The sequence below is a fragment of the Balearica regulorum genome, chromosome 1 (genome assembly GCF_011004875.1).
Source record: "Balearica regulorum gibbericeps isolate bBalReg1 chromosome 1, bBalReg1.pri, whole genome shotgun sequence".
In the NCBI taxonomy this organism is placed as follows: Eukaryota; Metazoa; Chordata; class Aves; order Gruiformes; family Gruidae; genus Balearica; species Balearica regulorum.
In genome coordinates this window covers 142,103,534-142,374,647 of record NC_046184.1, presented here as the reverse complement: position 1 = coordinate 142,374,647, position 271,114 = coordinate 142,103,534, and the positions used below count along the sequence as shown (strand labels likewise).

General features: G+C 41.6%; 6 protein-coding genes and 3 long non-coding RNA genes across 36 annotated transcripts; 5 read left to right on the top strand and 4 right to left on the bottom strand.

Annotated features, from left to right (window-relative positions):
• The first annotated feature begins 7,645 nt into the window (after positions 1 to 7,645).
• On the top strand, positions 7,646 to 14,361 carry LOC142598350 (uncharacterized). The gene is made up of 4 exons (XR_012832613.1): positions 7,646 to 7,941; positions 8,033 to 8,308; positions 12,582 to 12,876; positions 13,792 to 14,361. It is a non-coding gene; the product is annotated as an uncharacterized LOC142598350 (long non-coding RNA).
• Positions 14,362 to 49,107: 34,746 nt separating this feature from the next.
• Positions 49,108 to 66,561, top strand: LOC142598343 (uncharacterized). Of its 6 annotated transcripts, none has more exons than XR_012832603.1 (5): positions 49,108 to 49,232; positions 56,934 to 57,040; positions 58,875 to 58,965; positions 59,235 to 59,301; positions 65,024 to 66,561. It is a non-coding gene; the product is annotated as an uncharacterized LOC142598343 (long non-coding RNA). The 6 variants fall into 6 exon arrangements; XR_012832609.1 differs by lacking the exon at positions 65,024 to 66,561 and adding an exon at positions 59,828 to 60,269 and having other exon boundaries at positions 58,878 to 58,965; XR_012832602.1 differs by lacking the exon at positions 58,875 to 58,965.
• Positions 65,234 to 92,982, bottom strand: LOC142598349 (uncharacterized). The gene is made up of 4 exons (XR_012832611.1): positions 92,903 to 92,982; positions 84,133 to 84,175; positions 68,169 to 68,237; positions 65,234 to 65,323 (listed from the first exon to the last, which is right to left on the bottom strand). It is a non-coding gene; the product is annotated as an uncharacterized LOC142598349 (long non-coding RNA).
• CD99 (CD99 molecule (Xg blood group)) lies at positions 90,906 to 126,296 on the top strand. Of its 2 annotated transcripts, none has more exons than XM_075736666.1 (11): positions 90,906 to 91,123; positions 112,497 to 112,532; positions 112,859 to 112,915; positions 113,404 to 113,436; positions 114,968 to 115,009; positions 115,163 to 115,204; positions 116,710 to 116,784; positions 118,100 to 118,141; positions 118,672 to 118,782; positions 119,538 to 119,627; positions 121,610 to 126,296. In XM_075736666.1, the coding sequence occupies exons 1-10, from the start codon at positions 91,063 to 91,065 to the stop codon at positions 119,606 to 119,608; spliced, it is 570 nt and encodes a 189-aa protein (XP_075592781.1). In that variant the 5' UTR covers positions 90,906 to 91,062; the 3' UTR covers positions 119,609 to 119,627; positions 121,610 to 126,296. The 2 variants fall into 2 exon arrangements, with proteins under 2 accessions (XP_075592781.1, XP_075592789.1); XM_075736674.1 differs by having other exon boundaries at positions 90,937 to 91,123; positions 119,538 to 119,591.
• A 1,281-nt stretch (positions 126,297 to 127,577) lies between these two features.
• XG (Xg glycoprotein (Xg blood group)) lies at positions 127,578 to 152,621 on the top strand. The gene is made up of 9 exons (XM_075736617.1): positions 127,578 to 127,957; positions 139,974 to 140,015; positions 140,338 to 140,394; positions 144,951 to 144,986; positions 147,572 to 147,637; positions 148,537 to 148,593; positions 149,234 to 149,272; positions 149,560 to 149,679; positions 150,838 to 152,621. The coding sequence occupies exons 1-9, from the start codon at positions 127,897 to 127,899 to the stop codon at positions 150,852 to 150,854; spliced, it is 495 nt and encodes a 164-aa protein (XP_075592732.1). The 5' UTR covers positions 127,578 to 127,896; the 3' UTR covers positions 150,855 to 152,621.
• A 2,744-nt stretch (positions 152,622 to 155,365) lies between these two features.
• Positions 155,366 to 175,483, top strand: GYG2 (glycogenin 2). 8 transcript variants are annotated; one of them, XM_075736590.1, is made up of 10 exons: positions 155,366 to 155,487; positions 156,260 to 156,379; positions 162,175 to 162,316; positions 164,876 to 165,050; positions 166,201 to 166,363; positions 166,928 to 167,054; positions 167,976 to 168,198; positions 169,349 to 169,489; positions 171,191 to 171,301; positions 173,236 to 175,483. In XM_075736590.1, the coding sequence occupies exons 2-10, from the start codon at positions 156,373 to 156,375 to the stop codon at positions 173,395 to 173,397; spliced, it is 1,251 nt and encodes a 416-aa protein (XP_075592705.1). In that variant the 5' UTR covers positions 155,366 to 155,487; positions 156,260 to 156,372; the 3' UTR covers positions 173,398 to 175,483. The 8 variants fall into 8 exon arrangements, with proteins under 8 accessions (XP_075592705.1, XP_075592696.1, XP_075592689.1 ...); XM_075736581.1 differs by lacking the exon at positions 155,366 to 155,487 and adding an exon at positions 155,926 to 156,017 and having other exon boundaries at positions 156,263 to 156,379; XM_075736574.1 differs by lacking the exon at positions 155,366 to 155,487 and adding an exon at positions 155,927 to 156,017.
• Positions 175,484 to 178,365: 2,882 nt separating this feature from the next.
• On the bottom strand, positions 178,366 to 206,354 carry LOC104631281 (arylsulfatase D). Of its 10 annotated transcripts, none has more exons than XM_075736525.1 (12): positions 205,626 to 205,751; positions 205,337 to 205,443; positions 202,564 to 202,633; positions 201,529 to 201,669; positions 200,566 to 200,687; positions 199,541 to 199,663; positions 197,592 to 198,015; positions 196,380 to 196,516; positions 194,378 to 194,512; positions 191,267 to 191,429; positions 190,116 to 190,237; positions 178,366 to 179,442 (listed from the first exon to the last, which is right to left on the bottom strand). In XM_075736525.1, exons 3-12 carry the CDS (start codon positions 202,614 to 202,616, stop codon positions 179,333 to 179,335), a joined length of 1,530 nt encoding a protein of 509 aa, XP_075592640.1. In that variant the 5' UTR covers positions 202,617 to 202,633; positions 205,337 to 205,443; positions 205,626 to 205,751; the 3' UTR covers positions 178,366 to 179,332. The 10 variants fall into 10 exon arrangements, with proteins under 10 accessions (XP_075592640.1, XP_075592652.1, XP_075592587.1 ...); XM_075736537.1 differs by lacking the exon at positions 178,366 to 179,442 and adding an exon at positions 179,621 to 181,127 and having other exon boundaries at positions 190,112 to 190,237; XM_075736472.1 differs by lacking the exons at positions 178,366 to 179,442; positions 205,626 to 205,751 and adding exons at positions 181,190 to 182,867; positions 206,257 to 206,354.
• A 4,413-nt stretch (positions 206,355 to 210,767) lies between these two features.
• LOC104630238 (arylsulfatase D) lies at positions 210,768 to 226,970 on the bottom strand. 4 transcript variants are annotated; one of them, XM_075736437.1, is made up of 12 exons: positions 226,849 to 226,970; positions 225,521 to 226,325; positions 222,620 to 222,685; positions 219,813 to 219,962; positions 218,674 to 218,795; positions 217,585 to 217,707; positions 215,923 to 216,346; positions 214,870 to 215,006; positions 214,527 to 214,661; positions 212,491 to 212,653; positions 211,710 to 211,831; positions 210,768 to 211,249 (listed from the first exon to the last, which is right to left on the bottom strand). In XM_075736437.1, exons 4-12 carry the CDS (start codon positions 219,959 to 219,961, stop codon positions 210,882 to 210,884), a joined length of 1,743 nt encoding a protein of 580 aa, XP_075592552.1. In that variant the 5' UTR covers position 219,962; positions 222,620 to 222,685; positions 225,521 to 226,325; positions 226,849 to 226,970; the 3' UTR covers positions 210,768 to 210,881. The 4 variants fall into 4 exon arrangements, with proteins under 4 accessions (XP_075592552.1, XP_075592537.1, XP_075592544.1 ...); XM_075736422.1 differs by lacking the exon at positions 225,521 to 226,325 and having other exon boundaries at positions 226,849 to 226,890; XM_075736429.1 differs by lacking the exons at positions 225,521 to 226,325; positions 226,849 to 226,970 and adding an exon at positions 226,356 to 226,425.
• Positions 226,971 to 240,659: 13,689 nt separating this feature from the next.
• LOC104632850 (arylsulfatase D) lies at positions 240,660 to 256,482 on the bottom strand. Of its 3 annotated transcripts, none has more exons than XM_075736397.1 (11): positions 256,368 to 256,482; positions 253,659 to 253,746; positions 252,965 to 253,114; positions 251,839 to 251,960; positions 250,262 to 250,384; positions 246,778 to 247,201; positions 245,895 to 246,031; positions 244,509 to 244,643; positions 243,698 to 243,860; positions 243,281 to 243,402; positions 240,660 to 242,676 (listed from the first exon to the last, which is right to left on the bottom strand). In XM_075736397.1, exons 2-11 carry the CDS (start codon positions 253,736 to 253,738, stop codon positions 242,321 to 242,323), a joined length of 1,812 nt encoding a protein of 603 aa, XP_075592512.1. In that variant the 5' UTR covers positions 253,739 to 253,746; positions 256,368 to 256,482; the 3' UTR covers positions 240,660 to 242,320. The 3 variants fall into 3 exon arrangements, with proteins under 3 accessions (XP_075592512.1, XP_075592517.1, XP_075592525.1); XM_075736402.1 differs by lacking the exon at positions 256,368 to 256,482 and adding an exon at positions 255,892 to 256,305; XM_075736410.1 differs by lacking the exon at positions 256,368 to 256,482 and adding an exon at positions 255,892 to 256,305 and having other exon boundaries at positions 253,659 to 253,708.
• Between the last annotated feature and the right edge of the window lie 14,632 nt (positions 256,483 to 271,114).

The window sequence follows — 271,114 nt, the reverse complement described above, 5'->3', positions numbered from 1 at the left end:
TCTTCTACTTGTGCTGGGTTTCACGGTCTGTTCATGCTGTGTGACAAAATAGTTTAACGTTTTATAATTTACCACCTTCTAATTTCATTTCATAGCCTTTTATTTCTGTACTATGGGGCAGGAAAGCAAAATTCCCAGTCTATCTTTAAACTATGTGTTATTTTATATACTTCTTTCTTGTCTTACTCATTTCCTGTTTACTGTAAAAGATCTTTTATGTCTCTTCAGAGGGAGTTCACGATACAACACAATCTGTTAACTTCTGTTTAGACGTCTCCTGTTCAAAGTGTACTACGGAGTGTCTATTAATGTAACTGAGACCGATGTACAGAAAGATGTGTCGGTATAAAGAGTATTTCATATATTTACAGTGCGAAACTGCAAATGTACACTAGGCAGAGATTAAAGTATGACTATTAAGTGAACCACGGACAAGAGATGTTCTTGTTAAGGCCTGCACAAAATTGGCCAGTCATACCCTGCTGCTCTCTTCCCTGTTTTTAACTGCGAGATCATATGAAAATACAGATGACAACTGCGCTAGATGTTTTCCTAAAATTCTGCTCCCGGGCTCTCTTGGCTGTCTCCAGCACTGGCACACCTCATTACAGCCACCCAGCTCTGGCTTTAGAGGGTGAAACTTCTTCACGTGCTGAGAGTACGGAGATCGGTACTGCCGATGGAGATGAGCCAGAACCTCATCTAATGCCGCAAAATGCCTTCGACAGCATCTGCTCTCTCATCAGCACACGGCAGTTCTCCATCTGTGCCAGTCTCCATCCATACTGCCGGACCGCATCACCCCTTCACCCATGCGTTCACTACGCTGCTAAGGACGATTTGTAAGTAATGTTTTTTTCTGCACTTTCTTTTTCCGATTTTTATTGTTTGCCACTTGAGAGAGGGAGTGAGAGAGGTGAAAAAAAAAGAAAGAAAATAAAGGTATTTGCAATGAGTTCTTGAAATGTTTTAAATATAAGGCTTGGTCTCAACTTTTCCTCTTTAATTATCTACTACTGCTACTTCGAATTTTCAGGGCTGTTTGAGCCCTGTAATAACTTGTTTGATTTATAGTTATAATGATTTATTCCTGCTGGGGGGGAAACCATGCCGATTACTTGTCTCTTGTTTTTGCTGTGTCACTCTCTATGCTCATAGTATGTATTGCAATGATTTTTCTAAAAAGATAAAAAATCAATCAATATAATTTTCTAAAAGCAAACACTTGATGTACACATTGATACACAAGCTGCAAACTATATCATATGTGAAAATGAACACACCTGTTGAGAGTACAGATTCATTTTTTTCCCAGAAAAATAAGTTTTTCTATATACCAGGAATCAGACGTGCTCTCTGTTGGGTTTTTTTCTTGCTCACATAAAACTACCACTTTAATGTATATTCTCTCCATGGGCTATTGCAATCTATTATCTTGTTTGCTTTTTTTGCTATGCACTAGGCGGATAGTTTCAATGATTTTCCCTTAATAACCTCAAACCGTTTTTCTGATCGTTGCACTGGATGATGGTCCTACTTAGTACATATCCTTTAGCTTGGGGTTTTTTGCTCCCAGACCAACCAGTTTCCATTTATACATACTACAGTGAATCCAGTAGACAAGCCATTGAACTGGATGTTTTTATATGTGGTTGTTTTGTGTCCTTTGAATGAAATTCATTCACCATCTTTGAAGAGGGCCAAGAAGTAGATCATTTTGAGTGCTCAGGAGGTAATTTTTTGCTGCATTCAGGCCTCCTGCACAAAGAGGAACTTTGCTCTTCTTTCAGTATTAGCATTGTGCCTGCAAATAGAAATCATTTTACCTTCAATTAAGCTTGCTACGCATCAGTGGCACACTACTGACTTCAAGTTTATTCCATATTTACAAGAGAGAGGAGAATACACTTCACTGCCCTGAAGATACATTTCCTGGTAACTTGTAGCCACTAATCAAAAACTAATCTAGATTACTAGTGACTAAAACCCACATGCATCTGAAGTGTGGAATGATTTAATCACAGAATCATAGAATGGTTTGGGTTGGAAGGGACCTCAAAGATCATCTAGTTCCAACCCCCCTGCCATGGGCAGGGACACCCTCCACTAGACCAGGTTGCTCATATCACCTCTGTCCAATTTCTCCAGAAATTATCATTAATGTTTGATAGGAAATTTTTGTTCCAGGGGAAAACGAGTGAGCAGGTAGTGATGGCATACACAGCCTCCTTCCATCAGCTCCACTCTCTGCTGTGCAGTAACTCATTTTCTTGTCTAGGAATTGCTCCACGGATTGACTGGTTTTATTTACCAGTCTTCCTAGGCAGAGCTTGGAAATAAAATAAATAATAAAAAACAAGCGCGGCACCCTGTCTACCTAGTCATTTATTTATTATATTGTTTCCTTGCTTCAATCCACTCTCTGCAAAGCTTTTGTTTATTTTTTTTCTTTGCCTTGTACCTGCACTTCAAGCGTAAGGCTGCTGCCTCTGACATCTCTACAGAGAAAGCTGAACTCGTGCTCTCACGTCTCCGTGGAGGCACTCTTCCGAGGAGCTGGCTGGGGAGGGAGCAGGGTCACTACCAGAACACCAGGCAGTCTCGATTGCCAGCCAGCACCGGCAGTGTCACTGGCAGACTGGCAAGCAGAAGAAATCCTCCCGTAGTAATTTTGTGATACTTACTTGATTTGCAAAATTTTTGGGTTTGCCTATTTGTTGGTGTCCTTTTTTATTTGCTTATAGGAGAAACTCATTGCAAATATGAAAATCTAAGAAATAAACCCTAGTACGCATCTAGAAAACAATATATCTATTAAGATCAGTGACAATTACATGACAGAACTCCTATGGACTGATTACTTAACAAACAAACATTGGTTTCCTAACAGAGGGCTTTTTTTTTTTTTTTTTGCTTCCCCCGCCTTATAATCTAGCAGTTCCTCAAGCATGTTTCTTCACCTCCTAGTATTCCAAAAGGCACCGTTACTGTCTCCTGCATCTTTAGCACCCACCAATTCCAATCAGAAGAGTAGCAATGTAGATGGATACCCTGTCAGGCAATTCTTCATTCCCTAGCAGAGCAAGGAGGGCAAAGCCAGTATCATAAATCACTTTCCTTAGAGGGTATAGTGAAGTGACATGAGAAGTTAAAGGCTTAAAATGAAGTTTTGACTTCAGCTGTCATTTTCTGTGTCACAGAGTGGCAACGCCCCAGCAGCGGGTATGGTGCAGCTTAAGGAAGGAGAGAGGGGCTGCACCGTCTCATGGCAGATGCTGCCAACTATCTCCATCAAAGTCCTGGTGCTATGGCCAGGCTGCAAACCTTCTGACAAAAGCTAATTTGCAGCTGTTAATATCTTTACAAAAGAAGTACATAAAATGTTCAGGCTCAGAATTTTCTCTGGTAACTCATTAAGGGCAAAGACTCGAACCCCTGCAAGTCCGTGATACGCATCTTGGTAGGCTTTGGTTCTCTTTGGACACGACAACCAACTGCAGAACGAAAAGACAAGACAAAGCTGGGCAGAATATTGGAGAATACTGAAGCAGGGAGGAAGGGCTGGCTGAAAATACCCAGCACCCTTTTGGGCCTGTAACAGATGACAAACAGAAAACAAAAGAGCAGCTGAAATCACCTTCCAACACAAAAACGTTTATCTACATTTATAGTAGCGAAAAGGTCTTGTTTCTCTCCAGCAGTCTCTTCGAGTGACTTGGGAGCTGATCCTCCATTTTCTAATTCCTTGGGGGCCTTTCCAGCCCTCAGAGTGGCCAGCCTGCTTTTGAGGCAGGTTTCCCAAGAACAAAAAACCCAAAAAACCAGCGCTAACTAAACTGTAAATGCTGTATAGGATCTCTCCTCCAAACTGGTACTGTTCTGCTTTATCACTAATTTCTGCAACGCTGCCTTCGAGTCTCAGATCTATTTACTGACCACAGCCCCCCGTAATTAAGCTGTGGGTTTGCTCTGAAAAGTGACCCGAGGAAAAAAACCTGAAATAAAAGCATCACGTGATGTCACATAACTGCAGGCCAAATTATGTCCTCAGTTACCCTCGTGCAATGCCATTAACAGTCAGTGAGGTTGCAGAGGTGTGACTGGAAGCCGGATTTGGCCTGAAGAACTGTAAATCCCCTGGGACAGCAGCTAGAAAAACGCCAGTCGACTTTGGTAGCCCAAGCCGTGCTGTGGAGCTGGCGGGTATGGCTAAATCACACTGTAAATGTATAAACAGAAAAAAAATGTTCCAGATGGCATGTTCTTCCCCTTAAATCCTCTCAGCTCTCACCTGGGGATGTGAATATCTCTAGATATACTCATACAAAGAGAGGCAATACTGAAGAAAACAAAGGTCTCCTGTACAAAAAAAAAAGATTTGCGCTCATACTTGAACGGTTTACTGGAAAAATCTTAACTTTCCATACGTATTTTTCTTGGAATACCAATGGGCTATTTTTCTCTACTCTCATAACCTAAGCAAGAAGGGAACAGGTCAAACAAATGTTAGCTTATGAAATTAGAGACATTTTATGCTTTGCTGATATCCCAACGCTGAGATGTCTGATGTTAGCAACAATTGAGCAAAAAATTTAAATGACTGAAAGCTATTTTAGAATACATGTGTCTTGCACAAGTCGCATACACAAGAAGAAAATAAAAATTAAGGAAAATTGCTCAAATGAAAAGCATAAGCTGTGAATATCAGTAGACTACAATATGTAGGCTTGCATATTCTAGCTGCCATTGCTCTATTTGGCTTCAGAAACAAAATTATTTAGGATAATTATAATTACAGCTGGTAAGAATTTCCACGCTCAGGGGAAACGCTAACATTTCAACATTTGTTTTCATGCTGAATCAGAATTTAAAAATTCAAATTCAGAGAAAAATTCTGAAAAAATATGATTCTTAGGTATTAAATATAGATGCTGTCAAAACACTGTCCTACATATATCAATATCTGCAGCATCTAGAAGGAACATATTGCAATATTTGATTTGGTATTCCAGTATGATTACAAAGTCAACATGAAAGGAACAGAAAAATTAAATGCTTCAATTCACAAAGCAGAATATTTTGATGTTGAACAAGGAAGTTGGGGTGAGATTTTCAGCACTGGAAAAGTTTGCATTTTTGAAAAAAAAATTATTTGCTGATAGTAAATTTTTTCATCCACTATTGTTTTACTAGCTAGATTTTGACACCTCTCAGCACTTCTTCTCTTTGACAATATCCTGATCAAGCGGTTTGTCTTTCCTTCTCACTTCCTTCCTTCCTTTCTTTCTTCCTTTACATTAGGATGATGACAAAGCAGCTTTAATACTGTGTTTGGATATATTTTTACAGTGCCTAGTTATATCGAGACCTTCACATCTCTGGACTAATGTGCAAAATTGAATCCTCATAAAATCCAAGCAAGGCGAGCAAGCAGATCAAATGATGGACAATGAGAGGTGTGCGTTTAAGGGGAGAGCTGGGATTAGAGACAGCGTAGGCCTGGCTCCTACACTGTGCTTCAGACTGTCCTGCCTCTTCATCAATGGCTCAGTGCACCCGCTCGCAGAAGGAGATCGGCCAGCTGAAGCGCCACGCATAAAAACGGATTTTCAGTGTGTTTCTGACAACACAGTCCATGCACGTGGGAGCGCGGGTGGTGGCTCCTTCACTGGCCTTTTGGCTCCGATGGAGGAGCGCTCTCCGTAAGGCAGAGCTCCTGCCTGTCCCAGCAGCCTGCCTGGCTTGCACCGCGGAGCTGTCTGGGCTACGGCAGAGGAGACCCTCCACGGGGCACTCCTGGGACGTGCAGGTATTCGGGCTATGCCATCCAACTGGACCTGCTCCAAAGCAAAACCCTGCAACTGTGGCGGTCCCCCGGTACCAGCCGGCTTTCCCCTGGTCTGCTTCTGCTGAGCTGCGCTGCTGCTAGTGCAGACGTAGCCGTAACAATCCACGTGCCATCCACAGTATTTGGAATATTCCTGCAACTATTAGTTAAGACTGGACCTTTTTGAAAGTATTTGTGAAGTATAATCCTTAAGAAATGTGGTTAAGACGCTATAGAAACATACAGGCCCTGTGGCAGAGCAAAGCATAGGGTAACATAGGTGCGGCCGTGTTAGCTACCTGTAAAGGCGATGCTTAACGGGGAGGGGGAGAAGTGCTCCTGCACTCCCTGACCCGTCCTGCAACCCCTTCATGTGTTTCCCTGCGGCTGGAAGCTGGGTCCTGGGGCACGATGCCTCCTGTGACACCCTCAGGAGTGTCCTCGGGAGATGGCTCAGCTGGACAAGGAGGCAGCCAGCTCTCCTGAACACGCTCACCAACGCTTAGGTCATGGACGACTCGAGCTGCAGCGCAGGATGTCCTGCTGTTCTCGTCGCGACAGGGAACTGCATCAACAGCTTCGCCGGAAGGAGGGAGAAATAATGTTTGGCAACGATGTGTCTCTTACCCAACGACAAGAGCTGCTGTTCCACAGCCGGGTGCTGGCCCCATCCCTGGCATGAGCGGGCTGGGGTCCCCCGCACGGACCCAGACAGTCCCTTGAGGGAAAGCTGCCCCTTGTGCAACACCGGGCACCTCTGCCACGGCCTGGAGTAGCCTGCCTGCATGTCGGCCAAGCAGAGGGCTTCAGCAGAGCAGCCTCCACATCCAGGCACCTGCGCTGGGTGCCCAAACACAGGCACTGCAGGAATTTGCTCTTCCCTTTTCTTTTCAATAAACCATCTCAAATAATTGCCTTGGCTTTAGAGCTGAAGGCCTCTGGAGTAATGAACAACTGTTATTTCTAGTACAATGGGATCGCTGTCTATAATGGTATCCCTTAATTGCTACTGCAGTGCAAATTATGAAAAGCAAGAATATCCGAATATAGAGACACTTGGCCCTTGTGACAGGAAATTAAGGTCTGTTCTCTAACACTGCTGCACGCCCTGAACTGCAGCTCAAGTCAGAATGTATTACATACATTCAGTACTTCGAAAAGCAAGCTCTTAACCTTTGCAAACAAGAGTTTATAGAGCTCACATCGTGTGTGTTCTGGCTGTCCCTAAGAATGTCCAATGCTTTTTCAGATCCTATTAATCTCCTGGGCATCCCGGTCCCATCAGAGTTAACGGCAAAACGTGGCTAAAAAGGTTGAAGTGCATTTTTTAAAAGTAATGAATAAATGTGTGGGTGTATTATCTTTTGAAGTTTTAGTGAGATTGATTGCTTAATCGATTGTTATTTTTTACTGTAAGAAAAAGCAAGCGAATGTTGCTGTATCATCCGCAATATAACATCTTTCCTCTTCCTTCCCATTTTTCATGCCTTGAGAGTCTATCGTTTTCAGCCCCTTGGACAAAATCTTTTTTGTACCTGTTCATGCTTTGCTTTGGAGTTGTACTTCCTGGAAGCAATAACCTCCAGAACAAACTGGGGCTTCTGAGAAAGAGCGTGTTATCTCTACAGTGCCATTTTAATAGTCCAAGAATAGAGTCTAAATAATTAATCTCCACTGTAAACTGTCTGAAAAGCGTGGTATTGTCAAACAATAGCAGCAAACGGCTGAGGAAAGGTCCAATCCTTCTCTTACTGATGTCAGTGGGAATTTTGCCAGGAAGCTCAGCATGAACAGGGTATAGCCCAAAGTAATCAGTTCTACAGATGATTACATGAAAAGCCCTTAATTATAGCATGATGATTGAGTATTATTACAGTCATGAGACAGAGGCATCTTCTGGAACCAAAACCAAGAGAAAGAACGTATTGAAGTTATTCCTCCTCCGAGTTGTGCCTCTTTGGCAGCAGCCTTTTATCAGATGACTTTTCACATGTTAGCACAGCTACTTTGGTTTTGGCCGCAGCCTGACATGCACAGTGAAACGAGCCCAGACTTCCTGTTCCACAGTTCCTCTCTGCTAAAGGTCTCTCAGCCCACGAAGCCTGCGCCGTTTGGTAAGTAAAATTTTTTCAGCAAACCCAGGAATGCCCTGCACTTGGTTGTCCGTCTCCTCACTTCGGTTCAAAGGCAAGTCTTGCTCCATAGGTGCCTTTTCCAGGCAGGGGAAGGGCAAGTAGCTAACGACCGTGCGTGATGGCTGCTGTCTTGATGAAGGAAGACTGTGGTGCAGACCCCCAGAGCCAGACGCCTGCTTCTGCCGCCTCGACCGACCCGCCCGGCGCTCGAGCCGAGAGCGCGAGGAAGCGGGTTACAGCCATGAACTGGGCACTGAGGGCACGGACGACACGTGCAAGCTAACGGGATGCCCGTGCAAACACGGTCAGGATCTTCACGGTTCTTCAGCAAGCATTTGTTAGGCAGGTACACGGATGCACAGTTTTGCACAGTTCATCTGAGAAAGTGAAGCTTGCAAAGAACCCTGTAAAAGCAAAGTCTGTATGAAGATGGGAATATGATTAGACTTTGTACGAACTTTGGATTAAAATGTTTTATTATTACTTATATGTAAGAAGTTCATTTTCTCCCTTTTACTTGGGGGTCAAAGGGAAGCCTGCCCTCCCTATTGAAATCAATAATTTGGCAGCTTAGCAAAATCTGTCTTAATGAAGACAAAAGGCAAATATTTATAAAACATGCATAGTCACTTCACTCAGCATTACTAAATCATTAATAGTCTTTGGTTCTGGTTTTTATTGTCAAAGTCACAGGAAGCTGCAGTGATGACGGCAGGAAAACACACGTCCACAGCAAGTTTTAGGTACATTTTGGGGGGGGATTTTCTTCGCTGCCCTACTTATGAGAGAAGTTTTTATGTTGCATTTTAATTTATTTTCCACATTTGTACGTTGCTTACGTTTCTTATCTGAAAGGAACTGTGAAACTCTCCCACTGCTTCCTGCCTGAAATTGCTCTCTCTGGATGCAGCTCTGATTTCCCTGTCATGATACGTGTTGTCAGGCTTTGTCTCCTCTCGAAATTATCATTAAAATGGTACACTGGCAAGCAGCCCCATTTGTAACGGTGGGGGATTCTGAAATATTTTCAGTTATTTTCATAATAGCAGTTGGTAATTTCCTGAAGCCATGCATTCTGATTATATATCTTTTCTTTCTGCAGTCCTGTGAAGGAGTGGTAAAAAAATCACTGCTGTTTCATTTTAACCTCTCAAGGGAAGAGCAAAAATCAGTTGCCTAGCAAGCAGAAGCACTATTGCCTGTGTTAAAAGGTCAAGGAAAAAAACGTACTGAAAACTTTTTGGATACTTCTATAAAGAGATGATGTATGACTTGGGAGTTGTTTATTGCACAAAGGGGTCTGTATTTGACCCTGCGTGTCCTGCTCTCACATACTTAATGCCACTTAAAGGAGAGGAGTATCTGTATTCCTCAGACAAGCATTCTGACATTTCAGAAAGATAACAGCTACCTCTCAGTTTAAATAAACTCAGAAATGTGCCTGCAAAATCATCTGTCATTCTTTATAGAAATGTCAGAGTTCCAGATTAAGCGATAGAGGTATTCAATTCTTTTTGCTCTTTGACCATGTGCTAAAATAAGCAGCAAATGAAAAGCTATTGTGCTTATTTTCTAAGGGCTGCTACTACATTTGGTAATACCTTCCATGGAAGTCCATCACACAACACACATATTACAGTCCTGAGTATTCCACCTACTCTAATCTATGCTGTCCTTCAGTTCTCGAGATCTTTGTACAGAGCAGCTCATGTGTCACACATAGCAAACGTGCTGCACCTCCCAATAGGGTGGTTGCATTTCTGGGGTGCTACAAGTTCAACTTATTAGGGTGCAACATCAACTCCATACAGAAACCTTTGGAAGTGAGAGCTCGGTCTGGGTTTGGGCTTTGTGCAGACCTAAGTGGGAGGGAGCACAGGGAATTTATGTGTTTTACACAAAGAAAGAGGCTTGGCACACCTATAGCCCCTACGCTCTGGAAGCGCAGTAACTGCCAGGCTACCAGTGTTTTTAAGGGATGGAACCACAGCTGCCCTTCTTGTGATTTGTAAGAGCCAGGAAAAATCCCCAGGAAAAGGAAGAGAGAGCCCCTCTATCATGTACAGCGGAAAGATGCCCTGTCAGCCACACAGTACACCAGAAGGCATCACTGCATCCTGCATCTTTTACAGCATAACCAGAAAGTCTGATAGACAAAGCTTTCACATCACTGCTCGCATTCAGTAAGACATCTGTCTGGACTAGGCAACCAAGGTGAAGCAAAATGCCTCCCCCTTCCTTATCTGCTGCTGTAGAGGCATGTAAAGTGGATCGTACATCAAAACAGGAGGAGGGAGAAAGAAGCTTCTTATCTCCATCAAACCCTCAACCTCTGCCACCAAGCTTCCAAATTGAAAATACTCCTCTTCCATCGCAATGTGTTGGTACAAGAGTTCCTCAATGACCTGAGCCAGCAAGCGTGTCAGCTTGTTCTGTCTCATCTGTCTCGACCCAGAGCGCTAGTTAATTCCGGCCTGGGTCCTGCGGTGAGCTCAGGGGGGCTGGCACAGCCTCTGGCAGCAGCTGGACTCCAGGCAGGTTCAGCATCCCACCCGCAGGGACTCTGTGGCAGGGTCAGGACTCTGGCAACTGATCCAGAAATCAAAGTGGCCATGAAAACTCTCAGGGAAGCATTAAAGTAACATTCCCTTTGTGTCATTTATTATTCTTTCCTTCCAAACTTATCAGTTCTATCAACCGCTTGTTAAATTAGTGTTCTGGAAGCAAATGCATTCTCGCAGACTTTTCTTTGATGATCTGTTTCAAAATGCTTTTCAACTAGTTAAAAAAGAAAAAGAAAAAAAGAAGAAGAAGGGATTGTGAGCTAATATCCTTCCTAATAACCACAGAAACCAGAATCTTCTGGAGAAAATTACCATTTATCTCTTCCCTGGTGTAAATCACTCTAACCCACTTTTCCAATTTGCCTGATGGTGAGGGATTGCTAGGCAACACCACACTTGCAGGTCAGCTGCCACTTTATGACTATGCCAATGTCAATTTTCTTGAGGCACACACTGAATTTTTTTTCAAAGATTAGGTTGCCATTTAAGATTAAGAGCATTTAAAGATGCTTGGCTAATCTTCCTACTGTAATACTAACTCTTGCATAGTCTAAAGTTGCATTGTGAGATCTGAATATTGCTTGGAGTGTCTAAATATTTGGAAGTAAAACCTGCCATTTTCTTCAGTAGTACAAGGAAGTAAGGTATAGAATAAAGCCTGCCTTTAATTATAAGGTGTCCTTTCTCTTACTGTGCCTGCCTTCCCTGTTTTTCATGTCAACAGCAACTGTTTGATTTGACTTGAAGGACAACTGAACAGCTAGCCTGAAGTAGCAGATGAATCGTTCTATATCTGGTAACTTTCCCAAATAAAGGCAGCTCTCTCCAGGAGCAAACGTCCGTCTCCATCACTTAACAAGCTTATCTGAGCCAACGTAGTTAGCAGGGACGCGCTCACATGGAAAAGCCGAATGCCGATGGTGGGATTTTCAGCATGTTGCCAAACTGCCAAGTAGGAAGCGATATTCCCAATTTCCAGCCGAACAGCCTGTGCCTGAGCAAGTGCTGAAGAGTAACAGATATATGGTCTATTGCAAAAGTTCCCAACCACACAGTCCTGAAAAATATAAGGTGCTCCTCAGCAGGCCACCACTGGTGCTGGGGCATCTCCGGCTCTCGTTCAGCTCGGGTGCTGCAGAGGTCCTCTTCCTGCGGGCAGCCTGGGAGCCTCGTCCAGACACTCAGCTACTTCAAGGAAGTGCCAGCTAAGGTTGTTTTTTCATAAAAGTAAGCACTTGAATACAGCACAGAAACCTTTTTAATAACAAGTACCTCATTAAAATGGCAACTTCCTTGCAAATGGTGCTTGGAGCAGCGAGAACGTGAGGCGTGAGGGATAAAATTCACCAGCGACGTACACCGCTAAACCAGGACTGCCCAAGCCAAGCGCTCAGGGACGTGAGTTAAAGCTTGGCTTGCACCTGAGCCCCAGGAGCCCGGTGAAGCCAGGAGAGAGCTGGGGCTGAGGGACTTCCAGGGAGCTGGGCTTCCCTCCGCTGAGACGGCGAGTTCGCTGGGCAGCATCTCCCTCTGAAGGCTCCCCCCGGTTCCGGCCCCTCGCCACCAGCCCTGGCCAGGCAGCAGAGTCCACCCCAAACCATCCTCTGACTGTCAGGCTTGGGCAAGCTCCATTTATTATAGCACATTTTAGCAGGCACCTGGCTCAAAATAGCATGTTTAGCCTAAAAAAACCCAATAGCATTCTTAAAAATTAGTATTTTGGGGATTATTCTTTAAAATCTGTTCCCTAGTCTGTGAACCTTTCAGTTCAGTAAGATGCCACTTTTTTTCCTAGAATCCTGATCATTAGACACACACTTTTCCTAAAAGCATGGGGAGGCTAATGTAATCAGATGTAATTAGAAAGTCAAAGTTGAGGATTTTAAAAACAACAGAATCTAATCAAACAGCTGTCATCACCATCACAGTACTTACAGCAATCTCCCTTTTCAATTTTCCATGTGTTTTCACCAACATAGGGGTTAGTCATTTAAGCTGTTTTAATTATATTGTTACATCACATTTTTATTTGTTTGTGTTTCTTCTTTTTACTAGATCTAGTTCTTTGATGAGATCCACACACACAGAGGTTGCTCACGCTGCTCTGAAGCTACAATTGGGTTACCACAGCTTTCAGAACCTTGCAGATGATCCAAAGAAAATTGAAAAGATGGAACCAAAGTTTGCACAGAGGTCCAGCGACTTCACACAGAGCCCCAGGGTCTCCCTCGTCACAGGGGCAGCAACACACCACCTCATTTTTTTGATGAAAACCATGGAGCGCTCACATGCATTCAGCATGACAGAAGATCGAAAGTGAAAAATTTCTAGCCGGCTTCTAAAATGTCAGGTAAAATGTCAGCTAGCACTGTAATAGATAAAGGAAAACCTAATGTAAAACAAGAATATTCTGATTAGCATGTTGCTTTCTAATGAATATTACACATTCAGCGAAACCTCTGGGCTTCAGAAATAACAAAAAGTACTGAATGGGTGAAAAAAACCACTGCAGTTCACTGGTAACTCTTTTGAAAGCTCCTTTATGAAGTGAATCTTTCTTTGGACACTTCTTTAATTGGACACATCTTAGGACCGAATTCTGTCATCAAAGGGTAGATATTGAGCTCTCACTGAAGTCAATGAGACCTTTATGCATCTCAGAAGAAAACTTCGCATTCATTGCTGTTCCTTGAGGGAGAAGGGAAAGTAAGGGGGAAAAAAAGTATTTTTAATTAAAGTTGTTAAAAAATATTGCTATTACAATTTGTGAAATAAATAGATAAAGCCATATGATTATAAAAATTGATTGCTATTTATAAGATTCTTTGAAAACATACATGTCTTAGTCTTTTACCAGAGGGTACATTTATTTTGTTCTGGTTTATGCTCCATTATATTCATATTGCAATCTTTTATAGAATTTTCTCTCTAATTTATTTAATAAAATACCTTTTTTTCCCCTTTTCAGAAAATTATCAATTTGAAAATTCTTTTTCCTAAAGATTATTAAGTAAAATAGAAATAGTACTTCTAGCATTACTGAATCCTTAGTTACCAGAATCAGAAATCACAAGTCTTACCAGTCATGTAAAATCAATAGCAAGCAAGTCTTTATTTCAGTGGAAAAAATGGTCAGAAAGGCCAGCTACCCTGTGTGTTAAAGAACCATGTAAATCACAGAAAGGAAGAACTTACTCAGCTGTTGACTTGCTTCATCTATCCCATGTTAAAGCACAAATATCCTTTCTCTGTATTTTTATCTCAGAAATAAAGAGGCACAAAGGAAGACTCTGTCACAGACTTACAGCCAGCTCCCGACAGCCTTCTGCTCGCTCTGCTCAGACTACGTACGGCACAACTCAACGCTTGTTCCACAGCCCTTCACGGACACTCTCCGTGGTTTTTCAGTTGCTAAACTCAGTCCTTTGAAGAGGAAACAGTCTGAAAAACCTCATCTCCCTCACTGTTCTTTGTACCTTTCGAGGCAGATGACTTTTCAGCGTGTTTTTACTTTCTTGCCAATTAGCTTGACTACACATTTAATATTTAATTTTATGTTGTTAAGTTTTCTGTAGTTTTTATATTATTCCACATATAAATCTGATGGAATATACTCTGAGGACAGCCGGATCCTTTGGTGTGCAGACATCGTCACGGTACTGTCAGTGTCCTCCAGAAGCAGCCTTTTGCAGACTCCAGACACTGAGTTAGGATGCCCAGGTCATGGAGGCCTTGCTCTTTGGGGTTTTTTCTGTGCCAGATGATTATCTTATCAGCAAGCAGTGTTTATGGTTGTGACTTTTGTGGGTTTGATATTAAAGCCTTTCAAACTAAAGAGCTCTCTGGGGATCTTTTCGGTTTGTCAAGTCACAGAGTGATGTTAGGGCATTGCCATTTTCTGTCCCCAAGTCAGTTTTGTGCTCTTACCACTTACGATCCATAGGCAGATGATCTTGTTGACACATCCTGGGTGGAAGGGACCAACACTTGGTTAAGGTGGCCTTCGGGGTTCATTTAGTCACTGAGGAACCGCTGGCAATGCCCAATTGCCAAGCAATACAGTCAGAGCTCAGGCGTGGCATCTTTCATCCTTGGATTTTTTCCTTGGTGCCAAAGGATGGAAACTGAACTAGACGGTGGGAACGGCCTCCCTTTCTGACTGCTCTACTGACTGCTTTCACGGGAGAGTTTTCTCTTCTGCCAGAGTCCAATCTACTATACCAGCTTGAGATGTCGATTGCCTAGAAACATTTATTTCCACTCTGCTTGAATTTCAGGAGTTGAGAAAGTTTGCATTTTAAGGTAACTTAGCTTTTCCTATCAGCGTTGCTAATGCAGGTAGCTGGTGTACTTACAGAGCTGGCAAACTCCCTCCTCCGATGTTAAATTCAAACCATTTCTTACGACTCAGCGCCTGTTACCTCAGCGGTGCAGTCCTCTGACACATCTGCCCAAACTTCATCCAGATATAATTTGAGAAGGTTTGAGCTGACTTCATCAGGACTAGGACCTGCTTATGTGCCTTTGATTAGCCGAAAGAGTAAGATCTCCAAGCTTCCTGTTTACCTGATGGAGAGTGACAGACCTTTCTAGATGGTGCCCCAAAGTAACTAAATTAGATACTGAATGGAGACCTCTTTTGTCTCCACTCAAAATAGAAGATCGAAGGAAGAGTGACCTTCCTAAAAATCAGCTTTTATGAATCCAACAAAATAGATCCAGGGGAAGAGTACCCTGAACATTATTAAAGATGAACCTAAACTAAATCTTGTGCAGCAAAATTTGTCTTGCAAATGGGGAAAGTGAAATTTGTAAAATGCATCCTCAGTTTTTTAATCAATTATTATTATCACCCTGTACCCAAGGGAAGTCTACTACAGACCAAGGAAACACAAGACCAAGGATGTTCCTGACCACGAGATGTTAAATATATTATGTCCTGTCATTTCTCTTCAGATATCTCACTGAAAATGTCCCTAATTCCTAACACTTGCTACCTTTTATACAGTCCTCCAGTAAGCTGTTTGACAATGTTGGTACAAGTGTTCACTGTACCGAAACCAATCATCTTCTCTTTTTCAACACAGTGCTTTGTGACACACAGTACTAAATGCTGTGTTACACTTGAGACACACTACATCTCTAGTAACTCTTAATTTTTTTTATTTCCTCAGAAAAATGTGACATTATCCGATATGATTTTCTCTTTGGAAATTCATATGTGTGCTGATCATCATTCTTTCAAACTTCAGATATTCAAATATATCCTTTTCTACTGTTTGTATCAGTAATTAACCACAGTTAAACATGCAATTTAGTGAATGGCAATGGTGCGATTCCTTGCTTCAATTATTTAAAGAATTGCATCCTTTCTGCCTTATAGCTCTCGTCTATTTACAGTTTTATTGTCTCTTTAGCTAGCTATACAGATGTTTGTCTTCAGCTGTTTCCCAACTGGTTACAACTTTTCAAAAACTCGTTGTAGAAGATCAGGCCATGATTCTGACGTGTAGGCTATTTGAGCCTAAAGGTATTGTGCAGGTCTTTTCCCTTTTTTTTAAAACAATTACATAATCTGATATAATTCTTAAGCAGTTCTGTTATTCCAAGATTACTCCACTTCTTTATTACTTTTGCTAGACCCTATAAACATCTCATTTGAATTCTCAATAATTTGGTGTTTATAACTGTTCTTTTACTGTCCACTATACTGGAATGCCTAAAGTATCCTGACTTTTTTTTGGAACTGGTTTTCTTTGAAGTTCAATGGGACATGCCCAACTACTGCCCTTTGCGTCATTTCACAGCTGCACCCACAAAATATTGTGCATTTGCAATATAAAAATAATCATTTGGTGGAATAACAGCAATCCAGAAGATACTTCTCTCTAATATTTGGCTAAACTGGGTGAAAATTTTGATCCCTGAAATATAATATTTGATCATTGAAATAGAATATAATGGAAAAATTCAAAGTGAAATCTTGGACTAATATCTGAGGTGGTGGCAAGTATCCAGCAGCTTTGTAGATTACAGCTACAGCCTCATAAGAAGAAAATTGCAGAATTATCTGTATCTATAATGATACAAATTCCCAACATATAAGAACACAAAATATTAACATTTTAGTATTTTCCTGATACTAACCTTAATTATATTAGATTTTTACAGCTAGTGCTATAACTTAGAGAGCTAAAAATATTATTAAGTACAGAATGTTGCTAGTGTCCTGGTTTCGGCAGCAACATTTTCTTCCTGGCACCCGGTGCAGTGCTGTGGTTTGGATTTAGGATGAGAATAATGTTGATAACACACTGATGTTATAGTTGTTGCCAAGCAGTCAAGGACTCTTCAGCTTCTCATACTGCCCTGCCAGCGAGAAGGTGGGGGGCACCCAAGAAGCTGGGAGGGGACACAGCCAGGACAGCTGACCCAAACTGGCCAAAGGGATATTCCATACCATACGATGTCATGTCTCGTTTGCAGCAGGGGGGCCTGGCGTGGCAGTCAGGGGTCTTGCACATCATCAGCTTCGGAGTGATGGCATTTGTCTTCCCAAGTCACTGTTAGGCATGATGGCACCCTGCTTTCCTGGAGATGGCTGAACACCTGCCTGCCCATGGGAAGTGGTGAATGAATTCCTCGTTTGGCTTGCGCGTGTGGGCTGAGAAGCTGGGCAGCTGGGGGTCTTGCACAACAGCTGGAGGTCGTGCATAGCATCAACTTTGGTGGGAAATTGTGCTGTTCATCACTTGTTTTGTATATTATAATATTATTATTATTATTATTATTTTATTATTACAATTTTCCTTTTTGTGTTTGTCCTATTAAACTGCCTTTATCTCAACCCATGAGTTCTCTCACTTTCACTCTTCCAATTGTCTCTCCCATCCTGACAGGGGAAGAGTGAGCGAGCGGTTGAGTGGTGCTTAGTTGCCAGCCAGGACTAAACCATGACAGCTAAAGAACAGTCATCAGATATCTCATAAAATACCCATGGTGAGGGGCTTCAGTTGCTGGTACACAAGCTGCCCAAATGTCATGAGACAAGACTTTACATGCGAAGTTTCTGCAGACCATCAATGATTGCTTCATACAGATGAAAATCCTACAAAACATGGGAAAAAATAATTTCTGTGGATTCAGTCCTAAGCAACATTTTGGAGTCAGTTCAGAGCTAGTTAGAGCATGAAGCACGTACAGTTGAAGCGTTTGGAAAATTCTATAACTTCCAAAAGATAGCCATGTTTTTCTGGCAGCTGTGTGTGACCACAATCCCTGGTAAACGATAGCTGGAGCACATCAGGAGGGCTCCTGGACTGCGTCCTGCGCTGCCCAAAGACAAGCCCTCTCACACACCCTGGGAGAACTCTATGATATGAACCAAAGTCTGGGAAGTGGCAACAACCAGCAGTCTCTTTTCAAAAGCATGAGCTTGATCCAAACCAAAACACTAATGCAGATGATTTCCATTAATCCCATGGGGTGATAGTTAAGTCCTACTATTACAAGTTTTTGATGCTCGTGCTGTGTCGTGGTGCTCCAGTTCTTCAGGCATTCTATCTTCAGCAAATAAAATAAAATTAAGACTTAAAAAAAATATTGCTTGAAAGTAGGAAACAGATTTTCAAGTACCCTGAAAGTGTACTTTAGCTTTCTGGGCTCTTGGCTTGAAAGAAGCAAAAGTTTGTTGTTTTTTTTTTCTAAAATAAGAAAAAAGAAAAAGAAAAAAAGAAAAAGAAAAAGAGAAAAAGAAAAAGAAAAAGAAAAAGAAAAAGAAAAAGAAAAAGAAAAAGAAAAAGAAAAAGAAAAAGAAAAAGAAAAAGAAAAAGAAAAAGAAGAAAAAGAAATTTGCAACTGAACTCAAGCATTTCACAGACCTTGAGAAGGACTGCACCAGTTAGGATTTGTTGTTTGTAGATAAGTTGAGCTGGGGAGGGGAGGGGAAGGGAAGGGAAGGGAAGGGAAGGGAAGGGAAGGGAAGGGAAGGGAAGGGATATCATAGATTATTTACTGTGAATTCCGTGATGTTTGTTACCTCAACACGTTTGGTATCATAAAGCTGCCAAGTGTGAGATAACTTTCACGCATCTGTCAGGCAGCTGTGTCTGAAATGCTGCCTGTTCATATCCAGTGCCACAGCTTCAGCTGGGCTGGAGCCAGAGCTCCTTCTTCAGTCTCCTTAGACTCTGCTGGAGGAAGGTAGGTATGTTAAGATATATATCTATATCTATATCTATATATGAAAATTCACTGGAGCTGGGCCCAATGTAGATCTGAGCAGGGAGAGAAAGGGGCTGAGTAGTATTCATTTGTGTCCTAGCATTCCTGTATGCTCGTACGGTCCACCCTGAATCTTTCTGGATTTGCCACCTCCTGAAACAGCTCTCTCAAGCTGTGCAATGCTCTTCTGCCTCCCCAACTGTCTTCTCAATTTCTTCCACCCAACTCCCTTGCTCCCAGACTTTAATATAATAATGGGTACACTACTGCAGAACATCTCAATGTCTGTTATTAGCTAGCTTGTGAAAATACCCATTGAAAATAATTCAGTGGATATTTTCAATGGCAACACATGAGTTGTCATTGAGAAGAACAGACATAAAAGTTAAACATCCTCAGATTATTACTTCTTCACATTAAAAGTGAATCTTGGCTAGCTGTTGTAAACCTAGATCTTGTAACTGGCAGTGTAATAATTTCCAACAAAATGGTATGATAAGATACATGTAACATATAAGCCTAAACATTTTCTATATGTCGTATGTTTCTGTATGTTTCCACCTATATTTTTATACAAATAATTACTGCATAACAGGCTCATTTCCCCATAAAATACAAAAATGAAACCCGAAAGCGCTAGCTGTAAAAATGCAGACAGTCAGTTTACCCAGGAGGTAACTCTGCTTTAGGATGAATTAATTTGTTCATGATCCATTATTATTCTTTACTGACTTTGCAGGAACTCGAACAGATAAAAACTGTTCCAAGAGCTGTGTTTTCACTGTCAGTGATGCTTGGGCAAAACCTATAAAACATCTTGGCAAAACAGTAAGACACTAACATAAGCCCAAGGCTATTATTTTTCTACATAAATTTCAGTGTCAAAATGTTAGAAAAAACAAAATAATTTTCAAGCTGTGTCATGGTTTAACCCCAGCCGGTAAGTAAGCACCACACAGCCTCTCGCTCACTCTCCCCTGGTGGGATGAGGGAGAGAATCAGAAAAGTGAGAAAATTCATGGGTTGAGATAAAGACAGTTTATTAGGTAAAGCAAAAGCTGCACACACAAGCAAAGCAAGACAAGGAATTCATTCACCACTTCCCATGGGCAGGCAGGTGTTCAGCCATCTCCAGGAAAGCAGGGCTCTGTCACGGGTAATGGGTACTTGGGAAGACAAACGCCATCACTCCGAATGTACCCCCCTTCCTCCTTCTTCCCCCAGCTTTATATTCTGGGCATGACATCATATGGTATGGGATATCCCTTTGGTCAGTTGGGGTCAGCTGTCCCAGCTGTGTCCCCTCCCAACTCCTTGTGCACCCCCAGCCCACTCACTGGTGGGGTGGTGTGAGAAGCAGCAAAGGCCTTGGCTCTGTGTGAGCACTGCTCAGCAGTAACGAAAACATCCCTCTGTTAGCAACGCTGAGTCCAGCACAAACCCAAAACACAGCCCTGTACTAGCTACTATGAAGAAAATTAACTCTATTCCAACCAAAGTCAGCACAAGCTGCTAGAGGGTATTGCCAACTGTGAAAAATAAAAAGATAACTATAAACATAATTATTCAGGTGTGCCCTGTTAAATAACAGGAAGATTTTAAAGGGCTAGCACAGCATTTTCTAAACACATTTTTTCCTGATAAGCAAGATAGACAGATAATAAACAATTAAGGTGATTTTCTCCTTTGCAAAATAGCATACAGAGGCAATATTAACAAGATTGTACTGGTTCCCAGCAGAATGCATGTGGAGGGCAAGCCCTGATGTAGTTTTTAATTCCATTTCTTCAGGATGCCTATCAGATATTTTGTGCAGCAATACCTTCTGAACAAATCCACCTGGGATCAAATTCTAATTATCATTTGACAATTCAGTGGAAAATCTGCAGGAGTGAAGGATGAATATTTGGTCCTTAGGCATGTAAAAGAAGTAGTCATATCTGCAGTATTTTTCCTTTTGTAGCAAGAAAGAGAAGATTTCCAAAATATCACTCGTGGTCTATCACTGCTCTGCAAGCCATTTCAAAAGGTACATGCCTTGGAAGAGAAAGGTGCCCATTGCTGTGATGGCACATTGCTGTGACTGCTGCTCTTCCAGGTACAAGGCAAAAGAGGGCAGTGGAGCACTGTACATTTTAATAGATTAAACTAATGATCCCTGCAGATCTTTTATCTGCAGTTCTTTGCTGCAAAAATTATTACAATACCTAAAAAAGCAATCAGGTGGTATTAATAATATCCAGACAGTTTAAATAGGACATCTCTTAAACCTTCATTGAAAATGGCATTTCTCTCCTAGCGAGCCTTGTAATCGATTGATTGAAACCTCGTTAAATTGCATATGTTACCTTCCCAATCTCCTGTCACAGGAGGCGTTGCATTTTCACTCACTTAATAGGATTCTCCATGTTGGTTTCATTTGCATCACCTCCTTCACGTGCAGTCTAGGGAAGCTGGCGTTCCTGCCTATAACTCTCCATGTTTAAAAAAGGCCAACAGTAGTTTAGGTGTCCTCACACAGAATAAGTTTTGTTTCCTTTCCTGCGTCACTAATAACAAACTGTGTTGTTTTTTGCCAACATGCCATGGCCAGTCATTGCTTATGTTGGGTGCTTTCTTACTTTATTGAGCTTTTCTGCCTTCTGAATCCTTCCCAAGTGTTTCTAGACTTCATCTACACCAGGTCCATCTCTATATATGTTCCTTCATGCAACTTTAAACATTCAGCAATACCATCTGTTGTTCGCATATTTAAGAAAAGAGCCTGAAGGTCAAAGATATCTTCAAACACCTCTAGTTTTACATTTTAATAGAATAAAATTTGAAGTTTGAGTTTGCTTTGGTTTTTAGTTGAAGTCTGGGATGCTGTTTCCTTTTGCTGAAAGCTGTGGTTCCCACTTCTGCGTAAGTTGACATGGATAATACATCATTAAAAATAATAACATGTTATTTAAGAGGAATGGTCACAGTGAAGAACCCTAGCCTCCTTACCCAACAACCTTCTTTCATCTTGTCAACAACAACCTTTAGTCTTTCTTTAAAACGACAAAGGTTTCCAGTGTCAATATACTCCTCTGACTGTCCTCGGGATGGCAGTGCTTTAACCAGATTTATTAGCAAAGCTCTTACTTTCCCATTATAAGCCAAAGGCTGGAACTCAAATGTCACTCACTTCAAAATGCTGCATTTTATTTAATGGCTATAACATAACATGTCAGCACTGTCTCCAATGCTCCTTTGATGTAAAAAGACAAGGGGATGTGACAAGATACCTTTGATGTGCCACATCCAACTTGAAGTTTGAATTATTTATAAATGTTTGGAAAATTACATAAAATGATAGTGTAGTGATATGTAACCCGTTACCACTACATTCTCAGATCAAAACACAGTAATCATCAACATCATTATCTCATTCCAGAGCAGTTTCAAGGGCAGCTCGCTGGACTGGGATGCGTGGAGTTGGTTTATACGCCCGGTTCTTCCATGGTCCTGCTGGTGAATTCAGGGCAGTCCCCCCAGCCTCCTCGGCTTCGGTTTCCCCTCCTTTAAAGCGGGGGAGTAACACCCAGCTTTTTTGTAAGGTGTCTGGGCATCACGGTGCTATGTGGTTTTTATATTTACAGTACAGAGGCTAGATATTATTCCTGTTATTACAGGTTTTGTTCCATTTTTACAGTGGTATCATTCCTACTACTACAGTATTGTGTCTCCAGGGTGCCGGGTCCTGAGCAAACACAAATGCAGGCTGGTCAAAGCCCACCGCCGTTTAGAAAAATGCTTTAGAAGTGTAAGACCATCCTTTCCACACCAGTGCACTTAAACTTATGGGAAAATCAATAATTTTCTCTACAAATTGACTAGGCCTTTTCCAGTAGGTCTTGCTCTGTGTAAAAAGGCACAAGCCATCCTCAAATATAAATAGAAAAAACCTTGCAATAGTGCTAAACCCATGGATGCTGCTGTTTTTCATGAGATGTTTATAGAAATACTTCCATGTTTTGGTTAACTCTCTGAGACAGAGAACAACAGCTTTCTTGATGGATGAAATATTCTTGGCTTTTATTTACTCATTTTGTCCTTAACTAAATAATAAATCAATGTAGTAATTCAGTGATGTACCTAATAAGCAATCTAAAATTAACTAACTCTTCTCCTTTCCTTAAATAGTTCATTTCCTGATTTATGTTTCTGTATGATGTGTATTTAGACTGATTTTTTTTTATATAAAATGACATATACGGATTTTATCATTTATATTTTATATTAAATTGTAACATTTATATAAAGATATGTATATGGATCACTATCCAAAAAAAATAAGAGCTGTGTGTGTCCAGGTCAGGTAAAAATCAAAAGACTTTCCAAATCTGAGCGTTGTCAGTTATAAGGCCACGGGGTCCCCACGGCGCTTCAGCACTGATAGAAGGGCATTTCCCTGCCACGCACCAAACCTGAGGATGCTCTTGAAACAGAGAATCCCCTACCCAGAGGTGTTGAGCAGGAAAGGAGACAGGCGTGGACAGGCCCCCATTCTCACCAGAGATAAAGCCCATCCAGAAAGTTAACTCAGAAGTGCCTTTGATTTGTGATGGAGCTTGTTTCCACTCTCACTCCTGTCCTCGCTAGAAGTTGGCATAAATGTGATGGAAAGCCATATAAACTTCAGATTGTCAGGAATTCCGGGAGCTGCTTTCGCAAGCCAAGCGGTCTCCCTCTTCATTTCTGGGGCACTGACCCAGCCCATGTAATAAACTGTGACCCACAACTAAGCAAAACAAGGAAATCAAGGTCTGTTTGGTGAAAATGGACAAATGAGAAGTGAGCACTTTTATTTCAAGCACCATCGGTAATAAATGTGTGTACCTATGTGCATAGGCGTAACATGTCTTTAAACTCACGATAACAAATCCTCTTGGTGCAAACGTTAATGTAATAGATATCCCAGAGAATGTTCTAAAGAAACAGAACCATCATGACTGGTAAAACCCCCAACAAAACACGGGTAAAGAATAAGATTTGCTTGTACTTTTATATTAAAAAAAACCAAACAAACAACTTTTTACACATGGAAAAACAAAATCAAGCTTTCCTCAGCAAGGACCATTATTCAAAGGACAAAGTATTCTGGGCCACAAGTGTCATCTGCTATGGAAAAATGTAGTCACTTTCTGCATTGAAAGCTCTTATTCTCCTATCTCATGATGCTCTAAGGTGATGATAATTTTGCATTTTTCAGCCTGTCCCCTCTCAGGGCCTACGTGTTGAAAGGGAAATCCAGCACAGGTATCCAGCAGAACAGCTCTGGTGGGAGGAGGATGAGGCTGGTAGATGGCTGCAGGGGTGTATATTAGGATAAAGAAGCGCAAAGATACTGTGTCAGAACTGAAATCAAGCAGTAGACCATCCAGTTGATATTACAAGAGCAACATCTATGCTCTTACAACATTTATATAACTGAAATATTAAGAGTAAAATAAATGGATTTCCAGTTCAAGCATCTGTTCTACTCATAAAACTGTAGCTCAAAGAGAAATGAAATTACAGTACCAGCGCAGACATTGCAGGAATGTAAGAGACAGGTTGTTCACAGGCTTAATCTAACCAACAGCTTTCTTAAAAACGGCAAATTCAGAAATGCCTCTTACTGCACAGATTAAAATGCTATTTGATAAAACATTCATTAAACACATTGATACATGCCCACAGTGGGTGACATCACGTTGTTAAGGTGCATCACTATCAACTTAGCATTGTGCATTCAAGCTTGTTATCAAGCCTGCACCAAAGGGTGACTGCCCCAGTACAGCACGGCCTGAAGTCACGGTCTAGCTCTACACGTCCTCTCCTCACCAGACACTGGACAGCCCTTGTCGCGGTGGACTCTCCTCTCTGCCTCTGAAGTGTCTGCATGTGCAAAATGCATCGCAAGGGCTGGCAATCCCAGACTTACCTGGGGTGTGCGAATTCCCAAAGGATTTGCCTGCCATCCATCCATGCTATACTACACACCAATTTCTTGTTCAAGCTATTAGTGAGGTGCCCCGCAAAACTTTTCTCGCCCCCGCAAAGCGCAGCTACCACCAGAACACCCCATCTGGGATGCTGTCTTTCAGCTAGCCTTCTCCTTGCTGAATCTCAAGAGGCTTTTAGTTATTTTTACAGTTATCACAAGAACCACTTGATATGTCTCATCATCTAGAGGACCAAACTGTGTATAGTAAGTTTAGTTTGCTGACATTCATAAAAATAGCAGTAGCATACCCACAAGCTTATCCAGGAACGACTCCTTTTTGGTATATACAGAGGTTCTTTGGAGTGTCAATTCTTTCACTTTCTTTCATGAAATCTGCTCAACCAAAGGCACACATTACATAGCTATATTTTTCAGCCACATACCAGAAACATTTTTATCTCATGAGGTAATAGTTTGCCTTTTAATTTAGCAACATTTTATATAGAACACACATTACACGTTATTAATAAACATTATTAGTTTTAAGGTCTGTGTGTCACATCAATCATTGCCAAATCAGCTAAAAAAAAAAAAGGGTACTTGGCTACATGGGCTGAAGAGTGACAAAGGTGGCTGGATGTCATCCGAGCTACATCACTTACTTGGCTGCTACTGTCTGGAGCCTGAAGAAGGACTTCAACCATTTATTAATGCATATGTGTATCCTCAGAACCAAAGCCTTTGCTAACAGGAATTGGCACCGCTCCACTGAAGTCAGCTGAATGTTTGTAACAAATGAACAGCTCCTCCACAGCAAGCAAAATTTTGCCTTCCTTTATGTATCATCCCACATGCCCATAGGATTTTGCCTACGTGATTAAAAGAGAATGACTCACAACAGCGTCTGCAGCGTCTTCCAAGCCTGTTCCTGCCTCCTCTGTTGTGCTCTACCTTCCAGCTGACCTTATCAGTAAAGCCAAAAGAGAGGAAACCCTTGGCTGATAGAAAAGGTAATGCCATGTCACAATACTGTCACACGTTTACCCTTGGAATCCACAGCACCTCCAGCACACGGACTCAAGTTAAATGAATTTGGTGTCAATGTCGTGTTCCTGGGACAGGAACAGTCGAACATTTAATTCCTACAGGCAGCAGGTTCACAGAAGTTCTGGAATAAATACATTAGATATACTATCTGTTTCCAGTTCATTCACTTGAGTACTTCTGTGAAATTTTAAAAAGGGAATCGCCATGTGAATTTAATACACAATACAGGATCTTGCTGCTTCATACATAATTTAGTTTTAGAACTAAGACAGCTTTCATAAACTTACCTAAAAAGCAAGCTTTCTCTTCTCTTCCACCTTTAATTTAAAACCTCTTCAGGCTTGTAAGCCCACATGAGGGAACAAATTAAAGTCACTTTAGAAATCTCCAAAATAGCAGTTTATGCATTCAAATATGTAACAGTCTGGGGGTTTTTTCTAGGCTCAAAATGTTTTCCATCATGATTTGACACATCTTCAAGTAAAAAAATCAACTGAGGTATACAAGTGTGCCTTTCAGTGAGTTTAGTAAAGGAGGTGGCAGTGAGTCCGTTCACTAACATGAGAGAAAAGTTTGAACCCCTGACAACAGATACACTGCAGCCCTCATTTGTTTGGGATTTGCACTGAAAACAGTTACTCTTGATTGCTTAGGCTTGTCATTTTTCAAATAAACTTGAGCGTACACCAAAATGTGAGAATAAAGCAGATCCACTGTCACCTTGTGGAACTTCCCTGCTCTGCCCAGTGCCTGCCCACGACTCCGAGCGCTGAGAACAAGGGTTTTTCTACCTGGGAAAAAAAAGTACAACGGCCTTTTGCATTAAGTGCTTTTTTCTCCAGTTAGTATTCCGCTCTCCATCTAAATATAAACCGTGAGTAGCCTAGGCATGAGATAACAGGTTTGATGATGAAGCATGCAGTTCCCATGGGATTGTTTTTCTCTTCAAAGCAGTTCGCATTCAAGCCAGGTGGTACCTGAAAATCCTACTGTACCAACTACCTGTATGGACGCTGTAGTTAACGTAACAGGCTTTACACAGCTGAAGATGAACATGAAGTAAGATAAAAATTGGACAAGATTATGGAAAATATTATACTGCACACAAGTATGCCCAGCATGATTATATTATAGTCAGAGCGATGTTACTGAATTAATTTCCAGTTCCTAGAAATGTGCTAGAGTCCCCACAGAGGCGTAAGAATTAAACAGTCTATAAGTACATTGCCATTTTTTGTTTTCAACCTTCAGGCTACTATTATCTGTGATGGCTTCATTCTCCCCGCACGTATCAGCACAGTGGTCATTCTGCTCCGGTGACGGACTGCCGGGTACCACGTCAGCTCCAGACCACACCAGACCCAAAAGTGTTGTGTAGGAGCTGTAGGTGTAAAATCTAAGGATGGTCGGGGCTACTGAGGATGGATCCCCACTCTGACCCAGTCTCAGTTCTGTGCCTCCGTCTTTTTGGTTTACCTGGCTAGCACACAGAGTTAAGGAAGAGAGTGTACTACAACAAGCAAGCCACTGCTCATTCTAGCAGAAGACTCTCAAGAGTACATAGTTCATAGGATCATACAATCTTAGGAAAATTCAAATTGGAAGGGACCTCAGGAGGTCTGTAGTCCACTCCACTGCTTAAAGCAGGACCAGCTTTGAGGTCACACCACGTTGCTCAGGGGTTTTGAAAACATCCATGGATGGAGACTATACAACTTCTCTGGGCAACCTGCCTGACCGTACTTATAGGGAAAAAGGTTTTCCTTACATCCAGTCCAATCCTCCTTTGCTTCAGTTTATGACCATTGTCTCTTATCCTCTCCCAAAGCGCCACTGTTAAGAGCCCAGCTCCAGCTGTTTGGTGACCCCTTCTAGGCACTGCAGGCAGTGGTACTACCAGGTGCCCCAAAGCCATCCCTTCTTCAGGCGGACCCAGCCCAGCCCCCGGCAGCTGCTCCTCACAGGGCAAATGCTCCAGCCACCACTGCTGAGCCCTCTCCAGTTTGTCCATGTCTGTCCTGTGCTGGGAGGACCAAAACTGAATGCAGTATCTAGATGTGGTCTAACAAGTGCTGCACAGAGGGGGCTAACCCCTTCCCTCAGTTTGTGGGCTATGTTTCTGTTCATACAGCCCTGGAGGCTGTTGGACGCCTTTGCTTCCAAGGCACACCGCGGGCTCACATCCAGCTAACTGCCCACCACCATCCCAGGGCTTCTTCCACAGAGCCGCTCCCCAGCCCACCCACCCCCAGCCAGTGGTGTTGCAGAGGCTGTTCCCGCCATGGTGCAGGCCCTGACGTTTCACTTTGCCGAGTTTCGTGAGGTGCCTGTTGGCCCATTCTTCCAGCCTACCTAGGTCTCCCTGAATGGCAGCTCTGCCCTTGGGTCTATTGGCTGATGCCCCCAATTTGGCATCACCTGCAAACACGAGAAGAGTGCACTCTGTCACCTTCTCCAGGTTGAGAGACAGAGGAAAAGAAAGTGCTGGAGACTATCCTATATGTTGTCACTGAACTGCTAGGTGGCTTTAAAAAGTCACTGGATCCCCCCATAGCCTTCTTTCTCTGTACCTAAAATGTGGATGACAGATCTAGAACGCTCCAGGCAGTATCCTAACAGGCTTGGAAGAAAATTTCTGTCCAGATCTTGGTATCATTAATTGTTATCATCATTATTGCTACTTGTTTCCTGAGGTCACGTGTTTGTTCCCTAGCAGGGGTTAAAAGGACTCATAAGAATTTACAAGCAATAAATACTCTGATACGTCCTTGTAAAGACGCCTTACGCGGGTTTTACTTCTTCACAGATTGGCAGTGCTCAGACTCCTGCAACTCCCACAGGTTCTTGTGCCAGCACCCTAAACTGAGGTGAATATTCAGGCTGCAGTGGCCTGAGGGCAGAGATTGATAGGTGCAGCAACATGCCATCTCTCTGCTTCATTGTGCCAATGAATAAATGCATATTCCTTAGCTCTTAACTCACATTACTGTTCAGTTATGCTCTGTCAGTCACTAGAAACATATACGGATGAGTGTCTTTCTGTGTGCTCACGTGTCTTCCTTTTATCTTCGCCGATGCCAAGACTTCATTAAACTCCCACTTACAGTCCCTATTAAGCGTGTCAGAATGGTATTACGGTAGAAAATAAAAACCAGACATTAGAATGGAGATTGATTGTAAACTTAGTTTTAAGCCCAGTTATATATACATATCTCACAAGGGTGGTGATGATAGTATGTTCAGAAGTGCATGAATTGAAACAGCTATGTAAGAAACATGTCCTGCAAGTTAGCTAACTGTGTCATATATATTTTGCATTAAGACCACACTTAATGAAGACCTTGTTTAATAATTGCTGTAGGTATCATGATCAGTTTGTTGGGTATTCATTTAACAGGGCTCATATGCTACGGCATGCAACCCGCCACTGAAATGGATACTGAATAGCAAATAAAATTTTCTTCATGTGTCCAGGTTTACCCCAATATGCAATAAATATGGAAGAGGCTGCTCATACAAAAGGCGCTTTTTTTTTTCCCCAGCCATTGCTACGTACATTCCCCTGTTCCACGCAAACCCAACCATTCTCTCAGGCAGGCTTTATTTATATAAAACACCATAATACCCAAAAAGCATCATAATCAAGTAGCAGGTTTCACTGTGCACAAGTTTTAGCACTCATAACTTCAGGGGTTTTCTTTCCTCCTTTGCACTTAAAGACATAAGTACAAAAGATGTATTACATGTAAGATTTGTACTTTTGTAAGAAGGTGTTGGCTATTGCTGGGTTTAGCCAAAATATTATAATTCTACTGTCTTCTCTCTGAGATGTTATTTTCTCATATATATTTCTTGGTCATAATAGGTTAATTCCCTGATCGGCTTTTTCCCTAGTACATGAGGGCTTTTTTCCCTTTGAGGTCAGTGGAAAAAATAAGACATAAAATCTATTTGTTATTAATGTATTTCTTCTAGCCCATAACACCTGAACTCATTTTTTTCAAAATGAATAGAGTGTTTGCATTTTCTTCATAAGCATGATTCATTTATAATTTCAGTGTACAATATCACTCGTGTTTGATCACAAACTCCTCAAGAAAGCATCAGCAACACTGTCTGGTTTTAAAGTAAATGCATATTGGGGAATAATAGAGCCAGGTTTCAAGGATAAAGGAATAAAATCATCCATGTAAAGACTTTCAGCTCATTCTGGAGATGCAGATTTCTAATTTGATCACATAGATTGTACATATGTATGTGCATATATACACACACACGCATGTGTGTGTATATATGCACATACAATTCCTGTAAAGCAAAGTGACAATTTTTTGTCCTGTGATTTTAGCATTTTACTACACATTAGCTGCACTTTTAAAAATTTGAATACTCTGGAGTCTCTCTTCTTCCATCTTGATGTAACATTCTTCCTTCTCTCTTCTCCCATTCCTGTCTCTTTCTTAATCAGTCAGTCACAATCAATTTTTTGCACATCTTTCTCTCAACCATAATCCAGATTCACAATGTGTTCTACAAAGAAATTCTGAATGTCACCTTATTGGTATCCTTTAGATATGATTTAATTTAATGGTGACTCGTCAAAACGCCAGTAAGAATCTTTAGCATTCCAAAGTAGTACATCAAAACACTCAAAATAAGGATGTAATTCTAAACAGCAGCCAGTGACTGAGCCTCTCCAAGCTGAAGCTCAAATTTTCTCATTTGGGTAAAATTTTAAAAGCTATCCGAGTGCCTCTAATGAAAGCAGATGCTGCTGTGCAACTATATGAACCATATTAGCGATGCATATTAAAAGCAGCATGCTAAAATAAAAATAAAAAAAAATATTTTAAAGGATATTTACTTGAAAAACCTAACTTAATGTAGAACAACAACTAAGCAAGTGTGTGCTGCTTTCCAATACACTCATCATTTTGTCAGCCCACTTCAGGAAAATCAATTCGTGCAGTTTGTCTACAAACCGCGTTACGCGCTAAATAGTCACAGTTCAGAGAACTACCGCTTAGGAGGAAAAGGAGAAAAGTCATGTATTGAAGAAAAACTGGGGGAAAAGTCATTTATTGAGAAACAGCAGTGGAACTTTTCCATACGTTTTAATGTCCCCTTCGAGCCCTGAAGCGGTGCCGTGCAGGAGGGAGGGAGGGAGGGAGCACGCCAGGCGAGCGTCTGACGGTCCGTACGTACGCGATGTGTGCGCAGAGCCTGCCCTTTAGGTGAAGGGCAAACACTCCTGTTCTTTATAACTCCATTACCAGCACCACCAGACTCTGTATTTGCATTACCAATGCAAGATCTTTATTCTAGCAAAGATACGGCCTGCTCACGCTGCAGGTTTAATACGCTTGTTACGGTGACACTGTATTCCCTAACACTGGCCCCAAATTTGTCATTTGAAGGGCCCGGACAGTTTCAAATGTTATAATCGTGGCATAAATCATACAATTAATCCCCACAATCCCACCTCCAAGCTGTTTACAAACATACAAATCATACTGAGTGCTTGTCACGTTACCAGTAATCGAAGGGAGACTGATCTTAAGGCCACAAGAAACGGCCACGAAATCATCACGTCTGACCTCTTGTGTCAAACAGACAGTAGGAAATCGCTCCTACATCGAGCCCTCCACTAAATGGGGCTGGAGCTGTGTAGGGCAGATCTGCGTGTCCCTCCTGAGAGCAGCCTGAAGGTTACTCTGCACACACCTGGAGGGGAAAAAGTACAGCTGAGCACTCGGAGGACACAAGGACATCTTGAGGATGCAGCACTGTCCATTCTTGGACCTCGGCTAACCTTTCATCTCTGCAGAGACCCTCCTACGCTGGAATGATCTTCAATGCTCATTTTAAGCCTGTTTTAGCAAAATGGTATAAGATGCACCATGAAGACGCTGACTCTTATTAATCCATTTTATGAGGAAGGAACTAGAAAATAGGCAACCCTGTGATGTTCATTGTCCGGTTACGATTACGTGCCGCTTCCAGAAAATATTTAATAAACCTTCAGGGAATTTGCCTGAATAGGGATTGAGTAAAAAATTACTTATCCAGTAACACTACATGTGCAAGTCCGATGTGACAGGGTTCCTGGGACCATGCAATAGCATGCTGCCTTGCAGTAGGAATTAATCCATAAAATTCATTACACTTCTGCTGATGAAGCACTGGTAACTTCTTCACAGTCTTTTTCACACAAAAAGGCAAAGCTTTGAAATATCCTTTTACACAATGTTTCAATAGCCTATTAAATTGCTTTTGGAGTAATTGCACGCTTTCAGCCTATGACATTACCAATTTTTGCAATATGGTAAAGATTTCTCTTGGCTCAAGTCGGAACATGGTAACAAGTTGTCTTTGCCTTGAACAAAGCTACTAGTCATGATGTTACAACCCATCTTATGACAAAAAATACTTACAGGTAATATCTACCTGATGCTATTGTACTCTGTATCCCAGTCGCAGATGATATTTCAGATATCACCTTTGAAACACTGTACATTAAGAGAGAGCAAGCTGGTGAAAATTGTTGAATTGGGGCAGGAGCACCTAATAGCAGTAAATAGAAATAAAATTGTCACTAAACTAGTGAGCAAGCAAGTAAATAAATATAAAAGTAAGGTTTGTAGGCACTCCACTGTAACCGAGTTGCCCTTGTTTACTGTTTTAATAGTTCTCTCAACTTCAGTAACATCCTGCTGTTTCAAATTCACATGCAAATCTGTCAATATTTTTCTGACTCCATCGAAACCAACTGCAAAATTCCTCGCTGACCTCAGCGAGGCCAGGATTTCATCCTCTTATAGCCGGCGTCACAGCAATAGGAAAGATGGGGTTTATATCGTCAGGATTTTGCGTTTGTTAATACACAATAATAAGCACACATAGCATCGATCCAAAGCCAATGAATCTGTGACTTAAACTATTAATCAAATACGGTATTGCTAATCATTGCTCCACTTATTTTTCAGTTGTGCTAGGCTGGGAAATACCCATTAGTGTTTATACAAATGCATATATACATATTTATATATAAACACATACATATTTACGTTATTTAGAATAAAAGCTTTTAGAAAAAAAATATTTTCTACATCTTGTCTCCTAGAAATTATATGCTTAAAATAATAATGAGCCAGCTGGAAACACTAATGGTCAGACAATAACTGAATGGACAATTTCACAGTTTCTGCAAATACTAAGCTGATTAACATTAGTTATGATGGGTATTATAAAATACATCCGGTCATATCAACACTTCAGGCATTTAATCACATGCACACATATCCGTCAATATTTAAAGTTTCGTGAAAACCATTTTAATTTGCCATGTTCCGTCCAGTTCTATAACTAGCAGTCTGAAATACTGTGAAATAATTAACACTAAATGACAAAGCCTCTATAATCGTATCGCCCGCTAGCTCTTGCCAGCTGGGAGAGGGGCGGAAGGTGCGCATCGCTGTTAATTCGAAAAGGAACATGTGACACAACCTGACACGTCAAAGCGTGAAGAGGTTTTTGCCACTTAGGTAAAAACAAGTGTACTGGCTGGTGAAACTGCAAAAAATTTTAAAGAGAAGGACTCGGAGGTTATTTATTTCTACATAATTAAATGCATAAGGAAAACAGAGCTATGGCCATTTTTAAATGCCTTTAAGAGCTTTCCCCTCCTCCTCCCTTCTTCCCTTGCTGTTCAGAGCTGTTGAGTAACAGACATTTCGGAGTGTGCACGGGGGAAGTAAACAAATGCATTGCTACTGTAGTTGCAGGGCAAGGAAACATTGATGTCACTGCTGCTATAATCACATTAGTAGGCTGCGTTAACGGTAATGTCATGTTTGATCAACTAGTCAGGTCAAAAGCCCTTCGAAATACAATCTGAACAGAAGCACAACCCAAAATGGCAAGAGGATGGACTTCCGAACAGTTTCCTTCCAAATACAGACCCCTGTTGCAAAGGTGAGCTTTCGGTCACCAACACTCAACGTCAAATCATCCTGAATCGCATGGGGTTAAACCACGATAACTTTACACTTGACTAGCTCCCCGCTCCCTTCCCTTTAAACCCGAATTTGATTTTTCTCCTGCTCCCTGCTGCATACACGCACCCGCACCCTGCGGAGTCGGAATACATCCCCGCCAGGGATAACGCACGCAGCCAGAGTTTCCTCAGAGCTTGTCTGTCAAGGACAGAAACGTCGACAGCCTGAGTGTTTAGGACCATTTTTCTTCCAGTAGGTCTTTTTCACTTTAAACACAATGTGTTGCTGTCTCTCCGCTTTAGCACACGGTATTCAACACAACCAAACGATAGGAGCAGAAATAGCCAACGACAAATTCTTTCAGGTGGGAAAACGGCTGGGCAGGATACGTCCCCTGTAGTGTCCCAGCACGCTCGGCACGTACATGTTCATCAATTGCGTACTTTTTTTATCAACATTTTCTGACATTGCCGGGCTTGGGCATGTGTTTAACCCCGGAGCGTTAACCCTTTTGCGGAAAGTAGCACGTAGGAAACGCAGTGGCGGTGAGACCAGACAAGGACCGCTGCCATCCAGAACTTCCCATGCACATTTTTCTGTCATCTCCCCCACCTCCTTCCACCAACCTGCCCCTGGGAAGGAAAAACTCATCTCGCTTCGCATCCCCTCCCCGAAGTCTGCGTGCTGGTACCCGCCGGATACCCGTCATCTTCCCCTTTATTTTCCGTTACTTCCCCGATTTGGCCCCGGACTGATAGAGCCTCGGCTTTCCCCATCCCCTGGGCTCACCTTTTCGGTCTGCTTGGCGGCGCAGCCACCGCCTGCATACCAATGTGGGGCCGCAAAGGCAGCGCGGCGGCCGCCCGCCGCCCCTCCCGCACCCGCGCCCGGCCCCGGCCCCGGCCCCGGCCCCGGCCCCGGCCCCGGCCCCGGCCCCGGCCCCGGCCCGGGCCCCGGCCCCGGCGGCTCCCGCGGGCGCCGCTGCCTTTTGCGCGTTGTCACCTCGATGCATTTAAAGCGGGGTGGGGGGGGTGGGGGGGCACACGGGGACGGGGACAGGCACAATTTATCCCGGCCAGCAGGACGGGTCCTGCTTGTCCCCTGGGGACACGCATGCAGGCGCGCAGCAGGCACTTGGGCACGCACATCTGCCGGTGCGTGTGTGTGTGTGTGTGTGTGTGCGCGCGCGTGTGTGCGCGGCGTGGTGCGCGTGTGCCACATCCGTGTGCGAGTGTGTGTGAGTGTGTACGCGCGTGCGAGGGGAGCGGAGCGGAGCGGGGCGGGGAGGGAGAGAGGCAGCCCCGCCGCACCCGCGCAGCCCCCGCGCCGCGGAGAGCGGAGACTCACCGGGTCACCCTGGTCTCTGAAGGTCAAGCTCAGGTTGGTTTCTTGATTGCAGTTGTCCTCCGGGCTCTTTCGGCTCGGCTCTTCTCTCTGTTGTTTGGGGTTTTTTTTCTTCTTCTTTTTTTCCTCTTTTTTTTCCTTCCCCTTCCCCTGCTCCGGCCGCGGTGGCGGCGGCTGCCGCCCGGCGGGGCTCCCGCTGCCGCTCCCGGCCCCGCGGGGTGAATCCCGGCTCCTAAGCCCTGGCCCCGCGGCGCCGCTCAGATCCCATGGTCGCAATCCACATCGCGGCAGATGTACCACAGAATCACGTAGAGGATCAGCAGGATGGCGAAGATGAACAAAGCCACCAGGATAGCCTTGGTCACCGGAGAGATGAGGGACTGCATGTCACCCGCGGGCCGCCGCCGAGGACAGACGACTCGGGAACTACACGGGGGCAGCGAGCGCGGACGGATCCCGCGGCCCCGCCGCCGCCCCCGCCGCCGCCGCCGCCAGCGACCCGGCGGGCAACGGCGGCTGGCGCCGAGCCGGTGGCGGTGTGCCGGGGGCTGCCTCCCTCAGCGCCCCCGCTGCGGCGCTCCGGCGGGCGCGGCGGCTCCCCGGCGGGCGGGACGGGGCGACGCGCACGGACACCCCGGCGCCGCTGGGCGCCCGGCCATGGGCACCGCGGACCCCGCCGCGGCTTCAAGCCCGCCCTGCGGCGGCGGCGGCGGCGGCGGGGGGGGGGCGGGCGCCGGCAAACTTAAACGCGGGGGCGGCCCATGGGGGACAGGTGTCAAGCGCCCGGCTGCCCTGCAGGTCTCCGACGAAAGCCATCCACGGGGGAGGGAAAGTTGCGGGTGGGACGCGGCGGGCGCCGCCACCCCCGGCCCCGGGGGGAAGCGTGCGGGGGGCAGGGGGAGCAGCCAGCAGCGCGGGCAGCCCGGCCGCGGCAGACTGGGACCGCGCCGGCCGGCGTGTTCCGCCCAGCCGAGGTTTTCCCTCCCTTCGCCGCCGCTCGCCCCCACCTCCGTCCTCCTCCGCCACCGCCTCCTGCGCTCCCGCCCGCCCTCCGCCGCCGCCGCGCCGCAGGGGAGCCCCGCCGCCCGGGTGCGTGCTGTGGCTGTAACTGCAGGGTGGTGCGAAGGACCGGGATTTCCTTTCCCCCGTACACCCCCTCCGCCCGCCCTTGGCATCTCCGCCATCCTCACTGCCCACTGGAGACCGACGGGGCGCTGGGACTGGCGGTGGGGAGGACAGCTGAGGCTTGTCCCAGTTTCCTAAGCGGAAAGGTCAACCCCCCCACACCTCTGGTAAAATTAAAAGGCTTTTTTTATTCTGGCAGGTCAGCATGGGTCACAACCTGCTAAGAACCCCCCCCGTGGCTCTGTGGCCTTTGGTATATGCACCAAAGGCGCCACAGGACAATGCAAAAATAGGACGGGAAGATGGAAATCGGATGAAAGACCATTGCTTGCATACTCATCCCCTAACAGCAGCTCCAGTGCAGCCTTCAACTCACCCCAGGGTTCCGTAGCACCAGAGATGCCCTTACAGCGTCACATCATGCACGCGCCAGCCTTGGCACTCACCACCTAAAGTGTGTCCTAAAGCCTGCCGGCCCGGCACAGCGGGGCAGGACCAGGCTCCCTGCAAGGATCAAAGTGCACCAAGACCAGCCCTGTGCTGGGAGGCAACCAGAGGTGCAGGTGCCCTCGCCTCAGGTCGCCTGTGCAGATGGGCATCAAGAGCGCACTCGGTGGGACCCAGGCCGCTCGTACGGTGTAAGCTGCTTCTGGTGCAACGCGAGGAGTTGTCACCTTGGATCTCTAGTGGGGACAGAGCCAGGTGTGTCTTCACAGAAGGGGCTCACTGGATTTCATTTCTGGGTGCAACCATATCATAAATACCGAAACACTGAAGAAAGTCGTGGAACCATGCAAGATACGGCTGAAAGAAACCTTGAGACGTCATCCCCCCAAGAAGGACAAGAGCAACTTTATCAAGAGCAAGAAGGAAAGATTAGAACTTCAATACCTATAAACTAGATAAACGAAGGATAATCAAGTTTGAGAGGAAGAAGGTAAGATAATGCTATATAGGTATTCCAGGCATAAACACTCTAGAGGAAAAATTCTTATTAATGCTGAGCATGGGATTTAAGAAAGGGCAATGGAAAGAAAGTATGAACAAGAAATGCTAGGCTGTTAAATAAGGAGACTTCTGACACAGTGAAATGCCTAAAGGGTGTGAGATAATATCCCAAGTGAACATGTTGCAGGACACATTACTCGACTTTTTGAAAAAAGCTCAGCTTTTTCATGCGGGAAGAACGGTCGGCTCTTTAGGGATACCCCCTGTGCTGCCTCTGTCTCCAGTGTTTCAGTTCCTCATCTGCAGTATGCAGATGACCGTATTTCCTTTCTTTTCCTTTTGGTGTGACCGCCTTACACTGCAAGATTTTCACTGAATGTTTTTTGTCTTTTGAAATAATTACATCTTGCCTGGAGCTGTAATGCTACCGGGATACAAGTACCAAGTTCATAAAATGCAGCTTGGACTCCAAACAGCAACTTTGCTCATTAGTTTATCCTCTCCATTTCAAAGGAATGCTGGATTCTGGAGGCAGGCAGTTAAGCGCTTACGTCAGATTCTTTGAGATGTCAAAAACATCATGTTTTTTCTAACCCTCTTCCTGGCCATTAGTATTTCTTTTGAAAGAAGCTGTAATTCCACGTAGACTAGTTGTTCATCTGTTTCTCACACTCGAGCATTTGTGTGTTACCATCCGCCTTCCTTGGCTTGTCAGCTCTCGAGAAAGTGGTACCAAACCTAGCAGTGTCAGACACAGCAGTAGCAATGGCATGACGCTGTACCGAGTGATGGCTGATACCTCCGTATTTGTCAGCATCAGAAGCGAAATTGTGCACCATCATTTCTGAGCCCAAAATGTGACTGATTGTGTAACGTGTGCAATCTGTTCTGAACAGGTTTTGAATTCTGCTTGTTTAATTTGCATGTACTTATGCACAAGGGCATCCCTGAGTAATTAAAAATATATAGCCTCTCCGTGTTTGATGTTCTGTCACTGGCGGAGTCTGAGCCAACACAGAAATCACAAGTTAAAAAGCAAATATATTGCCAAAGCTGTCCTTAGTTGAGAAAGCTGATTTAAACAAGGAAGTAAACATAAAAACCATCTTAGTTTTCAGATGTCTTATTAGTAAGCAGTAGGGAAGAAGGAAATCGATCTTTGCCAAGTGAAGAGAGATAACAGTGACAGAAAAATCATTTTAATTTCCACCTTGTAAGCTGATATTAAATTAAACAGGAATACTAATACATGTAGCTTTTAGTTGTCTCTTTCTCAATTCCCTTTGAAAATGTGTTGCAGCAAATACACATTTGCAAGTAACAACAGGCACAAAAGATGGGTGAAAAGCCCCACAGTCACAAGCTGATGCAGGCGGCTTTAAATGCCCAAATTAAATCCCATGCTCATGTACCAAATGCTTCTGTGACCTAGATGGCACAAGGAGACCAAGCTGCTTCTTGAGTTCAGAGGCACCTTAGCCACTATGAAATCATCGCTGCTCCCTCTGGGCTGCCCAGTCCTCCTGCCAGGGTGTTTATTCAGACCAGCTAGAACCTATCAGAAAAACAGGGTCCGTTTTATATTCCCAGGCTTGGCCAGTTTACGTGACCACAGATTCCACCGATGGGGACAAATCCTGCCAACTCACGGCACGTCCCTGATCTGGGAGGGGATCCGAAGCCATTGAGTCCCCGGGGAGTGGGCTGCGGTGTTTGAGAAGGGAACGACCAGTGGTGGTGGGTAAGGCTTGTGGCGACAGAGCTGGCTGCTTGGAGGAGTCGTAACTATTGATCCTCTCTCACCGTAAACCTGAGACCGGCAGCAATGCAAATCCAGTGTATCTCCCTCTTGCAGTGAAGACAGGAGCAGACCAGGGAGAAGTCTGATGAGTTCTGGTTGAAATAAATAACATTTTTTAATTCCTTTACCAATTAAAACATCCAGCCACCCTAATCCCTTTCCTTTTTAGGCAGTTGCTTTTACGTAAAACTTCAGGGATGTCAGTGAAAGGCTTGTGATTTACACTGGTGTTAGCTGGAGGCAATTCCGGTCCGGAAAGTCAAACACAGACTGATCATTTCTAAACATGATCTTTCACTGCATGTCCGGTTTTCAATGGTTTCACGGGAATTTTAGATGAAAAAAAAAAAAAAAAAAAAAAAGAAAGGAGATGTATTCTGGTTTATTAGAATGATTTTGAGATTCACAGAACAATTCCTTGGAGAACAAGTGTCAGAACCATGTCCAAGATGCCCAGTGATTGCACATGGCCAACTGTTCCTGGAATGTGTCTGCACTAAAGAGGGCCACACATGTTAGAAATACTAAAGGCAACTGTCAACAAGCTAGCTTGAGTATGGCAATTTGTCTGGCATTGTTGCGTGATGCTCAATGCATATTAATTTCTCCCAACTCTCAGTCTATTGTATTAAAAATAGATATATTCAGTATTTTTTGCTGTAAAAGTTTTATCTCTGACTTCAACAAAACCAGAATTTTACCTGATTACAAGAAAATACAATGAAATTAGTAGTCTAATCTAAGAGTACTTGACTATGAACAGAGTCATCGGAAAATACATTGTTTAGGGACTGATGATGTGTTTCAGAGGCTTCCACCTCTAGAGCATCTTTCAAGTAATTTTCAAGCCAGAAGTGACCTCGTGTTGATGGAACGACTGCCTGGCTGTGGACTTTGTAGCTTTAGTGATTTTTCTGAGTGGATGTATATATCATAAAAACACTGATGCAAGTGGGTCTGATTAGATTGGACAAATCCATAGATTACATGTCAGGCTACGAATACTGCTTTTTAGGCCAAAATGTGCTGCTGCTGAGACACAAGCTATTCAGTGAATTGGAAGAGTTATCAGTCATCTCACGTTTCATGATGATGGGCACAGCATAAAAGCCTGGGCAGACATGAACATGTGTTATGAAGAGCAATGAAACAAAACAAATTTCCCTCTCAAAAGAGAGAGCCAGAAAACAAGGTCTGAGTTATCAGTGATGTTAATTAACGGACTTCCTGCTGGTCAGCTATTTGGATGACTGAAAGTCATGAGAAAACTCAAAATATAAGAGTTCATAACCCATCTGCATTATTCAGAAGATGCAGCTTAATGGAAGGGGGTGTAAAACTTTACAGTTTGGAAAGATTCACAGCAAGGAGAGGTATTGAGTAATGGTGATTTACAAGGGGGAAAAAAAGCTTATTGGCCACAGTAAGGAACAGATGAAACAAGTCCTCGGCACAACACAGCTTTGAAAGAAGAGATGTTCTTTGCAGAATACACAAGAGCAGGAATGCAAGAAGGAGACAGGAGTTACATATTGTCATGCTGCATCATGTCAGTAATACCCTCCTGGGGTACTGCAGTTCCACTTTCCAGGTTAGAGTGTTTGTGAGAAAAAAAGGCAAGAAAAAGCAACCAAAACAACCCAAGGCTGTAAGAATGGATCTTTATCAAATTGAAGGCTCAAATCGGGACAGAAAATCAGGTCGCTCTACTTTCCCAGTGTCTCTTGAAACTGCGGACACAAGCCCTCCTACCTCTCCATGGGAGGTGACAAAAGAGGTGGCTGACTCTGCCTTTGGGTTACTGAGAGCCCCCCCAGGCATCTTGCTGGGCATCTGGCTTATGGCACAGGCAATTACTTTTGGGGCAGTGTTTGTGCTATTCCTTCACACATTTACTGCCAGGGCTGCGCTTGTGCTGCTCCTGGTCCAAACCTGACACCCTGTTCCAGGAAAGAGGGAAGATGGTTTGTGTGGTGGTGCAGGAACTAGCATGGCCTGGCCGTAGGAACCGTGTTTGTTCTTTACCCCAGGCTGAATCTCATCCTGTACCTAGCGAAGACTGGCAGATGCCAGCTGGTTTTATTCTTGATGTCATTGTCCACCAGAGCAGACAATGTCTCTCCAGACCACACGAGCAAGTTGCATGGCCCTGTGGTTACGCAGTGGGGTTGAGACTCGGGGAAAGTTCAGTCCCGCTCCTGCCTGTAGCACTGATTCGCTATCCAAGTTTGGGTGATTTACTTAATTCTGCTGTCCAGGAGAAGTGGAAAGTGGATACGATTGCACTGCTGTATTGTTGTGAATGTAACTTTGCTAAATACTGCACATTCTTGAATATCAGCCCTTTTCAGATTTCAGCCACCTGTTATTTGAGCTCAGGGAGGAGGAACATGTGGTTTGACAGATATGCTTCCCCGATGAAAAAAGTCAAGCTGTTTAGAGAATGAAGGTACTCTTCAAATTGCTACTTGCGCAAACCCCAGCTGCACTTCTGTTCTTCAATTTTTGTCTACAGGAATTTGAAAACATGGCATGAACTCAGCAAGTGAGTTAAGGAAAAGGAGGTATCTCTGACCTAATTGTCCATCAGCACTTTTGATACTTGTCTTTCAGATCAGAGGACAGAGGAAAGCTTATGTTAGGTACATGTCCATTCAAAGAGGTAGTTAATATAGCTCAACTATGTTTCCATCAGATTTCGAAAGAGAATTATTTTCATGCCTTCTCCTTCCTAACTGGCACAATGGTGGAGAAGTCTGTAAATAAAGATGTTTCTGTTTGACTCTCTTCAGATATGTTAACCAGTGCAGGAAGAGAGAACTAAGTCAATTAATTAGACCTCACCTTTCCCTTCCCTTCCCTTCCCTTCCCTTCCCTTCCCTTCCCTTCCCTTCCCTTCCCTTCCCTTCCCTTCCCTTCCCTTCCCTTCCCTTCCCTTCCCTTCCCTTCCCTTCCCTTCCCTTCCCTTCCCTTCCCCTTTGAACTTAACTCATCCTACAGCATGTACCATTTCTGAGGTAAAGATTTGTATACTGGATATCAAAACAGACTCCATTCCACTTAAAATAATTTTCTCTGCCCAGCAGCCACACAATAGGACTTCAGGACTAAAAGCCCTGCTCACCTGTACCACTAGATAAACAGTTTTGCTGTGGTGGAGATTGGCTCCAACACTTAAGCTGTCATTTGAAGAGCAAAAAGATGTTCTGAAAAAAAAATGATAGCATATGTGCAATGTGAAAGATCGATATGACCAACGGAAGTCTCTATTGTGGGCCTATTTAAAAGATGGAGAGAGATGTATTCTGCAGGGAGTGAAGTAGTTCTGTTTTCCATCTGTCTCTTGCTAATAGTAAAGAGAGGTTAGAAATGGTCACTGTTAACGCTGTTATGCTTTAATTGCACTCACATTTTCTTCTGCAGAATTCCTCATTTTGCAGGAGTTGCATGTTTATGTTTGACTTGCTCCTCTGTTTCTGTGCAATAAAAAGTCAAACTGGCCAGTTGAGGGAAATGAATGCCAAGCTCACTCCAGGAGCTAAGTACCTCTGGTTTTCTGGGTGCTGGTGATACATTGTACTTGCTGCTCAACTTAGCGGAGTGGTTGGTGTTGGTGTTCCCTCATCGGGGCCCCCGTTGTTTTGAGCATTTTGCTAACAGCAAAAGGCAATCTGTGTTTGAAGTATAGTCAGAGGAAAGCTGAAATGTGTGTGCAATAAATAACGCACTGGGGAAAGTAGGTCAGGGCTGGTCATGACAGAACAACTTATTTAAACAAATGTGCAGGATTACCAGGTTTTGCACAGATCAGTCCTGGGTGAAGCATGTAGCTCAGCTGAGAAGCTTTGTTTTTCATGGCATCTCACGGTCCTCGCAAAGGACCTGTGTTTAATAGTGGGCACACAGCCACTGTCAGGATGAGGTCTTAATGATGCTTAATAGGAGGAGACTATTACTAAGTAGAAGACTGCATTTATTCAGAGCAAATAAAAGTTTGGGTTTAAGAAGTATAATTAATTCACCTAATTTAATTTATTCCCACATAATTGCTAGCAGAAATTTCGAACATCCTATAACCTATTGTGAGACCAGGAGAAAATATTTTTTGATTATATCTAGAAGCCCTTCAGACTCAAGTTTGACCCAAGTATAGCACTTAGAATGCCTGATCTGTCTTTAAGAATTTTGTTATTATTCCTCTTCATTGCTATAGGCTGCACTGTGCTGCAGTAGGGGTGTGTTTTCTGAAATAGATATTCAAAAAGAAACCATATTGGGATACACAGTACAAGCACTGAGCACTTTTCCAAAAGGATAGGCAAAGAGGTCAACAGAAGCGTATTTATATTCTCTTCAAAGCACCGAATGTCCGAATCAGGTGAATGAAAGAAAAAGAGTGGTGCAGCAGGATCAGTAACAAATCGGGATTTTGGCTGTGCGAATGCTATTATTTGTCTTATCAAGATCCCACTGTTTTCCTTCTGAGCCGCGGGCACCTGCACTGGCTGTCTTCTCAGGCTCTCCCTTTCCAAGAGGCGGCTCAGGCGCAAGCTGAGGACCTACAGCCAGAAGGTCCCTGTGGCTGCAGCCGCCTGAGGAGCAGCATCCTGATGTTCCTCGCCAGCGTTTTGTGAAGGAAGCACGTTTTGCTGCACAGCAGAGCTTGTCACCCACGTTTTGACAAAGCTAGTCACAATAGCTTGACACTTTTAATTGAACTTTATGGAAATTTCTGTAGTTAAGATTGATTTTCTGTCTTTTAACCACACTGTACTTTGGCAAAATACTGAATCATGGGTAAGAGAACATTCTCTCCTGTTCAGGGCGCGGACAGTGGGAAGCTGGAGGGAAATTAGGGGGGCACATAGTGGATAGCTGAGAATTTTCTGCTGGAAAAAATTTCCAATGGAAAACACTCATCTCCTAAAAACAAGTTCTCGATGGAGAAATTTCAGATTTGGAGAGAGCTTTTTGTTTTACACTGGGAAAATTGGCATAATGCTTCAGTGATGCCTAGCTAGATGAGTCTTACCGGCCGTGTTCTCTGCCTACAGGACCTCATCAGAGGCTCACCATGTGGTACCAAGTGCTTCAGCTCTCTACCACCTTGATCCTTCTCCTGCTTGCTTCTCTCAGGTATCTAGGCAAATGGGTAAGACTGCCGTAACCTTCATTCTCTCTCTTGCATCTTAGATCAGACCTATGCTCATCTATCTGTGTAACATCACCGTTGAAGTTCAATGGACCGAGCTAGGGCGCACCAGAATCAGGTTCCATTTCCTACTTTGCCACAAGTTCCCTGGATAGCACTAAAAATGTCACGTAGCCTGAAGGCGTAAAATAGGGATAATAATAACTCCCTCCATTGGAGTTGGGGGGTCTCAGATGAGTACAGCAGAGGCAATGAGTAGCCATATATGACAGAGAATGGAGCATATCCATACCATAGATATATATTATCGCCTGAAAGAGGAACAGATTCACAGACAACTTGAAAACTGCGTACGCATGCTGTAGTCATTAAGGCCATCCTGAAGGCAGGTGAGGAGAAGTGAAAAATGAGATGTCGTCCTGAAGCTCTGGCTTTTTATGGCTCTGCATCTGAAACAAGTGGTGGAATCTCTGGCTGCAGCCACCAGAACCAGTGTGTGTTGCCCAGTATCACCAGAACAATCTTGGTCCATGGTGTCAGTGTCAAGAAGGAAGGGTCAGATTCTGACCTGTGACACCTTTCTTATGTCAGTGGCAGGTGTGGGATGGTTCCCTTGGGAAAAATTAAAAGCTCATTCTGGTCACAAAACATTTCCCTGTGCAGAGCAGAAGAATATGGAAGTGAGGGAGAGGCCTTCAGTGTTGGGGAGAGACACTCTTCTTACATTGCAGCAGTCCGTACTAGTAGGAGAAATTTTCTTTTTATGTTGGTGAAGCAAATCTAGAGTAGTGTATAAAATTAAAGCCCATCAAATAATGAAGCCAACTGATTTCAACACAGAAACGAAGTTGCTAGTTCTCATGTCTCACAGCCACTGCATATTATTTATGAGGTGCTAAATGGTCTTTACTTTAGGCACAAATGAGTAAAGATTTTAAAAAGTCTGAAAATGGACAGACCTTCAGACTGTTCAAGTGTCTGCAAAAGGTTTTGTTGCAAAACCTGGAACTAGATGGATTATATTCAAACACAAAATAAAAAACACTTTCCAGCATCATACCTCAATGGCCATAAAATTATCATATCTTTGTATCAAGGATAAACCTAGGATATAGGCTAAACTACTGAAATGGTTGATTACAAATGTTTCATGTTTGCCTTAATACAAGATAAAACTACCAGGGTTTCATCACAGATGAAGTGATTAAATTAAGTCAATCATTTCTCTTAAATAATATGTAGAGTCTAACAGGAACCAGTTCAGACTCTTTCCTTCCAGATATATCTGGAGAATCTCTGCTCATTTCTGTTAATTCTGGTAATTGTCTATATAAAATTGTATTCCTCTTTCTCGTTGTGCCAAGCAAAGCCATTTATTTGGCAAAAATATTGACATAACTGAGTTACTGCACATGATGAACAACTGGTGCTGAGAGCCAATAGCCTTGAAAATACACACACATCCTTTGGTCCTTTGCTTGTACGGTACTTTACACAGGGTTATCTTCATCCTTCCCCTTGTGTAGGAATTGGGAGAGCTATCCCAAAACTTTGTAAGAAATCAAAACAAGAGTAAAAACTAGAACAGGAAAGCAGCAGAAAATCAGATTACAAACATTTTGCCATTTCCATTTGTATTACACCTTTATGTCTGCACGGCTAATTTTTCAGCTGAATCCTGTGCCGTTAATATCAGTGGACTTCTATCTTTAATGGAAGTGAGGTCAAGCACTTGCTGGAATTTTCTGATTTTTATGTATTGCTTTTGAGTTCTTTATCTGCTCTACTTTTCTATTTCCGTAACTATTTCTCTGTTGGTCTGGTTATTTATGTTGACCCCAGTGAAGTAGCAGTCAGCTACCTCCAAAGTTTGCTGCTTGATCTCGGTAATGTGTTCAGCTAATGAAAACCTGATTGTACAGGCAGATTGCGGAGTAATAGTAGTTTTGAAAGCATGTAATAAGCTTTCTAGTTGGATACAAATGAATTCTGTGAAGAGCAGAGAGCTCTCGGCAGGGAAAAATACCTGCATAGTACAGTACTAATAACTCCTAAGGGTGCCTGCTGCATTGTTTTTTTCATTCATTTCTTCTTGTCTAAGAGCTCCACCTAATGGGACCGAAAGGAAGGTATCAACCTTTCGGATTTTCCACTAAAAATTTTCCACTAAAATCCCTCTTTTTATTTCTATGCTGCTGTTTGTATGTCTACAGGAGGGAAAAGGTGCATCCTTTGACTTCTGGATTAAAGGAAAATACAGGAATGCTCTATTACATCATCTGCTATTTTAATAACACAGAGTTTCAATGCACTACGATTTCTATAAAGGCAAATTTAATACAGATAAACTAAATGTCTCCCAATTTTTGCACTCAGTTTGTTTAGCTGCAAGATGTATTATCTTGCACAGACCTGTGCATACTGCTACTGCATATCACTGCAGCACTTTTCAGGGGTACAAATACAGCTTGCAAGATCAGGGTCCAAAGCTGCAGAGAGAATAAATTAGACTGTAGGACTTCTCTTATTCACACGAACTAATGGGAGAATGGTATTATTAACGCTCTGAGGACATCGGTGACAAAGCATTCCTGAAGATGAAACTTCCACAGTCAGTATTGCCACCTGCAAACATTCACAAGTAATGAATGAGTGTCCCTGCCCCCCCCCGCCCCTGCCAAAATGATGCATAATCATAAAAATCATGAGCCTGTCTTTTATATGAAATTGATTCCAGATTTTCAATTTTTTATTTTTGCCAAAATAATGTTTTCGAGCTTTTCTTTGCAAGAAGGAGGGGTAGAAACCCCCCCTTTTTTTTTTGCAGTGAAAGCTGAGATCCTCACAGTAACCAAGTTTCTTCAGTATCCAAGACCTGAGGAACATGATGTAGAACAACATTAGACCTGCAGCCTATAAAAAAGAAGGCAATTTTGTGTAATATTTTTAATATCATACTCACATTACTGATGAGGTATTATTTTGCCTCAACACAGAGAGTTAAATCAAATGAAAGATGTAACAGGGCCAGGCAAGAAAAGCAAAGCAACATAAATCCTTGAAAATGCAGTGAGGATGCTGTTTGTTGGGGAATATACCCTTTCTGATACCTGGCACACTAAGAACAATTTACTCTTCAAAGTCTAAATATAAGCCAAAGGAGGATGCTAGGCTAGAAAGAGGGCTGTGGGTGCTGACAGATATCTCAGGAAATAGAAAGAAAATGCTATCAGCAGACAGGCAGTTTCTCCCGGTGTAGAGAGTAAGCAGCTGAGTCAGATGCTCTGTATTCAAGGTTGTAATGAATGACTGGAGGTCAGGTAAAGAAAAATATATATAGGCACTTCTGTTGTTTTAAATACCATATAGTTATTCCAGGACTTATACAGTAGTAATATTATTGTCTCGCTATTGTTACAAATATTGTATTAGAAGCCCTGGTAACACTGCCTCAATTCAACAAGAAGACAAGCACTCCAATAAAATCCCTGCACAGCTTGGTAGAAAAGGTGAGGAGGCCACACTAGGGAAAATTCCAACTTCCAAATGTAATGACTCGATTCCAGGGATGTGTGAGAGGGAATGGACTGCAGAAAATGGTAGGCTCACATACTTGCCCTAAATAATATATCCTACTGCCACTGCTGGAGTCCGAATACTGGTTGGCGGGAGCATTGTGGTGGTCTGGTAGGGTGTTTCTTACATCCCTCTTAAATCTTGTGGTTCGTACCCGTGGATAGGTGGCTAAATAAGGCTTTCATCTGAAGGTCTTCTTCATGTGTCTGTCTAAATTTGTACTGTTCTGGGAAACTTAAAAATGGCAGATACAGCCATGCTTGCACTTTTAATGTGGTGAAGAACAAAGCTGAGGGTGGGAGTGTCGCAGAACACCGCTGCTTGGATTGCTTCTTCCCTCGGGCTGGGAGCAGCTCTTTGGCTCAGCCTTCCCAGACCAAAAAGCTGTGAGGAAGCAAAGGACTACAAGGACCCTGAGCTTTCTGCTTGGCAAGGAGGCGTAGCTGATCCCTAGAAATCATTAACCTACTTCCAGCAACAGACAAATTTGTGCAGCAGAACCAAACAAGCTAGAAGGGGATTTGCCTACAGCTCACCTGGTAGGAGTCTTGGTGACTGACCCCACAAATACTGTTCTTGTAACAGTATTTCTAACTACAGGTCTGTAACTTCCATCACCCAGGTATCTTATTCATCCCGTGTTACTGAGTAAGATAGTGGCCTGAGTGATATATACCACAGACATAAATATAAAGCTGATTATAAATGTTAGAATTTAAATGAGATCTGTATTTTAAAAGTTTAAACATGTCAACATTTTTGAATAAAGATAAATCTCTAATCTTGTAATTTAAGTATAGCACATTGCATCTGAAAGGGATGCTTATTGGCTTAAACAGATTGACAGTGTTTCCTGAGGAAACTGATGGTTAAGCTACAAAGTAATTACATAAAGTCTATGTAACATCTCCTGCTCTGGTTGTGGTACATCCTGATTTGTCAAGTGGACACTTGGGAAGTACTACAAATGCAAGTATTTCATTCAACAGTGTGTACTAGATTAAATGAAAACTGAAACATACTATGGGAAATACAGTGCTTTTAAAAATAAAACTTCTATTGTATTAATTCAGCTACAACACAGCTTGGACTGTGATATTCGCATTTCTGGATTACTTTATTCCTTATATAGAGCAACAATGACAATTCACCTCGTTAACTTTAGGTGTCTGTAGTACTGTGACCATGTGCGGAGCACATCTGAACTCCCTTTGCAATTAATGGAGGGAAGTAGGCACTTTCTGGCGTACCATTCATTTCAGAGAGCAACTTTAGCGTGAGGTGAGTCACTTGGTAGAAGCGTCTGTTCCAGCAAATGAAGAATGGAGTCTAGACAGCTAGTTCAGCTGTGTATGTCCACCCTTGGTCTGATGAATCACGCTCCTGATGCCTGCACTGGACTGCCACATACACTTGGAAGAACAACGTCACAGTTTTGGGCGGCTGACTCCCAGCTGGGTATAACCGAGAAGCCAAGTGGTAGGGCGGTCTCTGCTTGGGAGGGAAAAAGCCATGAGGAGTCTGGAGAGAAGGGACGGTGAGTAAAATTTGCTGAGATTTACTTCTCAGTTGTTCCACCTCCCAACCTCATGAATTCTACTGTCAGTAGCAGCTGGTCCGTGAGGGATCGTGGTCAGGCTGATCCCTTTCCCCTGGCCCACAGGTACCCCAAGACCCAGCGGAGCTCTCAGCCTGACTGCCTTTGGGGTTTCCCCTCCAGTGGAAGGTGGAGAGAAGCTTTTGTGGGAAAGGCAGTGTGGTTGATTGTGGTAAGATCCTGATTCAGTGCTCCAGCTGGAGTGCCATAGGGCAGACGTTAGAAGGGGCAGATGATGCTGAACTTGTTTCACGTGATTCCTGTCATAGCTCATACTTCAGCGCAGCTGATTTGCGTTGTGTTGTACGCCTTGTTTTTCATGCATTTTCCTGCTTCCCTCCTCTTCGCTGCCCCAACTCCTCCTTCCCTCAGTGTTTGTTTTTCTCCACTGTACTGTATCGCTGCCTGCCCTATGCATCATTTATATGGTAGCGGGGTCTTTTGGGGGTTGTGCTGCAAGAGGGAGACAGCAACTGAAAAGTGGGAATCAGCAGCAATTCAAAGGTACAGCTTTTCACGGATCTCAAAGAAAAGATGGTTTAAGATGCACTGATCTTTTTACCTGCTTTTGTTTTACCGAGGATCTAAGATCCTAAAAAAGTGCCGTAATCAGTACCTAAGAAAGAGGAAATTAATACAAATCTGAAGTCAACTGTGTTGTAAAGATTAAGCTCATTCTTGCATCTTTGCATAAATTGTTCACCCACTGTTGATTGACGTGAAAGTTAGTCTAGCTGTACTGCTGCTCCTAAAGCTTCGTCTGTGCTGGTAAGTGAAATCTGCAGAGGATTATTCCCCGGCAGAGGCCCACTGGCACTGAACGCTTGCGCCCACGGGGCTTGCAGACACCGAGAGCAGGGTGGTTACGTGCACCCTGCGTATTTGGACCGATCCGCGGCCAGTGCTGACCCCTGAACCACACCTGCAAATTCTTTGGGCACGTAGTCGGGCTAAAACCATGGCCTGAAACATATTAAAAATTAAACAAACCTATGTGACGCCTTGCAGCATACCCGAGGTGTGTTTAATGGGAACAGCCCAGATGTGGCCTCCGTGTCCAGCCCAGGTAACTGTCACCGGAGTGCCCTACTGCAGGGTCAGGCAGCGAAGGGGTGCTTGGCAGCAAGCAATCGTGGGAAAAATAAAACTCTGCAGAAACCGCGCGGAACCGCGAAAGCAATTGTTATTGTTACGTTCTTAATCTTGGTATTTGGCTCATGAATTATCGTGAGTTCAAAATTTATGAAGGTTGAACCTTTGTAAACAAGTGACACTTTAAACTGAAGAATAAATTGCGAACATTTCTTTGGTATTGGTCAATTTTATAAAATCACTGAATCTTTTAATAAAATTTACAAGCATTTGGGAATATCTGCAACAAACTATGAACAACCAGTAGATTGTTCTGCCAATTATTTATGGAAAAGGCAGACATTTGGAATTGTGTATCTTCTCAGATGAATATTATATTTTGCATAAATTTAGAATTGGAAGAATTTTGTGATTAAACTGATTAAAAGTAACATCACTGCAACACACTTCTGCTAATTAATTTCATCTTTCTTCTAAGCCAATAGCTTTGTAGGCTGATCTTTTAAATTATTTGCGGAGTATCAACTATGCCGAAGACAAAAACTGTCTGCTGTGACAAGTTAAATTATTTCCCTGGCTTAAGTCCAGAGACAATATTGTAAGTTTGAAAAATGCAGAAGAGTTGGTGAGATCTATGCACCACCCTTCTTTAATTGCACATTGTGAACATCTCTAGGGAGAGCTCCGAGGGGTTTTGTACGTGATAGAAGGGGAAAGATAGTTTCACATACTATCCCATGATGACTGAAGAGGTGTTTTCGGAGCTATATGCTGTCTCTAACTGCTAAAACGGACAATATATTTCAGAAGGTCACCTATGAGCTTTGTTTAACACGTATGAAAGAGTTCAAAGTAAGAAAAAGCAAACAAATCAAAGTAAAAATTGAAATAATTTTGGATAAAACTGAGGATTTTCTTGCTCCCTGCCAAATTAAAAGTTGAGAATATTGCTGCCTGGTCAAACAAAATATCTTTCATTTAGAACAAAAGGTTTCATTAGTTTCTGGGACATTTCTGGGGAAGACAAAGGGAGTTTTATTAAACATATAAGTAAAATTCAAAATCAGCAATTTGAGGTGCTGTATCGAATGCATGTTGACACTAACTGGAACACTGAAGTCGTCGAATCAATCAGGTGATTTGTCTTTGTGGGGATTATTAAAATGCATAAGGTCCAACATTCTTCATGTCTTGCAGTGCAGGTTACTTTGAAGTTTCTTAGATTTCAGGCCCACCCCCATCTATTTCTTTACGAAAAGCAAATCTGGTGTTTCATGCGAACCTCTATGATTCCCAAAATCGATGGTTCTTTTCCTGCTGCTGTAGCGCATTATGAAATACCACAAAAGATCTCATTTTACTACCATTACCTTCAGAAGCATGTCTCCCACTGACTTCACTGATAGCAAATGAAGTGTTGCTACAGAATACAAAATTCTCTTATGAAAGCAAGATCTGCACTGACATCAATGGAAAATTTTCCTGCTAATGGAGCATAGGATTGAACCCAATAAGGTGATTGCAAGAGTGTTTTTCACCTTGATGAAAACAGAAATGACGGGATAGCTCTTCTTTTGTAAACAGTATCCTATACTGCAATGATATTTACTTTGGGAGCATAATTTAGTAAGCCAGAAATTGTGAAATGTAAATATTAGAGCCTAACAGTCTGATTTACTTTGAATGCATGACAGCAATTGCCTAAGCTCTTCCAACCTCCTAGACATACCAGGAGTGCTCTTAATTAGACTTGGTTTTAAAATACAAGAAACAAGTCTGTCTAGTTTTGTAGGGACATAATTTTAGTAGCTAGATGATTAGGTATTATTCATACTGGCATTCCTATCATTCTTAGCTTGGGATAAGATCATGGGTTCATATTCTGTAGTTGTGCTTGATAGTAATATTAATGTTACTGTTATGATTGTTAATAGTAATAGATGCTTCACCGTGCAGTAGTTGCACGGTGTTCTTTCTTAGAAGAGGCTTCCAAATAGAGACATAGAATCATAGAATGGTTTGGGTTGGAAGGGACCTTAAAGATCATCTAGTTCCAACCCCCCTGCCATTGGCAGGGACACCCTCCACTAGATCAGGTTGCCCAAAGCCCCATCCAACCTGGTCTTGAACACTTCCAGAGAGTGGGCATCCACAGCTTCCCTGGGCAACCTGTTCCAGTGCCTCACCACTCTAACAGTGAAGAATTTTTTCCTTATATTTAATCTAAAACATGATGCAAATATTCCTCATTCCTGCCTGAACATTAAAAATAACAGCAGAATTTTTGGGGAAAAAAAGACTGAGAATGGTTAGACCCTGAATGGTATACGTTCTTCTACTACAGAAGCCTGCAAGGTGAGAATTTCATTGGGAAACTAATGGAATTTCACTGGTGGCTTTAATAAATTTAGAGAAAAGTCAACAGCAAACACTGCTGGAAGATCTGGACAGGGGAGCCCAGGCAGCTTTGGTCAAGTCTGGTCTCACGTCTCTCCCTCCGCAGGGCATTCACGCAGCTGACTCCTGAGTTGCGTTCCCCAAATCCATCAGGCACAGCCCTCAGTACTGGATTCTTTCCCACTCCATGGCTTGAAGCACCTGCTGGCAATAGATCTTTTGACCTGCCGATCAGCTGTACGCAGCGTCTCAAGTCACAGAGTGAAGGGAGCTCTCCAGAGCCCAGCTCCCCCTTTGGGACCCCCCCGGGGGGCACATTTCCCAGCAGCAGCAGAGCTTAGTTCCCTCGCAGGGGGGCATGACAGGAGCAGGTCCTGCAGCAGTGCCTTCCTTCTTGGGGACAAGAGTCCCTCAGGTTGCAGCAGCTTCACTGCATGGAGCAGCTACTGCATATGTTGGTGGTAATTCAGATCTGCAAAAGACTTTGGTCTTAACCAAACTATTTTTGCAATCTAGGTGCTAGGTCACAACAGAAGCTGGCTGTGGCTTTGGTGCAGTAGATGGCAACTGTCAACACAAGGAGGGCTCATGTTTCTGGGGCTGTATTTCAGGGACACAGATTTTTCAGCTCCAGCCCAGCTAGGCACTCTAGTTTTAATCCAAAATCGCTTAGATCCAATTAGGCCAAACTATAGGAAATCATTAGGAGCTCAAAGATTTCTAAATTAGATCTAGCCGAAGGGTGAAATGTACATTTTCACATAGCATGCACAGCAGCTGCCAGGGGAGGTCTGGTGGGGCCGTTCCAGCTCCCTGCTAGTAACTCCCTTCTAACAGGAGGGAAAAAAATTTAGTCAGCTTGAGGCATTACATAAGATCAAAAATAGGGTTAGAATGAAATTACAATTACAAAGTGCTAATTGAAGCACAGGCGCAGTGACTGCCAGAGCTAATTAGAAAGGGATATGATGCCTGTGTGTCAGTCTCTCACTCAGGGTGGGATTTGCCCCAGTTCAGGTTCTTCGCATCACTTGATTTCCACTCAAAGCACCTATTAGCAGGTGGAGAGGTGTTTGGCTAATACAATTTCCCATCTTGGTATTTTAACTTAAAATATCAGGGAGAGGAGGGCTTACCAACATGTAGTATTTTTTCACCAAAGATTATTCAGATTAAAATACTACTTTATTGCAAGTTAGTGCCAGGTGAGTGAGAAATGTTCTGCAATTGTACATAGGTGCATCAGAGCTTGAATGCTTCCAAGACAAAAAAAAACCCAAAAAGCAAAAAGATTGTGGTCAGGCAACAATTAAAGGATATTAACAACAATATTAGAGAATTATTTCAGCTGTATCCAGTATGGAAAATTAAGCTTCCCTTCATTTTTGTATACTTTTAGTAGACATTAGTTCTTTTCTATACAGTATAATATACTTTGAACAACAAAATAAAAAGCACTGCAAAACTCATTGTTACCTTTCTAAAGCTCTTTATGCTTTTATTTCTTGTATAATGTAGATACTGTAAAAGATAATCATATGCTATTATGGATGATTTATTCATATTTGTACAGTTCTTTAAAAAGGTAGGAAATGGCTGTGTTATCATTGCAATTTTTGGCTATTTTTACTATTCTACATTTGTCAGTTTAGCACGGAGTAGAGCAAAGTGACTTGCTAAATAACAACACCTCTCTACTAAAAGCAGGAAATGGGCGGAGGGAAAGCTTGAATTAGAGTGCTAGCTACTGAGGAAAAAAATAAAGCACGGCACAACTTTAGCCACTATTATTTAGTTTGAAATACAACTAAAATCCTTTACCATTTCTGAGCTTGAGCAATATGTATACTTATGTAGGTATTAGGTATACTTAGGCATGCACAAAACTGAAGCTCTGACTTGGAAGGAGGTGAAAGTGGGAGGAATTTCGACCACTGGCATCATTAACTCTTTGAGTTTTCCAATTCAGCAATGTGAAAAGTGTTATAACAGGCACATGTTAAATACTTGTTAACCAATGTGACCAGCAGGTCGCGGGAGGTGATCCTGCCCCTCTACTCGGCTCTGGTGAGACCCCACCTGGAGTACTGCGTCCAGCTCTGGGGGCCCAGTACAGGAGAGACATGGAGCTGTTGGAGCGAGTCCACAGGAGGGCCATGAAGCTGATCAGAGGGCTGGAGCACCTCTCCTGTGAGGACAGGCTGAGAGAGTTGGGGTTGTTCAGCCTGGAGGAGAGAAGGCTCTGGGGAGATCTGATTGCGGCTTACCGGTACCTGAAGGGGCCTACAGGAAAGATGGTGAGGGACTGTTTATCAGGGAGTGTAGTGACAGGACCAGGGGTAAGGGGTTTAAGCTAAAGGAGGGTCGATTTAGATCAGATATTAGGAAGAAATTCTTTACTATGAGGGTGGTGAGGCACTGGAACAGGTTGCCCAGAGAGGTTGTGGAGACCCCCTCCCTGGAAGTGTTCAAGGCCAGGTTGGATGGGGCTTTGGGCAACGTGGTCTAGTGGAGGGTGTCCCAGCCCATGGCAGGGGTGGTTGGAACTAGATGATCTTTAAGGTCCCTTCCAACCCAAACCATTCTATGATTCTACATTTTACACAATTTCTACCAACTCATTTTCTTCCAGATATCACAGGTCTATGTTGGGTTTTTTTTAGCATGTTACCCATAATTATAATTTATTTCCATCCTCTCTTTTATAAATCATGCTTACAAAAATAAGGAACTGACTGTTACACTCTTGTTGAAATTATATGATTTAGAGAGTAGTGATTGCTTGTAAAGGGGATGCTAGGAATTCATGAGAGGGACGACTGAATGACAGAATGACATTGATACATTTGCCAATGCAGTTTTTGTTTCCATCAGTAAATGCAAATATCAAAGATTTATAAATTATTAAATCAGTATTGTAAAGATAAAAGGCTGCGCAGCTCAAGGAAAAATGACAATAACTTCTTCTATGATAGGCTGATTTAACATAGCACCAGTCTATTGCAGCTCTGCTCAGGAAAAGAACTGAATATAACGGTGTAACGATGATATCAGAGACACGAGCAGAATGAAGTTTTATAGACATGTATCTTCAACAGCGCATAGGAGCCCAAGCCATAGACCAAACTGTGACTAGATTAGGAGCATTATAGAGTTTGAAGACTGCTCCTTACCAAAAAATTAGGTAATGTATATGCTAAAGGAGATACAGCAAGGCTGTTAGACTCGAATAGACCTTTTAATGGAATGCCTTGTAAGACAAGCATTTGTGAGATACAGGTTTTCAACTATGTGAGGCCAAAAAGAGATGAGAAAGGAACAGGCAAGAGAGGGATGGTGGAAGGAACAAATGATGCTTCTTGCAGGGGAAATGGACCTTGCCTGCCTGTGGTGTCATGGCTGAAGACTGGGGAGAGTTGGTCCTAAGGGCACAGGCCCTTCTGAGTCTTTCTTCAAACTTAAAAGAATTTTAGGAGTCTGTCTAAAAGAATGAAAAGAAAGGAATTTTTTCCTCAGCAAGTTTCTTTTAGGAAATTAAATAACAGTAGAAATTCAAGCATCATCAGAGCATCTCAGCATAATTAGCTGCCTCAAGACCTTTAGAATTTATTTGGTTGCCTATCATAATTTCCAGAAAGCCACGAGAAAAACCAGACTTCCTTAAGCCAGCTCAAGCGATGACAAGTAAAGGAAATTAGGCAGATGTGTAAATACGAACTCGATTGTATTACTCTAAACATATGTTGATTAAAAATATAGAATCATATAATAATAGAATGGTTTGGGTTGGAAGAGACCTCAGAGATCATCTAGTTCCAATCCCCCTGCCATGGGCAGGCACACCCTCCACTAGACCACGTTGCCCAAAGCCTCATCCAGCCTGGTCTTAAACACTTCCAGGGAGGGGGCATCCACACCGTCTCTGGGCAACCTGTTCCAGTGCCTCACCAGAAAAGGGGATCAAAACAGGCCAACGAAATAAAACAAAAATATAGGTAAATATGGTTGCTAATGTCCTCACGTGTTTGTAAGAATTATCATTTTCCTTTTTGTCCTGTCAGAAAATCAAAGATAAACTAATTGTCTTAATTAATTTAATCACCACATTTGCAACTTAGGAATTTAAAGGTTGTATTTTTTTGTCATGCTCAGGCCAATAAACAAAAGGAATGCAAGCAGGACAATAAGTTGAGTTATGAATGCCAGACACTTGGATGACACGGGAGGATTTGGTTGTAAACACCAGGTAGTTTGTGGAGGTGAGTGAACAATGATTTTCTGAACCTAGTTCCTTTGTATCCGGTAGTAATCTCTTGCCAATCTCTTTTCCTGTAGTTTTATGCCACCGTATGTGCTCCAAGCAGTGTGCTCAGTATCTGTAGCAAGATCTTGGAGCATCATAGAGGTTAAGCATTTTCTGGTTTGATTTTTGACGAGAGATGAAGCTTTCAACCTCTGATGAGGTTTTAATGAGTTACCCCTAGATGGCACTCTGTAAAGTTACAACTAAAAACACGGCAGTAAATCTTCCTCAAGCTCGGCTTTATGCATTTTGCTAAATTATGCAACTTTGCTAATTTATGCAACTTAGCTAAAGTTGTAAAATGCAGACAAAATTATAATTTCCTTCTTCAGCAGCAGTAAGAGATAAAGACAAGTGGGGAAAAAACAGTGTTCCCAGTGCTTTGCACACCAAATGGGGTTGGAAAGTTCTGCTTCCAAGGTCAGTCAGGAATAATCTTTGCTCATCATCACATGATCACTGATCACTCCTTTCTTTTTTTAATCTTTATTTATTTACAGATGATCCCTTCTGAATAGTATCTTGCCACTGGCATAACCACAATGTGTATTGCTGAGCTATGCTTTTGTTGCGGCAATCCCACAAGCTGGAGGGAACGCAACTCACTAACAGAAGTTTTCTGCCACTATTGTATGTCTTCTTTTCTTTGGAAAGATAATATTAACAGAGAGGGATGCTTAATTTTTTGTTTCTGCCACTTCACCAGCCTCAGGAGGGTTTGTTGGGTTTTTTCCCCAGTGGCGAAGGTGTTACATTTCTATGAATCCCCTCTCCTTCATTTTTCTATCATCCTCTGAATGCCTAGCTCTCTAATGACATGCCAGACCAGCATAATTCCAGCCTAAAGGATTAAAAGAGGGTGTGTATTTTTCTGCTAAGCCTGAATTTTGAGCATAACGTCAAGGACTGTGTGTGGGACCACAGGCGGATCCTCATGCATGCTTGGCTGCACCTCCTGGTACCCCGAGTATGCCGGCCGGCCATTGGGGAACAGGCGGGCTGCAGCGGTGCGGTGCTGGCACAGGGTGCTCAATGCTGCCCTCGAAACCCTCGCTTGGAAAAGTGTAGTCTGCAAAATCCCTTCATAGCTCATAAAATGCAGCTTGCTTGTGATTAAGGGCGTGTAGCCAGATGTGATGTGAAAACAGCAAGATCTCCGGAAATTTAGACTTTCTGGGTGTATTTTCATTAGCAGGTTCTGTAACCACAAAACTGAAGTTATGTCCAATGGCTGCTCTGTCTTTTATGCAACATAAGACACAGCAATTGAGAAGAAAAGGAAGGAAACAAAGCCTGCCATTTCTAGGAAAGATCTAACCAAATCGTTATTAGCGAATAACTTTGCCCAATAGTATCGTGGGGGCTGGAAAGGAACACAATAGAACAGAAAACAACAACTGTGACAATTGTTTTGTAATAATCTTGCAAAAAACGTGTTAGAAGGAGAACGTGAAAGGTGGACGTAAGATTGATTTTTTTGGAGTTCAATTCACTGTCAACACAGCACGGGAGTTTCACCAAAAATAGAAAAAAAATTCTGTCTCAAGACCTGGGCAGGTTCTCTAGGACTCCAGAGAGCTGACCCACATGCCTGCGACCGGGTTCATGATGGCAAGGTGCTTCACTCCTGGCCCTCTGACCAGAAGTCCACATTGCCCAGAGGAATGCAGGCTATTGTGGGCTATTCTGAGATGGATTTTTCATAGTTGTTTGCATCCAGCAAGGACAAGTCTTTCTAGTTTCTCAAGATATATGTATTTTTTCCACACTTTTCCACACTTTTACACTAGCAGCTCCTGACACTGGGAACCACTAGGAATCATCAAAGGCTTTTGTCAAAATGGAGAAGAAGGAGGACAATAAAAGACACTAGGGTTAAAGGTACACATAGTTATAGAAGCAAGGCCCTTGAAATCAAAGAAACGGAAAAAAACCCCACACGAACAATACTGTAATTCTATAATCCCTCCCAGATGTAAAGGTTGGCCCTCAGCTGTTCAAGTCAGTAAACAGGCTCTCAAGATCAAGCCACTGAAATCAAAGACTAGTGCAGTGGTGTGTTTAAAAGAATTGAAATAAGCTTAAATAATGGATGTTCCAGCTTGTGTATTGCACTTGATCAGCATGTTTTTCCTCTTTATCACTTGCAGAAAGCCTGACTGCTGTCTCTTGAGAGGCAAATGATTTAGACTGTGTCTAAGAGAGCCGAGATCTAAGGTAAATAGTGATCATCAGTGTGATAGAGCCTGAGACAGCATGGCACATAAAAGTCGGGGAGCTTCATGGTCACAGTCTGGTTATTAGTTTGGAGGCTCATTCTATCTGTGCTAGCATAAGAACAAATTTCTATAAATATGTGGTAGAAAAGTAGAAAGGGTGTAATTTGTTCTTCATATAATACCTGTTTTATGCTCTAGTGGAGCCAACTGAGTCACTGAAGTATCAATGCACCATTACAGTGCTGTTTTTAAAAAGTGTTTCCACAGAATCTGAAACTGTGTATGCCTGTAATTATTTTATCATCAAAATTTGTAAGTGACTATTAATACCCTGCTTCTTGCAAACTGCAGCTGAAAACTAAGAGCTATTCTTTGAATTGCTAATGTAAGGTGCTCTCAAAAAATCAGGCTGCAGAGGTTTCAGGCTGGGCTTTCCAAAACAGTGGAAAGATTTTCCCTTAGTTCCTCTGCATCTCAATTGCTTCTTGGTTAAATGGGAAGGATGCCATCTCCCTCTCCCACAGGAACGATGTGACAGTGAATTCATTCAGACTCCTGAAGCACCTGTATCAAGCAACACAGAAGGAGTCACGGAGAACACGTACATCGTGCGAGCTGGGCTGGGATAATCACCGGTAAACAAGGCAAGAGGCCTCCCACAGAAAAGCAGGATGGCAAAGAAGGAAATAGCTGTTCAGGAACTAACTCCATTGCCCCTGGGCAGAGATTGATACATCAGGACCAGTGGGGAAAGAAAGGGGAAAAAACAATCTTTTTAAGACTTACATCATGCTGCAGATTCACAAAGGGCACAAGCCAGTGTTTATGAGCTGCAAAAATGTGCACCCCTAGCGTATCTTTACTTTTGAGACAGTAATTTTGTAACTTTACAAAAGTACCATTAACAATTTGGTTAACATTACTGAAAACCTTTGTCTTATTCACCCAGACAAGATGAAACAAAAACTGCAGTCATCTTAAACTACAAAGAAGATTCGTCAAATTAAAACAAAATTTAACTTTTCAGCTGTGTTTATCCTGCTAGTCCAAAAATGAGCATTTTCCCCTGTTAGAAAGATGCTCACAGCTTTGCACTGAAAAAGCTGTGCACTATCTTGTGCTGCTCTGTCAGTATTAATATAAGTGTATGAAGACTTTGGATACGTCTAAAGGAAAATGTGATAAAACACACTGAAAATTTAGCCAGTTCCCAGCCCTTATCTACATGCTTTCCCATGGAGAGTGACTAAGAGTCCCTTTTCTGTCTTGCATGAAGGACAAAGAAGAGGAAGAGAACAACAACTGTGAGCGGCACTACAACAGGAGAGGTCTATTACGTATGGCTCTGTCCCATTATTTGTGACATTAGAGATCCTGACCCAACCACCTCCATCTCCTTTTCACTGGCAAAGGACTCAGTACTAAAGGCACACAAGACACACCATTTCTTCTATTGCTTTTGCTGATTAATGGCGTGCAAAGGAATGCCCTTATTAGATATTCTTACAAATGGCTGTATTGAACTGTAGGGAGGGAAATATTCATGCAGAGAACTTAGCATAACGCTCAGTGCTGCCTGTGCTCTCCCAACGAGCTTCAGAGAGAATAAAGCACTTTGTGGTGCCATAGATGCCAATGTTCAAAGTAAAAACATGAAATAAGCTTTGTCTATGGGGAGATGCAGGCGAGTTCCTAACTCTACATGGAATCTGCAGATTATTTTTTTTTTCTTTAGCTAGAAAGGCTTTTGGTGCCTTTCAAAGGAGAAGAGTAAGTGTAAGGTAGCACCCTTTCTTCCCGGAGTTAGTTACTTAATCTACAGAGAGCTCAAGTTCAAATGCCCTCCTCCCAGCACTCATATCCCATATCATATGCTCATGTGAGCTTCTCTCAACCTCTTTTGCTAAAGTTTACTTAAAATTTCACTGGATAAGATGAAGAATCAGAGCTAGAGCTATGCAGAAACCTGTACACTGCATCTGCAGGAGACATGTGGGGTCTCTTTTCTGAAGACAAGGAACTTTAACCTTTCTGTATGAAGTAAAAAACCCATCAAACTTAAAAAGATGGCAATGAGAGTGTTAGTATGAAAGGATATCCTCCTGCACACTGGTGAGAGTTTTGCAGTGCAGGTTAGAAATGTCGGGTCAGCTTCCTTTGACCAATCTTTTTCAGACTGCCTCATAAGGACAGTCAGGGAAAGCAGCGATCATCAGTGCTTTTTCTTCTCCAGTTTCCAGCATATTAAAAAGCCAGTATGACAAATGCTCCGTTTCTGGTAGAAAGCATTTTCATTTTCCTTTTGTTGGCCCACTCTTCCTTGCATATGCTGAAAGGCCAGGAACTGCCCTCCTATTTCAGTTCCTGGATCTCTCCCTGATTTCATCTAACATCTGCAACATTTCTATGCCTCAGTTTCTCCGTGTAAAACACTGTCTTGAGATATCAGTAGCTGCAAAATAAGAAGAAAAGAGTGAGGATATAGGAAGTTGGGAGAGTTGGCAGGGCTGTATTTTGGGAAATTTTATTTCAAAGCATTATTAAAAAACTTGCCGGTCTGTCCAACTCATTGGTAGCCCAAAGGAATACTCTGAAAAAGGGAGGTATTTTACATCTGGAATATAAACTGTGAGGCCAGTTGGGAGGAGGTATCATTGTATATTCTTAGCTAAAGGTGAAGGGAGGGAGAAAGAAAACACTGCCGATTGATAGACTTAGCAAAGAATTAGCTATGACAACACTTAGAGTAGTAAGTTATATTGTTTGCAGTGGCCTGGATACATTTTCTTCTGCTGGAATTAGAACCATCTTTTTTTAAATTCACCACTACTCCAGTTGGAAGCAGGTGGGGTTTATAAGACTGGGAAAGCTAATTTTGGAAGAATGAACTGTGAGTCTTTGGCATGAAGCCAGTTACAGTTTGGAAAGCAGAGGCTGAATTATGAAGGAAGTGGCGTTTTCTGCTGTTATTTTTTTCATTTAATCTCCAGTGCACAGCTACCACTCAAAAATGTCCCTGAGAAGATGAACAGGACTGTATCCACCCTTTTGCGTGCTGATGTCAGCTTCCCCTGCTAAGTTTCTACTTTGCAGCTTCGTCATAAAATTTCACACTGGGTTAAATTTTGGCATGATTCAGAGGAAGATGAGCCAGGAATTAATGAAAAGGAAGATTCAGCAATACAATAATGGGAAGCTAATGCTGCTACATTTTCAAAAACTGGGGTGGGGGAAAGTAGAGGAAGGGAAATGCTATCAGCAAAAGACATTTGCTGTTCTTCATTTCTTCATTACTTCCTTGGAGCTGCAGTTCCTCAAAGACATCAGTTGATCACTCTTGATCATTGTCAACAAGGGTAGTTGCTTCAGTGATTTCCTTACAATCTAGATATCAAAAACTTGTGAGGTTGTTGAATACCAACTGCTACCTGGAACCAAGTTTTGCTTATCAAGCGGGTTAAATTATAATGCTGGATTCAAAGGCTGAATACAGAAGAATTTGTATATCTGTGAGCTGGGTGCATCCCTGACAAATGTTAGTAAAGCAGATCCCTTCTTTCCCCAACAAACAAAGGTATGGACCTCTGTTAAGCTCAATCTAGCTGCCTCTCTGTTACAGCTGGATAGTATAAAAAAAGCTCTTATTAAAAAAAAAAACCACAACAACAATGCTTCCCTTGGCAATATACATTCATTACAGTGCTTGCACAGAACTCTGTGTGTCCTTTTGCTCTTTACTTGTTCTCCAAGGAGTTAGGATTAGCGTTAACATGACATCTGAGCTAGCTCTGCTGCTAGTCCCTTATTATAGGTTCTATGCTGCAGCTGAGACAAGACTGCATGTCTTATTATGCGCTGGCCTTGTGATGCACGCTAGGAAAGCCATAACTTTTGTATTTATGAAACAAAGAACAATATCATTATCTTGTCCTGGAGTTCTCTCATAACAAGATTTTTCTGTACAAAGTCATAACTGTTATTTCCTCCCTCCATCACTCTTCCAAAGCCTTACCTAACAGGCCACTAAAGTGATTTGTATAAAGACTTGTTAACAGCTATTACCTTGCTATGATTTTCCCTTCAGGGCTGTGGAGTGTAATAACTTTCTGTAAAAGAAAAGCAAATTAATCATGATTATTTTTCAATGCATCCTAACTCCTCATACAAGCCATCATTAACTATCATGTAGGCCCTGCAATCACCAATGGTGACAAATGCAAAGACAATGAAGTCATCACCTAATTTTGAGGCATGTTTGCCTCTTCAGTTCAAGGGAAAATTATCTAGCTGTAAATAGTTTTTTTCATTTTATACATAGGACAGGCAGTTGTGGCTGAATTACAACAAAGCCTCAGGGAGGATACTAGGTGAGACACAAGCATGGGCTGTTTGTTCCCCCTAATGATGTTATAACATTATGTATATAGTAATGCAAGGTACAAGTGAATGTTTCTGCATAGCCAGTGCTGAAGCAAGAGTGTGTATATAACTAGTGGTTTTCATCACAGTCTTAAATACTCAGGCTCTGCCTATTCAGGTTGTTATAAACACAGTCAAGTTATGTGACCTCTGTACAATGGCTGCTTGCTTTTTCTCCCAAGCAGAATGTCTCTGTTATCTTCAACATTCTTAAGGATGTTTCCTGATTAGAAATCTAACATTGCCAGCTGTGGCTTCCTGATAACCTCAGCATGCTCCAGGTTCACTGAACAGGTCACATCATATATATTTTAAATAGCCACAGCTTACTAGCAAAATTCATGTCTATAATGCTTTTTTGGATCTCCTTTTATTAATATACATTTAATTATGGCAATGCTAATGGTGATCTCTTTAAGTAGTTTAGATGTTAGGAAGAAGTTATATACTGTGAGGGTGGTGAGGCACTGGAACAGGTTGCCCAGAGAGGTTTTGGCAGCCACATCCCTGGAAGTGTCCAAGGCCAGGTTGGATGGGGCTTTGGGCAACCTGGTCTAGTGGAGGGCGTCCCTGTCCATGGCAGGGGGGTTGGAACTAGGTGATCTTTGAGGTCCCTTCCAAACCAAACCATTCTATGAATCTATTCTATGATTCTAAGTTACAGAGTCCAGAGGCAGCTGTGAGTACATAGTGTGACCACAAATGTAGGAACCTTTCAAGATCTCCCTTGAAGAGAGGTGGGGGGAGAGAGGGAGAGTTAGTCTCCTAGATCTGTCTCTCCACTGTCCACTCTCTGAAAAGAGGTGCACTGGAGAGGAAACTGAAGCCATCTCTCATGTCATGGACTTACCATGTCCAACCACTACATCATAGGTCACTATCCGCAGCTCCACCTCCAGCTCAGCCGCATTCACATGGTTCCACAAATGCCAGCCTCCATCGTGTGAGCAGAGGCCCCTTTCTTCTTCACCAGAGACCCAGCACAGTCTCACGTTCATCTGACAGCAACTGGCTTGTACACAGATGGCTCTCATGTGGGGTGGCTTACCTTGGGGCAGGGTGTTGTGCCATAGCCAACTGTCTTCTCTCTGCTACAGTGGAGATCTGAGATTCTCATGAGTCAGCTCCCGAACAGCTGCAGTTTGCAGCCCAGATTTTTATGGTTTATAACCAAAATGTGTTGCAGGTTTTAGGTCTGTAAAGGGCAAGACAGGTTCAATGCACCCGCTACATCCAGCCGCAAAATATCTGATGAGAGACAAAGAAAGACACAAACAGCTCACTAATCTTCTTTTTCTCAGGCTCCTCATTCCAATTTGATTGTTTCTTCCAGTCAGATGGAAACAAGATGAAACTTTGGAAGACTCAAGTGGTGTTGAATAGCGAAGCAGGGCAGGAGCACTGCCCAGAGGAGACACCATGGAAGTGCCCTGGAGGTGCCCTGGAATGGGAAGATGAGGAGGAGGACCTTTGCTCAGCTTCCTTTCTCCTTTCCATGAGGTTTCAGGAACCTTCCTCAAGATTTACATCTATTGGACTAGTGTCCTTTACCGGAAAAGTGAAGGACCTGCCCCAGGATTTGGGTCACACACTCCAGCTTCCTGCAATAAATAATGGAAAAGGATCTGAGTGAAGGTATCAGTCAACACATAGGTGTGTTTTTTCCTTAAAACCAGGAAGTCGTAAGTCTAATTTTTTCTACTACCCAGCTCTTGTGATTTTAAGTATCTTGGCACCTTCAGGAACACTAGGAGGTTATCTTTTAATTCCACTTGGCAGATTACAACTTTTATTGTAAAATTTTGCTGTTAAAATTGAAGATTTCTTTTTGTTAGTTAGTGTTTATTGATAATAACTTCTGATTTTCCCCTGTTCATTCAACTCTAACACAGCTGCGTCTTTTGGCCAACATACACTTTCTAGTAGCTAATCAACTTTTACTTCTTAAGTTCAGATTTTATTCAGACTGGTTTTAGTATGGTTATTTTCGGGGGGGGGGGGGGAAGTTTAAAAATTTATACATCAAAACCAAACCCTCCAAAATCAAATCCTAATTCATCTCAGTCATCCTGGGCACTATGAAATACTAATTACTTGATGGCTATTAGTCTCATTTTCATCTGGACTATGCGTCTCTGCCCCATGTGTCCTGGTGCTTTTACTCAGCCTAGAAGGCCTCTAGGGGTTATGTAGCTCTACAGTACAGTCACAGATGGGAGGGCTGCCAGTACCAGTGCAAACAGAACACTCAGTGGTGTGCTGGTTCTGTAACAGAGCTACAGAGAAAGCAAGAATATTTGCAGATCTTTCACTTACACCTCTCCGCAGTATTGTGGAGTTATGAATTAGAGCAGCATGAATCTGGAGGGGTTCTGTTTGAAAAAAGCTTCACTGAAATCAGAACAAAACACAGAAATTCAGGTCTTGAAAGAGGAAATTTCTAGAAGAAGAGATACTCCCCTGAACAAAGCCCCAGATAAGATGTCCTGTATCTGCAGATAAATAGGAGTAGGAAAAAACCTACCAGAAGTAAACCAGTTCTTAGCGAAAAACCTCTTCTGGGTAATCTTGCAAAGTCAGATCAGGTTTACTTTAATAAGGCATAGAAAACCTTTTTCAAAGTCAATTGCATCTGGTTGAATAGAACCTACTAGGAGCCTTCATTGATGCCTGCTGGCTGTTGGCAATACGATGTGAGATGAAGGAATTCATAGTAACAATGGGAACTTTTAAAACCATGTCACCCTTCTCAGAAATGACAAAGTATTCTTGTAGAAAAGTTAGAGTAGTAAACCTCTAAATGAATTATCCCTACTGAACCCTGCAGTCAAAACCAAGCCCATCAGGGGACCTTTGGGGGGAAAAAAATTGAAAAAAAAAAATAATTCTGGGGTTTTACCTGTTCATTTAATTCTAAGAGATCAACCACTTTGCATCCTTTGGAAAATCTAGATGCATCATGCCTGCCACATTACTCACATGAGGAGGAAAAAGTCTCCTATCTCAAGGATCTTTATGGAGTACTTCTTAAATGAGTAAGGACAGATGTTATTTTAGAAAGCAAGCAAACAACTTCAGGGTGTGGTATATGTGCACCCGGGGGAAAAAAAAATCACAACAATGACAAACAGGAGATGGGTATGAATCACTGAAAGTTATGTGCTGGAAATGCAGATGGCATAAGCAAGAATTTGAAGCTTCCAGAAGAGGGAAGCAAAGAATAATTATCCACATTTTAAGATTTCAAAGTAATTCATCAACATTTTTCTCTCCTGTACTGTTTTTGAAGCAATCAAACCATATGAAGAACAAATGGAGTGACCCTCTCCTTTAGAAGTCATGATGGTAGCTGAGATTGGCTATGGCTTCTTCCTAAAACAGTTGCTAGTTTTCATCCCCAGCTGAGCAAAGCCTGAGGAAATTCTTGGTTATGAGATCCATTCTCTTCACAGTCTGGGTAGTTCATTTATAACCACTGCGCTGCTCAAGGGCTGGCTGTTAATTCTACTCCATGCAATTTTGTGTGGAGTCTAGTGGATGTGACATATTGTTTGCATAATTCAAAAATCTCCATATTTTTTTTTTTGTCTTAAACTTCAGCTCTTGGAATCATGTGATGAAGGGAGACTCTCTAGCTTTTTTCTTAATTGTAACTGTTCATTGTCATGATTTCAGAGAAACAGTTGAAAACAGGAACCATGAATGTTAAGTACAGAATACAATAAGACAAAACACATTTAGATCTTATGATTTTAAGCCACTACCTTAGTTTTTTTGGTAATCTAGTAATTATTTGATGATCAGAATGAGTCTTGTCCTGAGCAGCCTGTTGTGGCTGACCTTGCTTCAGCAGGGGGGTTGTACTAGATGATTTCATGAGTTTCCTTCCAACCTCAACGATTCTGTGATTCTGTTTGCAATGTCAGATACTTGATTATAATTTTAAAGGGGTTCATTGTATAAACAGTGGAGAGACCTATTGTTTTCTGTTGCTATGTGCCGATCATTTCCCAAACACTTCCTCCCGTGCGTGAGTGCACGCACGCACACTGTCCCTCATACACAAACACACACACAGATGGTCCCTGCTCCTATCTAGTCTATATGAATAATGACCTGGGTATAATAAAAAGCACAACCGGAATGTCTTTTAAATGCCTGTGTCAGAATGATAATGTGAGCCAATATGAAGATGGCATTTCATTAATTGTGTTAAGCCAGTGACAAACTTGAAAAGTATGAATGTGCCAGTCTCAGAATTCTCTCAAAAGCAGTTCGTTACGAACTGTCACATTTCCACCAAGGAAGTAGTGGGATCTGAGAAATAAGCCTTCACATGCAAGCCCACTACCTCCCACTTCCACAGTGATCATGCCTCTCTGTGGATCTGTGAGAGGCACGGTATTTCAGAAGACTCTTACAACACTGGCATCCACTTTAACTCACCACTTTGCCAAGCAGCCATGTATCGACATGTCTTGAGCAGATCACCTATAGACCCTGAGCATTGTGAACCTGAAACACGGTATGAGATCAGTTGATTCAAGTGCACTATGTGCTCTATGGAAAAGATAAATCATACAGTGCAACCTGCATTTAAAGTAAGTAATCATAACTTGCCATTTTTCAAAATATCTCCTTCATGGTGTCTATCGAGTTGGTGAAGCCATTGGCTTCAGAGCTCTAATGAAAATGTAAGCAGTGGTCTGACATGTACCACTAGTTTTAGGGCAACTCTTTCCAGCATTTTCTTTCTGCTGTGAGCACTGTAGGACTAAGAAGAGTAGCCCATTTGCCTTTTATTGGTCAGATTGCATGTATCTTACCAGGAAGACTCAGATTATTTTTTTTTAAAGATGATAGCGTGGATAATTGTTTTGAATGCAAATACCTCTATGAAGCACACTTGAGATTGTAATGTATTTATGGAGGACAGTAGAAAGGAAATCTTATTCATATACAATTAAAAAAGAAAGTTTTCTTTCATTAAAAGATGTTACAATATGTTCAATATACTGAATGCCCAACAAAGAAATCCTGCAGGAGAGAGAACACTAGGTCCAGTTACCAAAACCTTAGAATTCAGAATCCATAGGTATCATACTAAATGCCAAGTGCCAAGACAATATTTTAAGAGAATATAATACATTTATTGAAGTTGTTTCCACCTTCTTTTATAGAAATCCTAGTCTCTCACAAAAATTGTCCGGTAGGTAGGTGCTTTCTACTTATAGAACAGCTGAGTGTCAAGGACATGCTCATGAAGAATTGCTCTGCCAGAACCACAAGCCTCACGAATGAATGGCTTGCAGGGAGGGGTGAGCAGCAGTCAAGAAGCTTTGAGGAACATTTTGCACTCACTGAGCCTCTTTAATGAATGTATTTTACCCATTTCTCCCATTTAAAACCAAGGACACTATTTCAAATTCTCAAGTTCCACTAAATAACACACAGAAGGAAAGGTCACAACCTGAGTCGAAATGTCAGCGCCTTTCAGCATTTTCACTAGCAGTTCTCTTTATCTGAAATGCTACTCAAACTGTTTTAACACAGCTGCTTTCATGAATATTACTTATTTCCTTGCTATGTAAACTTAAATGTTCATTGAAGTTGGCCATAAAGAAAATATATTTATGACTAAAGGAAACAGTCCTTAGTTTATGGACTGAGTATTTGCAAATGAATGTGTGTCTGAGGCATCAAGACTAACATCTCCCTGATGCATTGCTCTGTGCATTGCAGTGCTTCAACATTGAAAGTACACAAAACCCACTTAGCTGGTACCTCAGCAGTAAGTCTGTAGTTGTAAATGCTACATTTGTTGAGCCTTCCAATAAACTTTTCATATTTAGCATCTGGAACTGCATCAACTTCATCTGGCTCTTCCAATAGCAATCCAGCAATGCGAATGCAGTAATCTTTTTGAAAACCGTCATCTGCCAAATGGTAGGTTATTTGACACATTCAATATATCCATATAGAAAGTCTTACACAATGACATCTACCTAATTTGCCACTCATCTCGTGAGAGTGTTCGCATGTTTATCATTTTACTGAAAAAAACAGAACAATTCTAGCTGCAAGGATAGCTTCATTGCTCGAAACTGCTTAAACTCTCATTGTGTGTCCTTTTTCCTTGGACAAATAATGTAGCATAAATGAACAAGGACCACAACATTAAACAGAGCAACCAATGATTGTGTCTTGTCCATTCACATTAATCAAGTGTTAACAATGTATTCATAGTAAATATTTATGGAATGCTTTCTCTTGCGTTCTGGGAACACACTGTAATTCTTAACACATGGCTAAAAGCCAAATGTTTCTCTCAGATACACTACTATACTATTGAATAGTTTTTCAATGTTTATATGTATGTATGAAGTGAAATTTTCTTTCTATTAATGAAGAATAATTAGTAATTTTTAATTTTAATAATTATTGATTGTTAATAACCACTGCCAGTTCTTTTTACAAACATTTATTGTTCTGTGCAAATGCAGTCATAGAATCACTGTAGGTTAGCTGTTCCCTCCACTTTTACAATAGATTTGTTTATATTTCTGGTCTGTTGACCATCTGCATACACAGATTTCTGTTGTAGTACAGGCCAGCTTCATGAAGAGGCATAAGCACTATTCCCAAGAGTCATTCTGCATTTTACCTAGCGACTGCTTCATGCAAAACACAGGCCAAAGAGGAACACCTTCCCTGACCTCCCCTACTGGCTAAAAGCTTCGAACCTACCAACAAATCCCTTCTCTATTCTTCCTACTTCTTACATCCATGGCTGTTTTGTGGGATGTTTCATTATAAGGCCTTGAAATGTGCTTCTCATCCATCCTAGATCCGGGTGGTGAAGACACAGACTATGAGGAACAGCAGACATATCGTGCTAACTTAGTACTCCTGAACGATTTTGGAAGCAGCAGTGAAACAATGTACAGAAAAAGTTAAAAGGTAAGAGAGTAAGTAATCTGCTTTCTTCCTTAACTAGTTAGCAACTGGCATCCATGTTATTTTCTCTAGAATGAATTTCCTGCACAGAAATGAAAATTAAGTCTAAAACAAGGTGGCTAATTGTAAAAAACACTTTTTCTGGGCAGGAAGGAAGCGGGATGATCTCCAGCCATCTGTGTGAGTCATAGCACGCTAACGAAAGACAGATGGGCATGCTGATTTGGCATGACTTTTTTAACCTCTCATTTGGTGTAACTGTTCCCTTAGCTTTTCCTTAATTACACTGACATGAGGTGAAAAAAAAGCAACAGGTCCCAGGATGTTTGACTTAGATTTGCCCTTATTTGTACAACTGTAACAGATGATAAATATTTCAGGATTTCATAGATTGGGACCAGATAAAGACAGAGACTTACATAAGCCCCTGTTCAGGACTCCATTTCCTTGAATCACATTTTAAGAACATCATATTGAGGAGGGGACTAGAAAAGCTTGGAATCAGTGCTGTTAGTACTGAAAATCTGCTAAAAGCTTGCCTGTCATTGTAGCTTCAAAATATATTTTTAGTACTGTGTTTCACTAGCATCAACAATATCAACCCAGATAGCTATGTGCGCATGGAAGAGCTGGAGGCCAAGCAATAAGGTTTAAATATCATGATTTTCCATGAACTGAAAGAGGATCTGACCAACTGCAGTGGAAATTGGCTTCTATTGCCTAATCCTGCCTCAAGCACAAAGTTTTCAGCTTGCTAATGCCACTAAGAAGCTAGGCTGTTACTTAGTAATGTATTATCTAAGAGCAACATTTTTGTATTCTGCCCAGTGTGTTGCGTGCTCCTCCCGGAAACGCAAAACTAGCTCAGCTCCAGTTTGAGAGAAGGAAGGCTGTATCACACAACCAAGAGTCCATTGGGCAACAGAACCTCTTCCTTCACTGGCAAGTCTGCATCTGGACGCAGATGTTTATGATTTTCTTCTAAACCCATTATCTAAGGGGGAAAAAAACAACCAACCAACCAAACAAAAAACCCTAAACCAACCGCCCCCCAACCCTGTGATTTGTCCACAGTAACAGGTGGTGATAAATTGATTTTGTTATCTGGGTGATGTCTGGGAAGGACCAAAACAGAAAGCCTCCGCACTGCAGCTATGCCAGTCTTCAGCATTCCCCACAGAGGGGCTACTTACAGCAGGGCTAGGGACTTAAATGGTCAAGATGCTTTACAAACCGTAGGTGCTGTAGCAGCTAGAGCTTTGCCATACATAAGTACTGCAGCAGGGGAAGAAAGAGTACATTCACCCTGGCAAGACTTTCTGGGCTAGGCTTATTTATTTGGACTTCACTGAGTGTACAGTCTTAAATGGACGGTCCGTGAATTCCAGTTATCTGGTCTTTTTTAGCATCTATGAATAAATAAATCATAACCCAGGAAAAGATTAGCAGCTGTTCTCACTGCTGATAAGTCAGAATCCAGTCAACTAGTGTAGTACTCCAAGTTTCTGCTAGTTAAAAGCCTCTCAAAAACTTACACTGACACAAAATTAAAGTCTCATAGTTGGATAAAGGAGCAAATCTCCTTCCAAGGAAATAATAACATAAACTGTAGTGCTTGGTATTGTGCCATTCAGCAGACATTTAGTCAGTACCAGCTAGGACTCTGGGAATATTCACTCTTGGCTGAGGTTTTGCTCTGAAGTCCTCTACCAAATCCAGAGCATGCAGAAATCCCGTGAGCGGTTAGGTCCTCCACACCATCGGGAGAACATGTACTCTGAAGTTGCTCCATTGCTGAGTGAAGGTCTCTGGTGGAAGGGAAGAAAGTTCAATCTTTCTTCAGCCAGAAAGTTTAGACCTCTGCACAGATGCAGCTGTGTGCTGCCCAGTGCCCTGTCCCATGCAGCTGCATCTGGCCTAAGCACACAGCTGGGATCTGCCAGGGCGTGTAGCAGAACAGAAAATACCGATGACTAACACTTGCCACTCACACCCCTGCATTACTTCCAGTTTGACTTAGACAAGACTGCCTTTTGCTGATATTTTATCTTGTCTACCTTCACTCACTTCCAGAGGGTAATTTTCCTGACATGTTGTTTTTTCTTATTTAGCATTTGATCTTTTGACAAAAGGCAGCATTTAGTTCCCAGCAGGCAGTTTTAGGACAGCTGAAATACTGTCTTAGCGATCACAGATGAGCTGGTTATGTCACACAAAAGCCACTTTGTACCATGACTAATTTCAGATCTTCCCTATTTCTTATGCGGAGTCCAGCCTTTTTCCCTAATACACAGAGAATTAAATTCTATGCCTGTATTTCCGTCTGGCTCTTCTGCTGGGACACAAACTTATTCAGGACAAGAAGAAGAGCTCAGGAGGCAACACAAAGACATCACCAGTAGCATTTGCTCCCTACCCTGCAGAGCCCCTTTGCATTTCACTGCATGACCCTCCCTAGAACTGAAGGATCACAGGAGCCAATCTTCTTCCCATATGCACCCTCAATCAAGGGCCCACTTTTGTTCTCCTTTTCCCAAGGAAAGTTTCCTGCTAGGACAAACTCTGTACTGCAGTCGCATGCCAACACTGAATTTGTAGCTTTCTGTGCTTTTCTGCATGTCCTGGCTTTGGTAGGAGAAGCAGCACCTCTGCCAGGTGTGTGAGCATCTCTACAAATCTGTGTTATCTAAAATGGTCCTGACTACCTGTCTGATTTCAGCTGAGAGTTAAGTTTCTTCATAGTAGCTAGTATGGGGCTATGTTTTGGATTTGTGCTGGAAACAGTGTTGATAACATAGAGATGGTTTTGTTACATAGAGATGTTTTTGTTGTTCTTGACCAGTGCTCACACAGAGCCAAGGCCTTTGCTGCTTCTCACACCACCCCACCAGCGAGTGGGCTGGGGGTGCACAAGGAGTTGGGAGGGGACACAGCCGGGACAGCTGACCCCAACTGACCAAAGGGATATTCCATACCATATGACATCATGCTCAGTTTATAAGGGGCTTGGGGAAGAGGAAGGGGAGGGCAGCGGCATTCGGAGTGATGGCGTTTGTCTTCCCAAGTCACCGTTACACATGACAGAGCCCTGCTTTCCTGGGGATGGCTGAACACCTGCCTGCCCATGGGAAGTGGTGAATGAATTCCTTGTCTTGCTTTGCTTGTGTGTGCTGCTTTTGCTTTACTTATTAAACTGTCTTTATTTCAACCCACGAGTTTTCTCACTTTCACTCCCCCATCCTGACGAGGTGGGGGGGAGTGAGCGAGTGGCTGCGTGGAGCTGAGCTGTCGGCTGGGGTCAAACCACGACACTAACGTCTGCTGAAGGATATTCCTCTTCACAAATGCAGCAGGGGGTGTTGCAGACTTTTATCTGGACTTTGCCCCGCTGTAGCCACACACATGCAAACGCCTCATAATTGTAAGGCAAACCTCAGAGGAGGTAAAGGGAAAGTTCGATTGCCTGCCCTATTTATTGGCTTGTTATTCTTTAAATGAAACTAATGTACACACAGGTGTCCTGTTCCCAGGAAGCCATACTCACTATGAAACACAATTCAAATATGAATAATTAACCTATTGTATCAAATTTGGGGCAAAATAAGGCCACAAATAGGAAATAAACCCCAAACAAATACATAGATCCTACAGAAACAAAGACTTCACTTCTAGACTAATTCTGATAGGACAGCTGTCTTGCAGCTTCTGCTGCTATGAGTAAATTTGGCATGCACCCCCCTTCACTGACTGACTGCTGCTTCTTGCTTTGGTTACAGCTCACTATTCGTATGCTTTGAATATTTCATGAAAGCGACATCAGGTGTGTCAAAAGGCACTCTGTATGGCTGCCTCTGCAATGACAAAGCAACTCTCCTAGATACTATTTTCTCCTGACTTGTGTAGATGGACTCCTTGCATCATAACCATGCCTTCAGTTTTTGAGCATCTGTGACTATATTAACTTCAAAGGACAGACATAGTCCACAGCAGGACCATAGCACATCTTGATTCACAGTCACCGTGATTATGGGATTTCCTGAAAAATGCTATAACTCCCTCCCATGCCTGACTTTCCAGGAGAGATGTGTACCTGGGTCTTCATCTGACTCAATACCAGGATGGTGCCAAGTGGTACATCTGAAGCCAAGGGGTGGGAATCACTCCCAGGCACCCCTGGTAGAAACACAGCTTGGGAGATGGTTGATGGAATATTTTGTTCATCTGTTTGAGAAGAAAGTTCTACAAGTAAAGTGGGTTTAAGGAGTTGCTTCCATTGCTCATCAAGAAACGCATGTTTTCATAACAATTCAGCTATGTTTCCTTGTTGTGCATATTTCTGTACATCTCTGCTTTCCCAAACACAGACAGCAAGACTAACAAGGTGCAATTTTGAGTGGTGACAATGTAATTTGAACTTGAGACATTAATAACTGCTTTTTCCAGGAACATTGGAAGAAAAGCTCTTGCAGTCTCTCTATTACATATTAAACAGTAAGGTAGAAAAGTGCTGAAGAACCTTAAGGGTGGTCCCCCCTGCCACTGCCGCCTTCTGGACTGGTTTCAGTTTCAGTCCTGTTGCCATTGTTCTAAGTGTCCTCAGACTGCAGCTCCATAACATAGCTCCACCGACAGTGGTCACTTCTGGGTCCCTGTTTCTAAAGGAAACAGAAGCTTGCCTTGGCTTTGCAGGTGAGCTGTCAGCATGCCTTTGCGATCCAACATGAGGGCTGGTTTCCTTCCTCAGTCCCTCAAGGACCAAGTGCCATGCCCAAATCTCTTTCAGAGCCTTCTTCCAGGAGGCACTTTAATTCAAATAAAAGCTGGCTTTAAATTTTTCTTCCTGATCTTCCTCGTGACAGCAGAGGCCAACGCCACTCAGCCAACAGCAGGAACCTTCCCTCAGCCCTATCCTCCTCTGAGACGTATTTAAGCAACCAGCCAGCTGCTTTGAACAACTGCACAACGTTAAAAGCCAAGCAAATACTTTAAATTCTATGCTAAGCCTATAGAAGTAATTAGAGAAGTATAATCAACATAAAAAGTAATGCTGAAGATGACTGTTTGCATATGTGCTAGAGAAATCAAAATCAAAATTATGGATATTCTAGCACAGACTTTATAAGAGAGATACAGAAACAAACCAACCAAGCACTATGGAACTGGTCTTGCAGCTAAAGATCTGAACATTTGTTTGTCTTTAAATCAAACATTTTGTAACCAATTATTATTTGGGACTAGCTTTGTTATTAAGATTCACAACAATTTAAGAATAAAGGTGCAATGCCTGAGGCTGGAATTGCCTCATTTATTTCTACAATTCATTTTTCGTACTGCATTTAGTCAAAAGATTACAAGTCCAGTGCAAATAAAAAAATCTAAATTTTAAGCTTCAGTTGTTCTCAGCATAAACTATGCTGACCTTTTCCAGACAATTACATAAAACAGCAATGATAAGCAGTAGGGATCCCTATTAAAATACAACCCACGGCTTTTGTATGTGTGCATGCCTTCTTTCTGGCCCACAGTTACTGGCTACACTGAAAAAGATTTTTTTGAAGAAAAACAACAGATATGATAAATTCCAACAGAAATCAACTTCCAAATATGAAAGGCAAGTATAACCACAACTGAATCCAGCATTTGCTTAATTCACCAGGGATGGTCTGAGACATCTTTTATTCTTTATACTCAACTCAAACTAGGCATGCTAGTAAAACCCCAGTAATCTGTTTCATGAGTCATAGGCATCTTTGTTCTGTGTGCTTTGCTGACGATTTCTTTTATCTGAGGGTGGAGAATGTGCTTTGTATAAAGTTTCGACTTGTGTGCAAGTTCTCGCTGGCACAGCGCACGTGCCCTACCCAAGAGACTGTGTTTTCCTTTACTACATATTGCTACAGCAGAAATCAGCTGCAAATCTCGAGCAGGAAATCCCTTAATGTGATCTGCAGAGTTGTGCTTGGGCAGTCTCTATAGACAGTCTAGGTTACAGTTTCCCAGAGATCCTGTTGTTCACACACTGTGCCTGCTGCAGATCCTGTTCCTCTTCTCTCTGTTTTTGCAAAGAAATGGAAATAACTCAGCAGGCCTTTGGTTTTTAACATACAGGCTAGACAGTTGTAAATACAACTTTGTAAATAACAACTTTCTAGTAACTTAATCTAGCTTCTAATATTTGCTTGTTGGATCACCAGTACAGTGATCGCAGTTGGGAAATAAATTATGCTGGGGTTTTGTTTGCAGAAAAAGCACCTTTCTGTGGAAAAACGATGGCAACCTCTCCTCCACAGGTGTCAGTTCACCGCTACTCCTTTTGACTTCTCCAGCAAGAGCAGGCGTTTCTGAGGCATTCCCCAAACAGGGTATGAGGATGGCAACATGAATTAATTTTTTTTCTTGAAAACACACTCGAAGACACAATCAGTTATGCATACATAGCCACACAAAAATGCATCTGCATCTTGCAAAAAAAAGTCCTACTTCAGCTTCTGAAAGAACATACTTTTGTGGATGTATAGTTGATGGTTTTCTTCCATTCTCTACCAAGGAATGTTTCTGAGCTTTTAAATAGCTCCACCCAAAATTAATGCTGCCGAGTAAATCAAGGGTCTGTACGCCAGATGCCTGAGAATTTGACTGTGTGAGCAAGTGCTGATTTTTACCTTCCCATATGATAAACTAGAACACTTCAACAAGGATGTAAACTTAAACTTCTAGTCTTCTGTCTTAAGTGGTATTAGCTGAAAAACTGACTTTATCAAATTAGTTGTGTATAAGTTTCACTTTTTATACACGAAAAATCCTTTATGTCACCTCAGTGAGGAAATGCTGATAGCTGGGGAGAAGACAATTTATGGTATACTGTGAATTACTCCATTAATTAAACATACCTGGAAGCTCACAGGAACTACGACCATGCTAGATGGCAAAAGGTTAAAATGCCATTAATTTTCTAAACAAATAAATGCTGCAAGTCATGCAACTATCTTCAAGAGTTGTATAAAAAGTTAAAATAAGTTATATAAATTATTATTTGTAAATAAAGATGAAGAGGTGTGTGCAAGAACAGCACAAACAAGACATTCAGCTGTTGCCAAGTGAAGACAATAAAACAGAACTGGTGTGCTGAGCTGATGTTTGCTTTAAATCCCATTGTGTTGAATTTAAAAAGTTCACTGCAAAACCACTGGGCCAGAACAGAACTTGTCAGGTCTGATGCATGTTTGGTGCTTCACTCTCCTCATGCATCCTCTCCTGCCCAGCATTACTTCTGAAGCAGAAAATTCATTACCATAAGACAAATAGATAAGCAAAGCTAAATTTTCCTTCTCATTAACCAGCTTTAGGATGTGACCACTAAGGCTGGTGAGTAGAGTTAATGCAGCAGAGAACACTACTGTGGATCTGAAGGTGTTTCAAAACATTTTCAGCTGTGCTTAAGACAATAAGGAGGAGTTTCTTCTACCTGCAGTCTTCAGCAGCACAGCAGAGGAAGTGGACTAGGAAGCTATTGTAGAGAGTGGCTGGCAGAGGGTGGAGGAGACTCGATGTCTCTTTTGTACAAAGTTAAACCTCTGGAAATCAATGGGTGGTTGTTGTTGTTATGTCAGAGAAACAACACATTGTAAACATCTGTTTTTCCTGGTGGTGTCAGTTTTGTGCCGCCCAATCCCCCCAGCACCGGAATGTAACAAGACACAGCTGAGGCTCAGTGTGCTGCATGCTCCTGCTAGCTGCACAACCTCTGCAAGGATGTTGCAATAATGTTTGGGTCAGTTTTTCAGCTGTGCTAATTTCAACTGTGAAGGCTGAAAGGTAGCCTTCCTGGTTCTGTATCCAGGAAGATAGAAATTACTTTTATGCCACCTATGGTCTGCTCAAGTCATTCACTGCATCCATGTTGGCTGTATCCAAGGATTGCAGCCTGAACATTTTAGCTTGTTAAAATAATTGAATTTTGAAAGTTCCAAGGGTGTCAGTTCACTTGTGGAATTATGGAAAGAAACAAGAGGAAGAGACTCTGATGTTTTCAAGGTCACAAACCAGGAATAGAAACAGAAATCTCAACTACTAAGCTCCTTGTTTACATCACTAAACAATTAGTATCTTTGCTCAAAATGTGGAAAGTCCTCTTTGAAACTTTACACAAATCAAAAATCATGCTGTACTTTAATATAAAGCCAGTGGTGCTCTGTAGGACTTGGCTACTTTAATTATAAAAGGATAGCTCATTCCCCATAGTCACAGTCCCTCACAGAATATTCACAGGGAGGGGCTAAGTGGACCTTTCTCTACTTTTCTGCTAAAGTTCATCTAAACCATAGGCCACAACCGTCCCTAGTGTCCCATTACCTGGTAGTCTCCTATAGAAACTCATGCTAGCAGGATGCATCTGGGTGGAGGGGACTGAGGTGACAAATGTATATTTGTCACTCAAAGCACAGAAGTGCACACACAATTAGCTCTTACTAATGAGCAGGAAGAAAGAAATTATAGATTTCTGTAGTATTTTCTACATTTAAAAAGATTCCACTGGCATATATATCAGCAGATGTCAACTGCTGATATTGGTAGAAATTATGGTAGAAATAGTAGAAATGTTCTGGACAGTTCCATAAACTTTACCTCTCTTCTGAGATGAGATATGATATGATATGATATGATATGATATGATATGATATGATATGATATGATATGATATGATATGATGGCTCGTGTCTAGAGCTCTCAGCAGACAGCAAGGGCAAATTTAAATGACTTTTCCAATCACCTAGATACAGAACAAGAAGACAAGGCAACAAAATGGAACGGTATGTGGGGAAAAGAAGGTGAAGCAACGATAAGAAAGGCAAGCAGTAATAACTGTGAGGTTTTGAACTGGGTAATAATAAGTCCCATATGTGAAAATCTGGTCCTATCAGAACCAGTGAGACCTCACTTCAATTCCCCACTCCACCCCCGCCAAAAGAAAGGCAGGAGGATTTGCTCTCATTTGTTTGCACTTCCTGATAGCACTCTGGGCGCATAGGAAAAGAGCAGTGTAAAAATAAATGAGTCAGAAAAATGGTTGTGGGAATGACAAATGCGTGAGCTATTTTTCTCAAGTGACGCTTGCTTTCCACATTTCTTAAATTCTATGGAGAAGTTATTCACAGTTAGTGTTCCCAAGGCAGGTACAGTTGTGCTAGCTTGTTTTATGAACTCAAATTTTATGTGCTCAAATGGAAAATGCTGTATTGTTTGACTTAATGACTTTTCCTAAACTACATAGTCAGGAAAAGGGGGTGTTCCAGCTGTGTGGTTTGTATTTCACATACATACCATTTCTCCTTGTTTTTTTTTTTTTTCATAATTTTGCAATGCAGTAAAAAAAAATAGACAATCAAAACCATTGTAAGTTACTTTAGTAAGCTGCAGTTCTCTGTTTTTTCCTTTAGATAATAAGAGAAAAATATTAGAAGAATCTAATGTTGTGGATGTTCTCGATCGGAATTACAGGGCAGATCTGCCTCCCCACCAGATCCCAGCATTAGCAACAAAATCACATAAAAATAAGTAAATTTTTATTCATAAGATATCCATTAAGGAAATAATAAAACAGAACTTGAATTATTTAGGCTTACTAACTGCCTTTCTGTTATATGTGCTTTTTTTTCCACAAAGTCAGAAAGGAAGCAAATATTTAATAGAGAATTGGAGGAAAAACTATTTCCCTCATTATTGTGGAAAAAACCCCAAACAATAAAAAAACCCCTACAACGTTACTCCCACCCTTCAACTGCCTTTAAACCACCAGTTTCAAAAAACTAAAGTCCAAGTATGAATCAACTGATTAATCTGTGATATATATTATCACCTAGTGTAAATTGAACCATGGAATAATTTAAACTGTTTTTTTGTTTCTTCTCAGCTGGGCCATGACATCAATATCAGCAACTCCTTTTTTCAACTGAGGCCAGTATCTCAACTTCTCCGCTGTTTCACCCTTCTCTCCACCACTGTTGTACAGACAGCTTCAAGGGAAAGGATACTAACTGTCGTCTTTGGGAACCAAACTCGTTAAATCAACTTTGTTTACCAACAAAGTACAGCCACGCCTTTCTGTGTCATGATCCAAAAAAAGCTCTATGGGCTGAGGAGGGAGCCTCGTGAGCTGGCTAATTGGCATCATTGAACACAAAGACACAGACTGTCATCCGCTCCTAAACAAATGACAAGACAAAACCACGAGAAAGATCCTAAAGCAGGAAATCCACTCTAATACTGGAAATTATTCTTTAAAGAAGAATTTTAAAGTTTTCAAAGGGAAATAAGAACAAAGGTTTCCTACCTACCTTTTTAAGTACCCACGCATTAGGGGAGCATTCGCCTATTTGAATTCATTGAGAGTGATATAGTGGTGAAGGGACTAGAGGTAGATTTTGTGTGTAGATTGTCCACTCTTGTTTGGTGTTGTGATAGTGTTGTTTTGATTTTGGTGTGGGGAATTCTTTTTCTTTGTTGATGTGATTAGTGTTTGTGAAGTTTTGTGTTGAATGTATATTTTAATGAGTGAATTCTCACTCTAAGACCATGTGTGACCAGCAATGCTTTTAGTTCTCCTGTGTGTGAAAGGAGACCGATTCTGGGTATTCCCATATTTAAAGCATTGCAAGTTTTCTGCTGCCATGATTTAGCATTCATTTATATAGCTCCATCTTTTTGAGAATGGACAGTGTCTACCTGTCCTGGTGCATAGGCACCAAATGGAGCATCTTGCCATACACACACGACTTACTGACTTGAGCTTCTTTGGGTCACTGAGTCCATAGCCAGGCTATGCAAAGACAGAGACCACTCTCTTTCAAACTACACCTGGGCCTTAAGCATTAATTGAAAAGCTTTAATCATAGAATCATAGAACCACAGAATGGTCTGGGTTGGAAAGGACCTTAAGGATCATCTAGTTCCACCACCCCCCACCATAGGCAGGGACACCTTCCTCTAGATCAGGTTCCACTAGACTACCCCTTGTCCTATCACTACACCCCCTGATAAAAAGTCCCTCCTCATCTTTCCTGCAGGCCCGCTTTGATGCTAAGTGCAGCAACAGTACACTTCATAACACACTGGAGCTGCTGCTTCTTTTATTCTGCAACACACGACTAAAATAGCTCATGCCTGTCTTAGACTGTAGGCAGCTTCATTAAGGGCAAATCATGCCTGACAAATTTGGTGGCCTTCTACAACAGGGTTACAGCATTGGTGGACAAGGGAAGAGTAACTGACATCATCTACCTGGACTTGTGCAAAGCATTTGACACTGTCCCACATTACATCCTTGTCTCTAAATTGAAGAGACATGGATTTGACAGATGGACCACTCGGTGGATAAGGAATTGGTTGGATGGTCGCACTAAAATAGTTGTGGTCAACAGCTCAATGTCCAAGTGGAGAACAGTGACAAGTGGCATTTCTCAGGAGTAGGTATTGGGACAGGCGCTAACATCTTTGTCGGCAACACGGACAGTGGGATTGAGTGCACCCTCAGCAAGTTTACCGACAACACTAAGCTGTGTGGTGTGGTCAACACACTGGAGGGAAGGGATGCCATCCAGAGGGACCTTGACAGGCTGGAGAGGTGAGCCCGTGTGAACCTTATGAAGTTCAACAAGGCCAAGTGCAAGGTCCTGCACGTGGGTTGGGGCAATCCCAAGCATAACTACAGGCTGAGTGGAGAATGGATTGAGAGCAGCCCTGAGGAGAAGAACTTGGGGGTGTTGGTGGACAAGAAGCTCAACATCACCCAGCAATATGCACTTGCAGCCCACAAGGCCAACTGTATCCTGGGCTGCATCAGAAGAGGTGTGATCAGCAGGTCGAGGGAGGTGATCCTCCCCCTCTCCTCTGCTCTTGTGAGACCCCTACCTGGAGTACTGCATCCAGCTCTGGGGGCCCCAGTACAAAACAGTCAAGGACCCGTTGGAGAAGAGAAGGCTCCAGGGAGTCCTTATAGCAGCCTTCTAGTACCTGAAAGGGCCTGCAAGAAATCGGAAAAGGGATTGTTTACAAAGGCATGTAGTGATAGGACAAGGGGTAGTGGCCTTAGGCTGAAGGAGGGTAGATTTAAATCAGATATTAGGAAGAAATTCTTCACTGTTAGAGTGGTGAGACACTGGAACAGGTTGCCCGGAGAGGTTGTGGATGCCCCATCCCTGGAAGTGTTTAAGGCCAGGTTGGATGGGGCTTTGGGCAACCTGGTGTAGTGGAGGGTGTCCCTGCCCATGGTAGGGGGGCTGGAACTAGATGATCTCTGAGGTCCCTTCCAACCCAAACCACTCTATGATTCTATGAAGTTGCCAACAGCATTTGCCACAGCATCTTAATGAAGGATTCTTATATGGAGATCTAAGCAAGAAATACAGAGACGTTTTTGTTTTATCAGTGCAGCTCAAAAGATTTTGCCCTGATGTGATGCATCTAGCATGCATACACAAAAATCATTATGAACAAAATGCTTTCACAAATGGCTGCTAAATTCTTGCGACGTTTGTCAGATCTGCTGGCCTCTTTCAAGAATTCAGCTACACCCTCACTGTGTTTATGAAACTGAGCAGTCACATAACCCATGCTACATAACAAAGGTGGAGACATAGAAGACAACAATCCATGGAAGAATAGTTTGCTCTCATTAAACCTTATCTTTCTTCTCTGTTCTAAAGCAGTTGTTTCAAAACCAAGCCCTCAGTATAACCTGGGGTTATCTCATTGGATAACCACTGAAATTCCTAAATCCCAGTCATCTTTAAAGTTCATGCAGTTTGGTGTCAAACTAACTGCCCCTCTAGGCAACTGGTCCAACCATCTCTGGTGCAGGTGGCCTTGTGGCTTTGGATGAATGGATCAGAGGGCATGTAGGAAAGCAAGCCCTAGCAAGCCCCAGTTACCCAGGGCTGCATTCCTGAGGCACGGAAAAGAAGGGGAACACATGCAGTGACATGTACAACTGCTTTCCTCAATTTTTACAGGAAAAATGGTTTTGGGAAACTTGATTCTGAACAATGAGACATGCAGAGTCGAGCTTGAAAGGAAGATTTTCAAGAACAGAGGAATCTTCTGCCTTTTTTTACTGTCTAGACAATGTCAGTACTGGGAGTATCACAAACATCACACTGTAGCTGAAAATGAAGGCATTCCAACTTTGTTTTACTCCTTGTGAATATAACAGTTCATGAAAGTGAGCTATTTTTCCTTGGAGGAGAAAATACAAACAGCAACAAAAATATTAAGTTGGATATGCTCAGATAATATGGCAAATGTCAACAGTACCTGTACAAATAAAACATATACTTGTATGTTCCTGTTTTATAGAATAAAACACCTCTAATACATGTCAGGAGTGCCAAAATTGCATTCATTTAGACTCAGAAGGATGCAGCTCAATCAAATAGTGTAAACTGAATGTGGCACTTACCTGTTTAAGAAATGCTTCCCTTGCTTTTCTCCTTCTTTCATATCTGAACAGCAGAGATAAACAGAATTTAACACCAGGGAAAAGAACATACAAAACCAGCACTAAGTTATCATCTTGAAATTGAATTATTTTGCTCTTAGAAGAAAAAAGCAAAAAAAAAAAATGGACATCACAGTTTTTTTAAAATGGAACAAACATTTAATTACTGAAAATGTCACTTTTCCAGAAACAGAGGAAAGGTATTCCAGCTTTTCTTTTCAGTAAGTCAAATATTTACATTAAAATCGAAGTGACTTAAAATATTAAAAACAAAGTTTCATGGTGAAATGCAGATATAGGAGAAACAGGTTTTAAAAGCTGTGTAGTGAACCATGAAATCTGAATCTTAGCAGTTAAATTGGAAAGACAGATTTATACAGTTAGTATAAAATTGAAATATTACTAGAGGAATCAAGAGCTCCTATCAGCAGAAGTCTACTTTATTTGCATTGACACATCTACACCATAGCATACCTTACCTTTAAAAAAAAGCTTTTCACTGTAAGTGATAAGCCTATGTAGACTGCTACAACCAGACTGCTTTCAGCATTTATACTAGCCTAGATATTTTCCAGCCCATACTGTTACTGAAGACCAACTGTTATAAATGGCTCTCTAGACAGCAAAAAACTCAACTTACTAGAATTCAGTGAAGATACTATATTCTATTGAAACAGGAACTAAAGAAAATAAATCTTTAATTGAAGAAAGTGAATATAAATAATTAATAATAAATAATATTAATTTTAACACACTGCAGTAACTGTAAAAAACCTGTTCCAACAGAAGAGGAACCCATAAAAATACAAAATAGTAACCAAAACCCCCCACATTTGGTATGCTTAACCTAAAAATACCACAGAATTCATTCTAACAAAGAAGACCTCTTTATATCCTGCTTACTCTGACATCACTAGATCTTTCCCAGGAACTATTAAAACATCTTAAGAAAAGCACAGTTTATGTATAAGTAATTCAATACCCTAGATGATGGGCAGCTACCTATTTAACACCTGATCCTAATAAAAGGCTACTTGTTCCAATTTTGCTGGTATGAGTTATTCCGGAAGAAAATGGAATTGGCTTTAAGGGAAAAGGGTTGCAGTTGCATGTATTAAATAAGAAAACTCCTAAGAGAAAGGGAGGAAAATAGTAAAGAAGAGGTTGCTCAGAAAACTGTAAGAAAGTTAGTTCCTCAAGATCTATGTATTGCTTAATTAAAGATATTCAGAAAAGAATTAGCAGTGAGTATCTACAGTTATAGACATTAAGATAAATGCACCTAAACAGCCTGTGTGTCACTGCCACAAATCTGGTTGTCAGCCTTCCTGTATTCCACTCATGTACGTATAAAAGCATAGCTGAGGCTCCATATAACCAAGGAAGAACAAGGGTTAAGGGTTGTTTCTGCAAGCTGTATTTGCTTGAAGGGGGTTATGCAAGAAATCAAATATCCCTCTGTTTCTGATAAAGCAGAATAATGCTTAAAAGAATTCTTAGAAGAGAAATAAGTTATTTCATCATTTGATTAATCAATAAGCTGTGTGTTCTATTATGGAATTAAACTTTGAATGGAATCCATGTCATATAATACACAGCTACTTTTTAAACAACTTTTTGCCTAATGTCTCTTCAAATGTAGATGAGTATGTGGAAAAATGATCTACAAAATCATATTTGTCTTTATGAACTGTTATGAAAAACCATAATAGACTGTGGACATAGAAAGGTCTTTGGATAGTCTACAGGAAGGGTGGTCAAAGTACATACAGATGTTACTGGAAAATAAAACCCAACAAAACAAAGTATAAAGCTATATAGCTATACTGGAGCTTATCTGAAAAGGAAACAATACCTGGCTGATAGTTACAGTAGAAGAAATCCCTATAGTAGTAGAAATGGGACGAGCTTTAAGGGAGATGAGATCTCAGTTGCCATAGACCTTGGTGTTTCACTATCCAAGCTAGTGCTTTAAGTCATGTAGGCATACTGCAAGAGTTGCCGCTGGAAGGGAACAAGTGGTACCAACAGAGAGAGGGCATTCACAGAAGGAAAAGCTGAGGGTGACTAAGACCAGGTAATTGGCCTTTGCAGAGGTTATTCAGGATGTACACATCTCATCTCCCACAGAAACTCCTTTCTGAAACGATCTTTGTTATTGAGCAGGCTGGTTGTACAGGAATCTAGTTTGTTTCTTTAGGAAGAAACCCTTAGGCTGCAGTGTCTTAGTATCTCCTCTGTCCTGCAAAGCAGAGTGCATCAGAAAATAGCACACACCAGGGGAGCCAGCAGAGGTTACACAGCAGATTCTGGAGCCTCTTTAGACTCTGGCTCATTCTGAATATACCTTTATAATGGGAAATAATACTGCTGCTGCTTTAAAAACAAAAAACCAACCAACCAACCAACCAAACAAACCTTATGCAGTTTTTATAATCTTTAACCAAAGATCAAATGGCTGTTAACTATGTTTGTAAAACATGCTTTACATGCCATCCTTCTAATAAAATGTCATTATTGTATTGACTGACTATACCATATCAGTTTGTTTGTAGCACTAAAACTTCAACTTGCTGCTAAAATATGATGCTTATTTACAGGAAACTTTGCTGGTGGAATTAGTCCCTTCTCCTCAAAGATCAAGTATGAAAACATTGGGAGAAAATAAGGTTTGATATGTTTGACTTATATTTAAAAATAAAGATAAATGTGAACCTTTATATCCTCACAGCAAGAAGAAACATAAAGAACAGAACCCATGCTTCAGTAGATGCCATGACAGAAATGCACACTGACACCCTGCTGTTCAGTTTGATTTCAAATTGATTAAAAAAAAAATAAGAGATGCTTCCAGCAAATATCCTTCCAAACCATGCTGTTAGATGAGGCTACAACCACACCGTCAACACACCCAAATACATATAAGGCCCTGATAGCAAGTGAATGTCGGAAACACCCGTCTTGACATGGACAGGGATGGGCTGACGACAGGGGAGTGTTGACCAAGAACGGAGCCTGCGGAGGCAGGATAACGTCTTGTGAGTCCGCTCCTCTATTCCTAAAACACATAAACAACGACCATCTGTGCTCTGTGCGCCATGTGCCTGTGACAGATCACCACTCACTTGGTCAGCCACGAAGGGGGGGCAGTGAGACCCCCAGGACCCCCACAACCCACCGACTCATTTCTAGAACATTTCTGAACATTCCTGAGCACACACTGTGCCTGCTCAGTGATGAAAGACCCCTGCCTATGGGGCGGGCACATCGGGCTATAAAAAGGGGAAACATAAGTTTTCGGGGCGCACCCACCACCTGAAGACTACAACTACTAGCAGAGAACATCGCTGGATCCAAGGGTGGTGATATCTTTTCTCTTTTCTCTCTCTCTCTCTCTCTTTCTTTTCCTCTCTATCACTCTCTTTATCTCTAACTTCATTTTCGGCACATTAGGGTAATATCGTCCCAAGTTTTGCTAAACCATTACCTTCCATAGTTCTGTTAAGTTTTAGGTATTGTGATGCCTTTTGCCAAGCCTCTATCTTCTGTAGTTCCACTGAGTTTTAAGTAAATTTGTGATTTGTTTGAACCTCTAGAGTAATTGTCATTACTCCCGATTACTGCACAGAGAATTAAAAGTTTACCTCACCCTAACCCACCGAGTGGGATGGGACAATACACTCCTTACATATGAGTGTTCTTGGCACCAGAAACATTGCACCTGAAATAAAAAGAATCATGGCAGAGTATTGCCAAATTTTGGTGAATAGTAAAAACAAAAAAGACAACATAATTTCCAAGGTTATTTTTGTACTCATGCCAACTTTGTCACAGTAACCAAATGCATGTGTGCATCACAAAATAGCTTTTTACCATTGCCGATACTGCCCACCTTTCTTTTTTCCCTAGTGCTGTCTTTGCCCATCTGCTTCACCATCGCCTGGCAGTGGCTGTGGCCCTCTTCTTCCAAAAGGCATCCTTGGGGGATAGAGCAGTAAGGTTTTAACTGTTCCAGGAAGACTTTGCTTTTAGCAAATAAAAATCTATTTGTCTTTCCTTTGCTTCTTTGAACATCTGGAGAGCTATGCTGTTTCTGGCAAGGTTAAGAGCTCACAGGTAAAAGGGGCAAAAAGTTATGCCGAGGCAGGAAAAGAGCTACAAGGATCTTACTTCAGAAGAAGAATTGGAGGAAACTAAGAAGGAGCATTTATCTCCATAGCTCACAGACAGCTGCAAAGGCAGCTCTTCAGCTGCTCACATCACTGAGTGTGTTCAAGTTTGAGCAGTTTCGTCTGGGTTTACAACTTCAAGACTTTATTGTGCTGCTGTATAAGTAATATTTTTCTTCAGGCCAAACCATAGACCATGCATGTCTTTTAAATATCCTGTTCTTTAGAAATAAGTCTTAAGGTAACCTTCGTTCCTTCAGAAACATCTTCAGATCAGGCAAATGCCTGAGCTGTTTGCAGAGGCTTCCAGGTAGAGGCTATGGTCAGGACACAAAGTGAAAGACATGTTAGGACAACCATTGCAGGTTGAGCAGGCCAAAGACAGGTGCTATCAGAAGTATGTCTTAGATTATGCATATTACTCACATGATCAGATAACCAGCCCTAGTACTAAATTAGTTTTATTTTTACAGATGTAAAATGACAAAGCCGGGATTTTTTTCTAATCAAAGTTCCACATACAGAAGAGCTGGTAACCACAAATAATGAAACTCATTTTCACAAGATGTCAGTGAAATCTTCAGATCAAAAGATTAGTAAGATTGAAAAAAATCTATCTGATATTCATATATCCGGAAAACTTGTTAGCCATAAAGTGGCTAGTGCCAGCAAACTGTACCTGTACAAACTGTGTGCCTCAAGGATCAAACCAAGTGGAAACCACCAGCTCTAGTGCAAAGCACAGTTATCTCACATCTGTTCTAACAGGAGGTTGCTATTACCTCATCTGAAGATAGTAACTTTGACAAAGGCTAATTTTGGAAACAGGAAGCTACAGGGCCCTGATCTGATGTGGTAATTCCAGTGAGATGACTAGGCTTTCTCTGTTAGTTCTGCAATCCTGAAAAAAAAAAGTGGTTTGGTACAACGTGATTAAAAAGAGAAGTGTGTGGTACTCTGAGGAGTCTTAGATGTCTTAGATGATGCTTAACAACAGCTGTAAACAAACACTCTGTTAAAGAGCATCCTTTGAGGAACATTAATAATTTCCTGTGTATGTCCACATAGCATTAATGACTAGATCCATACTGCTGGATTACACAATGCATGTGCACATATTCAATCTTACCTTCTAGGCTTGGAGTCTAGAAAAAAAACTGCTAAGAGCGATGTAACGTTGACTCCATAAATGTTAATGACTGGAAAAATCACCTCTTGCTGTTCAGGCCCCCCTGCCTACAGTCCTCAATGGACTCTCCAGTACTACTCCTGCAAAACTCAGATATTTTAAAGGAAAAGTTTATCCTTAATTTAAACCACAGTATAATTTTAAGATTAAGTGTGTTTAAGTTTATTACTACAGTTAAACTCTTTATTGCCTCAGGTTAAATCTAAAAATTACTTGACTAGGCACTGTCAAGGAGGAAAAAAGATTACCATCAGTTTATGAACTGGTGACAGTGATTCACTAACTCTGTGACTTTCCACTTTTCCAGCTGGCAAGGTCCTATGAGTGCTAGAGAAGAGGCATAGACCTCTCTGAGGAAGGTTTAGGCCTACAAGCAGTGAATCCAAGTCAGCCACACATCTCCAGTTACCTTCTAAATCACACCCTGTGAATCACTGAACTACTTATTATCCAATCAATAATCAGCACATACTTGGCAAGTGGAAAACCAGGGTTGGGGAGAGGAGTTTTTTTCATATGTGCCCGAGCAGAGCTCAGCACAATTTCCACTCTGACCCGCAGCAGCAGCACTTCAGGCTGCTGTGACAGCACCCAGGGGACCGACCGGCCCTCAACCAAACGTGTAATGGCCATTAGAAAAGGACTTGTACAAAACCAGGACCTTTAACATCCGTCTTTCCACACCAGCAAAATTAGTTAAGCAAACACAGTGTCGTACTGCCTACGGGTTTATATTTGTAACCATCAGCTGTGGGCCTAGTGTGGCATTGCTTGCAAATAGAAGAGTCAAAGCTATTTTACCATTTTCTGTCCGACCGGAGAAAAAGCAAGCTTGTTATCGGCAAGATTATGAGGTGTCCTGGCATGTTTAGTCGTGGGTAACTTTTCCTGAGGAGAAGCATGAAAAGAGAGCGCCTGGAGGAAGAGCAGGCAGCAGTGCAAGGGCGTGCGTCTCTGCTACTAAGACCTGTGGCCAGCGTTTAAGCCCTGGAGCTCCGTCCGTCCAGAAAACGGGGCCAGCTTTGGGGGCTCGTTGGTCCACTGCCCCCTTTTTCCGCAGGCAGGCTGCACAGGAGCGGTCAGGACTGAGCAGCATCAACCCGCACGCCCCGAAACCCTGCTCCTGCAGCCCGACGGAGCCGGGAGAACTCGGCCCGGCCCACACGGGAAACCTCAGCGCGACGCCTCCAGCCCGGCGGTGAACGGGGCTCCGCCACCGCCCTCTCCCCCGGGGGCGCGGCAATGGCGGGTAACGGCCGCCCAACCGCCGCGCCCTGACGAGAGCCGCGGGGGCTTTGCCGCGGCGGGAGGGAGCAGCCCCGGCTGGATGGGTCGCCTTCACCCTCCCCCTCTTCCTCCCGCGGCGGGGGGACGGCTCCCGGCCTGACAGCGCGGCGGTCTGGGCGTGTTCCGCAGGGCTCACCCAGCCCCGGGGAGGGCGGTGCGGGGCCGTCCTCCGGCCAGGCGGGAGCGGCTGTGGCGGGTGCTGGGAGCGGCTGTCAGGGAGCGGGCGGCGTGTGTGGGATTACAGCCATGCGGCGCTGGAGGCTCCTTCCCTTCGTGGTGCTCCTCGCCGTCCTGGTCCCCGATAGAGGTGAGGAGGGGCGGGCTGCGGGGAACGGTCCTGCCGCGGATCCCTGCTGCCCAGCCAGGCTTGGCGAGGGACCGCTCCCCTGCCCTCCGTCCCCGGGACGGGGGGCCGAGCGCTGCCGCTCGGCACGGAGACGGGGGGGACGTCGGCGGAGTGACTCCAGGGACGAGAGGAGCCCGGGAGGGAGCCGGGCGGGTCCCCGGGCGCTGGCTGCCCGTGTTTGTCCAGAGCAGGGAAACGGCACTCTCTCCTCCAGCCCTTTTTTGGTTGTGGTGGGTTTTTTTTTGGTTTGTTTGTTTTTTTTTTTTTTCCTTTTAACTAATTGGAAAACTATTCCTGAGCTTTCTCTCTGCCTCCTCCACTGGAAGCCTTGTCTTGTTTTCAATCTCTGGCGAATATGTGATACTCACCCAGTAGGGCCCTTGGGTGCAGGGGGGGGTCTTTAAGGCTTGGAGGGGGTTTTGGGGCGGCAGGGAGCTCTGCTGGAGCTCGGCTTCCATTTTAGGAAAGAAAGCAGAGTTACGGCAATTCCAGGGCATCAGATAGTTACTCACCAGAAAATCTGCTGTCACGCGATAACCTTTTTAAAAAAAAAAGATTATTGTGGCAAAGCTACAGTGTAAAACATGCCAGCGTATTTTCTGAGAAACTTCTCAGGGCTTCAGTGTATGTTAGGGGTGATTTTCTTGAACGCTGATCGAAACCGTTGGTGTGTAATAGCACGTTGGTATTTGGTATAAGGTAACAGTTTGGGCAGGGGAGAAAAGTAGCAAAGTTCCTAATACCGAGTGTTTTTTCAGGAGAAAGACTCCTAAACTGCAATATGTAGTGCAAACTGTCATACACTTATTTCTAAGAAACTTTTTTTTTTTACCATATTAATAAGCATACTTGGTTCTGCACCTAGGTATTTTCTTTCAGGTGCTTTGTAAAAGTAACACTTCAAAAGTTAAATAACTATCTCCTCACTGTAAGAGAGGAGGAAAAATATCTGTTCCTTGCTTTGACTGGGAGCTATACATACTGCATATAGGATGCCAGAGAAGCAGTTTGGCTTCAAGCCTGTTTGAATTCAGTTCTGCTGTGGCCTTGTTGTGGTCTTAACTGCTAGGTTAGCAAAGCTGAGCTCTTGGAAATATAGTGCAATTTTACAGTAACCACCTTTAAAATTGACAGATGAATCAGGCTGCTAACATTGAAATACCATCTTACTACTTATGTGGAAAACTTGCTCTTCTACCTCTGCAAGCAGTCCTCATGGTCAAGGACAGCAAGATCTTTGGTGTGATGTTCTTAAGAAGTAAAAGTATTTGGAGTCACTCAAAAATAGTCTTTCTAAACTTTCTGCCAAGAAGTTTGGAGGTGAAGAGAGTCTGTCTGGTTCCTGCTTCACCGGATGGAAGGCACACAAAAAATGCCTTCAGGAGTTTTGTTTTGAATTCTGAGGAAAATACTGCTACATTTTAAACAGATTGCTCTTAAAAAGCTGGTTAATTTATCTGGGTACTGGTTAATGCTCATAATATGAACCCACTAGATAGGTTATAATTAGTTTGGACACTTTTTCCTTAAACAAAATGTGTAAGAATTTGAGAACTGTTGAGAATGCCAGCCTGGGGGGGTGGGGCCCTCCAGGGGAATTTCAGATTTGTGGTGGTGTAATCTTCAATTAAAATAAAGGCAAAACCTGATTTACATTCTTTAGAAAAATCTGATTTCACTGTTGGTAGGCTATCTGTAGTCTGAATTTGCAGAACTGCTATAGAAGGTTAAAGATCTTACCTTATAAGCATTTCAGCTGTTGTGGGATGGTTTGGAGGGGACTGGTTTCACTGGGACTGCTGGCTTTCATGATCCACAAGTCTGTGCCTTGGGACTGAGGATTTCTTATGGGATCATACATTTTAGGCATGTGAAAGCTGTTAGTGTTAAAACAATATTCAACATATCACGAGGATTTGGATGTGTTATTAAGCAAGGGTGAACTTTGCTATTTGAGCTTGCTTAGAAAAAGAACTTGCAGTTTTAACCTCAAACTGGTATTCAAATGTTGTCTCATCTCCCAAGTATGAGCTCTGCAAGTCAGGCAAAGCTGGAATTTAGGTATCATTGGGGTTGGATCCAGAAGAAGGTCGCATGTGAGTTTTTACATCATCAGTTTTTACCGGCAGCCTAACAGCTTGCCCCTGCTGAGGAGCTGGGTCTTTCCATTTCTCTCCTCCTTTATTTGGTGTGGTGCCCATCAGGGCCTGTACTGAGATGGTTCAGCTTGATAAATCAGCAGGTGACTAATCTGGTGCATTGAGTTCGCTCTGCGGAGCGTTTGATGGGTGTTGGAGCCGGCGCAAGGGAGTGGCAGGGCCGAGCATCAGGGAGTGGAAATGTGATGGGGGCAGGGAGGAGAGGGCAGGAGGCTTCCTGCTTTAGCTGGCTGTGAGGTGTGAGGCCAGCTCAGCCATATTACATCTGCAAAACCACCAGGTTAGCCCAGCATCTAGTCTTAGGCATCTGGTTTTCAAAGTATAACAGCAAAAAAAGTATTAGGCAGCAGATCTTTTGAACAAACCATACGAAGAGCACAGCAGAAGGAGAATTAAAAAAATCCATACATGATGAGCAGCAGAAAACTGCTGCATGCGGCCACAAGGTTCAACAGTCTCTCTTATCTACTGTAGAAAGATCAAGGCATAAAAAGCTGTCTGCTTACTGAGAATCTGGAGTTTGAAGTCAGGAATCTCTAAGTATCCTCTGCAGTAATTGAGTGGAGCTTGTTGATTGAAACATAGTTGCCACAAGAAACAGTTGTGGTAGTGAACACCGGAAGGTGCGCAAAATACACACTGAAAGCTGAGGTATCTATGTTGTAAGATCAGTAGCCTAAGGTGAATTACAGGTGGAGATCCCTTCTTCGTAAGACCGCTGTAATTATAGGGCTATGAGCAAAGGGAAGGAAACTCTCGTGCCCCTGACTTCTTGTTGAGGCAAGTCCGTGTTAAATAAATGACTAGTAGGATGAAGGATGGTGAAATCAGCCTGTCTGTCATCTGGTAGATGGAGCTTCCAGCTGGGGCAGGGAGGTAGCGCTGGAACTCCTGGAGACTGATCTCTGCTTTGTGGGCTCTGGAATTGTTTGCCTTTCAAATCTGATTAAAAAAACAACAACCAACCACACAACTAACTTTCAGTTAAACAATTTTAGTAGCAGTGCTAGGGTGCATACATGGCAGCATGAACTTGAAAAATACAGCACATGTTTCTCCATCTTTGTTTTTTCTCTAATTTGAAATGGCTAAGAGGATTTTTTTTTTAATGTGTTGTTATTTATATAAAATGGCCACTGCACTGCTGCATCAAAATGATATCATTGCAACAATCCTTAGGCTTTCTGTAGTTACAGTGATTTAACTTGGCAAGAGTTAAGCATGACTCAGCCTATTGCCGTCCAGCCAAGACCAATTTCAATATTTTCCTGATGTTACTCTGGTGCATGTGATGGGGTCACCTGCGCAAAAGCACTCTGCTTTAACTCTTGCTGTCTTGAACCTCTCACTGCAACCAACTTGTATTTCATCAGGTGACAGCTCTGTTACTGAAATGCAGTAATAATAGTAATCATCAGTTAAGATGATCTTGCTGGGGGCAAGCCTCTTTCTTTTAGTCAAACTGCTTTTCCATGCTCTGGCATGGAAACCTACTCTTTGGAGTCTAGTAAAAGTGTTTTTGAGAGAATGTTATGAGCGAAACTGTCTCAACTTGGGGAACTTTTACTTAGAATAGCTTACTGTTGGTTAACATGAACTTCCAGTTATGGATCTGGGAACTGAGAGAAAGAAAATGATCAGTCAAACCCCTAAAGTCCTCCCCCTTCCCTACTTTCAGCTTAAGCCAAACACCCCTACCCAACCCCATCTCGGCTTCCCTGGTTTCGCTGCAGGTTATGCTCAGCCCACCCCTTGCTCCTTCGGTGAGGTGACAGGCACAGAAGGAAGGTCGTATTCCTCATGGTTTCTTTTCGCTGCTCCTCCTTGCTTCCTGCTGGTTTTCGTCTGCTCTTCTTTGCTTCTCTGTGTCCCTGCCCCGGCGAGGGTGGGTTATGGTCCCACAGGGCTGTTGCTGCTCTGGTGTGGGTGGCCCTGGTGTGAGTGGCCCACAGCTGCTGTCCCTCAGGGCTGTCCTTGCCCGGATGTGGATGACTCATAGCTGCAGTCCCTCAGGGACGTACCCTGTTGGCATGGAACCTCTCCTGCCCAGAGCACATCTCCAGCCACATGTCCCCTTTGCAAGTCTCTCAGACCATCTCCTCACATGTCTCCTGTCCCTGCTGGCTGATGTTTTTTCTTACGTGTGTTCAAGCAGGGATACTCTGTGCTTCTCTGACCCGTTGAAGGTTTGGTGTGCACCATCGGTGTCAGTGCCAACGTGACATGATTGCAAGCAGCATGGGGCAGTTCATGTTCCCTTCCCAGACAGGGCACCCTGCAGCCCTCTGCTGCTGAAACCCTGCCCAGTTCATGCCTCATACATTCTTGAGCAATGTGTACCCAGGAACTGTTTGGACATACATTGTGTCTGCAAAGACATACCTCTTGTGTCTCCAAAACAAATGGCATGGTTTATGAAGTAAAATAAGATTATTTATCATATGTAACAGCACATACTTAATTTTATTATCACTTTTCTAAAGGCCACCTAGTAGGTAATTCATGGTCCTCAAGCGATAAGGACTCCTTCCTTAGGGATTTCAATTGCTGCAGGAGGATAGACACGAATGTGTGTCTCAGTTCTGGTGTCCCCAGGGCTGACTGGTACTTTGTCACACAGCTGAACCTAAGGTAAATGGTTTTCTGCTGGGCTGCTATGACAGGTTCCTACTTTTATGTTAACTAGGTCCCCCCCCCCAGCTTCATAGAGGTGAGATTCCCTTTCCCTGGAGTGCAGTTTCAAGTAAGCCATTGTACTGTTCTACCTTTTCAGATGCCTGGGGATTAGACGGAATACAATACACTTGCTCTGCTCCACAGTCTTCCCCTCATTCTTGGACAGCTGTGGTTTTGAAATGACTACTGCTATCTGAGCCTAGCCAAGGCTGCATTCCATCATGCCAACAAATATGTTTGTTTGTTCCATCTAGGGTGCTGCCTATGTTTTATTTCCGAGTAGAAAAGTTTCTACCGACCCGTTTCTAGCTTTGCCACTGTGAGGACAACAGCACGTGCTTGTGTTGCTGAAGAGGAAGGGGCTGATATACTTGCTAGGCTTCTTCAAGCTTCCCTTTCTCCCATCACACGTACTGGTTCATCATTCTTACTTTCTGTGTGTGTCGTATTATTCCACAGATCTCACATTGCCTAGTTGCTGGCACAATGGCTTTCTGAGACAAGTCTAAGCTGCATTCTCTGCCCCAGTACCTCAGCAGCAGTTTCACAGACCTACCTGGCTAAAAATAGCTTTTCTTTGTGCTCACACCCTGAATCTATGCTGGCAAGTTGAGCTAACTGGTCAGCCTGGTTATTATGTTTCGCAAATTGCCTTTGGATTTCAGATATGCACATTAATACCATGTGTTCAAGTAGGTGTTTCTCCGAGTAGCTGTTGTATTACTTTCCATTCTGCTGCTGCTGCAAGTGGTTTTCCTTGCTGCTGCTGGTTATCACGATTCCAATCTTTGAACCATTTCTGTACTGCATTAGTGATCAGTCAGAAGTCTGTGTATATGTATACTCAGGGCCACTGATGCTCCTGAGCATGTTCCAAGGGGACTCTGAAGGCCATTACTTCTGCAAACTGATGGCAGCCTCTAGTCCCTTTGCAGGTGGCAGCCTTCCCTGTGGAGGGGCTCCAAGCTGCTTGGTTCCCCTTTTTCTGCTGTGATTTTACAGGATCCATCAGTAAACAAACTCCATTGGTTATTTTCAGCATATAACTCATCATATGCTGGGGCATTTTATAGCCAGAGGAGTTCAGTCGTCATATTGTTGATTTGCTGGCTGCAGACTAATCAGTTCAAGTTGGGAAAGATAAAGATTACCTGTTGCTCATTACTTAGTACTGCTTTGAGAGTTTTTCCTCTAATCAATACATCATCAATGCAGTGGAAAAAACTCTCTAGAGATATGTTGCTTTATAAAGTTTTGTGGATGATGCCATGGCAGATGGTAGGGATGTGTTTCCACTCCTTGCAACAGCCAGTTCCAGATGCATTGCACACCATTCCAGATGAAGGCAATTGAGGTCTTGCTTCTTCAGCCAGAGGGATTGAAAAGAAAGTATTTGCAACACCAGTTGTAACATACCAGGTATATTTTTTGGCTTCTGGCTCATGCAAGACCTGCAACAAGCCTGGAACTACAGCAGCTAATGCAGCAGCTACATCATTCAAAGCTCTGACATCTGTTGTTAACTGCCATTCTCCAGTATGCTTCTGGACAGGCCGAACAGGACTGTTGTAAGGTAAATGTGTTTGAGAGCCCCCCCTTCCCTTGTTTTTCCAGGGAATCAGCTACTGATTACTTTTTAATTCTCACCAGCAGCCCCTTAATCAGTTCAATACCTCTTTCAGCAAATTATTTGGGTTGCTAAGGGAAGAACAACTGGGTCTATCTGAGTGCATGCAACATCACTGGGGTCAGTAAGAGTCCTGTAGGTGGTTCCCTCCTATAGAAAGCACGCTGCCTATACCAAAAGCTCAGTGTCTTCCTGGGCCCAGTGTCTTCCATCTGTCCATCTACAGTGGTCAAAAAAGTCAAACCCAAGGAGAGCAGGGGCAGTAGGGGTGGTGGCAAAAGGTAGGGGCTACCAATCCTGTCTATTCAAACTGAGGCCCCCTTCCACTAGAGGCAGGCATGTGTTTTCCCTGCTTACTCTGCAAATACTCATTCATCACTGCTACACAAGGGCAGTAAGGTGCCTCGAGCACCAATATCCATTAGGGCACAATGTAGATGGGGCCATGTGGTGCCCGGCCACCTTATCCAGAAAGCCCAATAAATGTGGCTATCTGCACCTGCTGCCAGGCCAGCAGCAGGTCACCCCCTGCTAGTGCAGTGAATTCAGATGAGTTGTCAGAGCAGTATGCAGTCTGGAGGCTGGGGCAGGAGAAGGCAGTGGTTGAACTGAGCTCTGACTCTGTCCTGTGCTCACAACTCATCAGCTGGCAATGCTGCATCTCTGAAGGGCCTTCCGTTCGACTTGGTCATACCCTCTTGTTTTCTGTTCAGGAGCACGTAGGACAGGGGCATACAGAATTCCCATTCTTTCCAGGTTTTCCCCAAGATTTACCATGCTGCCAGAATGTTGGTATTATCCCTGGCCTTGCTGTTAATCCTATGGCATGCTCCCTCCAGCATGGTACATAGTAGGTCATTCTTTGGTCAACGTGGGCCCCATCATGTTATCAGCCCCTACTACCCAGACCCTGCAAGTTATTCCCAATATAGAGAAACAGTGCTCCGGCTTGTGTGTCTTGCCCTTTGCCTGTCAGTCTGTATCTTATCAACTACTGCAGGAGGTCTCTGTGCCGCCTTGCAAAAGCATGTAGTTGCAGCAACAGTGCTGAATCAGCTTTTCTGCTTGGGACCAATACTGCAAAAACTAGTGTTTGGAAGGTTGCTTGGTATCATAAAAACTAGTTTTAGTTTGCTTTTCCATTAAAAAAATACTTTAAAAAATCTTGCTTTCTCTATATGTTTGCAAATTCTAGTCTGGGAAAGTTTTCCCTGCTTGCTGCAGGAAAGCACAGTTTTCACCTGTTGAAAACAAAAATTACTGCAGTGATACTCATCACAAACTCCTTTTAAACTGATTTAGTCTCTATGTTTGATGTCATTGGGGAGCGCAGAAGAATAAGATCCAGAAGATTTTCTACAGAGAATTCCAAAAAGTCATAAAGAAAATTCCTGTGATAGTCCAAGAACTTAGTTCTTTGTGGTGTAAGGCCTGTTTACAATAGTTTTTCTAAATACAGAACAGTTTTTCTAAATATAGAACAGTTCCTTTAAAATACATAATTAACATGTCAAATGCAGGAATCATTCTAAAATGTTTTGGGGAAAATATAATTTTAAAAGAAAACATTTACATTTTAAGTCAAGCGTCATCATACAACATCACTGGCTGTATAACAAATACAGTTGGTTTCCTTTATACAGATTTCAGTCACCTGTGAAGAGTCCACATACTATAAACATATAAGAAATGGCATCCTTAACTGTACTTGTAAAAGGAAAACCTATTGACTTAGGTAAATACTAATTAACTGCAGATGTTAATTCCGTTCTACTTTCCTCATAGCTTGATTCCTGTAAAACTCCCACTGGATCTCTTGTTTCTTCGAAATTTTTCACAAGAAATGATATTAATTTTTTGATGTGTGTAAAGTATCCACAAAGATCATTTCGCTTTGAGTCAAAGAGTTTTAATCTAGGTAAAATCAAACTTTGTTTTTAGGATAGCAGTTGTTCTTTCATGTTGACTTGGCATACATCTTTCCATGAAGCAGAAATTCTTTTTGATTAAACACTCATCGATTTCATTGGTAAAACTTTCATTGGTTAAAATCTACTCAGATTTTAATTATAAAACTATCTTTGTATGCTTTTTTTGCTTAACCACAGAAAATATTTCTTATGTCTTTTCTGTTTGTGAAGAAGTCCACTATTTTGAAAAAATAAAAAAATAAAGTGAAAAATTTGTTAAACTGATATTTCCAGGGCAGCAAATTCTGCAAGTCTGGTTATACTTAGCAATATTATTTTTTTATTACTGCCAAAAAACACTACACTCTAAACCTTTTTCTCTCTGGAAAAAAATGGAGTTAGAGTGTTTAGACTTACATTTTACCCCTTGTTTCTTCCCCGTGATTTGTAGGGTAATATTGAATCTGTGTGAAGAGGGAAGGGGCTAGTGGTGATAGTAGTAGTAACATGATGCAATGAATTAAAAATAAGTGAGGCAAATCTGTTGGATAGGATACAGTTTTGAGTAGAGCTGATGCTATTGTTGGACAAAACAGACAGCTCTGGAGGCACACAAGTCCTTGTTAAATTTAGAAACAATACGTTTCAGGATAAGGTTTGGGGGAAGGGTTTAGGGAAGCCTATGTGGAAAGCTTTTGGATGAGGCTATCTTCTTCTACATTTTTATCTCTGTCTTTCAATCTTCTGTTTCCTCCTTCACCTCCAGCTATCCATGCCTATCTGTGTTCTCCCTCTTTGATGCCAGAAATCTCTGCCTGCCTCTGTGTTTCTCAGTACATCCTGGATGGGGAGGGGATCTTGTGATTGAATCCCAAATTTAGTACTTCACCAACTATTCCCTGCCCTCTCCCTCCCCTAACATTGCAAATGCTTATACAGACATCACTTCTTCAGATCAGAGCTGTCCCTGCTTGTCTTAGCCAGCAAGTTTGCAGTCTGGTTTACGACATCCCTCCTCCCTCCCCTTTTCACAAAAACTTCCATCTTTCCGTTTTGGTATTTTGGCTTTCTGTAAAGGCCAGCTCTTCACTGTGCTAACTAAGCAGAGATGTGGACCTTTTTCCCCCAAGCAAGAGCTGTGATTCTGAAGCTTGTGGCTGTAGCAAGCTGACAACTTGTCTGCATCCAGACCCCTCTGACTCCTCCTTTCTCTTCCCTGCCCACTGCTTCCTCTACTCCTTTCCCTTGGGTGTTGCCATTGCATCTTTGTCACTGTCTCCACTGCCAGTCTTATACTCAGGCACGGCTCCCTTCAACTTGCAATTCTTACCTGTCCTGAGGGCAATTTTTTCCATCTATTCCTATTGCTTTCCTGTGATGTTCTACAAAATGAGTAAATTTATAGTGCAGACTAAAGTCTAGCATGTGTAATGGCTATCTGCAAGTGATAACACTGGATTATAAAATCCAGTTTACGTTAGAAGGTGATAGAGGAACAGAGTGGAGATGGTGAAACTATTTCTTAGGGTTGACGTGGAGAATTCTTGATAAAAGATTTGTCTAATTATAGCAGAATAGAAGTACTTTCACAAGATGCACTTGAACTAGAAATGCTTAATGTTTCACTGTGAACGCCTTCCAGGTGTTTTGCTGAGCACATGAACATGTTAGAACGACTAAGAACATACCCTTGGTACAAAAGGGAAGGTTTATCTTGTTCTTCAAGTAACAATAATGAAGGATGGGAATTAAAAAAAAAAAGAAATTTCTTTTTTACAAGAAACAAAAAATAAACCCTCATCTGACAAAACCTACACCACATTTCTGATTTGCCTTATATCTGTGACTGCCACTTAGTTGGATTCTAACCAACCTATTTAATTTTTTATCTGTCTGGTTTGGGCAACTAAAACTAGTCACATCGACCTGGATGCACGCAGTATCTCTGTGTGTGTGGCTGTCCTTCAGAAATATATATATATATATTTTTAGGTAGTAATTTTGCGTACATGATACAAAGTTGGTTGAAGTAGAAAAAATGAGCCTTGTCCTCCAGTGTGCCCCAGCGCCCAGAGAAGCAGGCTGCTGTCACATCACACCTCCTGTGGCTAAAGCTAGTCTGCACGTTTCCGAACCAATGCCGGTGTGGTGCAATGGAGCACAAGCTGCGAAATCCTGGCTCACTGAATTGTCACTTAATGCAACTCTGTCTCAATTAATCCCTTAACAGTAAATACCTGCAGGAAGAAAAGTGCCACTGGTGCTAGTGAAACACATCAACATTTGATGTTTGAGCAGAACAATGGGTTTTGTTATAAAATGAGTTGACTAGTGCCGGAACTGATTCAATCTTAGAGCAATGGATTAAAATATGAGTTGAATCATTGCAAGCCACTGTATGAGTCTGGTTTCCTCTATACCCGCCTTGTCCGCAGGAAGCTCTCATTGTAAACCCCAAAGTCTTCCTCTTCTTTCTTTTAGCAAAAGCTGTAGCAGCTATTTTTAAGTATGCAGACTGAAAAGACTGCATAACCTTTTTAGCTGTTGCTGAACAAGCCATGATTAAAGAGAGTCTAGAAAAACAAAGTCAATTTTACTGTTCAATGAATGTTTCTGACTAGATTACAGATTTTTTTTTTAATTTTGCTATCAGTACACAGGTTGTTTTGAACTGGTAAGACTTCTAGTGAGGAAGGTAAAAGAAAGGCTGTGAAATGAAATTTTCAGCTTACAAATACTAGCAGACATAAACCAGTCCTGCTTACTACAAGCCATCATTTTGATGTACTGCTGTAAAAATAAGAGTATTCTCGACTTAATTCTGTGCACATTGCATGTGTGTATTTCAACTAAATTTTATTTTAAAGAAGTAATTTCTAAATGGAAGGCGAAGTTCCATTTACTTGTTCATCATTCAAATTCTTTTTCCTTGATCAGAGTGAGGATTATTTACCACTCTAAATGTTGGAATTTTTGGAGCTTTTACTTCACTGACTGCCAGATTACAAATCTTGGTTTCTTAATACTTCCTTCTTCCTTGTGCTAAAGTTTTACCATCTTTCATGTAGTGCAGACCTCCCTAACCTTCCTGCAGCTTCACCTCGCTGCTACACTTCCCTTTTCCTCCGAGCCCCCTCTGAGACTGCTCTTCCTTCCGTCCCTCCCTGCCCCAATTCAAGAGGCTACCAGAGGTGCAGCGTATGAGCAAGTAAGGATGCAGACAAAACAAAATGCTGGCGATTCCTGACCATTTGGTGGGGAGGGAAGCCTCCAGTCTGTCATCTTACACACTTTATCACTGTGTAAAGTGTTTTAGTGATTATTGGGATGAGCAGAAAAAGCACACAACTCTTGAAGTCATGGCTCAAGAGATCACACAATGGCCCTGAAAACACTTTTCACTTTCTCTGCACAAGGCCAGGCAGGGTACTGAACTGTACAGATGTATATAGAGGGTTTCAGTGCAATGAGAGTTTAGAATATTATCTGACTAGGAGTATAGATAAGCTTCTGGCGATAAAATAGCATTAGGTTACTTGATGCCAGTTGTAGTTACTTTCAAGAGAACCAATGAATTTATTAAATTATACGATACCAAAGCGTTTACAACCTGCTTGGATAAAACAGGTTTCTTAAATTCGAGACTAACCTTTTGATTAACGGCCATTGTAGTCTTTCCAGTGTATTTAACTGTTAATTTTTGGTGCTGGCTGTGATTTGGATTGTTATCCCAGTGAAGCTTAACATTCATGAATCTGTTTGTGAGAAGACTGAGTGTTCAAGGGGCCTTGAATGGACACCCCTTCCGAGCCCCACCATCTCCTCTGGTGTCCGTCTCAGTGCCATCAGTGTGTATATTGCTCCAGAGTTTTCAAAGTATAGTTTTGACTGCTTGTGACATGCCCACTGTTTTGAAGTATTTGCTACAGAGCAAGAGTTTCACAGATGTTGGTCAACTGCAGAAAAGTTCTTGCCAAGAACTGCTGACTATTGCTATTGCTAGATGTCTGCTAGCGAGAGGCTAGGACCAAAATATAGAATTACAAGGGTGAATAAGCAAATTGGGGCACCCTGGATGTGGTTTTACACAGGGTTTTTACACCCTTGAAATGTTCAGGTACAACATAATTTGACTCATCACTAACACCCACATTACTGATTAATCATAGTAAAACTTTGCAAAGCAACTATATTTCTGCAGCATTCTTGCTGCTTGTCTATTGGTCCACACATGCCTAGAGTCAGTCTTGCTGTATTTACTTACCTATGATGCCGGCCAATGCTGGGAGGGTTTCAAAGAGGTGTTAGAGGGGCTACGATGCTGGCATTATCTTGGTTGTCCAGGGGTATCCTTTATCCTTCATGGACAGCTCTAAGCTTCCAAGAAATAAAGTCTTTATTTACAGGGCTGAGCTGTCCTTGGGTTTCTTTGACTTAAGCATGAACAATACCAAAGTCTCCAGTAAAATTCCACTACCTCACTACATTGCAATGTATAATGTGAACTAATATATATTAACAAAGTTAATACACTTTCATACTATAAAGACTGATTGATATAATAATAGTTAGGGAAGGGAACTTTCATAACAAGAGTAAATGTGAGCCTTGTGGTAAGAATGCACCTGGTCATGGAAATTTAGGCTATGTGAGTAGTAGCTGCAAGGCTTGTCAGCTTTGTGAAAGCTTAAAGTCCTGTCTATCAAGCAGCTTAAACTTTGAAGCTGTAGACTGTGAACAACATGTAGTTAAAGGATTTTGGTTTCTTAGGCTTATAAAAATTAACTACTGACATTTCTTATGCCAAGACAGCATTTCCAAAGTGGCTGAATGTGAAGTAGGTGCACGCTGCCTGCTGGATCTTGGTGAGATCTGAGGGGCAGGGGGTGCTCCTTGCCAACCCCAGGGGCAGAAGGAAAGAGCTTGGCTTCTATAGGTGCTGTGTTGAAGCAAGAGAAGGCAGTGGCAGTGGTGGCCCCAGCTGTGAGTGACACTGCACAGCCGGAAACCAGCTTGCTGACATCAAGTAACTTCAAGCTTAATGCACAGAGTGATGCCTCTGTGGTTTAGGGCTACTGCTACGAGGAAGAGTACCAAAACTCAAGAGCAGTTACCCAGAAGTTTGAAAATTTCAATGTGCCTAGCACTTGCAGGTACAAGTACTGACATGCAGACTTTAAATAATGTACGGGTAGGCAATATTTAATCCAACACCTGCAGCACCTTCATCAAGGGTATGCTGCACTTGAATGCAGACAAGACTCTGCTTCAGTCTGCCAGCTGTATTTTGCCTTAGTCCCTGAATTTACACGAGAGCAAGCTTAGCATTTGCTTTTTAGAAAATACTTTATTAAAACACTCACTAATTTTAGTAATGCATTTATGCTTGGTAAGGTCAAGTACTTAGGTGACATAGCAATGAGCATAGTGTATATGGCATTTGCAGTCTTGAAGCATCGTCAGTCCCTCCTGAAGTTACAGGTGAGAAGAAATGAGCAAAAAACAAATAAATATCTCCAATCTGGTTTTTTTGTTGTTGCTGTCTGGATTCAGCACCTTTATTAAAGCACACCATTTTTTCAAAATTTTCCCATCCTTTTTGATTCAGGAAAAAACCCAACCCTTTTTGCAAACCCCTTTTCGTGTCTTCCCACTTCCTATCTGAGTGCCCCTAAATTTGTCGTTTCATGATGCAAAGTGCCATGCTCTGTCACGCAAATGTTCTAACAGCCTTTGTGAATGTAGCTTATGTTTTCACTTAGAAACTTCATGAGACACAGCAGTGTATTTCAGTTTGCATCTGTAAAAAGAATTGCAAAGGGACAGACTTATTTATCTTATCTGCAGTTATATGCATTTTGTAGCACAAAGAATTTAGTCCAGTCACTAGAACTGGCCCAAGTCACAGAACCACAGGGTGCTGAGGCTGGAGAACACCTCTGGAGACCTTCCAGTCCCACCACCTGCTCCAGCAGGGTCAGCCACTGCAGGTTGCCCAGGACCATGGTCGGCCAGGTTTTCAATATTTTGAATATGTGGGGGAGATATACTCTCTGCAAGAAACAACTTTCCCTGAAGCACAGAAAATACTTTAGCTCTTTCCAAGCTGCTGTTAGTGACAAGTGCTTTGGAAGCTCTTTTATGCTTGAGGAGGAGATCTGGGACCTGTGGCTCTGCTGTTTGATGTTTGATGTTGGTTTGCCAGCAAGGGTTGTAACCAGAAGAGAATCACCAAGCATCCAAAGCACTGCTTGGAGAGAAAATGATCATATGGTTATGGACGTGCAGAATGACGAACTCTAAGAAAGCAACCAGACTGTGGTATACAACTTGTCACTGGGCAGGTTGTGATTAAGATGCCAAATATTTATCTTCATAACTTGATTGAAGGGTCTCACAGGAGTTCTTAGACCTTTTGTAACTATTGTGTAGTTCTCTTTTACCCCTTCTCATTTCTGTATAAGCAGCTCAGCATTTGGCAGGACTTTTGCCATTGTATTAATTCTCTAGCTTTGTGGTTGACCTGATTCTTCTGTATGCTTTCTACAGATTTAGATTCATTCTGTCCTTTTATTCCTATCCAGATTCCTCTTATTTCCTCCCCAGAAAACTCTGCTTATAGCTAATGTATTTTCCTACTTTCTACTGCTCAAAGGGGCAACAAAAGTTGCCCAGTGCATGGGAAACTTTTAGATAAGCAGAATTCCCCAAACTATGCTTCAAAATATGGGGTTTTTTCCTTCTCCAGTAAATGGCCTGTTTTACCACGTTCTGTTAAAAAACCCTCACCTGACTACAGTTAGTTAAGTCATTTTGAGTCAAAAGGTGACCTTGTAGGCTTTTTTCCCTGTTTATTTAAAATGTTAAATTGCCATTTTTGGTTGGAAGCAATACTTAGTAATTCAAATATTAAAATAAATCACAGATTGGTCTAAAACTATTTTCTAGCAGTCAGATCAGAAAAACATCAGGCCACATAATTTCCTAACTTTTTCTGTACTATATTTTCAAGATTGGTGCAAATAAAGTAACTTTTCAGGGAAATAGCTTTTGGATCACTGTAAAAAAAAAAATATGATCATATTAGGGTAGTCATTCATCTTTTTGAAAAAGAAATAAATCTTTTTATTGGTTGCAGCAGAGGCTTAGCTGACTTCATTCCCATCAGATACATTAGTGAACAATTCAGATGTGCAGAAAGCAGACACTCCCCAGATGTAAAAATTATCTTTGGGTTTTTTGGGCTGATTTACAGTTGTTATTTGTGTTCGCGTCATACTTATTTTAGGTAGGAAGGGGCTTCATTCTTCTGAACAGAACTTTATGCAAAGCTTTTTTTTCCTCTCTGGCTCTGTAGAGAAACTAAACTTGAAAAGCAGCAATGACAGGTGGGTGCTTATAGGAGTAACAGGGTTTGAAACCAACTGTGTAGGATTTAATTTCATGAGACTCCAGGCAGGGCTAATTATAAACTGCTGCTTGGCAGTGGGAGTAAACATCCCATCTGCATTGCCTGACGCAGAGGGATCTTGCCTGCAAACCTCTGCCCTGGCTGAAAGGAGGAGTTTTAAGTACATTCCTCCGCCCGCAGCGAGTGGTTTTCATGTTCCAGGTTCTCCGTTTAAAACTTTAGAAAGGCAGTTCTTACAGAAGGATATAGAAAACCAACTCACCTTTCTCCAAGGCTTTTTGTGATTAAATTGCTCGTCCTGCACATGTTGGAAAATGACTGTCAGAATGTGAGCTGAGCAGTAGAAGTCTTTTATTGTAGGTAAGTAATGCTGATGGGGTAAAACCTGGATTGGAATCAAGTGCTGGTAAGCTTAAAAAGCAATTGTAAGGGATGTGATGACTTTGCTCTGTTATTTAAAGTGTTTCATGAACAAGTTTTAATGTGTTGGCCTTCCTGTATTTCCTGTAGCTTCTGTTATGCTTAGGCGTTGAATATTTCTGCTCCTCTGGTTTTCTGTTCCCCAAGGGGAAAAAGTACAAGACATGGGAGTATAACATCCAGTTTCCCTGCTGGAAGTTGTAGAAGCTGCTTTTTGCCTGGTTGCCCAAGAATTTATGCCCTTGTGGCTACCAGTATCCTCATTCCCCAAGAGGGCTGCCAAACCTCCTGTAAACTCTACAGACATGAGAGGCCTCCTCGAGCTCAAGGTTTTTGCAGATTTCATGAAAATGAGTGGCTAGGCAACAGGACAAGCCCAAGCTGGGCAATCACCAACTATATGAAATTTAACAAGAGCAAGTGCCAGATTCTGCACCTGGGATAGGATGATCCTGGTTATATGTACAAATTGGGGGACAAGAGGCTGGAGAGCCCTGCGGAAAGAGATCCTGGGGATTTGGGTTATGGCAAGTTGAACATGTGTCAACAGTGTGCCCTGGCAGCCAAAAGAGCCAGCCGTGTCCTGGGGCGCATCAAGCACAGCACAGCCAGCCAGTCAAGGGAGGTGATTGTCCCACCCTACACTGGTGCATCTCCACCTCGACTACTGTGTGCAGTTTTGGGTGCCTCAGTATAAGGACATCAGATGGTTGGACTCAACAATCTTAAGGGTCTTTTCCAACCTAAACAGTTCTATTAAACTATTACATGTGTCCAGAGGAGGGGAGCAAAGATGGTGAAAGGCCTGGAGGACAAGACTTACGAGGAGCAACTGAGGTCATTTGGTTTGTTCAGCTTGGAGAAGAGAAGGCTGAGGGGTGACCTCATCGCCATCTACAACTTTCTCAAGGGGGGCAGCGGAGGGGAAGGTGCTGATCTCCTCTCTCTGGTGACCAGCAACAGGACACGAGGAGATGGAATGAAGCTGCATCAGGGGAAGTTCAGGTTGGACATTAGGAAAAGGTTCCTCACCAAGAGGGTCGTCAGTCGCTGGAACAGGCTCCCCAGGGAAGTGGTCATGGCACCAAGCCTGACAGAGTTCAAGGAGTGTCTGGATGATGCTCTTAGTCACATGGTTTAGTTTTAGGTAGTCCTGCAAGGAGCAGGGAGCTGGACTCAATGATCTTTATGGGTTCCTTCCAACTTGAGATATTCTACGATTCTAAGTTGGTTGGCCACTGAGTGGCAGATAACATCCAGCAGTGGGACATGGACAAGCTGACCACTGTCACCTGGTCCATAGGCCTACAACTGGATGACAAGCTGCAGTATGCAGGCTCTGTGACACCCTGTGGTTGCAGGACGCTGGGGAAGGAAGGAGAGTGACAGCATTTTTAGAAAAACACAATGCAAGCAGTCTGTTGCTCAAGTTAGAAAGTTATGTTTGTGGTGATTCATCACAAGGCTCCTTTCTTGGTGTGTTGCCATACACGTGACTAATGGAGAAACTTTCCAAAGCTCGTGTCTGCTTCTGCAGTGGAATGTAAATATGACTAATCTAATAGCAGTAAGTGCCTGAGAGTGGTGATGAGTCTTTGCTAAAGGACTCCTATTTGTGTAGTTACTTGACTTTCTTGAATACCCTCTAGCTCGTCAGCTTTTCAAAAACCTATGTTTGCTCTTGTTTTACCTGCTGTTTTTCCCCCATCTGACACAAACAATGCAGGTTACTGGGGACAGCCTGCTGAAGAACTGTCTCTTGAGATCCTGGTATTTGAACTATGGACATGGAAGGAAAATAGTGTAGACATTCCTGGAATGGTCCTATATCTAGTCATGCACCTAGGAGCTAGAAATACCTGCTGTATTGTGCTTTATACACAACATAATATCTGCTTTATTTGCACTTATCTTTGATTAAACTAAGAAAATACTAATAAACTGGATTACTCTGAGTGCTTCTTCAACCTTTAGGAAGTGCAGTATATTCATGCTGACTTTTGCTTCTTGGATCACGCTGCTACCTTTAGTGTAGTTCTGCAGCTTTATCTCTTTTGTCTGATTGTTTCTTCCCTGGAACCAGCCGAATCCCTGGTTCTGAGCCTGTCTCCTTTCAGGCTAAGTAATTGAACTTCTAGTTTAGTTGGACCCATCCATACTAAAAGCTGAGCGAGTACAGTTGTAAAAGAAGTGCTTTAAAGACATAGGAAGGTTTGTAATGAACAGTGGCAAAACACCCAGTGTTTGCTGGGAAAGCAGACTGCCAGCACTTCAGAGTGCAAATTGTTGTAATGAGTTTCATAAGCTAGGTTTTGACATTTTCTGCTACCATTATTGAGATGTCAAGAGCACATCATCTTGCCTCATGCTTGGAAAACAGAAGTGTAGTTGCAGAATATTGAATAATTCCAGTCAATATAGAATGATTTTTTTCTTTTTTTAACTCTCAAATTTGTTTATTGCTCTCTCAAAGCATGTCTTATGTGAGATTGGCAGTCAGCAGTCTCATCCTAAATTACTTCTCCACGAAGATCATGTGTGAAAGCAGTTCCTTAAAATAGCAATGTCATTGAATGCACACTCTTTTACACTGGTTTCCTTCTCTTGAGGGAAACCGTTGTAGCTGGAAACGTTCAGAGTTCTCGGACTAAGTTTCATGGTGGCAGTGGGAGACTCTTCAAATAGCCTCTTTTCTGCTCCAGGTAAAACTTCAGCTGCACAGAAGCATAACATTGAGTATTGTTGAGCTTGTTTATCCCTCTGCCACTCCTTCTAAACAGAAATAGTGCTCTTGAAATATATCTACCAATGTAACATTCATTAACTTAGTGATATAACTTTAACCTTAAGACAGATGGTGTTAACAGAAGGTGGTGGTCCATTCTCCGGTTGCTACTCCAGTAGAGTATTTTGAGAAGCATGCATCTTCAACAGATCCTTCTGCCTGCCTTCTTAGAGTTAGACTAGCAAATACCTGATCGAGTCCTGTCTTAGGCATTCCTCCCTGGAGGACTGTAGCCTGAGAGATGTAGGTACTTGAGAAAACAAACAAACCAGAATCCAAGTTTGAGGAACAACTGTACAAATACTTGTTTAAATTTCTCTTGAGTGTTTTGACCTTTTTTACCTGTTAATATGGAGGTTTGTTGGCGTAGTCTAAACAAAGGGGTAACTTCAGAGGTAACTGAGATTTGTGTCTTAGCAACTGCTCATTTTACTGAGGTTTTTAAGATTATATTGCAAGGTGATGTAGGCTTCAGATAAACAAGCTGCAAATATTTTTTGCATTCTGTGAAACAGTTTTTCATGAGCTAAGTATATAAAAGAGCTTATGCTCTCCACCTGGAGTGAAGGACACCAAATGAAATATCTTCTTGCTTTCTGTCCAAGATCTATACCTAATAACTTTATCTAGGAGGTTGTAAATGTACTTTGCTCATGCACCAAAATAAAGCCATGAATTGCCTCTGTTTCCATGAAGGGGGCTTTCACTGACCAGGGAGTGCTACCTCCCTACGCGGCTGTGAGCAAGGTGGTACTCAGTTCAAGTGTTACAATATGAGAATCGCTTCTTAGATGGAATTCAGATTTCAGTTTCTGCTGCAACAGTTCGGTTGACCAGACTGAAGACTAGCTTGTAGAATGTTTTCAGGAAACTGCAAGCTTGCCTTTGATTTTTTTATTCCAGTTGCCATTCGTTGCTTCCGTATTAAAAAAATAAGAATGTATCTTAGTCTCATTTCTTCTTTGTCAAAAAATGGTATTATTAGTGCATTTATCTGAGAAGGAAAAGAGATTTCAGTTTTGACCTCAGTTGAGATGAAAGATGTCACCAAGTATATGAGCATCCATCATTCCCAGTACTAGACTCGTGAGCTGTCCTTGTCTTAACTTGCCCTGTCGTGTAAGCAGAAGGAACATTCTGCTTGTGGTTTGATTTTTGATGTTTGTTTTTTATTCCTCTCTTCAGACTTTACAGTAGCCAGTTCTGATTCCTCTTCTGATTCTTAGAGGAAAAGCCAGAAACGTCAATGCTTTATGCGTGTATTTTCCGAACTAAGGTAGCTCTGGCTAGAATTAAGTTCTGCTCTGGCTGGCTTGATACTCAGTAGGTAGAAAAAAGTCTTCCAGCTTCTTTGGGGCTGGAGCAGTGTATTTGGATGTCTTTTTCTTGAATAGCTGGTATCTACTTTCATGCCTTTTTCTCTTTCCATGCTTCGGTGAAAGTAGGAGTGATGAGCTATCAGAAATATCCCAAGCAGTTGTTTTAGCTGTCCATTTATCTTACAAGTCTCTGCTGCTGAGATGACACTACTATTCATGCTGTGAAACCAGTCTGTATCATGAATATATTGAGTTAGTGTGTTTGCAGTTGGCTGGGTAAGCAGCAGTAGCTCTAGCAACTGATCTAATGCACCAAGAGAGAATGTTCTTTTCCTAAGGGCTGAAAATGAAACTTAATCTACCTGGAGTGGAGAGCCCGTAGTGGTGACAGCTGCATTTAGCTGTCTTTTAGGAAGTTGAAGAGACTGCTCAAGATCATCTGTGCTAATAACCTAACTACCTTCATACTGTTTACCTTTGTTAGGGGAAAAGATAAGTCCTAGAAACCCCTGAAAATTAATTTTTTAATGCCAAGGTAGTAAATCCATTACCTGATTATATGACTTTCATACCAGCCTTTGTGCTCCAAGGCTCTTCTTCACACTTGTATCTTGTAAATGCTTGTGAATTGGAGCTGTGCCCCTGCTCATTTTGTGGTTCAGTGGAAAGGCGGCCGGGAAAGAATATGCTGTGGATGACACTAAGAAAGCACACAATAGCAGTGTCAAGAATAAAGGATCAAATGCATTATATTGGACTCTAGGAATATATGTTCTGGCCCTCCGGATCCTTTTCATAGAGACAATTTTTAGTGCTGTTCTTTTTTTTCCAAAGAGATGCGTGGAATGTGGTCTGGAGAAATAGAGAAGAATGTCTGTCTTCAGCCCTGACTGAAAATATTATTCTAGTCCAACGCAGAAAGCGGAAAACACACATCAAGATAGATCAGACACGTTTATGACTGTAATAAGTGTTGGTTTTGAGTAAGAAAAAACAATGTTCTTACTGTTGCTTTCATCTTCTACAGGCAATTCGGATGACTTCAACTTAGAAGATGCACTTGGTAATTATTACACTCTTGCAAATTTTGGGAGGTAGACGGGAAAATAGCGGCTGCTCTTTTGACTTGTCTGTTTCTGAGTATCACTGCATGACCAAGCATGACATCTTCCCCGCATATGGTTTGTTCAAGCCCCAGTGGAACAGTTCTGCTATGGGAATGTCAAAATGTTGACCACATAGAACTGAAACTCCTTTGGGAACACTCAGGGATTCCTCTTAAAGGGAAAGTATCTTGCTATGTAGACTTGATCTTGTGCTTACATTTGTCCTTCCTGTATCTTCTGAACAGTGTATTAAACTTTTTTTTTTCCTAACCATCCCTGACAGAAGCGACAAAGAAGCCTCTTCCTCTTCCATCTCAGAAGCCACCACCACCAAATTTAGGTGAGATCTACTTGGCTTGTAATGGCTTTTACTGTGAAGTCAAGTGTAGTTTTACGTACTAATTTGAGAGCCTGAATTTTTCAATTTAGTGGCACACAGAGTTGTGATATTTCTATAAAAGAAAGCAGTTCCCTAATAGCAAAAGGTTTTCTGCATTCTGGAGTCTTCTGCTAGTGTTTTCACAAATTTACTTTGTGATTTCAGAAGCTTAAAGACCCTGTGAGAATCCCTGCTGTTGGCTTTCAATCTGCATGTTTTGAGCTTGCTCACCTTGAGCTGGCCCTTGACACGTACCATGATCAGCAAGAGCAGCATGTAGTTTGGCAGATAATGCCTGGTAACTCTGTAGTGCTTTTCCGTGGGCCACTCTTGAATGAGTATGCCCTTATACTCTTGGTGAAACATTGTGAGGTGCATTTTGTATAAAAATAGCCTAAAACTAGTTCAGTTTTTGCATTACAGTTAAAACTTCCCTTCTTTCTTTGTAGATGATTTCGATTTGGAACATGCTCTTCATCCTGGTAAGTATCATGTTTTCCTGGATACTGCTCAGTGGTACTTGTCTATCCATCCTGTATTACCTAAATGTAATAAGGGCACTGAGTTGATTAAGGTAACAGACTGCAGATAAAAATAATTGCAGTCTAGTTATGTTTATTTACATTCATTTTTAAGGGTCTGGATAACAAAAACTGTATGCATTTCACTCATTTCTTAGCAAATCCTACTTGTGTCATTGCTCTGTCTTCACTAGATGGCACTAATTCCATAAACTATTATTTATGGAAGTAGTTTATAAATCTGAAGTAATCTCTTCCTTTCCAGGAAGTAATTTTAGTAGCATAAGGAAACATTAAGCTCTTTGAAATAGTATGAGGGAAGGTACTCTTTCTAATGCTCTTCAGCTCTGCAGTGTGGGCAGCAGTAGAAATTGCAGTATTGTTTTCACTCGGCCAGTAAAAGGTGCATCCAGGTAGGCAGATAACGCAGAGCAGCTTTTCAAGTGCCATCGCCAGACCTATTGCAGTATAGACAGCTTTCCTAACACAGGACATACAGTTGCAGGACAGTAGCACTGTTTGCTGCTCTGTTTGATTTAGCCCTTTGAAGTTTTGTCTCTTAAAGCAGTCTGTTTCCAACTGCTGACGTTTTTTAAATCAGAGCTGGCTAATTGAGAAACAGTTGGCTGAATGAATCAGATGGTTCAGGTAAGTGAAGAGAGAGAATCCTTTATAGAATGGCAAGCCTAAGTTGGGGTCTAAGAACTGTGCTCTGGAGGTGCCTGCCTCTTTACTTTGAATATATAGATAGCCTAAGGAGATCTGACCCAACTCGTGCTAGAGCTGGGAAGAGGCAAGACCATGCAACATCAAGGAGAAGCAGCATACAGAAGAAATGGGCCACTGGATTGATTCAGCCATCTGCGAAAACAGAGTTTTAGAAAACCACTGTTGGTGTGTTAATTTGAAGTGGGCAACAAAGTCTGCGACCAAACAGTACAGAGATAATTACTAAGACCTCTTATTCTCCTATTTTGTGGCAAGCTAAATGAAGTGTCATTGTGGGGACCATATTTCTAGCTCTATCATGTGTATCTTGGTTTTTTTGGTTGTTTTGGTTTGGTGTTTTGGTTGTGCTGGTTTGTTTGGTTTTTTGTTTTTGTTTTTTTTGAAAGTGAGGTACCGACCATTATTATTGGTTAAAATCTGGTAGATTTAAAAGAGGAAATAGCAAAATAATCTGTACCTGCTAGAAAAATTTAAAGAAGTTCAGCATTTGAAATCAGATCTGCAAACCAAAATGCTGCCTAATACTTAGTGAGTTCTTCTGTAGACGTTCAGTTATAGCAAAGGTCTGACATACAGGCTAATGTAGCAGAAACATTGCATTGAAGTACAGCGTTTAACCTAAAATAACCAAACAAATACAGCATTAGCTAATGAAAGGAAAGGAAAATGAGACGGGAAGATAGTCTTTCAAGGTCACTGTATGCTCTGCTTTTGGTCTCTTCACACTAGTACCTTTGGTCACTTTATTGTTATTTGTCTACAGATGACCCCAAGCCAGCTCCGCCTGCAAATCCCAGAGACACTGGTAAGACTGACCTAAGAATTTCTGAACGGTAAAAGAGCATTTGTTAATCTTTCCTAGTCCCTTTTAAAGTTACTGTGTTGTAATCTGCTTTTGATCTCTTAACCTTTTCTTTCTTTTTTTTTTTTTTTTCTTAATTCTCTCTTTTGTGTGCAGATAACCCCAAGCAAGGTCCACCTGCACGTCCTAAAGACACTGGTAAGGCTTCTAGCACAAACTCATGAATCATGACATGGTTTTACTATCTCAAACTTACAATAATTATACCTTGTTAATTGGCTGCTTTGTATGTCAGATGTTGCACTGGATAAACACTGACGGTTGAGGAAAAATTGTCTTGCAAATAAGCTTTGCAGCAGTCTTGAAATTCCATAACAAACCTGTTGAGTCGCTTTCCTTTCACTTAAAAGCCGGATGGTGTGGGGAGGAGGAAGGATGGGATGCGTGTGCTTGGGGCAGTTCTGTTCTTGGCTGCCTATGGTGGAGCACCTGTGTATTGGATTGAGTCCTTTCATCTTTACAAACTGAACCCCTGCTAGTCATGCTAAAAAGTCACTAGGAACTACCTGTGAACTATATTCTTGAAGCACCTAAATTAAAGGTAAAGCTCAAAGTTAAAGGGTTATGGTTTTAGATTTTCTTTCAAAGGCCCCAGTTAAGAAATTAAGTTCTTCTTGTTTGAAAGGTAGGCTTAAAATACATGTCCTTCCCTGCCTGTTGTGCTTTAGAGGTCTTCTCTGTCTTTGCCTAACTCAGAACAGAACAGATTCAGATGGATGTGGCTGTGATGATGCCATTATCCAGGAATATGGTGGTAAAGAGTCTTTACCTGAAATGCAAGCCCTGGATCTTGTTTCTTCTCCTACCTGATTTGCAGCAGATATTTGAATTCAGGTCTTGTATGCCTCAGTACAGTGCTTTTGCCACCCATCTAAAACATCCTCTGAAGCAATGCTTTTAGTTTTGCTGCTTGAAACAGATTTGCTTTGCATAAACCAAAGATTTGTTTGGCAGCAGAGGGAAGGAGGAGAACTCAGGCCCCATGAAGTAGGGTCCAGTGGAAATGGAGAGGGATTGGCTCAATGTCCTGCAGTAAATCAGACAAGGGAATAACATTTGGATCTTCCCATTGTCAGGCAAATACTGTAGCAACTAGACTCTGGCATGTTGAACTTTTTCTTGTTTTTCTTCTTTTTTTTTTTTCTTTTTTCTTCTTTTTTTTTTCTTTTTTCCTCTAGCTACTGTGTTATACAGGTTCAAAAGATTGGTTGTGACTTAGAAAGCCAACTGAAGAAACATTCACAGCTGCAGCCTTGAAAAGAAAGTCCTTTCCTGTCCATGTCCTTTCTCTGCTTTAACAGGACAGTGAGACTTGGGCTGTTCCACTGAAGTAGCTTACAGAGCTTCTTGCTTGCTTAGCCTATGACTTGTGCAGTACTACCTGCTCTTGGACACTGGTGTCTCTCAGTGATTCAGGAAGTCCAGAGGCAGCAGTGCTGCTATCAAACTGTACAGTGCTGAGCTGAACGGACTTGAGATTGGGAGGGCTTTTGAAACACGAGCATGTTGCCACTGATGCTGAGCCTGAAACCACCACAAACTTGGCTGAACGATCTAGAGAAAACTTCCATGTCATTATGTGCCTTGAAGTGTCTTTTCACTGAACTTAAAACATGTAAGATAATATTTTTAATTTTTTATAGGCAACCTTGATGATTCAGATCTTTTCGATGGCAGTTTACCAAAAGGAGGAGGTGGCGATAGTAGTGGTGGCAATGGTAAGATATAGGTTGTGCTTCATATTTATCCTATGGCTACCTAAGCTTTTGATAAAAGCTTGCTCACAAGCTGGTTAACGTGGTCTAACTTGTAACACCTTTGGTTCTGGTATAAGAAACATAAGAGCAGACCTTCAAGTTCAAAAGCAATGTGTTCTCTGCCAAAAAACCCCCACATAATTAAGAGGTAAAACTGGTCTAGGAACCTTCGATGATTGACACTGTTATTCTAAGAAAGATGAGTTTTAAAACTGCGATGCGGATGTGGAACTTATTTCAAAATTCACCATGAATATAGTTCTTAAAGGCATTCAGGTGTTATTTTCAGATCTGTGACATACTCTCAGTTTCTTTTAGTTCTTGTCATTAGGAAGCCCAGGGGTGGGTCAGAAGAGGGTCTACCTTGTTCTTTCAAAGATTTCATCTGTCCCACAGGAGGAATTGATCCTTAGACTTCTGAGTGATGTAGGTTATATCTACTCTGAGCAGTACAAAGAACAAACTTGTTTTGAGTAATCTGCCGTGGCTGATTGATTGTTACGGCACAGCTCAGTACAGAGGTGGTCATTGGGACCAAGCTGCAGTAATGGCTGTCATTAGGATGGGGTTAGTCATCCCTGTGTGCATTACTGCAACTTCACTGTTTCTAGGTCAGAGTTAGGTTAGGTATCCTGATGTGATGTTGAGACGTGCTGCTGGTTACTGACTTGTTCAGAGAGTTGTCCCAGACAGAGATTAGTGATGCTAATTTTTTGCAAAGCTTTCACCTTCCAAGGTTCCTTTGGGGCAGTAACTTGAAAATTGGCAGGGGCAAGAAGCATCTGTTGAGACTTGTCTGGTGTTTTCATCTGCACAGGTTCCTGCTTCAGTGGTGCAAGTCACATAGTGCCAAATAAGGATAGCATTTACAGAACTTCTGTCTTGTTTGCTAAGAGAATTGCAAAAATATTTAGTAAATGAGGCTGGGATTTTAGGAAAAGATAGTTGGTTCCATGGAAATACAGTTGAACATCACTCTGAAATTATGTGCTGTTCTCTCCACTGAGTATTCTGTGGTAGTGGGCAAGTTGATTAAACCAGATTTCACAGGTGTGCTGTGCTCACTTTGTAGAAGTGTGGAGCACCCAAGGCTGAAGTTGGCATCACTATGATCTGTGCTTTGAAAATAGAAAGTTTGAGTGCCAGAGAGCTTAGTACTGTATGGATATAATAGATGGCTTGTAATTTTGCATGATTAATTGACAAAAAAGTTGTCGGTTATGATATGACTGTTCTTTAGACATGTAAAACCTAAACCTTTTGCTCATTTTTACAGAACGAAAGGGTCCAAGTCCAAATAATGCTGATGAATCTGAGGGTAAATGCATAAATTTATGTGTATGATGGTGTCTGCCTGTCTGAAGCTTGTTTTCTGGGTTTTTCTGCGTTGCTAATATTCTCCTAGAATGCTTGCTGCTGGTAGTGGGTTTCAGCTTAAAAACTTTTGTGGGATCTAGAATTCTTACTTTCAAGCTCTGCTTTCATAATTCTTTAAAATGTCTATGTTGCGAATAATTCGAAAGTGTTAAGGTCTCAGAGAAGCTGGTGCAGTGATTGCATGCATACAACTTAGATTTAGCTATGAAAGGGTAGCTATTTTAATTAGTGGAACTTATAACAGGCATGCTTAATTTGTTTAACAATAGGCATTGCTAAGAAATCGAAGGTTATAAAATTAGAGGGTTTGCTTTTCATTATTTACAAAGACAGAAAGAGTTGATTATTACAGTTTCATGTAATAATTTCAGTTTATTGTTTTTTGGAAGTATTCACAGGGTTTACTTTGAGACAATAAAAGTTTGACATTGCTTTCGATTCTGAAAAATGTATACAAACCTCTTTTTTCAGCTAATCAGGGAGCAATAGCTGGAATTGTAAGTGCTGTGGTTGCTACTGTAATCGGAGCAGTTTCTAGTTTCATTGCTTACCAGAAGAAGAAACTCTGTTTCAAACAAAGCGGTAAGAATTCTAAATTAGATTGTTTTCTACTGTCTAAAAAGCTGCAGTTTTGTATTTATATGGGGGCTACAAATTGATCTTATGCATAACATAGTTTTAATAGCAGAGTGAATTTGTGTTCACAAGGAGTAACCTCTCTTACTAGTCATTTAAGACACGGTGTCTGAACAATGCCTCGCCCAAAATTTAGATTTTCAGAAGCAGACAGACTTAAGGCTTTGCATTTCTTAAAATAAAAGCACTTCCTGCTAAAGGGTAAGCAGGACAGACTGCAAGAAAACATTTCTTTAAGGAAAAATGAGTGGAATGTGGGGATTGGAGACTATTTTCATGCTGGAAAATACCTTGTCATTCCAATTTTGTACATCTTGCCTTTGCGTCTTCACAAGGTGCTTGCCTACATATTAGGTTTCTGACGACTACTTGGATGTTCATCCCAAAATTATTCTTTCTTCTGCAGTCGTCTATTGCTTGCTATCCATTTCCTTTCCACCTAAATAAGATTTAACTTGGATCAGAGAAATTGGGGAGTACTGTGGGTGATAGGTGGGGCAGAAACTTTGGTTTTGTCCTTTCTAGTCTTTCTGACTGGTTGGTGAAGGGAGATGATAGGGCAGCAATCCAGCCAGACACCACTGTACTACTATCAGTAGCCCAGATTCTTCAGTGCTGTTTCTTCTCTCGAATTATCTGTATTAATCAACAACTTTGAAGATAAGAGAAATTCAATGCTAAACGTCTTTGTTTCCCAACAGATGAAGAGAATGTGAATATGGATAGCCATCGGGGAGCGCAATCTGAGCCACCTGGTAAGAGAAGAATCTAGATGGAAGATCAACTTTTTGGTGGGGATCCTATTAAATGCACTTTATTGACATCTAACATAGTGGAGAAAATTACTTGCACTGTTCTGTTTTGTTTCAAAAAAAAAAAAAAATGTTTGTAACATTGGCAACTAACTTAGAACTGAATCAAGATTTCAATTCCGATATGGCCACTATTCTCTAGTTTTTTATGCTTTGAACAGATTGGTTTATTGCCTTGAGGAGTCCTTGAAATACAGGAGCTTAAAGAAAGTAAAGAATTGAATTTTCTCTGCAAAAGTATTACTACAGACAATTATGAAAACACAGGCCTGCTCCTTTAGTGTGATACAAAACTTCAATTAGCTGACAGACATTTTATTAGTCTATATTGTGTCTGATTGGAATCTGATACCTTTTTTTATTGTAAACCCATATAGACCTCTGCAAGAATGCATATTAAAAATTGTTAATAGTGTTTGGGCAGAGATGAAACTACATTGTAGGCAAGGAGAACTGAACTTACGAGCATGTTGTTGTAACTAAAACATTCTCTGTTGTGAATAGAGAATGATTCTTGTATGAAAGAATCATCAAATAACAAATCTTTCTGCAATGGTGACAGCTGCAGAAGGATCTCTTTTAAAGCAACAAAAACCCTAACAACCTCACCCTTCCAGGTATGGTTGTCTTGGCTACTTGGCCAATGGAACAGGTGATTATTTCCAGGAAAACCATAGACAGATCTGGAGGAAACAGTATAGGTGAAAACTTGGCTTTCTAGCCCTTGTGCCTGGTCAACAAAGGAAGAAGCAGTGCACTCTCATGCTGAAATTTGTTGGGTGTCTTTGAAACACCCAGCTGAAACTGAATATTAAAATCTCAAAGCAATATAACTTTGCAATATACTCTTCTGTGAGCTCAATCTAACCCTGCAGAACTAGTTCTGTTTTTTTATAATTTAAGAAAAACAAACAAACAAAAAAAACACCACCTTTTTTCTTTCCGGTATTTCATCAGTTTGCTAAAAACTTCCATCTGGCTCATGATCCTATTTATAAACATTTTTCCTTTAAGCCGTTAAATATATAAAACTCTCAAGGAGAAAACATTTTCTTGTGACTGGCTGTTGAAGTCAGGACTGGAGATAACCTGAATTGAGGATATCTGCCTTGCATTAGTGAAGCACGCAGTATTGTTCAAAGACCTCTACCAAAGACAGTTAACATATGAGTTAAAATCAGGATAGGCTAAATTTTTGGCCAAGATTCATCAGTACTCAAGTGTGAAATGCATCAGATGATGCATACTTTATTTTACTGATAAAGTCAAACCTGGGATGTTATCATAAATAATTACTCCTGCCTACATATTGATGTCATGTTAAATCCCCAATTTCATACCTCTGTTATATTTTGCAGGCATGAGCATGTTTTGAGCCAACAAACAGGGCAACCATGGTCAGCATGGTGCTGCTCGTGATCTAAGTTCTGGGAGTCAGCAGACATTAGCTCTGCTTTTAGTAATACAGTGTTGATGTATCTACGTGGCTTCTAGTTAGAAGCAGTCTTGCGTTCAGCCAGGTCAGATGGCAAGGCAGAACAGGTTTGCATTCTGGAAGTTTTATGGAGACTTATCTTTGACTTCCTGAAAATGTAGATAACCTAGCCTAGCACTTTCTTTCAATGACCTGCTTTTTCCATCAGCTGCACAGACTGTACTCCATTTCATTTTTGCATCCGCAAAGCTGCAAGTCTGCAGCTGCATGCGGTGTTGTACTGCAAGTGTATAGAGCTACATGGATCTAGTAGGATGTGGTTATTTGAGGGAGAAATCTGGGATGTGATATCCTTTGGTATGCAGGGTATTGGCTACACAGAATCAAGCCTCTGCTTACCTGAATTTATCCCACAGTTTCAAATGCATACTGAAAAAGTCTGTTGTCTGTATGTACTGTTACATAATAATACATAACATGTATACTAACTTACTGTACTAATCTTGAGTTGTTTTTCACTTTTTAGTTCAGCGCACACTTCTGGAGAACTAAATTTAAAAAAAAACCATGAAGAAGAACAGACCATTGAAACTGGATAGAGAGCCTGCATTCTGCCTGAAAAAAAAAAAAAAAAAAAAAAGGAAACAAAAAAAAAAAGCATAATAAAAAAGCAGAGTCTGAAGTTGCATGAGAAAACAGTTCTTGTGTGAAACACCTCTAGGAGTGTGACTTAGACCTGAGTACTTCTGTATGGTTAGCCCTGTGAAGCATTGTTGCACACCGATGTATGGCCTTAATGACAGGAGTGTAGGAGTATGTTGTGCCTTTACATTCTCTCCTGTACTCCTGTGACAAATGGGTGTGTCTCAAGTGCATTCAGTATGGTTTAACTTTTTCCTTACCTCTCCAAAAACAATAAGCAATTAGTGTTTTGTTACACCATTGCTTTCAGGCAGTGCAAACATTTTTTTAATATCCTGTACACAGTGAGCGTACCAACCAAACAACTTCATGTGTGGTGTGGGCATCTGAAAGCAAATGGCTCACTGTGTGTGGATAATGGATCCGGGTGTGGGTACTGCTGATACAATCTGCATAGCTGCCTGGGTCAGCCACCAGGGAAGGGATACTTATTCTTGAGCATCCAAGAGACAAAAATTCAGTGTTGTTTTTGCTTTTTTTTTTTTTTTTTTGGTTGCATCTGTCTGGTACAGATTCAGAACACCCAAACTAGTGCACAGAGACCCTTCATCCTTTCTGGCCCTTCCTGCTTAGCAAGTACTGAGCTGGTCAGATGTGGAAAAGCCTCATTTGCAAATCAGAACCATAATTAGATTTTGTACATCTGGTGAGATTGATGTTTGGCAGTTGTCTGAACAGTTGTGGATGAAGTATTGTGGAGTGGGGATTAACATCTTCAGACTTCCAGAACCAAAAACGTAACAGAAAATAATGTGATAGTTTGAATTCAGAAGGCTTATCTTACGCACTTAAAAGACAGAAACAGTACTACAATTCGAAAATACGTAATGGCAAGTCTGACCAGTACAACCTAGCCTCACTCCACAAGCATCCATTGAACAGTATAAATAGCATACATGTGAAGAATGCTTTTGGACTTGTGAAGGATTGCCATCGGGATGAGGACCTGTGATTGCATTCTCAACTGAAAGCACTGGTGAGCTTTGCTGTGGCTCTTGAAAGCCACAGGAAGGTTTCAAGGATCTGTGGAAACACGGAAAACTGTGCAACTCATAACAGTCAAAGGACTAAGTCTGGAATAATAACCAGTTCTGTCTGGAAGGAATAGTCTGACCAGTTCTGTTGGCTTTCATTCTAATTGGTTCCAATCTTCTTGCAGTTTTACAGTATGTGTCTTACTAATGTGCTGCAGCCACCTGGCAAAGTTCTACAGAAAGATGACATTTTATGAATTTGGATATTAAACATGTAAATATATCTGTGCATTCAAATATGAATGTATGCCAAGGATAATTCATTTAAGAATTTCATGTACATGTTTCTTAGCTTGCAACAAAGCTTTACATAGATTTTACTATTTTGTTATGGAATTAATTTGTAAACTTCTCTTTGCCCCACTTCTGCTTTTAGTATAAAAGTGCTAAAATCTTTAAGTGTGTTGGAGGGTGGAAAACTGATTTTTATATAAACATTTGATCTATGTAAATACAAAGAAATGAAATGTACTGCTTACCTGCATGAATAAACAGGTATCTCATGTCAACGCCAATTGTAGAGAAAACAGAAATAAGCCAGTGTTTGTTAGGGATAGAATGGCAGGGGAAGCTCAAACTAGCTTTTAGCTAACCAGACTCTCGAATCCTTCTTCAGCTTTTGCAAACCTAAACATTACTTATTAAAACATCCTATCAATATTGTGATTTTTCTAAAAATAAATTAAAAAAAAAAGAAAATGTTTATGTATTTACCTTCTTAGCAGCTCTAGAAATACAAAAAATTTGGTGCTCTACCAGGGAAGCAGTCTTCAAAGGGAGTTTGTCTTCCTGCTCCATCAGCAATTCAGGGTTACTTCTTACAAACATTTAAATCATTTTAGAAGGAAGTTGGCCAGTAGCAACAAAGCTGTGAACTGCTTTCACAGGGTGCTTACCGGTGCAAAGTGCAGTGAAGGACTTTGAAGAAGAACACATGGATTTGGTAACACAGAACCTACTGAAAATATGCGCAGCTTAGCATGGGCAAACTCAACGGGGTTTGGGTTAAGAAGAAAGACTGGCCACTGCCACCTAGGAGGAAAAAGTTAAAGAGAAGGCTTGAAATTTCAGGCTGTTCTTCTGTAGAGAGCAAGAAACTGCCCATTTATGGGTTTCTGTTACGTATCTGTGGATAAAATGTAGCAGTTCGCTTATTGTTCAGTTATTGGGGTATGAATTACTGCGTTGCTGTTTGCCTCACTGCCCATTGAGACTTTGATCTCGTGCCCTCCTAGCTCAACTGCTCCTGCTTTGCGTAACTAAATACCCTCATTCTTTAGTTCTCACATATGCTGGGACCAGAAACATGATCAGTTAAAAATTATTCACCACCCTGCTGAAGTATTTTTACAGTCATCTCCTGCGGGTCAGCTGCTGCCCATCGTGGCTTCATGGGCTGTCAGTGACTTTCGGAACCCAATTTGGGAATTAATGTTCTAGTTTCCATACCGTTTTTGATCAGACTGTGCAGTGGAATGAAAAATTACTGTCCTTTCCAAGCCCAAACTACAAATTCACTCCTAGTGAGGTACCTTCACCATTAAGCTGAGTTTAAATGGACAGCAAGGAAGAGCTCTGCCCTGTTCCTGCAGCACACCCTCTTCAGTTCTGGGTTTTTTTCTCCAGTCCGCCTCCTTTGAGGAGCAGGAGTTACCTTCAGTACTAGGAGGTAAAAAGCAAAGCAGAATCTTCTTGTAGAGCATCATGTCCCTTTAGCTTCTACAAGGGAGCTGAGGTGGCAGTTTAGTTCATCCTAGCTATCAGTGAAAAGGACTGCTTGAAAAATGTTTTGGTGGTTTTCAAATGTGATGTCCATTCCAAATACTTATCTAAACTTACCCAAATGAATTCATCAGGCTGTGGAAATGAAAGCAGGCGATTCTTAAGCATAAAATTTGGCAGCTTTTTACTGTAGCTCCTATTCATGCTCGTTTCAATACCTCTGCCAAATTTTGAATGCAAAGGAAAACTTTTTAATGCGCTCAGCTTTCAGTGTGCCTTGGGCTGAATGACACTCCCACTTGTGCATTTTGGTATTTTTCTCACTAATTCTTTTAGGCCACTATCTAAACTGTACTATTCTCTGTGTATTTTTCACTTGACAAGATTATGAAACAAACCTTAACCTTTTCATACACTGAAAAGATTATTTTCTTTTTGCTCTTTTCTGTTACGCAGATATAAAAGCAATATGAGGGAAAGTGAAGAGATGATTATGAACAGGAAAAGGATTTGAATGGAGAAAAAATGCAGGTTTTTTCAAACCCCTGCATTTAGAGTACTTAAAAACCACAAGGATAAAATAATAAAATGCATGTTCCTCCATCTGCTTGTGAAAAAACATCGAAGTTTTAGGTAGCGTGTAGTAATTGCATTCTTCCATTGCCGAGAAATTGTATCACTGATTCACTCGTGTATTTGCCTTACATTTAAATTAGTGTCCTATATTACCAGATGCTTCAATATTTTAATTAAAATACTTCCATTTTTATGACAAAAGATGAATACTGTAGGATGTTAGTGGCTTCCCCCGGTAGTTCTAGTGTATAATTTGGTTCTTTCATCTGCAATAGACTCACACAGCAGGTCACCCACTCCAAAGACAGCAGAGTCTTACTTCTGTCCACAGGAAGGATGGGGCTGTAACTGTGGTGAGTTGTGACTGTCCTCTTCTCTTTTAGCTTGTCTCATCTAAAAGAGGCCTGATGGGTTAAAAGTATATGGTGTAGAGGATAGAGAGATATGCTGGCTCCATTTCTGCACCCATTTGCTATCTCTTAAATATTTTTTTTTTCTTGAAAGAACAAGTAAAAAAAAATTAAGCAAGTCATCCACCTTGTCAGATGAATACTAGGCAGAACTTTGTTTTCCCTTTAAATTGAAAAAAAGATGATTCAATGATTTCTCAAAGAGATAAAACTGCAGTTTATGGTCATGTGTAAGGCCTTACGTTTGTTTTTAATATGTAATATTGTTTACTTGATATCTCGGGCAATCACTTGCATGTCTTTGACAGAGGGAGCTGAGATTTAGAAGATCCTGCAATGTCCCAAGAACAGAAGGGGGATAAGTATTCAAGACATCCTAACTCCAATGCTAGGTCCACTCCATCAGTTTGCCCTTCCTGTGCCGCCTTTACGTTGTTTTTAGTTAGCTAGACAGAGCAATAGCTGGCTTCAGAGGAACTAGACAAGGGGCGCAACATCTTCAAACAATTTAGGAATTTTCAATATCCCAATGAAGTAGTGTCAACAGACAGGCGAGATAAAGCATTTTGGGAAGACTTTACTTACAAGAACAACTGTTTTGAAGTACAGCTAGCAAACGTTTTTGAGCTGTTTGGACTTGCCTGGGACTAGTACGCAGCCCTGCTAACTTTCCTGTTCCCCTCAGGCAAATTCATCACTGATATGAAGATTAGCACTTTTGTGCTTGCTTTTGTTATACTGGAAAAAAATAAACAGTGGACTTGTGGAATTGCTCGTGTCATGGTATAATTCTTGTTTTCACTGACTGACAAAGTCACCTCTTAAACCTAAATGTCCTTAACTCTTCTGAGATTAAGCAATTGGCCCTGACAAGGGGAATGATGATACATAAATTGAGCTTTAGAGCTTCTATTACTAGCTTAAAAATAGTTAAGCCGTGCGATACAATAATCCAGGCATTTAGAAACCATTCTACTGGTTCAAATGGAGAGGAAGTGGAAGAGAAGCTGACCTATTTGAACATCAAGCCTCTTGAAGATCCAGTATCACCAGGTTTTATCAGTCCAGTTTATGTTCTTGCATCAGTTTTCTTGTAGTTAGCATAAAAACATGAATTTCAGTGCGCACACAGTATCGTATTTTCTAGGTAACTCAACAGAAATGCATTTGGGGCCAGCCTGTGCCCCACATCAGACTGGGTCACCCAGCAACACCACCAGTGTACTGATCGGCCATTCATGGTAGCAAAGTATTTGCTGCCCTCGTCAAAACAGCACTGACAAAAGCACCTGCAGCTTACCCCCCAGCAAAAGGCAGGATGCGCACCGGTCTCCCAGTCTCCTTACTGGCGCCGGGTGCTGGTGGCAGTCTGGTTCAACAGACGAGTGTGCTGGCACACGTTTGTGAAGAGAGGCTATGACAAAACTGGATTTAAATCACACCAATGATTTTAAAGTATGTTCACATATGGATGAATGCATGATTTTTGATTGTTTTCCAAAGCTTTGTGTTCTCACACTCAGCACTTTTTGAGATCTCTCTCCATATAGGATATACATGGATATTTATATTTAAAAATATATCTAGAACAATGGAAAAATCATGACAGACAACATTTACCTGGTGAAGATAAGCATCTGCCAGGGAGCTGAGCCTGCTTCAGTTCAGTAGTCCCATATCACATTTTAAGTTTATAAAATCAGCGGTTTTCTCATCCCTCTGTAGACAATTCCCAAGTCTCTGCTAAGCAGATTCTTAGCCTCCGCTTCCCTCACTTGGCATCCTGAGTTAGCGATTGGGCCCCTGACATGATTGCCTTTATCAGCAGTTATTGCTCAGCCAAAGACTGTGCAGGGAAGCAGCGCTTTGAGGACAGAGTATATCAGAGATTTTTTTGTCAAGTACACCTCAGAGCAGGCTGGTCTCCTCTCAGAAGCTGTTTGAGCTCCCACAGCACCATGCCCAGCTTTGCAGGTGAGGATGTCAAACAGGTTGGCTTTCCCTCCGGGAAGGAGGTGGTTCAGGGCGTGTCGGCTGCCTCCTCATTGGGTGCTGCTGTGGGTTCCCAGACTCTCCACGGTCCCGGACGGGGCCATAAATACATTTCTTCGAAGGTGGGTGGCACCTACGGTGCTGCTCATGGGTTGGCCGTAGAGGAGTCCTCTGCTTTTGTTACTTCTCTTGTGCTAGAAGAGGTATTTAGGGACTTCTCTCTCTTCCTCGGTGCTTGAGTGTGATGGTGAGGGAACTCTCTGGGCAGAGCTGCTGACTCCAAGTGTCTCCCTCAAACCCTGGCACAGCAGTTGCAACATCTACCGTCATCGTTTGGAAAAAAACAACCAGTGAATCAAGACACTGCATAGAAGACCATGGGGAAATTCAGAAGTATCCTTCTTTTGTGCCTTGGCTTTCTTCTAGTCCATGTAAGAGGTAAGTGACCTTTGCCTTGGCTTACTTCTAGGGTGGATTATTAAAAATGAAAAAAAACCTCAAAACCCAAAAAGCTAAACCCGAATCCCTAAAAAAAACCCCTGCTTGTTTATTTAGAAATGCTTGCTGGTGTTATTTTTGTTGATACTATTTCATGAGAGGCATCCAAGAGTGTTCAGATAAGTACTTCTGCAGTTTCTAAAGAGATACATATCTTTTGGACAATCGCTTATAATAGCCATGCTAGTTGGTGGGTTTTTTTGTTATAATTTCTTATTTTCTCTTTAGTGTTGCTCCCCTAAAATTATTCACAAGTTTGGACTTGAGTACAAACCTTCTAAATGGAAGCTGTAAAATGAGAGCTTCCAGGAGAACTTACGTGTTTCCAAGGAGATCTTTAGTCAAATACTAACTTCATGTTTTTAGAGCTTTTTGTGTTTATTGATATTTTGAAACATATGAGTTACATTGTAAAAACAAATTCTGATTCAATTTAAAGATGTTTATGCTTTCATATTGGTGCGCATGTTTTAATAATTATAAATTAATAGTTAATTAACCTTAGCCTACATATTCCTGAATATATAAAGTTCACACACAAGAACACTTTTTTTTCCATGCAAGATTAATGAAGAATTGAATACATTTTGTACATATTTTTGATGAATGAATAGCAGTTGGGAAAATGTAGTCCTTTCATACTGAGTTGTTTTTCTATAGTCTAACATGATTTTCCTTTAGCAAAACATTGTGTAAAAGATTTTTTGTTATCAAACCAAATAGGATCATCCTTGTGTGCATCTGCCATGTAGTGTACTTGTAACCTTTTCTTTTTCATATATTAGCATTACTTCAAAAATTTGTAACACAACGTTTGCAGAAAGAAATCAGTCATTAACCACTGGTTTCAAAATAGCTGCTGCTGCTCATCCCCAGGCCACCCCAGATTTAAATGGAGTCCTTGGGAGACCTTTCAGTGATGGGCAGTGAAAAAAACGTTGCCTAAAACTAGTGCCATAGTTCCATTTTAACAAATGAGGAATTATTTGGAGATCTTCAGCAAGTAATGACGCGTAGAAACAGCAGAGCAGTAGGACTGTGCTGGCCTGCCCTGTAGTGTGTGTGTTGTGAACAGCGATGATTCATGCGATCTCTCATCACTGGCATGCAGACTTTCCTGTTCTGGATGGCTCTCTTATGTTGAATATTTCTGTTCAAAAAAATCTGAGCATGGGCAAGCCAGCTTCCATATACTCTATCACTTTAATTACAAGGATAGTCAGCCCAACCATTCTTGCTTTACACACGTGCTAATTTAGAGCCAGTTCAGGCCCTGCTTTGGGGAAGAAGTCATTGCTGGAAGACGGTGTGGGCTTTGGGCACAGTCTTATGACTGCGGAAACTATTTAATACTCTTTGAAAAGCAAAATTAATTATTTTAAGTCTATGGCAACAGCCACTGAATTTTATCATCAAAGTATTTACCATGTTTCAGGGAACATTTACAGGAACTACTTCTCACTCCTAATTAAGACATGATATGAGAAAAGCTTGGCCGTGCTGGTGAAAAGCTGGTCTAAGTCCTTATGACAGGAATGTCTAAGTCATGATTCACCTTTTTATATGCAGCCTTAATTCTTACCTATGCTGCAACCATCTGTGATAGCTTTTAGAAACCACTGTCCCACCACGGCCAGGCCAGATCACATCACTGCCCTTGCCATCTTGCATTTCCTTTATGTCCAGCTATCTTCACTTAGTCAGCTAGACTACCTTGATGGACACATCTCAACAGAAGTGTGGCATAGCCAAGGACCACAGTGCTCAAGGAAAGCGAGACCTGATATAGTTCAGAATCTTACATGCTCACTGCAGTCTTCCATACTTTTATCTACACTCTGGCTTTTGTTATTTCCAAGCTTACGCAGGTTACATGAAGTCTCCTGTAAAAGTTGAACTGCAACAACTAATTGTCTGAGTGGCTTTCAGCCCAACCCAAATGAAAGAAACTTCATAGAAACTTCTTCCACTGAAGTTCATGCTAACCTCCCATGTTGGTTACTGTGGCTCAGCTAATTTGAGGTAGTTCAACTTCGGCTGTGTTTACGCTGCTGTCGTGGTTTAACCTGGCTGGCAGCTAAAACAACAGCACAGCCATTTGCTCACTTCTCCTCCCCATGGGATGAAGGAGAATTGAAAAGGAAAAAAAAAAAAAAAAAAAAAAAAAGGTAAAACTTGTGGGTTGAGATAAAGACAGTTTAATAGGACAGAAAAGGAGGATGATGATGATGATTATGATAATAATAATAGTAATAGTAATAATAATAATAAAGTGATGAACAGGACCATTTCTCATCACCTGAAGCTGATGCTCAGCTAGTTCCCAAGATGCCCCGCCTCCCAGCCCACCCTCCAGTTATATATAGAGCATGATGTCATATGATATAGAAAATCCCATTGGCCAGTTTGGGTCAGCTGTCCTGGCTGTGTCCCCTCACAGCTTCTTGGGCGCTCCCTGCCTTCTCATTGCTGGGCAGTATGAGAAGCTGAAAAGCCCTTGACTGCGTGGCCACAACTAAAACATCAGTGTGTTATCAACATTATTCTCACCCTAAATCCAAAACACAGCATTATACCAGCTGCTAGGAAGAAAATTAACTCTATTCATGCTGAAACCAGGACAACTGCCCACTTAGGGTGTAGTAAGACACAGCTTTGGTCCTGGTCCCCCACTACCTGAGATCATGCACCTGTTTGAAACATATTACAGGTCCCATTTGGGCCGTACACCTGTGTGCATACCTGCAGTAGGGAAGCAGTGCAACCTGAGGGCTCTCTCCTGTATGGAGCTGGAAAGCAGCTGAGACTTCCACTCAGACCTGACGGCTCAGAAATGCTTCTCGGGTTCCCAATATAGATACAATCTACATATCCACGGTCTTTCAGACCAACTGATAGATCACATGTTTAGTCAGTAACGGAGACAGTGCAAAGGTTGATGATGTTTAAGAAGCATTAACTTCACTGCATCAGGTATTGCATGCTATGCAGGTAAAGGGAACAGCACTTATTGCTAACCAGTAAACCATGTAACCACTGTCCAGCTAAGGCTTACAGAGATGTTGACTCAAAACTATTTGTATTCTCAGTTAATTAGCTAGGCACTTTACGGGGAGAAAATTACAGACCCATTTGGATTTGAGACATTAGGTGACTTAGTTTTATGAATATTGTAGTTTTCACTGGAGTTAAAAGACAGCATGGGCGAGATGAAAAACACAGTCATGTTATACTGCTCCATCAAGCTCCAGTCCTTGCTGTTGCTCCGTGTGAGGTCCCTGTGTACGTGCCGCAGCACTCGCGGTATCAGCAGGGATATATCAACTCATTTCATTCCCAATACCAGAGCTGCTATCATCTGTAGGCATGTCACTGCTATCGTCCAAGGGTGTGATTGCAGTTTGATAAACAGACATACCTGAACTGGGTGAAACACTAACAACAGCAGAGCTGTTGCAACATCAGAGCTTGGGAAGAGCTAACAACCACTGTGATTACTCAGCTTCTCGGGTTCACTTTTCAAATGTTGCTGCCACATTGCAAGCCTGGTTGCAGTGCCCAAACTGCCTGTTTTCAGTATCTATTTTTCCCTCATTTGCACCAGCGATTGTCAATCCCTTCCCATTCCACTGAGAGTAATAAATAAACAAGTAAATCTCATAATTCTTTCAAGATTAAAAATCAATAAAAATATCCCTTTCTGTGGCATTTTGCCTCATGGTTAGGAGGAGAGAGATTCAGATTGTTTTGATCAGAGTCTTCCTTCTTTTCCACAGAGGGGCTGACATCTATGAATGTTGTGGGAAAATACTATCTAAAATCTGATCTGTGGTACAATATCTCGTGAAGGCAAATAGGCCATCCCAGTTGAAAGAAAGGGCTTGAATTGGTTATGAAAATACAGCAGTCCCACTTCCACTGTATAAGCTTTGCCTGTCATCAATGCATTTTTTAATTCCTGAAGAATTTATTTAAAAAGCTAAATCACAGCAAAATATTTTCAAGGGGCAACAATGCTCCAGATTAAATGAAAACAAAGACCAGAGTAGGCATTAAGATTAGCAGACAAATTAAAGCAAAGTCCCTCCTTATGTCCTAGGTCTTATAACATCAGTGGTGGAGGAACCAGGAGCGCACACTCCACACCAGAAACAGTCTTGAGTTATCAGCAACAAAGCCTCCCAGATCACAGTCTATATCACATCAAAACTGCAACTCTACCTTGCAGGTTATCATTGAGGTATAAGCCAGATATTTCTATTCACAAAGATTGTACAGGCCATTTTGTTTCCTGAGCATAATGGTAACAAAAAGAAGGCTGGGTCTTTGTTCAGAAATCCGACCCAGATTTGCAGAGCATTCTTCATGCCAAGACTCAATTTCTGTTCCCTCCAAAAGCTAAACCACCAGATCTTCTTCTGAATTTTCTGCTTTTGAAGTTCAGATGCCAATTTATCACAAAATCACAGAACCACAGAACAGTAGGGGTTGGAAGGGACCTCTGGAGATCATCTAGTCCAACCCCCCTGCTAAAGCAGGATCACCTAGAGCAGGTTGCACAGGATCACATCCAGGCAGGTTTTGAATATCTCCAGAGAAGGAGACTCCACAGCCTCTCTGGGCAGCCTGTTCCAGGGCTCGGTCACCCTCACAGTGAAGAAGTTTTTCCCCATATTGAGATGGAACTTCCTGTGTTCCAGTTTGTGCCCATTGCCCCTTGTCCTGTCACTGGGCACCACTGAAAAGAGTCTGGCCCCATCCTCTAAACATCCACCCTTTAGATATTTATAAGTATTGATCAGATCCCCTCCCAATCTTCTCTCCTCCAGGCTAAACAGACCCAGCTCTCTCAGCCTTTCCTCATAGAAGAGATGCTCCAGTCCCCTCATCATCCTTGTAGCCCTTCGCTGGACTCTCTCCAGTAGTTCCCTGTCTTTCTTGAACTGGGGAGCCCAGAACTGGACACAGCAAATCACCCTTTGTCCAGGGTCCTTCTTAGAGGCTTCTCGGTGCACTCCAGGTGGCATGTGCAGAGGCTTCTTCAGCTCTGCAAAGGGAGCCTAATTGCTTTTCTCATTTAGTCCAAATGAGATGAGAGGTGACTCCTGAGACTCTGCAGAGACTTTGTTGCTGAACAGACCTGCTTGGTGATGTCCAGTAACTCTTTCCAGCATTATTCTTTTTCAGAAGACATGTTCTTAATGGCATGAAACAGAGAAGATGCAGGCCTTGCTTCTTTGCTGTCTCTCATCTTAAACGTGCAAGCAAAGAATGCGTATGAAACGCCCTGACCATCCCCTTCAACTTGCCAGTGTTACTAACCCCCTTGGAAGCAATATAAATAATTATGCCAATGGGTTACTGTGGCTTCAGGGGGCACAGGATTACTTATACAACAGAATTTCTGAAACAAATTCCACATGATGTTAGTTACAGAATAGCACTACTGAGATCTGTGCAACCCGTATCGAAGAGCTAAAGGTATTTTGCATGTATCTTACCAGTGTACTTGAGATGAGGAAGATTAAAAGACGCTCCGTGAGCAACAGAAATGACAAAGCCTGGCGTCTCCCTGACCTCCTGCATTATCTTCAGCTCCCTTGGTGTCCCTAAGCTGCCATCTGGGGATTAGCCAGCTGGCAGGCAGGCAGGCAGTGGTCACTCAGAGCCCAACACCGCTGTCGCTTCTGCCCCGCGGTAGGTTTCAGCAGGAACACTCACACAGGTCTCTTGTCTGGGCCTATCTGCAGGCACAGCTCTCGCGTAACGTGACCGTCATTTAGCCTGACGCTCTCAGATCCAACGGCCTGAAGGGCTGACAGCTTCACAAAGCACACAGGGACAGAGAGAAGTTTTGGCTGAACAGCCCAGGCAGTGGCGTGAGCTCCGCTTCCTCGGGACACAAGGCTGAAAAGCCGAGTTTCACTAAGATGTGCAGACACATAGTGCTGCTTCATTGGACATCCCAACTCCTCTGCTCCGCCTGTAATTTTACAGCACACACCAGCTTCTTCTGCACTCACTCTGAAGCAAAACATAGAAAATTATACTTATTTTATTTTATGTATGCAGCGCGTATCACATCATAAAGAATGGCAGCTACCTTTGAACAGCTGTTGCTTGTCCGCAGCAAACACCATCGAACTAGAAGATTTTCTTTCATGTTTGATGAGACCATGCTGCACAGACCTAAAGCACTACTGCCACTCATGCTTTATTAGTGCATCTCATTTGCTAGTAATTATTTAAATGTGTTCTTGTATGAATAAGTGAGAGAGACCTTTTCATTTCCCTTGAATTCAAACTATAAACAGAAGTGGCCTAGAAAAAAACATGAAGCCAATAATCAGGTCCATATGCTGTGGTCTATGGACTGGAACTTAGATCTTAATTACAGATTTTAAAGCATACTCATTTTCCACCCCAACATCAAGGGGTTGTAATGGCAACCGTTGTTTGTGGAACGAAAGGGCCATGATGGAAAAAAAAGCTACAGTAACCTCATAAGGAAATATGGATCATGAGAGTATTACATCAAAGAAACAGTACTTGCTTACTGACATTTTGTCCAAAGTGTCCACTCTGGGGCGTAAACCTTTACGTTCTCCAACAACTTTTCTTACATGAGTAATTTCCTTTAAACAAACATAATTGCTTCCTGAATAAAGTTGGACCAGTAAATGAGTATGTTCTTAATCGCATATCTGGGAGAATACATCCTATTTTCTCATTACAGGGGAAATATGTCTCATGATTGTATAATCATCAGAAATTATCTACACAAAGAATAACTCACCATTTCAGCTAAAAAGAACGCAAAATGGGTCCCATGAGCGATTTTGGTAACATATTGTTCCTTTTTAGAAAATTTTTGTTCTCATTTGTGCGTCACCCACTTCTTTCTCAGTCTCTGCCAGCTTCATAATGTTTTAAGCTCATTGTATTCACAAAACAATTCTTTTTAAATTACACTGAAGAAATCATTTCTGTTCTTGTTTTTAAATAATGTAAAATCAACTTATTTTCCCTTTCTATGTAGCTCACATTTCTAAGTTAGTTGCTTCTAATTTATTTGTAACACAGGTAATCTCATCCCAATCCCATGACTGCTAGCAATGCACTCAAAGCCCATTAATTTAATCATATTAATGACAAAAGGATTTATCTAACACACATGTGTATGTATGCATTTAAGATGTATGTCCACACACATGTATATAAACATACAGACACAATTTCTCATGGATCTTAGCTTCACTTTTAATAGCAGACTATGCATATTAAATGCCTGAGAAGTTAGTTTAATTTCCCTGACTCTCATTTAGCAATATTCCCCATCTTATTTAAATGTGCGTCATTTTAATGGCCACAAGCTGTGTTCATATGGATCCAGTGCAGGACTGAGCCTACTTATGGAGATTAAAAATTGCAGAGTGATGCCATGGTAGCCTTTCCTCAGAAAACTTCTGATGACAGTCGTAATGACAAATAGGTAACATCCACCTGCAGAATCCAGCCTTGTTCTTCACAAATCCTTCTCAAAACCCATGAGACCTCAGACCCTCATGATCGATCAGCTCACAGTTAAAGGGTGATGGATCCATTTGACATTTAGGTCACAATTTCAACCAGAGGCAAAAGACGTTGCTATCTGCATTTCAGTGACTGGATATTTGGGTCACACTTTCATAAAACTAATAGGGGCAAAAGTTTGTGAACATTAAATGGGCATGTGCCTGAGGACACAACTTTGCAGGGGACTGCCTTGATGGGGTAAGATGACCTCAGCCCTGTGATGCTTCAGCAGGATGTGTCTTATATTCAAGGGAACTTCCTTAAAAGCTGGGTCCATGTTCCTGTGGCAAACAGCAACCACAACAGTCTCCATAGTAGAGCAAGTGGGCTAACAAGGATTATATCTCACCAGCCTTCCATATATTATATTTAAAAGGCTCATAGAAAATATGGGCATTAGTGAAAGCAAATGTCCTACCCGAAAGAATCATGCCTGTAAAAATAAATGGAGTAACTTTGAAATTTAAGCTACTACATTTTGATGCTTGGCTTTATGGAGTCTATTCTCCACTGACTGGCTGCTACGGAGAAGTCTACTGTTAGATCTTTAGGCCACATCTACACTTCAGATTTTTATAAGCGCAGCTACATGTGTTAGGTGGAGATGAGGGAATTAGATCCCAAATAAGGCTGGCAGTGCCAGCAAAAGTTCTGTTGTTAGTATAGTTCATTGTGTTTGAGCAACTAGTATAAACATCATTAAAACAGGTCCTTTTGTGATACAAACTGTATATCCATCTGGAAGGGTTGTTTCCTTAGCGCAGCATTTTCTCATTTGCAGATAAGGACTGCTCTGTGGTGTCAGGCAGGAGCTTATAAGCATTTTCTCAAATTCTCTGTTAGGAATCATTGTGGACCACCCAACAGAAACCACTATTACAATAACTTTATTTCTATGTAAAACCAGGGATACTCCCAGATGGAAGGCTAGAAGTGATGTCAAGAAATAGCATACTAGCCCAAAGCAGTAATAACAGAGATAACTCTGAGATAATACCTCTGCATAGCTAAATATTTTCATAACTTTATCCAGGTTAAAAAAACCCAACAAAAACCACACACAAAACCCCCCAACCAAATCAAAAACCCAAAGGAACAAAGCTGTTTTCTCCCCACTAAAATTTCTTTTATTCTCATTTTCATCAGTATATTCACAGCTGTTTCTATTATGGAAGCTGGTCAAAAAAAAAAAAAAAGGCCATTTTTATATGTGGAAAATTAATTTCTTTCAGTCTGTTTGTTCTGTGAAGAAGCTTGACTAATTCATTTACTTTGTCATTTATCTTCAGAGTTCCCTGAAGTGACTGCAGTTCCTATTGAGCTAAATATTCTCTGAGTCTCTAATGTGTTTTTGTTTTTAGACCCACCATTTTGCAGATGAAATCTGGGCTGTTCAGCTATTTAACCATCTGTTAGCCTCCCAAATTAGATTCTTAAAACATCTAGGTGCAGTCTTAGAAATGGTAATGAGCATTTAAAATTCTGCTCCACAAAATCTTACTCCTTGCGGTCATTTGATGTTATTATCGGAGGAAGTCAGGATGGAAGTCCAAGCAATCTTTTGGTTTATTGGAATATCATTTACCGTGCTGCACAGATGTCCGCATACAATCTGCCCATCTGTCAAGGTTTTATGTTTACACAGCCAAAGAGATTTCAGTGTAGATTGCTGTCTTACTCTCAATCAGTCTTTCTGTGTTGGTGTCTGTTTATTTTATTACTTGGTTTATCATAAGAAATAATTAAAAAAAATCAATCTGAATAATTCCTGCAGGGGATTTTCCAGCTTCTTTTTTTCTGTTCTTAAAATTTCTGTAGTTGTCTTTTATTTCTCCCTTGCTATTTCAGAAGAACGCCTCTTGTCTTTTCCCACTTTTTTGATAACAGAGCAGACATAAAAGGGAGAGGGAAATGCTGGTATTGTCCAGGAGAAGGGCAGATGTTAGTAACAGTTTCAGTATGCTATTTTGCTTTGGTTCTGATGCAATTGGAAGCATCTGCATCATCTTGTTTGAATTCCATAATCTCTTTTGATTAGATACCTCCTCCTAGTTGTTTTTTTTTTTTCCTTTTCCCTAACTTCAAAGAAATATTGTACCTGGAAATTTTCCAGAGTCTTCCTTCACAAGACAATTTTGTTACATTCTCTTTACAGCATTAGGGCCTTGGTAGCTGCTTTCCATATCGTTAGTTCCTATGTGTCAGGACCTGTAACCGAGGAGCTGGTTTGGCCAACAGCTTTTCGGAGTTACAGAATTATTTCTGATGACTCTGTATGATGAGAAATGGTTTGAATCCTGCTGGCGGTACCCTGCAGCAGCAGGAGTCTGGTCAGACAGCCTCTTTCAGCACTCAGGATGCCGGTCAAGAAGGAAGATTTATCCAGAGGACAAAATTAAAGGACAGTGAAACTTAAGTTGCTTGTATTGTTGGCACTTAAGAAATGCTTCAGAAAAATATAATTTGACCATGTAAGTCGAAGCAATGCCAGGATGCCAGCCTGTGGGTAGGGATCTGCATCGGGATTGAATGGTCCCATGGCTGGGCAGCAGCATGGCTGTGACATGGCTCAGGGCCACTAAGGGCTGCTGATGTCCTCAGGGCTCCGGCAGGGAATATCTTCTGAGGAAGCCTCTTGTCAATTTTATATATTTGTGTGTTTTAATGGCTTCATATAAAAACTATGTCAGGGTCTTGGAATATTATGCGTCTGAATATTATGCATCTAAAGAATCAGTCCAAAGGGTACTGGACTTAGCTAGGTTGGCTGAGCGGCCAGGGCAGGGGAAGGAGAGGTGACACTCCAAGATCAGTTCAAATAAGAGATAAAATGCTACTCTAATAACATTACTGGGAAAGCTTTATGCTGTTATCTGCTTTTCCTTTCCAAATACAGGTTTGTCATAATATTTTATAGGGACAGTTTTGCTTTAGAAGCCATTCACTATTTTGCATTCCAGCCTCGCTTTATCTTTTCCATCAGACACCAGCTGTGATTAAGTTCACAGACTTACATGAAAATCCTCATGGGAAGCAAAACGTTTCTACCCTATGCTCCTGCACTGATTTTTATCTGAGGATCACACAGTGTTTTACCACTGATAATTAATCTTTCCAGGAGCTCTTTAACACAGGTGAGAGCTTTTATTTAGGAACAGTAATTAATGTGAAGAATGCTGTGAAGATGGACAGCACCTGTCGAGAAGAGAGGGCTGAGCTGAACTCAGAGTGCTACAGTGCTGGAGAACCTCTGACAACATCTCTCTGTTCCTCAGTTTTCCTGCTTGAACAATGACACCCTTCTTGCTGTGAAATGTTCAATACTTACAAAGAAAAACACTTCATTGAAGAGTTACGTATTAAGCCTTTTAAACAAGTTAATAAATAGATGCAGATCAAGAGGCTTACTCGATAGAGCACAGTAAAACATTTCTGCTTAGGGACGCCATGGCACGTTGTGGGTTTTTGCAGGTTTGTGCAGGCTGATCTTGGTGTGCTAACACAAGGACGGTGATGTTTCAGTCTGGCTGAAAACTAATGGGTACATACTCTGCAAAGAGGTGTTTCATGAAGGCTGTGTATTAAAAGGAAAGTGGTAGATTGTAGAGAGTGGAAAGTAAAACTTGCATGAATAACTGTGTGTGTTCACGTCAAAGTCGTATGCTTCAGTTTAATGCATTTTAAACATTTTCCAGTTTTATTTACCTGCTAACTTCAAAGGTCAGGATGCTAATTGCCCTGCTGTGACATTTAATGGCATCATTGCCACCTAACATGGAACAGGAAGGGTTCTTTTCTCCCCTTTCAGATTTTCTTAAGGTACAGCAGAAACTAAATTAGGTAAATACATTTTTATATCTTTTAGTGCTGGCACATGTTACAGGAAGAATTAAAAAAAAAAGTTAATTCACATTGCAAGTGATCACAAGGCAGGAAAGCTGCTCTCTGAAGCTGAGTAGTAAAACAATAATGAAGATATTAGAAGTTCTCACCTAATGATTCTGGTTTGCAAGTACTGCACTGAATGCTACTTTCAGCCATCTCCTGGCAACAGCCCTTGTGCCCTGTGACAGGCGAGCTGTGTTCTTCAAAGGCAGGTTTGCACAGCGGCTGAATATGGATAACACGAGAGAGCAGCTTCTCTTTGCACTACCTGAACAAATAGCTTCTGTGAATTAAATGAGCCCACCTTGCATGGTCATTCAGGACTGCATGGCGCAGGGACAACAGCTAACAGCTTGCTTTGCGCCTGCTCCTATTTGGGTGGATTTTTCTTTTGCCTCTTACTGGTGTTCTAGCTTTGTCCAGAGCCCTCAGACCTGGAGGTCATGCAAATCTGCCCACTGACTGAGTCTCTTTTCTGCTGTCACCTTTCTTCTAGGTCAACGTGATTTTGATTTAGCTGATGCTCTTGATCACCCAGGTAGGTAAATCTCCTATCCTTATTTTACTATGGCATTTAGACACAAAAATAAATCTTAAGTCCTTTTTGCTGGGGATTGGGATATGAAGTGGCTAGTACTTAAAGATGTACAGAACTTGGAAATTCTAGACTTTAAAGTTTCTGTCATGAAATTAAAATTTTCTTTAAAACAACCAAAAAAATGGCTTTGAAAACATATCCCTTCATTTTAGCTTCTGCCAAGATACATAAAAATTTATTGAAAGTATCTCTCTAGATTCTTTTGTTAAGTTGAAAAAGTTTAAGCTGTTATTGTTTATTGGTATGTCATTGTGTCCCACAGAAGACATAATTACCAGGAAGCCTACAGTGATCAGAAGACCGACAAGGCCTGTACTGAGTGAGTAATGAAGGCAATGCGTCATAACTCATTTTAGATATGTAGAAACTGTCTCCCATGAGATTCTTGATCATATTTGCTAATGTACTATAGCTGCGATGATTTGAGTGAATACTAGCTGTCTTCTGTATGTAAAGTGAGTATTCTTTTGACAATTACCAATTACGCATCTTTACTAATTCCACTAAGGCTTTAGAGCAGGACTGGCCACTGATGGCATTTTATTTCCTGAAGATCCTTTTCACACTTTTCTAGCCTGTACTGAACTCCCTGGGGTACATAACCATGGGTAATTGTTGCTAAAAATGGGTAAATATTCATAGAATCACAAAATCTTTTACGTTGGAAAATACCTTTAAGATCATCAAGTCCAACTATTAACCTAGTACTGCCAAGTCCACCACTACACCATGTCCCTAAGCACCACGTCTACAATCTTTTAAATACCCCCAGGGATGGTGACTCATCAGCAGCCTGTTCCAACGCTTGACAACCCTTTCGGTGAAGAAATTTTTCCCAATATCCAATCTGAACCTCCCCTGGCACAACTTGAGGCTGTTTCCTTTTGTCCTGGCACTTGTTCCTTGGGAGAAGAGACCAACACCCACCTGGCTACAACCTCCTTTCAGGTGGTTGTAGAAAGTGATAAGGTCTCCCCTCAGCCTCCTTTTCCCCAGGCTAAACAACCCCAGTTCCCTCAGCCACTCCTCATAACATTTGTGCTCTAGACCCTTCACCAGCTTTGTTGCCCTTCTCTGGACACACTCCAGCACCTCAATGTCTTTCTTGTAGTGAGGGGCCCAAAACTGAACACAGCACTTGAGATGTGGACTCACCAGCGCTGAGTACAGGGGGACGATCCCTTCCCTAATCCTGCTGGCCACACCATTTCTGATACAAGCCAGGATGCTGTTGGCCGCCTTGGCCACCTGGGCACACTGCTGGCTCATGTTCACTGGTTGTTGACCAACATTTCCAGATCCTTTTCCACCAGGCAGCTTTCCAGCCACATTCATGATGGTTGATAAAAGACTTAGAAAAGAATCAGAAGGAATTTGGGTATTCTTTCTTCTCCCTGTGTACTTACTTAATATTATCTGGTATTTATTGCTACAATGACCTGTGTCAGAAAGGAAAAAAGGCTCTGAGCAGTGGAGATGACAGAAAGGTTTTAGCTGTAGTCCTGAGGATGACATATGATGATTTTCAATGAACACTCATTACTATTGAAAAACCCAAACCCCAGACAACAACAAACCCACACATGTCTTTATGATGGAACACTTTATGGTAACATAGACATTTTTCACCTAAACTACACTGAAGGAAATTTCTGGCTATCAAATAAAATGCTTGAATCAGGAAATGATGGATAACATTAGCCCACACAATGACTTTCAGTCCTTTTCTGGAGGATAAACATTGCAATAAGTCTTTACATACACGAAAGCAGTTACATTTTCCACATGATTCTCTGGTTCGTTCTTTCAACAAACAAGGCAGCATTTTGAAAATGTGGTAGCTACTAAATCCTGTAATGGTTGCATTTTTCCTTCCTGCTCCATTTTGCAAAGAAAATCTGTGTTTGGACTGGATTAGAAGTGTCTGTTGTAAAGTAATGCTAGGCCATTGCCCCCTACTTAGCTAGCTCTCGTGACTTCCTTTTAAGTCAGTGGAGAGAAATCAGCATGTGTAGGGACAGTTCATATCACCCTAAATGTGGATTTGTTCTCATCCTAATACAGACATTTCAAGTAGGTTACTTGAATCGTGCCCTAAATGACTCTGTCCTTAGTTGGGTTTAAAGGTAACCCAAAGATGCCAATATCTGCAGTGAAGCTCCCTTAGTAAGGTGAAAGGAATTTGATTTTTAGGGACTCCTAAATCTGTTAGAGATATGACAGTGAGATGATTATCTGCCTTACCTGAATCAACTTCATTTATTCTTGGGAATGAAGAAATCCATGTTTTCCAGATAATTTTGGAATCTCTTTCAGCACTGAAGAGGATTACAGGGAGTCTAATAGCAATTTAAACTAATTTAAAAAAAAAAAAAAAAGGCAAAAAACCCCCAAAACAACCAACCCCCCCCCCCCCCAAAAAAAAAACAAAAACCCACAACAAACCAGTGTTAAAATCAATTACTGGATTTGGAAATGTGCAGAAAGATGATACAAAAGTATGTCCTAGCATCTGCCTGATGCTTCATCTTAACCTCAGGGTTTCTTCTATGTCTCATTCAGCCCGTATCATTGAGAAATGAAGCTGGCTGAGATGATGATTTCAGTTGAGCTGAAGTCAGTTACTGTACAGGCCATGTCCTCTGGGCACACAGGAACCTCTGCCTGAGTTGAAGCTCTCCTGTAGGCACCACCCATCTAGTGTAACAAAATTCAGTGTGAAATTTAATGGAAGGAGAAGGTGACATTTATTTAAAAAATCTCTAAATAAGTTGATTTTACCTACTCACATTCATCCTGCCATTGTTTTAATTCAGCCATACACTCAAACCCACATACTGAGCGCACCTGAGTACCTGCTCAGGTGGTCTGGTGAGCATCACGTGCAACACAGGACAAGGTATGCCAGCTGCTGAGTCCTTATCCTGTCTCTGTGGTTCTTCTTGATCAGAAATGTCAAGCTAGTTTATGTATAGATCTTTCATACCCTTTAGGAGTCATCAGCCATTATGGAGAGGTCCTTTGCCTCCTAATCTTGCTTACTTCAGTGTCTCTGAACCTTAGGCCAGGTTACTACCCAGTGTCTGGTTTTGCTTGTTTGGGGTGCAGAGACTACGTCTACAGTCTATTTTCTGAGTGGATGAACAGGAAAAGTAGTGGAATAGGTGATACGCTGCAACCCTTGGCTTTAGAGTGCCCTTCTGCTTTTCCTCTGCTGACAAGTCATCTGTGCTGTTGTCTTATCGGAGCGCAGGCCTGCTGGTTTTGACAGAAACAACACATTCCTCAATTTTACTGCTGGGAATGGCAACCTTTATGTCTCTTCTTTTAACCCTTTGCTCTGCTGTTTCTTCGGGTCCCTACACACACACATATTTCCATTTGTATTTCATTTATACCAACCTCAACATTTCTGTAACAAATCTCTGCATGAACCCTCCAGAGTGTAAGCCTGCCTTTTACCTGAATTCTTCATCTCAATAATAAATTGAATACAGTTTGCAATTTATTGCTTCTTACAGTGTTAGCATTTGACGTGTAAAGGCATTTTTGAAATGCAACTCTCTGCTGGCCAGACTCAGATAGGATCAACACCCGGCTTGACAAGAACAAACTGAGTCATGTAGTATGAATTTGATTATTTTCCTGCCTGATTTCCTGGTGACATCAAAGCATTTCTGAGTTGTTACACAAATGAGACTAGATACTGTGCAAAAGCAGCATCCCACTCCCTCTGGATATAAAGAACACATGAAGGCAGACTTCTGCATGGTGATGCATTTGGATGGATCTTCGTGGCTTCTGGAAATTCTGACACAATTATAATGAAAAAAATATATGTTTAATTGAATGTCTATCTAATTTTCTGTGGCAATAAGCATCAGTTTCAAAATTCAGGTAGATTTTGCTGTCCCTTCTGATTCATTCCAGCACTCCACATTTATAAAGAGCAAGAAAGTTATGATATCCATCTAATGCATTTCTGCCTATTACTCAGTGACCTTTCAGAGATCACCATCATTCCATACAAACCTAAAATACCACCCACGTACTCACATCCACACCTGCACACTGGAAATGGAGTTCCTCTTCTTCATGCGTCTGCAGCTCATTGACAAATTGTTTATTGGATGGAAAATTCCATCCCAGGTATAGAGACATGTGTACAGTGCTGGGGGGGAATGTCAATAGCCTGTTGATTCACTGCGTACCATACACACACAGATATTTAAATATATTTTAAAACCTTTATAGCTTAGTCAAAGTGACAGGCTGTCACTCCACCTCAGACAGGCGCATATGATCGCTCAAAGCAAAATTTTTTATGTCACCATGACCTTTACACAAATTAGTTGATTCAATTCTCTCTCCCTAAGTAGGTTTATTACTTCCCAGTAATTGTTCTTGAAATGAACATTCAGCAGTTCGACAAATTACACTTGAGCAAAGCATGCATATATGAGTTTTAACCACAGACATAAATGTTAATAAATAAGTAAATTTTAAAAATAGGCACATTTTAATATTTTAACATAGCTAATTTTATTTATGTACTTGAAAAGACATTAAAAAGGTATTGATCCTTATTCTACTACGAGATTTATTCTGAGCTTATTTAAAGCAGGAATAAATTATTTGTATTTTGATTAGAAAATGTAATATCTCATTTGTCAATTATTTTGTGGGTAAATATTAAATTTTGTAAGAGTTTTCAAGAAAAGTTGAATACCTTATTTGAATTTGCACACCTGACCTGAAAAGCAGTTGCTTGTCCAACATTCAGTTGTTCATTTTCTATTAAAATCTAAAACCATCTCTGTTCCCTTGGGATGTGTGTGGCTCACTTCTCTACATCTTCTTCCTTTTCATTTTTAGACAATGATCTTCATTTAGGAGATGCTCTTGGAGGCGGTGAGTATTCTCTTCTCTGATATAATGGTTGAGGGTTTTTTGGGTAGCCTTTTTCTGAAGTCTGCCTAATCTGTGAAGAGAGGTTTGAACACTGCAGGTGGAACTGTAGTGATGGGATGCATCACTCGTCATGCCTATGCAGCCCCTTTGCAGAGGTCACCATGCAGAGCGGGGACAGCAGGATGGGCTGAGCCTGGTTGCCAGCTACGGGAGCTCGCAGGCCGGCCTAACGGTGCAAACGCAAGTCAGCTACAGTTTGCATTACCATGCAGGGCCACCATGGTCATGGCTGTGGACAGGATGCATGGTCCATCCCACCGTGATGTTCAAGGGGGGTGGCCTCTGGCAGAAGGTTGAAGACAACAGGTGGTGGCAGAAGTTTCTTCAGCTACCAAAAATGAGCCTGCCTAAGATTAGGAATCTGAGGTAACAGTGGATAGAGAGAGGTGAGAGCTTGCCGTAGGTCTGCAGATCCCAAATCAGATATGTGGGAAGGAATGGTTCAGAGATGAGCACTGATGGGTATGACGCATCTTAGGCTTGAAGCAGTCAAGCTGTTGCAACCTGCTATAACTTCCAGGTATTTCTGTAACATCCAGACCTGACCCAGGAAGTATTCACTGTACTGTCCTGAGCTTTGTAGACATATGAAATCCTTGACTTTGGGAATTTTTGCACCATATTTTGAGGTATATCAAGGATATGATTTACTCTAGAAAGGTTCTTGCACGCTGAAATTATCTAAAGTGCAAATAGTCTAGAAGCAAAGCCTAAAATTCCACTTGAATCAAGGCTACACAAAAGGAAAACTACTTCTCAGTCCATTGCATGGAACCTCTGAATTATGACTCCAGTTGCAGTGGTCTGGTTTACTCATGTTTCAGTCTTAGAGAACCATATTTCTGCATTGTTCTTTTCCATTTCAAGGGCTTTCAGCACTTCCAGACTCCCTTCTGGCATTTCATGCCTGTGTTTGAATGATATGTTAGTCCACACTTTATAAAGCTGAATCTAATTTTGTTTATAATTCACATGTTTGTACTGTTATTTCTTCCTGCCTGTACTCATTGTTCCATTCCTGCAAGTTTTTAATGAGTACTTTTATAAGAGGGTGGGTGTAGTATGTTGATTAAATTATTAATGATTAGCTTAAGTATCTTCACTAAACCCTACCTTTTTATTCAGAGGATGGCAAATGATGTTTCCCTCATTTTTTATTTCTTTGCTGCATTTTCAGTTCAGGTTCTTAACTGACATTCATACATGATATAATGGGATTAATGATATGTACCTCATTATCAATAGTTCTGAAGATATCATTTTTTTCACTAGCTATGCCATAGAATGTATCTTCTTGTGCTTAGAGAAGACTGAATAAGTGCAGCATCATAATAGAAATGAATAATGGGATCAGTAGTTTTCTGGTTTTGTACCATGGTAAGTCTTAGTTTGTTACACAGAGATCTGGAACAGAACAAGTCTCTTCTTCTATTGAATATAATTAATTGGCAAAGTCTGATTCAGCAAAGCTTTAAGAGTCTACATAAAATCCATTGACTGCAGTAGGCTAAACTTGCATGAAGTTAAGCATATATCTAAATAATTTGCTGAATCAGAGCCGAAATGTTACTCACAAACAGAAACGTTATAGTTAGCAGCTAGGCAAGAAGAAAACATGATAAAAGGGCATCTGGCATGCATTGAAGGTGAAAGAAAGATTTAAGTAGAGGGAGGGAAATTGGTATTTATATCTGTGACCTAACTTTGATTTGTTCAGAGCTAAATTCACTGTCTGGCTATGAGAACAGTTAAACATGTGACTAAATTGGTTGGAGAAAGGACAGCAAGAGTGGACCTACTCTATATACGCACAGCAACAGCCCTGGACATTAACTTTGGCAGGTCTTGACATGAGTCAGCTCTTGCTACTCCAGAACTCTGTGTACAGTTTGGAAACTACTATTAATGATCAGATCTTTCGCTCTATCCAATACATTTCTTTCGAATACTTTGGCAAAAATTAAGACCAAATACCAGCACAAAGTCCTAAACAACAAAGCTGAAGTCTGAGTTCATTTTGTGCTGTTCAAGAGTAGAAAATTCATCATGCATTAGATAAATTCAGCATCTGTTAGATGGAACTAATCTGCAGATCTTATTAATACCTGCTGATGACACAGAGATAACCTGTTGCCTCCCGCCCAGCCCAGAACACCAGCTTCTCTGTCGGTTCTGCACAACTGCACTACTGACACCTACAGTAACACACTCTGCTTCCCAGCTGTCAGCATTAAACCATGTTAGAGCACTTGCCAGAAATACATGAAATATTTTCCTTCAATATTTTTGTGAATTCTTCTCTCATTTTTATTTTGAAAATATTCCCTTTTCACTTTCTAATTAGTCTTAGTAGCTAGCTATTTGTTGATATAGTGCTTGAGACTTTTTAACTAGTGACAAAGTCCTTTTTTAAATTCACTGGCATACAACTCAGAAATAGGTATAAAATCTCAGGTTACGATATTCTTTATTTACAGCTCTCAGTTTTGCCTGTCCAACCATCTAATGATATTAATTATCAATAGGTGACATCTCAAGAAAACCTTTATACCCACCTCTTCCACCACGACCGGGAAGCTATAGTAATTCTGGTAAGAATATTTTCTCCTAAGAAAATCTAGCACTATGAGCTGTTCACAGCAGATATTTGGAATAGTTTACTCTCTTATTTCTTTATTAATAGTTTTTATCATCCCTTCCCTTCATGTCCCTTTTGTAATCACTGTTCCTGACCCAGTGTTTGGAAAGATTTTCTGAGTTTTAGTGTTGGTACCATAAAGCTTTTCTGTCTGCCCAAAGTGTGGGACGTTGACTCCTAAGTGTCATGAGACCAACACTCATCTTGTTTGCCTTTTCATTTTGGGTATGTGTACACTGAACCATGCTAAAGTTCAAATTTGACATCTAGCCACAGGGCGTGGATAAGCCTATGTTCAAATCCATACTGAGATGTGCATCTGAGATGGCCCTGGGGCATACAACAGGTGGGACTGGGGAGATGGAAGTAAGCCTGTATTGCTTTTGAGGGTGGTCTCAGACATCCACTTGAATAAAGTGGAAGTGGCACATCTATCCCAGCTACCAATATGTATCCCATATTTACTTCTGGGACGTAGCAGTGATTTGTTGACAGGTCCTTCTGGAGTCTTTCCTGGAAAGGACCCACTGAGTTCCTCCTCCAGGAACCACTGGGATTTGAGATGTCCATATTATATAAAGATTTGTGCTAGTGAGAGCTCAAGACCACGCACATCCTATAAGTGCCAATACAGATGCAGAATGGGTAGACACCAACAGTTTCAGTACTCCAGCTTCCAGGTGAATTTGAATAGGTGACCAAGACACCCGAACCACCTGCCACGTCGAAGCTGGGATTTCAAGGGTCCCTCACCCCTCCCTAGTACATTACAAAAAAACTGCACAAGGGAGCTTAAGGGGCTACCATTGATCAGATAATTTTGCAACAGAAATTCTAATCTTTATCTTGCAGGAGGTTTTGATGACTCAGATCTCCTTGATGGGAAGCCTTTACCACCACACATAGCAGGTAGTATTTGCCAATTCTCCTTGCAGCTTCTCTCTAATACTTGTAACTTGGAGCTGGCTGGTTTTGCTTTAGTGGTAATCTGTTTGTCACTGAAGGTATTGGATAAGACGCTGCTATTTTTATTTAGAGTAGTTATCCTTCTCCACAAACCATGGTTTTGAGCCTGAAGCTCAAACTTGAAACACATTCCTAAACATTCTGTAGCATCCTGGCATATGCCAGAACCTTGCAGGATGAATCCGTTTGAATTCAACTAGGACGGTCCCAAAGCAAGGGGCATCTGCTCAGAACTGAAAGTAGATGCACCGGGCCTATGATCTTGACTTAAATGATTGATAAATACTCTGATTGGCAGTAGAGAATAGCTGGCCTCCCACTCCCTGTAATACAGACTGTTAAGTATTAACCTTTTTTGAGAAGACAATATTCTTCTCCAAAATCAAAGTGTCAGGGGGATGGATGTTTTTTTCCTCTGGCAGTGCAGCTGTCAGCCAGGACTGGAAGGGGAGCTCCTCTCTCACAGTCCTGCCCAGCCGCCCCCTTTCACCTTCTGTATGAAATCACACTTTGCTGAGTAAAGACTTTGTTCTCAAAACAAGATGAAAAACATTTCTTGATGAAACTTCACCGTCTGTTCCAGGAGAAGAAGAGCATCATTTCAATCATGGAGGAAACACAGGTATAGTAAATAATTTATTCTATAATTTGTTTCCAATCATCATAAAATAGTAAGAAAATGTTAGCCCTATAAAAGTCATACATATACTAAATTAGGCTTTAAGACACCATTTTCACAGCAGCTGTAATGTAACAAAATTTCTAGTCTTCTACTTAATGCTGTTTAATGAATTGCCAATGTTTCACCAAACAATTCTCATAGTTTGGCAAAAGTACACCTTCGCAGAGAATATGCTTAAGTCAAACAATTTCAGTGCCTCTGAAAAAAATCTCTCTCTTTTTCTGCAGATTCAGGACTAATAGCTGGAGTTACATCTCCTATAATTTCTGCTTTTGTAATATTAGTTGTTGGATCAATAGCGGCCTACTCCGCTTATAAGAACAAGAGACTTTGTTTCAAACCGCAAGGTAAGACCAAATCGGTTTCCAGCTTTCCAAATTGATTTAGCACTGGAGCAGATGGGAATTTAACAAACAATTTCAGTGGGGGCAGAAATAGGTCAGGGATGAGGGCATTTGAAAATCTCATCCTAAACAACCTCACTGGTCTGTAAAGATACTGATAATTAATATTCTTCACCAAGGACAAGTATAGGAAGCCATAATGTTCCCAGAAAATGGATTTACATCACTTTATGAAGGAAATTATACGATGTGAGATCTCTGCCACCACAGAGGTGACTGGCTGCTCTGGCTCTGTGTGTGGAAAACAGTCTGTGTGGCCCAGATCTCTGGGGCATCCCCATGTATCCTCTGGCTGGGACCCCCATTTCAGCTCTGGCCTGGGTAGGCCTGTCACGCCTGCCCCGGCCATTAGCCCGAGTGGCTGGATGGCTTTCCTGGCTTGGCCTTGGGTGGGCCGGTTGCCTTGTCTTCATCTGATGATGGCTGGCCCATGCATGGGGTGCGTTTGCCATCACTGCCCCTCTGTGCGTGCCCACTGATGGGGAAGCGACAGCCCAGATTCCCCTGCAGCTGCCCTCGGCTCCCGGCTCTTTGGGAACGGCCCAGCCCTGGCCCTTAGCTGCTAGAGGTCAGCTTAAACCTCTAAGAGTCATGTTATTTGTTCCATAATGGGACTAAAGACTAAGGCATAAGTGAAGCGCAGGAGGTGTGTGGAGAAGCTTCACAGGCATTTCTGAGACATCTGGGCTCCCCCGGTGCTTCAGGAAGCCTGGGCCAGGGGCTGCCATAGTGGGCTCCGGGAGGCCCCTGCTGGCCCCGCACTTGGGCAGGGTTACATGGGGGAGAGATCTGGCCGGAGCTCGACTCAGGCTGCCCTGGGGGAGGCCGGTCAGGGCTGTGAGGCTGTCTGTGCCCTTGGGGTCTGACAGTCACTAAATTTCCGCTGTTTCTATGGCCGGGTGTAACTAAAGTGTCATGTCAGTGATCCTGCGGCCCTCTGGAAGCGGGGAGTGAGACACATGGGGAAGGGTGTCTATATGTCTGGGGATACGAGGTTCCCACCTCCTGCTGCCTCAACAAGACCAGAGCAAAAAGAGACCAGAAGAGCTGGCAAAGGGCATCCATGGTGGAAATGCTGAATGTTCAATCTTCATTTTTCAGGTGGGGCTACAGTTTAAATCGCTGACAGAAGAGTTGCCCTCTGATCACAGGCTCCTGTAGTTGGTGACATTCAGTCCACAGATCCAACAATTTTTTTTTATTATATGATTCTGATATAAGAAAATCTTCCTCTAATGAACGTTCTGTCAAGACATTGCAATCCTACTTTCTTTTACCTGACGTCGCTCTCACACCTTGAGCTTTACGTCATCAAAGACATGCTTAAAACGTCTGGTGATCATATTGAACTATCCAACTTGCATTCATAAAGATTGGATACAGATTTTGATTCAGAAGTTATTTTAAACAACAAAAAATCAAGTTTAATATAAGCTAAAAATGGAAAGATTTTGGTTTGTGAGCATTTGAGTCACCGAACAATTTTTTTCTTCCTGTTTTCAAAATTAGCCAAAATACTTAATTCTCCTGATAGAATAGGAATAGGGAAATTGTTGTTTCCATTCATACATGTTGGGTTTCTTTAGTATGTTTCTGTATTGTCCATAATGTTTACAGAAAATTTAAACCTGTATAAAGGATTAAAAATTTTAATGCCTTTACTTTGTATTTATGTCTGAATTCTAGCAAAGTGAAAGGAGCTATAGATGGAAAATTCTTTCTTAATTTTAACATATAGCATGAAAATAATATGTACATTGATGAACCACTGTCTAAAAAAAAATAAAAATGAGAGGAACACATTTTATTTATTTATTTATTTATTACTGAAATTATGTTTAGCTCTTCTCAGAAACTGGAATTTGATGTAAATTTTGTTTCTCTTCTTGAAAACTCAAGTCCTGCTTTAGGAGCCTTTAAAGGCATTATTGTGGCAGGCTGGTTTTTTTTAAGAACTATATTACTCATAATTTCCATAAAGGGAAAATAGGTACAAATTTTCAGACTCATTTAGAACAAGGCTGTGACACTTTGTTCTATAAAATCTGTATCATACCAACTTTTAAACTTCATACATATGTGGAGGTGTGGTTGATACTTACAGTTTTGCTAGCAAGGCTGTTTCATCTTTTTTCCTTCTTCCTGATCAGCCTTGCTGTGCTAACAAATGTCCTTATGTAGACAAATCTATCAACAAAAACTAACACTTCTCCTGTCTCTCTGCTTCCATTTAGCTAACTGAATCAAAGTACTAGCAAATGAATGAAATGCAGATGAAAGCTCACCAAACTAGTAGCTTACTGACCTAATTCTGCAATACAGCCATTTTAGCTAGCTCTTTAAAGCATAGAGGAAATTGGTCTTCATCTTATATGTGAAGCATGCTTTTTCTTACTGAAATTCCATGTAGATGGAGGGAAACATGATTTTGTGTTTATTAAATTGTTGAGAGAAAGACATCATCTGAAAAAGTACTCTTGTCATAAAATAAAATACTATATCCAAATTATATTTGAAATAGATATATATATCAGTTGCTGAGGAGATTACCATCCTCTTTATTTTGATCCTAAAAGTAAGAAATGATAATGTACATCAGTTTAAATACAGAAACATCTTGACAACACACAAACAAATGAGCACCTTTGTGGCTATCACTTTCAACTTACGAATGATAACATATTTTTAATATGGTTTTCCAGGACACTTAATATTTCTTTAAAATACTGATTTTCCATGTTAATAGCTAAACCAGATTGATATATATTTTGCCAGGTAGACATAAAGTTTTGATTAATGAAATGTTAAAATGTTTTGCGGTAACCACTTCAGTTGTTTGTTTAACAATGAAAATATGTATTTTGCCTCTTTCTCTTGAAAATCTTCAATAAACACATACGGTGTTTTATTTAAGGTGATCTGAGCTGTGTTTGGTTTGTTTCTTACTTTCTGGGCCATATGTTGGCTGATAACTTTCACATACAAATTCACCTATGTCCCGCTAGAGAAGAGAAAGAAATGCTTCAAATTGAAGACTTTATGGAAAAAAAGAAAACAGCTTAAGAATTTTATTTTACTTTTTTCAGGAGCAAGTCTCCAGAGAAGGATCTATGTGCATTATTAACATTTTTGCTTTTGAAAAATTATTATGATTTATTTAAATTTGTTCGTAGTATTTTCAAAAGAATTTCTTACTTGTGTTAATATTATTAGCCAAAAAGCAGATTTTATTATGGAGAATTTGAGCAAAACCCCTGAACCTGAACTGGTAAACCCTGCCCACCTAAATGTTTAACCCTCTGAAGCACTTTGGCCTAATCGCATCAACATACGACCAATATACTGGGCACACTTTTCAGTGTTCATTTCCCTTTTAGCTAGGATAATGATGATAATGATGATGATGATTGATATGTTTTAAGATTTACTATAATCATAATTTCAGTTAATTGGGGGGTTTCGGTAGAGAAGCTCTAACATATTTAAATCTGGAGGGGAAGGAAGGAATATAAACTAGCTGTTAGACCATCAGAACTCTAGCTTGTATTACTGGCTCTGACATTTAAATTCTACTCTATACCATGAAAAAGTTGCTGATACACATTAAAGCAGAAAATCATCTAAATGTAGACATTGCTTTTACTACCAAGACAATGCTTTTATTGATTATAAAGTCCCCCAACTGAAATAGATCTGCCAGTAAAATTATCTACAATGGCTATCTTGCTACTCATAAGCATAGTTTAGTTGTCCTGTCTGTATCTGCAGATGATGAACACATTTCCTGAGAATTTTGTTTCTGCAGGATAAGTAAAGCTTGATTTCCTGTTCATTTGTGTCCTCCCTTCCCTAAACACCTCTGCCACAACCGGAGCAGTGACATCCTCTTCTCCGGTGGACCTTTAGGACACTCCCAGTGCGTGAGAGAACAAGTGTTACAGCTTGGAATGGCCGCATGCAGTCGGATAACAGATCACTTGTAAGCTGCTGGAAATAAACGTTTGATATTTAAAGGTACGTGCACTTTCTTCAGTGACACGCTATCTTAAATGTGTGTACTCTCCTAAGCTCTTACTGGTGGTCACAGAACAGTTTGACACAAAGATGCCTCTACTGAACCAGGTCAGTAGAGATACGCTGTGTGAATACATGTGCATATTTATATATGTATGTGAAAATATATATAGCACTTTGAATAGCACAAACTCTCTGAAAACATTTATTTATGTGTGTTGGTTTTGCGTGGCAAGGTTTTGGTAGCGGGGGGGCTACAGGGGTGGCTTCTGTGAGAAGCTGCTAAAAGCCTCCCCTGTGTCTGACAGAGCCAATGCCAGACGGCTCCAAGACGGACCCGCCGCTGGCCAAGGCCAAGCCCATCAGAGCCTCTGTGATAACATATTTAAGAAAGAGAAAAAAAACAGTTAGAGAGAGCTTTTGCAGCCAGAGAGAGGAGTGAGAAGATGTAAGAACATCTGCAGACACCCAGGTCAGTGCGGAAGGAGGGGCAGGAGGTGCTCCAGGCGCCGGAGCAGAGATCCCCCTGCAGCCCGTGGTGAAGACCATGGTGAGGCAGGCTGTCCCCCTGCAGCCCATGGAGGGAGGATGAGGGGGTGTAGAGATTCCACCTGCAGCCCATGGAGGACCCCACGCCGGAGCAGGTGGAGACACCTGAAGGAGGCTGTGACCCCGTGGGAAGCCCACGCTGGAGCAAGCTCCTGGCAGGACCTGTGGACCCATGGAGAGAGGAGCCCACGCTGGAGCAGGTTTGCTGGTAGGACTTGTGACCCTGTGGGGGACCCACGCTGGAGCAGTTTGCTCCTGAAGGTCTGCACCCCATGGGAGAGACCCACACTGGAGCAGTTCGTGAAGGACTGTAGCCCCTGGGAAGGACTCATGTTGGAGAAGTTCATGGAGGACTGTCTCCTGTGAGAGGGACCCCACGCTGGAGCAGGGGAACAATGAGAGGAGTCCTCCCCCTGAGGATGAAGAAGCGGCAGAAACAACGTGTGATGAACTGACCGTAACCCCCATTCCCCGTCCCCCTGTGCTGCTGAGGGGGGCGGAGGTTGAAGCCGGGAGTGAAGTTGAGCCCAGGAAGATGGGAGGGGTGGGGGGAGGTGTTTTAAGATTTGGTTTTATTTCTCATTCCTCTACTCTGTTTTGCTTAGTAATAAATTAGATTAATTCCCTCTCTAAGTTCGGTCTGTTTTGCTCGTGATGATAATTAGAGAATGATCTCTCCCTGTCCTTATCTCGACCCGTAAGTTTTTTTTTCATTGTACCTTTTCTCCCCTGTCTAATGAAGGAGGGGAGTGATAGAGCTGCTCTGGTGGGCACCTGGCCCTCAGCCAGGGTCAACCCACCACAACCTGGGTGACAAGTTATCTGACTGTGTGTACCTATAGGTGTTATGGTGGCTCAGAGAGGTTAAGGAGCAGACTCCCTTAACTCGTGGTGAATCCCATGTACCCAGGTTACCCTGAACCACGCTGCAGTCACACTACTCGTGCTCTAAGATCTTTTTTTTCCACCCCTTGCAATCTTCACCATCAAAGGCGTTGAGGTTTTCCTCAAAGGGCTGCACGGTAGTCTCCCCCAGCTCATCTTTCATCCTCTCCGTTTCTGCACAGGAGTGCTGCAATCGAAGGAGCAGGCCTTTGTCAGCCTGCCGCCCTGACCCTCCGGCCCCCGCAGGCCGCAGCTCCCCGCACCGGCGGCCGGACCGGGTGCTCCCAGCTCCCGGCGCGGCGGGTGCGCAGCCAGGGTGCGGGGCCGACCTCCCTCCCAGCCACGGGGCTTGCTCTTCTCTTCGATGTCGGCCTGAGCCGCCGCGCAGCCCCTCAGGGGCCGGCCGGCCCTCCTCTCCCGGGTGGGAGCCTGGAAACAACGGCGGGGGTGGGGGTGAGGGGGTGCCTCTCCTTCCCCAGCGCCCCCGGACAGCGGGCAGGCAGCCTGCCGGGCGGATGGCCCGAGAGGAGGCGCCTGAGGGAGGATCTCTGGACGTCCCGCAGAAACCCACAGCTTCCGAGAGCAGCGCGCAGGGAACGGGACGGGAGGGAAGAGGAGCGAAGGGGAAGAGAGGCGAGAACCCCCCCACCCCCGCCATGACGGGAGGGCTCCACGGGGCGCTGCCCCGCGGCGGCCAATGGGGCTGGAGCGCCGTGCCGCGCCTCCGGGAGGCGCCGCGGTGCTGCCGCCGCGCGTGGGAGCGGGGGTGGGGGGGCGCCGGGCGTGGGGGCGCCGTGGGGGCGCCGGGCGGGCGAGCCTGGAGCAGCGGGCAGGTGCGGGGCCCGTGTCAGGCGGCGGCTGCCGGGACTCTGCCCTGCTTCGGGGGCAGGGCGCTGCGGGGGCGCACGGCGGGGCAGGGGGCGAGAGGAGGATGGCTCCCTTGCAGTAAAGGCCGCGCCGGCAACGGGGGGCGGGGTGGGTCGTGTCAACCTTCCCAAATGGTCTCTGCCGCTAATGCCGTTTCTCTGCTGCGCAGGAGTCCCTGCGAATATAATTCACCTACCACTGTCTTCAGCAGGAAAGAGGCTAATCCCATTTCGCGATTTACCGGGCCCGCTGCGAGCAGGTGAGGCGGCGGCAGAGGTGGGCGCCGTGGGCCTGGGCCGTGCCCCTCCCGCCTGCCGCAGGATGTCCGGTGAGTACCGCGGCCCCGTCCGTCCGCCGGGCTCTGCCTGAGGGGCTGCCGTCGCGTTTCGCTGCACCCCGCTTCGTTTGTGTTGCGCTGTCTCTCGGGGATGGCGGGGCTGCACCGGCAGCGCAGGCCGGTTCCTCCCGGGGCCTTTTCCCTCCTCGCACCCCGGCGCGGACGAGGGTCTCCTCCGTTTCATTATCAGCCAGAGTACTGGGCTGTAATTAGCAGTCTCAGATTAGGATTTAAGGCGTCTCGCCGGTGGGATGAAAGAGCTAAACACATTTCTGCGTTCTGCTTGTAGGTACAGATTGGCCTGCCCAGGCCTCTGGGCACCTTCCTGGTGGATCTACCTGCAGGGAGACAGGCTGGGGCAGGCTCCTCTGGCTGAGGCAGCGGCAGAGAAACCTTTCTTGTGTCCCTGCTTACATAGCAGCGGTACCGGTTATGTTCACTTATCCTTAAAGCCATGAGAGGCTGGTTTAAGGCTAACTGCACGGGCTGGGTGTCGGTGCTGTTTCGTTTCGTGAACCTGCTCTCAAAAGTGAGGAACAATTGGGCGGCAGCCCCTTAAGTTGGGTTTGTTGAACCACGTGAAGGGTGTCACAAACGTACCTTCTTGGGCACTCGGCCTGGTGAATCCTGAGTTTGAATTAATGTATGTGGCACTTCAGCGCTGGGGGAAGATGCAGAAAGGGAGTCTGCAGATTAAGGGATTAGAGGATTGTGGTTTGGTTTTGTTTGGTTCGTTTGTTTGGGTTTTTTTTTGTTTGGGTGTTGGTTTTTTTTTTCTTGAAAGGAGAGTTGAAAGACTGGAAAGATCTAACTTAATGTATCAAGTCCTCTGTGCTGGCTTTGGATTGCTTAAGCAATTATTATTACATTTTTTTCAAACTGGTATGTTAGTATTTTGGGACTAGTTTTGGGTGCTGTTATGCTTATTTGCATAGTATAATATTGTTGCACTTGATTTTTCATAAAGATAATTTGCTATCTGTTGAATAACAAAATTGCAGGGTCTTGAAGCAGAATGTAACTTTTTTTAGCTGAAAGATATATAGTAAAAGCTACACAGAATGAGAAACAAGTACACTTTCTATAGCCCTCCAAACTAACAGTCATAATCCTGTCTACTAAAATTCAGTGTTGTTTTAATAAAGGATAAGAGAGAATCTGGTTTTACATCAGGCAGAACTTTGTTAGACCAAGAGAAATATTGCATGCCATTAAATGTCAATTTATATTCTGTTATAAAAAGGTCTGTGTAAAAGTGTTGGTGGTGCCACCTTCATCAGTAATGTAAATGTTTCTACTGTTGGACCCAGACTGAGGAAGCATGGGAATTAAAATTGCCAGCTGTGATTTGTTTACTATGGCAAGAAGTGCCTCTTTGCTGAAAACTTGCATAACAATTTCTGACATAGGTTACTGTCTGACATCATTATTAATTTTACCTACTTATAACAAAATAGTTCTTGACTGTTTTTAAGGTTCTGGGTGTCAGCTGGAGCAGAGCTTTCTGTTCCAAGTGCTTCTAATACTGTCATGCTAGATCAGAGAAGTGAGAAGGCCTGTAGCTTGCTTTATCTTTGCAGTAGTCTAACACGTCTTCACTGAGACATGTTTCTGGGGGAGGATGCGTAGGGACCTATGTGTGGGAGGGGGAGTAACAAAATTGTTGTTAGAAAACGTGATGCGAGTTGGGGCTGTGTTTTATATCATCGTCGCTCGGGATTTCAGAAAGGTGTTTTGGGCTCGGCGGGCACAGGTCCGGACTGCCGCCTGCCCGTCCTGCAGATTGTGTCTGAAGTAGAAGGGGGGAGGTGACAAAATAGCAACAGATGGTACCAGGGAGGAATTTAAGAAAGCGATGTTACAATGTTGGTTCGTATGAATGGCAGTACATGGTGGGGACCTAACCAGCCTGTTGCAGGCTTTTAGCTATTGCGTTGTCTGCTTTTATTTTTATGGATAAGATGGGAATGTGTTATTTAGAATATGCTGGTAGGAAAGTTGTAGCATATGAGTCTCTGGTCTCCTGTTGCAATTCTGAAGTGGGCAACTTGGCAAATTTGAATTGTTACTCTAGGAGTCACAGCTAGAGCACATTAATCTTTTCTCTGTCTATCAGAAGAAAGAACGAAATATATTAAAAAGCTATGTCTAGTGGATTATGAAAAAAATCCCACTCTACTTAAACTTGTCTTGAAGCTGTCAGGTGCATGTGGTTCATTCAGTGCTTGTTATGGTGAGTCTGTCCTGATTCTGAGTGGGCACCTGGTGTTTGTTCATTCACTCTCTCTTTTTTTATGTGAACATCAAAGTGAGCACCACCCAGTCCGCTTGTGGTGTGGATTCCAAGCAAGGCTTTTAGCTGCCCTAGAATTGTTTTTCAGGTCTGCAGAAGAATTTTGCCTGTGGCAGTGTTGACAGAGGTACTACTGCTATGAGTGAGTAGCATAAGAAGTTGGTCATCTTGGCTAAAAAAGTGTAACAATTTTCACATAAAATCACCTTGACTGTAGTGATTCACATTGTTTTTGCTGTCTTTTCTGTGTTGCTGTCTGTAGCTGCAGAGCAGGCTCTAAAATAACTCACCAAAATTATAAGCTCGAAAATCCTTGGTTTGTTCTGAGAAACTATTGCTAGGTATTAAAACTGAGGAGCCATTGCTGATGACAATGATTTCTAAATTTGCATCTTCATGTGCTGTGGGGTAATCCAGACAAGAGAAATGAGCAGATTTATAAATTCATACAACATGGTTTTAATGTGACTCTAGTCATACACTTTTCTCATAATTCACTGAGAGTCAGTGGTATTAGCCATAGGGTTCCACAGCTTGAAAACAATTTGCTTGAAAACTTAATACTGTTCACACTAGGTATTTTCCATAAAAAAATCCTATTGTCATTCAGCACAAAGAATTGAAAGTTATGCGTAAAGCTGCACTTGACAGTTAAAAAGTTTCAGTGAATTTTAAATACCTACACCCTTGGCCTTCAAACTTAAAAGATCAAATCTTCTTTTGCAGCTTAAAGTCAGTGAGTGAAGCCCTGTGTACATTAGATTTAAAGGAGTGTTGTCCTTGATTTCAGTTAAATGGGAATTTTCAGGTAAAGGGTTTACTTTCACAAGTTTATATGAAAATCTGATCCTTAGTTTTCAGTTATAAAAATAAAACATTTACTTATAGGGACAGAGTTCCAAAGAACTTTCTAAATGAAGCAAGTAAAGTAACACTTCTTCCTTGAAAACAGGGATTAGATGAAAGAACAAGTAATGATACAATCTTCTGATTTTAATTCCCTATGGATCCTTAGTGGTTTAGTGATGCCCCTGTATGATTTTAAAATAGCTAGGACATGCTTCTCTCTTTGTACCAGAAATATTTTACTGCTGCATGGTTTCAGTCAATAGTTTGATTATCTATTTAATTATCTCTGTAATGATTCACTCTATTAAGGCGGCCATAATATGTATCCCACATCTGATTCTCAAAAGAGACAATTGGTTTCTTTTCTGTGTGAGATATTAGCAAGAGTTTCTTAGAAACTGTATTTGTTTGGCAGTTTTCTTCCTTGTGATTCTGACCACAACTTTAGCCTGAGAGGTACAGGGCATAAAAGCGTACGTAGGATGTGGTAATTTGCCGTACCAACTTGATGAAGTATTTGATGAGTAGCTTGTATATTTTTAGATGTATTACTTATGTAAAAATTCAGCTTCTGTAGCTAAAAGAATTTGCAGAAGCAGTAAGAAGATTATGTCTTCAGTTTTGTGGTTGTTATTTAAAACAGTATTTTAAGATTTAAACTCCCACTCATTTCACAGTTTGCTTTTTTTATTAACCTACCCCCAACGTTCCTCTCAGTAGTTGTTTTATTACCTTTATTTGGCTGAAGATGCCTGTTGCTTAACACAAAAGTGTTTTTCTTTGCTGACTCTTTGTGTCTTTTGAGAATAATTTTATTGCTAAAGTGGCCTTCAGTGGTTTTTTTGTTTTGCGTGTTTTTTGTGTGGGGTGTTGGGGTTTTTTATGTATGCTTATATTTACTCATTTAACCTTTTGGAAAATTGCAGTAGGAGCACCTCACTTGCACAACTGCCCTTTTAAACCACTCTATGTAAGCGACTCCTTATTCATTGTTTTCTGGAACAGCCATAACTTGCTTAAGCTGTTATAATAATGGGAGATTTGAAAGCTCCTTTTTTTGTTTGCTTCTTCTGGAAATTGTGATTAAACATGTTATTGGAATTTTCTTTAGCTGAGGGATCTGCAAACTATTTTAAGTTTGTATGGATGATTAAATTTTTTTTTTTTTTTTTTTTTTTTTTTTTTTTTTTTTGGGTGAAGTTTAACACTCCTGGGATTCTTTTGAGGTGCAGGGATCTGTTGCAATGCCAGCAAACATAAGATGTATGTGCTTGATTCAAATTCAGGTTTGGCTGGAGATGAGTGGGAGGTAGGGCAAAAAGCAGGGGAGAAGACAGCATATGAGTGGGTCTGTGCTTTCCTCTGGATTTGGAGGACATGAAAAATGAAAATACTTGTCACTGGTACCAACCATACTTCATTGAATGCCTTGATGTTAAGTTAGAGGTTTGAACTCATTCAATTTGGCAGCCTCTGGCTGAGGCAGCCATGAGATCATTTGTTGGGTTCTCCGCAACTAGTTCTGTGAGATTCTTTCCTAGTGTCTCTCACAGAGCCTGGAAACTATATGACAGGGTGGTTTTGTTGTTATTGTTTGGTTGTTTTAATTTATTTAACGTAATTACTTGTCCCTTAAGATGATGGTGGTTTTAAACAAGTAGTTCAACAGAAGTATTTCTTGAAACTCTGTAGAGCTCAGTGGAATTCCCCCTCATCTGTGCGACCTGCTCATCTTGTTCTGGTTAATTTTGCAGCCTAGAAAGCTGAGGTCTTCCTTCTGCTCTGAGGATGCTGTTCACCTTGCTCAATTGTAGGTTCTGGTTCTCCCCAAGAGAACCCTGATAACGGTGTTTCTGTTGGAGGGCAGAGCTAAAGAAGCAGCCCCTCCTGATACTGCCACAGGCCTGGTATCTCTACAAAATACATTGTGTCTGCTACTGTGCTGGAGTGTAGCTTGCTTGCTTTTTATTGTAACTTTTTTCCCCTGGGTTTCTTGACAATGGGGGACATTCCTCATTTTCATGGAGTTACTTGAGGCAGGGATCCTTAGCTTCTGCGAGGTGTACCTACCTCAGTAGTAATTTCTCTGCATTTGTTCAGCCAGCACCAGTTACTCCCATACAAAGAGGACAGGGCAAAGAATAATGCCTAATGGGTTGATTCGGTGAGGTAATGGAAAGAGGACATTTCTGGCTAGTACTTAACATCCTGGTTTTTTTCCTTAGCTTTTGGCACTGTATAAATAGGAACATTTTCCTTATTGGTTGTGTTATACTGTGTTAGTTAAATATAAAATCTAAATATTTACAGATTGGCTTTTTTGATTGACGTTATGTTTGGGCAATAAGACTTGGGGAATTATTTGTTTAAGGCTAGTCTGAAAACTTAATACTTGTTATTATGTAAATCAGGCAAACAAACAAACAAAAAATTCAGAAGTATACATTCTGCAATCAGGTTCACTGGATTTTCTATTCAGTTTTGTCTTCTGGGGGAGTTTGGGAAAGAAAAGAGCTTATCACAGGGACTGCAGGTTGTTATAAGCTGCAGCCTGTTGGTTAGCTGGAGGAGGAAGATTGTAGGAACCTGCCAAAAGAGCTTATGTTAAAGCTGTAAAGTAACTCTTCTGAATATTTGCTCACAGTAACGGATCAAGCCTTTGTGACCCTTGCTACTGATGATGTGTACTGTCAAGGTGCTCTGGTTCTCGGACAGTCGTTGAGGAACCATATGACATCTAGAAAATTGGCAGTACTAATTACACCAGAGGTTTCCAGTGGGATGAGGTAAGGATTCATATATTTTTGGAGGTTGATATTATGGAAGAATAAACAAAAGCGTGAAAGATTTTAATAGGCTTCCTGTGAATTTCACAGCATTATGTCTAGAAGTTTGCCCCTTGGCTAGTGATTTCTGACAGGAGTCTCAAATAACAACCATGGTAAGACTGTAAGCCTAATAAGAATTCCCTTGCAAAAGTAGAGCTTATGGCTGGAAGTTGTCTTAAACCTGTAATTGGGAACACAAACTGAAAGTTTGGGAGCTAAGGTTTTAGTGTCTTGCTTTTGAGCCAAAATAAAGGCACTACTGTTTTTTTTCCCCAAGAGTTTCTCTTTTAGAAAGAGCAAGATACATAACCACCTGGGACATCAGAAGTCTCCATAAACCTTAGGGGCTCAGTTTCAGATGCCTGATAATCTTAAAATATTGGTGTGCAGCTATCATGATGAGAAATTAATTTATTTTTGCTTCTTCTTTTTTTCTTTTTAAATTGCTGTCCAGCTCAGGTTGTGATTCTACAGGCACTATAAAATTGCGTGTACAGAAATCTCATTAGATCTGTTGAACTCATGCCCTGTTATTTGGAAGACTATGTTGCTGTTAAAAGGAACATGACATGCCATAGCTACTTAAGCTCTTAGATCTGCTATGGCTTGGGAAGTGTGCAAGCTCCTGATTTCTGTATGCTATGTGATAGTATTTGCAATGCATAGAATCATAGAATGTTTTGGGTTTGAAGGAACCTCAGATATCATCTATTTCCAACCCCCCTGCCGTGGGCAGGGACACCTTCCACTAGACCAGGTTGCCCAAAGCCTCATCCAACCTGGGCTTGAACACATTCAGGGATGGGGCATCCACAACCTCTCTGGGCAACCTGTTCCAGTGCCTCACCACCCTCACAATGAAGAATTTCTTCCTTATATGTAATCTAAATCTACCCTCCTTCAACTTAAACCCATTACTCCTTGTCCTATCACTACATGCCCTTGTAAATGGTCCTCCTCCAGCTTTCTTGTAGGCTCCCTTCAGGTACGGGAAGGCTGCTATAAGGTCTCCCTGGAGCCTTCTTCTCTCCAGGCTGAACAATCCCAACTCTCTCAGCCTGTCCTCACAGGAGAGGTGCTCCAGCCCTCTGATCAGCTTTGTGGCCCTCCTCTGGACTTTCTCCAACAGTTCCATGTCTCTCTTGTACTGAGGCCCCCAGAGCTGGACGCAGTACTCCAGGTGGGATCTCACGAGAGCAGAGTAGAGGGGCAGAATCACCTCTCTTGACCTGCTGGTCATGTTTCTTTTAATGCAGCTCAGGATATGGTTGGTTTTGTGGGCTGCAAGTGTACATTGCTGGGTCACGTTGAGACGTTAAACAGTGCCGATCCCAGTACCGACCCCTAAGGAACACCACTCGTCACTGATCTCCACTTGGATATTGAGCCGTTGATCACAACTCTTTGAGTGCAACCATCCAGCCAATTCCTTATCCACTGAGTGGTCCAGCCACTCAAGCATCTGGCTCAAGAAACATATTTTCCCATTTTTGCTGTGATTAGATGTACAGAAATCTGTTTTTACAGGCTTTCATAGTATGGATTTTGTCAGAACACTGTGACCTTCCTGAGGGAATACTGTATACATCCTGGGTGGATATGATGTCCATGTTTTTTTTTAAATCCCCATTCAATGGGGGGGAAAAAGATTTATAATGTATTTTTTTTTAATCAATGATAGCATTTTTTAAAAAGTACATAACTGAACTATGCTTTTAAAAATCCGCACCTACTTTTAATACTTTCCCCATTAACTCCCGACCCTTGAAGATCAGTCAAGCAAAAGCTAATGACTGAAATCTAGATAATCAGCACAGGCTTTTCTTTTTCTGTGTTTGTATGACATCCAGGACTTTGTAGTTAATATTGTAACACAAACAAGTAAGCTGTGTTTAAAAGACTTTTTTCTTGTGTCTTGAAGGGAAATTACCTACTTTGGTATCACTTATAAAATTCTTATGAAAGATATGCATTAAAAAAAGATATCTTCCTAAAAGTCTCATTTGAGATGATTTGTAATAGTGAGCAAGTATATATTGCCTATTTTAAAAGGGGCAGTTTTGAAGCTGCGTTTACCTGGGCATGGCGTAATAGACTCAAATGACTGTGCTGGCAATGCATGCCACATCCCGTGCAATGCTCAGGGAACGCAGCGTGATGCTGTTCTTCAGAGACAATTGTGCAGGATGAAAGCTGCTTTAATTTCTGTTGGTGTTTCTATAGGAGATTAAGTTGCGAAAATAAGGATTGGCTTCTCCTCCATGCAGCACCTGTTGCTTTTGAGATGCTGGCCCCATAGTGGAAGAGGCGATGGTTGATGGCCTGATTGATAGCTGTCACTTCAGCAGACTGTTTACAAAGACTTTAAACTTCTGACTTTTCACTCTAACCAATCAGTCTAACTTTTGTTATTGTTATAAAAAATGCAGTACTGTGCGTCTCTGTTTTCATGCCAGAAGTGAACTCTGACGAACCTTTCTAAATTCCCTTCTTTCTCTCCACCGCTTGCTCTGGTAGGTCTGTCCTCCGCAGTGTGTTTGATGAAGTCATAGAGGTGCATGCGCTTGACAGCGCTGACTCAGTCCGTTTGGCTCTGATGCAGAGGCCAGAACTAGGTGTAACCTTCACTAAACTTCACTGTTGGACACTTACTCATTATAGCAAATGTGTCTTCATGGATGCAGACACTTTGGTGAGTAGAGTGGGAGCTGTGGAAATGTTTGTGTCCGTCTTAAAGAGCTAATTGAGTACGGGATGCTTCCTTGTCAGGCAGCCTACCAGGCTATAAAGTGACCAGAGTTGCTGGTAGTCAGAAGGTTGCAGGAGCTCCAGCTGGCATGTTTTGGCTATGCTCACGGTTTTGCCAGCTGCATAGAAATAAATCCTGTTTTAAGAGTAGCCTCAGGACTGTCCTCAATAGATATCACAAACACACACTATGCAAATGGGCTTCTGACAGATGTTTAAAATAGCTCGCTCTCATATACTTTCATTTGGACTTATTCTGGTCAGGAAGGCAGGTCATTCTTAAAACGGAGTTAAAAAAAAGCCCAGAAACTTTAATTAGTTGGGGGGTTTGTGTATGGGGGGTTTTTTGGTTTTTTGTTTTTTTTTTTTTTTTAAATCTTTTAGAGGTATAGAGATAAAAAGGGCTATAATTTTGGCAAGGACAATCATGTCAGCTTTCCCCTGCACTTACTTGGCTCACTTTGGAAGACTGGGATGCATTTTAATTTAATAGGAATGTATTTGAATTAAAAAACAAATTAAGTTATTTTTCTCAGGGGATGAGGTGGAGAGGCTTATGATTTCCTGCTTTATGTTAAAGGAGGAAGGCAAATATTTTTTTTTGCTTGTTTTAGATTCAGTGAAGTAATCTTTCTCCTAAAAAAATTTTTTTCTCCTGCTTTTCACAGTTGCTCAGTTGTGGGTGGGGTCCAGACTTTCAGCAACTGCACAGCTTGCTTTCCACCAACTTTAAAAGTGGTCTTAACCTTAACCTGATTGGTATTCTCCATTTCCTTGAAGGAAATTGGGTGTTTTCATGGTATGTTATAATATTTAAAGGGACCTTCTGTAGAGTCTCCAAGTGTTATGAAATAATTTCAGAGGGCTTGAGCTTTTATCAGAGAAATCATGAAGAACCACAATTAATGTTGCCTTATTATATTAGAAATAGAGGCTCTGACCCATAGCATATTTTGCATTGTCACTGCTTTTATGGTCTGCAAGCTATGTACTTGGCTAAACTAGCAGTTTACTCTATTGGTACTGATTTAGCTGCTCATGTTAGAGCATATGTTTTTCTAGAACAATTTTTCTTTTTTCCTACTGTCTCTAAGGTGCTTTGCAATGTCGATGAATTGTTTGATCGAGAAGAGTTTTCAGCAGCTCCTGATTCTGGCTGGCCTGACTGCTTTAATAGTGGTGTATTTGTGTTCCGACCTTCTTTGAAAACTTACAACCTACTGCTCCGGTTCGCTGCTGAACATGGCAGCTTTGATGGTAAGGGGCAAGGCATAAGGGATGAAGTGCAAGATGTTAGATTCCTTCTCAGTAAGCTGTTTTTCCCAAAGCTTCCATGCTATCTGGCAGAATGGAGGAAGGCAGGAGTTCCCTGGGCTTTATGTAATTGTGCCCCCACAAAAATTTAAAGTGCAGACCTTTGCCTCTTACACGCTACTTAAGACCCATTGATTTATTGTGGACTGTGCTTCCCAGAAAAGTGTCTGAGGAACATTGTGTCTGAGTCTTGCTCAGTAAGTTTTCATTTTGCTGTCTGGTTTAGGAGAGAGAAATACAACTGATCTTCAGTCTTCTGCTCTGAGGGAGAACAAAACCCTCTCCTACTCCTTTCTTCATATATTACAATAGGACTCCATTTACACTGAACTTGCATCGGAGTGGATCAGGTATTATTCACTTGTACCTGCTCACATGGCCATCTTGTGAAGTCCAAGTTGCAGTCCCATGAACACACCAGTCTCACTCCCATCCTTGGATGTGAAAATTTGATGTAAATTTGAGTATATGCATAATGATAGTAATTCTGCTCTATATATTCTTTAGGGGGTGATCAAGGCTTGTTGAATAGCTTCTTCAGCAACTGGGCAACAGCAGATATTGGCAAGCACTTACCTTTCCTCTATAACTTAAGCAGCAGTGCTGTATACACCTACGTTCCTGCTTTCAATCAGTAAGTAGTAACACTTCTGACTGACTGTAAACCTCTGTAGTTTCTTAACAGACATTCTATTATAAGAAAGAATGATAATGGCATATTCTGTAGATTATAAATTACAACAGTCAGAAATGATATTATGTAAAAATCATACAGTAGAAGCTCACATGCAAGACATTTGTATTGCATCTGGATACACAGAGAGTCCCAGAGCTGGCTACACTGTTTCATATGTTGTTTCAGAGAAACTTTTCTCATATTTGAAAAGATGTAGATTACTTTAGCATTAGGTTCTGACAGCTTTACTTTGAATGTTGTTCCATTTTCCAGTCAGTTCTATGGGAAACAGTTGTTTGGGGTTTTTAATTTTTTTTAAACAATTTCTTAGTTTCTTCTGTGAAATGAAATTTGTGCTAGTAATTATATGACTTCAGACAATGCAGTTAGGAAACTTTCCTGGCAGAAGGCAAGTTGGATTTAGGGTGTCACAAATTACTGCTCGAGTTGCACAAAACACTCCTACTGGAAGGCGAACTTAGGATGGTGTATTTATCAGTAATTTTTAATATGGGATCAGTAATAATCAAGTTTCTTGATTCAGTGTTTGAAGGGGTATTTATTTGTGAACAGAGCATGCGGGAGGACTGGAAATGATACTACATGAGCCTGTCATTTTCCTTCATGAACTTTTCTACTAGAATCAACAGCTGGAAGCAAATGGCAATGCAGCCTTTTGACTTCTGTATGCTAAATGAGATACCTTAAAATAATAAGATAGAAAAATTACTAAGTATATATTCATACTGAATGTATTGCTGTTGCAAAATGTTGAAATTACCTCACCAGTAAGAGTAAGCATCTTTCTTTAGCAGTTTATATAGGCAAAAAATTTGTATATATATTTAATGTATAGACCTGTATGTTTAATCTCTATAGTTTTGGTAGAGATGCCAAAGTTGTTCACTTCTTGGGAGCGACAAAGCCCTGGAACTACAAATATAACCTTCAAACAAAGAGAGTTATGCAGGATGGCACCACCTCTGGATCTTTTCATCAGCTATCATTTCTTGCCCTCTGGTGGAATATATACAGTGCCAGTATATTGCCTTTGTTAGAAAAACTTCAAAAGATAGAAGAATCGGAATCCGAGGAATGCAAGGTAACTAATAAGAAGTTTGTGGGAATATCCCAGAATCACAACAAAAATTCTGGAAATGATGTATTTGCTAAAGGAAGGAATTACATGAAAAAAACATAGTATCTGTTGACTGGTGGTAGCAGTGATCGCTTCTAGAAGCAGTTTAGGATGGATTTTTAGTACTATTGGCTTTCCAGAAGTTTCCCCTATCCCCCTTCTTAACTTATGAAGAGTTTGTATGGGAATGTATGTGTATAGATTCTGCAAATTAAACACAAAATATGATACAAATTAGCCAGAGAAGGTGATAATCTGGCTTTGAAACAGACAGACTTTTGAGTTTTTGGAGATAGTTGATGTAGGCCATCAAACTAGCCCTTGAACTACAGTAAAATTTACCTTTTCGTAAGTGCATTAAACTTGTTTCATGAGGGTCATAACAAATAAGTCAGATTTGCAAAGGCAGTGTTAATAACATTTAGGATGTTATATTCGGTACTCATGTCATCAAGCATTTACTGAGCTCTTTACACTTGTTTTTTTTTTTTTCTGCCAAGGAAGTGCACCAATGTATGGTTTCCATGAATAGAATAAAAAAATCCATTGATAAATGGATGATTTCTTGGAGACCAGCAGCATAAAGTAATGAGTAGGAGAAGTATGATTTTTAATTTTGTATCCAGACATGACAATTTAGATCACTTTTATGCATATGTAATTTTTTTTTTTTAATATTAGACTATTACTATCATTGAACTAATGGCATAGTCCCATAAGATCAGTTGGACGATTACCACCAAAGTCCCAGAGAGGAATTTGGTTTGTTAACCTCATGAGAAATTGGAAAGCAGAGGAAGGAATGGGTAGTTTTTGATCTCATACTTTAACATGCATAAATTTTAAGCAACTGTTCAGTAAAGAAATATTTCAGCCACGGCAACACAAAGATGGAAATACCTGTTAGATTTACCTCCTGATGATGCCAGCATACTTATGAGTGCCAAAATGTAAATTGCTACATGCTCTAAATCTGGGACCGCAAACTTTTTTGAATTTATTAACTTATTCCTTTAATGCAGAGATCCCTGTAAGGTAGTGAAACTGTTGTAAATAAGATATTAATTTCCTGCAAAATTGCATTTCAGTGGTGAGATGTTCTTGTTTTTGTTAGCATACTTTCAATGGAGTTGAAATTACACTGAAAAAAGTCAGTCCTTCTGTGGCCAATTCGCTGCAAATGCCTGTGCTTCCAGAGCAGACATATGAAATATATCCCACAGCATGTTCACCTGAGGAACTCACTTTCAAAGCTGTAAGTATGATGTCTATTACTATATGTAGTAACAAAGTAAAATGATATACTAAAATGAGATTTTTTAAAAATTATGTTTCTTATCTGGGAAATTATATCTTCTTCAATTTAGCTGTAGCTATTGAATTTTCTTGCTAGTGTCAGAAACAGTCTAAAGATTATCTATTTTCTTTAATCTTTAGTCATGCATGCATGATGTGTCTGGAGGTTGAAAGAGTTTACATTGAATTTTATGAAGAGATTACTTATTCGAAGTTTGGTACTTAATAAAGTGTAATACAAAAAATTTCTGTTGCTAAAGTAATCTTTTGAATATTAATACTCTTGTGAATTAATATATTTAAAACTAGAATCCTTTCTATCATTCCTCTGTAGAATTTTTTTTTTTTCCCCAAAGTGTTGACTCTGTAAACTCTTCCCCAAATTTCTGTGATTTGGGCAACAAGGAGTATCTTAAAAGAATCCACTGATGATCATTGTAGGGCTCCTGGTTCTTTTGTCACTGTTCTTGTATTTGGGTGTTTGTATTTGGGTATTTCTGTTGCACTGACTCCCCTTATGTTTGACATAACAGCACAATGTTTCTGCAGCCGTACATCATTACGTGTTGCATGATAAACCATGCTACAGCAAGGTACAATTGGGAGAAAATAAAATTAATGTTCTAATGTCATCTGCTGTTGTAACTTGTAGACTAGTCTCTAGTAAGATGAAGACAGATTTTATTATGTTCAGTGCTTAATCCCTTTAGACTACGGTTACTCCATAAAGTAAAACTGTAGTCTTCCTTCCTTTCTTTTCCGCCCTGAGTCTGGAGGGGCTAAAGGAAAATTGCAAAACTTCCAGCTCTATAACTTAACACATCTTTTGCAAATAAATTATTCTTATCTTGTGTGTCTCATACATCTGACTCCATTGGAAATGCTCAAACCAAATAGGGACACATTTTCAATATGTTTGCTTGGGGTAAAAAAAAAAAATGTTCAGTTAGTGTCCTTCAAATTTAAATTTCTTTTGTTTTTTAATTAGTAGGATTGGCTTATCAGAAGATCGTATTAGAAATTAATAGCCCAATTCTCTTCTTAGGAACACCATCATCCCACTTTTCCTTGCTTAGCTTCAATAGTCTTGTGGGATTGTTTTGATTTTGGTGGAAGACACTTCAGAATGGGATCTGTCTACTCATTAATGTTTTGATATCTGGCAAAGGCAAATATTTGGGGCAATATGTTTCGGGCAGTCTATTTTACTTGTGTTTTGGAATGCATTGTTCTGTTCTTATTCTATGTATATATAAAGCACATGAGTTAGAGCAAGCTATTATCCTAAAATGAGATTTTTCTCATTGAAGTTTGGCCTTGTGAATGGTAGGCATCTACTGTAAGCTAGCTTTCTGGGCTGTTTCTGTAGTCACTGAAGAATGACAGGCACTTGAACCCGTTTTAGGATGAGCTGAGCTGCCCTCTGGAGGTACTTATCCTAGATTGATTATAGTAGGAGCTTAGATTGAATACCATTTTGATAGTTAAAGCTGGGTGAGATGAATTTTGTCCTGGGTGATAACGTGTTTCATTCCTTTTCCTCCCATCCGTTGCTTTCCCCTACCCCAAGACTGAAATTGATTTGTATTGTATGAATTCTCATGATAAGGAAACTATGAAAAAATATTCTCCTAATAAAACCTCAGTGGCTGTATTTTAGCAACCTGTATGTGAAGTTGAACAAAGCGGTTCTAACGTCCATCTCTCTGAGCCTGACAGACCTTCAGAACAACTTGTATTTCATCCTGCGTTTCAGGAAGCCTCAGAACTGGTACATGTAGCTTTCTGCATTGTACATCTGTTGCATGCATGTCTTTGCTGCCAATGTAATTTTGGGAAATCTTAACTAGTTATGATGCAATGTGCAAATAAATTCTTTAATCTTTTAGATATGTAATTCCCTAACTGCTTCCAATACTGAGGTATGATCCCTTTCTAGTTTTCTTTTAAAAACTTCTAGTTTTTAAATGTATATTTTCCTGTCCTAGCCCCCAAGTAATAAATGCATGGTATTAATTTTAGCTCTCCAATACTAACACACGTAAAGCTGTTTGGTTTTTTTTTGTTCTGTTTTGTGTTGTGTGGTTTTTTTTTCTTCTAATCTGCTAAGTGATGTTTCCAAGCAAGTGGAAAATGAATTTACAGTGAGTCAGGCATGGAACCTAAGCTACTAGGCTTTCCTTTGTGATCTTGCACTGCATTTATCTGTGGGCAGCATGACAGTGGTGACAGACTTGGCATTGATGGGGGTGACAGGGTGCCAAGGACTTTTATCTCGTAAGGTACACAACACAGCCATTCCCTAATGAGGCCTGTTGTATGATTGTGAAGCACTACCGTGAAATACTTTAAGACTGAGAAACAAAACTGTAGGTGAAACAGTAGCTCCTGTGCAGCCAGGGGTGTTTGGGCCATAGCTAAAATTCTTCATTTCTAAAAACATGATGATTCCTGTCGTCTCGTTAATGGCATCCAAAGCTGTTGATAAGGCTTGCCAATGGTAAAGAAAGGAATCTTCATGCATTACTGTAGTTGTGTGTATACAAAGCCTGGAAATTAAATACCAAGTATTGTTGCATATTTGGATATATAGGGAGCAAGCACGCTCTTCAGAGCGTTTATTCATGTTTAAAGTCATGTACAGAGTGGGACCCCAGTGGGCATACGTATGGAAGGAGGCAGATGCCCAAGCACATAGGGTCATGTAGGCTGTTTGAAATACCTTACCTGGCCTGCAGGTGCAGGTCTTGTGCAAGTCCCTGTGCCTTATCTGCCCCAAATTGGCAGACGTAATGGTTATTCCAGGGGATCTGGGCAGTTTAAGCCACTGATTCCTGCCCATTAAGTTCTATTCTGAAACATCTTAATATGGAATTTGTGAGGGCTTCACTGGAAGGCCATTCTGGTTGATTGTGATTTTGTTTACAACATGAGATGAATTGTTTGCCTTAAAGCCTCTTGGAGTAGTACTGAAAGCAGGTTTCAGTTGCCTTGATTAGTCCTTGTTATATTTCATCTTTATTACTGATTATAATTGTTGGGATGTTCCAGTTTTACTGGTATTGGTCAATCATGGATACAGTTTTCCTTTTACCTGGTTGAAATTATCTCTAATAATGTGTCTTGCATTTGTGCAACTATGATAGCTTGATCTTGAATCAGGATTCATAATTTTGGACTGTCATTCAAAATGAACTAGTTATGAATAGGTGTAATGAATAGTGTCAATCTTTTGAAGTAATTTATATGGGTAAGGTGTCTCACATCTGCTAAACAACACTGATTTCACAGGAGATCAGATAAAACAAATGACCTAAAATTCCAGGAACTTATGTTCACATGAAAGCCAGTTGAAGATAAAATTTGCACAGATACAAGCTTACACTTTATTGTAGGAGATATTTTACTCTAACCAGGCTGTATTTGTCCTATTCTCATTGTGGTGTTTCTGAGTATGTCAAGGTCTGAGTTAAGACAAGTGAAGTAAATGTTTGGTATGTTCAAAGATGCTATGAAAAGTAGTAAAAGCATGGGAAAATGAGATAGCATTATCAAAACAAGAATGAGTGTTTGAATACTGTTTGGTTTGTTGTTTTAACTGGGAGTATATAAAGCAGAAGTTTGACATTTAAGGTTTAACTTCACAGCACTGACATGAGAACGACCAAATGACTGTTTTCCCCACTGTTCTGCTTCTTCCCACAGAACGAGGTCGCACATTCTGTTTCAGAGCTGTCTATTCACTTCAAACCAGAAGAACCAAGTCCAGAAGATGAACGGAGAAAATGGGAGGAAGGACGCATGGACTATATGGGGAAAGATGCTTTTGAACATATCAAAAAGAAATTGGATGCATTTTTACATTAAGATGGAGTGTACTGTAATGGCCATCATGATCTATGTTTCTTCTATAAATGCAGTCCTTGAATACTTGGCTATCTTCATAGTTTATTTGACACCAAAGTAAGAGGTAGATATGGATCCTCGTATATTTTGGCGGAAGATTAACAGATACAGGCTCTTGTTTTTTAACTGTTAAGTGTGCCTCATCTTTATTCTGTGTGTCTCATCTTCATTGTTCTCCCATTGTGCCTTCTGAATGGTACTCTCTGAGTCTGAACTCTCATATTTATCACTCTTCCCTGCTCCTCCCCATAGCATTCTGCAGAAATAGTTGTGAGTGTGAAACATGTTTGGAAGTTGAGATTATTTCACAAATTGAGATTATTTCAAAAGTACTTTTACCTTTTAGAAGATGCTATAAAACTATTTAAATGAAAACCTTGTTCTTGAAACCAGGTTAACACTTGCAAGAGCAACCGTGGTGTAGACTTCAATATGAGTAAAAAGTGAGGAGATGAAATCCTGGCCTCAAAGGAGTCTGCAACAAAACTTTTTCACTTAAGTATACTTAGGATTAAAGAAAATTCAGACTTTGTCTGATATCACTAGTGGATGTTCTCCCTATTTATAGGAAGCTGCTCAGCTTCATCACCAACGTGATGAAGAGTGGCGTAAAACTTAAGATAGACTGATAACATATGTTAACCTTTTATATTGTTGCTATAGGATACTGTTGCTTTTTTAAAAATATTGTTAAATTTACTTGCATATTCAGAGTTGCTTAGTCGGAGGAAGAAATGCTGACACTATGGCGTAAACCTTCTGGTGCTTTATATCAATCTGTTTACAGCACTTCAAACTGCAGTTGACAAAGGCATTCTTCTCCTTTAGCATGGTGGCCCCATACTGCAGGCAGTTTGAGTGCAACTGAAAACACAATTGGCACTTGTTTTAGTAAACAAGCCCTTTGAAGATCTTTTAAACAATAGCTGTGTGGGGGAACTAATAAATCTGTGAGTGTAGTTCCAGAAAATTCTACTGATGAGACTCCATTGTATTAAGGATACTTACGGGGGACTGCTTTGTGAATTTGGGTATTTAAATTTGTCTTAACAAACAAGGAAGAATAAATACTTTGAAAGAAAGAAGCTGGACAGGTGTGCTAATATGATAACAGATTCGACACAGTTATTCATAGTGCCAGTCAATATTAGAATAAGAATTCTGCAGTGTTGATGCAGGACTTGAAACACATTTCAGTCCACCAATGTCACCAATTTTAGTACAGATATACCTAATAAAATAACTTGGGAATTCTGTTTAAAAAGCAATGATGTAACACTATGCGTCAGAGGGATTCCCATAGATGCTAGTGGAGAAAAAGGCAGGGTAGGAGGGAAGGAATTTTTGTTTCTTTTTCCCCCATCAAAAAGGATGGGGGTGGGTGGGGAATAACTTGCACAAATTAGGAAAGGAACGAAAGAGTCAAAAGGTCCCTTAAAGGAAGAAGAATTATCTTTGAGTGTTTTAGAATTACTTTCTAATATTCACAATAGCAGATTTGCTTCTACTTTTGTGGGGTATTTCTGATTTTATCTAGTTCTTTATTTCTCATTTGTTTTAAGCACTCTTAAAGTGGGAATCTCTTTGGTGGGTCTGCTGAATTCAAGCTTCTAGTTCAAATTAGATGTTTAGGGTCTCTGAAGTCAGAGAGAGAAATGTCCAGAAGATGATTTTTCTCAATTTCTCCATTGATCATAAAAGAATGCTCAATAACCTGCCTCTCCCGGGTGGGTAACCTTTGCATGGTAACACAGGTGGGTGCGTTCTGCCTCTTGCCGCACGTGGCCCAGTGCAGCACTAGGCAGAGATTGCAACAGCTGCAGTGTACTCTTAGTGTGTGGCATTTGATCTGCTGATTATCCCTCTTCCTTAGTGAACTTGTGCACTTCTGGGAAAGTTACTCTGTTTTATAAGCATTATTGCTAATATAATTCAAACAGTTTTTGAAGACTATATAAAACTGTAGTCAACAATGTGAACTCATGCTTCATGCAGCTGTACTTTTTACGGCAACTACTAGATCTTACTGGGCACATTAATTAGATTATGGGAGGAAAATTATGTGAAATCAGTAACTGAAAGGTTTTCAAATAGGCATATGAATGTGGTAAGTGGAATGTAGTCCTGGAATACATCTGAAAGTGCTAATATGTAAAATGGTACTGTGTGTGGATTATACAATGTTTTGCAAAGAAATGTAGTACATTAATATCATGGAAATAAAATAGAAATGGAAAGGACGTGTGAAGTCATGTGCTTATCAGATATTGCAGTTACAGGTTGTTTATGTTGTGCCAGGCAGTATTATTTGTGACTGACTAGTTACTTTAATATGTTTTTTTTAATTTTATTAAATTGCATTTGAGACATTAGCACTACCTGCTGAGCAGAATTAAAAGGTGTGAGTTATAATTATTTCTACAGGCATACATAATTATAGGCTTTAGGATCTCTTGAATTAGCACAACAGTAGTTGGTTTATTGTATTTCATGGAAAAGTACAGCTGTGGTTAAAAACCCTGCCCGAGTTTTTGTGTACTGTCTTCACACACAACATGTTGATGTAGTTACAAGTAATGTAGTGTCGTAGTGGATTCTAGCACAGTACTGTTGTCAGCAGGGTGTGGGAAAGGAGAATCTTGGGAGTGAATCCAGAATTTTTGAGTGCCGCACTTTGGGCAGTGTTCTTTGCTCTTAGACATCATTCTGAAATCTTGGGGCGACGAGCAGGTCTGGGGGTGTTGTGGGCAGCGTGTTGCCATGAACCATAGGGCTGAGGTTTGCCAAGTCAAAATGTGACTTGGAAAAAAGCAAGCTTTGCCTAGAACTTCTTCTATGTTAGAGTGTGGTATGGCCCCAGGTATTTTTAGGGTAAAGAAAGTTAAGAAATGTAGGCTTTTTGGTAGCACCATTTCTCCCTAAACAAGACGTATTTTCACTTTGGGAATTTGGAAGGCACTGTAGAATAATAACCTCAATGAAATGTAAAGGGAAAAAAAAATGGCATGGTAAAATGAGAACCACTGAAGATCTTTTACCAGCTGGTCTGTGCGTGTGTGTGTGACTGAGAGTTTTGGCAGTATTGTTTAAACCCTAGTGACCTGAGAAGCCGCTGTAAGGATTTTGAAAGGCCAGACTCTGACCTATTGCTGTGTGACAGGCTCTCTATTAAAAGAAGACAGCTTGTGTTTAAACCAAAACATGCTGATTCTTCTTCTGTCATGTGCTTAGAGTTATTCACAGCTAGACTTAGAGGGTAATTTTATTTGCCATACAACAATTTTATTGGGTGTTCTTCATGTATAAACAGGAGATAGTGTGGGTTTGCCACAAAGAAAATTCTTCAAAATTTTAGACATGTGGGTTATTGCACTTTCCTAGCCTACAGGAAAAGGAGATTGTTGTTTGTGAAATATCACTTTACTTACTGCCTGGTGTCTTGTGAGGACCTTTGCAGATGGGTTGTTCTTGGGAAAGAAGTTTTCTTTGTCTCTGTAGTTCAGGCAGCTCATGTCAGTTGTTTTGTAAGGCTGGTATTTGAAAAAAATGCTTCATTATTTTTTTACCTTGATTTTTCTGTCCATGAATGAGAGGCTGGGTTAGTAGCAGGTGGCGTGATATGTTTGCATGCTCCTGAAAATGTCTACTTGTTCAACAGAAACAAGTCTGTGGTATGTTTATTTGTTCCTTAATGGGTCTGATTCTGTTGTTTTGCTGATCTAAACTCTTTTGATGCATGTGACTTTGAAAATAACACGATGGGCCCATTTTCTTAGCTTACATCTCTAATATTTTTACCTTTGCGTAAAGGTATTTAAGTTGGACTATGGAAAAAACGTTTTATGTATTTGCTTTTCCCCCCCTCAGTTTTCTCTTTATTATTTTGGGATTTTATTTCTGGGATTCTTTGTTTGTTTGTTTTGTGGTTTTATTGTGGGTATTTTTTTTTTAAACCTGCCCTATAAATGAGATTAAATGCATAGCAGTCAATTCTTAAATAGCCTGCAAAAATACACGTCAGTTAATACTAATCATTGAAATAGTCTGCATTTTCAGTATATTGGTTGCAAAACACTTCAGCTGAAATTCTGTTTGTCCTAAGCTGGCTGGCTCATAAATAATAGTTTCTTTGGTGCTGGCAGTTAAAAGGGGTGACACTCAAGAAATACGTTGCATCCTGGTATAAACTTTCAACTTTTAGTAACAGCATGCCATAATTACAGCAATGGTAGTTAAAAAAAAAAAAGACAATGATATATAAAATTGACTTTGAACATTATAAAAGCCAATTGTTAGAAGACTGATAATGATATACTATGAATAAAGGAAAAAAATACAGTTGCAAGCATTTTACCTGAATTTTACTTTGACTGTTGTCAGAACCCTCTCAACTTCAACAAACTGGAGGGGGAAAAAAATTTAAAAAATTCCAAGAGAACCAGCCTCCAACTTGTGATTATTTTAATACTTTTCCCAATTCATGATGGCATGATGTTAGCAGCCTTGGAAAAGTGTTTGTTCTCTTTCATGGTACTGTACAGAGTTCTGAACCATGATAAATAGAGGTGATTTTCCTTCAGCTGTGTAATATCAGAAACAGGTGTTTTGTTTTATTTTAGAGAACTGTGATTTTCAAAGCCTTCTGATAGTATTAAATACTTGGAACAAAACTGATTGCATGTGATGTGTGGGAACCTGTTTTATGTTTTGTTTAGTTTAAAGAGTTGTTTGGGTTTTTTAAACTTCCTTAAATTCCTTGTGTTTCCAAACCTTTCAGTTACAGCTTTTAAACAAATGGCAGAACAGGTCATTTGGAACCTGCAATATCCCCATTTGTCTCAGAAATGTGGGATTGGGTGTGTGTGTGTAATTTTTTTTTTTTTTTTCTGGCTTTCAAAAAACTTAGTAATGCAGTAGTACAGTAATTCAAGGAGAAACTAGGTTTTTAATAAATTTGATTTTTACAGATTTGTTTAGATGTAACATTGTAATCAAAACATTCTACAAAAATCCTCCAGTATTTTATTCACACTATATATGCCTGTGCATATGTGTACTTTTAATCTACAGTCTGGTGGTGAGCAAAACTTTTTTATATTTACTCCTTCTTTTTGGTCATTTATGTAAATGCTTCTCAGATATCCTCAGAATCCCCAGGAATTTCAAGCTGGATAAACTCTGAGCTCGAGTTGCTTTTCTCAGTTTATCTGCTACACAATTATTTTGCATCCCCAAACAGTGGGATCTTGCGATCCATGCCCTGGCATTCCCTTGGGTCCCAGCAGGGAGCAAAGCGATGTGTCTGATACTTAAAGAAGGTGAAGTGAGGTCTCTCAGAAGCTTATTGTCTCACCACTGTGAGACTCGATGATCACTGTTGACTCAGTCTAATGCAGCGATTCCAAATGTCATTTAATAATGATCAAACTATTCAGATGGAAGTAGCTTCATACAATGTGAATGTCAAATATTTAATACAGTTCAGCCACAGCTCTTTCAGTGGAAACAAACTTCATTTGTTACTTAGTAATGCTTCCCTCTCTAGGGTGTCTATATTTAACCATGTGTAGGCTTGTTCTCCTGTGGTTAACAGTGGCTTGAAGATTTGCTGGTTGTCTCAGGTTTTCCTAACAGGCCATTTTATGTGGTGTTTGCTACCTTCTACCATGAGAAAAGAAGGGAGAAAGCATATAAGTTAGCTTTATTCTTATATACTTTGCAAAAGATTATTATAGATGATTTTTCAAGCAAACCTAGGTAGCTGACTTAAGAATTTATTTCTTTCAGTATTATTCAGATGCAAACAGTTTTTGTAACAGCTTTTTACCTGTTAATGCATTTTATGTGGAAATGCGCACCAGGACAACTCTGAAGTGCGATGCTGGGTTCACCCGCTTTACAGGGAACACACATTTCCCAGGAGATCAGAACAATAGCTTGTGCAGAGCTCTGGCTGGCTGGAGCTTATACAGACGGAGAGATCAGCAACTGCTCCATGGCCAGCATCTGCAGGAAACAGGTGAAATAATTTAATTCCTTTCCCTGCTTACCACTGTCTCCTCAAAATTTGTACCTTTTAAGATACATTTAGCTTTAGACAGTGAAAGGAATTTAGGACTGAAAATAGTCTGCTTAGGGCATTCTCTCTTCTCTCACCAATGTATTGGGGTTTTTTTGTGGTTTGTTTTTTGTGGTTTGTTTTTTTTTTTTTTTTTTTAAGTGACGGTGTACATCCTATTCGGTGATTTCCTAGTACTTTGTCCTCCTTGTCATCTACAGATTACCTCTGTGTGCGCTGCATGCCCTCTTCCTCCCTCTCTGCGTGGGGAGAGCCCATTTCCCTGGGCCTGGTTAAGGTCTCTAACAGTTACTTGACAAAAGCCAGTTGCTCTATGCTGCCAGGCATGTTTCCTCCCCCTCCTGCCCGAAAGCCCCTCTGGCTTTCCACAGATGCCAGCCTAGAAGAAACTATCTGTGTTTGGATGTCAGGAAGGCAGCAACTAAATTCACGTGAGTCCTTGGTGTCTGACCCTATGTGGCAGTTTAGCAAATTTACCTTTCAGAGGAGTGAGGTGTTGCACAAATTTTTAATGTTTACTTTTATACGGGGTGACTTTTTTTCCCCGTGAGGTGAAGGGCAGGCTCATGTGATGGACATGCTATAAGCCAATCCAAATGCACTCTGCTCTTGTTTCTAGCTCTTGGCCTGGCTCTAAACTTGGATCGAAGGCGTTCACGCTATGCTTGGAGATGGAGTTCAGGGTTTTTGCTGATGTACTGGGCTTCCCAGTCTGTCAACAAGAGCTTGGACCTATGCTCACATGCTGCGTGGGTGCTTGGACACCTTCTCGTCCCCTGGTAAACGCTCTAATTGTGGCCTCGTCTGTGACTGGGCAAGTTCTCTATAAACGGGGTGGGGCGTGGAGAGGGCGGTGAGGTGAACTGAGGAAAAGCTTATCCTCATGCTTAACTGACAACGTAGATCATTGAACTGACCGGCCTGACTCTAGAGAACAGCTTTTGGCTTTGTTCCCCACTGAGCAATGAGATTTCTCCTCCATCTCTGAATTGGCCAAACTGGCTTTAAAAATGCATGGTCTCTTATGCTTTTATTCCTGCATGAATCCAGTGAAATGCAGCTGCTCCGGTTTCAATCCCTGTCAGCCGCAGAAAAATGTCAAATCTTCTGACAAGTTCTCAACAATGCTGATGTGGATTTAAATGCTATCAAGCAGTAAGAACAAATGTATTTTTAGATACGTCTGTCAAGTCTGACATTGATGTGTCCTATCAGTTCATTGGCAGATTAGCCCTTTGGTTTATGTGGAATAATTTTCACCTAACTTGCTTGGTGAGCTTTTAGAGGAAAGGTAAAACAGGAAATAACCTGAAGAAATGCCTGGTCAGCTTCCTGGAGACTTGTGTTCGGTGCTGCATCACAGTCACAGCCCTGCTCTGTTCAGAGCAAAGTAACGCAGTAACTTACCACGCCGATGGAATACCGCATGGGGGGTGCAAGTCAGGAGCTTGCCTCAAATCACCACAAAAGGTGCGTACTCCCGGCACACACACACGCTCTTTTGTCCCGGGGCTGGTGAAAGGGCTGGGACGGGATGTTGCAGCTCAAGAGCTGAGAGAGCAGCAGGCTGCTCTGGAATTACCAGCTGCTGTGGGCCTTCTTATCTCCTCCCCTTTCGAAAAGGCAAAAAACGACACTCAGACAACAGAGCTGCACTGGCATGGTTCTGAAACAGGTCACCTGAAGTACCTGCTGTGCTGCTCTTACCGTCCCTTGTTACTTTTAAAATCTTGGTGACCTTTAGCTGCGTGGTGGGAGTGAATATAGTGTTCAGGAGGGTTTAGAAGTTTGAATCTGAGTCTCTGGCACATAATCTACTTTTTTTTGAAGCAGAAAATGCAGGAACCTCCGCTTAAAAATAGGATTTTACACAAAAACCCTGCAAAAGCATGGTCAGGATTATATATTGAGAGATGAATTTATTTAACCTGAGGGCAGCCAGAGAGGATTACATATTTTAATTCCCTTCCTTTCTGTAATGACTGTACAGAGTGCTGACACTTGTTTGGCTTGGAGAAGATGACCTGTATACTGAAGTGATTAGTGTGTGCAGTGCATTTTTTAACACCTTTTACTGAGAACTAAGCGCTGTCTCACAAAACAAAGCACCTTTTTCATGGGGCACAGTAGCACTGTTACAAAATCAGGAGCGTTATCCCTGAAGTGGGACACGCAGCTTATGAATTGGTCTCGCAGATCATGAAATTTGGGACCTATCTTGTCAAGGCAGCTGGGTGATGATTTTCAATGCTCTTGCAAGTGAGATGACGACGCGGAAAGTGTATGTCAATAGGAGATGTTGTGGTTTACCATTTCAGAATAGCTAGATACTTCGCTGCTGAACTTGAGATTATAACTTTAGCTACCTAATATTTACATATACTTGTCAGGTAATTTTTTTTCCTAGGAATTCTTACATGATAGGTAAATGAATGTACAGAGGAGGCAAAATTTGCAGCAAATTAGTAGTTGTTTATTTCTTAGAGGCTAATTTGTTTTGGTATGTTTCCAAATTAAATGTACAATTGTGCTTTTAAATACAGGACAGGTTTTTTTCGTTAAAAAGATAAGGCCTGAATAGAGATCCCCTCTTGGACTCAGTCCTGTTGCCTTAACAAGCATATTACCTGTACAAATAGCTGCAATTAAAGTTTGCTCTCTTATCATTCATAATTTACTTGAAAATCAGCAAGGAAAGAAATTTTGTTTCATTTATTTGAGTATTTGATCCAGAATTATGCACTTGAGTGACAGATTATACAGGTGACCCATAGGTGGGATATGTTTGGAACATTTTAAATGTCTTTAAAACTATAAGCTTACTGAATTTCTGTGGCTAAGAGAAGAGGTTGAATGGAAAGCATCAATAACAAACCTTGCGGTTATTCCAGTGTAATTTGACCTATATCTCTGTGTGACTGTAGTCATGTGAATGTGAAAACTATTACCTTTTTTAAGCTAACTGTACTTTGATTTTGGTATTAAAGTATGCCATCTGCTTTGTTGTTTTCTTCATCACACCAACAGAATGGAAATGTCCCACAGCACGGCTGCAGCCATGGCTTCCATATATTATTGTAAGGAGACAGCTGCTGTGGGACTGGAGTCAGCGTCTTGCGATGCTCTTCTATGGCTTCTCCTATTCTCCTCAGTATAGTGTCGAACAAGGGCTCAGTGTCAGCTGACAGAGGATTTGTCTCAGAAGGATCTTGTGAGAGATCAAACAGCAGCGGGGGGTCATGATGGGTTACACCATCCCCAAAACATGGGCAAATTCCTCTTCCAGAACAGGCCCCAGAGGCTTCTGGTTGGAATACTGGAGTAGCATAATGAGCTTTCCACGTGGTGCCACCTGTCACAGAAGAAGCACATTTGAACAGCTTAATGGCATTAGGAGTCAGGGGAGGGCCCTGAAAGATTGGTTCACGTTTTAAGTGACCTGCTTTGTCGTTCCTAGGGCAAAGCTTATGTCATGATTGTCACCTATGGGGAAAGGGTCTTCTGGGAGCTAGCAGGGATTCAAAACGGTTTTTGAGGCTCATGGTCACACCTGGGCTCTGGGTAGGTGCAGGGCTATATAGACTATGTGGATCGTTAGGTCTAATATTTTGGGTGTACAGGGACTCTCTGCCACTTTCTTGTGCAACTTTAAAAGTCTATGTGCCTCTTGGAGGGAAAAATGGATAATGTAGCTCCTGATTTCTGGTGCAAGTACCGGTAGGTGGTTCTGCTGTTGGCTTGGTACATCTGAGCCAAGAAGGGCACCTGGGCAGAAACTGATCACAGCTCATTTCCCTGCTTATGCACCAGCACACTTTCAAATAGGGTGGTAATTGCAGGCCATGAAAAGAGTGAAATCTGGAGTCTAGTTTTCAAGTTAACACAATAAAGGCAACTAGTTTGCAGCTTTAGAGCCTGTACTTTATCAAGCTCTTGTACTGACCGCTGGATAAGCACAGGTCTGTAACTCGTACTGAAGAAATGACAAATGGCTATGACTAAATCTGAATGCCATTCAAGAGGAGATTTTCCTTCTTCCTCCCTCCTCCTGTTTCCCCTATTCCTCACCCCGCGTTTAGAAAGCTGTACACGGAACTCAGAGGCCCAAGGATGTGCCTGGCAAGAAGACAGCAATTAGATACTATGTCTGAAGAAGGCAGAGGAGAAGAAAGGGGACACTCAACACTTGGAGCCACTTCTGTAATGGACTGAGCACAAACAGCTGAAAACTCCATTGTCCCTACATGGCATTTTCTTTTTGGTTCAATGGCATCAGCTGAACTTTCCTTCCTCCTCTTGTCCCCAGAGCTGTTCTTCATGACTGGAGCCTGCAGCTTTATTCTTCTGTCTCTGTCGTGTCACTACTGCTTGAACATATTTTGTTAATAAATATAAACTTCTTAAAAGGTGAGGGGGAACAAATAACAGATATTAAGGCTCAGGTTATCTTTTTGCTTAAAATCTCACGTTGCTGACTGGTTGGCTGGCTGGCTATGTATCTGTTTATTTGCACCCCACAGTTTCCATGTCCTGCTAAGCGAAGATTTTGCACCTCTGTGGAGGGATGATGTCTCACTGGTTCTGAAATGTGTTAACATAATACATTTAGAAATGTTGCATATTTTAGATATCTCCATTTCTGAAATTGTGAGAGAAAGCATGCAGAAGGTGGATTTCTTAAAGGAAATGGGCTTGCTTCCTGATGGTTTACTACGGACAGGTATTCCTTAGGTCTGTTTGGGTGTGCACTTTGCTGCTGCCTGGGATGTACTCCAAGTCCTTCTACTTCTCTTCGTCTTGTGACTAAAAGAGCATTTGTCTCGGGACAGAAATGCAAGCATCTTCTGTCATATCAGGGTTCCCTGAGCACAGGATTTGGGTCTTATGTCTGTTGGTCAGGTAGCATGGATACTTGTTAGCAGGAGCTAGGTGTGTAATCTCTGGGCCATATGCATTTTTCTGATGAGCTGGCTCTACTCAGAGCTCTACTGTGATACTGCTAAAATACAAATAATACCACGAGATGGACAGCTATACATAGGAATTTATACGATCATTGTTCAGAAAAAACAAATTAATTGAGCTGAACTCCCCCTAACTTATACACTGTGGGGCAGTTCAGAGAAGTGAGTGTAAAGTGTCTGAGGAAGAATTGTTCCAAATCGGCAAAATTTTAACATTCACTTTTCACAGCTGCAAATAATTACTAGAGTTGCAGAGTGGGAGAGAGACAGCTCCTTACTTCTTTCAGAAGGATACAGTGAGGCTGATGGTAATTAACCTGTGTTGGTGAGCTGAGTAGACAGCTGAGTTGCAGAGGGATCAAAAAAAATAAAAAAAGGTGGTAAAAATCAGTGCTGATGGAAGCAGCAGGGGTTTCAGTCATCTCCAAGAGGCAAAGAGGGATATGCAATTTGCTACTGAAGTAGCTCTGACAGAATTTGAAGGATGCATGTGAATTTTAGGGGAATATGTTCATATAATATGTCCAAGGGAAAGGAAACCTGCTTCTTCAATCCAAACATCTCAAACCCATCTGGTAACAATCAATCAGTTTAACGAGCAGACAGAAATGGACTGTCACTAATAAGCCTTATTGTGCTGTAGTAGAGGAAAGGACTCTTTAACATAGAGACAAAGGATTCTTCTGGCTTCAGTGAAGGGCTTAATTAATGGGCCCTGCCTGGGTGACATCAAGACACAATGGCTTCATATCTAGCCTGTCCAACAGATAGAAGTAAATGGACAATAAATATGTAATATGGATGTGATATACTTTGTAAATGAGCTAAAACTGACTCTAAAAGGTCTGTTAGCCCCAGCAGAAGTAAAGGCAGTTGGAGCAAAGAATTAGCATTTCTGGCTTGGCTGAAAGCTGAACTACATGGTAATATTTGATGAGCATTGTTTTCAATCCCCTTGCCATGAGCAGTTGTGGTTCAATGGCAAAAATTGCAGAAAGGCATGCACAGGAGATCTGTCTGTGCATGTGGCTTCATAGGAACACAAAATACCACAAAATACACCTTGCATCTGCAAGTTGTATCTGTGTCTATGTTACAGGTAGTGTGGCCTGTTAGAAACTGAACCTTAGAGTAGAACAGTTATTGACGGCTTGACATCCATGCTATGTTTGTCTGGGGCTGTTGTACTGGGGGCTAACTTGTGTCTGGTCCCATCTTTTAGTGATTAGAGCATATTAGGCATGAACCTGGCGCCTATTTTACAGTTTAGTTTCATCCAAGCTAAAGTCCTGATCTCTGAGCCCATTCCACAATATAACCCAAAGCACAATGAGTAGGTATGCTCAAGAGGGGTTTGCTTCAAAATCATGCTTCTGTCTGAACTACAGTTGTAACCCAGGAGACCAAGAAGTGAGAGGGTGGTGAGGAGAACAGCAGTTCTTTGAAGAGCTGCTTTTTGGGTTAGACTCATCCCTTCATGCACCACCCATTTAGCCTTTCACTAGGGAAGCGCAGCATGACTCCTCTATTAAGAATTTTTTCCAGGAGTCTCTGCAGCCAAACCAAATTTTCTTTGTAGAGAAAAAATATATATTAAAAAGAAATTAAAAGAGATCTCTAAGAATAGTGATGGAGTTACAGGCGTTAAGAGATTTAAGTTTCTGACCGCTGTTCTGCTTTAGGTAATGTGAAGAGGTGAATATGCTCAGGGTTAAAATGGACCAAGAGCCTAGAGCTGCTGACAGTTCTGGGGCGGGACCAACTTAGCACCAGTCTGTGTCAGGGGAACGTGGTCTCTCACATCTTTAACTTCAGCATTAAGAGCTGGACTGTTCTTGTTGGTCTCTAACACCCTGGTCTGTTGCATATTGGATACATGGGGAGAGAGATTCAAAGCAGTGACTCTCATGTTTCTGCCAGGTATAGGCTGTTGTGGGCTCCATGCAGACCGGCACAGCGCTCCTCGGGGCATGGGCCATGCCCTGCTCTGCTGGTGTGTGTTAGCTCAAACCTTTGGTCTGGAGCCCACGGAGTGGTTCAGTTGGGCGCCAGCGGTGGAAATAAAGCCACTGCATATGGGGGAGGGCTGGTGACGGCCCCTGGCACTGTGAGCCCAGCTAAGCCCAGGGCTGCCCCACACCTACCCAGTGGCCCAAGGTACTAGGCCCGCAGCTCTTGGCCTGTGGGGGCCTGGCCGCATTCCCGCTGCATGCCAACAGATGGGGGTGGCTTTTCATACAAGGCACCTCCGGATGTGAAAAGAAAAAGCGGAGCAGCTAACTGCGCCAAAGAGCCCGGGACATTTTTTTTTATTTTTATTTTTATTTTTATTTTATTTTAATTTTTATTGTTTTATTTTATTTTATTTTTTATTGTTTTATTTTAATTTAATTTAATTTTAAATTTTTAAACCTCCTTAAAGCATTCACTGACGTCCGACAGGTGCCTTCCGAGCGCCAGCGCTGCTGCCGCCTGCCGGGCAGCGAGGCGGCGGTTGTGGCGGTTGGCCGGTGCCTGTTGCGGTGCCGCGCTGCCGCCTGGCGGCTCCGCGCTGCCGGCTGAGGGGAGAGCGGCCAGCGCGGCCCCGCGGCGCGGCGCTGGGGCGGTACACCCCCAAAGCAGCCCCCTCCTGCTGGTACTCTCCCAAAGCAGCCCTTCATGCCGGTCCATCGGTGCTAGGGGGCGGTTAGGCCCGGGGAAGCGGTACGTTTTGGGAGGTGGGCACTGTACTGCACCACCTACGGCTGCAGCGTTCCCCTGTCAGGCATTTCTCTCTTGCTGGCCTACTTCCTACAGTACGCAGCAGCGAAGGAGACACCAGTCCCTCCGCCAGACTTTTTTCCTGCATTTTAATTATGTTAATAAAAAAGGCATGGAAGGAGATAATCCCTAATTAAAACTAAAACTGAGTGCTTAAAGTGTTAGGTTATAGGATTGGTTCAACTTATCTTGTTTGATATTTAGTGCAGGAAGAGCAAAGATGCAGAGTGGGGATTTATACATGTCACTTAGAGATGATACATTTTGATTGTGCCCAGAGAGAGAAAGGAATTGAGTCCTGGTCTCCTTAGATAAGTAATTAGTTAAGACAGCCAAAATGTTGGCCTTGAGCGCTTTCAAGTGTGGTTCCTTCAGTGGAAGTGATTATAGCCATGGTGGCATCAGGTCACCCAAATCCTCAGCTAGGGGGAAGCTGCGGAGACCAGGACCACTTGCTTGTGCCTGTGCTGAGCACCAGCTCTGCAGCAGCCCTGGTAGGGGTGTGAAAGCCTGACCACTCAGCTACAGGGCCGAATAGCGGCAGTTGCTGCACTCTTTCCCTTTTTTTTTTTTTAAAAAAAAGATCCCTTATAGTTCTTAGACAAAAATTTTACCAGCATCTTCTCTCAAGAAAAAATAGAAAATGAGGATTCCCAAGGGAAAAAAACCCCACCAACAAGCTTTCCCTGGAGGGCTTGAAGATTCCCCACTCCATGGAAGAACTGGATTTATGAAACACCCTTGTACTTAGCATTTTCTACCATGCAGCTCCTTGAGCAGTGCGTGGGTTGCTCTGAATCTCCCCCTGTACGGCTTGTATAGCTTATGCATTTTTCCTTGAATCAAGTACCCAGATTTATCTTTGGGGATCAAGAACCTAAAAATAGAATTCCACCTCAGCATCTGGCATCACATCCTCACATTTAGTCCTTAGTCCCTTTCCTCCATGTTTCTTGTCAGACGAGTGCAGTGACTCTACCTAGAGGCCATGCTTCTGTCAAACGTGGTGTGACGACAAGGGTGCTGACCTCAGGGTTAGACTGGCAGCATGACTAAAACTTCGGTGTTGCAACTCTGTTATGTATTTATTCATGCCAACAAGACAGCCAGCAATGTTCTCAGCCATTATCCTGATACTCTCATGAATGTGTCTCTAAGGGAGCAGAGAAGTCAATTTCGAAATATTTGCAAGTACAAGTAAATTTTGTAGTCTTCAAGTGCTCACTGAGCAAGTAGATTCTTGGCTTGATACTGTCACTGTATCAGAAAGTATCATAAAGGAAATGTAAATGGGCACAAGAAAGATCACCCAGTTAACACTGTGACTTAAGAAGGGCTGCCTAAGGTTCTCTCACTCAAAGTGCTCTTTAAACAGCCAGCTCCTTGTTAACGTACCAGCTGCATGTGAACAGCTGCTGATGGTGGAGTGCCCCAGCGTTTGTAACTGTTAGCTAACTGCAGTCTCTCAAGAGCTCCATAATTATTCTCTCACTTCACAGACAGGGAAAGCAAAACAAAATTTAAAGGGGCTCATTCAGGCTTCTAAAGGTGGGGAAGATGAGTAGGCATAGCCCACTCCATCAGCTTCTGCATTTCTCCAGCTGTGCAGAATGAAAAAAGAAAATGAGTACGGCATCACCACAAATTCATCAACTACGCTTACTGTCACGTCACCCAGTCACAGAAGATGCAGTTTATCTCAACTAACTTTAATCTGAGGGTGATTTTCATATGTGATATGGTCAGCTCAACTCCCTTTTTAGTCGGTGGAGAGAAAGACGTGTGACTGATCTAGCCCAGATATGCTAACCAGAAGGTGGTGAATCACACCCTGTAAACATCTGCATCTTTTCAATGACTCTAAACCAACAAGCTCAGGTCCAGGCACCTGTGTTTGGTCGCACAGATGCCATCCTCCGTTCTAAGCAGGAATAAGGACACAGCTACTAGCCGCTGGCCTGTTCTCTTTTACACTTGTACTGGAGGATGACATCAGCAAAGATTGGGTGCTTGTTGAAAGCTCAGGAAAACATTACAGCTGCAGCCAGCTTGTCTAATGCCACAGCTGAAAAAATGAAACAACGAAGATATGGCTATTGAAAACAAACTACTGCTTAAGATAAAGACTGTATGTGTGCAGCTCCTTTTTCTTCTATCTTACACTAAAGCTGATTCTGAATGCTTTTGCAGCAAAAGTGATAGAAGCACTGCAATGACAGGGAGATTCTTGAAGCTATGCTACCCAGGAAGCATCATCTCAGGCACGACAGGACAGCCAACAACAAAGTCATTCTGCACCTTGCAGAAGAACTGAGAGTTTGAGGCAATAAACTTACTCCAGATATATGTACGCATGTTTTTACATGTTACTCTATTGGAAGATAGAGGTCATAGAATCATAGAATTGTTTTGGTTGGAAAAGACCTTTAAGATCATTGAGTCCAACTGGTAACCTAGCACTGCCAAGTCCACCACTAAACGTCTACATTCTTTTAAATACCTCCAGGGATGGTGACTCAACCACTTCCCTGGGCAGCCTGTTCCAATGCTTGACAACCCTTTCGGTGAAGAATTATTTTTCCTAATATCCAATCTAAACCTCCCTGGTGCAACTTGAGGCCATTTCCTCTTGTCCTATCACTTGTTACTTGGGAGAAGAGACCAACACCCACCTCACTACAACCTCCTTTCAGGTAGAGAGTGATAAGGTCTCCCCTCAGCCTCTTTTTCCCCAGGCTAAGCAACCCCAGTTCCCTCAGCCGCTCCTCATCAGACTTGTGCTCTAGCACCAGCTTCGTTGCCCTTCTTTGGGCATGCCCCAGCACCTCAATGTCTTTATCATCTCTGATATGCAGGAGGGGAGTGTTTATACTCACGGTCCTCTTGGTGCCACCGCACTGCATGCAGAAACACACCGCAGTAGTGAAACATGAACTCATGCCCGGAGTGCTGAACTGTCCCCTGCAGCAAAGGCAGCAAGGTGTGCCCGTCGATTACCCTGATGGAGAGAATGAGAGTCACCAAACTGCTAAAGAATTTCAGTCTGCAGCTGGAGCATGAGCAGTTCTCACTCTCCAGGTATGCAGCATTAGGATTTCAAGTGTCATTTCTAAACCAAGCTACTGTTTAGCTAATGAGCCCTGAGATTTTTAATTGTGTGGATGGGTGGAGCCCAGTGATTAGCAGTTACTAGCAGTTTTTGCAATTACAGCTAGTTCACACATCCTGCCTGGGGAGATAAGTTACCATTACTGTAATTTTCCTGGGAGTAAGTGATAAACATAGTGAAGGCATGGTTCACAGCTTTTAATTTTGCTCCTGAAACGGAAGTCACTGATAGTTCTGTGAGCCTGAGGCTTCATAAAAAAAAAAAAAACAAAACAAAAGGAAACCCACAAAACCCCAAAATAGCCCCTGTGGGGTATTAATTCTTATTTAATTCTTGGTGTGGTTACACACCACCTGTGCTTTATGCTTTTTGCTCAAATGCTTAGGCACCCACACTTTCTTGTGTTCGTTAGAGGAGTCTAACATAGATGCTACAAATTGTTTACTATCAAGGTTTACTACTTCTCCGGTACCGGCAGCCAAATGCAGGTGACGTGCCATTTGCTCCACCTTCCCTACTCATTCCTGGTCTTGGAAACAGCCTGTCCTCGTACTCTTAATAGGATCAACCAGCTTTGTGAATATCTGTGGATTTTTCATAAAAGTAAGATTAAAAGATGTTTGTTTGTGGGGGGTTTTTTTGGTTTTGTTTTTTAGAGTCATCCCAGTGTCCCACATCAAGCAGGTTGCCTTTTAGTGATTAGAAAATTGAGTTAGCTTGATAAAACATACTGTTTTCCTTTGCTTTTTCCATATAAGCAGACAAGATGGGGGAAGCTACACAGAAAGCTAGAGAATTGCCTGGTTAAGAAACAAACAGAATTTGACCTGTGGCTGTTAGGATGCATGGCATACATAGTCAGCATCTCTCTAAATCAAGAAAGGGGAGTGAATATGGTTTATGAAGCCACCTTTGTACCTGTCCTGAGGCACAGCCCCTCCAGCCAGGTGAACCACTGTTGGGAAAATGTCCATTAGGCTTGTCGGTTCATCGATAACTGTGTCTGCGGGTAATACTCCTGGCCATCTAACTATTCCTGGGACACGGATGCCTCCTTCCCAGCCTCCCATGCCTTTTCCACCTGTTAGGAGGAGGGGCGGGGGAAGTACCAGAAGAGATAAAAGAATGAAAGATAGTAGATCTTTATTATGCATGTATAATAAAAGGGTTGAAAACTTTTAGAATATTCTAATAACTTTAATGAAAATACAATAAATCCTGGAGAACAGTAGAATGACTACAGTGCAAATTCCAGTCTTCAGAAAGAAGTATTATTATTCTCTGTCTCTTACTTGGGTGGCATATATGGCAGCCCACTACCAAGCAGTATTTTTGGCAGAAGAGGAACAATTCCTCTGATGACTGAGAAAACATTCTGACCCATATTTTTAATCAAATGTCATGTCTGAGAATAATCTCCAAGCTCCCTAATAACATGCCCAAGAAAAAGGTCTGTTATTAATAAAAAGCAAAATCTGACTTGGAGTCAATGAGAGGTTTCAGCCCCACTTGGTGCCTGAGGAAAGGGGATTAACACAGGGCAAGCTTGGTTGTCAGACAGTTCACAATCAGAGGCAGCAGGAACATTATGAAATGATTTGCAGTCCTGGAGAGCAGTAAGGGAAATTAGGATAATATGTCATCTCCCTCCAGGAGTTTACAGTCCCCGGGATGCTCTGAGGCGGTCCCAAATGGAAGAGTGGAGAACCCATACATAGGGGAGTGCTCTGAATATGCTGCAGTGATGAAGACTTTCCACCTACATTTCTGTAGAAGTTGTTTTGAGGTAATCCAAAGAGTCTTTCTTAACTTGGTTTCTTTTGCCTTCCTCTAGTCCTCTAGTTCCACCATGCAATTTGCTCTCTTATAAATCAAAATATTCATTGTTTTGAATAGCATTTCAAAGTGAGAACCATTCATTAATGGGCTTAATGAAACAATGTGGTTTAAAGCCAGAACTCCAAGTTGAGGGTCCAGCTAGACAAAAAAAATAAATTGCAAAAAGTTGGAGCTCAAGTAGCTATATGACCTTGCTCTGTTATTCCTCCTGTCAAGGGCAGAAATGGCAAGTCATTGCTGGAAAGTGTTGTAGGAAAATTAGCAAACAAAACTTGAAGCTAGCTTATTAGCTCAGATAATAAATCAGCAGCTGAACGGTAGTTTATACTAACCTCTGGCTTTGCTAAGTAATGCCGGACTTTGCTATGGAGGAGGTGTGTTCATAGTTAGAGCTGAGAGGCAAGGTTCCTGGAACTTGCTTTTAAAGGCTGACAAGGTGGCATGATGGATTATACACAGGGCAAGTCCAGCTGCTTGTGCAATAACCTTTGTGCAATATAAGATAACGGTATCTCATGCTTTGTTATTCACTAGCAGCTGTTCTCATTGTTTATATGTGTAGCTTATTTATCTTCCTGTTAGCAACAGCAGCAGTGAGTTCTACAGATACTTATGAATTAAACAATGTTTTTTAATCTTTTTTGAGTCATTGCTAGTTAGTTTCACTGGGATGTCTCCTGTTCTGCTGTATGCGGGCATAAATGGGAATCCCTTTTTGTTACTGATATCTAAATTGATATTCCGTCTCCTCTTGTCTTCTCTCTAAGCAGGCATGATGTCATCATTGTCCTCTCATACTGAAATCTCTGTCTAATCACCATTCCTCTCCAGACTGTCCTGTTACTAATAAATTTGTGTTAAGGTGGTAGAAGTGAATTCCCTAGGTTAGGTTGTGAGCTATTCAACTGAGCCCATTGGCCTTTTTGCATCACTTTCTGGTACGGAAACTTCATATCCAGAACTGAAGGCTTATTTAGCATTTAGGACTGTTCCTGGATGTATCAAACATTGTTTGTGTGGCTCATCAAGTGACTTACTATTAGACAATGTGCATTTTGATGCTGAACAAGATAAAGGCACCTGAATCTTCTGCAGGGAAATAAGTGACAGGAGCACTTTTCAGGCTTCATTATACAATAAGCACCAAGTTGCCCAAGCCATCACAGTGGCTTTTTGAGGCTTGGCAGGCTGGAGGGAGCACATGCAAGAGATACCATAGATCTTCATCTCCACAGAGCTTTTGATGCTGTGTTGCAAGCCAGTCATAGAAAGAGACTCCAGATGAAGCATCTATATGAGAAATGAGAAACTGGAAAACTGTATCAAGAAAATAGTCATCATGATATCTATCACATAGATAATTATCTACTGTGAAAAACAGAAGGATGTTTCAAGTGAGACTCTAAACAGTGTGTTCTGGATCTGCATCCGGGGAAGTTCAGATTGGACATTAGGAAAAGATTCTTCACCGAGAAGGTGGTGAGTCAGGCTCCCCAGGGAAGTGGTCATGGCACCAAGCCTGGCAGAGTTCAAGGAGCATCTGGATGACGCTCTTAGTCACATGGTTTAGTTTTAGGTAGTCCTGCGAGGAGCAGGGAGTTGGTCTCAATGATCCTTCCCACTCGAGTTATTCTATGATGCTACAACATTTTCAAGTAGTCCTTTGGGTTATGGGTTAGATAGTATGCTTACAATATTTAAAGACAACATGAAACTAGAAAGAAGTACTAGTGTACTGGAGTCTAAAGAAAGGATGTATGAGGGGGAACATAATAGCATTGAAACATATTATGACCTTGCAACTCCACGCTGTTACAAGGAGGAAAGGAAGAATCTCTTCTCTGTAGATTGGTGAATTGGGCAAGACCTGTTGCTTAAACTGCAGCAAGGAAATCCAAGGTAGGTACCAGGAAAAAAACTCCAGTAGCATAGACAATAAAAACTGGATTATCTGGGAAATCACTGAAGGTCTTTAAGAATAAGTTAGAGGATATAGCTGTCAGGAGTAGCTTTGGTGAAAATGATCCTGGCTGGGGGCTGAAAGATGGATAGCTGATGCCCTGAATTTGCTCCAGCCGTACAATCCAAGATTATCTTCCCAGCTTAGTAAATGTAGTCTATCTGGATGTATTTCATTCTATCATTTTCTTTTTATGAGAAAGTCTTATGTACACACTACCAAAATTTTACCTTTATAGATCCCGTTCCATCCACCCAACTGAGCATTTCCTCTGTGAGCCTCTAAGGATCCTCCATGATCAGATGCAAAATAAATGAATGTGGTATTCTTCAAGCCTTCTTTGTCAATAACATCCAGAAGCCTTCCTATAAACAAAGTGAAACATCATAATTATGTCTGGAGATGCAGTCAGACTTTTTAGGTCTTGACTCAAAATTCATTGAAGGCCGAATTTTTCCATTTACCCAAATGAGTTCTGGTATAAACTACCACAAGCAATGCAGAGTAATCCTGCATTACAGAAATAATAAGAGCCCAAAGGAAAGCTGCTGAATGTGTCCAAAATTTGTTTGTGGTGTGTATAAAAACAAGAAAATAAAAAATAAAACCAATTGGAAAATAATTGAAATGAATGATCCTTTTATTCAAGCTACTCAGAATACTCTGTCAGCTTTATGCTATAAATTCTCTGAGTCAAGGATTGTCTCCATTGTGTAGCCTCACGCATCTTGAAAAGCTTAAATAATAGCACTGCCTAAATTCCTAGTCATAGAAAACTGCTGTGTCTCACCAGGGACTGAACAGGGACTCTGAGATCAGGCTGCATACTATCAACCAAAATCTGTTCCTGATGTCAGTGGTAAAAACTTCACAGACTGTAATTCAAACCTAAATTCATAAGGAATGTTTTCAGTACTGATAGCATCAAATGTTTGTACAGAATATGATTTATCTGTGACTGCTTGTTCTCATCATCTACTGCATCAAATATAGTCACCAAGAACAGCTTCCATAGCTACAGAAGTAGAAGCAAAAGCTGAAGTACGCAAGAAAAAAGCATAAGCTAGTGACTGGCTCTTTTGCTCAATCTCCTTTACACACTTCTTTTGTCTCCTTGGTCAAACTACTTATTTACCCTACCCAAAAATAGACACCTTCCCCTAAAAAGAGTTTAGATTGAGTCTAGGCATATTGGTTCCGAATTAGACCCCAAATCTCTTCCTTAGCTGTCCAACCCTGGAGACTTCTGTCCTCACTAACTGCCATCCTGTTCGGCCTATACAAGGAACATTCCTTACACTATCAGACTTCCGCTACCCAGCTGTGCTTGCATAGCCCATTCCTGAAGGTGACTGGTGCCAAAAATTTGGAAGAGAAGCATGGCAGAGTCCTCTGGTTCAACTGGATCTTGCAGAGGTTCTCAGCCTGCCCATCAGAAGCAATGGGGCTCCTCTCAAAAGACAATTTTGTAAACATGGTTATTGGAGAAGAAAAGGTTCAGGGATTGAATCTTGGCCTGGACAGGAGGTGAATACTTTGGCAATAGGGTCTTCACTTTTGACTAAACACATACAGGAGCTATCTATCTCCTCCCTCACAGTGAAGCAGAAGGGAACTACTAAGTAAGGCTAAGGTCTAAATCTGAGTTCTGAGTGCCGATTATGTTTAAAACCCTAACCTAATCAGTACTCAGAGCCTAGATTTAGAGCTAAGTGAGTCTTCACGATGTACTGACTTCACATAATTTATTAGGTGAAACTATAGGTTTTTAACTTGGCATTTTGGCTAGGAGGGAGTTCTGGTTTTTGCTCCAAGGATTATTCTTTGATAAAAAGAAACAAGTACACAAACCAACCACCATATAATGTAGCATTCAGCAGCAGCACCAGTTATATCTTTGAGACTAGACAGAGCTGGAGAAGTGTCAGACATTTTGATTAACAATGTGATCAAGCACATATTTGATGATTTGACTGCATTTGACACTGCAGCACAGAAGTGTGTCAATTAAAAAAATAGAAAGAACAAATCTTCACAAGAAAAGTTTGGGCTTTCATCTTAAGAAAGTAAAAATGAGGTGTGGTAACGGAATGACAGTCTCTGGAGGTACCTGTGTATCCAAGGCAAGTTCACTCATTTTCTCATATGCAAAAAGGGAGTTCTGTGACCACCTCTTTAATTTCTTTTCCACATTCAAATAAATGAAAGATTTTCTTCAAGAAAACCACTTACCCACCATCCAATCCATCTCCTCTACATTATCTCCATATAGGCCATGCCTGCTTCTTCCCAGAAACTCCTCTGTGGTAATGAGAGGGGTGTGAACATGTAAAAGGGAAACAAAGAGAAGAAATGGTCTATGCTTGTTTCTGAAATAAAAGAAAACAGTAGTCATTTCTCCACAAACTGTCACTCAACCCAAAATGTAACAGTGACATGGTAGTGAATATCTCAATAAAAATTATTATTGGGGTCTAAAATAAAAATTTTTGATCTTGACATCTTTGCATTTTTTGAGGTTTTGGGAGGCAGAAGGGATTAAAACACCCCTCAAAGGTTTTGGTTCTGTATTAAGACCAAAATAGTAATGGGCCCTTGCTTTGACTGGTTCCAAATTAGGCATGTGTAGCACAATAAATAAATTACTAGGCAAGTTCATAGCCAAAAGACTGACACGCTCTTGGAGCCAAGGAGAATAGGACTTGCTTGCTTAAACTTAAACATAAACATCACTGAGCACCTGAGACACCCTCATGGAAAGGGCAGACACAACACTGCACCCACAGGAGAACCATATCCCTTTAACATCAGGCCAGGCAGGTTATCCTAGGAACCTGAGATTATCTATGCTCAAAGGTTCACGGAAGAGATTTATCTTACCCCAATTTCCCTTAAAAAACCCCACAAACAAACACCCCCTAAACCCTGACAGGAACAGCATAATCTTATTCAGGGATATGCTCAGACTTGACGCCTGAATACATTTAAAGACTTAGTGGTTTCTTCAATAACCAGTTGAGGTTACTGATAGTATTGTAAATGAAGGACATCTTTGGAAAACAAAACAGCACTCATTATCACCCCTGTTTGTAAAATATTAACTTCATATGACACTTTCTACAACACTCCATCAGGCTAAGATCATTTTTCTGTTCCCACTGGCAGAAGGCCCAGCCCTTGGCCAGGACGCCTTTGTATTAGGTCAACAAAACAAAACCACAAAAAGAATCATCTTCCTTTTCCTGAGCAGCTGACAAGCCACGTATAAGACAAAGGGCAGTAGCTGGATGCTGACAGGTAGGGGGATGCCAGGAAACAACAAATTACTGGCCAGCATCAGGACATGTAGTTTAGCATGACAGCCACCTGACCTAGTGGTGTACGACACAGTAATCAAATTGCTTTTAAAAATCCTTAAAACGCAATACAATTTTTGTTGATTACCTTTCAATGAATGAAACTGCCTCCTTCAGCATATTAGAAGCAGTTTTTTCTAGATTCATTGGTTGTTCAGTGATATCATGGTTTCTCATCAGGATACAGTTCCAGTACTTGGTGAAACCATAGCTGGAGAACCAGGAGATGAAATACAGGAGACCACAGATGGTTAGATATATAATTATTTTCCATTTTACTGAGAATAAATGGGTAAGTTTTCCAATCAAAAGAGTAAGCACTGCAAGGATGATCATCTGTGTGTAAAGCCGGTATGAATCTTGCAAAGACTTGGCCAGTTCAGGGTCATCTGTGCCTTGACACTCATTCAAAAGGGTAAAAGGCATGCCATAAAAATAATCAAAGCCGTGATTTAAAGGATGGTGGCAGTGATCACGGCGGGATTTGCAGTTCACACCCATATGCCACTTCCCTGAAAATATAAAACAAAGACCTTAAATCCAACATCATTACTCAGAGAATAACATATAACGTGTGTCTGCCTGTATTTCTAATAAGTTGGCTGCACTCCTCAGTTAGGGTGCAGCCAAGGGAGGAGCTGGTGTGGAATGGGGACAGACTCTCAGGGAGCAATCGTGCATTGGCACTTTATCTGCCTAGAACATCTGGCTTTCCTCACCTATCTGTTAAAATTCCACGCAGGGCAACGGTCTAGCTCAGACACCTCCCTGAATAAGAACAAACAGGGTTAAATAGTTGGTGCTTATTATTTTCCACATAGTAAAGTAGCCATTCATTAATGGGTAGCCTGATGGGCAGAAACTGGAGAAACCCTTGTGCCAAAAGAAACAACTAAGTGCAAAAATATGAACTAATTTACACACGAGTCCTAGCTGCCCTTCACAGTCCAAGAACAAATTTCAGGAGGAAGGTGTACCTATTGTCTCTGTGTGTCTATATTCATCCTAAGATGAGCAGCAAAAATAGGCCATTCCAATTATCCAGTACAATTGGACATATCAGAACGTGTTATACTCTGATAATGAACCTTAATGAAGTCATATTACAGAGCAGTGTAATTATCTTGACACTGAAGGACAGTCTATACCCATGAGCCTCGGGGCTATTAGCTAGACAAATAACTTCTGAGAACTGCTAACCAGCTCTGTGCTCATGTATGTGACTGTGTAAGCTATACCAGATTGCAGTGAGCTAGGGAAAGTTCACCCCTTTGCACAGGCTTCTGTGAAGCCAGTACATCACTAAGACTCACTTCAATTTAGAAACTAAATGACACGTCAGTGTGATGGAACCGAGCAGAGGTGTGAAAATCACAGTAATTACAATTGTGCACATGACACCTTTGACTACATCAAAAAGAGTTTTAAAATGAGAGGGACTTGAAAGATACAGCCTTTAATCGCTGTACAGGCAAAATTAGCAAAGAGTTAATGGGATTTTCTTTTTTGAAGATGTATTCCGATCCAAAACCCACTGGAGTCAATGGAACTCTTTCAGCTTTTTTTGGCAGAGTTTCTTTTTGCAGAAATTAAGGCACTTTTAGAGTCTTAACTGTGGTAATAAGCAGGATGCATAAATAAGAGAAAAACTGGCTGCTAGATCTAATTAAGACCACTGTGGTGCCTTGGTACCAACTGGCAGACAACATTTTTCTGCTCGAATAGATCAATGAATATCTCTGTTGGTTCTTCCTAAAGCAATCTGTACTGGGCAAACAAGATTCTTTCCTTTTCATTTATGTCTGTTTGCAGTGTACGGCTACGTATTCCATACGTCCTCGTTTTGGATTTATCAGTCATGCTGTGCTGACAATGGGGCTTGAGGCATTCTAAAAAATCTGCTGATTTTGAAAGTTATGCATACAAGAAACTCTACTTTAACTGATCCTAGACATTTTGGCAAAGAAAAATATTTACAGAAGCAGCCTCATTTGAATAACGAGCAATGCAAAGGCAGCAAGTTGCTGTGTCTCATACCTACAAGTGCTGTAGAATAACCTTGCTGGTGCAGTATTCTGGCAAAAGTAGTTTCGTTTGGTGGGAGCCCACCAGAACACCCGTTCCAAAAGAGAACCCGCTGTTGAGTGCCAGATGCCATGCCTAGAGAGAAATAACTGTCAAAATAGAACAAGCCATAATTCAGATTTTCAGTCTTCTCAGCTTGTCCTTTCTAATGAATGGGACTCAGTTGCCTAAGCAACTCAGGTGCCTTTTTATAAGCCATTTAGTATGCCCTGGGATATTCTGATTGACCCCCAGAACAATGTCTTCTCCAAGGCCCATGTCATTATCTGCTAGTCCAATGCAGATGCCTCAGCTATGCTGGGGTGTCTACAAATGGCACTAAATGCCAATATTTGGGCATCAGGCAACCTCTTGCAACAAAAATTTATCAACATATAATGTTAAAAAAAAGAAAAGGGGGGGGAAGAAAAGAAGTTTTATATAGAACAAAAGGCTTACAGAGTCAGGGGTGCAGATTTCTGAAATGTACAGTTCATAATAACATTTCTCCTTTAGCAAGTCAGAATCACATCAGAGGAGCTACACTTATTACTGCCATATGCAACGGCTGAAGTGCTCTTTCATGAATTTACATGGCTGAAGTAAATCTGTTTTAAAACATTTTTCTTGAGAACTATTCCACAGTCTGACATATTTCACTATGAAAATGTTTGCCAGGATATTCAAAATATTACACTTAATATAATCTTAATACTACTGAACATACAGTGTTTGCACAATTTTTTTCATGTTTCTACCTCTGGGTGGTTTGTGCTGTTTGGGTTTTTATCCGTTTCTGTGTTGTCATTTAAAATGTGCTTTATGTTGGGATTTTCCCATAGAAATCAATCACTAAATCTAGTCATCTTTATTTTTGCCCATCTCACTGAGACCCCCAAATCCTTAGATTAACTAGTCTTTAAAATGGTTTATTTAAGGGGATTTTCAATAGCAATAATGGCTAGACAGACTGCAGCGAACCATTAGAGAGGCCTAACCTGATCTGATGGGGTATCTGCCAGTCAGGAAAGCTGCTCTACTCGGAGTACAGACAGCAGCTGCAGCAATGTGCTGGGTAAGTCTCACTCCTTCCTTTGCCAGGCCATCAATGTTAGGGGTCCTAAAGAGAAAAATCCCATCTCGGATAAAAATCTATTACACAAAAGTTCATGGTATCCCACTCCTCCTAGTTTTGTCAAGGATACCACCGTCAAATTTACAAAACTCTCTATTTATTTACAACTCAACTAAGAAAGTTCTGTGTTATATATTTTTTGAGATACCTTGACTCCTTGGAATTGAATTTTCCAGGAGTAAATGTGGTTTTATTAATAACTAAAATGAAAAAAAAAAAAAGAAAAAAAAAAAAAGAAAAGGTATTTCAGGTCTATCCCATATCAAAAGCTCATGCAGCATAGTGAAAAAGATTCCATTAATAGATACAGGACAACACAATTTCCAAGACTATAATAGGTTAGAGTAATCATGGGATATATATATACAGTCATTCTATCAATCAATCTATATATAGACTCATAACTGCACTAGAGATAAATACATCACATACATAGGCTGAGCTGTCATTTCATAACAAGCCTACTAGAGTTGTTAGCTGATGTTAAATCCTAATCTCAGTCCTTGATATTTGTGGAGTTGTAGAAACTTATAAATTATACACATGCCCGACAAACACAGTGCACGGACAGATTTGCAAAGTTCTGACTGTAGATGCTGAAAATTAGAAGTCCAAGAAAGTTGCCCAAGCATGCCTGTATAATTATTACTTCAGTAGGAACTACCGTAGAACATTTATTTTGTACATGGTTTGGAAAGAAGTGTATCTAGATAAACTAATACATTAATAATGAATTTTCTAATATTACATATTATCAATGGGGTTTTTTTTTCCCCACTAAAATTCACCAGGAAGGGATAATTTATTTCGCAGAATACATTCTTACCTTATTGTATCATTGCCATAGCAACCCACATCTCCAATACCAAGATCATCAGCTAGTATCAGTAAAAAATTGGGTTTTGAAGGATTTGATACACAGGTTCTTGGAAATAAGCATAAAGTTAACCAAATGTTTAGGCAGCTCCTGAAATTAAAAGTAAAGAGGTAATATTACAAAAAATATTTGTAAGCTTTATAATAGACTTTAAACTATTAAAGTTTTATGACTCAGTATAGATGCAAACAACTACCAAATTCTGCCAGCAGATGGAGCTCCTGAATATTCACAAAGGTTCTTGAGCTTTCTAAAACCAGTAATATTTTTTTTTTAATTCGTAGAGGAATTTTGCACGTGCATTTCTTTATTGAGATTTGATGTCAACAGATGGCTCCTGAAGAATGAGTGGTTGCACGCTTGAAAGTCTCCTGAGGCACCCCTTGCACAGGGGTGTAGGACGCTCCTGTTAAGGCTCCTGCAATGGGTGGGACAGGAGCGTGGAGGTGGTTGGTGTGGAGGCACGCTGGTTATGATGGCAATGCCTTGGCTATTGTATCCACTGCACCCAGTGCTACATATAGCATCTGGAAAGTGCTCCTTCAGGGTTGCAGCAACGGGCTTAACCTTGGTTATCTTCATAGAAGATCCTAAGGATACCTCAGCAGATGTCTTAGTTGCTCAAGGCATTTGCAAGAGGCACCTTATGGATGTTCACCTGAAGTAAATATATGCTAGAACTTATCTACTGACTGCTGGGTCATTAATAGATACTGCCATGTGATACATGCAGAGTAAATGTACTATACTATATATTATATATACTCCTAAACCTCCGTGTCCTGTAAAAGTAGGGTGAAAGGCCTTGAAAGACCAGCAGGTCTAAACCTGTATTAGCTGCTCTCAGATTCATAATGAGTTTCTAAAAATAAAAAAGAAAAAAAAAAGAAAGAAAAAGAAAGAAAAAGAGAGATATCTTTTTACATTTTCTTAAGCACAGCATGTAAAAACCAGAAAAGACCCTTAGTGAATGTCTTTTCTTACCATTGTTTTACCTGGTAAACTCCATGGCTTCCCCATGTATGAAACAGGTACATAGTTGGTTACACGAATTCTGGTGGAAAAAACAAACCAATATAAATCAGAACCCAGTAGCTCTGGTGATTTTGTCCGTGAGGTTGGTCATTAACTGCTGTGCGCTACCGCAATCGCATGGCCACTGCCCGTGGCTGGCTACAGCAGAGGTGGGCTGAGCTACTAGGGCTTGATTACGCAGCCCCTACGTCCCTGAACATGGGCTTGCAGAGCCCTCTTGAATGGACACGACACGGCAAGGCAGAAAGGGCACTTCTGAGGGCAGGTAAGGTCAGATGGCACAGCGTGCAGTTTTGCAAGATCTGACCTGTTCCCAGCTGGCGATAACTTCAGGTGGACTTGTGAGTGCTTGGCGAGAAGGCTAAATGCCCACGGCTTTAAAGAAGTGTCAAAAGTGCCAGTTACTCAATACGTCTATGGAACTGTTGGTGTTCACCGTAAGAAAGGTTTTCACCATTTTACAAACAGGAGGTAATGATAAGTAAACTCGTATCTCGCTCTTTACTTAACCTCAAATTATCTTTAAGGTCTAGGAAAATAATCTAATCCTTACTGAGAGCTTTGAAACTACAAAAAAATGCCTCGAAGAAAAGCCATCCTGGAAAGTAATGTTTTCAGTATAATTCGTGGGGAAGGGACTGTAAATTCTTAGGTGTGGATGCCATCTAATACATTCAAGGATGTGTTTCTAGCTAAATGTTACTAAAAACTGTCCAGAAACACCAATAGCATTATGATTATTTCCTTAAAGGACTTCAAAGCTTAATGTAATTTAGAAATTTAAAAAGCAAGTTTTTCTACCTGCCAACTCTGTGAACTCAACCTGGATTTTCAAATAACCTAAAAATAACCTTTTAGTTTCTAAATATTTGTTTTTGTCTGGCAAGGCAAATTTTATGAGAGGAAGCAATTTCCTATGCTTGCTGAAATAGAGAGCAAAACTAGTCGCTTTGGACAAAGAATAGCTTGGGAAATGCGCTCCTTTTCCTTGTGAGTGGCCACAGACTAAGGGACCTGAAGAAAATGTTGCACTGGAATCAAGCAGTCATGCAGAAGTACATGATAAACCAGTTCCACGGGGACTGGCATATGCTCATCTTCATGCTGTACACTGCAGTAAATTAGAGATGGCATGCATTCCTTCACTGTGAAAAAGAGATAAAAATCTGAAATATCTTTCCATGCAAAATCCCTACTTTTCTACACTTCTTTCCATTTCAAACCAGCATAAGAACAGAGATGTTGTCAGCTCTGTTAAAGGACAGATTGAAGCTAATTAGCATATTTACTTTCTATAACTACTAAAACCATGTTTGGTAACATAAGGTCACTTCTAAACACAGAAAACTGATGAGTTCCATCATAACTAATGAAAGACATTTGCGGATTATTTTTTTTTTTCCAAAATCAGCATGTTCTCCAGGGGAAAAAAAGAGTATTTTCTGAGAGAACTTTTTTCTGCCTTTTTGGTACATAAGAGTGTTACGGTTACCTTGAAGGTCTGAGGAATACTAGACTGGCCAGAAGAGAGTATAATCCTGCCCTATGCATTTCAAAGAATGAGCCATAGGATTAAAAAATGCAGATGCTGTTATTCTGCCCAGGAAAATAGCATAAAAAGACTCAGAACCTGGGGTCTGTTGATGATTTTTCCAAGTAACTTCTAGGTGCTGGTTTGGCTATGGTTGAGACAATATGGGAAATAAAAATAAAAGCTTGATCTCTATTAGATATGGAATTTTCCATAGGGTTGATGATGCTTCCCCCTCTCTACTGAGAAGATGCCGAAAAGCAGTACTGAGGGCTCACCCTCCCTGCCCTCTGGCTGAGTTGGGAGATTAATGAGGAAACAGCAAGACCCCTCTGACACAATGCATTGGCTGGTTGAAGCAGGACATTACTGCGAATGCAGATGCCAGAAGCCTAACATCATGCTTTAAAAACCAGGCTGTATTAATGTGAAGCAAAGGACTCGCTAACTAAGAGCTCAAATCTTTTATTGCATGGTAGTGGTGCCCCAGAACCACAGCCCGGCACCCAAAGCCCCAGTGAACTATGGCCCCTCAGGACAGCGCTGAGGTGGCCATCAGGCAAGTGCACGAAGGCATTAACCTGCAAGAGGGAAGAACTAGCAATGGCTCTGGTCATTATAGCAGGAGCTTCTTTATGGTGCTTTAACAATGGAGGCAGAGCTCTACCTTCCCAGCAACTGGTAGGCAGCATTGCATTTAAAGGGCTCGGGGTACATGATTAAGCCAAAGCTATTGCGATAAAAATGTTCTTAGCCCACGCTGAGTAGCCGAGGATCATCACAGCCCTTGTGAGCTGTAGTGGAGCAAAAGAACCAGACAGATCTGGACATTGAAGAAATCCCTTGATTTCCCACGGGTGCTGGTAAGCTTTCCAAGCTGGTACAACAGCTCTCAGCTGCCTTCCACTTTGTCCCCACAGGTCCATGCAGCACAGCCAGCTGGTCATGGCAGGCACGTCGGTATTTAGACAGAGATTTGTACAGCCCCTTAGGAAAGCTGTGGATTTCAAAGCAGGGAGTTGCAGTGGTGGTATTGGAAAATATTTGGGTCTTAATATCACTGGCAGTGGCATGATTAGAATTAGTGCTTCCTGACTTCCTGCAAGCCATTTTAGGAACACTAACCTTAAGAGGAGAAGAAATATCAAACTTTTTTTAAAAATACCAAACAATTTAAATATGCTTATTCACCTTTTTCGGTTAGGGGCTGATTCCTTCTGAAAGCAGGGTTCTCACTGACATCGCTAGGAGTGTAATGAACCTAGTACTGGGCCCTAGGGCTTGTCCAGTTTCCTTAACTGTTAAGTTAAAAAAAATGACTTAATCCATAAATCTACTATCAGCCTCTAGAAATCAGCAGTTACTTACAGAAATCCGAGAAAACATCAGATAGTAATTCCCTCTTAAAGCCAGTACGCCACAATAAATGATCAAAACTAATAAAAAAGGCCAACCCCTTTTAACAATGTGGAAAACAAACCCTCGTCTCAATTATTTTTCTTGCTCTGAAATTCCTCTTGCTCCTTGGTGTGCTGCACAGTCCTGATCCTCTAAGACGTGTGTGGGAGGAAGCGGGCTGGGACTTGCTCCTTCTCCTCTTCCTCTCCCTTCCCCCCGTCTCCAGCACAGACGCTGCCCGGGATCCCTGCCAGCAACCGCCAGCAAACTGGAACCGCGGTGCAGGCTTTGCATGCATTCCAGGAGGAGCACAAAGTCCTCATTCTTCAAATACTGGCACAACATGGCTACAGCCTTTTCTAGATTCCCCACCCAGTTAATTCTGCGCAGATTTGTATAACGTCTGACACTGCTCTATTTCAGCCCCTCAAAAGAGATGCTATAAACAATAACAAAAATAATAACAAGAGATGCCGTAAATAATGATAGCCCTGGAATTCTGTTTATCCCACCCTGCTTCTCCAGCCTTCCAGCCGACAGGACTAGCTTGTCCCCCCCTTTGCTTCTGTCACGTCGTCTTTTCTTCTCCGTTGCATTTTCAGGAAAGCTAGAGGTACCCATGCTGAAGATATTACTGGCACTTTCTTCCCCCACCCCCAAGAACAGAAAGTTTAGTATTCCCCCTCCACACTCACATGTCTTTCAGAACTTACTTCTGTTGTAATAAACTTTACTCTTCAAAAGGTCTGAAGCAATTACTTAGAGGAGCTCTCGCCTGTTCGCTTGTTGACATTTCAGTCCTCTGAGTTACTTGAATACAGTGAATGCTGAATTTAACACTGCGTTCTGGAGAAGTCAGGAGGAGTCAGTGAGGTGGAAAGACAAAGCAGCTTAAACTATCAAATTCAAATAATATAGTGGCAGGGATAACCCTGGTTGGAGGCAGTATTTTTATTTGTTGACCTCCTTGTACTTATGACTATATTCAGTTATTTTTATAAGACATAAGTTGTCAAATTAGACTACTTACACCTATTTTTCTATTTATTTTGTATGATTACTTAACAGCTTGTGATGCTTCTGATGCAAAGGTTTTTCTTGAAAAAAATCACTTTTCTCTCAAAAATTACATCATGCCTTGGGAAAGATGGATCTTAAAAGTTGCCAATAACACAAGCATTAATTTCCATCTCAGCCTCTCTAGACCGTTTACATCTTTCTCACGGTGTGATCACTACTGAAGATGTGTCCACGCTGCTGCTGGCATGCCTTAAAAAACCACCACCAAAAAAAAAAAAACAACCCAAAGCCCTCATACCTTTAAATTTTTCCCTGATAACAAAACTCTATCTGGAAGCGGAGGAGGCATTCTGCTAGGACAGACCTTGCATCCTGTTCCTCACCGCTATGTTAGTGACCCAATACAGAGGTAACAGCTGTGATTACTGACTGTCTTCAACAGAACTAAGCTTTAAACCAAGACTTTAAAAAAAAAAAAAAAAAAAAGGTTTGTAACAATGAAATAGAAAGGAGATGTTTTTTATCTCTGCATTTGAGTCCTGCAGTATTTCCTCCTCTTATGCTAACTGGCTTTTCACTGTGCCAGAGCATAGGAAGCTGCTGTTTACTCACTGCTGCATACAGGCAAATTTTCTGCCAGCAAAAACTCAGGTTTTGACTTATTGCGTGCTTTATACTGCCACTTTCTATCTGGCTTTTTGCACGTGTCTGAATACTAAAAGCAAACACTGGCATTCATATAGTCCCTTCTGCCTTTGATAAGTTTTCGGAGTGAACTTAGTGAAGAACATAAATACTGAAATGACACAAACAGAAATTTGTAGAATTGTTTCTATGTCACAATGAAAAAAGACTAAGAGCTAAACTGAAAATTGAATCAACTAAACTGGCTGAGCAAGTGAAACGTTTGCAGGGGTATTCCTTGGGGCAGGAGGAGGGGAAGGGACACATGACAACAACAAAACTAAAATAACCCCCAAGTTCTTTAGAGTTCTAGCGGCATGCTTATAATAAACTCTGACTTCATCCACTCCTACAAAAAACCTCAGTCATTAATACAATTCAAAGCCCTAAAATCTGTAATTTTACTGCAAATTTCACTGGAAAGAAATATCTCCTCAGAAAGTCTGGCTAGGGTAACACCACTGCAGGATTTTTATTTTTGTTGGTTGTCGGGGTTTTTTTTCTTTCTTTTTTGTGGGAAGGAATTGTGTTGGTTTTGTTGTTGTTTTTGTTTGTTTGGGTTTTTTTTTTAATTTGTAAAAAGGGGTCTTCCCAATATGAGTTGTAGTTTGTAAACCTATGTATACTGCTACCAAATATTTTTAGGGCATTGATTTCAATATGACTCTCAAGTGAACCTTGTTTTTCTGGAACTGACAATGAAACAGGGCAAGCTATTAATCCAAAACATTTTTTATTGACATCTTGTATTCAATAAAATTGCTGTTTGCCAAACTGGTACGCACCAGGACGTCTTTCTGAAGAGCAAAATGCTTCTCTCTCTTTTCTAAGTGCTGCAGAGGTATACTAGACTTTTAATATTTTGTATTTCATACCATTTGTGATATATGGTATTGTTACACAGCTAAAGCTGCAGATCTGTTGAAAAAGCTATTCACAACTTGAGAACGATCCCTCACTAAATCACTCTGTCTCAGATATTGCTCAACATCTCGACAAGATTACTGCAGAGATAACAGAGAAGTACAGGAAGCAATAATGACACCAGCTACTATGTCTGGATAGAATACAACCATGATTTGTGGGCTATAGGAGTACAACTGCAAACATCTAGAGTTCTGCGTAAGTCAAGTATTTCTTACTAATGCCTGCTCAGCACCATGCACTAGGGGCTCTGCAGAGCTCTCCAATTTCCTCCTAGAGCAGGCATGAATTAGGCAGAGTTTCGGCGTACACCTCTACAGCCACCTCCTACACACAAACTTGCAAGGCAGTCTCCATTCAAGCCTTTTACCACACCAGACAGGATCAGGGCGGTGCGACCCCTGCCTCCCCCCTTGAGCCGCTCGGTACTTGGTGCGATCTTTCCCCTTTTTTCCTGGGCCACGTGCCTACCGGGATTCCTGGGCCACACTCCAACCTGGGATGAGTTGGGCGTGGATGGTGAAAGGCAACAGATCAGAGAATTAGGGCACCCCCTTAACGTGCCTGGCTCTTGCTTTGCCTATGGCGTGGGAATGGGAATGATGATCGATCACCTCCTGACAACCTGGCACATCTGTACCTGGGTTGTGGCCCCAAAGGGGGACATGCCAGAAAAGCTCTGAGTCTGCACAACTGGTGGCAAGTACCAGAATATTTCGCCATCCAAGCTGGGACAAAGTGGAAAAGTACCTGACAAAACTCAATTATCTCAACTCCTATAATTAGCAATTCTAAGCAAGACCCTTTGAGCTCTCCTGGATGGCAGTGGGCTGTGACCGGCATCTCCCCTGAGCTGGGACACCTCTCAATGTGTTGGTTTTGCGTGGCAAGGTTTTGGTAGCCGGGGGGCTACAGGGGTGGCTTCTGTGAGAAGCTGCTAGAAGCTTTCCCTGTGTCTGACAGAGCCAATGCCAGCCGGCTCCAAGACGGACTCGTCGCTGGCCAAGGCCGAGCCAATCAGCGCCTCTGTGATAACATATTTAAGAAAGAGAAAAAACAGTTAGAGAGAGCTTTTGCAGCCAGAGAGAGGAGTGAGAAGATATAAGAAACTCTGCAGACACCCAGGTCAGTGCAGAAGGAGGGGCAGGAGGTGCTCCAGGCGCCGGAGCAAGATTCCCCTGCAGCCCGTGGTGAAGACCATGGTGAGGCAGGCTGTCCCCCTGCAGCCCATGGAGGAAGGATGAGGGGGTGTAGAGATTCCACCTGCAGCCCGTGGAGGACCCCACGCCGGAGCAGGTGGAGACACCTGAAGGAGGCTGTGACCCCGTGGGAGGTCCGCACTGGAGCAAGCTCCTGGCAGGACCTGTGGCCCCGTGGGGGACCCACGCTGGAGCAGTTTGCTCCTGAAGGTCTGCACCCCGTGGAGGAGACTCACGTTGGAGAAGGTCGTGAAGGACTGTCGCCCGTGAGAGGGACCCCACGCTGGAGCAGGGGAACGATGAGAGCAGTCCTCCCCCTGAGGATGAAGAAGCGGCAGAAACACCGCGTGATGAATTGACCGTAACCCCCATTCCCCATCCCCCTGTGCCGCTGAGGGGGGCAGAGGTTGAAGCCGGGAGTGAAGTTGAGCCCGGGAAGATGGGAGGGGTGGGGGGAGGTGTTTTAAGATTTGGTTTTATTTCTCATTCCTCTACTCTGTTTTGCTTAGTAATAAATAAGATGAATTCCCTCTCTAAATTCGGTCTGTTTTGCTCGTGATGATAATTAGAGAATGATCTCTCCCTGTCCTTATCTCAACCCGTAAGTTTTTTTTTTTTTCATTGTACCTTTTCTCCCCTGTCTAATGAAAGAGGGGAGTGATAGAGCGGCTCTGGTGGGCACCTGGCCCTCAGTCAGGGTCAACCCACCACACTCAGGCACAAACTTCTCAAGAATCATCTGCTGATGGGAGAACAGGGCGAAGTCAGCCTTCTCGAGTCTCAACTATCACTCGTTGAAGAATGCCAATGTATTGTGAATATTTACTCTAAACTTGAAGAGGGAAATTTTAACTATACGCTAGCTTCCAGCCTTTTTGAGTTTCAACTATCACTTGTTGAGGAATGCAAATGCATTGTGGGTTTTTACCCTAAACTTGAAGGAGGAAATGCTAACTATAAGCTACCTTCCTTCATCCACCTTTCTACTTACATAAAATACATACATTTGCCTTTATGAATGTGGGTGACATCTATTACTGGGCCGTAATATTTCTGTTTGTCTGTATTTGTTTATCCTATGTTTTACATATATATAAAATATATATCTACCTATCTATAGACTTTGATTTAAGGTACCTTACAGTAAGTTAGTGTGAATCTTGTCATCTTTGAATCGGTATTTAAGTCTCCATTTGATCATAATATATTTTACTAAATTACTTGTAAATCTTTAAAATTAGTCAATCATTAAGTGCTGCTAAAATTTAACCTTTGGTTTACCTTAGACTATTAATAAATTCTGAATTGACTAAATCATAACGGTGTCAAACACCCTTCATCCAAGACAAGGATTTCCATAGACCTTTGGCTAGTGGTGAAGAATGAAGAGAAAAATGTCTGATCAACATCCATTTTCTTTATTTTCATCCACTTTGCTTCCCAGAGAAAGGACACAGTTATTTTCTGAAAGCTTTGTCAGAGAGGACTCAGTGCCACAGGAGACATCCGTCTCACAGACTTTGTGTGCTGTCACTTTCCTTGTCACACCAACAGAATGGGAACGTCCCACAGCACGGCTGCAGCCATGGCTTCCACACCACGTTGTACACGGAGAGCTGCTCTGGGACTGGAGTCAGTGTCCTGCGATGCTCTTCTATGGCTCTTCCAATCTTCCTTATCACAGCGTCAAAGAGGGGCTCGGTGTCAGCCGACAGAGGTTTGGCTTCAGAAGGGTCTCGCGAGAGATCAAACAGCAATGGAGGGTCATGATGGGTCACACCTTCCCCAAAACATGGGCAAATTCCTTTTCCATAACAAGCCCCAGCCCCAGGTGGATGAAAGACAGGGGTCACATAATGAGCCTTCCAGATGGCTCCACCTAGCAGGAAAGAAATCTTATGGCACAACTACAAGACAATAAAGGAAAATGGAAAGCGCCTTCAAGTAATAGGAGTACAGCTATTTACTAAGGACACTTTTTCTCACACACCCTGGCACCCCCATCGCCACAAATCATATTCTCTGTATGGAGTACTGACTTTGAAGATGGAAAACACTAGAAATATGAGGAAAACCACCTTAAATTTCCAATGTGGAACTAGACAGCCTGTATTCCCACCCTACTTCCTATAGGTTTGTTACTTACAAATATTTCTTTGCTGTAAGACACATCCGGCTAGCCAGAGTCACTGGTATGTCATGCACAACAATTTCAAGAATCTCAGAGATCAGTACTGATAAACATCCATCATGCAATAAATTTGTCAATTAGCAAGATGGCTATCAAGAGGAGAAAACTCATGTTTTGCAGTTACTGCAGAACAAACGTTTATACTTACTGTCCTTTTGGTGCCAACGCACCGCATGCAAGTAGGACCCACAATAGTGAAACAGGAACTCGTGCTCTGACTTTTGAGCTCTTCCTCGCAGTAAAGGCAGCAAGTTTCGTCCATCGATCACCCTTATGTAATGGGAAGAAGCATGGTCAGGTGGGGGCCAACCTGACAGTGAACTGCATACTTATCATTGCCTTTGCATCGCTGCACCAGTGCTTGAGACAGGGTATAGAATAATTTGGTCATAGGTTTACAGCAGCCAGCAGACTGCTGAGCCAATATTTAAATCGCTATTTTTATTTTTTAATAGCTGGGTCAACTCATTCCACTTAGCAATACGTAAACAATATTTAGAAGTTGATCTAACAGAACAAAGTAATTTATTCAGGAAATCAATACCAATCTCATAATTGTTTACATTTAGCAATTTGCAAAGGAACTTAAAGAAATCTGTTGAGTAAGGATGGATTTAATGACTTTAGGAGGTATTTGTAAGTGTGCATAGTCAAGTCAGTTAGTACCAAAACAACCTCAGCCACCAGTTCTTTCCTGAAGGAGGTTGAACCTGGGGTTGAAACTAGCACCTGGTCTTTGGCAAGAACAATTTCTCTGGCCATGGGCACACCTGTGGGTGTATCTGGGAGAGTTTGCTCACTAATTCAAAATCTCAGACCAGGCTTGAGGCTAAAAAAATATTTGAGATCTCCAAGGATGATAAGAAACACAGTCAATGTTTAGTACTTAGCTTTCCTATCAACCTCTCCTGTTGAAAACATCTCCATACCTGTCCTGTGGCAATATTCCTCCAGCCAGATGAACAACTGTGGGATAAATATCCATAAGGCTTGTAGGTTCATCGATAACTGTGCCTGCAGGTAACACCCCTGGCCACCTAAATACTCCTGGCACACGGATCCCTCCTTCCCAGCCTCCCATGCCTTTTCCACCTGTGGTGAAATGAATCAACATATGGCAGTTGAGAGGCAAACACAAATCTCTTCATTGGCTTGTTGCATTTGAATGTACAGAAAAAGATGCAGTAATACACTGCTTACCAACAGATTTGACTCTTCATTTGCATTGGACTTCACATACTTGAGAAGGCCTCAAAATGTAGAATATAAAACTCATCCAAACTTAGAAAGATAGGGGGAGGCAATCTCTATTTTAACTTTGAGCACAGGTGAGGGTAGGAATAATAAATCTACTTTTGAAAACCTATGTTCAGCCACAGTAAAACAGCTTCAACCTTCTGTTATCCTCCATTCCATAGATTGCTTGCATTCACCTGTGTTATTAAAGAGATTCCCAGCAAAAGAAGAGAGGAGGAACTGGAAATTGGAAGAACTCAAGACCGAAGAAATACTTGATATTCTCTTTAAACATACACAAGCTTTACTAATTGGTATCCTATTTTAATAAACAGCTAAAAAAAAATATATTCCTTTATAGCCCTAGATTCCCTTCAAAATATGTATCCTTAACACTTATTTTTCCATATGCCTTACACATCTCTTCCTTTTTTGAAATTAAGGTTTGGACCTGACTCTACCAATGCTTAATGCAACATCTTTTCACTCAGAAGCAAAAAAATCTGAACCTATGAAATCATACCATATATGCTTTACTTCAAACAGCAGGAAAACATCTTTTCTCAGCTTGCTACTAATGGAAACTAACCTAATAAAGCATCCTGATGCTGGGTGTATAAAGACAATATTTACCTAACTCCCAAAGCAGAAACCTGTTTTAATTCATGTATTCAATATGGGATCTAACAAAGACATATTTTTCCATCAGGCTTATGAATCCACAGTCTTATCATCCACAAAGAAGAGCAGTTTCTCAAGAAAAAGCAGGGAGTGAGATGGAGGATGAACAGAATAACTGAAAGCCCTTCCCTTTCTTAAGGGCCAGCAACTTCCATTACTCAGCAGCAGAGCATCCACCTCACGGCAGCCAAATTTCCATGTCTTTGACCTCTGCTGTGCCCTGTGGAAGAGCTCAAGAAGGTTTTGAAATGGAAGAAGCCTGTTTTAAGAAAATAAAAACATCAAAAGTTTTGGGAAGAGGTGAATGGTTCATTGGTGATAACAGAGCCTAAGCGCTGACACATATTGTCATATCTTCATGACAGGTCACAGGATGAGATAGTCTGATGACACAGGGCTGTTGGGGTAGGCAGGAGAAAATGCAATGAACGCATATTCTTTTGACTTGAAAAAAAAGCCACTGCGCTGCTTAGCAGGTTGAAGAATGATTCACAGCAGAAAGGGATCAGCAGGCGGTAAGAGTGAGATCCTCTTAGACCACCCAGGCCATTTGGATTTTATGCCAATCACTGATTTGGGTGGAATATAAAAACATATGGGGAATAAAGTGTTGCCAGAAATCATGACACGATGTGCCCTTACTCTATTCTGTATTGATTAGCTGGGCAGCAATGATTTCCAGAACATAATGAGAAAAAGAAACAAGCAAATCAGGAAATAGTCCTATTGTGGAGGGAGGAAAAAAGCCTCAGAGAGAGAGAGAGAGAGAGAATTCAATATAGGGCATTACTGCATTTTTTCCAGCACTTTTTATTTGAGAACACCAAATAATTTACAGTTATCAAGACAACACCCTTGTCAAGGAGATTTGTAACAATGCTTGCACTTTACTGAAAGAAAAAGGTGACTTTAAGATTAAAACACCTCTGTATGTCACCTATACGTCAAGCTAAAAATGCAACTCATTCCAGCCTTGATAGCTTCAACCAGGCAAATTCATTATGTTTCTGATTCTAATGTTCATGTAAAGTCATAGTGTTTTTCCTACCTTTATAAATACCATTCCAGCCACCCAGCTGGGCAGATCCATCCTGAGCCTCCAAGTGTCCTCCATGATCAGAGGCAAAGTATGTGAATGTATGATTTTTCAAACCTTCTTTGTCAAGAGAATCCAGAATTTTGCCTTAAATTTAAGCAGAGAGCACAAGGTTCCTATTAACCAATTAGAAAGATAAAGCCACATTTATGTTTCAATAATAATCTTTTACAATGCCCTATAAGAAGTTTTTAATAGCTTAGATTTCTGTAGGTACTTTGGCCTTATTAGTTTTCCTTCTTTAAAATACACAGGTGTATGTGCCTGAAACAAACCCTTCATGAAGAATACTTACCCACCATCCAGTCCATTTCTTCTACGTTGTCTCCGTATAAACCATGATGGCTCTTGCCAAGAAACTTTGCCGTAGTAAAGAGGGGGGTATGAACATGTAAAAAGGAAACAAAGAGGAGAAATGGTCCATGCCTGTTTCTGAAAAACAAACCAAAAATAAAAATAATTTTTGTTGTGTGTTTGGAATATTTTGAAAGGTTTCATATTTATACATGCACAGACACACACATTGGGTCTGGACTGTACCCGCATCTACCCCATCCCCATTAATCACAGATGACAGTTTTCTTTTTGCATGAAATGTGGGCAAGACAGATCCTTTTCAGCCGGATTATTTTCAAATTTCAATGTGTAAACAGGCATAGCATTTGCACAGTGCTTAAATGAATCAGATGCCCAACTCTGATACCTTTTTAATTAAATGTAACTGGATACAGTCTCATATTTACTTTAATATTCATGTGGCTTTTCTAAGATGGCCACTTACAATTTTCAGTATATTTGTTTTCACAATCTTTAAGAAAAGAAATAGTTACTTTCTCTGTCTTATAGAAAGACACTTGATGCACAGAAATATTATAGAAAGCTGTGCAGACAGAATTTGAATCTAGAAAATGAACGATCTTACTTGGCTTCCTTCTCAATCCATAAAAGTTAAATTTAAGTGCTTTGAGATTTTTACATGAAATAATTTTATGCATCACACATTTTGTCTAGGTGTTTTGTAGGGTTTATGAAGAGCATAAATGAGGATTGTACAGTGAAGTGTAAAAATTAGCTTGTTAATCTTGGAGCAAATGTAGTAATTACAGATTACAGGGCATAGCAAGATGGTCATGTATCAATTGGTTAAAATCCATATCGTTTACTGTAGCTTCCAATGTGAGACAGCTGCAGTTAAAATTTAAGTACATTGGGTTTCTAAATAGAGAACTTGGATATGAGTTTCAAAGCAGTGATCATGACACAGCTAAAGTCACTGGAGAAAAATAGTCTATTCCAAGTGCCCAGAACATCCTGGCCCCTTTAAAGAAAATGACAGACAATCATTTACCTTTTGATAAATGACACTGCCTCCTTCAGCATGAGGGAAGCAGTCCTCTCTAACCTCATTGGCTGCTCAGTGATGTCACGGTTCCTCATCAGGATACAGTTCCAATACTGCACAAAGCCGTAACTGGAGTACCAAGAAATAAAGAAAAGGCTGCCCGCCAAAGTAAAACACGCAATTATCTTCCAGCGGATGGAAATCAAACCAGTCAGTTTTCCAGCAGCGAGAGTGAGCACGGCGAGAGTAATTACCTGACTATAAAGCCAAAGCTTAGCTTGAAGGGCTACATCCAGCCCTGGAGGTTTGTTTTCTTGACAGTTGTTTAGAAGTGTGAAAGGCATACCATAAAAGTAGTGAAACCCATGATTTAGAGGATGATGACAATGATCATTGAAGGATTCACAGCTTACACCTTGATGCCACTTTCCTGAAGGTTTTAAAGCATGGAAGAAATTAGAACATTAAGGCAGACAACTCAAAAGGACCCCAAGGTAGCATCGTCAGCATCTGTTTGGGAATTAGGTGAGTCACTCCATTTTTCTATGGAGTATTGACGCCTTCTCCTCATGCACAAGGATGCTGAGTGAAACCAGTGCCTGATCAGGTGAATGTGATACCACAATGGGTGAGCCCCAAATGGACATGGAATAAATAGAGAAATTTGCAAGATGCTCAGCTGCTTGGCTAAGGGTTACACAAGGATGGGATTTCATTACCTTTCAATGAGGAACAGGGAATTAAGGTACTCTAACTCTCTGGCTGTTTTAATACATTCCCTTCCTAACTTTCAATTGTTTAGTTGCAACTTGTTTTTAACATAATATTACAAATTTACTGGAAGATCCAGTAAACTTTTGGCCAATGTTAACAGATATCTTGATCACCAGACTCAGGAAGATGATTTCTGAAGCATGTCCTGACTCCATACGAAAAGGAGAAAAGGCTGTAAACCAACCTTTCACTCCATCCCTGCCAAAAACAAGAGCAAGTAGACAGAAGCCGTTGTCTGCTTAGAAAATGTGCTGGATTGAAAGACCCCGAGGTTTGCTGGGTTATGCAATTGCCAAGTAATTACAGGCTCAGCCAGGAAGACTGCAGTTCATTAGCTCATGACTCAATGCAGCCACATCTATTTCAAGCACTTGGAGATGACAATGAATTTGGCACAGCTGGCCCCAAACCCCCTGGCTTGAAGGGACACTGTGCTTATCCTACACCTTCCCTGACACCTTTGCATTTTGGCTTCATCTGAGGAAACAGCCCCCATATCATGCCTCTGAGACCTCACAACCTCATCTGAGAGACACTTGTTCTTCATCATCTCCTCTGTGGGTACAAACTTTGTTTCTTTCCTTCCCTATCTTCTTTTGTTTCTCTGCCTCTTGCCTCCGAAAGGCAGATGAAATACTTGAGAGACATTGTTTTGTTTGGAACTAATTCTTCCTGTTTTGGGTGCCCTGTACAGGCATTACCATTGTCATAAAACTTTAAATTGCAGTATTTTTGGTTGTCCAGCAAATATGAGCATTTCCCTCCCCCGCCTTCAATCTTTTGAAGAGGATTCGCATCTATGACTAATGGAACGTTCTGGGCAAACACAGTCTCTAAATTCTCTTCATATAACCAGCTTGTTCTTCAAGGTCACGATAAAACGTTCTCCCTTACCTATCAGTCCAGTGGTATAGCCTTGTTGCTGCAGCAGCCTGGCAAACGTTGTTTCATTAACAGGGAGCCCTCCTGACCCGGCGTTCCACTGCAGCGCCCGGTACCTGTTGCTGGACGCCATCCCTGACAGAAGACATCTCCGGTCAGTCCCGCGGGCCTTTTGCTCTCTGCCAGCGGAGCCTGGGCTGCTCCTGCCAACCTCCACATCAGGTGCTCAACCTGAGGCTGGCAGAGTTCCTCACAAGACATAAACCCGAGTGTATCTCATAGGCAGTCACATCAGCGTGTCCAAGTACTTCAGGTGGTCAAGAGTTACATTTCAAAACAAATACTGCTTAGCAGCAGTTTTACTATCAAACTGAGAATAAATAAATGGTTACCGTATATAGTAGGTTTTATTTTCTGCGTTTCTGAGTAACTGTGATAATTTAGGCTCTCTGCTCCTCATTTAAAATGAGAGGTAACAGTCACATTTCCCTGCCTCAGAGGGATGTTGTATCATGTTCGGTGAGATACAGTTCACCCAACTTTTACACACTGATTTTGCTCTTAGCTCTCAAAGTAGGCAACTAATTTTCCTATATAGTTAGGAATATATAGTGAGAGATGGAATTCTGTAAAGTCTTCCAAAAGTCGCCTTAGGTAGGTGGAGAATGGATCCAACACTCCATTTTCACCAGAGTTTTGTGACTTTCTGCATTGTGTTGGCAATGAACTTGCCTATTTCTCTTGGGAGCCCTATGTCAACTCCCTACCTCTAACCATCACCATCGAGAGGAATTCCGTCACTTTTCCCCAGGCTGCATTGCTCTAAGGAAGTGACAGATATTGCCGCTGTTGGCATTTCTCCATACCCATCTATTTTCATCATGTAGATCTCCCACATCCTATAAAGTCAGGCTAAAGCTCTGTCAGCTGGTGAGGCAGTGATTTCCATTCAGAAGTTAGTTACAGAAAGTTTGAGCCTCTAGCAGTATATTTGCTACCTCAGGTTGAGGAAATAGCTGAATTCTCCTGTTCCAATGCTTATCTGCTATCGCAGTACCTCAGCACCACGCACAGAAATTTGTAATTCAAAATGGGCCCAACCTGATCTAATGGGGTATCTGCCACTGAGAAACGCTGCTCTGCTTGGAGTGCAAAGTGGAGCTGTGGCAATGTGCTGAGTAAGTTTCACTCCTTCTCTTGCCAGGCGGTCAATGTTTGGGGTCCTAAAAAACAGTTTCAAGGATAATACAAGCAAGGTAGTCTGAAACTTATTTTAGTAAATTGCCAAGAAAAACTAGAGCTTTTGAACAGTTCCTAAAAAAACCCCAAAAAACCCAACAAACCCAAAGAAACCAAAACCAAACCCACCAAAAAACCACCACCTCATCTTTACTACTCCAGAACTGATATAGTAACAAGTTTGATACAGTGCATGAAGTAGGTTGTAGCCACTAGAGAATCCATTCTCAGGACACAACCACAGAGTGCGCTTGGCAACAGTGAAAAGAAACCTAGGAATCATTGATAGTTTTGTTTGAAAATAAAACTGAAATGGAAAGACTTATCTAAGAAATGCTGATATTTTTCTATTCCAATGCCTCCAACAGATCATTTTGCCAGCACAGTTAGACCCTGGATTTCAGTGTTTGTTGAGCCAGAAAATCTCCCAGGGTGTCTGGAGCTCTTGGAACCAAAACTTTTTGTTCCATGTTTTTACCACATGCTATTTATTTCATAATATAGTGATATCCTCACATAGTTACATTTGTCTGGGAACATAGCTCTCCCAGAAGAAAGGACACCACCACCACAAAGAGCTGAAAAAGGCCTCCCCTGTCTTCACCATCAGCAAAGGAGGACAACAAAGTTCCATAAGCGCATTCCCATTTCTCTGTACAACCCCACCAACATTACGTGAGAGAGATGCACCCAGAGCATGCCAACAGAATATTTGTGCTCCACTTGAAGGACATGAGTAGGGGCTTGTAAAACATGGTTCCAATGCCCGTTCACTTCTGCTTTGCCTTTTTAGTTTTAAAGGAGGTAATCCCTAGTTTTGAAGGCATACAATCATGCAATAACTTATGTAGGTCAGTCCACATGAGTATGGACTGGAGTGTTTTGGAGGAGACAGCAAGCAAGTGGATGAGACTTTCTTATTTCTTATTTTATAATTACCCTTATTTACCCAGGATAGGTGTTCTACAGTGTTAAATATACTGTACTGAGAGATCTTTTACCTTATGGTATTGTTCCCATAACAACCTACATCTCCAATGCCAAGATCATCAGCCAGAAACAGAAGTATATTGGGTTTAGAGTTCATAGCTGCACACAAGCCAAACATGTTCCAGAATAAACATAAAGTCGGTGCCATTAGGAGGTACATCCTGAAACACAACAAAATAACTTTTTACATACGTGACTTGTAAGGGTTGGAGAGTGATGGGAGCTGTCTGCCAGCAGGGTCCTCTCTGAACCTTATGACTCAACAGGAGGGTCTCCCTAACAGTTTTGTCTGACCCTGTCCTCTATGAGGAAATAATCCAGTGTACCATGCCATCAAATTTTCTTAAACCACTGTTGCATTTACCATTGAACTTTGTTAACTGTCTTATATCAATAAAATAGATTGTTGCTTCTCTCTGGTGAGTGAAGTGAATCACACTTTCTTTGGTGACAAAAATGTATTGAAAACTTCAAGGAGCTGAGAAAAATTACTAAGTTTCATAAATTCTGTGAAAATTCAGATTATGTTCTAAAGTCACTCTGGCATTTTCTGAATATCTTGTATCCAGTGAATAAAGCCATTTGAATCATATTTGGAAGGGAAGTGGAAAAATCTAAACAAACTCTGTCTTCCAACACTTGAACTTGAAGCCATCTCCTCTACCGCCATTCTAAGATGCCAACCAGGCCCTATACCATCATCAACTATATTAAATATCTGCAAAAAACAATTTACATTTTAATATCTACATACCAGACTTTATATATATATATATGCCTAGAACATCTGAAACTACATGTTCTTCCAAGTAAGTATTGCTGATCATTAGTCTTAAAAACTAGCCCTGGATTGATTTTCCCTTGGACAGAGTTGTCATTGCAGTATGTACCAATTTTGCTGGACACAGGGCAGCAGCAACTCTCTAGCACAGACTGAGAAAGCTCCTGCAAATCATTCCAGGATTTACAGTTTTGGTGTGAAGATTTTGTATACAAAAGCATGGTTTTGACTGAACAAGTAATCATCACCTCTAACAGGCAAACACAACACACAGGACCTTCTGTAAACATGACCATGAACTCCCAGTTGTAAATAAGTAACCACTGGCTATGGGGATTTAATCATCCAAGAGCAAAGTTCCAGCTGGGTTTCTTTGTGCATTCTACTATTAAGTTACAACAGTGATTTACAGAGTTGTGGTGAAACCTTACTTCAGAAGCAGTGTGGGCAATTCCCATTGCTATACTTGGATTACTCATTAAAATGAAAGCAGAACTTTCTATTTGCCATTGCTGTATCTCCTATTACAGGGCATTATACTGGTATAACGAATCCTTTCCGAGTGCTAATACATTCAGTTAGAGCTATAGGGGGAAGGTCTCTAAAGGACCCTGGAAATAAGCAATTCCTGACAGCCTGTTTCAGTCACTCGGGCATTCTTCTTTCCCAGCTGGGGACAAGAGTACTGCTCTCCATCTGTCTGTTACATTAAAAAAAAGGAAAAGGGCAAAACAAAACAAAAAAGCCCTACAGATTGTGAAACCTGCTTTTACTGATGTCTGCAGCCCCATCCTAGCACTTTGTTTTCTTATGGTGTTAAGTGCTGGATATTTGCTGATCCCCGTGGTAATCCTGCTTGTGGATTAAGATAGGGTCAAGGTCAAATTCCACCTCAGGTAACCTACTGCTTATAATTTCAAGTCCGTATCCTCAGTTGTTATGTAGCATTACTGTACATGACAAAATAACCATGCTTAGAGCTCAAAGTGATCATCTTTGAGCAGTACATGGAGGAAGAGTGCAAGAATGTTTAGTTACTAAACATTGATAAATCTCGAAAGCAATAGAATCATAGAATCATTTAGGCTGGAAATGACCTTTAAGGTTGAAGGGTTGAAAGAAAGAAGAACATAAAACATGCATATAGATGCATACATAATATATATATGTAAATCTTTTCAGAATTACCTAGGAAGTTCTTTCTGGAAATGATAATGTTAAAGGCATAGCCAGAGACTTCCACTTGGAAGACGATCTCATTGTTTAAAAACATGAGGACATGAAATAATAAGTAGTTAAGATGGCCCTAAAAATCATTTGGCAGCTAGTTTTACTAAGTGATTTTACAACATCTGCTTAATGAATCAGATATGTGCAAAACATTAGGAAAATACAGGCCACTATTTATGTAACTTTTATTTACAAGACTTAATATGCATTTACACCATAGTTGAGCTCCCACAGCTTTGTTGACAATGATCTTCTGAGGACAGGTTAGAAACCATTGGCACAGGATATCAAATATTAAAAAAAAAAACAACTGAACTATAAAATTTGGTGCCTGTACTTGCCTTAGAATTATTTTCTAAGGTGATATTGCTGTGCTTAGTGCATACCGAGAGAATTACAGCATTATGAGATTATAGCATCTTTCTGTTGAAAAAATCTGCTCCTCCTACAAGATTTCACAGGAAAGTTATATCTGTGTAAGAACCTGGCACCTTAGATTACTTCTCTAAGGGCTTGTACAACTTTAGGACAGTGTGTGACTCACAATCATCAGGAAGAAATTTAAAAAAAAAAAAAAAGAGGGGCAAGAACCATGAAAACATAATTTTTAATGGAGTTGAATTTCCTACACGGGGGTAAGAAAGGGAACCACAAAGACTTAAAGTAAACAAAGCATCAGGAGAAGTGATTCATTTGAGCACAGGGTTGCTTGGGAAAAAAAAAAAGGTGCGTCAAATCCAATGATGCAATTTTAATTCTGTCAAGTAGAAACAAATACATGCAGGGAGGAGCCAGAAATCTGTTCACCTGAATAGAATGGCAGCAATGGCTGTGCAAGGTAGCGGTGCAATCTTCTCCTGGTACGCAGCAATCCTGAAAATGAGTTAAGCTTACAGTAAGCAACAAATTGAGCAGTAACCTGTGTGATGTTGGAGGAAAAGAGAATCATAAAACCATAGAATGGTCCAAGAGACCTCATGGACACCCTCCACTAGACCAGGTTGCCCAAAGCCCCATCCAACCTGGCCTTAAATAATTCCAGGGATGGGGCATCCACAGCTTCTCTGGGCAACCTGTTCCAGTGCCTCATCACCCTCACAATGAAGAATTTCTTCCTAATATCTGATCTAAATCTACCCTCCTTCAGCTTAAGGCCATTACCCCTCGTCCTATCGCTATGCTCCCTGATAAACAGTCCCTCCCAGTACTGGCAGGCCGCAATCAGATCTCCCCAGAGCCTTCTCTTCTCCAGGCTGAACAACCCCAACTCTCTCAGCCTGTCCTCACAGGAGAGGTGCTCCAGCCCTCTGATCAGCTTCGTGGCCCTCCTCTGGACTCGCTCCAACAGCTCCATGTCTTTCTTGCACTGGGGTCCCCAGAGCTGGACGCAATACTCCAGGTGGGGTCTCACAAGAGCTGAGTAGAGGGGCAGAATCGCCCAATCAATCCTTGTATCTCTTCACAAAAGAGGACTAGCAAGATGATTTTACCTCAAAGACACAAGTACTGATGGGATCAAACTATGTACTGACCAAAAGTAGACTATTTTCAAAGTGAAGTTTAAGAACTGAAATGGAGGCAGAAAACCACATATAAATGATTCAAGAGTGGGAAAAGATGTTTTATTTTGAGAACAAGAGATCAATCAAGAACAAGACAAGATTAATTAGTGCATAAATTAATGGGGAGAAAACACAGATCTTGAAAAGCTCATCAATTTTGCTGAGACAGAGACAGCATTTGGAAGGTGAAGTCAGACAAATAGAGCATGCATTTTCTGCAAGCAAGAAATTTTATTATTCAATCACGTTTCCAAGCAGAGTGCAATATGATCGTGATTGCATACCTTAAGTGGAAGAAAGAAAAGTGCTGTAAAGAAACATAAGTTATGGGATTCCCCATAACAGGCAGTCAGCTGAATTTTAACAGTTCACAGTAGACACAATCAGAGCAACAATCTGATATAAACTCCATAGTAACTTCTGCAGCAGCCACTACATGAGACACTTTTTTCTAAGGTACCTAAAGGAGCTCAATTAAAGCTAATTTTAAGACTCTTACCTAAAGAGTTCAAATAACCTGAAGAAAATGGCCCTCCACTTGAAGCTCCTTCTTATCAAAACATTCCTTTTTAACTTCCCAGTTGCTCCTAGTTCTCACACTAATAAGCCTCCCCACTATACAAATTCTGGTTCATGTAATTCCAAAGTAATATTAAAATACTGATTCTATAGACTGATTATTCTTTGCACATAAAAAGGGGACTCTGAGTATATGTGGTGTTACGAACTTATTCTCAACAGAAGTCTCCCTAGACAAAGAATCACTGGAAGCAACTGTGGATTACCCAAAGTTTAATAGAGCTGATTATTTTCAAGCCGATAGCAAGTACAGTCTTGCAATTTATCACTGCTATTACTACTTCATTTTAAGTTCTCAAGTGTCATTATTAACTAAAAATATTATTACTTCATTTACAACCAGTAGACAGCATCAGTTATTCAGCCTAGTACCCCCACATAAAGAGTCATAGGACTCTATAATAATTCAGTCTAAATCATTCTGCAAATTGAGGCCAAATCCTGCAGAGCCACGAACAGCGGAACTGGCCAGCACTACTTTATGTGGGCATATTCCCCTCAGTTAAACAATTCTGATTGTCTGTAAGACTTATCCAAAACTTAGTCTCTTCTGGAGCTAATACTACGCATGACTGCCCTACCACGTCCTCCAAATTTGTCAGCCATTAATGAAGGCTTAATTGATTTACAATACAATTCATTTAACCTGCCAGGAATGCCACAAAGCCTGCAGTCACTTGAAGAGATTTAGCAAAAGAAGCTTTTGCTTGGTTTATTAAGTGGCCGAATTAGGTGGACCTAACTCAAATGGATGTGTAACAACTCCAAATAGTGTTACATAGCTTTTTCTAGCCAGCTGCCTTGTGCAGACCCTGGGGCTTTTTTGACTTTGCTTTACAGAAAGCAAGCAGCAAGCCTGAAACTGCTAGAAAATTAGCCCCTTCTTCCCCCACTGCAGCTTAGCTCCAGGCTGTTCCCCCCTCCTCTGAATATTTCACTTGCTGAATATATTCCCAGATTAGAGTCAGTCCTTCTTGATATTTTACAAAGAAAAAAAAAGACAAACTTTCACTTCAAAATATCTGCCCATAGCCAAAATATTCATAGAAGCCAGGCATATCTCATGTTTCACCCTCATCCCCAGAAGAGCAGCAACACCACCACTCACTCTGGGAATCTACCAAAATTGAAAGGAACTTCTCATTCTTAAAAATGCTGAGAGATACAGCTCCAACAGAAAAAATTGGAATAAGCTCTTGTCAGTTAAGCTAAAAGCCAGTAATTAGAAACAGCAAAAGAATTTCCTTTCTTTTTTTCTTTGTCTAACCTGATAGTGAAAGAATTTATTTGTGCACTGATGCAAAAACAAAACCCCAAACCCTTTACCACTTATTTAAATACAACAAAAATGATTTATAATTATTAGAACAAACATTTTCAAGTAACATGTGGAGGTATGTTGCTGCTTAGCTGTTAGCCAAAAATAAATACTGGCTTTCTACCTTCTATAAAAATATATTACACAACAGGTTAATCACATTCAACAGTATATTAGAACGCTAACATTGTATTATGTATTGTATTGTATTATGGCTCTGGAAGAAACACATGCAACATACTGTTCCACCTTGTTGTCCCTTTCTTCCCTCTCTCCCACAGCTTCCAGGCATCTGGATATTCAGGAAAGGAGAGACAACAACTATGCAATGATTGAAACAAGGAAGACAAAGCTCCCAGCTGATGTGAACACAGTCACCTACTCAGTACTTGCAGCTGGTGAGCCAGAAACAGGTGCTGTTCATCAGCCATAAAACAAGGGACATCCTTGCAAGAAAGGTAGAAGCCAAAAATCAGGAGATGCTCAGTGGTCTGTCTTTTTTCCTGTCCATTCTGCACTCTCAGGGCATCAACTGCAACAGAGCTCACTGTAGGGATGTGGTTCTTACCGACCCGGATAACATCAATAGCTGTTATCTGTTCCCATGATTACAGCACTGTATTACCGCTTAGCCTTGTGCGTTGTCAGTAACCAAAACTCTTGTGGCAAGAAACCCAAATTTTTTTAGTTTATTATGGCTACCCAGTTCCAGCACAGCAGCACCCTGCCTTCAGAGCCCCAGCGGAAAGGGATGATCTGGCCCTAGGCTTTAAATTAGCTCATGCATTGTCACATCATGATTAGTATTTCCTGGTCTAAATGATCTAATTGTCCTTCTGGCTTCCAACTACTCAGCTGGGAACACACAGTTTTCCTTACAGCTGGGACAAGAGCAACGCACAAGGGTAGAAAATTGGAGACAGCAACAGGGCAGAGAAATGAGGAAAAAAGAGCGGCAGCTAGGAGCACGGCTGCTACAGAAACTGAAGATCCCATGGAAGCAATCCGGAGGCAAATCATGCTTTGTGCACGCCCTTCTAAATCCGCAATAACTCTAGTAAGAATAATAAAAGAGCAGAATAACCCATTATTCACCACCTAACCCTCCAAAACCTGGGGTTTGGTTTGCAACTCCAAAGGGGGAAAGAAAACACAGATTATTAATTACTGTAACCCCCCCTTTGCCCCCTCCCGCACACCCTACCCCTGCTCAGACGCTGTTTTTGCCATGTCCGAGCTGCCGGGTGGGCAGAGGCCAGAGCGTAGCGGAGGAGGATGGGAGCAAGAGCAGAGGCAGGACGCTGTCCCAGGAAGGCGCAGCTCTGCAGGGCAAAGGTCAGTGTTTCAGCGCAGCATCCCAGTAACTCTTTGCGGGAAACGGGCTGGAGCCCACCCGGAAGAGTACCGGGCCCGGCCCCAAGACCCACCAGCAGCCGGGGCTCCGCGGTGAGCAAAGGCAAGTTCAGCCCTGCTTGAAAGACGTGTCAGCTTTGTGTAAAGGGAGGCAGAAAATGTCCTCTCCGAGGGAAAATGGAGCCGACTTTTTTTTTTTTTTTTTTTAAAAGCTAATCTTTTACTTCATGCGTACTCACTGCAGGTGCTTTGTTCTCGCTTTCCCCTTCGTCTCAGGCTTTCTGATGTTTGCTTCTAAAGAGGGGTTTTCAAAAGCATGGTTTGTACATTTGTAAAATCTGGTCAAAGGTCAGATTTCACGCTGCCTGCCCCTGTGACAAGTGCTGAATAAGGAAGAAATGTTTTAAAGTAAAAGCTGGAAATACAGCTCCTCTAACAGCCAAGGCCAGTAGAAGGAGCTTCACCGGTAACTGAGTGGAAGATCATAAATCACGGGCAGCGAGACTGTAGGCTACATCGTGCCGCATGGAGAACCGCCCTATGGATGGAAGCAGGGTAGCCATGGCTAACGCACAGGGCAAGCCAGCTAGCCCCCTTGAGGTCCAAGAAAATCAATCATCGTAGTTTCGTGTTGGTGTATGCATACCAACTCTGGCGGCCTGGCTAATTCCTCATTGTGTTATTATAGTTGCTCTATCTGTGAGTTCTCTCCTGCGCCAGCACCAGTATTCATGTGGTTGCACAGTTTGGCTTGCCATGCAACTTCACAGGCCCATGGGGGCACCGTACCCCTCCTTTTACTGGGTACATGTACTTACGGTGCTTTAAAAAGAGGGTACAAATGTGTCATGCTGTAATCCACTGAATAAGGGCTTTATTCAAAGAAAGACAGAAAAAAGGATAGAGGTTCTTAGTGTAGATACATTATTGAGGATCCTAAATTGCTTAGAGGCCAAAATAAATATTAATATAAAATATGGCAAGGTGGAGAAAATGATCAGAACTTATTAACTAGACCTTATAAATACAAGGTACCGAAGAGATTTGTAGTGTCATCAGTGTGTGCAGTGCATGAGCCTCAAGGAGAACATTAAGTACTTAAATGTTTATCTGGATATAGCAGTAGCAATTGCACCATTTTCCTCAAGAACCAAGAACTCCTGCCCACAGAAGTAATTGGCAGAAGTAATTGAAGCTGAGAGAAGCTCTTGGAGTGGTGCAAAGAAATGAGAGTGCAAGGAAGGAGCCTTCAGCTCAAATTAGGACAAGGACGTTCCTGAGGAGAGAAGGATGCTTGCATGCATGAGGGAGCAGATATTAAAGTAAAGCTTCAGAAATACTAAAGAGAAAGAGATTTTCTGGAGTGACTTGGAAAGAACAAGATGAAAATGGTACAACTCAGGAAGCAGGAGAAAGTTCCTGGGTTAAAAACCGAGACTGAAGGAAAGGACAAAAGGACCTGCAAAGACATGGTGAAGAAAGCAGAGATTTGGTTTTGGCCCTTCTACTCCAGTGCAGATCTGATCACGCTATTCCCAGCTGTCACACCTGTGGAAATCTCACTGTATTTCAGCCAGAAAGGCTCTTTCATCTTGTCTCTCTGACCACCTGCCATAATCAGAAACAGGGTAAGGTAAAGTGATGTTTTTAAAATCTTCCTTGTCAACAGCATTTTCAGTTTGGCCTCCAGAGAAAGACTGAAATATGGTGAAATAAAGCAACTTCAGTATCTCCTGATTATGAATGTTTTTTTTCTTGATGTCTCAAATTCTTTTGTATAGATTGAATATGAATTTTTAAAAAATACTTGCTATTTTGACATGTTAATTTTATGTTAATATTTTAGCATGTATTTTTGTTGATTTAACCAGTTTTAGGTAGCTTACATTATACATATCTGGTTTGGGTTTTTTTCCCCCCAGAACCGAAAAGAACAGTTTTTAACCTTGGATGCATTTTTCTGTTCGGCTCCTTTCTCCAGTGTTATTTGTCATGTCTTTATAGGTTATTTTGGCATTTTTGTGACTTAAATGCCTTTAGCTTGGGGTTTACAATAAGGCTGTTTTATTGTTAGTCCTTTGAGTCAATTTATTTGGCAAGCTGAGTGACATAATCACTCTAAATGACATATGGATCCCCATATATGGGGAATAACAAAAGAGACCAGCTTTAAATTCAGCCGCCCCCAGTCATCCAAGCGTAATGGATGGCCCAGTTGCACGGAACCTAAACATCAGTGTTTGCAGGAGCTGTATTTTCAATCGCAGAAAAAGCCTGCAAGTGCCAAGAAGGAGCACTTTGTGAAGGGAGCTCCTTGGTAGCGGTGTCTTTGCTGCCGTATGTAGAGACCCAATTCCAGACCAAGACCCTGTGACGCAATGCAGAGACAGAGAGTGGGCTGTGGCCCTAAGTGCTAACCATTAAAATTCATAAACATTTTTTTTTATATTTGAAAATGTTCAACAGTTGTCAGCACTCTTCTGAATGTTGAAGACTTACAGGTAGTAATAAAGTTAAAATGACATTTGTTTATCGGTAGTATCAATAGTTTAAGAGTCCCATCTAGCACTATTTAAAATCAGAGCCTGCTGAGCGTACTTGTCTTGGCATGCTTGCGTATCGTAACAACTAAACAGTCATTGCACTTAAAGACACTTATTTAAGACATTAGGTACTTTAAGCAAAATTTATTAACTACAGTCAAAATCTGGTAAACACTAGACTGCAGAAACTGAAAGAATGAAAACTAGAAGAGTATATTTGGTCTCAGAAAGGGAGTAATGGAGCAAGAGGAACAGACATAAGAGCAGACAGGCTGAAGTTATAAATGATTCATTAAATACTTGGCTTTTTCTCTTCCTTGTTCTTTTATAAGCAACTGCATTTTTCCTATATATTTTGATCTATGCAGTAGGTAAAGACATGCCTATTTGACATGTTAGTTTAATCACCATCCAGTCCATCTTGACTGCACTCTGTCCATATAAACCTCTGCTGCTCCTCCCAAGAAATTTCTCAGTGGTAAAGAGGGTTGTGGACATATAAAAGGGGTTAAAAGGGGAAAGAATGGTTGCACTGGTTTCCAAATAAAAAATAATATCAAGTGAAAGAATAACTTAGTTTTCCACCTGAATATGAGCTAAAACTTCTTCACTGTGAGGGTGACCGAGCACTGGAACAGGCTGCCCAGAGAGGCTGTGGAGTCTCCTTCTCTGGAGATATTCAAAACCCACCTGGACACGATCCTGTGCAACCTGCTGTAGGTGATCCTGCTTTAGCAGGGGTGTTGGACTAGATGACCTCCAGAGGTCCCTTCCAACCCCTACTGTTCTGTGAATCTGTGACTTATAGTTTTCTTCAAAGACAGAGTTTAAATTCTTAATCGTAAAATCATTAGAATAACAAATCAATCTCTGCTCTTCAGCAGATCTGTGTTGTTTTTTCAGATACAATTACAGATGCTGTGACAGCATTTCTTGACATGTGACTGGAAGACAAAGGAGGAAAGTTTAAAACTTCAGAGACACATGTGATTTCCATAGCAGGTAAGATTCCCTGGCTTGTGATCCCTTACAGAAAATAGTGAGATTTGTTATTTTAGCACCTGCCCTAAGTGGTACTGCCAGAAGTCGGAAGACTGGAAGTTATGATGAGTCCTTCCTGCTCGAAAATGCTGGGCAGAGAAAGGAAAAAAGCCTCCCTGTAGTTCTTACATGGGTCAGTAGCTCAAGTAAAGTACAATGAGATGCGCCTAATTTTTTGGGCCCGTGACTGAAGTGAACGTGAAATACTTGCCATAGGATGTGCTGTTCTGGAAGCCCAGTCAGCTCCTGTCTTTGGCTGCAATCCTTTACAAAGTTTCGGTCTCCTGACCAAAAATAAATATTTGTTTAAGTGTAGTCTGGATAATTTTGTTCCAAGATTTGCAAGTTGCTTGAAGAGAGCTAATGATCATGGAAAATTCAGGGCTACCTCAGCTTTTGAAATGAAGACATAATATTATCATTAATATAGAGTCAGACTTACTTTTGAAATCTTGGCTTCAAACAATTGACTTACTGTTCATTCATTTCTCAGATATTCAGAGAAGCAAGATGCCCCAGAAACAAAAGTATATTTGCAGGGAAATATACTTTAACTGCCAGTAGGTGATGCTGCCTCCCTCAAGATAAAAAGTGAAGTCCTTTCCATCACCACTGGTTGTGCTGTAATTTCATGGGCTCTCATCATAACCCTGTTCCTGTGTTTTACAAACCAACAATGAGAACTAGATGGCAAAGAACAAGAGATTAAACCCAGCAAGGCAGATGACAGTTTTCCAGCTGGCTGAAATTAAGCCAGTAAGTCATCCAAAGGCAAAAGTGAGTGTAATGAGGCCAGTCATCTGATTATAAAGCCAGAGCTTCATGCTGAAGGCCCTCATCAGTCCTGGAGGCTAAGTTACCTGACAGCTATTTTACTAAGCTAAAAGACATTCCATAAAAACAGCCAAATCCATTATTTAAAGGGCGATGACATTGGTCATCATGAATTTCACAGTAAGCACCTTGATGGTGTGTATTGGGTTTGTGTGGCAAGGTTTTGGTAGCAGGGGGGGCTACAGGGGTGGCTTCTGTGAGAAGCTGCTAGAAGCTTCCCCTGTGTCTGACAGAGCCAATGCCAGCCGGCTCCAAGATGGACCCGCCGCTGGCCAAGGCCAAGCCCATCAGCGCCTCTGTGATAACATATTTAAGAAGGAAAAAAAAAACTTAGAGGGAGCTTTTGCAGCCAGAGAGAAAAGTGAGAAGATCTGAGAAACTCTGCAGACACCCAGGTCAGTGCAGAAGGAGGGGCAGGAGGTGCTCCAGGCGCCAGAGCAGAGATCCCCCTGCAGCCCGTGGTGAAGACCATGGTGAGGCAGGCTGTCCCCCTGCAGCCCATGGAGGAAGGATGAGGGGGTGTAGCGATTCCACCTGCAGCCCGTGGAGGACCCCACGCCGGAGCAGGTGGAGGCACCTGAAGGAGGCTGTGACCCCGTGGGAAGCCCGTGATGGAGCAAGCTCCTGGCAGGACCTGTGGCCCCGTGGAGAGAGGAGCCCACGCTGGAGCAGGTTTGCTGGCAGGACTTGTGACCCCGTGGGGGACCCACGCTGGAGCAGTCTGCCCCTGAAGGTCTGCACCCCGTGGGAGAGACCCACACTGGAGCAGTTCGTGAAGAACTGCAGCCCCCAGGAAGGACTCACGTTGGAGAAGGTCGTGAAGGACTGTCTCCCATGAGAGGGACCCCACACTGGAGCAGGGGCAGAGTGTGAGGAGTCCTCCCCCTGAGGATGAAGAAGCAGCAGAAACACCATGTGATGAACTGACCGTAACCCCCATTCCCCGTCCCCCTGTGCCGCTGAGGGGGGCGGAGGTTGAAGCCGGGAGTGAAGTTGAGCCCGGGAAGATGGGAGGGGTGGGGGGAGGTGTTTTAAGATTTGGTTTTATTTCTCATTCCTCTACTCTGTTTTGCTCGTGACAACAATTAGTGAGTGATCTCTCCCTGTCCTTATCTCGACCCGTAAGTGTTTTGTTATACCTTTTCTCCCCTGTCTAGTTGAGGAGGGGAGCGATAGAGCAGCTCTGGTGGGCATCTGGCCTCCAGCCAGGGTCAACCCACCACATGGTGGCGTCCTAAAAATTAAATGTTAAGAAAAATATTTAAAATCTAGCTTTCTCACTTGGAATCCACTAGGCTTTGGCATTGCTGTTCCTTTCCTTGGTAAGTTTCTCCCCATCACCCTGTAACATGCATCACACACAAGGAAGAGGTCTAAACCAGAATCTCAAAGAGCCCTTATTTCCTAAGCAAAACATAGTATCTCTGGCCTTTTAAAAATTCTGCCAGCTTTACGAAGTAGAAAAGAAAATATGTAATAAGAAAAGGATAAGATACCAGTCTTGTCTTACCCCTGTTGTGTAGAAAGAGACGATGGGAGTTCATGGAGTGAATGAACATAACTAACCAGTTTATAAATAGTTTATTAATTTTAGCAATGATTAATTACAAGTAAATGGACTGCCTAATGGCAGAAAATCAACTCTGTAACTAGCTCATGTTTTCGAGTTTTGGAAGTATCCCAGTCTTCTACTGAGGCTAGAAAAATCCTTTATTAGAAAAAAAACCTCAAACAACAAATCATTCCTGTAAAGGATACTGAAGTGTACAAGAGCAAAACACTGAAGCACCAATGAGAAAACAATGTTAACAGAAGTCGAATCCTGAAAAACGTGACAGTAAGTGTTTGCTCTTTATATCATATTACTAGTAATTTACTTAGGGATAATTTTTTAATTACTATTTTTAGCAAGGATAAAAATGCTTAATCAGTTATAAAATACTGTGTTATGAAGTGACGCTTAATGGAAATTATGAGGCAACATTGTGTCCGTTCCAGTGTCATGGTACAGACAGATGCTGCGTGAGGTTTTTTCCTTATAATCCTGATTTTGACATTTCCAGGTACTGCCATTGATTGGTGATATGTTGCTTTGCCCCAGAGATGCTATTTGACAGAAGCTGGCAATCTTGCTTGAGATAATGCTCAAGCGTAGGCATCATAGATGCCAACTTGTATATTCAGGGACAAAAGCGTTAATCGATGGGGCCAGCCAGATTCTCAGAGTGTTGCATCATGGTCTCCACAGAAGTACACTTAGCTGGAAATACTGAAAACTCTTTGATCTTGTTGGTGATTACATGCTGAAGTCAAGCTGAAGCACTTGACCAATGTGTGTTCAGGGCGGTTCAAAACTAGTTTAAAAATATTCCTATTATCTTAAAGCAAAAAAGGAAAATTCAATACAACCCTAAAAAAAGAAGGAAAAGTAATGGTTCTTTTCTTCTGTAGGCTTCGAAGATCTCCTTTTCAATGTAATACGCAAGTATTTTATGACTAATTTTTAAATGAAGAGAGATCATTAGATTTTCAACAACTTAATTTCCATGCTCAAATGTTGCTTGCTACTGTGTTTGAAAACATTTTCAGTATCCAAATTTAGATTTTAGGTGTTTTGTAAGATACTCTTGAAATCCAGTCTTGAACAGTATCTATGTCATCTTAGGCTAAGACCAGTATAAATGCAACTAGATCAAAACTGTATTATGACACAGCAGTAAAAATCAGCCTTAGCAAATGATATGCACCGAAATAGTAATGCATCAATGAAGTGGAGAAAAATTAAATGTGAACAAACTGATTAGTATTTGGCAGTTTAGATGTTTCCAAATCCTGCTTTTGTATGATCTAATGTCCTATAACTTCTGAAGATTCTTCCAGTAGTATTTCTCTTCCTGAAGGGCTAAATCAACAATTGGTGTAATTTGATACAGTTACATAGATTTAATTCTGTATATCTAACCTCAAAATAACTTATGCATGTTTGTTTATACAAGAATTCTAGAGGATATGAGTCTTTCATTCAACAGCAGTGAGATATTAGTAAATCAGGAATTTTAAAGAACACACAAAAGGTCTGGTTGCAGAAGACACTGGCCAGCTGCCTGGCTCTCGCTGGTATGTTCAGGGAATGTCGGTGGGAGGTCTCAGCATGGGAGTGGAGGGAAGCGTCTGCTTCACTCCTTCAGGAATGTGCACACTGAAACCACGGCAGTACCAGCCACCGGGGAGCTTCTGACAGAGGCGTGTATAGTTATCTGTTCTTCTGAGCTTTCCGAGGATTTCAGTTTGGCAGGATAGCTTTTCTTGAAAGAAGGAGCTTTTTCAGAAAATAATATTGTTGTCAAACTGATGGGTCTTTTATGGGATGAACAAAATTTGATACACAGCTAACAAAAATGGTCCTGTAAGCCAGCCGTCCTGTCTGCAGAGGAGTGTGAGTCTGCGTGGATTTTACCTGTAGGGCTAGGTGATTTCATGTTTTTGAACAGCAGTAATCTGTTACAGGAAGTAATATCCACGTTTATTCACATTTCAATCTTTTTGTTTGTTTGCATTTTTGAAGGCTACACGTTTGCAGAGACTACCACTGTCTTCAACATGTAGGCTATCTGGTCTTCACTTGCTGTGGCTCGCTGTGCCAGCAAGACAGCAATTAATCCTCTCTCCCTTCATGACTCACCACTGGGTCTCCTCCAGAGGGAGAGCAGGAGCCCATCACCAGAGACACGGGAAGTTTCCTGGAGCTAGAACAAGAGCAAGAACTTCAGTGACTTATTGGTGATTCCCTGAAAACTAGTAAATGCAGGGCCTAGCTTGTTTCATGAAGAGTTTCAGAGGGAAATAAATGAGGAGAGGCAACACAGACCAGTCTGAGGACACATGGTCTCTCCGCTAGTTCTCAGAAACGGAAAAGGAATGCACTTTTGTTGCAATGGGGGAAAAATTTCCATCTCGATAGATGTGATGCTCCCAGAGCAGCATGCCCGTCAACACAGAAACACGCAGCACTCTGCAGAGCTTTCAATGAACTGCTTTTATCTGGTTCAAGAAACTTTCTCACAAGCTGTTTATCCAAACTATTGTAAATAGACTAAACCTAGGAGTTACACAGTCTAAAGGGCTGCTGCCACACTCATAAGATGGGGCAAAATGTCACTTACAGGCATTCCCTATCCTTGGAGGCTACTCAGTCAACCTTTTACCAGTCCCAGTTTAAGCGCTTCACCTAGAGTACAATTAATGTGGGTTTTTTTTTCGTCCTCCTTTTCATATAACTATTTCATTCTGGCAGCAATTTTGCTGATGCACTTTGCAAAGCTTCAAAGGGTGTTTGCTCCCAGGACCTGTAATCCAGAGTTGTTAACAGCAAATCTAGTGTTGCTAAGAATGAATGTAACCTTGAGCAGCGTAGAGCTTGGGGGCAGTAGTACTCACTGGTGGTGTTTCTGTCTAATGAAAATGTGCTTGTTTATACAAGACATATGATGCCCCATCTTCCCCTGTTATGCCATCATGGATGGTTTGACTCAGGGAAGCGAAGTATTGTGTATGTGAGGACCCAACCTATAAATTCCTGAGGCTAGCAGAAATCATATAATCTGTTTTACACATATGAAAAGTCTGTTAAGCTTCCTTCACTGAGGAGTGAATAAAGCATTTATCTTTTTATCACTTTTTTTTTTTTTTTTTTTTTTTAACTACCTGGATTATTCATTTATTTATTACCTGGATTACTTTCTACTACCTGGTTAGCTCACAGCCAAGAGCTCAAATGCACCACCTGAGACAAAGCATTGTTGGTCTTTCTAAGACAACAAGAAATTCTATTTCTAAGTTAGTAATAAAACAGTTCATACTACTTGTTCAAGAAAATGAGTTGATAACTGCTGAGGCACTGGAACCGGTTGCCCAGAGAGGTTGTGGATGCCCCATCCCTGGAAGTGTTCAAGGCCAGGCTGGATGGGGCTTTGGGCAACCTGGTCTAGTGGAGGGTGTCCCTGCCTATGGCAGGGGGGTTGGAACTGGATGATCTTTGAGGTCCCTTCCTGAAATGCCACCAAGGCAGGGAAACCTGGGGGAGGCCTTTACTTTGCCCTTCCTGCCTTCTCTGCTGAAGGCTGGAGATCAGTCCACATGGAGAAGAGAAAACTCAGTGTTCCTCTCTGCCAAATTTTACCTGGGGTGGGGTTGAGAACCTGATGCGGCACTATGGTACAACCCAACTGTTCCCCTGGCATTCTTCATTTAACAGAGAGAGTGCACAAAACTTGGATTGTTAACTGCAAACCGCTGTCACAAAGAGAAAAGTACAACCCTAGCTCTTCCAGCCTTTTTCTAATTCCCTTCAAGCTTCTCAGAACTACTTTTACTCAAGTTGAATGCTTGCCATGGAACACTGAATATGAAAATACTTTCTTTTTATGCTTTGGCTTTGACTTTGTTGTTATTGTTGTTGTTGTTGTTTTGGGTTTGTTTTTTTTTTTTTTTTTTTTTTTTTTTTTTTTGGAATTAGGCTGAAGAGTTATAACTGATACTTAGAAAGTCCTCTTTCAGTTCTTCTCACATCAGTTTATGCTGCTGGTGATACAAAAGACTAAAAAAGGGAAGCAGAAAACCGCCTATAAGCCACATTGCTTTCATGTTTTACAGATTTTATATTCACGCAACGTTTTAAAGTATTTACAAACTATGTGACATATTTGTATTAGTTACTTAATATAATGATATATGAGATACACAAAACGATTACTTTTATCATGCTAGTATGGTAATATAACTAATAGCAGTCTACTTCCAAATATGATAGAATGTTATTTTTTTCCTAGGGGACTTTTTTCTTATCTGCAACATTTTATTTACTATGTATTTTCTGAGTTTTTGTCCTGGTTTCAGCTGAGAGGATCGACTTTCTTCATAGTAGCTATTTCCATACTATTTACGTCATGCTCAGGTCTCACACAATTCAATACATCCTCATTAAGCACCACCACCCTTCTCATCCCTTGATATAATATGCTGATATCATTCCCTTAGTCTGTGGACCACCCTTTTAAAATGTCCATAAATGTCCACAAAATGTCCATTGGGTTCACTTGGTCCACAACCTTGGGCTCCATCCACCATGGTGGTCACTCAGGACAGGAGAGGTGGTTGACATGTGGAGTTACTGGGCACCAAAACCAGCTCAGGTCAGGTCTACTGCTGCACTTGCGCTGCCCCCTGTAAGGCTTGTTCTCCATTGGTTCAGGTGATTTCTGCTACAATAATTCCTGTAACATGCAACTCAAATCATGGGTTACAACAATTTAAAGGTATTTCCATTACAATCTCCACCCCTGGTCCCTTCGAGTCAGACCATCAAGTTTACCATTGCAATGAACACCTCCCCTTGCCCCTGCTCCAGCTTGAACTTATCCACAGACTGCAGTCCCTTAGGGGTGTACCTGCTCCAAGCGGAGCCTTATCCATGAGCCACAGTTTCTCCAGGGTTACACCTGCTGTGGCATAGACTTATCCACAGCCACAGTCACTTCGAGGTGCACCTGTTCCAGCATGGCCTTCTCCATGGGCCACAATGCCTTCATAGATACACTTGCTCCAGCAGGGCCTTGCCCACAGTCACAGTCACGTCAGTCCTCTCAGACATAAACCTGCCCTATCATGGGCCTGTCCATGGCCGCACACTTTGAAAAGTTCCAGCATGACCCATGCACAGCCACTGATGCTTCAAGGTGTACCTGCTGTAGCATGGACTTATCCTTGCCACAGATGCTCCGAGGTGTAACTTCTCCAGCATGGACTCATCCTTGGCTCACAGTCCTTCCAGAGGTATACCTGCTGCAGCAGAGACAGAACCATGGCCCCAGACACTTCGAGATATACCTGCTGCGGCACAGACGCAACCACGGCCCCAGACACTTCGAGATATACCTGCTGCGGCACAGACACAACCACGGCCCCAGACACTTCGAGATATACCTGCTGTGGCACAGATGCAACCACAGCCACAGACGCTTTGGGGTGTCCTGCTCCGACGTGGAATCATCCACAGGTCACAGTCCCTTCGACTCGAGTGCACACAGGAGTTCCAGCCTGTCCAGGACAGCAGCACAAAAACAGCAGCGATGCCCTGGCCATCTGCCAGGCCAGGCTCATCGCCATTGCTGTTATCAAAGTGTTCCCAGGCACAGCACAGTAAAATGATAAGAAGTACAGCAGTACAGCGAGCAGCGAAAGCACAAAGCAGCCACTAACGAGCACTAGACTCTACTAGATAGTAAGGCAAGCAAGCCCCATGGCAAGCACAGCAGCCTGCCAATTAATAGCTAAACAGCTACTACTAAATAGCTAATAACAGCTATAAATTCAATCATCTACCACATTCCAATCAAATCTGCCATTATCTCGAACCCTTCGGGCCCCACGTTGGGCACCAAAAACGAATGTCATGGTTTTACCCCAGCCGGCAGCTGAGCACCATGCAGCCGCTCGTTCACTCCCCCCCATTGGGATGGGGGAGAGAATTAGAGAAGTTAAAGTGAGAAAACTCGTGGGTTGAGATAAAGACAGTTTAATAGGTAAAGCAAAAGCTGCGCACACAAGCAAAGCAAGACAAGGAATTCATTCACCACTTCCCATGGGCAGGCAGGTGTTCAGCCATCTCCAGGAAAGCAGGGCTCTGTCACGTGTAACAGTTACTTGGGAAGACAAACGCCATCGCTCCGAATGCCACCGCCCCGCCCCCCCTTCCCCCAAGCTCCTTATAACCTGAGCGTGACGTCATATAGTGTGGAATATCCCTTTGGTCAGTTTGGGTCACCTGTCCTGTCTGTGTCTCCTCCCAACTTCTTGTGCACCCCCAGCCATCCCGCTGGCAGGGCAGTGCAAGAAGCAGAAAAGGCCTTGGCCCCGTGTAAACACTGCTCAACAATAAGTCCATAGAACAAAACCATCTCTATATTATCAATGCTGTCTCCAGCACAAATCCAAAACATATCCCCGCACTAGCTACTATGAAGAAAATCAATCCTCTCAGCTGAAACCAGGACAGGTTTATATCTCAGGATCCTGCAAAGCAAAGAGGAATAGCCTTGGGGTTTTTTGCAGCTTCCTGCCAGGTGTGGCAACAATAAATAAATTAACAATGTGTAAAAATCCCAGTTTCAAATATCCTGAAATTGGCAGTTTTCACTGATTTAAATAACCTTCCAAAAAGCTGAAAATGACAAGCAATGGCAAAAAATACACAAAAACCCCAAATAAGCTCAAAGCATAGGTTGCAATATGTTAGTAAATATTAACTGTTGTACCTTTCAGTTTGTAAAATAAATCTGGATGCTCTCTCGACATGGGGAAGAGCTGGTAGCCCAGCTATGAGACACTGCAACTCTCACTGCCACGATGGCTATACAACAAATGGAAAAGGGGGAATAGCCTGAAGGTGAAAAATTACTCTGAAAAAAAGGACTTTCAAACAAATTGATGACAAGAGGTTAAGAACAGCAAAAAGAGAAACCGGTTCCTGTGCTATTTATAGAATGTACAGGAGATGGTACATTCTTTGTAAGTGAATAAGACTACCCTAAAGAAATACCTGCCTTAATCATACACTTCTTGTTCAAGTGGAAAACAGCCTGAAGTACTCCTAATAGTGGGAGATATTTGTGTGAAAATGGATGTTCATTATACTTACTATCAAGGAGACTATTTTGATGTACTACTTTGTTTTTATCTAAAAAATCCCATTTGGATTCTATCAAAACTGCTTGTCAGCCAATGCCACGTTCCTCAGACTACACAATACATGCCAACACAATACTTGGAGACAGCGACTGGCCATGTCCATGTCCTGGGCATGTGTGTGTGTCCGTGTGTCTCTGGGATACACGCTCAGCTTCACTGTGGGTTGAACCTGCAAGGGGGAAAGCGGCAGCCGTGTCCCCTAGCCTGGGCAGAGACCCTGAGTCCCCGGGCTGGGCTCCAGCTGCTGGGCAGGAGGGTCCTGGGCTGGGGCGGCTGGAGGAGGTGTCCGTCTGCTTAACATAGATGAATGTAAGGTTAGAATTCCCCCCCCCCCCCAAAAAAAAAAAAAAAGGAAATTAAACAAACTTTAAAAGATTGTTTTTCTGCTTCAGCTGCACAAGAAAGCAGGATTCCATCATCTGCTGACTACCCAAAAGAAAGACAGTATGGTTTTGTCAAGGCAGCCTTTATTATTGCCCCTGACCGTTCCACGTGTAATATCCGTATTACCAAGCCCTAAACGTTTGCTGATCCCATGGCGCTCTGCATATCAGCAGGACCCGATAACTGTGCTTACATGGAGAAACACCAGTGTCCAGGATGAGTTCTAGCTCAGATGTCTTCCTGTACTCTCTGTCTCCAAATGGATATCCTGCAATGCTATGAAGTATTTCTGTGCAAGAAAAACTGATTCAATCATATGAACAGGTATTATACCCACACATTTTTAAAGGTGTTGAAAAATTGAGAGGATGTAAAATCCCAGATAGTAAACTGGCTTGAGAATGGAAGTGAGATCTTGGAAACTGACTGAGAAAATTGAAAAATGCCAGTCTGATTACAGTAATTTCAGGTAAAGAAAACATCGCATATTGAATATGAAAAGACTTTTAAATCTAGCAAAGAAAGAACCAGTGAAATAGAAGACATTCAAATGAGAAATAAAGCACACACTCTTAACAATGGAGGAAATAGAGCAACAATCTGTACATGTGAAGTGATGGATTCACTTCATGTCTTGAAGTTTTCATGGTAAGACTGAGTGCCTTTCTCATCAATAGCACTGATGGAGCATCTGGGTGAATTATAACAGCCTGTGAAATGCATGAGGTCACAGCACAGAATAAAACTGCTTTTAAAGTTGTAGGACTTTGTTTACCTGCAGATTTTCTGGTGGCTGGATTGTGGGAAACAAGGAGGGGAATACCACCAACATAAACCAAATATTTATCAAAGGCAATGTACAAGAAAAACGGGTCCTAGCATGACAGTTAGAAAAATAGTAAAAAAACATGTCAAATAAATTGAATGGGAAAATTATGTTCTCAGATGCTTACATATTCACTGTAAACTTGTCTATGTCTATATTGTACCCTACAATGAAAAGAATTACCTGCAAGGCTACTTTAACAGGAACAACTATTTTAACACAAAGAACGAACTGAATTTACAGCAACAAAGGAGATAGATCTAAGTAAATCTAGCTGTTTGGTGGGATCAAAATTTAACTTGTGAAGCAAAAAACACCTTAATTCTTATTTTTTTCTTTTTCATACTAAATTAGAGTTTATTTGTTTTTATAATTAGCCTTGGGCATCTTTCAGACAACCTTTTCCAAACGTACCACTTGTTAGCAGGAACCAAGTATGGCTGAGATATGGACAGCAAGGTAAGTCCTGCAGTCCTGTGCCCAAATGACTGACCTGGTTGTCGACGTGGCACTTCTGTGGCCATCAATGCCACTGTGCCCTTGCCAGTGCTGCTTAGGGAGCTGGGTACAGTGGGAGCTTTGGAAAGGGAAAATCCTTTCCCTTTTGTGTTCTCCATCAAAAGAGGCTGACTCCAATCAGAGGAGTCCCATCCTTCTTGGAAGGTGCAGACAGCATTACCCAGCTTGTCACGTTTCCAAGCTTTATGCCTCACCCAGACAATTTCTGCTGATCCAGAAGCCCTAAGCTAACCAGCTGCCATCGTCTCTGCTACTGGAGATACAAAGAAAGAAGGAATTTACTTCTAAAGGAGATTCTGTGAGGAACTGTGGGCAAAATTATCGCTTAATTATTTTGGAAGCACTATTCTGCAAAAATTTATTATAAGGGCATCTTATGTATCACCAGTAAGGACAACAAAATTAAGGAAGACTTCAGTTCAGGAACTGCTTAGAAATGAAGAACAAAAAAACAAAAAAAAGGTTGTAAATATATATTCATAAACACCAAAACATAAGTTATATCACTACTTGTACAGCTCTACTCTTGGCCTGCTTCAGTGCACTTGAACTATTCATTCAGTTGTCAGTAGATGCAAGTTAAAACATGCTCTTCAGATCATTCAGTCTTGATCCCTCCCTGAGAATGTCCAGCCTAAAGCCACCTTTACCGAATACTGTGCCATTCACTGGAACAGTTCTCAAATAAAGGCTCCATTAAAACAAACCACCAACCTGCCAATCAACACCCTCAAAGAAAACACTCTTGCTCTAAAAACACTTTTGAAGAACCAACTTTGGTTCTTTCCTTTATAGCTCAGCAAGTTAATTATCACCTTCCTTATCACACCAACAGAATGGGAACGTCCCACAGCATGGCTGCAGCCATGGCTTCCACACCACGTTGTACACGGAGAGCTGCTCTGGGACTGGAGTCAGTGTCCTGCGATGCTCTTCTATGGCTCTTCCAATCTTCCTTATCACAGTGTCAAAGAGGGGCTCGGTGTCAGCCGACAGAGGTTTGGCTTCAGAAGGGTCTCGCGAGAGATCAAACAGCAATGGAGGGTCATGATGGGTCACACCTTCCCCAAAACATGGGCAAAATCCTCTATCATAACAAGCCCCAGCTCCGAGAGGACGGAAGATGGGGGTCACATAATGAGCCTTCCAGATGGCTCCACCTGGTAGGAAAGAAAGAAGACTTGCAATGATGCTGGTGGTTATCACAAGGCATTAGAAATGCCAATGTTTTTCTCGAGTTCATTTCTGGTTGCACTTCAGCTCTACATTTATTAGTTGATACGATATTGTAATTTCATTTAAGTGCCACAGAATTAAACCAATAATGTAAAATGATTTCTGACATTTTGAAATTTCTCCAAAATTTTCAGCAGGTACCAGTTATTGCGGACTTTGTTTTTCATGAAGACATGAAAAAAAGATTTGGGGATTCCGTGGCTTGCTTCCTTATTAAGGTAGAAGGACAGACAAAGGGCTGAGGCAAGGGCTTCTCCATGAGGCGAGGTGGGCATGGACTCTTCAGGCCTTGCATTCAGATAGAGAGGTGGGCGAGACCCATCCTGACCTCTAGCAGCCTGCCTGGCATGCCACGTGCCTTGAAACCACGAACCAACTCTTTGTGCCATACAATACAGGCAATACTAGCAAGTTCTTTACCACGTTACACCTGGAACTACTTGGAATGCTACAATTCCAGAGAAAATGTGTTAAATGTGCCTTCCCGTAGATTGAACCTAAGTCTTGAGAAGGAGGTTCTGTACTCACTGTCCTTCTGGTGCCACCGCACAGCGTGTAAGTGAATGCCACAGTAATGGAACAGGAACTCGTGCTCTGAGTGCTCAGCTTTTCCTTGCAGTAAAGGTATCAGATCCCGGCCATCAATTACCCTAGCAGAAAAAAACAGAAACCATCAGACTGGGGTGAGCTGTACGGGACTGCATTCCTTCTGCATACCTCTTGCTGGAACTGGCAGCTCTGAATGAGGAAGATGCTTGTAGAAGATTGCAAGTAGATGGTGAATCTCGAACATAGAGAAAGGGTGACTGAGCTACGGTAACATTTCTGTGTCCAGAAAAGGAGCAGGAGTGAAAAAGAAAATGTCAGACTCTTAGGATGTGTTTCCAAAGTAGATTTACTATTGTTTTGGGAGAGAAAGAGGAATAAAGACTCTTATGTTTGTACCTGTCCTGGGGTAGTACCCCTCCAGCCAGATGAACTACTGTAGGATAAATGTCCATAAGGCTTGTAGGTTCATCAATAACTGTGCCTGAGGGTAACACACCTGGCCACCTAAATATCCCCGGGACACGGATCCCTCCTTCCCAGCCTCCCATAGCTTTTCCACCTTTCATAAAAAAAAAAAAAAAAAAAATCATTTAAAAAAGTTTCATTTAAAATAAGGAGAAATTTTAAACAAATGTTATTGTATTATCATAAGCTAATGTTACCTTTATGAGCCTTCCTTACCATTTTGTTTTTACCGCTAAGCTCCTTCTCCTGAGCATCAGTGAAAGTGTGTTCACTATATCAGACACCTTGAGTGACCTTACACTCTTACTCCCTTCCATAGTTTTACAAACGTATTGCCCCATGAGAACTCAGTGCTGATAAAATTTTCAGGCATAAAAAGTGATTTCCCAGCCTAGTTCTCCTCTCTCTTTTACAATCTTGTAACATGCCTGTTGTAGTTAAGGCAAGGGTTCAGATGTAAGATGCAACTAATATTTAATGAGAAGTTACACATGCTTAATCAAAATTAACTTGTGACCAGTTGCCTCACGAGGAAATGCCAGTTTGAGAATTCATGCTTATAAAGAACACCTGAACATGCTAGAATTGTCTAAATTTTTGAATGCCTGATTAGAATGAAACAAATTTGCTTCTCATTGATAAAACACTGCTACTCCTTAAGCGTACAGTCTTATCTAAGATTTAGTGGTGTCCTGACTACTTTACTAGTTGCTGGATTGTCGCCGTCCCCGACAGCTCTTACCTCTGTATATTCCGTTCCAGCCACCCAGCTGCCTGTTGCCTTCTTGTCTTTCCAGCCATCCACCATGATCAGAGGCAAAGTAAACTAGTGTAGTATTTCTCAAGCCTTCCTTGTCAATAGCATTTAGAACCTGGCCTGTAAACACAGGAATATGTGTGTGTTAAAAAGCAAGAATATCTTACTCTACATAACTTTTAGCCTCTGACTTGTAAATATTCATCCATGTCATTTCTTCTCTATGTAGTGCTGCTTATTGTTTAAAGGAAGAGATTTTTTAGGATCGAGATTTGTAGTTGTGATTTCATTGTAAATGCACAGAAAATTTGTGATGTGCTGTTAACTGCATTATTATTAGTATTATAACAAAGGAGTGCAAGAACCACAATCACAGAAAAGAAGCCTCTATTCTAAAGTGCAGAAGTGCCATGTGCAATAACAATATGGAAAGAAAGCATGATCCAAGGCCCCAAAAAAGTTAGATTCTGCATCAGGGATGGCCATTGTGAGAAATGAGGAAAAAGTGTCATGTACCCTTATATTATCTAGACCACAGTTAGTATTTGCATTAAATAATTGGCTGAATATAATACGCATAAATAATATAGTTCTTTTTTATTTAAAAGTCATTCTTGAGTTATCCTGATGTTTTTAATTATATTTGTGGTGTGTGTTAACAGGTAGGTTTGAACACCAGTTCTTTCTGTATGTGTACCTGATTCTTATCACTTTTGCAAATGTGGCTATTTTCCTCTGCCATGACTGGGTGATAGGTAATTCTCCTTCTCCTCCAAAAATCAGGCTGAAAAATAACGTGAGTCTAATTTCTGGGGACATACCAACTAACATTTATGAATACTTCTGGATTTGTGAATGGGCCTGAAAAACATTCAGCACTCTGCTGAATGCAGTAGTCACAGAGAAATAGCCTGCTGGTTTACACCTGGAATTAATTTGCTTATCAGTTTTATCACCTTCTGATGTGTCCTACTTAGAAATAGTTAAGACATGACCATAAGGTCATGTTTGAAATTACCTGACCTTTAATAATCACAGTAAACTAAATATTTCTCACTTATTCAGTAAATAGAGCAGGATCACTCCTTGACAGGAGCCACAGGGTCATGGTTAAAACATGGTTAAAACCAAAAAACCTGAGTGAACAGAAAGACTCATTTGGTCCAAGACTGGAGAAAATAAAAAGGCAACACTATAAGCCAGCAGTGCTCATACAAGATTGACAGATGTTCATGAAAAGCTTAGGACTTTTTTTCCTTCTTGTTTTGCATCCTCTTCCTTGTTCTTTTACTAACAACTGCATTTTTTATTATATATCCAGACCTAGGTCCTAGGTAGTTGGAGACATTGTTATTTGCTATGGTGACTCACCCACCATCCAGTCCATCTCCTCTACATTGTCTCCATATAAACCATGACGGCTCCTCCCAAGAAATTTCTCTGTGGTGAGGAGAGGGGTGTGGGAGTGTAAAAAGGAAAGAAAGAGGAGGAATGGCTTGTGCTTATTTCTGAAAAACAGAAATCAAGACTTCGTTATTAGGGAGGAAGGTTCTCCATACATACAGAGGTCAGTCGTAATGGAAAATGTTATGCTTTGTGTATATACATATTTCAACAATCGCTTCAGAAATCACTTCACCTTACTTTGTAAGGTATTAAAACCCAGTAATTGGGATCTGTCTGGCAAAATAACATTTGGCTTATATAAAATTTCCTGAGATCATAAAGATTCCCTTTATTTCGTGAATCATGGATAGAAAAGTTCCAGACTGAAGCTCCGCTTTCTGCCATTGCAAACCTCCACAGTGCTACTGAAATGAAGGCAGCAGGTTCGTCTCCTGCCAGCTGTTGCCCACGTGTCAGTCGGTAGGTAAGGCTCTCCTCCTCCTTCCCCAGCCCACACACACGTTTCTACCATCAGCTACTGTCCCTTAAAGCTGCAATGTAGATCGCGTTGATAGAAATACGTATTTCCTCAAAATAGCCTAGAAATATTCAATCCGACCCATGGAAATTTGGAAAGTTTATGAGCTTTAGTGAAACTAGGAAGAGCAGACATCCTTAAGAAGCAGCTAATTTTTGGTTTAATAATATGATATCATTATCAATAGTATTAATAATTAATAGGCATAATAGTACTTATAATCCTATAGAATACTATAAAATTTACAGACTTCACATGGGAAAATGCTGTTTAAAAGTTGCAAGACATGCAAGAAGCAGAAGAAATGTGATCAAAGGAAACACACTTCACCTTTCAATAAACGAAATGGACTCTCTCAGGATAAGGGACGTAGTCCTGTCTGTCACCATTGGCTGCTCAGTAATTTCGTGGTTTCTCATCATAATGCAGTTCCAGCGTTGTACAAACCCGTAACTTGAGAACCAGGATACAAAAAACAGGAGACTAAACCCAACAAGGCAGGTCAGAGTTTTCCAGCGGACTGAAATCAAGCTGGTCACTCTTCCCAGGGCAGCGGTGAGTGCAACGAGGCCAATCATCTGAGTGTAAAGCCAGAGTTTCCCTCTAAAGACTCTGTCCATCTCTGGTGTTTCTGTTGGCTGGCAGTCACTTATTAGCGTAAAAGGCATCCCATAAAAATAGTCAAACCCGTGGTTTAAAGGGTGATGACAATGGTCATTGCGGGATTCACAGTTAACACCTTGATGCCACTTCCCTGAAAATTACAGATTATTAAAATGTAAAGAGATAACATTTAAAAATGGGCTTTTCCTCGTACAAAACATTTCTCAAAACATGGTTGGTTTTTTTCCTACTTGTGATAACTTCTTCATCCTATACATGTATACCAAGTATGTACTGATATAACAGGATATATCTTACAATTGATGAAAGTAAACTTCTACAAATTATAAATTTCCAGCAGAGTTATTGGTGCTCTGTACACATATTCATTCCCTGTAGCTTTGATCAAATGTAAAAAACTGGCCTGTCAAGGGAACTGGAAATTGAGAAAAATTCAGACTTTTCAGGATCGAGCAAAAATGTATGGCCTTCCTGCAGACCTGGCAGGTATGAAATAGGAGGATGAAATGTTTTTGTAAACACAGGGCAAAATAACATTTTTCTGTTGTTTCTTTATTTTCAAGATGCTATGGAGACTTGTTTCTGGAAAGATTTGAAGGGCTTGATGTCAGGACTACGACAACCCTCAATGATGTGTCGGTGCCAGACTGAAAAGGGAAGCTGTGGGTAGCACAGTCAAGTAACCTGCAGCTCAGCAGTGGGTTTGCCAGACAAACCACCAGATCCAGAAGAACTTGAGCTCAAGAGAACAAGATTTCTCATGAAGCTATACATATGTAAGCAACTTTGCTGATAATAATATCTCCATATACTGGATGAGAATAAAAGGCCTTGTTTTATAAGCATTTTTTCCATTTGTTTGTATTTCATCAATTTTTTAAAAAGTCAAAGCCTCTTTCTTTTAAATGATGAAGTCTTCATGTATCAAAAGGAACATCTCTTGACCTTTTGCAATAAAATTTGTTCTTTATTCTGGACATATGTCCACTATTATGATGAATGGCATGTCAAACCCATGCTTTTGCTTCCCCTCCAGTCTATTCAGTCTGGTTAGGCACTTACACAGAGACCTAACAAACTGGCTCATGTTGCTCAAACACTGAGGCTTGTGATTATCTGAATCAAGTGACCAGAACCTACCTCTCATCAGAGATACAGTTTAATGACATCTCCCACGTAATGCAAGCCTTCGATACGAGATCTATAGATTAAAATGAACTTTGAGAATTTTACTTGAAAAATAATTCGCAACTAATTATTATTATGGGGGTAAAGACCTGTGCACTTGGATAAGGATATTATCCTAAGCAAATGGTTCACTATATTAGCAATACATATAATAGCAGCCAACCCTGAGTAGGTTTCAATAGAATTGCTGTGCATTACAATAGGAGCAGAAAAAACTACTTCAGTGGAAAAAAATTGCTACTTTTTGGATATAAATATAAAGAAAGGGTGAATTGCTTTCAGCTAAAATCTCTACTCAGTTTACGTCTTGACATATTTAGAGCCAGCAATACATAGAGGCATTGATCATAAACACAGGTACAGCTAAAGTATCCTTGGACTTCAGACACACTCTAACACCCAAATCTCCAGCTGAGATCGATAAATTCTTCTGATATGCTACAAAAGACTCAAATCTCCAGGATATAAATTAAGTGTATAATTAAGATAAATTAATTTTTGAGGTCATATGTTATAAAACATTGACTTTCTGGCTACAAAAAAATCTGCAAAGCGTTTCCAAACAAAAACTTTCATCATCACTCAAGCTGCAGGTTATTAATAGGATTTAACTCTGCAATTAATCTGGTTGTGCTCAGAGCAAAACAATCACAAACCATTCGAGTGAGACTATGTAGTGCTCATTCAGCTGTGGTGATGCGGGTAGATGTGTAACATTTCTTGCTTCATGTCTTGAATGTAAAGTTCTTATGGGTTTTTTTGTGTCGCTTATCACCAGTGCTTTCCATCATCCCCTGCGGTTCAATTAATCAGAATCGGTCAATCCGGTTAAACTAAGCGATGCTCTTGGTGTCTATAGTGTGATTTTAGCTGAGATGCCCACAGGGAAAACGCCAGCCCATTTTGCCAGCTAGCTTCTAGGAGGTATGCAGCACAACCTCCCTGCCGGGCAATTCCTTTGGCAAAGTAGAGACAAATCTGATTAACTGTGTTGTCAGTGATTACATGCTGAAACCAAGCTGAAGCACGTGGCTAATAGACACGGGCTTTTTAAAAACAACTAAAATAATACCGCTACAAAACTAATCAGGAGAAGAACATTCAGTAATATAGAACTCAAAATGCTCAGAGGGCTTCGTTTAGCATTGTCCTGTATGGTTTAGATTTATTCTGCTGAATGAATATAAATCCATTCCTGCAGACACTTTTATTAGCAAATTCAGTTTATTTGTGCAGCCAATATTTTTATGTGTCAGACATAGATTTTTGAATATTGACATTTACATGTTCAGATGAGGTAGGGCAAACAGCTGAAAATTCACCTCAGGAACGCTTGTGTTTTATCACTGTGTCACATATCTAAGATAAATAATTATTTGAAACTGGATCATGACCAAAAGTTACAACTGCATTAAAAAAAATAATCCTATAGAATATAAAGTAAAATGGAATTTCTATTAATGCTGAAGGAGGTAACGTTTTATGGGCTGTACTGAAATCTTGGTGAACTATAGTGGCATGTTGTAATTAAAGAAAAAATAATTGCTGTGTTTCTGCGTTTGAAAGGCCAAATCCTGTGATATTATTATCAAGCTTTATTGTTTTAAGTAGCAGCTGTTCCCTTTTGTTGTCAGTCTCCGAGCTGTGTAAAGCATTGCCATGCATATTTAAATGGTATTCATGTTTTTGTTTTTTATGAAATAGCTTTGCAATAATTATCATTATACCTGGCAGAATAGTATTCAAGAAATATTTTCCGTTATATATTTTAACAACCACACCTGTGCTTGAAAGCAGGTCAATGGTAAAGATTATTCTCTTTATCAGATGCCTGTTCTTTTAAGAGAGATTCTTTTTGGTCAGGATTTCTACAAGATATTCTTAAATCAGGAAATAAAAATATTACAGCTGAGGTATGAGCAGTTGCTAACTACAACAAATGGTTTGAGTCAGGCATGCAGGTGAAACACATTCTAGGCCATCTTCAGGAGTGTCCCCCTACCTATTAGTCCTGTGCTGTAGCCTTGCTGCTGCAGTATTTTGGCAAAAGTGGTTTCGTTTGGAGGAAGCCCTCCTGAGCCGCCATTCCAAAATATAACACGGTAATTGTTTATAGCATCCATCCCTAAAAAATACAGTAATAATCTTAGTAAATATAACTGGTAGAATACTTTTATCAAACACACTTTCTTGTTTCCTGGTTTCATTGATATTATAGTATTAGACGTTGATCCTAATGCTGTTTGTTTGGGGAAATGAATCTAGGACTCGGGACAAGAGTAAGAAAGAGGTAAATGTCTCCGTTATATAATACTTGTTCTTCTTCGTATCTCATACTGAGACATTTTATTTTATTCTATTTGGAATGGCACGGTTGTATTTGAGCTTTTATATATCACAGTGGCATCCCGGCTGTATGAAGTGCACTTACTTAGTGCGACCGTGAAGGCAGGGGGGGAGGTAGGGAGACTCCAGCCCTCTGTCAGCCTCAAACTCCAGCTTGCGTAAGGCTGCCTGGGAACTCAAGATTTCCCTGTGCAGTGGCATGCCTGGTATCTGACTTCTGAAACCCACAGAGGAGCTATCTAGCACTGCAATCTTCCCCTCACCTGCAGGTTTACACCCTGTTATTTAGCATTACGTGCTGGCATAACCCCATCATACAACGTCACGTGAAGTACAAAGTGTCAACGAAAGTGTTGAACATCTGGCCCTGCTGTTATAGTGGGAGAGAGTCTGTACAAGCTCATGTGCATTTTTGAGCTATCTATCTCAGTGGGAGCTGTCATGATAAAAGTAGGACGACATGTCAGCTTCAAAATGCTTCGGGAATGAAGGCACTGAAGATCATTTGCAATAGAACAAGTGTTAGAGAGTTGCTGTTAGAAACATGTAGAGCTATTTGTTTTTCAAACCTCTTCATCTCAGGGATGCAGTTTGACAGGATAGTATTTTTTCTTCAAAAACAGAACTGGGAAAAATAATATAGCTGTCAAACTGTTATTTCATGGGACGGATGAATTCTGACACATAGGTAAGAAAGCTTTCCTGTAAACGACTCGTTCTGCACCTTGACTGGAGGGAATGGTCACACATCCGCACAGATCTACTCTGCTCCCTGCAGGGCTGAGCTGTTTCTGATATCTGGTGAGGAGTCACTCATGACAGAAAGGAGTGTAACTAGTGCTTTAGAAATGTGTTGTTATTATTATTCTTGTTCTGTGTAATGACTTTACTGAATGTAACAATTTTTACTAACTTCATTCTGGCTGCAATTTACGCAACAGAGCACCAAAAGGCAACCAAAGTTGCGAGCCACGGGGAAGCAAGCTGCTCTGCAGAGCTGGTTCTTTTCTGCTCTGCTTCCCCTCGGTCGGTTCATTGTACCCCATAAATGCAGATGCCACCTCAAAGGTACTAGGCCTAGCAAGTGTGTCTTTTTGTGCCTCAGTGAGGGATGACATGTCTGTGGCATCCCTTTTATTTGCACACTCTCTTTTCTTTGGTGCCCATTGTATGATGGTGTTCCCTTTGGCAATAAAGCGATGTTTAAAGGCTGCTTGGTTTTGCAAGGCAAACCTGATCGGAGCGCGTATCTGCCAGTGAGGAAAGCTGCTCTGCTGGGGGTGCAAAGTGGAGCCGCAGCGATGTGTTGGGTCAGTTTCACTCCTTCCTTTGCCAGGAGATCAATGTTCGGGGTCCTAAAAATGCAACCAATATTGTCAGATATCATTCAGAGAGTCTTCAAGGGAATGGGGATAAGGAATAATATACTTATCTTTATTTTGGGAAGTTTCTTCTATTTGGAGATGGCCAGAAAATATTTTAATTTTTTATTTTATTTTAATTTTCTCAAGTGATGGGGAAATACTTTTTTTTTTTTTTTCTTTCTTCGTTAACGTTCGCTATGTGGATAAATTTCAAGCCAATCATTCCTTCTTGTTTCCCAAGTCCTATGAAGGGCCTTGCAGAAATGTACTCCACTGCTCTTGAAAACACATGCCTTAGGGATGATGTTACGCTGAAGTGGAGGCCTGTCCACACAGAGCCCCATCAGCTACCTGTGATCATCAGCCACCTGTGAGAAACTGGCTGGCTGCTGCCAATCAGGGTGAGATTCTGAGAACTTTGCTGGATGAGGGGAGTGATGGTACCAAATTTGGGTTTGTTCAAAGAAGTAACAAGCTGGTAGGAAGCCAGCAAGCAATACCGTGGCATAATTTTCAAAGAGAAGGCAAATTCTATGTCCTTGGGTCTGAAAAGAGAAGTATTTCCTAGTAACATAGCTCGTTGCAGTGATTTATACTGTATTTTGATGTGAGACTGGGAAAAAATGGCACAATAGAGTTAAATGAGGTAATGAGACCTGATACATTAAAAGAGGGGACAACATTTCTGTCTTTGGGTATGTGCAAGAATTTAGCTGTTTCTTAATGTCAGGCAATTAAGGAATAGACAAGAACAGGTGACATATTCCCCCAGTAAAGTAGCTCTGGGTAGCAAAGCTGGCCCTGGGAATGCTCCCGAGGCTGTGAGATAATCCTGGTAGTGCTTTACATTTACCGTTAATGACACCCATGGGAAATCCTCCCATTTCTCCAGAAAATGCACTTGAAGACAGCTCAAATAGCTGATGAGCAGAGCACTGCAGTCTTACATTAAATAACACCCCAGCTCCATATACTGTTATGCTCAGTTTCCTTACCTGATAGTATCATTCCCATAGCAACCTACATCCCCTATGCCGAGATCATCAGCCATCAATAGGACGATGTTTGGCTGTGTGATGATGGAAGGCTGTGTAAGTGGTGGCTGCAGAAGCAGACCAAAAATCAGGGGTGTGACGAGGGATGTCCTGAAACACAGAAGAAGGAAAGAAGCCAATGACCTGGCCATTCATCACTACACGGGGCTGAAGACCCTCTCGCGTGAGCTTGGCTGCAGACCAGACCACTCTCTGCCCAGACTTAGAGGGTGTGTTAGACTTTGATCACTGACCGAAAGAGATGTCATGAAAAGCAAAATGTCAGGACCATAACTTTAAAATCTCCTTTTCTGATTGTTTCCAAATTTCCTATGAGCAGTCTCACTGGGAAATTTACGTGTGACAGATGACATATGAGTGATTTTGCTTTAGTGGCTTGGGATGTTTTTTAGAAGTTGTTCTGGGAAACTCAGTATGAGATCAACTGCCTCTGACATCCTTCCCACCCAGACTGGGACTCTCGTGAAAAAGTTAAGAACAAGAAAAACAAACAAACAAACAAAAATCACTTTGTGATTATACTTTATAGATAAACAACCCTACTCTATTATAATACAGTATTATGTCATTGTTAAACTTCACTCACTTTAGATCTAAGTATGATATAACAATAATTCATGAACTTTTTTCTTACCAATAGGATGTTAGTTGCCAAACCATTTCTGCATTTGGAGTGTTCAGATCCTGCAAAACCAAGAGAGAGAGCCTTGTCATGTGTGCATCTTCCCAGTCACTGCAAAAAAAAAAAAAAAAAAAAAGGATAAAAAATTTAATCAAAGCCTATCAACATTTTCTGTTTTATTTACTTCGGTGCACCTCAGATCAGATCCTACATGAGGAAGAGTAAAGGCATTAATGTTGTTGTTATTACTAGCATTTTTTCACTTCTTAGAGGATTTTTTCTTTTTGTATAGAGAAGTTTATCTTAAAATAACAACATAATTCTCTTTTGTTACATGACTCAGCTGTATGAAAAATATTTACTATCCAGAAAGGAAGAGAAGAGCTTTTTAAAATCCAGTCCTCAATAGAAATTATTTTTCTGTAATCACAGAGTCAGTAGCAGCCTGCTGCTTTTTCACATAATGTGCCAAGTTTCCTTTCAGCCATGTAAGAGGTAGATATTCTAGTCATCCTCTTCCAACAATGACATTTTCTTAGAAGATGCTGAATTTGTGACCTCTTGTGGTTTGACTCTGAGCCGAGACTTTTCCTTCTTTGTACGTGTCAGATTTTGGGGTGCGATGCTCTTTTCCCCTCTCTCTGCACAGCTTTCTGCAAAGGTTCCTCTGGGGCTTTCTCTTTCACTGCCAGGACAAGACAAACTGTTCAAAGGCTTTGAAGTAAGGGCTGAATGACCTTGGTTCAAAGGCTTTAAAATAGACTCCTTTCAAATTTATCCCATGTCTGGTTGAGCTATCCCAAGCATCTCAATTTTATAAATTATGTTGGTTTCACATTTTGTTTTCCAGAAATGATAGTATTTAGCAGCTTAGTTAATATCCACAGTTCTTACATTTTATTCATCAACTCTACAAACCTTAATGGGAAAATTTAAATTTCTATGCTTAGAAAATTGGCATCCAAACAGCTCTAAACACTTATTTGCAAGCACCAATTCTGATGCAGCATCGCTATCTACAGAGACTCAGTTTCCTGCATTTGGATATGTGCCTTTGCTGCATCCTAAGTAGGTATAGGAAAGATACTGGACGAGACCTCAGCCATCTCTTGCATGTCCATATTGTGTGCCTCCAAACCAGTTGAAATAACAGGGAGTTGGAAATATTCAAATTTAATTGTGTAATTGGTTGTCACTATCTGTCTGTACTTCACAGTGGAGATACACCCTGATTCAAAGCACAGCCTGGAGCTGAAGGCTGAGCTTCCTCAGCAGCTGCCTGAAAAATAACAGGTAATGTATAGAAAACAGTTACTGCACTGACTGGTATGATCCCTGTGAAGCCATAGCCCCATCCAGTCAGAGGAACGTCAGCAGCTCTGGTGGGAGCAAGAGGGTCAGTGCAAGCAGCTCGGCCTGTTTCTCCCCTTTCTGAGAAGTCGGGGGGACCCCGTGTCCCCGCACGGCAGTGCAGCTCCTTGCTGCAAGCAAGGCAAGTGCCCGCCCGATTCGGCCACAAGGAGTTCGGAGGATGCCTTTTTCGGGACCTTTTTGCGACCACTTTTGCCAAAGTAGCACTTAAGCCGTGCTGCAAGCAAACAGTCCCCTTTGCGATCGGAACTGAATTTGGCTTAAAGTGGAACTCTTTCCTCCCTCTCCCATTATTTAATCCCCCTAGAGTAATTTAGATTTTATCCCTTTCTTCATCCATTTTAATAATCCGGGGGGGTATAGCTTGCATATCTTTCATATTTTACTAACTGCTTTCCTTTACTGATTGAACTGCTTTAATCTGTCTTTACTTTTCTATCAAAATATTTACAAGATACTGAAATTCCAATTCAAGCCAGTTTGCATAAATGTTCATACTTTCAGATGCACTCAAATACACTTTTCACAGAACAGTACCCGTTTGTGGCATCAGTTTGGCAACACTCAGTGAAAGGTCTTACAGGTAATTCCATTAAATTTAGTACTGTTCAGTCTGTGAAAATGTCTTTGAAAAACTCCTATTTTGTAGATTTGTTGTAGATAAAATAAAAGCCAACCTCATGATAACAAGTTGCCTGCAGCTCTCACTTTATACACAGACTTCTATGAGAATAATGTTGTTATAAAGGGAAATGCCTTTTAAAAACTTCCTCAAGATATTTTTATCTACAGAAGCAAAACAAAACAAAATTTCCAAATGCCCATTAAAATTTTCCTGTGCATTTCCCAACATGGTAAGGGAGGAATACGGTACCTGGTCAAGTTATGCTCAAAGCAGGCAGCTGATAGACTGGAGTGTGAGCTTATTTTCAGTTGACTTAAAACCATTCCAAATTTTTCAGCACAAAGACTGCTGCTACAGCACAGCGTCTAGCGTTTGTTTCTGAAGGCAGTCTTTAAATCTGCCCGAGCTGTTCATGCGCGTTTCGCCACAGGAAAGCGGTGTTATACCAGAGCTTGCAAGCAGCCGGATGGTCTAACTTACCCCGGATCCCCTTCAGCTGCACGTCCCACTGCCGTTTGCACAACAGTGACGTTCACACACGTGTGAGGGTCGGGCTGGGGAACACCAGGAATGTAGCTAAAACGCTTTCTGCCCAACCAGCGGTTTCTCAAGGGAAGCGCAGGACCTCCTTCAAGTCTGAGACACTCCAATGAAAGGCACTATAAATAACAGTTCCTTGTAAACCTCTCCTCATTTCCAGCAAGGAAAATAGAAAATTGCTGTACTTACAAAGCAGCAATTCTTTGTCTGTAGAAATAAAAACTAAATGAATATCTTCACTTTACGGCAGCCCCGAGTTCCTGCAGCAATGACAAGGTCATCTGTGTACATGCAGTGAGAAAGAGATTTAGGGTGTGGGGAGGAAATGCCGGCAAGAGACCTAAGTTTGCTTTTGCAGAAAATGAGTCATTTGGCTTCACTTCAGAGTGCTGCCTCTTTCCTAGTCATCACTCAAAGGGACAAATTAAGGTTATCTGCTGGCTGATGCTTTCTTTTGTGTTTTTTCTCGTTTGAATCCTGTTGTACTGACTGTTTTGGGAGAGCATGACATACTGTCAAACAGCAGTCTTGCTTTGCTAACAGAGAATTTACCGTGTTTTCCTATCTTAAAAGAGAAGGGAGTTGTTGTTATGAGTTGGTGGTTCATCACCAGTTGCAGTGCTCAGGTTGGTTTGCTAGCGGAGCACCTCTGAGGCAAGTTACGGCACCGCAGGTGATCCCTCCCCTGCTCTCTCCCACCCCAACATTTCCATGCTGGAGTGGTTACAGCCAGCACACGCATAGGAGAGGTGATGTGTCTGGTTTTCCTTCTCTCAGTGCCTGCTTCCTTATCCCCACCCATGTTATAGCATCTCAATCTATACCTTTCCATTGCCCATTCCCTTTTACTGTACCTTTAGCGCTTCAGGATTCATTAACGTGTGTACGATTTCTTGTTGTCTGATGCCCTCTGCTGCTGTGTATTTTCTGAAAAGAAAGCACCTTCTGAGCTGCGGGTTTCTTCTGTCCAGGATGCAATGTCTAGCTGGACCCTGCTGACTGCGAGAGCCCTGCTGGCAGCTGGGGTCTCCTCCACAGCTCTCCTAGTCTCCTTGTGTTTTTCCAGGACTTCTTGCAAATTCTATAGTATTTGTAACAGAGAACCACAAACTATAACTGCTATGTTATTTACTAAATTTAGAGTGTAGCAGAAAATTGAATGCACGTCTACAGCTACACTGCAGGAACACGTCTTTGTTGTTTTGTCCGTAGCCGCCTTCTAACAGAGAGAGAGGTAGACCAGATCACTGCTGTAAGTACTGATCATTGAAATCTGGCTGCTGGGAATTACCGCCTGGGCACAGCGATGGTGTAATGAAGATAAAGGAGAGAGGGTAGTGCTTGTGGTCTAAAGACACTCCTCTCACAGCGACAACTTGTGTTCGTTTTGTGAAGGAGAGAAAGGTGAATGGACTCTCACTGATGCCGTGTAAAGTTGGCATTTTCAAAAGGTCCAGGCAAAGCTAATTCTGTTCCCAGCTGCTGCACTAACTAGCTCTATCTGTTTTCTGTGGGGAAATCTTTAGAAAGTCTGTATTTGTTCAGAATGTAGAATTTTGCAGAAGCCTTGCATACTCTTGTCTTTTACTCTCCTTTTCTTTAAACTAAGTAGTGGAGGCAGTAATACTTACTGACCTTACTGAAGTACTTCAACATCGAAGAGTCGAAGGCCCACTATAGTAGCAGTTTGATACTAGTATATGACGATAAAGAGGCTCCCTCTAGCGACTAATTTATTTTTGAAGCCTTGTTATATCTCAGAGAACATTTGATTCACACTCTACCTTTCATAAAAACCATTGTGCCATGATGTAAAATGGTGTTATTTCTTTGAACTCTGATTTACACTAGGTCTTCAAGGCCTGAATGCCCACAAGCAGTTGCAGAGCCTTACCTGTTCTCCTGGAGCCCGTGATCCAGGTTTGCGACACGGGGAAGGAACCTGGTTCGTGCACTCCAGGACTGCTGCTCTGCAATGCTTAGTCAAAATGCAGTAAGTGGGGGTGAGCGGGAGAGTCGCTTTAGAAGTGCACTCCTGGTCTGGGGTAAAGCAGTAATTCAGATACCCCAATTCTGCCTGAGGCTTGACTTAGAAGGCTGCTGCTCACAAATCTCGGAGAATGATTCAGATTACTTACACACCACCTAAGCTCTGAAGGAAATCTAAAAATCAGTGTGGTTCCATTTTGAAAAACAATTAGCTGTGCTGTCTAAGCATAACAGCCTGCTTTGGCCAGTATACATGGTAAGGGCCAGGAACCTGCACGTAGGCATGATCTAACTCTTCAGCAGAGTGGGATGGGAACTTAGCTGAAAAATGGAAACCTTTTTTTCTGGATCTCGTTCTCATGATTTTTAGTGATTTTATTTTATTTTATTTTATTTTTTTTAAATTAAAAGCTATGAATAAGGTGTATAAAGAGCACTTACAACAGGAACCATGGCTCTGGATTTCCCTTTCAGAAATACCACTTTTTACAAGAGAGATGGATGTTAGGTCTCTTCAGAGTAGCTTATAGCTTGTTATAAGGTAGTTAAAAGCAAAAAGGCCCATGACCACTCTGTCCAGCTCAGGAAAATCTGCTGTTGATGATCTTCAGTGGAAAAGAAGTAGTCTTCTCCTTCTTGAGCTTGCCTGCACAAGAGGGTGCTTAATTCAGACTCCCGAGGCCCTTCTGCTGCCCTTGGTCATGCACTTTTTTTGTTGCAGGCTCCCAGCTTCTTTTTTTTTTGTTGGCTTCTTCCCGCTCAGGAGCACGCAGCCCTTGAGTTGTCCCACAGAGGACACCCACCTCCTCTAAGCACCGTATCATCACTCCTGCTGTTGAGCTCTCCGGACAATGCAGGCCACGTATACATCCATGGCAGTCTGCGTGGATACTGCTTTTTAGGAACAGTCACATGCAAGTTAAATGCTTAATAACAGTCAGGTGGTCTCTTGTCCTCTCTTCCTTCTACTGCAGTGAAGGTAGTGATAGCTCAATGTATGTGCATCATATGTACATACCAGAACCTATAGAGCTTATTTCAAATATTTCTAGGGGCTTTTTTTGTCATGTGAAAGATGAACAAAATAGATTTAGAGCAGTTTTTAGGCAGTGGAGCCTGATAGATGAAAATTTACACTGAAAATATTAAAACCCCATCCTAAACAAGAGTGTTTCACAAGTGATAAGATCAATACAGAGTGGAGAGATCTGAAAAAAAGACAGACCCACCAACCCATGGATTTTTTCTGACAAGCTATAAAATACACAAACCAGATTTTTGTTTTGATAGCTGGTGGAAGCAAGACAGATATCTAGCATGTTCTTAAATCCTCTGCCCTTTAAAACTGCTTAAATCTGTAAGAGGCTGGGATAAAGCACAACAGTGCAGGAGGATCTGAAGGTATTACCTGATCCCGTATTCTGCTGCTTTATGAATTTTCCAGAACTGCAGCTGTTCTGGCAGATACCAAACCCTATAGTCTCAGTGGGGTGCTATTCCAGCTACAGGGGGTGGTTAAAAATCTACAGTATTTAATTTCAGACTGTTTTCTGATGCTGAGATTAAATATATTCACATAGGCAGAGACTACCTAGAAAAATTACTCTGAGAATTTTGCAAAATATTTTTACTAGCATGATAATTTATAAGATAACATAGTGAAAAACCACAAGCCACCAGTGCCACTAAAGACTGGATAAGGCACTCATAGGGTGTCACAGATTTTCAATGTTTTTATAAGTGCAAGTAATATGACATCAGGAATGCCTTTGTGCTAATATATTTTATCAAAGATTTTCAAGATAGGAGGCTTTAGTTTCTATTGCTTAGTAATTAGCAATTAATAATGGGTATTAATAATTGGACATTATATAAAATGCTAGTAAAGTAAATAGCTTAACAACTTCGAGTATTTCATATTCAGGTCAATTTTTCTGTCGACTGGAAAGTGATCATTTAAACCCATGGTAGAGGAAATCTACAATTCAGCATCCACAGAGGTATGGAATCTTAAAAGGTAAAAGGTCTTGAGACTCCTTAAAAAGCTGGGAGCCATACCACAGAGCAAGTGTCGCACACAGATTGCATATGACTTGCAAGGGACAGAACAACACTCATGTTTGTCTGCAAACAGACCTAATGGCAAAGTCAAAAAGAAACCGTGGAGTACATTTTGGTAATGGTTACTATTCTAGATTTATAGACATGTTACTGCTTGTTACTACAGTTCATAAGTCGGATTAAAACTATATCTTCGGTATTTTTCTGGCAGCTCCCACAAGCTGCAGTTTCTGCAGTCATTTTAAAAGCCATGACACATTTTGATTCCAAGCCTACTAATTGTAATCGTCACCACTGAAGAAATGGAGAGAAAAAAGGAGAACACTGACCTGTAAATACAGAGCATTAAAAATAGTTCTTGTTAAATCACAGTCCTTTTAAATAGCATTTTTCTATTACAAGCTTGCAGAAGAGCACTTGTCTTTCAGAACTGAGGATCGACTTCAGAGTAGGTCCTCTTGCCTGTTTAGAATCCCAAGTCACATAAATCGTCCGTTGCAATTACAACAGTTGAGCACCTGAATGACTCCAGCACTGCAGAAAGGAGACATGTAGGTTCATCACAGGGATATTGCTTGCACTCTCAGGGAATGCAACTTTGCTCCAGAAATCAATGGTGGGAACATTCCTAATGAAGACACAAAGAAACAGCTTTGCTGTGATGGTCTACATTGAACCAAAACATGGATTAGGAGGCCTGAAATGTTTTATATCAAGCCAAGGTTGTACTGCAGACTTCTGCTGGTAAAGCTATGTTGTTCAAGGGTGTGAAATGCATTTTTGCCAGTGTATTGTGGGAAAGAAACGGCTAAAACAAACTAAAATGCTAGAAGTGATTTTCTTTTTTCTTGGTACAAAATGCATCTTCAGAAGAAACTGATTGGCTGATACCATATTCCACTGTGCCATTTAAGTGCTCCAGAAATGAATGTGATCTCATGCTTTTTCACTCATGAATGTGCTGTATCTTCTTCTAACATCTCAATTCAACATCTGTAGGCTTGGGGGGAGGTGAGTAGACAAACATGTCAAAAGAGCCTTGGAATTTTTGCTTGTACCTTACATGCTGTGTTCTGGAATCCAAACACTATAGCATCTGTAGCCTTATAAAAATGCTGAGTACTACATTTCTCTCTCTCTACGCCAATTACCTATCAGTTTATGAAGTTATAGATTTAATTCCTTTTCCCCCATGTGTACACTTTATTTTAATATGTCTGATTTTCCTACCCATTCCCTCCCTCTTGGCTTTTTGTGGTTTGTAATTAAGTACTGTAAACCACCCCCCCACCCCCCCACCCCTTTTTAAGGGCCAGTGAATTAAATTCTACTGCTAGTGTAGCTTGAGGAAGGTCACCACTACAGAATACACCCACAAATGTAATTAGAAAATTTTACCTTTTGCTCCTTCTGTATATATCTATTAAGTCATTAAGAAGTGTCTTTGAAATTGTGAATTCTCTTTCATTTTCTTTTTACAGAAGTTTAAGTAGTGACTTTACAGCTGGCATTGTATTAAGCAGATTTTCAGAAGCAGAACTAGAATTCCCTTCTTTCATTTTTAAAATGAACAAGTCTCTAATATTTGGCAAAATACTTCTGCAGAAAACAAGTAAAATACATGCCACATATTTACTAACTGTAGCACTCATTTTAAAGCCTCTTTACTTTTAGTTTTATCCTGTAATTTACCAGCTTGGGTTTACCAATGAAGCAGATCAGATTTCCCACAAACTGCAGACTTCCTTCCCATATTGTGTTACAGGCACTGGCCAGTTTCAAAATATTAAACAAACCAAGAGTTTCCCCTGTAGTTTTATAACTTAACTGGTCTCCAACCATAAGCGTTCAGCAATACCAGGTACTTTACTTGTGCTATGCTGCCAAAGTCAATGTTTGTCTCTAGAGGCTCTCCTAGCATTTGATCATCAGCAATATGGGCTAAATCTACCTCCAGGTTTACCAAGGACCCAAAGAGGCTCCAGGCTCTTCATTCATTCCCAGATTTCTTTCCCCTATAAACCCTTTCCTTTCCTGCCCCACCGCAGCCCCACAGCACACCCTGACCCGAGCCCCCTTGTTTCAGAGTCTTTACCAATCCTAAACGCTCACTTCACTGCAGAAGACCTGGAGATTCAAGTGCTTCCTGAGCAGTGTCTTGACTTTTCTCCAGCTCTCTCTTCCTACACGTACCCTTGCGTGACGACATCCTTTGGTATTTGGGAGAGCCTGGGCTGCCCACTCAGCTGCTGTCCCAGCGTTCGCTAAAAGGTCTGGGACCTGACCCCACCATGTCACCTGACATGGGCTTCTGTCTCTGCCAGCATGGGGGCTGCGGTACATCTCTCTTTTCTCTTTCTGCCTCCATCCATTCTCTTCTAGTCTGGTTAAGAAGGAAGAGAATTGCGCCGGGGTTTGAAGCTCGACTTCTTTTAGACAGACATAAAAATACTGGAAATGTCACGCTGACTTCAGCAGACTCAGCTCTGACGTGCAGTTCCTGGAGACCACCCGAAGGCTGCCCTCAACGTTAAAAAGCAGAGATGGGATTTTGAATGACAAAACTATTCACCTCTGTCCTTTACAGACTCTGCACTAGGGAAATTACATCTTAGCAACTCTAAATAGATTTACATTCCTTATACACTTATGAGAGTGAATTATTTTTCAAATATATTTCATTATGGTACATATGCGTATGCATAGTATATGTATCTATCTATGCACGCAAGAAAATTAAAAGCAGACTATTAGCAGTGAAAACAGGTCCAGATGCAGTAATTAGGATAATATTGATAATAAGTATGGAAAATGTATCTGAAAAAATGCTAATTACCATAGCTAAACAATTTCCTGTACTGAAGATTATATGAACAGTGTTTGGTATTACTTTTACGTGCAAGTTTCAGGCGTTCATTAATGTAACAACTGTGATCCATAGTGTATTGACAGCTTCCACATGCTCAGACCAATAAGGAAGTCTTATTATTCATTATTTAGGCTCTGATATTAACAATCAGCTAAACTCTATTGTATTTACTTCAACATACTGTAAGGCAGAAATTATCTAAAACGGCAACAACTGAAGAAGGTGAAATAAAGGAGAACTTGTTCAAATAAAATTATTTCTATGTTCCTGTGCATTTTAAGTATTTTAACACATTTTGGATATACAGCATGTGCGTGGCAGTTATTTCAGTTATCCCAGTTTGTTGGCTTAATTTAACCAGAAAGTCAGATAGGGATTTAAATTATGCAAAATATATAATAAATCCAACTAGCATATACCCAGCACGTCAGAATACATCTCAGTCTGATGAATGGACAAAAGCCTTGTACATAATCTTCAGGAAAAGAAGCTTTTTAATATAGAAATCAAGTTTGCATTTTTCCTTTTATTGGATTGAACTATAACACATGCTTGAACGATCTGGTTAGAAGCCACATTCCTTGCATAAACCTTAACTTTTTCTGCCTCTGCTAACATGTTGCATATGCATTACACTTTCAACCCGAGATTCTTAGTTAAAATACTCAACAAAATAAGTAACGAGCAGTTACTGGAGCGATGACCCATTTTCTATCACTAATGCACACTCTCACTCGCTGCAGCCCTTATTCCAGGCTGGGTTTGTTAATGTGGACACTTCGGTACTTGTGGAATCCCATTACATTTTGGTGCCTTAACTGCTTTGCTATCCTGTTTCAACATAAAAAGTTAATTTTATCTTTCATTAAAAACTTCCAAAAGCTTAAATATCTTCTGGATAAAATCTTGGTGATGTTTTAAAACTTACTGAAGTTGTTTTCTGAGAGTGCGTTTTCACCACTAGAGGGTAGAGAAATACAGCATTGGCCAGCGAGTAAAAATGCCCCGATCTACAAAGAAAATAACTCTGCTTTGTTGTTTTTAGGATCCAGAGGTTCTTCCATCTTTCTTTTCAACAGGAATGTTCAGACGGAGTGAAGTTAACAGAATACAGTTCCCAGTCAAGAGGTGAATCAAAACCATAAAATTACCTTGATTGCTTGCAAACACTCCTCTGCCAATAGATTTGAATATCAGGGTTCACTTCAACCTGAGTGTTAAGTTTCCAGCACTGAGCCCAGGTATTCTCTAAGGCTGGAAAGCTGAAGCCTAGCTATGCATTAGGTAGTCTAAACTACATAAAGTACATAAGTACTTTAATAAGCCTACTTTCATAAGGCTGGTGGGTTTTTTGATGAGTACTTGTCCTCTGTATCTCTGTTTTGCAATCCAAAACTCTGTGATCATGATAGCCCTTTTTGTGATGTGTTTTAAAATCCTCTGAGAGAATTTATCTTTATGCAAGAATGAAGCATCTGGGAACAGGTAAAAGTGTTTAAAATACAATTAAGCTGCTTTCTAACCATCTGGTGATATAATTAAAATATGGTATGTGGACTAGTATATGACCGCAGTGTCTGAAGGTTAAACTTATCTGAAGGTTTATGCACTGTAATTAAAGCATCTGTAAGTTAAAAACTGGACAATTAATTTCTAAGACAACATCTTTTGAATGTATACAGCAGAAACAAAATGCATGAAACCAGCTTCATTGAGGCCCCACCTTAAATGCCTCTACACAAACACACGTAGCATGGAGAATAAACAAGAGGAGTTGGAGACGTGTGCACGCCTGCAGGGCTATGATCTCATTGGCATCATGGAGACCTGGTGGCTCCTATAACTGGAATGTTGGAATGGAAGGATACAGGCTCTTTAGGAAGGTCAGGCAGGGGAGATGAGGAGGGGGTGACCCTCTGGAGTGTATGAGCAGCTGGAGTGTATGGAGCTCCACCTGGGGATGGATGAGGAGCTGACTGAGAGCTTATGGGTCAGGATTAAAGGGAAGGCAGGGACAGGGGACATTATAGTGGGGGTATGCTACAGGCCACCTGACCAGGAAGACCAAGTGGATGAGGCCCTGTATAGGCAGATAGGAGCAGCCTTACGTTCACAAGCCCTGGTCCTCATGGGAGACCTCAACCACCCTGATATCTGTTGGAGGGACAACACAGAGGGTATAAGCAATGCAGGAGGTACCTGGAATGCATTGATGATAACTTCCTTCTCCAAGTGATAGAGGAGCCAACGATGAGAGGTGCCATGCTGGACCTTATTCTCACCAACAAGTAGGGGCTGGTGGGGAACGTGAAGCTCAAGGGCAGCCTTGGCTGCAGTGACCATGAAATGGTGGAGTTCAAGATCCTCAGGGAAACGAGGAGGGCACACAGCAAGCTCACTGCCCTGGACTTCAGGAGAGCAGACTTTGACCTCTTCAGGGATCTGCTTGGTAGAGTCCCACAGGACAAAGCCCTGGAGGGAAGAGGGACCCAAGACAGCTGGTTAGTATTCAAGGACCACCTTCTCCAAGCTCAGGAGTGATACATTCCAACAAAGAAGAAGTCAGGCAAAAATGACTGGAGGCCTGCATGGATGACCAAGGAGCTCCTGGACAAACTCAAACACAAAAAGGAAGCCTACAGAGAGTGGAAGCAAGGGCAGGTAGCCTGGGACAAATACAGAGAAACTGTCCAAGCAGCCAGGGATCAGTTTAGGAAACCTAAAGCCCCAACAGAATTAAATCTGGGCAGGGACATCAAGGGCAACAAGAAAAGCTTCTATAGATACATCAGTGATAAAAGGAAGACTAGGGAAAATGTGGGCCCTCTCTGGAAGGAAATGGGAGACCTGGTTACCTGGGATATGGAGAAGGCTGAGGTACTCAATGACTTTTTTGCCTCAGTCTTCACTGACAAGTGCTCTAGCCATACCACCCAACTCACAGAAGACAAAGGCAGGGACTGGGAGAATGAAGAACTGCTCACTGTAGGAGAAGATCAGCTTTGAGAATATTTAAGGAACCTGAAGGTGCACAAGTCCATGGGACCTGATGAGATGCATCCGCAGGTCCTGAGAGAATTGGTGGATGAAGTGGCCAGGCCACTCTCCATCATATTTGAGAAGTCGTGGCAGTCCAGCAAAGTTCCCACCGACTGGAAGAGGGGAAACATAACCCCCATTTTTAAAAAGGGAAAAAAAGGAAGACCTGAAGAACTACAGGCTGGTCAGTCTCACCTCCGTGCCTGGCAAGATCATGGAGCAGATCCTCCTGGAGACTATGCTCAGGCACATGGAAAATAAGGAGGTGACTGGTGACAGCCAACATGGCTTCACTAAAGGCAAATCATGCCTGACAAATTTGGTGGCAGCCTATGATAGCTTCGGTGGATAAGGGAAGATCAAATGATGTAATCTACCTGGAATTGTGCAAAGCATTTAACACTGTCCTGCATAACATCCTTGTCTTCAAATTGGAGAGACATGCATTTGACAGATGGACCACTCGGTGGATAAGGAATTGGCTGGATGGTCGCACTCAAAGAGTTGTGGTCAATGGCTTGATGTCCAAGTGGAGAACAGTGATGAGTAGCATTCCTCAGGGGTCAGTACTGGGACCGGCACTGTTTAACATCTTTGTTGGAGACATGAACAGTGGGACTGAGTGCATCCTCAGCAAATTTTCTGATGACACCAAGCTATGTGGTACACTTGACACACTGGAGGGAAGGGATGCCATCCAGAGGGACCTTGACAGGCTGGAGAGGTGGGCCTGTGCAAACCGCATGAAGTTCAACAAGGCCAAGTGGAAGGTCCTGCACGTGGGTCGGTGCAATCCCAAGCACGACTATAGGCTGGGTGAGGAATGGATTGAAAGCAGCCCCGATGAGAAGGGCTTGGGGGTATTGGTTGATGAGAAGCTCAACATGAGCCGGCAGTGTGCGCTTGCAGCCCAGAAAGCCAACCGTGTCCTGGGCTGCATCAGAAGAGGTGTGATCAGCAGGTCGAGGGAGGTGATCCTGCCCCTCTACTCCACTCTTGTGAGGCCCCACCTGGAGTACTGCGCCCAGCTCTGGGGGCCCCAGTACAGGAGAGACATGGAGCTGTTGGAGAGAGTCCAGAGGAGGGCCACGAAGCTGATCAGAGGGCTGGAACACCTTTCCTATGAGGACAGGCTGAGAGAGTTGGGGTTGTTCAGCCTGGAGAAGAGAAGGCCTGGGAATACCTTATAGCAGCCTTCTAGTACCTGAAGGGGGCCTACAAGAAAGCTGTTGAGGGACTGTTTATCAGGGAGTGTAATGACAGAACCAGGGGTAATGGGTTCAAGCTGAAGGAGGGTAGATTTAGATTAGATATTAGGAAGAAATTCTTCATTGTGAGGGTGGTGAGGCACTGGAACAGGTTGCCCAGAGAAGTTGTGGGTGCCCCATCCCTGGATGTGTTCAAGGCCAGGTTGGATGGGGCTTTGGGCAACCTGGTGTAGTGGAGGGTGTCCCTGCCCATGGCAGGGGGTGTTGGAACTAGATGATCTCTGAGGTCCCTTCCATCCCAAACCATTCTGTGATTCCCTGATGATTCTATGAAATGGAAGATGGTTATATATATATATCCTTTTCCACTCAGAAGGTCTTTCTAACCTTTCTACCCAATAAAAACCTGAAAACAGCTGCAGTTAAAAAAAAATTGTTGCAGATAGCTCAGATACTTTCTAAGGGATTCCTTAACTCTCTAGAGACATAAATTGTGTACATGGCTTTAGGTGGCATCCCTGGACTCAGGGTTTGTTCTATATGAATGTCTTCTAATTTCAGCCTATGTTTCTGTTCATTCATCAGTCTGAAGGGTATTAGTTCTGATGTACTGGGTATATTATAACTCGAGTTACTATATATTTTGCAGAATCAAAATCCCCACCTGACTTTCTGGCTAAATTAATTCACTTTACTAAAGCAGTTTGAAATGCCATACCGCTTGCAAAAGAAAGACTTTAGATATTCCACGGGCTTTGTTTCTCATTTCTCCGTGACACCACTCACAGCTGCCTTGTGCTAGGGAACTTGTCATCACTGGGGTTTTGCAGCACTGTGCTCCTCTTTGACAGAATTTGTAGTAGGATTTTCCGGTAGTGCTCTACAGGGGATTTAAGTAGTCCAGGGGAGCTCAGCCTATTTTAGATATGAGGACCAACTCTAAAAATGAAGAATAGATATCAATGATTAGGCTGTCAAGAGAAATTGATTAGCTCTCAAGAAGATGGAGATGTTTTCTTTTCTGTTTTCTCTCATTAATTTGTTTTCTTCTGCGGAGTAAAAAAAACTGCTCACAAAACCACATTTTCCTCTTCCAACAAGTCATTAATTGCTCTCTGACTCCTTAGGTAAGAAATGTTAGAAGCCAGTAAACCCTAATTTAGAAGCAGTCCTGTAATTAAAAGATAGAAAAATAATCCCCCAAATTATATGTAAAGTAAAAGAGAATCAGAAGATAAATACATCTTTTTATATATTCAGAACAGATTTTTACTTCCTTAGAGTTTGCTAAAAGCATTAGATGAAAAAAACCCCCACTTTATTTAAAAAACATCTGCTGTAAAGAATTCCTCCTTGAAACAATCACCTTTCATTGCCTGCTGCCATACACATCAACAGCTTCACTTTAGCTCAGGCTGAGGCAAAGAAAAACAAAATGGGAACAGACACAGACCCAGACCCAGTGTGAATGAATGGCCTGAACTCTGTTTATTCCTCACTTATTATCATAGAATCATAGAATTGTTTAGGTTGGAAAAGATCTTTAAGATCATCAAGTCCAACCATTAACGTAACACTGCCAAGCCCACCACTAAACCACGTCCCTAAGCACCACATCTACAGGTCTTTGAAATACCCCCAGGGATGGTGACTCAACCACTTCCCTGGGTAGCCTGTTCCAGTGTTTGACAACCCTTTCAGTGAAGAATTTTTTCCTGATATCTGATGTAAACCTCTTCCTGTCCGATAAGAGTGGGAAGGGGTAGTCTAACAGCCCAAACCTCTGTGTGTGGAGCAGCACCTATAGCCAAAGCACCAGCTATAGACCTAGCACCCCTATAGCTGGAGTATCACCTGTAGCCCCAGCACTTACAGCCCTGGCTCTAGGAGCTCTGGAGAAGAAAGGGTTACTTTAACCTACCACAGCCCTGTGGAAGGGTTTATTCCCACCTGCTGGGTCCAGTCAGCTGCACTGACACCAGCCCTGTTCCTGAAGCGGAGCCAGAGGAAAGCGGTCGCTCTGTGCCGGGTGTGTTAAAGCTGCTGGCAATGAAGCAAAGCGGCAGGGCACAGAGGCTGTTTGGGAAGGGAGGCAAGGGACTTCTTGGCATCCCTGCAGTCTGAGCCTGTGACTGAGAGGGGCACAGGGAAAGCTGAGGATTTGCTCTGTGCTGTGCTTGTCGAGGGTGTGCGTTCGCTGCAGGCACCATTTGAGTGACTGGCATCCAGCTCAGAGAGCGCATATTAGTCTTTGCTTCAATTACTGTTTCCTCATTAGTGGTATGTTCTTGGCTTTGTCCTTCTTGTGGGCTTAGGCCTCTAGAGAACACATCCTCTAATTCTCTCTACTGCAGCTGATGAACTGATCCATGTGAGTTGCGGGTGGTTGTAGTGGGGGAAGTGCCCTTTTCTGAGCACACCCAGAAACTGCGGGAGATCCTGGAGGACCAACAGCTCTCAAGCATGGCTCATCCAGGACCTTTTTACAAAGTGGACAGCTTGGTTATTACCCAAACTGGATGAGATAATTATGCAGAGACATCATACCTTCTGTCTGCCTTGAACTGAACGCTGCATTGACTACCTACTTGAATAGGCGGCAAAGGAAATCTTTGGCCTAATGCCATGCTTTTAAAATAAATACTGATAATATACTGATTATTCCAGGGAAGTTTCAAAAAAGTAGGAGAGTAGTGATGTGGTGGTGATTTTTAAAATGCAGAGGAAGATTGACCTCAGCAAGCCTAGGCTAGCTACACTAACATTACCTGTCAAACCAACCTGATACTTTCCTTTGCAATTACTAGTTTGGGAGGTGATGGTAATTGCAGGATTGCAATCTACCTATGGCTGTGAAAGCTTTTATATATCATACAATGAATTCTAATTTAAAAAGTAAATACTCCACAATACCAGTGAAGCTTATATTGAATAGGTTAAGAATAGACTAACTGGCATATTATGAATACAGCAGTCATTGGTGAGGAAATGTTATTCTAAGACTTGTGTTTATAAATATCTGCCTTAGATCTAGTGCAGTCGATATTGTCTATGTGACTTGGAGCAAAAATTTACTGCTGAACGCATTAGTGCCAAGAACTGATGAAGGCTAAGTAGTCATCAGGACAAGACAGTCCTACACTGGAATTTGGATTGCTTGATAAGCTGGGTCCTTTCAACAAAGGCAGGGCATTCACATGCTGGACTGCAAAAGGCAAGCTGTATCAAGTAGGGAGCATACCCTGGAAAGAGTGGCTGTGAAAAGGGGCTACTGACAGTGTCCTTTTAATTTGGCATGAATTGCCAGAATGGTAGTACAGAAGGAGGGTTATGTGATCATTGGTCACACACAAAGAACAAGTAGTGGAGTGCTAGAAAGCTGTTCTTCTGATTTCCACTTTCTCAAAAGGACTTTTAAAACAATGGAAGAGGTACAGAAAAATAATTTTAGGATCACAGAACACAATTTACTGTGGGGAACCTTAGAAAAGACTTGATTAAAGAATGTACCAAGAGGTGATTCCTCACGAATATGCAGGTTTCTCTGGGAGTGTGTGTGTGTGGATAATAAATACGAGAGTCACTAAACTAAAATAAAGTAGATTTAGATTAGATATAGGCAAAAAATTCTTCACTGTGAGGGTGGTGAGGCACAGGAACAGGTTGCCCAGAGAGGCTGTGGATGCCCCCTCCCTGGAAGTGTTCAAGGCCAGGTTGGATGGGGCTTTGGGCAACCTGGTCTAGTGGAGGGTGTCCCTGCCCGCAG

Coding starts and splice junctions, on each gene's coding strand:
- CD99 (XM_075736674.1), top strand. CDS start 91,063: ATGCGGCGCTGGAGGCTCCTTCCCTTCGTGGTGCTCCTCGCCGTCCTG. Junction 112,916..113,403: donor GCCACCACCACCAAATTTAG/GTGAGATCTACT, acceptor CTTTCTTTGTAG/ATGATTTCGATTTGGAACAT. Junction 113,437..114,967: donor GGAACATGCTCTTCATCCTG/GTAAGTATCATG, acceptor ATTTGTCTACAG/ATGACCCCAAGCCAGCTCCG.
- XG (XM_075736617.1), top strand. CDS start 127,897: ATGGGGAAATTCAGAAGTATCCTTCTTTTGTGCCTTGGCTTTCTTCTA. Junction 140,016..140,337: donor TGATGCTCTTGATCACCCAG/GTAGGTAAATCT, acceptor TGTGTCCCACAG/AAGACATAATTACCAGGAAG. Junction 147,638..148,536: donor GGGAAGCTATAGTAATTCTG/GTAAGAATATTT, acceptor TTTATCTTGCAG/GAGGTTTTGATGACTCAGAT.
- GYG2 (XM_075736548.1), top strand. CDS start 156,199: ATGCCGTTTCTCTGCTGCGCAGGAGTCCCTGCGAATATAATTCACCTA. Junction 165,051..166,200: donor TCATGGATGCAGACACTTTG/GTGAGTAGAGTG, acceptor ACTGTCTCTAAG/GTGCTTTGCAATGTCGATGA. Junction 167,055..167,975: donor TACGTTCCTGCTTTCAATCA/GTAAGTAGTAAC, acceptor TAATCTCTATAG/TTTTGGTAGAGATGCCAAAG.
- LOC104631281 (XM_075736472.1), bottom strand. CDS start 202,616: ATGTACCTGTTTCATACATGGGGAAGCCATGGAGTTTACCAGGTAAAA. Junction 200,688..201,528: donor TATGGCAATGATACAATAAG/GTAAGAATGTAT, acceptor TTTTCTCTTTAG/GACCCCTAACATTGATGGCC. Junction 190,238..191,266: donor GGGGCTGTGCCTCAGGACAG/GTACAAAGGTGG, acceptor TCTCTCCATCAG/GGTAATCGACGGGCACACCT.
- LOC104630238 (XM_075736422.1), bottom strand. Junction 219,963..222,619: donor ATTGCTGCCATTCTATTCAG/GTGAACAGATTT, acceptor GTTGTGTTTCAG/GATGTACCTCCTAATGGCAC. Junction 217,708..218,673: donor CAGATACCCCATTAGATCAG/GTTGGGCCCATT, acceptor GTCTTCTGTCAG/GGATGGCGTCCAGCAACAGG.
- LOC104632850 (XM_075736397.1), bottom strand. CDS start 253,738: ATGACAAGGCTCTCTCTCTTGGTTTTGCAGGATCTGAACACTCCAAAT. Junction 250,385..251,838: donor CAGATACGCGCTCCGATCAG/GTTTGCCTTGCA, acceptor TGTATTTTTTAG/GGATGGATGCTATAAACAAT. Junction 246,032..246,777: donor TCCATTTCGTTTATTGAAAG/GTGAAGTGTGTT, acceptor TCTGTTTTTCAG/AAATAAGCACAAGCCATTCC.